Here is a 270,306-nt window from a genome sequence, read left to right as displayed (position 1 = left end):
ACATCGCTAGTAAATACTGAGTTTTGAATATTGAGACTATCCCTCTGAGAGAGGCACACAGTCTTCAACTTTGGTTGTCCAGTAGCTTGATACTTGATGCAAAGATGTTATTACTTTCTCTGGGTTACTCAGCTTCACCTTTGGGGATATCTGTAGCTTGTTGCTGTCTCATCATTGTTTTCCTATGGCAGTTGTCTCTTTGTTCAATATTAACTAAAACTGCTTGTTTGTCATTCTCTAGATCATGACTTTTTTTTGACTCCTGCACTGAAAGACATTAGCAGTTAATAAGACCTGTGGTACATTTCACTAGTTTATTTCTGTTATGTTAATTTTCCATCTTTCAGTTTTGGCACTTTCTCTGCCTTACAGGCCTTCCTCTAAGATAATTTCATTTGCTTTATTCTTATACCAATTCTCAAAACCTCCCAATTTGGGCAAGCAAAACATTACCTCTCATGTGTTTATTTTGGAAATCAAATTCAGCTTGGGCACACATGACTAATATTGACCAGCTGAGGTTTCAGCATGTTGATGTAGTCAGTGGCACCTCTCAACATCACAGCAGAATCATTGAACTCATGTAAAGCATCAATGGCAGGATTTAATATAAAGGGCAATATAAGTAAGATTGGCAGCTTATGATAAATTTTGGGCCTGTATCCACTGGGAACTAGGATAAAGTTACCCCTCCCTGCAGTTTAGCTCATGTGAAACCCTTGGTTTATTGGCACTGTTACACACAGTATAGAAGCAACTGATGCTTTGTCCTCCTTCAGCACCTCAGCACTTCAGGAGCACAGCATCAGTGGTCACAGATGCTGCAGAGATGGGGCCAACCCCACCTTAAAGGTGCTGAGAGCACACAGAGAATATGAGAGAACTCTGTGGCGCCTGCCCACTACATTCTGGCACCAATGACCAGCAGTGCCGAGATTCAGGCATCAGTAATGTTTCGAGGGAGTGTGAGGCCAGACCATCACTTTGATCTGAATGCTTCACAGGGCACAGGGAAGAGGCCCTGGACTGAGACACCTACCTTTATCTTGTGCAGAAAGGTTTCACATCTGAGTGACAAGAACACTGCTCATCAGAACAAGGAGCCATAGGCAGGGAGACATTCTTGGGAGTTTATTGACAATAGTGAACAGTATGTACAAGTGATTAACACCAGTGCTCAGGCTGTGCAACTAATTCTTCTTAACTTTCCTAACCCTGCCTATATGTATTGTTGCTCCACGGACATTCACAGCAGACATGACCACAATGCCCTTTCTGTGATTACTTTGCCGGACGTCCTATAGGGGGCCGAGACTTGGAGGGCCCCAGCCTGCTTATGGGGTAATGTTGTGCGGCGGTGGCACCCTCCTTGGCCTGTGAAGCTGGAGCTCCTGAGGTCACTGGAAGAGGGGATTCAGATGGGTTGGTTGCCACATTATAGGAAGGATGTGATTGCACTGGAGAGGGTGCAGAGGAGATTCACCAGGATGTTGCCTGGGATGAAACGTTTAAGTTATGAAGAGAGGTTGGATAGACTTGGGTTGTTTTTGTTGGAGCAGAGAAGACTGAGGGGTGACCTGATTGAGGTGTACAAGATTATGAGGGGCAAGGACAGGGTGGCTATGGAGCAGCTGTTCCCCTTAGTTGAAGGGTCAGTCACGAGGGGGCATAAGTTCAAGGTGAGGAGCAGGAGGTTTAGGGGGGATGTGAGGAAAAACCTTTTTACCCAGAGGGTGGTGAAGGTCTGGAATGCGCTGCCTGGGAGGGTGGTGGAGGCGGGTTGCCTCACACCCTTTAAAAAGTACCTGGATGAGCACATGGCATGTCATAACATTCAAGGCTATGGGCCAAGTGCTGGTAAATGGGATTTGATAGGCAGGTCAGGTTTTTCTCACGTGTTGGTGCAGACTTGATGGGCCGAAGGGCCTCTTCTGCATTGTGTGATTCTGTGATTCTGTGATAACAGACAATGTGCCAAAGCAATGAATATAGTCCAGATAGAAAAATGATCACAAGTAGAGCACATATCAATGATTTCCGTTTCTGATTGTGTTTTCTGAGAAGAGATGTGATATTAATCTACTGATTTCAGCAACATCACAACTTGCATCCATATAACACCTTTAATATATTAAAATGTCCTGAGGCACTTCACAGGAGGGTTATCAAACAAAATTTGACACCAAGCCACAAAAGGAGATATTAGGACAGGGAAAATAGGAAGATTTTAAGAAGTGTCTTAAAGGAGGCGACAGAGATAGAGAGGTGAAGAGGGCTAGGGAGGGAATTCCAGAATTAAGGGCTTGGCAGCTATAGGTATGACTGCCAACAGTGGAGAAACCCAAGGGGACAGAATTTGAGAAGCACAGAGATCTTGGACAGAAGCAGGGCTGAAGGAGGCTACAGGGCAGTGAGGGTCAAGATTAGAGAGGAATTTGAAAATAAGAGTGAAATTGAGAATTTTAGTAGCCTAAATATAGTATCAAAATATCCAAAATAATAATTTTGCTCAGGGTGTAACTTAAATACAGCACTTAGTATTGAAAGTGGATATTTGCAGGGTGTTGCATTATCACTGTGACTAACAGAAATTGCAGTTTAACTACAGGGCTGGGTTTTGGATCAGCAAAAACAGCTTGCATTTCTGGCATAGTAATCCTTTTTCAGATAATTACCCTGCCAATGCGCATCTTCCTGCTGCGGGTTAATATGAAAAAAATGCCAATTGAATAAAAGGGAACAAGAGCCAAATGCAGCCAGTAACCCTGCTTGTTGTAGTGCTGACCAGAAATGGGAAGCATCATGCATCAGAGCAGAGTTCAGCAAGCACAGAGCCCACCACCTTGACTGACCCAAGGCAGACTCATATCAAGAAAACTTTCTAAAACCACTATAACACATTTTAAAACATTAAAGCTACTCTCTATGGTGACTAGGTTGGCATCTTTATGGTCCAGTGTGGGATTAAACCAACACAGATTAAAAATGGTCTTTTGTTCAATCGTTAGTGTTTGATGAGTCAGCTCATTTTGGCTAAGGGAGTAGTAGAAATGCCTTTAGGCCTCTGGGCTAGGGAAGTAAAGAAAATCATTCAGGATTCAAATCCTGATGGCTACAAGAGACTCTTATTTGGAAGTTTGTGTGTATAGCTGGGGGAAGACAGGGTGGAGTTTGCCTGTGAGATTTCACAAGATAGTTATGGATGAGGAAGGCCATTTGACTCATTGAACTTCTTTCGTCCAGAAAAATTCTACCATTCCCTCATTGCCACATCCAATTGTCTCTTAAATCTTTCCAGGATTTTCAATGCAATAATCTATTCCACCACTCTCTGTGAAGAAGAACATTACATAGGATTATATAGGATATATGGCACAGAAACAAGCCATTCGGCCCAACCAGTCCATGCTGGTGTTAATGCTCCATGCAAGACTCCTCCCATCTTTCCTCAGCTAAATCTATCATTGGAACCCTCTATTCCCTTCTCCATCATACACTTGCCTAGCTTCCCCTTAAATGCATCTATACTATTCACTTCAACAACTCTCTGTGGTAGCAACTTCCATATTCTTAACACACATTGAGTAAATAAGTTGCTCCTGAATTCCCTATTGGATTTCTTGGTGACTATCTTATATTGTTGGCCTTTAGTTATGCTCTTCCCCACAAGAGAAAATATTCTGTCTGTATCCACTCTATCAAAACCTTTCATAATTTTAAAGATCTTCATTAAGTCATCTTCATTAAGTATTTTTCAAGAAAAAGAGACCCAGCCTGTCAATCCTTTCCTGATGGGGATACCCACATGCTTCCAGGATAATCCTTGTAAATATACTCTGTGGTCTCTCCAGTGCCTCTTTTACCTCTTTATAATATGGTGACCAGAACTGTGCACAGCACTCTCTGATATCAGTCTTAAATTTATCATTACTGATTTGAACCTGTGTCTCCTTGTCCTATTTTCCAAATTTAATTTAAAATTGTAATCCACATTTATCTCTCTCATACCCTTACCCATCTCATGTTTCTCTATAAGATCAGCTTGGGGATGTTTCCTTTCCAAAATGCACAGGACATGTCTTCCCTTATAACTTAGACCCTAACTCTGCCAATCAGCTTTGTGATCCCTCCCTTCTCTGCCTTTAGTGCTTGAACGTCTCTCCTGCATCTCGTGACCAGCACTAGACACTCATGGTGTGGTCTGATTGGAGCACTGCACAAATTCCTCTCACTCATGCTCTACAGTGCAGCATTCAGTGGGTTTTGTTGATTGCTGCTCTGGGTTGGTTAGGCTTGTTGAGATATGAGTCTACTAAGACTCCTTCATTCAGCTTAACTCTTAGCTACTTTAACACCAGTCTTGGAGTATGTGCCCATTCAGATGATTTTTGTTACACTTGTCTGCATCAAATACCATCTGCCATCATTCTGCCCACCCACATATTGGCCCAGGTATTGGGATAGAAAAAATAGTGACACTATCCCCACTCACTGTTATTAAACTGCAAGATGGGCAGCAGTTAAACACAAAAATTGGGAAGTTGCTGTCTAAGATGTCCTGCTCCTCCAGGAGCTGCACAATAATGGTGTCTCACTGGGAGATTCAACATTGAAACACATAGAACAGCACAAAATTGCTGTGCATACATGATGGATACACACTAAAGTCATCAGAGAAAGTTAACCTTGTCCATTCCAGTGTTAGTAATTTTTTAAATGGCATGATAAGTCTTAATTACTTATGAGAAACCTCTCTGGTACTGAAAATTAATTTTCACAGCTGTAGAATGGAGATCTTGTGGCGCAGTGGGTATCATCCCTGCCTCTGAGCCACAAGCCCTGGATTCAAGCCCTATTACAGGACTTGATGGCCAAGGAAGGTGTGTTCATAATGTGGCTAAACAGTTTGCATATCAACCTGTAAATTCTTCCAACGAAGGCCAATGGCAGGTGATAAAAGTGGGAGAGATTCCTGGTCAGCCATGTGATGGAAAGAAAATTGGAGCCTCTGCCATTACTATTCATGGCTTGGACTATAACATGCATGTAAAACTGTATGTTGCCACAGCAACTTGCACTCCTTGGGCAGCCAGTGTGGATCAGATAGATGCCAACAGCATGGAGTTCAATCCCTGTTTCAGCTGGTGTGGCTTTGGGACTTGCCCCTTTCTCTACTCGTGGTGGAGGTCATGACACTGTGGGGGGGACCTGCCTTTGGGCAGAGAACTGAAGAAGCAGCTGTATAATCTCCTTCCTTCAGATTGTAATTTTTGTTGGAGATATAAAACATTGAAAAATTCAAATTTTATGTTTACTTTTTTCTTTGTCACTTGTTTCTTCAGTCTTTCATTCCCTCACTTTATTTCACTTTCTGTCCATAATTTGGCATTGAATTAAATATTATAACTTACAGTTATGTAGAAGAAAGCAAATCCCAAGACATAGGGTAAATATTATTATTATTCAGTAATGTTTGTTTAATGTCACATTTTCTTTCTTTTCAAAGAAGTGAGTGTGGAAAGTAAATAGAGAATGAGGGAAAGGAAGAAGAACTGATGGTGACAGAAGGAGCCACATGAACCAGTCAATAGCTAACTTGGATTGAGAGAGCGAAATTGTTAGGCACACTTTCAGCTTCAGTTATAAAACACTTCACATGAGGACTAGCAGGACCACAACATGTGATTACAGTTTGAAAGCCACATTTCTGATGGGTAAGCAGGTCACACCCTTTCTCTCTGTGCCAAGCACATTGAACCCACTTTGTGGGTGCGGTTTCCTGCTTCCCACACTAATGTGGGTGAATTGCAATATCTTATTCCCTGCACGGGCCTGTTCATTGCACGCAATATGGGTGCACCCATAAGGTGCTCCCAACATTATACATGCTGTAACATGTTGAACATTTTCCTGACCTACACTGTCAAGCTTCACACAAGAAGAGTAGCCATTTAGGCGTGAGGGCTGAGATTTGCTATTTGTGGGACTTTGCTGGATACAAAATGGCTGCCGCATTTCCTTACAGTACAACAGCGACAACACTTTAGGCTGTGAAGCCTTTTGAGATGTCCTGAAGCTGTGAAAGGCAGTAACTAAATGCAAACTCTTTGTAAACTTTGCACCACAATCTACATTCCCAACTAGCATTAGTTATCGAACCGAGTCAACCTAAATTGTGAGTCAACCTAAGTTCTTGCTGTGTCCAACTAGTGACTAGATAGTGACGAGACATAGCAACTATCCTCTTCGGGATGAGAGGAGGAGAGCCACTGCCCTGAATAATAACCCTGCCATGACAGATAAAAGAGGGTTGTGGGGGTTAAAGAGTTGAATATCAGGAATGCACCCATGCATGTGTTGGGCTCCTTTTTAACAATGGCGAATAACACTGTGTCCGAGTGACCTGCAATGGAGAGGTGGGATACTTTATTGAAGTATTTAAATCAGGCTGTCACAGTACAATTGGGTACCTGATTTAAATTTCACAGCTGCTGCATAGATTTCCTAGGGATCAGGAAACCTGGCAATGAAAATAAGGTAGGAGCTGATGGTTCCTTTCGCAGCATTTCCTGTGGGCCAAGAGAAGCCCCCCTCAACCCCTCAAGAAAGCCTTTGGCTACCTCAACCCTGAATGCCAGTCTTAAGTTTGTTAATTTGAGCAGAACCTCTGTAGGGTCTGTGCAGGAAACGGGTTGCACGTGGGTGAGATGAATATCAACGAAAGGATAGAACAAAATCACCCCCTTGTGGCAGACTTGGTAATGTGCGAGCTAAATCTGGCAGATTTGCAGGCATTGCTGCCCAACCTCGTTCATTCATTTACGTAGCCCCATTAACATAATGAAACATCCCAAGGCACTTCACATGAGCATCATCAAACAAAATTGGACACTGAGTTGCAAAAAGATATTAGGGCAGGTGTCCAAAAACCTGATCAAAATGGTAGGTCTTATGGGGTGTCTTAAGATAGGAAAGGGAGAGGGAAAAGTGCAGAGGTTCAGGGAGGGAATTCCAGAGCTTAGGACCTCGGCAAGAAAAGGCATGGCCGTCAGTGGTGGAGTGATTAAAATCAGGAATGCCAAAGGGATCAAGGAACACAGATACCTTGGAGGGTTTTGGGCCTGGAAGAGCTTATAGAGATAGGGAGGGGCAAAGTTATAGACGGATTGAAAACAAGGATGAGAATTTTAAGATTGAGGCATTGCCTGAATGGGAGCCAATGTAGGCCATTAAGCACAGGAGGAGAGGTAAATGAACGGGACTTGCTTTGAGTTATGATAAGACCAGTAGATATTTGTTTAAGAAGGTTTCCTGCGCTACAGCTGTGACTGAACTTTAAAAAAAAACACTTCATTGGCTGTAAAGCGCTTTGAGAAATCTAATGTTTGTGGAAAGCAATGTATTTTTTTAGCAAGTCTTTTTTTTTGAAAGTTGAGAGACCGTCCCAGAGTGCCTTGGCATTGTCAACTTTAGAGGCAACAAAGATTTGGATAAGCGTTTCTGTAGTGGATAAGCTGAGGCAGGAACATTGGCGAGTGTTGTCATGGATAAGGAAATAGGTGGCTTTTGTAAAGGAGAGCGTGTGAAGTTGGAAGCTCAGCTCAGGGTCAAATAAGATGCTAAGGCTGTAAAGGGTTTGGTTCAGCCTTAGACCAGTGGCCAGGGAGCGGGAGGATGAAGGATAAACAAAAAAGTAGGTTAAAATGAATCAATAAATCGTACAACTGGAAAAAAATATTTACTGGAAAAGGTCTATTAGACTAGTATGAGAAGTGTTTACGCATTCTATTTTCTCATTGTTCTGTTCAGTGCAGATTAAAATTACTTATCAGAGCTGAAGTACAGCGAGGTCAAGCATTAGATATGTTTTGACACCCCCTGGGGGCCAGTAGGACTAAGACTGGATACGCTTTAGTTAAGCTTCAGCCAGTGAAGTGCAAATGTTTATGAGGAACAAATGGTATTTGGGTAACCATCAGTAAAGTACATAGGGCTGCTGTCTGTCCAGGTTTGGGTTTTGAGTGAACTGTATGGAAATCTCACTAAAATAAAGCGGATGTCAAAGTTCAAACGGTTTTAGTCCACATCAGAGTGGAGACAAAAAGCAAAATTCTGTGGATGCAAAAAAAGTTGCCAGTTGACTTTCTGATGTGCTCTGGCACCAGTGATATGGGTGTCAATCTGCACAAAAATGTACACCTGATAAGCTTTGGGGGTTGGGGGATGGGGTGATTTAAAATATACAAGTTGTTTTTAAAAATTGCTTCTTTGTTTTCTGATGTGGGGTCATTAGTTATTGACATTGTTAAAATGTTCAAGAAAGTTTCAGCAGCAGAGCGAGGAACAGAAGCTAAGCTATGGCCCCACCACCTGCCCTCTCTGTATTCCACATTGGATTTGCATCTTTTGAGGATAAGATGAAAACCCTTCAAGGGAATGAAGCACAGCCCAGCAGGCAGCCGAAGCTCCCCCACTTATCCTGATCCTGTTTGGAAACACCCTTAAAGATCTGTATTCAGGTTTAGGACATTGACGTGTTACCAATTACAAGGAATTACATACCTATCGATCTCTGCTTTGAACATATTAGCCTTCACAGTCCCTTGGGGTAGAGAATTCCAAAGATTTACCACCCTATGACTGAAGAAATTACTCCTCATCTTGGTCCTAAATGGCCTAGGTCTTATTCTGGGATTGTGTCCCCCGGTTATAGACCTCTCAACTAGGGGAAACAACCTCCCTGCATCTACCCTGTCGAGCCCCCTCATTCTTCTAAATATAGAGTCAGTCTCCTCAATCTCTCCTCATAGGACAATCCCGCTAACACAGGGATTAATCTGGTGAACCTTTGTTGCACCCCCTCTTTGGTCTGAGGTGCCATCCTGCAATAAGATGGTAAAGAGGTCCTGTCTGCTGGTGATAAAGATCTAATGACATATTAAAGAAATATATTCATTTGTATAGCATCTTTTGCAACCACAGGACATTCCAAAGCACTTATATCCAATGAAGTTTTTTGAAGTGTAGTCTCCGTTGTAATGCAGGAAACACAGCAGTCAATTTGCTCAAGCAAGCTTCCACAAACAACAGTGTGAGAATAGCCAGAAAATCTGCTTTTGTGGTGTCGAGGGATCAATATTAACCAAGACACTGGGTATAACCCCACTGTTCTTCTTCAAAGTAGGATTGTCCACATCTGCCTGAGAGAACTGGCAGAATCTCAATTTAACATCACATCTTAGAGTCAGCACCTCTGACTATGCAGCACTCTTCATGCTGCACAGATTTTTGTACTCAAGTGTTGGAGTGGGATTTGAACTCACTATCCCATGACTCAGCTTCAAATTAAAGACCACCCATATCATTACACATTGCCTTAGAAACAAGAGTGACTTAGAGGCAAGAGTGCTACCAACTGAGCCACACCTGATACAACCAAAGTACTTATCCCCTATCCTGGTCAACATTCTTCCAAAAATCATTCAGCTGGCCCATACATGCTAGTGAATTCATTCCTTGATCATTGACTCCTGTGGGGCCTTCGCTGCAGGGAAGGTCTAGAAGACAAATTTAAATTACTAATTGCTTTAAAATTCTCCCAATATCTTGAATTAATTGCAGTGCCTGTGACATAATTTTGCAGCCCTAGAGATTGATGCGGGTCGTGCTTTCATTTGAAGCAGTTCTAAATGAACGTTCTGTTGTCAGCATAGGTCAGTTAGTCCTGTGTTTGTGATGGTTCAAGTCCCACTCCACAACACTAGAACATTTCTGATAGAGGAAGAGTATTGATCGTTGGAGGAGAGATTAAACCAAAGCCTGTCTGCCTATTCTGCTGATTTAAAATATCCCATGTCATTACTTAAAGGACCGTTAGCTCTCCTGGTGTCCTGGCCCACAACAACTCTCCCTCAGCAAAACAGATGAACCGTTCAATTAAATTTTCTGCTCTATTTTCTACATAAGAATAATTTACAAATCAAAATTGTGAAAATCCTAAAAAAAAATGACGCTATATTAAATGCAACTTATGTATTCAGAATCCTATGTCTGTATGACAAGAACTGGCCATGGAAAGTGCCTGAGCAGCTGGGATCAGGCCGAGTGGCTCTGGGGAGGTTGTTTAGTGTTTGAGGCGCCCGGAACCCAGTTGTTGGTGCGCAGGTCCGGCCGGAACATACAGACTGTGGCACCTGGGTCCAAGATGGCGGCGGTTGCACAGCAACGGATTTGAAAGCGCCCGGCTCTGGGATGTTTCTGGTTAATTACAGCAGCAGCTCGGAGGAGGAGGAGGAGGAGGTGGGCCCGGCCGGAGCGGGGCCTCGGCTCCGAGCAGAGGGAGCAGTTGGCGGGGCCGAGTGAGTAACTGAGGCTGGGATTAACGGAGGGAGAGCCGGTGTGTGCGCCATCAGGAGATTTCCCCCGAGCCAAGGCTGAATCAATATTACACAGAATATAGAACACACAAACTGACCATCGGCCCAACCAGTCGATCCTGGTGTTTATTCTCCATTCGATCCTCCCGCATCCAATTCTATCAACATATCACTGTAACTGAACAAAGAGGAGATGGTTCAGGTAGAGTCCCATGAGGGGGAAAAGTAGGACAACCAAATCCAAAGCTCCCTAGATGGCGAAAGAGATAGAGCGAACAGCGAAGCAGAGAAAGGGGTGACAGATATCAGGTGGATAATTCAAGCGAGAACCAGGTTAAACATAGAAAGTTTGGAGCTGAAATGAAAATACTCTTGTTGGCGAAGTTGAGCCCCATGGAACAAAATAAACTGATGGCGTGGATACAAAGTTGGCTGAGTGACAGAGAACATAGAACAATAGTAGGTAACTATAGGCCAGTTAGCTCAACATCTGTTACTGGGGAAATGTTGGAGTCTATTATAAAGAATGTAATAACAGAGCATTTAGAAATACATAATATGATCAGGCAGAGTCAGCATGGCTTCATGAAGGGGAAATCATGCCTGACAAATTTATTAGAATTCTTTAAGGAGGTAACAAGCAGGATAGATAAAGGGGAACCAGTAGATGTAATATATTTGAATTTCCAAAAGGTGTCTGATAAGATACAGCACATGAGGCTACTTAATAAGTTAAGAGCCGATGGTGTTGGGGGTAGTATATTATGGATAGAGGATTGGCTAACTAATAGAAGACAGAGGGTTGGGATAAAGGGGGTGTTTTCAGGATGGCAACCTGTAACAAGTGGAGTGTCACTAGGATCAGTGCTGGGGCCACAATTATTTACAATATATATTAATGACTTGGATGAGGGAAGTGAATGTACTATCGCCAAGTTTGCAGATGACATAAAAATAGGTGGAAGGCAAGTGGTGAGAATGACACAGAGTTTACAGAGGGAAAAAGACAGGTTAAGTGAGTGGGCAAAAACTTGGCAGATGGAATATAATGTGGGAAAATGTGAGGTTATGCACTTTGGCAGGAAGAATAAAGGAGCTGAATATTATTTAAATGGAGAAAGACTACAGAAAGCTGAAGCACAGAGGGATTTGGAAGTCCTCATGCATGAATCATAAAAAGCTAGCATACAAGTTCAACAGCTAATAGGGAAGGCAAATGGAATGTTGGCCTTTATTTCATTGGGAATGGAGTATAAAAATAGGGAAGTCTTGCTAAAACTATACAAGGCACTGGTTAGACCACACCTAGAATACTGTGAACAGTTTTGGTCCCCTTATCTATTATACTGGCATTGGAGGTAGTCCAGAGAAGGTTCACTAGGTTGATCCTGGGTATGGAGGGATTTTCTATGAGAGGTTGAGTAGGTTAGGCCTGTACTCATTGGAGTTTAAAAGAATGAGAGGTGACCTCATTGAAATGTATAAGATTCTTAGGGGGCTTGACAGGGTAGATGCTGAGAGGTTGTTGCCCCTTGTGGGAGAGTCTAGGACCAGAGGGCATAATCTCAGAGTTAAGGGTCACCCATTTAAGACAGAGATGAGGAGGAATTTCTTCTGAGGGTAGTGAATCTGTGGAATTCTTTACCGCAGGAGGCTGTTGAGGCTGGGTCGTTAAGTATATTCAAAGCTGAGATAGATTTTTAATCAGTAAGGGAATCAAGGGTTATGGGGAAAAGGCAGGAAAGTGGAATTGAGGATTATCGGATAGCCATGATCTCATTCAATGGTGGAGCAGACTCGATGGGCTGAATGGCCTACTTCTGCTCCTATGTCTTATGGCCTTATAGTGAACAGTTGTTTCTCGGACAGGAGGATGGTATCACCAGTGTTCCCTAGGAGTCAATGTTAGAACCACTGCTTTTCTTCATATCTATTAATGACTTAGACTTGTTTGTACAGGACTTTGCAAGTGGCCAAAACTTTGAACTATTGTGATCTGTGAGGGGAATAGTGAGAGACCTTAAGAGAAGGTATACCAGCTGTTGGATTGCACCGACACATGGCAGATGAAATTTAATGTACAGACTGTGAAGTGATATGTTTTGATAGGAAGAGTGAGGTGAGGGAATATAAGCTAAAGGGTATAATTCCAAAGAGGTTGCAGGAACAGAGAAACCTGGAGATAAATGTGCACAAATCATCAATGGTGGTAGGGCATGTTGAGAATGTGGTTAAAAAGGCATATGGGATCCAGGGCAAGGACATTATGGTGAACTTTTATTAAACACTGTTTCGGCCTCAACTGGAATGTGGTGTCCAATTCTGGGCATCACACTTTAGGAATGATGAGAAAGCTTTAGAGAGGGTGCAGAGAAGATTCATGAGAATGAGGTGACTTGAGTTACATGAATAGATTGGAAAAGTTGGGATTGTTATTCTCAGAGAAGGTAGGGAGGAGATTTGATAGAGGTGTTCATAAATCATGAGCAGTTTGGACAGAGTAGATAGGGAGAAACTGTTCCCATTGAAGGAAAGTTGAGAACCAGAGGACACCGACTTAAGGCAAAAAAAAGCAACGGTGACATGAGGAAAATCTTTTTTATGCAGTGAGTGGTTAGGATTTGGAATACACTGCCTGAGAGAGTGGTGGAGGAAGATTCAATTGTGGCTTTCAAAAGGGATTTGGATAAGCACCCGTGAAGACAAAAAAAAAATTGAATGGTTATGGAGCCAGGGCGGGGGAGTGGGATTAGCTGAGTTGCTCTTTTTTTTATTCATTCACGGGATGTGGGCTTCACTGGCTGGGCCAGCATTTATTGCCCAACCCTAGTTGCCCTTGAGCAAGTGGGGGTGAGCTGCCTTCTTGAACCGCTGCAGTCCATGTGGTACAGTGCTGTTAGGAAGCGAGCTCCCGGATTTTGACCCAGCGACAGTGAAGGAACGGCGATATATTTCCAAGTCAGGATGGTGAGTGACTTTGAGGGGAACTTCCAGGTCATGGTTCTCCCACCAATGTGTTGTCCTTGTCCTTCTAGATTGTTGTGGGTTTGGAAGGTGCTGCCTAAGGAGCTTTGGTGAATTCCTGCAATGCATCTTGTAGATGGTACACGCTGCTGCTACTGTGTGTCGGTGGTGGAGAGAGTGAATGTTTGTGGATGTGGTGCCAGTCAATCAGGCTGCTTTGTCTTGAATGGTGTCAAGCTTCTTTGTTATTGGAGCTGCACTCATCCAGGCAAGTGGGGCATATTCCATCACACTCCTGACTTGTGCCTTGTAGATGGTAGTCAGGCTTTGGGGAGTCAGGAGGTCAGTTACTAGCCACAGGATTCCTAGCCTCTGACCTGCTCTTGTAGCCACAGTATTTATACAGCTAGTCCAGTTTGGTTTCTGGTCAATGGTAATCCCCAGGATGTTTATGGTGGGGTATTCGGCGATAGCGGTGCCATTGCACATCAAGGGGCAATGGTTAGATTTTCTCTCGTTGGAGATGGTCATTGCCTAGCACTTGTCTGGTGCAAATGTTACCTGCCACTTGTTGGCCCAAGCCTGGATATTGTCCAGGTTTTGCTGCATTTGAACATATACTGCTTCAGTATCTGGGGAGTTGTGAATGGTGCTGAACATTGTGCAATCATTAATGAACATCCCCACTTCTGACCTTATGATGGAAGGAAGATCATTGATGAAGCAGCTGAAGATGGTTGGGCCTAGGACACTACCCTGAGGAACTCCTGCAGTGATGCCCTGGAGCTGAGATGACTGACCTCCAACGACCACTTTCTTTTGTGCTAGTTATGACTCCAACCAGTGGAGAGTTTTCCCCTCGATTCCCTTTGACTCCAGTTTTGCTAGGGCTCCCTGATGCCACACTCGGTCAAATGCGGCTTTGATGTCAAGGGCAGTCACTCTCACCTCACCTTGGGAATTCAGCTCTTTTGTCCAAGGCTGTAATGAGGTCAGGAGCAGAGTGGCCCTGGCGGAACCCAAACTGGGCTTCAGTGAGCAGGTTATTGGTAAGCAAGTGCCGCTTGATAGCACTGTTGATGACCCCTTCCATTACTTTACCGATGATCGAGAGTAGAGTGATGGGGTGGTAATTGGCTGGGTTGGATTTGTTCTGCATTTTTTTCTGTACAGTACATACTTGGGCAATTTTCCACATTGCCGGGTAGATGCCAGTATTCTAGCTGTACTGGAACAGCTTGGCAAGGGGCGTGGCAAGTTCTAGAGCACAGGTCTTCAGTGCTATTGCCGGAATATTGTCAGGGCCCATAGACTTTGCAGTATCCAGTACCTTTAGCCGTTTCTTGATATCATGTGGAGTGAATCAAATTGGCTGAAGACTGGCATCCGTGATGCTGGGGACCTCCGGAGGAGGCCGAGATGGATCATCCACTCGGCACTTCTGGCTGAAGATTGTAGCAAATGCTTAAGCCTTATCTTTTGCACTGATGTACTGGGCTCCCCCATCATCGAGGATGGTGATATTTGTGGCGCCTCCTCTTCCACTGAGTTGTTTAATTGTCCACCGCCATTCACGACTGGATCTGGCAGGAGTGCAGAGCTTAGGTCTGATCCGTTGGTTATTGGATCGCTTAGCTCTGTCCATCACTTGCTGCTTATGCTGTTTGGCACGCAAGTAGTCCTGTGTTATAGCTTCACCAGGCTGACACCTCATTTTTAGGTATCCCAGGTGCTGCTCCTGGCATCATCTCCTGCACTCTTCATTGAACCAGGGTTGATCCCCTGGTTTGATGGTAATGGTGGAGTGGGGGATATGCCGGGCCATGAGGTTACTGATTGCGTTCGAGTACAGTTCTGCTGTTGCTGATGGCTCACAGCGCCTCATGGATGCCCTGTCTTGGATTGCTAGATCTGTTCGAAATCTATCCCATTTAGCACAGTGGTAATGCCACACAACACGATGGTGGGTATCCTCAAAGTGAAGGCGGGACTTTGTCTCTACAACGATTGTGTGGTGGTCACTCCTACCGATGCTGTCATGGACAAATGCATCTGTTGTAGGCAGGTTGGTGAAGATGAGGCCAAGTATGTTTTTCCCTCTTGTTGGCTTCCTCACCACCTGCTGCAGACTCCGTCTAGCAGCTATGTCCTTTAGGGCTCGGTCAGTAGTGGTGCTACTGAGCCACTCTTGGTGATGGACATTGAAGTCCCCCACCCAGAGTACATTCTGCGCCCTAGCCACCCTCAGTGCTTCCTCCAAGAGGCGCTCAACATGGAGGAGCACTGATTCATCGGCTGAGATAGGGCAGTACAGAGATTCCCTTGCCCAGGTTTGACCTGATGCCATGAGACTTCATGGGATCCGGAGTTGATGTTGAGGACTCGAGGGCTACTCCCCCACCAACTGTATACCACTGTGCTGCCACCTCTGCTGTCCCACCGACAGGACAGACTCAGGGATGGTTATGGTGGTGTCTGGGACATTATCTGTAAGATATGATTCCGTGAGGATGACTATGTCAGGCTGTTGCTTGACCAGTCTGTGAGACAGCCCTCCCAATTTTGACACTAACCCCTAGATATTAGTAAGGAGGACTTTGCAGGGTCAACAGGGTTGCGATTGCTGTTGTGGTTTCTGGTGCCTAGGTCGATACCAGTGGTCCATCTGGTTTCATTCCTTTTTTGAGGTATTATAGCGGTTTGATACAACTGAGTAGCTTGCTAGGCCATTTCAGAGGGCATTTAAAAAAGTCAACCACATTGCTTTGGGCCTGGAGCCACATGGCCAAACCAGGTAAGGACAGCAGATTTCCTTCCCTAAAGCAGTCATTGGGGCAGTCTGAATTGGAGTGGCTGTTGAAGGCAATCAGAATCTATGTTCCCAAAAGAGAGGAACTGAAATCCCTCAGGAGGAAGGCAGAGTTTTTAATTAATTTTTGTGACTCACTGACTTCTGTGTGGGTTGCTGAGAAAATTCACGAGACCTGTCTTGGTCGTGTCTGCTATTTAACGTGTGATTCGTGGCGTGTTCGACCAAAGTTTGCCTGTTAATTCATTTTTACCTCATGCTAATTCTAGATGTTGGAGTATAGCATAGATAGTGTTGACATATGAACTAAAAGTAGGCCACTTGGCCCCTCGAGCCTATTCCGCCATTCAATAAGATCATGGCTGATCTGATTGTAACCTTGACTCCACAGTCCCACCTACCCCCGATAACCTTTCACCCCTTTGCTTATCAAGAATCTATCCAGCTCTGCCTTAAAAGTATTCAACGACTTTGCTTCCACCGCCTTTTGAGGAGGAGAGTTCCAAAGACTCACTTTCCTCTGACAGAAAAAAATTACCCTCTGTCTCAAATGGCCAACTCCTTATTTTTAAACAGTGACCCCTAGTTTTAGACTGTTTGCTTTGCTGGTTTTTGTATAGTAAAATTTCTTTTCGTTTAAAAGCGTGGAATCTTACGGCTTTATCATCTTAATAAGCAACTGGGATTTCAAATTTTGTCTACAACAAAAGTTACTGCTCCCCAACTGGATTTTAACAAAATTTGGGGGTCTGAGATCTTAACAGGCAGTAGTTCTCTGCACTCTCTACTGCAAACTGGAGGAGAGATAGAGAGCACAATGAGGGAAGCATATGTGTGTGAGAGAAAAAAAGAGATTACAGAATGAGAGAGTAAAATAAAGACGTGTATTTAAAAAAAATGTAGTGTAAAAGCAAGCAGTCAATTTTTATTTGAATCCTGTCTGGATTTTGCTTAGCACAATGCTCTACCGGTTGCAATTGATACGTGGGGTCTCCCAGTGATGATGCTTTGTTTTTAACTGGTGATACACAGAGTGAAATCCCAACAGTTGCCTGTCCCAGAGAGCGTAATGGGGATGTTCAAGGAATTGGAAGAGGAGCTGGATGACGGTATTAAACATGATGGCCGCATACGCAGCTTCCCGCACCAGCGAGGCAACTGGTCGACACTTGTGTACTTGGAATGTGAGTCATTGATTTTAAACTTCAGCAAATTTGGACACTGAAATCGGAAAACTGTTAACGTAATTTATTGTGATGCCACTACAAAGTCTGAAAGGAAAGAAAGAACTGATTTACGTACTGTATTATCACACCCTCAGGTTGTTCCAAGGTGCTTCACTGCAAACAAATTGCCTTTGAAGTGTAATCAGTGTTGTTATGCTGGCAAACACACCACAGTCAATTTGAACAGAGCAGGATTCCACAAACAGTAATGAACTGCATCACTAGTGTCTTGTTTCCTTTTGCTGGTATTGATTGACAAAGAAATGCTGGCTAGGCCAAGAAAAGATTAGATTTTGGTGTGTCTTATTGTTAATGGACTGTGGATTCTTGCACATTGGGTAGTAGTACCTTTCTGAGCTAAGCAAGGAGAGATTTGTTGTGCATAGTTGTCATGCACAACAACTATGGTTAGTTGTCATCAAGGTAAAAGTGGAGTGTAATTGAATCATCACAAAGAGAATATTGCTTCAATATGCACATTATCTCAGTTATATCTATCATATACATTCTATCACATGATAAAACTATTCTAATGTCCTTTTCTCTGATATTCATATCTGGTCAATTTTAAACTTAACCACTAAAATCTCCCCAGTATTGAAAAAAAACTTGTATTAGTATGCAGATTAGATAGAGAGAGCTCCAGAAGTAATGCTGCGAAGTTACGATTATTGAATATTTTATCTGTATTAACTTCATACTCATAATGTCCAAGGTAGGGTAAAAATTACATTTTGAGCAGCTAATATGACGAGTAGAGTTTACCGTTTTCCTGAAATTATTTTCCACTAAAAGATCAGGCTTTCAAAGAATCTGAGTTTTGAAAGAATTGTCAGATTTTAAAGTAGTGATGGTGTGATATGCTTACTGGTTTTACATACAAATGTGGTGACACTGTAACCTCTAACCGCCTGTAATCATGCTTAACTGAATCAAACTAAAACTATTTCCTCCTTTTTGTTTTTTCCAATAATTTATATAGATTTTTCTTTTCCCACCTATTTCCATTATTTTTAAATGTATTTCCACCCATTGTTTATCTATACCTTTTATGCCCTTTTAGTATTATTTCACCCCACCCCCACTAGAGCTATCTGTACCTTGCTAGTCCTGCTCTCTACTCTTAATTAGCACATTCCTTTAGATAATATCACCACCTTCAACACCTCTTTGTTCTTTTGTCTGTGACATCTTTTTGGTTATCTCCACCTATCACTGGCTGCTTGTCCCAACACCCCCCACTCCCCCCCCCCCCCCCAACCCCGCACCTTAAACCAGCTTATATTTCACCCCTTTCCTATTTTTACTTAGTTCTGTTGAAGGGTCATGAGGACTCGAAACGTCAACTATGCTCTTCTCCGCCAATGCTGCCAGACCTGCTGAGTTTTTCCAGGTATTTCTGTTTCTGTTTTTGTTTTGGATTTCCAGCATCCGCAGTTTTTTGGTTTTAAAACTATTTCGTGAAGTTTAAGATTTAAAATAAAAATATATGAATATTTTTTTGAAGGCAATGTTGCTTGTCCATGTTGAAACATTTATTTTTTATGACCTCAGCTATGTGTGGTAAACTTGTTTGGGAAATAATTAGTCCAGGTAAAAGCTGTCTTTCGAAGAAGGAAGACTTTTTAGACTTTGTTTTAAGGCCCATGACCTGTTTTCTTGGCTCTTATTCAGCAGGATGTTCTCTTTATTGCCTTATGTTAAGTTGTTGGTGTGTCTGATTTCAGCCACTGGCAGGAGCTCTAACAAATGTCTGTTGTTTTAGCTTGATGCTGAATCATTAAGTTAAACGGGAAGGAAACATAGAAAATAGGAGCAGGAGTAGGCTATTCGGCCCTTCGAGCCTGCTCCGCCATTCATCATGATCATGGCCGATCATCCGACTCAATAGCTTGCTCCCGCTTTCTCCCCAGATCCTTTGATCCCTTTCGCCCAAGAGCTGTATCTAACTCCTTCTTGAAAATGTACAATGTTTTGGCCTCAACTACTTTCTGTGGTAGCGAATTCCACAGGCTCACCACTCTCTGGGTGAAGAAATTTCTCCTCATCTCAGTCCTAAATGGTCTACCCCATATCCTCAGACTGTGACCCCTGGTTCTGGACTCCCCCACCATCGGGAACATCCTTCCCGCATCTACCCTGTCTAGTCCTGCTAGAATTTTATAGGTTTCTATGAGATCCCCCCTCATTCTTCTGAACTCCAACGAATATAATCCTAACCAACTCAATCTCTCCTCATATGCCAGTCCCGCCATCCCAGGAATCAGTCTGGTAAACCTTTGCTGCACTCCCTCTATAGCAAGAACATCCTTCCTCAGATAAGGAGACCAAAACTGCACACACTATTCCAGGCTTGGTCTCACCAAGGCCTTGTATAATTGCAGCAAGACATCTCTGCTCCTGTACTCGAATCTTCTCGCTATGAAGACCAACATACCATTTGCCAAGGACCTTTGTGCAGAAAAACACAACTGTCTTTTCAAAATGTGTACAAAATGTCAATTTTATCACTGCTGAGGCCCATGAAGAAGATTCTCCTCCCTATTGGGCAGCTTGCGTGATCTCAGTTATAGATAGCCCTCTCTTGTGCCTCCATTGGAAACAGTGAGTTGTGCAACTTCAGAATTGTTTAGAGGACAGCTCCATGGTAGCCCATGTTACAGTTTGTTCCAAAATTGTATCGAGAGAAAGAGAAGCTATTTGAAGGGTTCCATTGGCAACAATCAAACTGGTGGTTTAAATAAGTTGAAGAAATCTTTGGTAGGACAATTGTTTTTATTTTAAACCAAAATTACAGCACCTAGTCTTTCCCTCACCTGCAACAAATGGATGAAATCTTATAGTGTTCACAGTGCGCCATGGTCAGTTGAATACCTTTTCAAGTCCACCCAGATGATTCCTGAATGATAGCCACAAGGATTATTGTCATAAGAAGAGAATTATATATTTGCTGTGATCCGTGATGATATTTGATTATTTTCAACTAAGGAAAACTATATTAACTTCACAAGTTAAAACTGCTGTGGATTGCAATATATTTTGGGGCTGGTACAGGAATGTAATAACATTGAATGAGGAAGTTAATTACAGTGCAATAGCAGTTATAGCCATAACCCCCTCTGTTAGTAAAAGATTAATAGTAAAAGTGCTCCAAGCATTCTGATAGATGTATGACTCTGATTTTCCTATTGTTGCGATCCCCATGGAAACCAATAATTTTTAAAGGAGATACGAATTTTCCAGTGACCAAAGCAAAGAATCGCACAAAAAGATTTCATATTTTAAGACTTCTACTGTAACAAACAAAGTAAAATCATCATTGACTAAAACATTACTTAGTAGGCAATTAATGCACTAATCTACAGAAAAGGTATTCTCTATTAACTTCTTAATGGAACTGAAAACCTCATGCTACATTTATACATTACACCGTACACTTAAGTAGAAGTGTAACCTTGTGTTTAAAGTCCCCAAGCTCCTCCCAGCTTTAAAAGGATCTCTTCTCCCTGTCTCACCAAGGGGAAAATGTTGTATACTCTACTTGCTGTGCGTGGTGGTGGTAGAATTGGTTGAAACAGGGCCGCGACGTGAACGTTTCTACCTTGGCCCCAGACTATGCAACATCTCCTGCAATGCCTATCGCTAGAGGAACCCTGCACTGTTGCAGATCTTGCCGAATTCAACAACAAGGCGCACAAATGTGTCCAGCTCTGGCTGGGCCATGTATAGACTGTCTGTGGACACGATAAGAAGAAGACCAAGGGAAATCTTCCAGTGCCCTTTTTAACAAAGTCCTCTTTTGCTCAATCTTCTGTGCATCATTGAATGGATTTCTAGTAACAATGCTCCTACTGATGACTCTTTGGTCTTTAGTTCTGCACAAGCTTTGTTTCTTTGAACAGAGGATTTGTCCTTGTCAACACTTGCTTGGAAGTTAACCCAAAAACAGCCCTTTCCTCCTCTGCTTGGCATAGCACCACCTGATGTGGGTCTTCTTTCCCAAATCTCTGACTTTGAGAGTTGAGAGTCTATACGCAGCAAGGATAGTTGTCTCCCCTTTTGTGTTTGAGGTTAAACTTACATCTTACTTTCAATAAGTTTTGACCTGGGCCCCTGTCCCCATGGCAACTAGTTCATGTGGACTTGCCTTCAGGCAGATTTTGTAGGAGGTCATACCCACTTCTCCAAACTACTACATATTACTTTGAATTAAAGGAGACAGTTTAAAATATAACCATCTTATAAATTCCAGCCTTCACTCTCTATGCAATGACTTCCTCATGTTGCTATTGGGGAAGGGGCCATGTACAATTCCTAGATATTGCCCCACAGAGAAAAAGAAGCCTATGGGAACCATCTCACACACCACCAGTGAAAGAGTACCAATTGCAAATGCCTTTGGAAGAAGAGATGCTATGAGAAGAGTGTGAGATAAAAAGTCTCAAACAAGTTAAGGAGCCAGAAGGCAATGATTCCAATAGAAACAATCTGTGTTTTAGTTATGATTGTCTGGTTTAATGACAGGGCTAATTGCCCATGAATAATTTTGATTTCACTATTCTAAAAATATCTGCGTTAAACTAACTTGCGTGATAGAGTATGCGGCTAATGAAAAACCACAAGGCAACTGAGAAGTTGGTGCTTGTAACATATTTTTTAAAGGCTGCAAAACTCTGCTTTTAAAGTCCATATTATTCTGGCTTCTTTCAGATTACCCTGAAGAGGAGCTTATGGAACTTATTGATCTGCTGCTGACCCATTTGCAGGTGCATAAGCTGCCAATGGCTCGGCTAGCAGAGTTTCATATCAGTCTGTCACAGACTGTGGTGCTGCGCTATCATTGGATAAACATCTTTGTGGAGTCCTTAAAGGAAAAGATGTCCTTCTTTGATAGGTAAGATTGAAGTTACTGTGCTATTGGTGCATCAACATACCTGTCTGAGGCAATGGATGAAATATGTTTATTCTTTAGTAGTTATAACTGGTTAGATAATATCCATATGTTTGTTATATTAATAACATGGTTAAAATACTGTTTGGTATTTTTAGTACCATTTTTTGTTATCTGGTATGGTTTGTATAGTCCCTTCATGCAGGTCCTTGGTGGTTTAGTGGTTAGGATGTGTTGCCCTCACTGCTGCTGTCCAGATTCAATTCATAGCCAGGGAATTGGTTTACAAAGCTGTCTGAAACTTAGAAATGTAGCAAACAGTGAGGAGGATAGTGACAAAGTTCAGAATGACATGGACAGACTGGTGAAATGGGCAGACAGATGACAGATAAAATTTAAGACAAAGAATCGCGAAGTAATTAATTTTTGGCAGGAAGAATGAGGCGAGACTAAATGGTACAAAAGTGGGTGCAGGAACAGAGCAGAGCAAAATTGGTGCATGACCACAAATCTTTGAAGATGGCCGGACAAATTGAGAAGGCTGTTTGAAAAAAACATACAGGGTGCTGGGCTTTATAAATAGAGAAACAGAATACAAAAGCAAAGAAGTTACCTAGAGAGTGGTCAGAATGTGGAACTCACTACCGCAAAGAGTGGCTGAAGCGAATAGCGTAGATGTATTCAGGGGAAACTAGAGAAACACGAGGGAGAAAGGAATAGAAGGATATGTTGATGGGGTTAAATGAGGATGGGTGAGAGGTCGCCCTTATGAAGCCTAAATATCGTCATGGACCTGTTGGACCAAATAGCCAGTTTCTGTGCTGCAAATACTATGTAAGTTATGCTCAATCTTTATAAAGTATTGGTTAAGCCTCAGTTGGAGTATTGTGTCCAATTCTGGCACCACAATTGGAGAGGGACAGGTATATTTACCAGAATGGTACCAAGGATGGGAGGATTTCAGTTACACGGAGAGACTAGAAGAGAGAAGGTTAAAGGGAGATTTGATAGAGATATTTAAAATCATGAAGGGTTTTGAAGAGTAAATAAGGAGCAAGTGTTTCCAGTTGCAGAAGGGTTGGTAACCAGAGAGCACAGAGCTAAAGTAATTGGCAAAAACACCAGTGATGACATGAGGGAAATAAATTTTATCCCAAGTGTTGCTATGATCTAGAATGCAATACCTGAGAGCGTGGTGGAAGCAGATTCAGTAATAATTTACAAAAGGGAACTGGGTAAATACTAGAAAGGAAAAATGCTGAGCTATGGGGCACAAACAGGGGAATGGGACCAATTGAATAGCCCTACCAAAGGCACAGGCACAGTAGGTTGAACAGCAGCCTCCTGTGCTGTATCATTCTATGATTCCCTTGTGTTTTCCCTTTCTTCATTTCTTTATAACTGCAGGAGAGGTGATCTCTATATGTTTAGAACTTTCTTGCAGTAATGTATGAATCTCTGAAGCTGGACTAAAGTGTCCAACTTGGCAACTGCTTCAAGAGCTTCCATTTATAAAGCGTCTTTCAAGTCCTCACGTCCCAAAATACTTCACAGCCGATGAAATACTTTACTTGTGTAGTCACTGTTGTAATGTAGCTTAATAACATTCATGCATGGAATTTCTCCATTATACTGCAGGTTCTACTGTGTTTCAGATAAAGTGAAGATCTATATTAATCAAGAGAAGACCAGGTACGATGTCCTGTTATAACAGTGGTATAACTACACCTTGCACAGACCGTGCTCCCAGGAGTGCCTTTAAATCTGTGAAAATCTACAACAGTCTTTGAGATTTGTTAAAATAACTAACCCCCCTCCCAGTGATTATAACAGATTCTTTGGAGTCTTTTATTCTGAAGAGTTGTCCCTCTGATAAAATATTCCCTATGAGAATTACAGAATTCCAACTGTGAAGTGTATTGTAGCTGAATACTATTAATGTGTGGAACACTTCTGAAACTAGCTCTGTTTTCCTCTGAGAAATACACTCAACACAATTGCCCTGTTATCAGTTGAGTTACACAGCACTCTTAAAGAACCCTGGCATAAAATTGCAAAGGACTGTCTGTGACCTGTCACAACGGGCAGGGACTTTTGTCATGTGGTTATAATTTATATACAGAAAAAAATCATTCTTCCCACCTTATTTTTCAGACACAGATGATTCTGACTCCTTAGCGTTCTCAGTTTGAAAATGCATCTGTTCTTCAAACTCAAAATTGGTTTAAAAAAAAACTCAATATTAAACATTTTGTATCAAACCATTAATCTGAGGTTCTTGCACTTAGGCTCTGTTAATGAGAATGCCAAGATCTAATATGGTTGCCCTTGACTATAGCCCTGATGCACTGTAATTTATAAAATCACCGTTTGGGATGTTCTCAATAATGGATTAACCATCTCATGGTGGCCATGCCTCTTATTCAGCATTCCAAAGTGATTTTTAAAAATTCTTTCACGGATCATGGGCATCACTGGCTAGGCCAGCATTTTTATTGCCCATTCCTAATTGCCCTTGAGAAGGTGGTGATGAGCTGTGTTCTTGAACTGCTGCAGTCCAAGTGGAGTAGGTACATCACAGTGCTGTAGTGTAGTCAAGTTTCCATGGTTAAAAATATTTAATTGAGCCAACTAATTTTGTTTGTGGTCCATGTGTGTGCCTGAGTGGAGGATGACACATTTTTCTGTGCGTCATCATCCAAAATGAGTCAGACATCCTATGAGGTATTGAAGAATTAGTCTGCGGTAGCTGCTGATTCTGGAAGATTATCGGATTGTAATGATGCCAGCCAACTGTGATTTTACTGAAATAGGGCTTTCACTGCTGTGGTACCCAGATGTTCATATTACAAGACTGTGTAACCCAGAGTTCAGAAGGTACAGCAGATCACAAGAACTAAACTCAATTAAACTAGGCTCATCTGAGATCGTCCACAAGACTGTGAAGTATGCTGAAGGATTTGGGGATTATGGTCTCCAGGTATTGGGAGATCTATAGCAGCTGTGGGCCTTTCCTATCCTATCACATGACGGCAAGGGCCAATATTGAAAGGCTTTTCATTTTGATCCTTCAGTAGGCTCCACCAGTATTGTTTTTGAAGTTACAGAAGTTTTTCTAATTCTTACACAGAACCTTCCTCGGTTTAGAGGTTTCAGCTGGCAGCAACTATTTACTGGAAGTGGTCAACGAGGTGGATAAATCTATGAAGGAGTTCAATCTGAAAACTTACCATAAGGTTCGACCACTTTATAATCCACGCTGTGTCTCAGAGTAAATCACCAATGACCTATTATATAATACACTAACTACTTTGCAAGATTTCTGGCATTTTAGAGCCACATTTCATAATAAGTTTTATTTGCTTTAGAGCGAACTCTCTGTTTTTACAGCTTAAAACATTAGGATGCTGAAAATACTTGATCTTTCTTCCTAAGCTCACTTTTTTCTAAGATCTAGCCATTAGGGACCTGATAGGCTGAATAGTCTCCTTCTATGTCATAATGACTATGATTGTACCCTCCTGCTAAACAAAATAGTGCCTTAGACCAAAAAAGTAAAGTACATCATCGCATACTGAGTCTTGGTGTGAATCAGATGCAAATGTTAACTGGAGTTTCACTAGCAGCTATTAATTTAATTACATCAAGGAGCAAGTTAGCAGTGTCCTTTCACTTCTGGAATCATGACTTCACAAGATCGTATGATGATCACAGATGAGAAATGTCATTCAGTCTAATTTCTTTCATCCATAAAAAAAACCCTTTTTCACCATTGTAGCACTTAATTGTTTCTTAAACTATTCCATGGTTTTTTCCCCTCCATTTCACTACATGGAAGTAAACCAGAACAACTTGCATTTATATAGTCACTTTAACATAAATAAAGTTTCCGAGCTATTTCACAGAAATGTAATCAAACAAAAAAATGACAGAGCCAAGGAAGATAATATTAAGGGTGACAAAAAGCTTGATCAAACTGGTAAGTTTTAAAGAGGATCTTTAAGGAGGACGGAGAGTGGAGAGTCAGAGTCCATTCTATGTGTTCACTCAACATGTTTTGTTTACCTCTATAAGATCACCCCTCAGACACCTTTCCAGGCTGAACTGCCTGTTTCTCCAGTTTTTCCTCATAACCCGGGACATTTTTCATTAGGGTCAGCCCCATGGTTCTTTTCTGCATCACCCTCCAGCACTTGATTGTCTTCTGTGTGTCTCAGCAGCCAGAATTGGACTTGACATCCAAGGTGTTAGCTGACCAGAGCGCTGCACATTTTGACCACAACTTCCTCTGACTGTTGTTTTAACTATGTAGTTAATTGATCTTGAAATCCTGACTGCTGGGATAAACGTGCTCTCTATCTCCTAATTGTAAGGGCTAACCCTTTGTGGATTAAGCTAGCGCAGATTTAGCTATTTGGCACAGATTGACAGTCTCTGAGGCACGTGGAAAGGAAATTCACAGTGGTGCAGTTGACGATGTTCCTCCTAGTTTGGAGTTGAGGCATGTTTAGACAGTGTGAAAAAAATTACTTTTTAATCTGATACAGGCGCCTGACTACATCTGCGATGCCTGATGCTCATAGTGGTAAACAGTTCTTTCCTGATGCTAGTACCCTCATTGTTACAAGCACAAAATATTCACTAAGGATACAAAATGAAAATCCCAGTTACTAGCCTAATTTTATTGTGTGGTTGTATTGTGTGACTGTTTTCTCCAAGTCCCCTCATTGTAGAACGCAGTGCCTTTTCTTCTGGTTTGCTTGTGCAGTATCCCCATCTGAATTATCCCATGAGTGCTCACTTCTTACCATGTGGTAATTATTAGTTCTGGAAGGGTGATGGTTGCTTTGGATTATATGACTAATGTTACAAATATTTTTGGTGGATTGCCCTGCTTCAGTAAAGAGCATAACAGATCAAATATAGAACAATCATGATCTAATTGAATAACAGAACAGACTTGACAGCCTAATTAGCATCTACAGACACATCAGATTCATCTTTTGTAAATAATGCAAAGGAAGTTCTGCTTTTAATGGTTTCACATAGTAGTGCTGTCTCTCATCTGTATAATAACTACCTCCTGAATTTTGACAGAAACCTTCCTTTCACATTAGTGTGGCCTGGTGCTTGGGGGATGCAACTGCTGAACTTGAAAAACACCAACAGGAGCTGCAGGTAGGTACTGAAGTACAAGAACGTTAAGCCATATCTGATGTCAAAATTAAATTGTTTGCTGATTTTATTGAGGACAAGCAGGTGATTTAAAGTCACCAATAGAATGCAACACAAAGCTTCAGATTACCACAGCAAACTAGTGCGTTACTTTTATTGAATTCATAATTTCAACACATTTTTAAAGCCAGTTGTAATGAAACTATAATGGGATATACATAAGATGCAGGAATTCACCAAGGCTCCTTCATCAGCACCTTCCATACCCACGACCACTACCATCTAGAAGGACAAGGGCAGCAGATAGATGGGAACACCACTACCTAGAAGTTCCCCTCCAAGTCATTCACCATCTTGACTTGGAAATATATCGCCGTTCCTTCACTGTCGGTGGGTCAAAATCCTGAAACTCCCTTCCTAACAGCATTGTGGGTATACACACTCCACATGAACTGCAGTGGTTCAAGAAGGCAGGTCACCACCACCTTCTCAAGGGCAACTAGGGATGGGCAATAAATGCTGGCCCAGCCAGCGAAGCCCACATCCCATGAATGAATTAAAAAAAAAATACACTCACCTGCTTCAGTGCCTGGGTATATTTATTGGATTGTCAGCAAATGCAGGAAAATTGGGTGGGGCATGGGAGCAGGCATCTGATCTGTCCATTTAAATTAACAAACAGGTGATTAGCATGACTTAGCTAGGACCCAGCATCCTCCCACACATTACTTCCATCTATTGCTGGGTCTTGGTGTCCTAGTAGCCTTGGGTGTAGGAGTAGGACTAGGCAAATCTAGCAGAAAATCATTTAAGCTCAATTTTGAAGGCATTGTGGCATAGCCTTGAAGTGGGTGACTGATCTGTTCATATTGCCACTGTTCCTGTCTATTGCCTTTGGCTTTTTAATGTGATTCTTTGAAATAATTCTAAATCTGACCTGCTAGAACATTGGATGTGCTGTGGTGGTTGTGTGATTTTTTTTTTAAAGTTAATATCACTGGCATTTTTTCGATCAGGGCATAGCTATAAATAACAAACTGTTAGAGTCTAAACCATATCTGACCTTTATAGACTGGAATTACACAGACTGGGAATGGATGTGCAAGTGTACAAGGGGTTATGTAATCTAGAAGTGGCAAGTCCTTGATATTTCAAAGTTATTTTTAAAAATGTTTTTAAAAAAGGTATGTATGGGGCTTATTCATGTGTGCACTGGGCATGTTCAATTTAAATTTTACTGAATGAAAATCTTCACATTTGTAAAAGGACACCCACATGTGCATTGTGTGCTACATCAGAACATAAGAAATAGGTGCAGGAGTAGGCCATATGACCCCTCGAACCTGTGCTGCACTCTGTAAACATTAGCTGATCTTTAACCTCAATTCCGGTCTCCCAATCAGTCCCCTTATCTCTTAATTCTTTTAGAACCCAAAAAAACTATCTCAGCCTTGAATATATTCAACAACTGTACAGAATTAGAGACTTCAGTGATGGTGGATGCAAACTCAACATCGTTAGTTTTGTCGGAATGCATTAACTGATATTAGTCAAATTTATGTTACATTTTTAGATATTTTATTCACCAATTTCCCTGCTGCAAAACTATCAGTGCTTAAGTTGGAAATGTTTCTTAATTGGATAAGTTTGAAGTGTTGAATTAATATGAGAGCCTCAGTAATGTATTGTACTGTCACAGTGCCTAGTCCTCCCATAAGGTGGCGTTGACTAGCTTGCATTACAACTTGACAAGAATTTTGTACAAGAATAGATATCTCTTATGAAATGGACTAGCAGTTTCATGCTGTTAGTAGTTCAATTATGAACGTTATTCCCACAGAGGTTTCAAGTACCTTAGCCCATTGAAATTGTGTTTTATTTATCTTTTCCTGAAAGCTCTTTGAATTGCAGAAATCATAGAATTATCATTAAATTTTATTCAAGCTGTGAATGCTAATAATAGGCTTGGAGCACATGGTTCTAACAAAGAGAGAGAATGTAACAAACCTATAAGAAATTCACTGATTTGGGGGAATATTTGAGCTTCAGCTGCCTCTGTCCATCAAAATGCCAGTCTTCGTAACTCCAGCAAACCTTTGTCAGTGCTTCCAATTAAGATGAAATGTATGAATGAATAGCATTGAAGAAAAGCATATATTTAATTATTTTGACGTGACTGGCAGCAAACAGCAGACTGAACCATAAATTTTGCTTTTTAGACAGACAGCTATTTCCAAAAGACACAGAATCTTCTTGTGTTGAATTTCCTTTGCCACTAAAGTCCCCCCCCCTTGAAGTAATTGATTGTTATCTGGGCTAAGGTTCCGTAGGCAGCAGTTCCACCTAGTACTTTGTTCAATTGGCCAGTCTTCATACCTGAGCCTTGATGGCAAGGTGTTTGGCTGCAGCGGTGCATCACACTTGAGATTGATGCTATCCTCACCTAGTGCCTAGCTTGCCACTTATATGACAAGCGTTGCCGGACAGTATCGAGTAATGGCTCGTTTTCCCTGTCACATCCTAGAATGCAGAGGGTAGTTGTAGCAATTTTACTAAGACTAAGCACAACGTTGTGATTGAAATTGGGACTTGTGTGACAGTTACACGTGACACTTTCTATGGAATAAAAACAGAAATGCTGGAAATACTCAGCAGGGTCTGGCAGGGTCTGTGGAAAGAGAAACAGAGTTAGTGTTTCAGGTCTAAGACCTTTCACCGGAACATTCACCAGGTTGCGAACCTGTTTTTTTTTAAAATGCAGTAGCTTTTTAAAAAAAAATTATTTCTTTTACCCTTGATCTGTTGCATGGAGAAGTTAGATAATCTTTTGTTGCCATGCATGCTGTAAATGCTATTTCAAAGGGCAGCACAAATGATGTTGCTGCTTTGGGTCAGGAGTCTTGCCTGTAGATATCCCACCCTACAGCTCAAGAGCACAGAACAAGAATAGGGGGTTTTCCACTTCCACGTGTAAACTACCCTACCATGGACTTCACCCCATCCATTTAATCCGCTGAAAGAAATTTTTCCAGATATGCAATCTGTGACCCAAAGGTTATTGCGAAACCTTCATAATTTAAAAAAGGCAAGAGGAGGCTTGCTGGACTTCAGCTGAGGAGATAAAACAAAAAACTACTGCGGATGCTGGAAATCCAAAACAAAAACAGAATTACCTGGAAAAACTCAGCAGGTCTGGCAGCATCGGTGGAGAAGAAAAGAGTTGACGTTTGAGTGGACCCGAAACGTCAACTCTTTTCTTCTCCACCGATGCTGCCAGACCTGCTGAGTTTTTCCAGGTAATTCTGTTTTTGTTTCAGCTGTGGAGAGGTTGGAAAAGTTAGGACTGTTCTCCTTGGAACAGTGAAAGTTTAGAGGTGACCTGCTAGAGGTTTTCACGATGATGAGAAGTTTTGATAGAGTAGCTAGAGAAAAATTATTCCCTTGTGTAAGTTTGTCACCAACTAGAGGCCATAGATTTCAAATCATTGAAAGATTTAGAGGGGAGTTGAAGGGCAATTTTTTCACTCCGTGTTTCAGGATCTGGATGCCTGACCTGAAAAGGTGCAGAAACTGATTCCATAAATAATTTTAAAAGGGAGTTGAACAGCTACTTGAGGATGAGGAACTTACAGGGTTACAGACAAATAGTGAGAATGTGGGATTGAGGAGACCAGCACAGGCACAAGAAGTTAATTAGCGGCTTCCTGTGTTATAAGTTCCTATAATTCTATAAAGACTACAAATGTTCTTTTATCATCAAGTCCTGGTTCTTTAATCTATTCCTTGTGTCCAAAAAAAATAAAATTTGTTGGAAATACAATGCAGGAGAAATTTGTGAACCAATTGTTGCCCAATATGTATAAAGCAGACAAAATTGAAGAATTAAAGTTATTTTATCAACTTTGTTAAAGTTTTTTAAAAACCTTATTAGCATGTGATTAGTAAATCAGACCTGATGTCGTCTCTAAACTTCATGCTGTATGTTGATGTTGTTTGCAGGCTATAGTGGATAGATTTGAAGACAGTGCCAGAATCCTCCGAATGTTTGCAGATCAAGTGTGGTGCAAAACTGGAAACAAGATTTTTTCCTTTCCGTTGCGATAGCAGCAGTTGCTGTTTTTTTTGAGGACTCACTGGAAGCTACAGCTCAAGCCAGGAGTATGACTGAGCAACCTTGGGAAGAGACCCATTCTTTCCCAGATTTCTGCTCCAGTTATGGAGAAGCAGTGTAACCTCTTGCCTGTAATGAATCATGCATTAAGGCTAATTCATCATTGCAGTGAGCAATTACTTTTTCAGAATAAAAACACTGTACTTTTTAATGGAAAAGGATTTGAAGCGTGAAAATAGGAACTTTGCTTTAAATCCACATCCAAAGAGAATGACTTTTAAATGGATGCACAGCAGCAGAACTTGCTCCATGTCAGTGGGGTGACTGAGCCTGTTACATCATAGTACCTTTACCATATGGACAAGAAGAAGGCTCTCCACCACCTTCTCAAGGGCAACTAGGAGTGGCCACTAAACCCTGGTATTGCTAGCAATGCCTAGGTCGTGAGAGAGAATCAAAAAACCTTCAAAATAGTTGAACTTTACAACTTGTTTCTTTTTTTTCCCATTTTTGTTTATTTCTGGCTTTTGTTTAGCAATTTTTTTTTGGATTTTAATATTGAACTAAAAACTGAAATTATTAAGAATTTGGAGCTGCAGTTTTTTCAGTGTTGTGCTCCTTGCATATTTAAAATGCCTTGCTCCATATGGAAGCTTCAACTTGAAACTATTTAGAAAATTCCTGCTTAGCTTTTGTAATCTGGATATATAGCATTTTCTAATTTTCCTGTGATTATTTCTTTAAAGTAGTGGGAATTTTGGTTTAAAATTAGTACTCTACATATGTGAAAGTGCCATATAAATTAGATCAGGGATTCATCTAAAAATGTACTATCAAAGCTGTATTTACACACTTAAAAACTGGGAATGTGACAATGCTGATAATTTGAATTGAAAGTTTGGTAGAGTTAAGGTTTGAGAATTGCAGTAGTTTTTTTTTAGCGTATTTGTTTGTGGATGTATTTTGAAGAACTGTAGGCTATCAGTTCGGTTAGATCATTGCATAATACTGGCCCTGAATTTATGGGAAAATAACAGTGAGTTTAATACGCAGCATTGTTAGTTTGGTTTTAGAAGAAACAGCAATTTGTGGTGAGGGGGATGTGCTGGCCAGAATTTTCCGGCCCCATTGGCGTTGGGTGTCATGGCAGGTGAGGTGGGGGGGTGGGGGGGTGTGGGGGAGCAATATGGCGAGAAGGCCAAAACTTGGTTTACGCCATCGTGAAACCAGTTTGAGATCATCTGCTCCACCCGTCACTGGCCGGCTACGTTTCCTGCTGCCGCACATCGGGAATGTCATTTTAACATATTTGCATCTAATTATAAGCCCTGCCCGTCGGAATCATCTCCCCACATCAAATTTACCATCCATGTTGGCGTCCTTGTTCTGTCACAGCGGATGGTATATGCTGAGCTGTTCAATCCCAGAGAGAAACTTGAAACAACTGCCACAACTATTTTACAATAGTTTCGTGATTCATGCCCTGGATTCAGTAGTAATAAGACCACCGAGTCTTACAGGTTTCTAACAAAACTAAATTAAACCTTTATTAATTAAAAAAAATGATTTTAAGCACATATATATGTTTGCAAATTACTACTATGATAACTCCTAGCTCCTCTAGTTAATCTAACTCCCAGTTACACTTCCATTAAGGCAACAGTAAAAACAAAGTAGATTTTAACAGACCCAGGCAAAGCACCACACAATACCCTGGACAGGGATGTTCAAAGTGAGTTTTCTTAACTTCAGTTCTTGCAGACAGCAATTTGGCCACAGCGGCTGGAAGCTTTTCACACTTGTTAGATCTTAGAATGCCTTCCTTGCACAGAGCCTTCTCTCCTTTATGCATATTTTCCCCTTTGAATGCAAAATCCCATTGTTTCGCTATGTCTTTGGACTTTACCTCTCTAATAATAAATTCTATCACAGTACCAATTTTACCAGTAGTCTTTGGGAAAGATAAACACACTGTTTCTTAACTTCTCCTGGCTAAGTGAAACATTTCACCCCCTCTTTTGAAATCAAGCTACTCTGGTTTATTTAAAAATGCAAATGTTCCCTTTACACCTCACATTCTAAAGCTTCACCCATGTTTGCCTATTTAACATTTCAAACCTAGCTCTCTTCTGATACACTAAAGCCTTCAGACCAGCTGCTTTTAATTCAATCAATTCTCTCCCACCCACACACCCATAGACACAGACCCCACTATTACTCTACAATACATTCCAATAACATTATGAAAATTATTATGTCTTCTTGACAGTTCTTCATGACTGCCTTTAAAAGGCCTGTGCATGGCAACCTGAACTTTGAGGGGACTCGGAGGTGAGTGCACACAACCTTGGGCAATGCTCGCGAGCATCTCCTGTAGGAGAATGAGGAAGAGGCGCTGCACATTCGCGGGGGTCACAGGCAAGTCACTTTTTCCTGGCTGGCGTTCAGTGCGGTGCCGGGGTAAGGACTCCAGTGCGGGGTCAGACCAGGGGAAGCGGGGTGGGAGGTTTGGGGCAAGGCAGCACAGACAGACTGAAGGAAATACTCAAGCACATGCCGGAGGGGTGGGGGAAGAGGGGGGAGGTGAGGGAAGTGGCCATGTACTTGGAAAAGCTTGCCAAAAGTGAGCATCCTTCCACAGCTGAGACGTTCTTGTGCAGCTCCATTTACATGCTTGAAGTCGGCCCTCTGCAGCTTTTCTGCCCTCTCAAGCAACGCAAAAACATGTAAGTGCCACCAAATGCTCCTGAACTTTTCACCCCTCGGGCGCAGGCTGCAAATTAACATGCGTTTTAGGAGGCAGCAGAGCAATTGGCCGACTGGGCAAGTTATACAATCCCCTTGCAAAAGGTGGCCATGGGCACAGCCACTTGTGGAGGTGCTCACAGCCCCTTGCAATGTCTTTATTATGGTTTGGACCAGTTTGGCCTGAGCTGAGAGCACAGCATGCAGTCCAATGACCAAAGCTGCCACCAATCGGCCAAATGGAGTGGGGCAGAGGTGGGTGGGGTTTCAGACAGCCAATGAACGCACTACACATTGGTCATCCAAATGGTGGCCAGCACACTCCTGCATGCTTGAAGGGGCCTTCAGACTTAACCAAGAGAGGTTCTTAGTACGCCCATGCAAATCTACGTGTCTCTCTCTTAGATCCTGCAGGAGAACATCAGGATCATGGAGTCTGGTCATTTAGTAGTATTACTTTTGGGCCTACAGAGACCAGAGAAGAAGAAGAGTGGCAGAGGCGCCTGGCTCAGCAAAGGGAGGAGCACCTCCCTCAAGATGAAGGGGCAGCAGAGCCTGCTGAGCACACGGCTGAAGATCCACAGTGAGCCGTCACTCATAGATGCCTTGCTAGATCCAGGGTTTATAGATGGCGCTTGTCATTCCTGCAGGTAACTGAGAACCAGTGTCAGTGAAGACTGCTTATCTAGGGAACTGGTTGGTCGTATATGTCACCCGCTGCAGAATTTGGCACCATGGGGACGTGGAGGGCATCCACTGCCAATGGCTGTGAAAGTGATGGCAGCACTCAATTTTTATGCCATTGGTTCCTTCCAGGGCTCCACACAGGTGACCTGTGTGGGATTTTGCAAGCTTCTACGCACAAGTGTATCCAGGAGGTCACGGATGCCATCCTCGTGAAGGCACAGAACTTTGTGCATTTTGCCCGGGATCAGGAAACGAGCGCTGGGATTTGCGCAGATCTCAGGTTTTCCACAAGGGCAGGGTGCCATCGACTGCACTTGCGTGGCTCTTACAACGAGGCTCATGCCACAACCTATACTTTGGTGGAGCAAATGATAGGCATTTTGAAAATGAGGTTCTGGTGCCTCGACAGGTCAGGTGGAGCACTGCATTACAGTTGCCGGAGGGCGTCGCACAGCATCGTGCTTGCTGCGCGTTCCACAATCTGTTGCTGCAATGGGGGAGGACCTGGCTGAGGAGGAGGTGGAGGAGCTGCATGTACTGTCCGATGAGGATGTGGAATGGGATGATGATGTCTTTGCAGGCGAGGATGCCAGCGATGAGACTATCACACTGGCCAGATGAGGCTGGTGCACTTGGGAGGCCTTCATAGCCACAAGATTTGTGAAGGATGATGATGAGATGCAGTGAGGACAATTCTGACATCTGTGAATGTTTGACTCCTGTGTGGCTGATGACAGCGCACACCCTCAGTGCTCAGCTCATGTCATGGCGATGCAGCGGAGGCCCTAATAGTCACTAGATTCCAAGAAGATGATGCAACATGCAGTGAGGGCACACCATAGGTCTTCACATTGCAGCCGGCGAGTAAAACATCCCTTTTCTTTCCCACTACTGCACTTTGTGCAAACCTGAACGATCCTGCCCACTGAGTTCAGAATCGCCATGAATATTAGCTTTGTGAATATGGGATCATGCCATCAATTTCCCTGTGAGTTTTAAGAAGCTGTTGGATTTGCTATGTAAATACCAATGGAACACAACACAGAAAGTTGGGGCCGGTATTTCACAATGTTATGATATTTTTACTGAGGAGATTTTTTTTTCTGCAATGCCATGCAACTTCAGAACACCCAGAAAAGGAACAGTTAAAAGCAGTGGAGTTTCACTCCTATCAGTCGTAATTTAAAAACATGTTAATCTTTTTCCTTGATTTTCCTTTCTGTCTTTTTCCACTCCCTATTAAATCTTTCTTTCTCTCCCTTTATTTCTGTCTCTTTTTACCTGACCACAGCTTCCTAACTCCAAGAGATGACCCTACACTTACCCGTGTTAAATATCTGCCATATGTGGGTAATGCATCCAAATACACTTACAACCTTTTGTCTCGGTCGGAATTACTAAACCCCATGATCATTTTTGTATCACTTACAAATTAAGGATGGCTCCACTGTTGAAATTTAACCATTTCTATTTTTACAAAAGCAAATTTGGGACCTTTGAAACAAGTCAATAGTTTTCTATTAAACATCCTCCCTTTCCAATGGAACTTTCAAAGTATATCTAATGCAGTCATTACACTGGAGTTGTTGTTCCATTCCCGCAAAGTTCAGAGTTTCTAGCAATAAGGTGATGAGGCAATCAAAACCTCTCATTCCCAGTCACAGGCTGCCATTTTGAATTGCTTGTGCTTTTGCATGCAATCCAACTGTGTGATTTCAAACAATCGGGTAATCAAGCAACAAATCTACTGCAAACCAGAGAGGACTCTATAATCATGCTAGGCAATGTATATCCAATTTGTCTGATTACATAAGTTATCAGCAAGTGAAACACATTTTCTGGAAAGAAACAGTTCCTCAGTCCCATTTCTATTCAAATACAAGTGCTCTATGTACGTCTAAATATAATTAATTCGAAGTGATGACAGGAACAAGGGGCCAGAATTTGCTGACGTGTGCCCAGTGAGTTGAATGTTTTTTCTTCACCCTTCATCTTGAAAAATCTTGGTGCCACAAATTGGTAGCGATATCAATGGGCTCTCTGGTACCAGCTGTCTGTCTCCTTAACCAATGTAATAAGGATAGAGGAACAGAGCAAACAATAAAAAGGGGTGAATGAGAGACAAATCAGGTAAAGAAAGACAGAATAAAGAGAGTGAAAGAAAGAATTGATTGAGAGTGGGGAAAAAAGACAAAAAGGAAAAGCAGGGGGGAAAATTAAAATGTTGTTTAAATTACGACTGATAGGAGTGAAACTCCACTGTTTTCAACTGTTCCTTTTCTGGGTGTTCTGAAGTTGCATGGTATTGCAGAAACAAAAATCTCCTCAGTAAAAATACCTTAAACAACAGCCTGTTTCACAATGTTAACTAGTCTGTGGGACAGCTCTCCCAATTTTGGCACAAGTACCCAGTGAGGAGGACATTGCAGGGTTGACTTGTACCTATTTGTAAGATACAACTGAGTGGTTTGCTAAGGCAGTTAGGAATCAACCATATTTTTGAGTCTGGAGTCACATATAGGCCAGGCTGGGTAAGGATGGCAGGTTTCCTTTCCTACACGACATGGTGAACCAGTGTGTTTTTATGACAATCCAGTTGTTTCATTTATGGTCACCATTACTGGTGTTAGTTTCTTGTTCCAGATTTATTCAATTGACTGGGTTCACATTTACACTGCCATGGTGGAATTTGAACTCACGTCTCCACATTATTAGTTCAGTCCTTTAGATCCAGTAACATTAATACGGTTACAATTTGATCATCCTGGGTATATCATGATTTTAAATAAAATACAGTACATTTTGACAAGGTATTAATCAGATTTATTAAGATTTTTTTCTGTGCTTTGGTTGGGAATGTTGAGCACAGTGACAGATTTGAATAATATCAGTGACTGGATAATTTCAATGAAATCACCAGAAGCTGCGATCACAAGGTAGTAACTGAGTTTACTTATCTGGTCATGGGTTGGGCAGGGGCAGGGGGGCACTCGACAGGATCTTCCCACCGTGAATGCATAAAATGTTTGTACCATGAATATGTCAATAGTTAGCTTTCAGTTGACCAAACAGTTATTCTTCGTGTTGCATTTTAGCCAAATAGCTGACCTTTTGCAGTTGCTGCTATCTTAAATGGTTGTTTGATGCCTCGAGGCTATAGTAGCATTCTCACTTCTTGAGTCAGAAGGTCATGGGTTCAAGCACCACTCTAGAGACTTGAGGACTATATCTAGGCTGATACTCCAGGGCCATGTTGAAGGAATGCAAAAGAGTGCAATCTTTCAAATGAGTCATTAAACTCACTTCCTACCCTCTCAGGTGGCCTTAAAGGATTGCATAGTACTTTTCCAAGAAGAGGAACTAGTTCATCAAGGTGTCCTGGCCAATATTTATCCATCAATTACCATTGTAAAATAAATGCTCTGCTCATTATTACATTGCTGTATTTGGGACCATGCCGTGTGCAAATTGGCTGCTGTGTTTCCTACATTAGAATAGTGACCACATGTGGGTGGGAGGTGGGAGGGAAGAAACAACTTCATTAACTTTAAAGGGCTGAGAATGTCCTGCGGCCATGAAAAGGAGCTGAACAAATGCAGGTCTTTTTATAGAAGCACACCAAGTAAAATACTTCAAATGGATGGAATAGAAAATGATTGAAATTAAAAATGTATGGAAAAAGTGACAAGATTACATGTTTTAAGCACTTGTTTTATGTTTTGTTTGTTTTGATGTTTCTTTATATAGGCTTAATATCTCAAATCCGCTTCTCTGGCAGGTTTACAGCAAGGGTTTATTTCATTGTTTACTCATAAGTTTCATGTCATGGGTAATAACAGTGGTAACTTTTATATTTTAAAATTTAAATTTTAAACAATTGGGCCTGGGCCGATTGCACTCCAAGGACATTTGGCACTTAAGTTGCAGGAGAGCAAGGCTATATGTATTACATTCCTCTCATAGGACGTTAGAATCTTATACCAAAATAAATCAGCCAGACTCAGTAACGTAAATGTGGTTAATTGGCACACAGCTGTCTTTCCCCCACAGTCTGAACCACACAAACTCCCAACTGTAGAAATGCTAGTGGGAAATGGGCATTCCATAAGCTTGGACTGGTTGTATTGCAACTGATTACTGTGAGTATTCTGTGAGCTGAAGAGGAACAGAGATGCAGAAATGAAAGGTCAGCTGAGATTAGAGGGAAAATAAATTGGATGCAATATATGGGAACAATAAAAACCACAATTTATTATGAACTTGGATTTAGGTCATACCATTCATAAACTCTCTAAAATATCACAATGCTCAATAGATATCTATCTTTCTGTTCACTGGTTGTTATGACATGCTTTATTTTAAACAATCTTTCACAGGAGCATAATTGGAAAAAATTTAATGCTGAACCAAAGATGATTTTTGGCTATTGAGACACATGGCTAAGAACGAGAACATAGAGTTACAGTTTAAGAGGAAGGTGGTTCTTAAATGCCTCCTCCTCTCTACTCTAAGAGGTAAATGCCAGAGATTAGAGCCTTAATTGCTGAAGGCAAATAGGTGATGCACAGGAGTCCAGAGTTGGAGGGCTGGAGGGGGTTAGAGGTAGGGACAAGGCTACAAAGGGATTTTAACACTAGAATGAGCATTTTAAAATGAAGGTTTTAATCGATCCAGAGCCTATACAGATCAGCAAGCAAAGGGGTGATGGGGGAAACAGAACTCGGTGTGAGTCAGGCTTTAGGTAGCAGCGTTTTGCTTGAGCTCAAGTTTATGGAAAGTACAAGATGGAAGGCAAGCCAGCAGCATTGGAACATTCAAATGCAAAGTTCAACAGTAAATGGACTGAGGCAAGGGTGATATTACAGAGGTAGGAGCAGGCAGTCTTCGTGATGGAGAGGATATTAGGGGACTGAAGTTCTGCTCATGGTCAAATTGGACACTGAAGTTGTGAATAGTTTGGCTCAGCTTGAGATAATGATCAATGAGCGGCTGAATAAAAGTGTAGGTTAACAAATACCAATAATGGCAGCAGTTAGCTAGATATAAGTGGCCTCAATTGCTTTGGGCAAAGGTGGAGAAATATTAGTAATGACTTCTGTTGGATACTCCTGGAGTCTACATGTTTACACATGCATGTGAACTTAAGAAATAGGATCAGGCATAGGCCATACTGCCCATAGTCTACTTGACCATTCATAAAATCATGGCTGAACCATTGCATCAATTCCATTTTCCCATCCCAGCCCTATATCCCTTGATTTCCCTGGTGCCCAAAAACCTAATGATCTCTTTATAAAAGCAAAATACTGTGGATGTTGGAAATCTAAAATAAGAGCAGAAAATGCTGGAAAAACTCAGCAGGTCTGGTAGAATCTGTGGAGGGAGAAACAGAGTTAACATTTCAAGTACGTATGAATTTTCTTCAGAGCCAACTAATCTAGTGATCTCTATCTTGAATATACTCAAAGGCTGAGGATTCACAGTCCTCTGATGTTCACAATGCTTTGAAATTTATATTCTCAGTCCTAAATGACTGACGTCTTATCCTGAGACTATGCCCCCTAGTTCAAGGATCCCATCTGGCTGCAAGACCCCCCCACACCCCACTCAAAAACCCTTTCACTTACTAAGCTCACCTATGCCTACTTGGATAAGGCACTGGAAATGTGTTTGATGAGTCAGTGATTTAATTGGAAGGGAGAAGCAAAAACAAAACTCCCTATGGTTGAGCTAAACTCAACAGTAAAAGATAACTGAGCTCCTGTTGCAGTTTGGTGTGGGATAGTTGACAATAAACTCTTAATTCTTGTAGATACTCTAGCACCACCTACACAGTAGGTGCAATATTTCAGTTCCTGTGGTTCACCTCTTGAAAAACTGTTGCAAACTTGAGTCCAAAGCAAAAGAACCCAGAGACCTGGGATTTACTGGAATTTCTTTTCATCTGAAATGAGTTTGGTGCATGTTCAGCTGGGCTGGTGTCTCAGTAATATGAGGATTTGGTCAATGCTGTGTAACTACTAGGTGTCACCATATTTACACAAATGAGAACAGACATGTCATTGGCTAAGTTTTCATAGGACTGTGGGTAAAAAGCCAGTATTGTCTACCTGTTATCGATACTGCCATATTTTAGCTTGTTTGCTCCATGTCAGTTTTATGCAAGGCAGCAAGTTGGAAAACTAGCCCAAATTCTTTGGTTTTCTGAACAATTCTCTAATCCAAAAACAAAGATGGACAACATCTCTAGCAAAGTTCACAGGCCCTTTAATTCCACCCAGGAGAAGTATGTCAGTACCTAATTTTAAATTAAAATTTTGAACAAATATATGTTTGAGTCGAGAAGTAAAGTCAATCCCGTCTTCCCACCAAACTTAGTTTTGTTAAGTGATGACTGTTGTATAATTTATATCTTGGATCTATGCAGAGATGACACTTGTTTCTAAATGTGCAGCAACTTTATTTACAGAGTTTTATACCATGCTTTAAAATGTCTACGCTATGCTTCAACTCAGCTTCTCTGTTGTCTGTTTACTTATGAGTCAACACCCAGGCTTATCAAGCAGTGAACACTACCACCTATTAAGGTTTATTGGTGAGGCATTCAACTCAAAATATATTTTCTTGAATTAAGAAGTAACCAGAGAGAATTTTAAAAATTACACATTAAGACTTTGGGAGGCAAACCTTTCCAAATGTTTCAAAGCCGTGGGTAAATTATTTAATTTGACAGAATATCAGTGTTTCGGGATGGGGAGGGGAAAGAAGATGAGAGATTGCAGAGCAGAGGCCATTCTGAACCTCTTATTCTGTGGATATTAAACAATTAGATTGGACAGTCAATTCACGTGGAAGTAGCAAATTTGGCCTCAGCCAAAGCTGTAAACCCTCGTAGTAGGCAGCTGGGGTTGCAGATGCTGCTCCCAAAATGGCATAAGGTTGCAATACTACCAGTTATAGCAGGATTGCTCCAGCTTCCAGTGCTGACTGTGCCAGAGGTTGCAGGGTCAGTGTGAGGGCATCACATATTCATGGGCCAGATGCATGTTGGAACCTGCCAGCCCACATAAGCTGCAAAGTCCAGTTCCTTGTGGTTGTCTTTTGCAGGTGGAGTGGGGTGGGAGTAGAGTGGTACCTGGTTCTTCCTTCGCTGCCACCCAACCAGCAGAAAATTTTTGTTCCCCTTTATTGACACCATTTAAAAGGTTGTTAAAAAAATTAAGTTCTTTAGAGTTCCAGGCCACTTCACTGCCTTTGCCCCCTCCTTGCACTGGGGCCCTTGCATCCTTCTAGAGGCTATTACGTCTCCTGTCACTGGGTATTCTGACTTCCAACTTTAGGCCATGTCACAGTAAGGTTAGGGAAGCAGGCAGTCAGGGTAGGGAGTTCCCACCTCTTCTGGTGATCGTGTATGAGGCAGAGGGAGTTTCCATTGCAGACGAGACCTCCCAACTTCCCGCCGACTACACACCCAGAACCTCCCAGCACCAGGTTTATGTCGGATCACAGCCCATTTCCAGGTTCTTCCACTCTAATCCCTCCAGAATGGATTGGACGATGTGTGCAATTTTGGAACCATTTAGTTTGAAGTTAGCTGCTGTTACTCCCAATTAGAGATCGCTTCAAGGCTCCAAAGGTCATACAATTACCTCTGTGCTTGACCATACGAAATATATTAAGATTTTGCTTGTGCCATGGATTAATGCACTATCAAGTGATCAACTGTGTGTGAGGTTGGTGGAAAGCAGACCAGAGCAGACTCCCTTGTACTGGTCCACAAATACCATTGCCAGTCTCAGCTTGGTATTGTAAGCCTGAGTACTTTCAGGTCTTGGAAGCAGGTACCATGTGTTGCTGCCACTCTCACCTACAGATCTTCTCCCTGACCACTCAGCTATTACTGCAGAAAATCAGAAACCAGACACACATATCCTCAGTGTGTTAAATCAAATTTATTATCCAGTGAAAAATATAACACTCTAGTAGAAACAGACACAGTGGTTTTTAGTGAAGCAATATTGGTATTTGTCAATGAGACATTAGATATTACCAGCACATTATCAGCAACAGAAACTAGGTATATAACTGTAGAGGTAAAGGCAACAGCATTAACACACAATAGTTACCAGCCTTTGAGGTACCAAACTAACCATCAACTCTTGCTGTCACAAATTAATAAATATTTGATTTTCCACCCTCCATCTTCTCAAACCACACACCACTTGCTTGCAGAAGGAATGGGGGTCAGGGGGGAGGGAAGGGGCAAGACAAGCTACCAATCAGCTTGAAAGTCTCTACCCATTCACGAGGCACTCAATGGTTCTGCTCATTGGCTTTCCTCTGACATTTCCCACATCTCTTGCAGCAGAGCTTCCATTGGGAACAGCAAGTACAGGGAATGGAGTGCTGCTGGGGTATGCATCAATAGATTGTGAAGGTTACAACCAGTATTACCAATGGTCATTAGAAGTATTGTGTTGCAACCTTGAAGACTTCAGGAATCACACCATCAGAGTGGAGGACAAGGAACCAGCGATTGTGGAAATAGTTCATATCTGTAACAGCTTGCGTTATGGCTGCATCCAGACTTGGCACAAAGTGGAATGTGCCACATATCAAAAATATAACCACATTAAGAAAATATTCATATCCATAAATAATCACTGGTCAAATCTGCTGACCAAATGTTTGGAATATGCCACATTTACAATAATTGCACTATATATCAAAATATACCATTCAAATATATTTAGACTTATGAAACTGTTAACACCCAACATTTATAACAAACTTTCACACACAGTCAACATCAGTCTAGGTTTTGAATTGTCAGAACCTTTTTGAAAATGTAAACTAGACACCAAAGGCTTTTTTTTTTTCAAAAAAGCGCAACGATTTCTCTGACCCCAGCCTGCCTTCACCTCTTTAGATGTGGACACATTACTCCTGCTTTTCAATGAATTGTCATTTAGGAGCCAAGAAATTATCAAAGTTGAAGCCTAGATCTTGGTCCCTATCCCATTCTGGTCTTGGCAAATGTTGTCAACTCTCCTTTCAAATTGTTCCTTGAGGATCATCTATACATGTCTATAAGAATAGTGGGAGCAAGCAAAAGAAAGGAAGGAGCTTTGGTAATGCAAATTGCTCATCCTAGCTGAATGCTAACAGAGCAATCAATACCCTTTCACACTGTTCCACCATCTCAAAATGGAGGATGTGCCTCATATATAATGCTAATCCTATTTTATGTTCTTTTTACAAATATGTACATGAGTCGGTTATTTTTCTAAATCCAGATGCCATTTTACTGCTGTCAGACTGTAACATATGTCCCTTCCTCCTAATGCCACATCCCTGTAATCGTAAGTATAAAGCCACCCAGTTTTAACTACCTAGACTGTTGTCATAAACAAACCATGTAGGATTACCTCACTTACAATTTCATCTAATGAGCCAGAAAAGGGAAGGTGAGTGGTCAGTAGTTTTATAGAATGGGATAAAAGGATTGGGCATGAAGTGGGAGAGGAGAGAAAGTGGATAAAGATGTGCATTCAGGATTTGGGCAAAGGAGAGCCGGCAGGCAGAAGGCTTTGTGGGGAGGGGAAACGGTGGGAGGGGGTGGGGAGTGGGGGTTAAGCAGAGGAAACTAAACAGATGGCCTCGATTTCAGTGACGCAATCTACAAGTGAAAAAAGGCACAGAAGTACACAGATCATTTAACAATATCTAGCACTAACAGAAACAAAATATTGCACAACCATACTCTCTAATACTTATGGCTGGAAGTCATAAAAAGTCAAACAACTCTAACCACAGAAGCTAGAAAGGTCAAAAGGACAAGATTTGATTTTCATAACCAATTGCGAATTTGCCCTCAGAAAACAAGGGACATAAAGTTCTGGGGAAAAGGTATTATTTTCCTCTATTTTGAATAGTGTTAACTCCAAATAGGTCCAGAAGTGCATTCAATTTAGTGGAAAGCAAACTCAAAATTAATGGCATAATCTGTCAAATAAACTAATAATGGTAAAACAAAAATAAGGATATTCAAAACACAGTTTAGTTGCTAAAATGAGAGGGGTTATGGTACTAGTGAGATTGGCTTTAATGGGCTGAATATCATCCTTAACTTTGCTTTAGTATTTAGCTCCGCACATTCCCCATTGTCAGAACTGTTCCCTACATTTCTCTTGCTAATGTACCTGAATCCCAGTTTAAGAAAAGCACACCAATGTATTTAATCACACTATGCTTTTTGGTTCATACAGGATTGACTGAGGAAGTGTGTAATGAACTTATGCTCTTTAACATGGTCTCAAACCAGGATCTGCAAACAGACTCTGCAAAATAATGTGCAAATGCCTACTGAGCATGGCCAGCCTTATGATTGGCGACCACCAGGGTGCCATGGTCAGGGTGGGGGGTGGGGAAGGCATCATGGTCAAGAGTAAGTGCATGAGTGATGGGATGTGTGTCAGGAGGTAGGGGCAGAGTGGGGCAAACATCACAGACATCAGATGGACAGACTCTGCGGGGAAAACAGGCACACCCATTTCATTGATATCCGTAAGTAAATACTTGCTTTTTCGACAAAGCATATCAAAACATTCCTTACATGCAAGATGATGGGAAAGGGGTGTGAGAAAAGGGGTTCTTCAACGAAAACAGTTTGAGAACGATTGTCCTTTCGGAAGCAGAGATTGCTGATGTTTATCTTACTTTACTATCCATTAGCTTAAGGGTTCAGCAACAATCTTTCAGGGCTGCATCCAAGTCCACTTTTAAGGAAGTGATGGACACAGTCAGATTGTAATCCTTAAATAGTTGTGAAGAATAAACAGGGTTTGCTTCTGTTTAACTTCTCAAACTATATTCATGATGAATTATTGCTGTAAACCACCCCTGCAAACGCACCCCCTCCCCCCACCAACTAGAGGCTGAGTCAAGGTGTGCAATTGTTTTGATTTGAAGGGGTTTTGTTATTCTATATGTTGGCTACCGTACTCCCATTCCTATGTTCCTGCCTGATGCCAAATCAAACAGCATTAACCCCATAAATGTGGAAAACCGATTACTTAGCATCTGTTTAGATGATATGTGCATGGTCCAGACTGACATGAGTGAGGGTTTCACTACTTGTAGCACCTCGGTTAGAGAAGGGAAATTAGTTGTACTGCTACACACTTTTATGCTCCAATAAAACCAGATGTCAACCATTGTTCAAAATAGCTTCATTACACAGAATTCATTGTGAATGCTCTGCCTCATCATCATAAAAATGTGGCAAGACTCAAAATGTGTTCTCTCGCTTTCAGGACAACTAAGGTGAATTCATAACAGAGGTAAATCAAATAGGACCTTTTTAATGTACGATATTGTGGTGAAGTTGGACAGCATATTGATATGTTCATTTGAAGGCAGTTCCTTCATATAGACTTTGCCTTTCTGCTTCCCTGCCCATGTTTGGCACTGAAGAGCACTCACTAGGTTGACAGTCCCATCACCCTTTCCATATTGGACTTTGGGTTCCTGGTCAGGAAAAACGTCGTAATAAAAGGACTCGGGTGTTTGCACTCCGGTTCCATATAGGCAGTGTATTGTTACCCCAGGGGCAGTCAAGTTGTACACCAGTGATTCAGTGTTTTGCCGCAAGAGCCAGCCATCTTTAAAGTTGATGTCCTGATAGAACTTCTGGTAGTCCTTCATGGTATAATTGTACTTTGGTGTGGTGACGAATATTTTGTCCATTGACCAGGTGTTGTTGTAAGGAAGGAGCCAGTTTGTGGAGACGGCAGTCCGCTGCTGTTCGCGAATCTTCAGTGGGCTGATGACAGGAATTCGATCATTGTCTCCTATGAGGTTAAGCAGAGTTTAAACCTTCGCTTTAGTGCTCATCAAATTTTATAGCACAGAAACAGGCCATTCGACCCAAATGGGTCTATGCCAGTACTTATGTCCCATAGGAATTTTCTCCCGTTCTACTCCATCCCACCCCATCAACATATCCTTCTATTCTTTTCTTCCTCAGATGGTTATCTGGTTTCTCCTTAAATCCATCTATGCCATTTTCCTCAACCTCTCAATGTAATAGCATGTTCCACATTCTAACCACTCTTGAGCAAAAGGCCTGAGGTAACAATGTTTTGAAAAAAATCAGATTCCCCTTGAACATAAAATAGAACTACTGAAGTTTATAACATAGAATGATGCCATTTGACCCAGTATGTCTGTACTGGCTATTTGTTAGATTTGAACAATTCAAAACTAATCTTACGGCTCTCCCCTCTCCATAACAATTTCGGAATCAAATGCTTACCTATTCTTCTTAGATAGCATGGGCTCTGCCTCAATTATTCCCTACCACTTAGTGCCATCATTCCACCCCCATTACACAAGCGAGAGCAAGACAACTACACGTATGCTTCATTTGGAATGTTGTCAGTGAAGATCACCGTAGAGGGTTTTTACATTGTTGCGCTTGATGTGCCCCATGACCTACCTGTTGCCAACACTCGCAAAGTCTTCGACACGCCTCCCCAAGGAGCCCCCAGTGCAATGTAGCATCTAATATACTTGTCTTTCCACTCCTGGGGCTGATGGTTGAGGAAGTAGAGTGTGTAGAGATTTCCCATACTGTGCGCTATCAGGACAATAGGGCTGCCATACTGTTTGTACATGGATTCAATCATCATCTGTAGATCTTTAAAAAATTGGCCATTTTCATCTGGAGAGAAAAACATAGGAAAGAACTCACTTGCGTTGTTCAAAAGGAAAATGAGATCGACATTTTCCTCACATGGCCCAACTGAAGAATCATTCGGCCCATTGTGTCTGCACCGGCTCTCCAAATGAGCAGCATGACTTAATGCCATTGCCTTGCTTTTCCCCCGTACCCTTGTTTCTATTCAAATAATCATTTAATGCCCTCTTCAATGCATCCATTGAACCTGCCTCCATCACACTTCCGAGCAGTGCATTCCAGACTCTAAGCATGTGTTGTGTGAAAAAGTTTTTTCTCCCGTTTGCTTCTTTTGCAAATCACTTTAAATCTGTGCCCTCTCATTCTCGATTCCTTAATGAATGGGAACAGTTTCTCCCCATCTACTCTATCCAGTCCCCTCAAGATTTTGAGCACATCTGTCAAATATCCGCTTAGCCTTCTCCTCTCCAAGGAGAACAGTCCCAGCCTCTCCAATCTACCTTCATAACTGAAGTTTCTTATTCCTGGAATCATTCTTGTAAACCTCTTATGCAATCTCTCCAATGCGATCACATCCTTCCTATAGTGTGGCACCCAAAACTGTACACAATACTCCAGCTGAGGTCTAACTAGTACCTTATATAAGCTCAGCATAACCTCCCTGCTCTGGTACTCTCTACCCCTATTAATAAAGTCCAGAATACTGTCTGCTTTATTAACCATTCTCTCCACTTGTCCTGCCACCATCAATGACCTATGCACATATACACCCAGGTCTCTGTTTCTGCACACCCTTAAGAATTGTACCCCTTATTTTACATTGTCTGTCCAAGTTCTTCCTACCAAAATGAATCACCTCACACTTCTCTGCATTGAACTTCACCTGCCACCTATATGCCCAATCCACCAGCTTGTCTTTTGAAGTGCTATACTGTTCTCACAATTTGCAATGTTTCCAAGTTTTGTATCATCTGCAAACTTTAAAATTGTCCCCTGAACACCAAGATCTAGATCATTAATATATATCAGGAAAAGCAAGGGTCCCATTACCGACCCCTGGGGAACTCCACTACAAACTTTTCTCCAGCCCGAAAAATATCCATTAACCATTACTCTGTTTCCTATTACGCAGCCAATTTTGTATTCACGTTGCTACTGTCCCTTTTATTCCAAGAGCTATAACTTTTCTCACAAGTCTGTTGTGTGGCGATGTGTAAAATGCCTTTTGAAAGACCATGTACAAAAAACAAACACAAAAATATGCTTTCTTAAAAATGTTTTTCATTTGTTTAATCTTAACACAGTAAAGATTAAATTGTTACTGTTGCAAATGATATGTTAGCTCCACTGCTCTATAAAAATACACCAGGCCAAATTTATACCGACAATATTTGAACAGCAACTTTAACATAGGATACATCCCATTGGTATTTCACTGTGGAGGAGGGGAGAAAATAGATTGAATGTTGAACTACTGAGATAGTTAGGAAAACAAAAACAGAATTACCTGGAAAAACTCAGCAAGTCTGGCAGCATCGGCGGAGAAGAAATCAGTTAACGTTTCGAGCCTTCATGGCCCTTCGGCAGAACAAGGTTACCAAAAGCTTGGTCAGAAAGAGGAGTTGAGAAGATTTTTTAAAAGCGCAAAGGGAAAGGGTCTTTTAACAATAGTGGAACGAAAGGAGGCGGGTTTGTATGGTGGGGGGTGGTGAGGGCAATGGAATTGAAGAGAAGCCATTGCTGAAAATATACATGTCAGCTGTCACTGTACGAATTGGGATCTTAGTACAATTTTTTAAGAAATGAAAGGCAGAGCAATGTTTCCATGAGGGTCAGGAGCTTGGTTTTTGTCAGGTTGAGAGCTGCATGTAGGGATTTCTCCCTCAGAGAAAGGCTGGTGTAATGAATACGCTGACAGGGCTACAGGGCTGTTACTGAGTAAGCAGCAGGCAGAGGACGCACGCTAGAGAGAGAGACACAGGTTGGGGGAAGAGAGAGAAAAAGAGAGGGGGGTGCATCAGCAGGGGTGTGTTGAGCTTTGACTGTGTCAGAGGAAGGTACTGACCTCCTGACCCTGATGGAAACACTGATCTGCCTTTCATTTCTTAAAAAATTGTACTAAGGTCCCAATTCATACAGTGACAGCTGACATATATATTTCCGGCTGTCCGCAAACATGACCCAGACCTCCCTGTCGCTTGCCATTTCAACACTCCACCCTGCTCTCATGCCCACATGTCCGTCCTTGGCCTGCTGCATTGTTCCAGTGAAGCTCAACGCAAACTGGAGGGACAGCACCTCATCTTCCGACTAGGCACTTTACAGCCTTCCGGACTGAATATTGAGTTCAACAATTTTAGATCATGAACTCTCTCCTCCATCCCCCTTTCCGATCCCCCTTTTTTTCCCCCAATAATTTATATAGATTTTTCTTTTCCCAAATATTTCCATTATTTTTAAATGTATTTCTATCCATTGTTTTATCTCTACCTTTTAGCCTATTTCGATCCCTTCCCTTCACCCCACCCCACCCTCACTAGGGCTATCTGTACCTTGCTTGTCCTGCTTTCTACCTTTAATTAGCACATTCCTTAGATAATATCACCACCTTCAACACCTCTTTGTCCTTTTGTCTATGACATCTTTTGGCTATCTCCACCTATCACTGGCCCTCTATCCAGCTCTACCTGTACCCCCCCGCCTTAAACCAGCTTATATTTCACCTCTTTTCTATTTTTACTTAGTTCTGTTGAAGAGTCATACGGACTCGAAACGTTAACTGTGTTCCTCTCCATAGATGCTGCCAAACTTTCTGAGTTTTTCCAGGTATTTTTATTTTTGTTTTGGATTTCCAGCATCCGCAGTTTTTTGCTTTTATCTATATATTTCCAGCAATGGCTTCTCTTCAATTCCATTGCCCTCACCACCCCCCACCATACAAACCCACCTTGAGAATCTTCTGAGGATTTAACTTCAGCACCCTCCCTTTTACTTTCTGCTGCTAAGTGACAATCTGCTGGGGTCTAGGCATTTTGCAAAGGTACACCTGAGGATACTGAGTTCCACCCCTCCCCCACTTGCCCATACTCCATGACTACAGCTCTGTTGCCGGATTGTTTTTCTGAGTGCTGAGCCTCACCCTATTTTCCATTTCAAAATACAGTAAACCACATTTGAAGCAAAAGCCAGAATCAACCTCGTCCTCTATATAAAATGAGTCTGTCCCATACATAACACAACATCTACAGGAATAACATGACCAACAACGCTGATCTTATCTAACTGCCCTTGGACCATGCCAATATAATGGAAAAATCTTCACAATTAAAACATTCCATTATTTTGAACATTTGTAACTGGAAAAAAAAATATTTTGAATGGTTACCTCCGCCAAATTAGCTAAACTCAAGCTGAACATTACTCATTTATTATAAAATAATTGCCAGTTACAAATGTTTCTTATAAGGAATCTGTAAAGCATTCTAAATGTGGAGACCTTTCCATCATGTCAGCATGGTTCAAAGGTCAGCCCACTAGGAAACTAGCACTGCAGAAGAATATAATATGTGAGAAATGTGAAGGTCGTGGTGGTAAGAAAGGGTCAGTAGAGTGCTGCCCTGTCTGTCGTGGATCGGGAATGCAAGTATGCATCCACCAAATTGGACCAGGCATGGTTCGGCAAATTCAGTGTGTACCAAGAGTGTCATAGCCAAGGAGAGCGCATCAGTCCCAAGGTAGATGTAAAAACTGTAGTGGAAGAAAAATTGTTATGGAAAAGACCCTGGAAGTTCACATTGATAAAGGGATGAAGGATGGCCAGAAACTAACATTCCATGGTGAAGGTGACCAGGTACCTGGCTTAGAACCTGGAGATATCATCACTGTGCGCGATCAAAAAGACCACAGTGTCTTCACAAGGCAAGGGGAGGACCTTGTTATGCATATGGAACTGGAGCTGGTGGATGCTCTCTGTGGCATCCATCGCCCGATCACAACTTTGGATAAAAGAACTATAATCATTGCATCACACCCTGGCCACATTGTTAAACATGGAGATATCAAGTGTGTGCTGAATGAGGGTATGCCTATTTATCGCAGGCCATATGAAAAAGGTCATCTAATCAGGAGGACCTCAGGGGCTACTATGCATGGCTGAGGTCTCTCTGCTCCTCACTCACTTTCACTGCAATAGAGAGGTATCAAAGGAGAGACTAACTTAGAAACAGAAGCTGAAAAATTTGAGAGCTTTTCCTGCCATGAATTATATCCCGATTTACTTCTCCCACAGTTTACGCTGTCTCTCCACCAAATTCCATCACCTAATAAAAAAGGAAACCTGTTCCCAGATCTCTTCCAGGACACACATATCATCTAGATGTCTCACTGTCCGTCCCTACCTGTAGGCAAGTCCCTGCCTTTGCTCAGCCCCTTCCTCAATGACACAGTCAAAGCTCAACACATGTAGTTTGGACAAATCACAGTTGCAAACCTGGGCTGAATCACCAACCTGCAACATATCCATTGCTTTATGTTTAGACTTGGCCATGAAAGGAACCCACTCTTCCTTTCAGAAACTTCAATAAACCCGAGAGCCCACATTTCTTTACTTAAGTTTCACTTACTGGGTGCCCGGCGCCAGTCATATGGAGCACCACGGACATCTTCGTCTCTCGAGTAGCCCCATTCCACCAGAGATTTCACCAAAGTGTAGAAGTAAATCCCTGTAGAAATAAGATGAAAAGAGCAATGAAAGTGGGAGCCAGTTAGGGTTTGGTTGAGCAGAAAAAAGCAAAGCATCTCCTCAGTCACCAAGGCAGCTCACCACCACCTTCTCAAGGACAATTAGGGATGGGCAATAAATGCTGGTCTAGCCAGTGCCACCCACATCCCATGAATGAATAAAAATAAACTTCTCCCTCTCAACTTCAACCCTTCATTGTGTCTTTCTCCAACACGAAACAGAAACTTTGAGAGAAGACGAAGTTAATTGTGGAACACTCAGGGCATGGAGGGGTGATCAGGATTATTTCTATTGGAGTTAGAGAGGTTGTCACTGTGAAGGCCTGGACAGTTCCTTGGTGGAGATCAGTTTCTGGATTTGTGCACACACTGCTATTGGCAGGAATCCAGGGTCAAACAGCAGAGATCAGCAGCGTACGTACTTAAACCATACCTCACCTGTAGAAAAAATAAAGTTGCTTGGTATGGAGCTGTAGCAGCAGAGCCCTTGCAGCAGTAACTTCTGAGCCAAGAATTTACACTTTGGGAGCAAAATGCACACACTTTGCAAAGTGAACTCTTAAACTCATGTTTCCGCTCAAAATTGCTTGCATATCGTTGAACTTAAAATCTGCTGTGAAGCAACACAATCAGGCAGTGTTTTAGAATGTAATTGAAAAAACTTTTTGCATTACAAAATATTTCTCATGTTATTTAAGTTGTAACTTGGTGCAATTTGATTAATGCAGCTGAAAGTGGGTTTATTATAAAAAAATTCATTTTTCAAATCAGGGAGTCCAGTCAACACAAGTAACCCAATTTTAAATAACTAAAAATGACTTTTAAAAAACCCTATACAGCACCATTTAACAGTTACATTGGTATAGAGCAGTCAGTATCAATCAGCACACTTTGGCTTTCTCTGACCCCCACTGCGCTGGGCATATTTTCAGCTTGAAATTCTTTGGTCTTTTGCACTGGTTTAGCCAATCTGACCAGCACAATGTAGCAGTAACTCCAGGCCCAGCTTCATGGACACTCAATCTCAAGCACATGGTGCAAAGTCCACTACACTTAGTTGCTTATATTAGGTAGTTTGTTTCACTTGTGTTAACTGTTGAAAGTGCATATATGTCTTGAACTCTCCGTAACAAATGTTTTTTTTCTGGATTTCAGTAATAATTCACTCTGTAAACCTACATCCCTAACAGTATCAAGTGCCTATACAATGGACCAAGACCATCGACCTGAAACATTAACTTGGTTACTCACCCCACAAATGTTGCTAGACCGGCTGAGTATTTCAAAGATTCTGTTTCTCGTCCCCCTCCCCCCCCCCCCAAATACAATGAGGTTTGGTGCTGAGGATAAAGCAGTGAAATAACTCAATGGCCTAGATTTTGCTGTAAGAATAATGGTGAGACCATCAGTGCTCACGGCTATTATGGAGTAACTCGGAGAGTAAACTCTGCGCACGCATGCAGTTAATCTTCAGAAATCAGGAAGTTGATGTTCAATCCATCCAGCTCCTTCATGAGCTTCATTAATGGGCACCTCACTGATTCAGCACTGAATTCAACGTACATGAAGGAAGGGTGTGAAATTGCAATACTTAACCCACTACATACCCCACTAAACTAAACACTTATCCATTCAAGTGAATTTTTAACAGCATAAGTCTCTATTTCTGCCAAATAATCTCACTGATGCTGATAATTTACATTTACAAATGTAGAGTCTCATCCCTTCAGATTTTAATTATTGAGGATAATGTTTGGCAGCCAGCTGATTGATTTAAATGGAAAATTTGACAGGGGGAGGGGTAGAGGGTTGAAATATTACTCATTGCTCACTATTTTCATCTGTATTTTTCTATTGGGCCTCAGTTCCTTATGGAGTGTGCGCGTTGGGCAAAATCCCTCTCATCTGGGCTGGGTGGGGGAGGGCACCGGGAGAAAGGAGCTGGGGGGCTGCTATCATTTGGGCAGTTCATTGCTTCCCATTTCTGGTGTGTGCAAGAGTGTGTATACATTTATAACTTGAACATGGGTCACTAGTTTCAAACAATTTAATTCAAAGACTTTCTTAAATAAAAAGTTCCAAATTTTCATTTGGGTTATGAATGCAGAAACACCAAAAGTTAATTTGTTAATTACGTATCCACCAACTGCAGATTTAATACTTGTTAAAAGGAGATCAGCAGCCACGCTGTTAAAGTTACTACTGCCTCTTGCATGTAATGAATAATAAACGACTTTGCATTTTTAATTTTTTATTTGCTTAACTAAAAGATTCATTGTGTTAAAAACTATTAGGAGTTTTGATAGAGCAGATAGGAAAAACTAATTCCACTGGCAAGTTGATCGACAAACCAGGGGACACAGATTTAAAATAAACTGGCAAAAAAGCCAGGAGGGAAATGAGCAGAAATTCTTCTTATTCAGCAAGTTATGATGGTCTGAATGTACTGCCTGAAAGGACAGTGGAAGCAGATTCAATACTTTTCAAAAAGGAATGAATCCTTGACTGAGAAAGAAAATAAAAATTGCACAGCTATGGAACTAATTAGCTAGCTATTTCAAAGAGCCAGTATTAGCACAATGGGTCGACTGGCCTCTTCCTTGCATTATGATTTGATGGCCGAGGAGCTGCAGATTAGCTTGCGAGCTCCTGTAGCTTGGACTCATTCAACTGGAAGCCATGTCCGTAATGCATTTTGACAAGAATTATCTCCAGGCTCTTCCTGATGTTAATCTGTGATTTGATGGGACTCTGGGATACAGCCACAAAAAGCTTTATTAGTCACAAGCTCATGATTTCTTCCACACCGTGACACACCAGACAGACTGGGAAGGAATTTATTTAAACAGGGCAACATCTGCTCTGGAAACATACTAGAGTGCTTCTCAAATAGACCCTTCCTATATCATTGGCCCATTTGTTAATAAATTTTTAAATAAAAAAATCATACATTAACACAGCAGCACTAACATAGCAAAAACATCCCAAGACACTTCACCAGAGTATGTTATTAGACCAATTCGGATACCGAACTACACAAGGATCTATTAGAACATGTGACCAAAAGTTTGGTCAGAGAGATTGGTTTTAAGGAGTGTCTTGAAGGGAAGAAAGGTAGAGAGCTGGAGAGGTTTCAGGGGGGAATGCCAGGGCTTAGGGCCTTAGCAGCTGAAGGCATGGCTGCCAATGGTGGAGCGATTAAAACTGGGGGATGTACAAGAGGGCAGAATTAGAGGAGTGCAGATAATCTCGGAGGATCATATGATTGAAGGGGTGAGGTCATGAAGTGTTTTGATAACCAAAAGATTAAAATTTTAAAATCAAAGTCATCTAGGTCTGAGCAGAAATGGTGATGAGTGAGCAGGACCTGGAGTAAGTTACAAAACAAACAGCATAGTTTTGGGGCTCCACAAGGAATAGGGAAATGAAGCTTTTTTTATATGGGGTTTAATGCCATGTTAGGGTATTTGCTCCCCACATCTGAGTTGGCAGCGGTCTGCACTAATTTACCTGGATGTGTACAGGCCTGGTCTCTTTAAACTGCATATACTTGGTGGTTGACCTTGGTGAATTTGGTAAAGGTATCATGGGCCTGCTGCCATTGTGCAAGCACCAGGATTTGGCACCAATGAATGCAACATCAAAACTAAAACTGTTGCTTTTCTTATAACATCACATTGTCCACTGGGTAAGGCACGCCACACGGACAGAGTTGGATTAGAGTCTGTGCTGGGTTAGCATTCCTCAGTTGGGTTGCGGCTGGGGGTGCAGGAAGCCAATGGAGTTGGGATCAGCCATGATCAAATTGAATGGCAAAACAGCCTTGAGAGGTAGAATGGCCTACTGTTCCTATCCTTCTACACAATGCAAAACCATCCAACATAATCATAGAATCTTACAACAGAGAAGGTGCTCACTGGGCCCAACATGCGGGTGCTCAAACTCTGATATGGATAAAGTAATTTTTTTTTAAACACAGGATGCAGCCATGGTTGTGTTGAGGGACTAGAGTTAATATATGGTGCTAGGGCAGAGTTACTCTGTATCTGTACATGTTCCTTAGAATTGGAAGCGGTTGATAAAAAAAAAGAAAAATTGTTAGATTTTTTGCACCGTTACATTCGTGACCACAAAATCATCCAACAGGAGAAGAGGAAGAGAGATAACACCCAAAGTAGCCTCTCTGACAACAATGACAGAGTTAGAACAGAGGGTCAAGCTTACAGATTCTCACAGGGAAAATTGCAGGGAATCTTACTCATATGTACAGAGGGCTGGTTAAACTCCATGTGGTGTTAAAAGCTTAACAAAAATGAGGGGAACTAAACTTACAACCATGTTTCAAAGTAAGGTAACCACCTTATTCCAATAAACAGCTGCTATTGTCAACATGCGAGAATGGATATACTCAATTCTGACAGGGCAGGAGGAACTTTAATAGCAATGACACCCTCAGGCAAACCATAGGTGTACATTTATTTCCATAATGGAACATAATTATAATTGACTGAGAGAAATAGGTTTAAAATGCATTGAGGCACATGCAGAAAATGAAACAAATATGAGTGCGTGATGCAGATAACAACGCCATTTCTATCTGTGTAAGTAACTAGGTCAATCAATGCAGTACATAACACTGGAAATCTAGAGTTACAGCACAAAGCTCTTGTATTAGTGGTGCGATGGTGCTTTCAAAATGTTTCTAACTGCCAATGTAGCTCTTTATATGATCCCGCTCAATTCCTTTCCTATCTGTTTCTCTAAGTAAGTCACCATCAATTCCATCTGAATCAGCTCTTATCTTTCTTGCACTGCTGTATTTAAGTCCCTCTATTCTGAATGCTTGTGTCCTTTTTCCCTCAACTTGGTTTTGGTGGCAGCCTTGGCTCAGCAGTCACCGCTCAGTCAGAAGTTCATAGGTCCAAAGCCCACCTAGGGAACTGAGCCAAAAAATCTTCACTGCCACTTCAGTGCAGAACTGAGGAAGTGCTACCCTGTTGGAGATATTGTCTTTCAGATGAAACGTTAAACCAAGGCTCTATCTGCCCTCTCAGATGGACACAAAAGATCCTGTGGCACCATTGGGAAGTAAACACTGAAATCCGCTGGGTGTCATGGACAATATTAACCCCACAACCAACTCCTGTGATTATCTAAAATACAGTGCCTTGCATTCAAAAGTATTTTTTCAGTGGCTGTGAAGTGTTTGAGATGCCATGAAAGGTGCTATTTATAAATTCAAGCTCTGATTAGCTCCTTTGGTTTCCCCTCCTCCTTGGTTCTTCTCCCTGAACCTTCACTCTTTGATAATGACCTTGGTCATTATCCCTTAGTCTCTGAACCCTGCCTCCACTCGTCCTCTGTCTTATACAAAATAAAACTAAGATAAACAAGAACTACGTGAAACCATTTCAGGGACCTCTGCAGTCAACACAAAAAATATTGAAGGGTGTCACACTTTGCTAAAGCAGCAGTAATCAGACAGAACACAAAAAAACAAAGTGGAAGGTTTCAAAGCTATAGGCCCTTTTCCAAAAAAAAGGTCTTGCCCCATGTTAAGATTTTGCCGACTATGATACCTTTTACCCATGCCCAACACACAACTCCATTGTCATTGGCAAACACTCAATCCTTATGAATGAATACGTGAATTTATGAGAGAGGTAGCTTGGATTCTACCAGATAAACAATGGTCACCTTTATTGTCGATGGTTCATAACAGAAATAGTCCTGGATCCTTTAGATCTCTTGACTAAATGGCATCAGATACAAAATGGCTCAGCCTGAAAACTATAACCTCAATAAAGGAAACTCTTACCACAAAAGTTTGTTTTAGCCCAGCGTGGTCCAAATCCAAGTAAATTGAGTTCTCCATCAGTATGTTCCAAATGGAGAACTTTAAACCACCATAGATGTCCCACAAAGATTTACACAAATTACAAATTTGTATCGACAAAACTTACCAACAGTCCTTTTGCTGGGATCCAGGAATTCCAGCGGGTAGGTTTTGCCAAATCCAGGGACTCTCACATCAACTCCAGGTGGTGTTTCTGTTGTTTTAGTTGTTGTGTTGTAGATTAGCCTTCAAATGAAAAACACAAATATATAACCAAATTCTTATAGTCACTAGTTCCTTCTAATGCTTTTCTTAATTCATTCCCTGAATGGGAGCATCACTGGTAAGGCCAGCATTTACTACCCATTCCCAATTGGCCTCAAGAAGGTGATAGTGAGCCGTCTTCTTGATTATAACTGAATGGCTTGCTAGGCCATTTCAGAGACCAGTTAAGTCAACCACATTGTTGCGGGTCTGGAATCACATGAAGGCCAGACCATGTAAGGATGACAGATTTCCTTCCCTAAAGGACATTAATGACTCAGGTGGATTTAAACAGCAATCAATAATAGTTTCATGGACACCACTATTATCAACTTTTTATTCCAAATTTATTCCAAATTAACTGTGGTAAAGTGAGGTACCCTGTCCTTTTAAGAGAAGGCAAATGTACTGATGATGTGACAGCACTGATAAATCACTATACAGTGCGGGCAACTGGGAACTGTAGGTCTAGTTCTGGAGATTTCTGAGTGAGCACGTATGATCTGGTGCTCTGCCCTATGTCTCAATAAAGCATCACTGTTTATTCTTACATCAGTCTCTTCCTGTCATCAATTGCTGCTTGCAATCAATGAGAACATAGGAAACTCTTTCGAGTTACCAACAGTCACAGATTGCAACTTCTTTCGAGTACAATTACAGTTCTTGGTTTCCGGGAGCGGGACATGAACCCACAACCTTCTGATTCAGAGGCGAGGGTGCTATGAACTGAGCCACAGCTGACACCTCCCTGAGAACATAGGAAGACGTGCAGATAGAGTTAGTTAGCCAACTAACTCATTTACCCAAGACACAAAAATTAACTGAATTTAAAAAAACCCCAATTGTCATTCTGGGATTCGTACTCTTATCTCCAGATCATTAATCGGGGCCTCTGGATTACTAGTCCAGTAACATTACCCCTATTGTTACTGAACCCCAGTGGGGTCACGAGCTCTGAGGCAGCAATGCTGCCCTGGAGCTCGGACTGAGCGCTAACAGCTCAGGGGCCCCTTTAAATCCTCGCGCCTTTTTCCTAATGGTGGGCGTGGCCTGACAGACAGATCTTTGAGGCCTCATTGCTGCTGTAACAAAAAAAAAGCCTGTGAAAAGGTAGGTGTTTGTTATTTTTTTAAAAACCCTGCAGTTTAAACAATTCCCACCACACTAAACTTCCCCTGATCAGGAGCTAAAATACCCCCCCCTCGGGGGTCACACAAAGTCTGAGGCATTAAAATGGAGTCACACTGGGAAGTAGTTTTGGAAGCACTGCCCTAGCATGTCCTCCTACTTGCTCCTTCACTCCAAGCTCTTGCTTCCTGCACAATTCTTAAGTCTGCAGATGTCTTTAGTCCTCTGTGGGCAGATCAGATTGTCAAAGCAGAGTTGAATCTTCATCCAATGAAAAAACGAAAAGCCTGTCAACACAGTGTTGCAGCCGATGTTGTAAGTTTCCCGAGAGCATCTGCTCTCTTATTTCAGAAGGAAGTTGCACCCTCGTACTTAACAAACCAACTTGGTTAACAGTGCATCGTAACCATTAAATGGGATCGCCTGTTCTGTCAGTCACACCCCACTTCAAAGTCACCTTCAGTCTCACTTGGTGCAAAGAGCTTCAAGAGTGCACTTTGATTGGAGTCATGTCATCTGCTTATCCTTTATTAGGAACGTTCTAAAATCAGTCCATAACCTAAAAATATAATTTTGATTGAAAATGTTATGCCTGGGAAGAGAGATCTTGTATAAAATGCCACTGTTGAGGACAGCCCAGTTGCATTTATTCAGCTGTGATGTACAGCAACATTTCTCGGAGCAGTGAAGCCCCGCCTTTCGGGGGGTTATGTTCCCGCGAATTTTCGCAAAGGACAAATGGCGAACATGCTTTATAATGGGAGTGAATTAGATAGGGCTCCAGCCATCCCAAAATTGAACTTTTAAAATTTTTAAAAATTATGTTTTTGAGTAAATTCAAGACAAAATCTTACTGGAGAAATTATCTGACAAAGCAAGGAAAAAAAAGAAAGCAAGAACACATTTTTATTAAAGTGCAGTACTGTACCTGTACTGTAAAAATAGTCAGGAGTTGCTGTATCCTGTAAATCACAGCAACCCCCGTGCAGTTATCGACTACTGCGGGAAATACTTGTGGTGAAAGGTGTTTCCATCAGGCAGTGGTCAGCACGTAACGTCCTAGAGGCCCTGAGGGATAAGGAGAGGGTGGACCCTGTGGGATGGTTCCCCGAGCAGACTGTCAAAGTCATTTGGCAGAATGCCTCATCGCCAGAACTTTCCAACAAGCACCAAGACGTAGCTTGGCTGGTGGTGAGAAAGGCCCTCCCCGTCAGATCCTTCCTACACGCCAGGAGTCTCACCCCCTCTGCACGATGCCCTCGAGGTGGCTGTGGTGGGGAAGAGACCGTTGTTCACCTCCTTGTGGATTGTGCCTTTGCAAAGAAAGTCTGGAGAGAGATGCAGTGGTTGCTGTCGAGGTTCATCCCGAGCAGTTCTGTGACACAGGACTCTGTGCTCTACGGGCTGTTCCCAGGGACACACACCGAGACAAACATCAACTGCAGCTGGAGGATCATCAACTCGGTGAAAGACGCGCTTTGGTCTGCCCGAAACTTGTTGGTCTTCCAGCACAAAGAGTTGTCCCCGACCGATTGTTGCGGACTGGCACAATCCAAAGTCCAGGACTACGTGCTGAGGGACGCACTAAAGCTTGGGGCAGCTGCCGCAAAGGCGCAATGGGGAAGGGTCGCTGTCTAGGACCTTTCTGCCACAGCGCACCGGGAGACTGGGAACTGTTTGGAGCCCCTCGGGCTGTACAGATCAGGGTGAAAGGCTGTGGATGATTGTAATATTGTTTGTGCTGATGCACCTGGTGATACATTTTGTGGGAGTTTAACCTGGATTGTACCCTTGTAATGTTGTTTTTGAAATGGTTTTGAATGTGATTGAAGATTTTTTATGAATAAAGTATATTTTTGCAAAAAAAAAAGACTACTGCGGGAAATACACCACGGAAACCTTGCTTTTTCTCTCTTCTAAATGCTGGTTTTTCTTTATTTCAGAGCCAGTATATGTCCATGATGTTTAAATCGTGGATAGGTGAAAATTTGGGACCGCAACGGGCTATATTGTGTACAAGGACTTTATGTGCAGGTAAACACATTTGTGAAAGTCGTCACGAATGGTGTGACTTTACTGTACTTTAAAAAGGGGGAGAAAGGATGTAACCAATTAGGGCATCGGTAAGTTCCTCGTCAGTATAATGACGTTTCAGACAGTCCTCCCAATTAGTGACATTACTCAAGAGGATGGCAGCACTGGAGGGTACAAAAAATTCCTACAGAAAATGCCCCCCTTTGTCAGCTCCCCATTATAATGTAAAGGGTATTTAAGTTCAAAATGGTGGCGCACAGCAGCGGGGTAGAAGAAAAGGAAAGAAACATTAATTAGGAACTACACCTCTGTCGATCAAAAATTCCAAAGCGAAGTCAGCAGGAGCTGACGACATAAGCCAAAATGCCATTACTAATGATGCATCTAACGCATTTAACATTAAGCGCAGTTTACAGGGATGCAGATGTCAAAAAATGAAAGATAAAATTACCTTATTTGTAATGTAATACGCTGAGGAGAAATTCTTAGAGGATCTTGTCAGCGAACTGATTTGAGTTTAGAGGATCATTTATCAGGACAAGGTTCAAGTGCAGTAATTTGGTGCACGAAGACCAGACAACTTGCTGTGAAAAGAATTCAAACCACCTCGAAGTTCATAGAGTAGAACTAGTAAAAACCTTTTCCAGGGCCTCATTGGTCCCTTCAATTGACGGGTGACAAAGAAGTTGGCCAGTGTTTTCTAGGTAAAGCCAGGTCAGGGTCTTGTACAACAGTATAGTATTTTTTGTTTTCTATTTGATCATTCTGGCAGTTCACCTGAACTCTCTACTTGCTTTTGTGATAGCCTCGTGGCTTGAATCGTGAATTTTCAGACATTCGTGCACTATGAAACCCGGGTTTTTTTGCCTTAGTCAAGAGCCTTAGGTTTTATACCCTGCTTTGTACACACTTGGTTTGGCATTCGCCCTGCCCACCTGCATAACACAGATTTATCTGTATAAATGACGACTGCCAGAAATGGGCTCATTTTCCCATCACATCTAATCCTGCCTGTAACCTATTCTGTTTATATAAAGGTCCTAGTACCAGCACAAATCCTCTGAATAATTCTGTACAGCTTTGTGGTTTTAATTTGTGACAATTTTATATTGACATCTAACACATAGAATATAGTTTTAAAAACCCACATAACCAATACACTGCACTGAAAAAAAATCATGATTTGACATTTTCAACTGATTTTAATAAGAGTGTCTCAGCTCCGTTGCTCATAAGAGAACAGTTTCTATAATTATTCATCATCTCTTCTGATCTCTCAATTTGAGAACTTGACCCCCCCCCATTTCTTGAGAGTACACTCGGGTGATCATAGATCATGCGGTAATAAAAAAGCCCCTTGATAGGCCACAAGTGGGACTCCAGTAACACAATGAGTCAGCTGTCTCTTTCTCAGGAAACTCAACCACTAACATCTCCTATGACTAGACAACTAATGAGAGTAAGCCAGACAGCAGAGAACCAGAACAGAAAATGGAAATCTCTTAATTCAATTTTTAAGTGTCTCAATGCATCTTTTCAGTGCTAAACACAAAATTTGATGGTCCCAGAGACAGTTTCTTCCTTCCCCCAGTCATTGTTATTATTTCCATTGGTTTGCTCTGGATTCTCACTAGGCTTCAGTGGGTGTACTCTGCAGTCTTAATTCAGAAAGCGATCTTAACCTCTCATTATAGGTTGCAGAACTATGGAAGCTTACAGCGTAAAAGGAGGCAATGTGACCCAATTCGTCGTGCCAGCTTTTGCTAGATCAGTCTAAAACTAACCTTATAATCCTGCTCTCTCCCGACAGCCCTGCATCTTTTACTGCTTCAAGTATCTCTTTATCCATCCCCCAGAAAGATACAATGGTTCTGCCCCACTCCCTTCACACACGTGCACACACAATGATTAAATCATTTCATCTTGAGCCCCTCCAAGCCTTTCATGGAGCAACAAAAGCCTGACTTCGTCCAATTCTTTGTAGACACCAGTTTCTTCATATCTCTTGCAAACCCAGTGACTCCAGCCTTAGTTCTTCCTTTGACATTTTTGCCTTCATCATTCCCTCTCAACTCAAATACAACTCCTTTATTTGCTCAATTGTTGGAGTTGCTTACAAGAAGTTCCTTCGTGTTCAAGTGCAATCATGTCCATTCAAACATACGAAATAGGAACAGGAGTAGGCCATTTGGCCCCTCGAGCCTGCTCCACCATTCAATAGGATCATGACTGATCTATTTGTGTTTCGAATTCCACAATCCCATCTACCCCCGATAACCTTCGATTCCCTTGCCTAACAGGAATCGGTCTACCTCTGCCTTAAAAATATTCAATGACCCCGCCTTCACTACCTTCTGAGGCAGAGGGTTCCAAAGTCGCACGACGCTCAGAAAAAAATCTCTTCATCTCTGTCCTATAAGGGCAACACCTAATTTTAAAACAGTGCCCCACTCAACAAGACTCAACCCTAAAATCTTAGCATGTTCAAGACTGAATTGTTGCTACAGGCTCCACAAGCATGTAAAGTGCACAGCTAGTTTGAGCAGTGATCAATATTGATGTAGCATATATCAGCAAGTTATTCAATCACTCCAGTCAAGCCCAATATTGTTCTAGTAGTAACTATCTATATCCATCTGCATTAAATTCTGTTCACCTGTTAGCACTGGTTTCACTGATCAACATTGGCTCTTAAACCCCCAATGCATCAACATTCAAAATTCTCACCCATGTGTTTAAATATCTTCATGGCCTCAGCCCCAGCACCCCTTCCCACCCATCTAATCTCCTTCACCACTGTACCCACCTCTGAACTCTACGTTTTGGACTCTGGTCCCTTGTACATCCCCCACTTTCTTTGCACTTTTGAGAGCTGTACATTAAAACTCCTAAGTCCCACACTTCCCCAAAACTCACCCACCTCTCCAGTCAAGTATTTGATCACCCCTCCCCAATAACTTCCTTCATTAAATCATTCATTGGATGTGTGTGTCACTGGCAGGGCCAGCATTTGATGCCCATCTCTAAATTCCCTTAGGGTGTTGAACAGCCTTCTTCAACTGCTGAAATCTGTTTGGTGTAAGTTCTCCCAAAGTGCTGTTAAGGAGGGAGTTCCAAGATGTTGACCCAGCGATGGTATATTTCCATGTCAGAATGGTGGGTAACTTGGCCTACTGCCCTTGGCCTTCCACATGGTAGAGGACATGGGAATGGAAGGTGCTGTCGAAAGAGCCTTGGTGAGTTGCTGCAGTGCAGTGCATCTTGTAGATGGTGCACACTGCTGCTACTGTGCAGTGCTGAAGGGAGTGAATGTTTAAGGTGGTGGATGGCGTGCCAATCAAGTGGGCTGCTTTGTCCTGGATGGTGTTGAACTTCGAGTGTTGTTGACGTTGCAAGCACTCGGGCAAGTGGAGAGTATTCCATCACACACCTGACTTGTACCTTTTAGATGGTGGCTTTGTGGAGTCAGGTAGTGAGTTATTCACTGCAGAATTCCCAATCTCTTTCCTGCTCATGTAGCCACAGTATTTATGCAGCTGGTCCGGTGCAGTTTCTGGTTAATAGTGACCCCTAAGATAGTGATGATAGGGGTTTTGATGCTAGCAATGCCAATGAATGTGAAGAGGAGTTGGTCATACCTTTCCATGTTTCTTGCCACTTGACAGCCTAAACCTGGAAGTTGTCCAGGTCTTGGTACAGGCAGGTAAAGACAGCTTCATTATTTAAGGAATTGTAAATGGAACTGAACACTATGCAATCATCAGTAAACATCCCCACTGCTGACCTTGGGCCTCTATAAAACACTATGGGAAGCAAACGAGATGACTTTCTTCTTTAGAGTGCTTTATAAAGGAAAACTTTTGTTTCAGGATCGTCCATGGGATGTTATGGTTCCCCAGCCCATGTCCACTATCCCAGGAACATGTAGCCTGTCCAGCACAGCCTCAGATGGAAAAAAAATCACCCAAGCACAGACTAGTGACCCAACCTAGGAATAATCTATTAGGAAAGCCCTTCTGTTAATAGTCATATAATTTCAATGACCTGCACTTTTTATTTTATTGCACAAATAATGGTTACTTGCTTTGTGCATGACCCAGTGAAAACCACAATTTACCCTCTTCCCAGAAGAGAGTTAATATTGAAGCACAAGACCAGCCATATGACAATTATATTTTTATAAAGTGAGGTCGATTGGATCAATAAACAAACAGTCTCTTTAATATCCTTACACTGGCTTAACTTATAATAATGTAATATTCTACCTAGCACAATTACCGTACTAGCTTTGGTTAAAAGGCCCCTGTCTATCTATAGAGGCATTAACAAGTCAAGTAGTTAGAGCTAAAGGAGAAGGAAGCCTCAGGGAATCAAGTGTTGTAAGGCAGCTCCCCACTGAGCCCAATTCAATTATGAATATTGCAACAGCAAAATATAAATATCAGGGAGATGTTTCACATCCAGCTTCTCTCCTCTGCAGAATAATCCTTTATTCCAGTTTCTATGGTGACAGAATTTTTCCATGTGCTAGAGAGAGCTATTTGATAAAAATATCACTCATTGGTGATTATTAATGAGGGACACAGGCTTTTATCTAATAAGGACAGAAAACTGACTATGGTAATCACTACTGGACACCCAGTGTATTTTTACACCCAAAATGCTTCAACAAACGTATTTTAGGTGATTTTCCATTGAGCAGTTTTTATACTGTTTATTTAAGATTACATGAGACATGGATACACTCGGTAACTGCATCTGTAATTCAGGCATAGATCTCTAGATACCTACCTGTGTGGAATCAGCAACTTGACAACATTTACCATTAGCAACATACAATAGCAAAGGTGTGTTCTAACATTATAGTGATGATAAATGCCATTTGTTAGTTAGAAATTCCTCACCTTCAGTTAAATTGCTCTCCCCAACCTGTGGTGACTGAGCAATGAGCAATCAGCCCACACCACAGGGTCTCAAACTATTTATCCCTCACCCAACACCAGTAGAACAGATTATCTGGTCACTGTCACATTGCTGTTTATGGGATCCTGCTGTGTGCAAACTAGGTCATCACATTTCCTACATTAAAACAACGACCACACTTCAGAAGTATTTCATTGACTATAATACACTCTGGGTCATCCTGAAGTCATGAAAGGCACTACATAAATGCAAGTGTGTGTTTTCTTTTTCTCTTGTTCCTTCTGCCAGCTGACTGAAGTGCTGCACTGGGGCAGCCCTGGGGGCAGATCAGAGGCCCAATCTAGAGTGATTGAAACAGGAAGGAAAAGGCCACTGCTCATTTCCTGGAAGACAAAAAGAAGCAAAACCAACTTTTAAAAAAAAAAATCTTTCACAGGATGTGGGAGTCGCTGGTTAGCCCAGCATTTATTGCCCATCCCAAATTGCCCTCAAGGTGCTGGTGAGCTGCCTTCTTGAACCATTGCAGTCCCTGTGGTGTAGGTACACCCACAGTGCTGTTAGGGAGGGAGTTCAAGGGTTTTGACCCAGCAACAGTGAAGGAACAGTGATATATTTCCAAGTCAGGATGGTGTGTGCCTTGGAGGGAAACTTGCAGGCTGTGGCGTTCCCATGTAACTGCTGCCCTTGTCCTTCAAGGTGGTAGAGATTGTGGGTTTGGAAAGTGCTATCTAAGGAGCCTTGGTGAGTTTCTGCAGTGCAGATGATACACACTGCTGCCACCGTGCGTCAGTGGTGGAGGGGCTGAATATTTCAGGTGATAGATGGGTTGTGGATCAAGGGGGCTGCTTTGTCCTGGATGGTTGGAGCTGGTCCAGTTCAGTTTCTGGTCAATGGTAACCCCCAGGATATTGATAGTGGGGTATTCAGTGATGGTAATGCCATTGAATGTCATGGGGAGATGGTATGTTTCTTTCTTGTTGGAGATGGTCACTGCCTGGCAGTGGCAGGTAACATATCATGCCACACATCAGCTTAAGCCTGAATATTGTCCAGGTCTTGCTGTGTACGGACATGTACTGCTTCAGTATCTGAGGAGTCACGAACGGTGCTGCACATTGTGCAATCATCAACGAACATCCCCACTTCTGACCTTAAGGTGGAAGGAAGGTCAATGATGAAGCAGCTGAAGATGGTTGGGCCCAGGACATTATCTGAGGAACTCCTGTCGCAATGTCCTGGGACCGAGATCATTGACCACCAACAACCACAACCATCTTCCTTTGTGCTATGTATGATTCCAACAGTGGAGAAATTTCCCCCTGAATCCCATTGACTTTAGTTTTGCTAGGGCTCCTTGACGCCACACTTGGTCAAATGCTACTTTGTTATCAAGGACATGAATTCTCACCTTACCTCAAGTTCCAACTCTTTTGCCCATGTTGAACCAAGGTTATAACGTGGTTAGGAGCTGAGTGGCCCTGGCATAACCCAAACTGAGTCAGTGAGCAGGTTATTGCTGAGTAAGTGCCACTTGATAGCACCAAAAACACCTTGCATCACTTTGCTGATGATCGAATGTAGGCTGATGGGGCAGTAATTGGCTGGGTTGGATTTGTCCTGCTTTTTGTGGATAGAATATACCAGAACAATTTTCCACATTGCTGGGTATATACCAGTGTTGCAGCTGCAGTGGAATACCTTAGCTTGGGGTGTGGCTAGTTCTGGAGTAGAAGTCTTCAGTACTATTGCTGGAATATTGCCAGGGCCCGGTAGCCTTTGCAGTATCCAGTACCTTCAGCTATTTCTTGATATCACGTGGAGTAAATTGAATTGGCTGAAAACAGGCACGTGATGCTGGGTACCTCCGGAGATGACCAAGATGAATCATCCACTTGACACATCTGGCTGAAGTTTGTTACAAATGCTTCAGCCTTATCTTTTGCAACGATGTGCTGGGATCCCCCATCACAGAGTACCGGAATACTCATGTAGCCTCCTCCTCCTCCTGTTATATTTTAATTGTCCACCACCATTCACGACTGGATGTGGCAGGACTGCAGAGCTTAGATCTGATCCATTGGTTGTGGGATCGCTTAGCTCTATCACATGCTGGTTTTGCTTTTTGCATGCAAGTAGACCTGTGTTGTAGCTTCACCAGGTTGACACCTCATTTTTATGTATGCCTGGTGCTGCTCCTGGCATGTCCTTCTGCACTCTTCATTGAACCAGGGTTGATCCCCTGGCTTGGTGGTGATGGTAGAGTGGGGGATATGCCGGGTCGTGAGGCTACAGATTGCGGTCAAGTTCTGCTGCTGCTGATGGCCCACAGCGCCTCATGGATACCCAGTTTTAAGTTGCTAGATCTGTTCGAAATCTATCCCATTTAGCACAAGGGTAGTGTCACACAGTACAGTGGAGGGTATCCTCACCATGAAGATGGGACTTTACCAACACATCAACCTGAAAGTGGTCACTCCTACTGATACTGTCACCAACAGATGCAGCTGCAACAGGTAGATTGGGGAGGATGAGGGCAAGTAGTTTTTCCTTCACCATCTGCTGCAGACCCAGTCTAGTAGCTATGTCCTATAGGACTCAGCCAGCTCGGTCAGTATTGGTGCTACTGAGCCACTCATGGTTTTGGACATTGAAGTCCCCCACCCAGTGTACATTCTGCACCATTGCCACCCTCAGTGCTTCCTTCAAGTGGTGTTCAACATGGAGGAGCACTGATTCATCAGCTTGGGTGGGGTTGCTGGGGTGGGGGGTGGTGGTGGTGGTGTGTGTGTGTGTGTGTGTTAGGTAATCAGCAGGAAGTTTCCTTTACCATGTTTGACTTGATGCCTCCCTCCCGACTGTAGACCAGTGTGCTGCCACCCTTCATCTCTTTTGCCATTTTCTCACACCCGCCTTCCACCCTGTCAAAGACCATTTCCCCCCTCGTTACCTGTCTCTGTACTTGCTTAAAACTTGCTACATCTCTAACTTCTTCCAGTTTTGACCAAAGGTCATAAACCTGAAAGGGTAACTTTGTTTCTCTTCCCACAGGTGCTGCCTGACCTGAGTATTTCCAACATTTTGTGTTGTTATTTCATGTAGTCCTGTCACACGTACCAAGCATCGCTCATGTCACATGTACCCAACGCTGTTCATGCCATACCTGATGTTGTCAATCCAGCAGTCAATGACAAGAGGCAGAAGCAGTTCAAGATTCAGCCAGAGGGTGAAATAATCCGCAGTTTTCTTGGTGCACAGATAGTGCACCACATGAGGTTTGTTTAGCTTAGCTTCCAGCTGGTTCCCCAGGTCACCTGGAACTGTTAATTTAAAAAAAACAAAGTTACAACTAGGACTCAATTCAGTTGACAGCTGCTCACTATGTCCACACAAACAAGTCAACTATGATGAAGGTGGGAGGAAGAGAAAAAGCCTCATAGCTCCTGACTGCATCTTATATTTCACTCATCTCCTTTTCTGGAACTTTCTCCACAAAGCACTTGTTTACAAACTTTCTGAACAGTTTCTTCCCCATCAATCCTCACCCCTCCAGCAAGTTGTTGACTCCTCCCTAGTGTCCAACTCCACAGGGACCAGTTGTCTCCTAGGTCTATATATCATCACAAGCCTACAGCAAGTGCTGGAAGGCATTGAGCTGGGAGCTACAATATGCAGGGGGGGGCGGGGGGAGGGGGGTGTAAAGGAATGGACTGATGTCCATTCACAAAAGCCAGGCAACATTCAGAAGTGTTAAACCTGGCTGATCGTCTTCCTGACCATTCAATTCCAGCTTGCCCACTGCCACCCAGTCAGTAATACATCAACTCAGCAAAGAGCCAGGGATTGAATTGTGGACCTCCTAGGCCTGTACAACCCAGCTGATTATTCTATCATCATACTTACTCATGGGATAAACATGGTTAGCCATTGAAGACGGGTACACCAGCTGGTTTACAGATACCCCTCTACTGGAAAGACAAAAGTATATTAAGTATATTAAGGCCAGTCATCACTCCAGCAACAAGCCTGTATCCAGAAGGGCTGATGGGTAAGAATTGGTTCGCAAGTTTGAATTCCATTTTCTCTGTAAATCTAAAATTAAAAGCTGGCATCAGTGAAAGCGACCATGAAACTTTTGGATTGTTGTAAAAACTCAACTGGTTCACTAATGTCCTTTAGGAAAGGAAACCTGCCATCCATACAGTCTGTCTTGTACACAATTTCACCCCCACACCATAGTTGGCAGGATGGGCAATAAAAGCCAGCCTTGTTGGTGATGCCCTAAGCTGGAGAACAAATTTAAAAAGTACTCTGTCCTGCTTAGCACTTTAACATTTACGCATCAAGGGTGTTAAAGATGTGCACTAGATGCAAGACTTATATGTATAGATAATAGAAACAATGAAACTATTTCTGTCAGAAACCAATAAGAAAAGCAATGGTGCCAGCTATCATCCAATTTGCTTATGGCAGGGAAACCATGTCAGCAGACAAATGGATGTGAAGCATATGAGAATCTTATGAGGAGCTTGGAGTCCACCCATTTGCTAAGAGTTGGCTGGAAGCCAAGAGAACATTTAATCTGTGAACCAGCAACTTAACCCATTCATTGCTCCAAAGCACTGAGCCTATGTCAAGAGCAATACACAAAATAAAAAGGTAAAAACAAAACTGCAATTGAGAAAAGTAAATTAAACAAGAGTGCTCACTGATATATCTATACTTCCCTACGCACTACCTCCACTCCTAGCTAATAAACACATTATCCTTTAACAATGCATCAACCACCCAACCAGAATCCACACAAAAGCACTTTCTAGCTGGTTAGTGGACTCCCCAGTTTTTGCCCATGCTTGTTGGTGGATTTCATAATGTGATGACTGAGTAACGCACTGAACCCAACTTGGAGTATGAACTGTAACTTGCAGCACCAAATCAGGTGAATCTGGTTACCTACAACATATCTGTCTGTACTACTAGCTCAGACCTCATGTGGCATTTCTACATTGGCCAAGGATACTAAAATTGCTGCAGTAATACAGAAAGCAGTCAGAGTGAGAAAGAAAGATCCTGGTTACTCTGAGGGTTGTGTCAAGACTAGTTGCGTTTTCTGCCCCTTGTATTCCTCTCCATTACTACTGAACAAAGAACAAAGTACAGCACAGGAACAGGCCTTTCAGCCCTCCAAGCCTGCGCCGATCATATTGCCCGTCAACTAAAACATTTTGCACTTCCAGGGTCCGTATCCCTCTATACCCATCCTATTCATGTATTTGTCAAGCTGCCTCTTAAACACTACTATCGTACCTGCTTCCACCACCTCCTCTGGCAGCGAATTCCAGATACTCACTACCCTCTGCGTAAAAAACTTGCCCCGCACATCTCCTCTATAGTTTTCTCCTCTCACCTTAAATCTATGTTCCACTCTGGGAAAAAGCTTTTGACTATCTACTCTGTCCATGCCACTCATAAATTTGTAAACTTCTATCAAGTCGCCCCTCAATCTCCGTCGCTCTAATGAGAACAATCCGAGTTTCTCAAACCTCTCCTCATAGTTAATAACCTCCAGACCAGGCAGCATCATAGTAAACCTCCTCTGCACCCTCTCCAATGCCTCCATATCCTTCTGGTAATGTGGCGACCAGAATTGCACGCAACATTCCAAGTGTGGCCTAACCAAGGTTCTATACAGCTGCAGCATGACTTCCCAGCTTTTATACTCAATACCCCTGTCAATGAAGGCAAGCATGCCATATGCCTTCCTGACTACCTTATCCACCTGCGTTGCCACTTTCAGTGACCTGTGGACCTGTACACCCAGATCCCTCTGCCTGTTGATGCACTTAAGGGTTCTGCCATTTACTGTAAAATTCCTGCCTGTATTAGACCTTCCAAAATGCATTACCTCGCATTTGTCTGGATTAAACTCCATCTGCCATTTCTCCGCCCAAGTCTCCAACCGATCTATATCCCGTTGTATCCTTTGACAATCCGCTTCACTATCTGCAACTCCTCCAACCTTAGTGTCGTCTGCAAACTTACTAATTAGCCCAGTTACATTTTCCTCCAAACAATTTATGTATACTACAAACAGCAAAGGTCCCAGCACTGATCCCTGCGGAACTCCACTAGTCACAGCTCTCCATTCAGAAAAGCACCCTTCCACTGCTACCCTCTGTCTTCTATGACCAAGCCAATTCTGTATCCATTTTGCCAGCTCACCTCTGATCCCGTGCGACTTTACCTTCTGTACCAGTCTGCCATGGGGGACCTTGTCAAAGGCCTTACTGAAATCCATGTATATAACATCCACTGCCCTTCCATCGTCGATCATCTTTGTCACTTCCTCGAAAAACTTGATCAAGTTAGTGAGACACGACCTCCCCTTCACAAAACCATGCTGCCTCTCACTAATACGCCCATTTGCTTCCAAATGGTAGTAAATCCTGTCACGAAGAATCTTCTCCAATAATTTCCCTACCACTAATGTAAGGCTCACCGGCCTGTAATTTCCTGGGTTATCCCTGCTACCCTTCTTAAACAATGGAACAACATTGGCCATTCTCCAGTCCTCTGGGACCTCACCCATAGCCAGTGAGGATACAAAGATTTCTGTCAAGGCCCCAGCAATCTCCTCCCTTGCCTCCCTCAGTACTCTGGGGTAGATCCCATCTGGCCCTGGGGACTTATCCACCTTAATATTCTTCAAGACGCCTAACACCTCCTCTTTTTTGATCTCAACATGATCCAGGCTATCTACACACTCTTCCCTAGACAAATCGACCGCTAAGTCCTTCTCTTTGGTGAATACTGATGAGAAGTATTCATTTAGTATCTCTCCCATTTCTTCTGGCTCCACACACAGATTCCCACCTCTGTCCCTGAGTGGGCCTACCCTTTCCCTGGCTACCCTCTTGCTTGAAGTATGAATACACCAGAGCAAACATTAGAGGCCATTTCAACAGCCCAAATTGTTTGACTTACTTATTCTGTCTTAAAACAACCTTTCAGGACTTTGACCTGATACAGACAATAACATTCAGCAGCTACAGAGTGTTGTTCATTTGCCAAAGGTTGAGCATTTCAGTGACTCCTTTTAAATTCCTTAATATTAAACCACAAAACCACCAGAAACATTTCAAGGTTGGTCAGCTAAAAATGGAAATAAATCAAAACAGCAGAAAACATTAAACTTCTTCAATTGATCATCCTATTCTTAGTCCTCTCCTATTTTTTGTTTACATGCTGTTCCTCAGTAACATCACAAAACACATCAGATTCCACATGTGCACTGACAACACCACCCCGAGATCAGCTGCTGACTACATACCCCATACCATCACCAAGAGCACCTGATTTCCACCTCTATCATCCGAATGCATTCCAGTCTAAGCTTATCTGCTACTGTAACCCTCATCTATGCCTTTGTTATCTCAAGACAGGACTATTGCACCACACTCCTGGTCAGCCTCCCTTATGCCCTCTATAAACTTGAGCTCATCCAAAACTCAGATTTTGTGTCAGTTAGGACATGAGCAGCATTTAGCCGGTGTTCACTGACCTACATTGATTCCCGGTTAAGCAACACCTCAATTCTAAAATCATTATCCTCGTTCTCAAATGCCTCAACCTCCTCCAGCCCTACTATCCTCCAGGATATCTGCACTTCTCCTTTGCTGGCCTCTCGCACAGCCCCAGTTTCAGTTGCTGCATCATCGGTGGCTATGTCTTCAACTATTGAAACCTTAGCTCTGGAATTCCCTTCCTAAGCCTCTGTCTTTCTTTGCTTAAGATGCTGTTTAACATTGACCTCATTGATCAAGCTTTCGGTCATCTGCACAAACATATTATGTGGCTCAATGCCATATTTTGTTTGATAATGTTCATGTGAAGCGCCTTAGTGTCTTTAATGGAGTAAAATGTCCCATGTAAATGTAAGTAATAGTTGCTGTCTCCAGCATCCAAGCAAAAAGTTGGCAAGTGTAGGATATGCAATCTCTAACTTGTTTTTCAGAAATCAATGGTACATTTCATGCAGGAAGCCGTATCATAGTTTATCAAACGCAGCTATAGACTTTCCATGTTGCATTTGAGTTTATGGATGGTATATCCTCTCCATAAAGCCACCTCTGACATTATTTTGCCTTGTTCAACTCTCTAAGCTTCTAACCCTGTTATAAATTAACTTCTATATCTTCTACCACTTCCCCAAATTCTATAATTTGATTTTGGTGTCAATCTCACAGCTTTATAACATACTCGATGTTGTTTAACGAACATACATACAGACATACAAATTAGGAGGAGTAGGCCACTTGGCCCTTCGAACTTGCTCTGCCATTCAATAAGATCATGGTTGATCGGATTGTAACCTCAACTCCACATCCCTGCCTACCCCGATAAACTTTCACCCCCTTGTTAATCAAGAATCTATCTAGCTCTGCCTTAAGAATATTCAAAGACTCTGCTTCCACCTCCTTTTGAGGAAGGGTTCCAGAGACACTCAACCCTCAGAAAAAAATTCTCATCTCTGTCTTAAATGAGCGACCTCTTAATTTAAATAAATGACCCCTAGTTCTAGATTGTCCCACAAGGGGAAACATCCTCTCCACATTCACCCTGTCAAGACCCCTCAGGATCTTAAAGGTTTAAATCAAGTCACCTCTTACTCTTCTAAATCCAGTGGATACAAGCCTAACCTGTCCAACCTTTCCTCATAAGACAACCCACCCATTCCTGGTATTAGTCCAGTAAACCTTCTCTGAACTGCTTCTAATGCATTCACATCCTTCCTTAAATAAGGAGACCAATACTGTACACAGCACTCCCGATATGGTCTCAACTGTACAACTGAAGCATAACCTACCTATTTTTGTAATCAATTCACGACACAATAAGTGATAACATTCTATTAGCTTTCCTAATTATTTGCTGTACTTACATACTAACCTTTTGTGATTCATGCCCTTGGACACGAGATCCCTCTGAATCTTAGAGCTCTGCAATCTCTCACCCATTTAGATAATTAGTTAATTTTTTATTCTTCCTGCCAAAATGGACCATTTCACATTTGCCCACATTATACTCCATTTGTCAGATCTTTGCCCGGTCAATTAACCTGTGTCCCTTTGTAGCCTCTATGTCCTCTTCACAGTTTACTTTCCTACTTTTTTGTCAGCCAATTTTACAATCATAGCCTCAGTGCCTTCATCCAAGACATTTATATAAATTGTAAAAAGTTGAGACCCCAGCACTGATCCGTGTGGCACCACTCGTTACATCCTGCCAACCAGAAAAAGACCCATTTATGCCAACTGTTTCCTGTTAGCTAGCCAATCTTCTATCCATGCCATATATGCTACCCCCTACACCATAAGCTTTTATTTTCCACAATAGCCTTTTATGTGGCACCTTATCAAATCAAGCATATTTTGCATGCCAAGTATCACATGTGGGCATAATTATGCTAAAGATCACCATCTGCCTCATTGTTTGCTGTACAGTACTTCAAAACAGTGAAAGATCTTTCTTCCCTTAGCTTTGCCCTCCTCCAGCTGACTTTTAAAACCCAAGCTTGGCATTACCTGGCCACCACTTCTACATTCACATCTTACCCCTTATTTTCTATGTTGCTGTTGTGCTGCATTTAGTAGCCTTTTAGATTTCTCAAGAGTTGCAGCAGTCACATAGCCTTGGAGAAGTTACCCAACCTCCAGTGTAACAGCCCCTTTGAAATATCCTTGAATACATTCTGTTCAGTACGACAATATAATAGGGAGTGTGACAGTAATGTTCAGTTTTGAGAGAGAGCAAAACAAGAGTCCAACTCTTTAGCTTACTACGGAGTGTGTAGTTGAGAAAAAGACTACTTCCGGACCCAAGAGAGATTTTTTGTAATTGAGCTGTGAGAAGTTGAGACCTCTTACTGCGACTGTGCTTTCCATGTGGATCAATACGTGGAAATGATTATGCGATAGTGAGGTGGGGGGGGGGGGTACTCCAAGACTGGGCATAAGTATTTAAGACTGGGATCAGACTGTTCCCAAAGGTCACTTTGGAGAACAGTCATATTGGACTCGAAATGTTAACTCTGTTTCTCTCTCAGACGCTGCCAGACTTGCTGAGTTTTTTCAGTATTTTCTGTTTTTATTTCGGATTTCCAGCAGCCACAGTATTTTGCTTTTATTTTAAAGTCACTTAAACATTTTATCAAGGTGAAACACATATTTGCCTGGGCTTGCCAACTGAAATATAATATCCAGTGACTGGAATTGTCCCATCTACTTTTAGGCAAAATGGCTACAGAATTTGGACCACCCAAGAAATATGTACAGTTAAGAATGAGGTAGCTTCTTGCAATATATCTGCATCTGACGAAAATATTAGCACATTGAGGCAACATTACGAAATCCTGCTCTAACAAAGGTAATTTGACTGATACAATAGCAGCAATGCAATCAAACATCTGCAGTACGCTGAACATAAGCTACGCAACATACGAAATAGGAGAAGTAGGCCATTTTGGCCCCTCAAGCCTGCTCCGCCAATCATTAAGATCATGGCTGATCTGTTTGTGTTTCAAATTCCATATCCCCATTTACCTCCAATAACTTTTGACTCCCTTGCCTAACAAGAATCTATCTACCTCTGCCTTAAAAATATTCAATGACCCCACCTCCACAGCCTTCAGAGGCAGAGTTCCAAAGTCACACAACCTTCAAAATTTCTCCTCATCTTTGTCCCAAAAGGGCAACCCCCAATTTTAAAAGTGCCCCCTAGTTATGGACTCACCCACAAGAGGTAACATCCTTTCCAGGTCCACCTTGTCAATACCGTTGAGGATCTTATATACTTCAATCAAGTCACCCCTCACTCTCCTAAACTCCAGTGGAAACAAGCCCAGCCTGTCCAACCTTTCCTCATAACACAACCCACTCAATCTAGGTATCAATCTAGTAAACTTCCTTTGAACCACCTCCAATGCATTTACATCCTTCCTTAAATGAGGCCAAAACCTCACACATTATTCGAGATGTGATCTCACCAATGCCCTATATAACCAAGGTATAACATCATTTATATCCTTTTTATGTTTAATTCCTCTCATAATAAAAGATAGCATTCCATTGGTCTTAATTACTTGCTGTTCCTGTATACTAACTTTTTGTGACCCATGCACGAGAACACCAAGATCCCTCTGCAGCTCAGAATTCTGCAGCTGTTCTCTGTTTAGGTAATACTCAGCTTTTTTATTCTTCCTGCCAAAGTGAACAACTTCATATTTTCCCACATTAAACTCCATCTACCATATTTTTGTCCACTAAATCAACCTATCTATATCTGTCTGCAACTTCCTCATGTCCTCTTCACAACATGCTTTCTTACTTATCTTTGCCTCATCTGCAAATTTAGCTATCATGCCTTCACTCCCCTCATCTAGGTCATTGATATAAATTGTAAAACATGGAGGTCCCAGCACAGACCCCTGTGGGACTCCACTCATCACATCCTGCCAATCAGAAAAAGGCCCATTTATGCATACTCTGTTTTCTGCCAGACAGCTAATCGTCTATCCATGCTATGTTACCACCTACACCATGAGCTTTTATTTTCTGCAATAACCTTTGATGTGGCATCTTTTCAAATGCCCTCTGGAAAGCCAAGTACATAGCTCCTCTTTATCCACAGCATATGTTACTCCCTCAAAAATCTCCAATAAATTGGTTAAACATGATTTCCCTTTCATAAAACCATGCTGACTCTTCCCGATTACTTTGAGTTTCTTGAAGTTCCCAGCTATAACCTCCTTAATGATTGATTCTATCCCCTTCCCCATGACAGACGTCAAGCTAATTGGCCTATAGTTTCCTGTTTTCTGCCTCCCTCCCTTCTTGAATAGAGGGGTTATATTTGCTAGTTCCCAGTCTGATGGAACCTGTCCAGAATCTAGGGAATTTTGGAAAATTAACACCAATGCATCTACTACCTCATTAGTCACCTTTTTTAAGACCCTATGATGAAGTCCATCAGGACCCGGAGACTTGTCAGCCTGCAGCTCCATCAGTGCCGCTTCCCTAGTGATTGTAATTTCACAAGTTCCCCTCCCTCTTCCATCTCGTGATTTACAACTATTACTGGAATGCTTTTGTACCCTCTATAGTGAAGAAGCAAAATATTGTTCATTTCATCCACTAATTCCTTATTATCTACTATTAACTCCCTATTCTCACTCTCTAGAGGACCAACACTCACTTTACTTACTCTTTTCCTCTTTAAATACCCGTAGAAAATCTTGCTCTCAATTTTTACATTTCTAGCTTGCTTCCTCTCATACTCTAACTGTTAAGTCATTCTCTGCCATCTTTTATATTCTGACCAATCATCTGACCTGCCACTCATCTTTACGCAGTTATATGCTTTTTCCTCAAGTTTGATGCTTTCCTCAAGTTCTTTAGTCGACCATGGATGGTGGGTCACCCTTTAGAATTTTTCTTTATATTAGGAATATACTTATTCTGAGTATTCTGAAGTATCCTCTTAAATGTGTGCCACTGCTTCTCTATTGATCTATCACCTAGTCTAGTATCCCAGTTCACTTCAGCTAGCACAGCTTTTAAGCCCACATAGTTGCCCTTATTTAAGTTTGAAATACCAGTCTTAGGCCCACTCTTCTCCCACTCTTCGTTTTTGACGAAATATTAAAAATGGTTCTTGCTATTAAAATTGCTAACCCTGCTTTAGGGGCTCTCATATGTGGTATAATTGAAAGCAACATCATCTCAATACCTGCAACACAAAATACACTCCTTTAGGAGAAAGGACTGGAATAGCTGTTTTAACTTAGGTTCAATTCCACCCAGCTTACAACACGTGGAGCATTGGGCCAAGTTTGGAATTGCATCACTTATGTGCGAACCACAGAGTGGGAAGTCAGTATAAGACCATTTCCCTCAGAAGTCTTGCTAATTTTCTGATAAAGATATTTTAACTCCTTCTGCTTTGTTTCTTAATTTGTTTTCTAACAATATGTATTGTTAATAATGTGTGCATTTCTGCTGCTAGTGAAACTATCTTACCGACAAATAAACTGTACATTAATTTTAGCTTTACTGTGACGGTCTGACAGGATGGTATCCATCAGCTTTTTGAATAAACAAAAGAACGAGCTGGGCAGCCCACATATGGTTCCCAGAGCCAGGAGTACACCTTAGATATAGACAAGGGTGCTGATTGCAGTTCATTATAAATCAGTTCTGTTTATCAAATTTGACTCTCTTCCCCTCCCCCATCACCCAAGATAAACGCGCAGGAAAAAAAGCATGAATAGGCATTCATGTTAAACGTTGCACTATTAATAATCCATAGGCAGTACTTGACAGGGTTAAAATCATTCCAAAATGTCCATTTATTCCACATATAGTTTGACTTAAAATCGGAGGTAGAGCAATATTTCCAACAAGGAAATTGATCTAAATTCCCTGCCAATTTAGTTTCCCCTCAGTGACAGGTAATTATGAAATGCTTGTTTCTATGTATATTTGGTGATAGTCTGTCACGTGACTGAAGTGCGTGGCCCTGTTTTCTGGTACACCCCTAGCTCGGCACCTTTAACACAAAATGAAAAACAGATTTACAAGCACATGTGAGGCAAGGGGAGCTGCAAAAGGAATTTCTTTTTCTCAGGCTGGGAGTATTTCAGAAAGCCCAGACAGCACAAACTAATAGCTCACCATGCCATTTATCATTCATTAGCCTCCAAGCATACCATCCTGACTTGGAATTATAATTGCTGTTTCTAGATCAAAATCCTGGAGCTCCTGCTCTAACAGAACTGTAGGTGTAAGGTTCACTAGGTTGATTCTTGGGATGAATGTCATATGATGACAGGCTGAGCAGAAAGGTTCAGTGGGGCAGGCAGAAAGTGGAGTTAGTGCCTCAATCAGATCTTAGTGAATATGGAGCAAGGTTGATGGACCGAATGGTCTATTCCAGCTCCTGTTTCTTATGATCTCATTACCTACACCAGACGGGCTGTAGTGGGATAAAAGCAAAATACTGCAGATGCTGGAAATCCAAAACAAAAACAAAAATACCTGGAAAAACTCAGCAGGTCTGACAGCATCTGCGGAGAGGGATACAGTTGACGTTTCGAGTCCATATGACCCTTCATCAGAACTAAGACATAGAAATGAGATGAAATATAAGCTGGTAGAAGGGGAATTTAGGGAGCTAGGTAGCAGATTGAAAAGCAGGACCTCAAAGGCTGTAATCTCTGGATTACTCGCATTGCCACGTGCACGAGTATAAGAATAGGCAGATAGGGCAGATGAATGTATGGCTGAAGAGTTGGTGCAGGAGGGAGGCTTTTAGATTTCTGGGTCCATTTCTGGGGAAGGTGGGACCTGTACAAGTCTGATGGGTTGCAACTGGAACGGGATCAGCATCCTTTTTTTTTGGGGGGGGTGCGGAGGGGGGGGGAATAGGGGGTGATGTACAGACAAGTAAAAAAGAAAAACCAAGTCAGTCTGGAAGGCGGAGCATTTATAGTCAAGTTAAGGCACAAGAGAGCATGGCAAGGCTGGATGGCATTTGTTTTAATGCAAGGAGTCTTGTGGGTAAGGTAGATGAGTTTAGGGTGTTGATTAATATATGGGAACATGGTATCATTGCTATCACGAGGACATTGTTGAGGGAGGGGCAGGACCGGCAGCTCAATATTCTCTGGTATAGAATCTTCAGGTGAGACTGGAGGTGGGGAGGGGGATGTTGTGTAAAAGAGAAGATGGTGTCACAGTATTGATCAAGGAGTCAATTACTGCAATAAGGAAGGATGATATTTTAGAAAGGTCCTCAAATGAGGCCATATGGGTAGAACTTAAAAACAAAAAGGAAGCAATCACATTGCTGGGAGTGTACTATAGACCTCCACAAAGTCGGGTAGAGATAGAAGGGCAGATATGTAGGCAAATCTCAGAGAAGTGTAAAAATAATAGGGTAATAATAGCAGGGGATTTCAACTTCCCCAATATTAACTGGGATAGACAAAGTGTGAAAGGCTTAGATGGGGCGGAATTCTTAAAATGTATCCAGGAGAGCTTTTTAAGCCAGCACGTAGAAAGTCCTAGTTTTAGGGAACGAAGTCGGGCAAATGGTAGAAGTGTCAATGGGGGAGTATTTCGATGATAGTGACCGTAACTCAGTAAGATTTAAGGTAGTTATGGAAAAGGAACAAGATGGAGTGGAAATAAAGGTTTTGAATAGGGGGAAAGACAATTTTAATATGATAAGACAGGATCTGGCCAAAGTGGACTGGGGGCAGCTATTTACAGGAAAGTCTACATCAGAGCAGTGGGAGTCATTCAAAAATGAAATAGTGAGTGTGCAGGGCCAACATGTTCCTGTAAAGGTGAAGGGTGGGACAAACAAGTCCAGAGAACCCTGGATGTCAAGGAATATACAGGATTGGATAAGGAAAAAATGGGAAGCTTCTGGTAGATACCGAGGGCTCAAAACAGCGGAAGCTCTAGAGGAGTATAGAAAGTGCAGGGGATAACTTAAAAAAGAAATTAGGGGAGCAAAGAGGGGACGTGAAAAAACACTGCCGGCTAAAATAAAGGAACATCCAAAGGTGCTTTATAAGTATGTTCGGGGCAAAAGGATAAGCAGGGAAAGAGTGGGGCCCATTAGGGACCAAAGTGGCAATCTGTGAGACGAGCCGGAAAACGGAGGTGAGGTTTTAAATGAGTACTTTGCATCTGTATTCACTATAGAGGACAATGTAGGAATAGAAATCAGGGAGGACGACTGTGATACACTTGAACAAATTAACATCGAGAGGGAAGAGGCATTAGCGGGCTTAAAAGTGGATAAATCCCCAGGCCCAGATGAGATGTATCCCAGACTGCTGTGGGAGGCAAGGGGAGGAGGTTGCAGGGGCCCTAACATTAATTTTCAAATCCTCTCTGGCCACAGGAGGGCTGCCAGAGGACTGGAGGACAGCTAATGTGGTACCATTATTCAAGAAGGGTGGTAGGGATAAACCAGCGAACTATAGTCCAATGAGTCTAACATCAGTGGTAGAAAAATTCTGAGGGACAGAATTAATCGCCACTTGGAGAGTCAAGGATTAATCAAGGATAGACAGCATGGCTTTGTCAGGGGGAGATCATGTCTAACAAATTTGATTAAATTTTTCAAGGTGTGTGTGTAGATGAGGGTGGAGCAGTTGATGTAGTCTGTATGGACTTCAGTAAGGCTTTTGACAAGGTCTCACACGGGAGACTGGTCAAGAAGGTAAGAGCCCATGGGATCCATGGCAATTTGGCAAATTGGATCCAAAATTGGCTTAGTGACAGGAGGCAGAAGGTGATGGTTGAAGGTTGTTTTTGTGACTGGAAGCCTGTATCCAGTGGCGTACCGCAGGGTTTGGTGTTGGATCCCTTGCTGTTTGTAGTGTACATTAATCATCTAGGCATGAATGTAGGAGGTATGATCAGTAAGTTCGCAGATGACACAAAAATTGGTGGTGTGGCAAATTGTGAGGAGGAAAGCCTTAGATTACACAACAATATAGACGGGCTGGTCAGATGGGCAGAACAGAGGCAAATGGAATTTAATCCTGAAAAGTGTCAGGTGATGCATTTTGGGAGGATGAACAAGGCAAGGGAGTACACAATGAATGGTAGGATCCTAGGAAGCACAGAAGATCAGAGGGTGTGCATGCCCATAGATCCTTGAAGGTAGCAGGACAGGTAGATAAGGTGGTTAAGGCGGCATATGGGATACTTGCCTTTGTTAGCTGAGGCATTAGCCGAGGTATTGAATACAAGAGCAGGGAGGTTATGTTGGAGCTGTATAAAGCGTTAATTAGGCCACATGTGGAGTAGTGTGTGCAGTTCTGGTCGCCACACTATAGGAAGGATGTGATTGCACTGAAGAGATTTACCAGGATGCTGCCCGGGCTGAAGCGTTTCCGCTATGAAGAGAGACTAGATAGGCTGGGGTAGTTTTCCTTAGAGCAGAGATGGCTGAGGGGGACCTGATTTGAGGTGTACAAAATTATGAAGGGCATTGATAGGGTATATAGAAAGAAACATTTCCCCTTAGTGGAGTGGTCAATAACCAGGGACATTGATTTAAGGTAAGGGGCAGGAGGTTTAGAGGGGATTTGAGGAAAGTTATCACCCAGAGGATGGGAGTATCTGGAACTCTGCCTGAAAGGATGGTAGAGGCAGGGACCCTCACAACATTTAAGAAGTATTTAGATGAACACTTGAAACGCATTAGCATACAAAGCTACGGGCCAAGTGCTGGAAAATGGGATTAGAGTAGATAGGGGCTTGATGACCAGCACGGACATGATGGGCCGAAGGGCCTCTTTCCGTGCTGCAAAACTCTGACTTATAGAAGCTTTTACAATCCTCTTTTATGTTCCTTGCAAGTTTACTCTCATACTCTATTTTTCCCCTCTGAATCAATCTCTTGGTCCTCCTTTGCTGAATTCTAAACTGCTCCCAACCCTCAGGCTTGCTACTTTTTCGAGCAACTTTATATGACTCCTCTTTGGATCGAATACTATCCTTAATTTTTTTGTTAGTCACGGTTGGGCTGCTTTTCCTTTTGTGTTCTTGTGCTAGAAAGTAATGTATAACTGCTGCAATACATACTTTCCTTCCTTAAATTTTAGCCCTTTCCTATCCACTGTCATGCCTTTTAATCAAGTTCCCCAATCTACCTTAGCCAACTGACACCTCATATCTTCAGTTTCCTTTGTTTAGGACCCTAGTTTCAGATCGGACTACTTCAATTTCCATCCCAATGAAGGATTCTATCGCACTTTGGTCACTGTTCCCCAAAGGACCCCGCATAACAAGATTATTAATTAACACGTTCTCATTGCACAATACCAAATCTAGGATAGCTGGTTCCTAATTGGTTCCTCTATGTACTGGTCTAAGAAACCATCTCATACACACTGCAAGAATTCATCTGCCACAATATTATTGCTAATTTAGTTTGCCCAGTCGATATGTAGATTAAAGCCACCCACGATTACTATAGCACCCTTGTTACAAGCACCTCTAACTTCCTGTTTAATGTCATCCCTGACCTTATCACTACTGTTTGAAGGTCTATAGGCAACTCCCACTGTTTTCCGGCCCTTGTTGCTTCTTGGACCCAGACTGATTCTACATCTAGATTTTCTGAGCCAATATCCTCTCTCACTATTGCACTGATTTTATCCTTAACTAACAATGCCATGCCACCTCCTTTCCCTTTTTGCCTGTCCTTCCTAAATATTGAGTACCCCTGGATATTTAGTTCTCAGCCTTGGTCACCCTGCAGCCATGTCTCCGTAATTGAAATCATATCGTACCCGTTTACATATATTAGTTTGTTAATTTGTCTACCTTATTGCAAATGCTCCATGTGGGAGGATGCGAGGAATGGGTGATAAACAGTGAAACTGTTACAGGAAGAGACACAAATTTTGTGTGTGCTCGCACGTGTGTGTGTGCGTGTGTGTGTGTGTGTGTGAGAGAGATACTAAAGGAAGACAAACCCTTACATAAAAAATAATAATACGTTTGGATAGTTTCAAGAAACCAGCTTCCTGGACTTACTGTTTAAACAACGACAGGTTTAAAGAGCAACCACCTCTCTGATTTTGGGGCTGCCCATTTCCATTTCTGAAAACCAAGACAGTTAATGATTCAGTTTTCAACCTTGTAAAGATAGAGGACCTATTATCACTGGCCTCTCATGATCAGGGCATGGAAGCCCTTTGTAGCACTTTGAGAGCATCTGACGGAGATCAGATAGTCCTATATTGGGCGGGGATCAGGCCCGGGACCTTTCCCATCTGGATGGCGGAGCTGAGTCATTGAGGCAGTTGTGAAAAAATAATTTTAAAGAAAAGAAACTGACGTTATAAGTGGCTGAGAATGGGGCATCAGTTTCCTGATCATAACAGGAAGTTTGATTCATAGATTTGGACTTCATAGGTTCAATAAGTCTCTCTCTCTCTGCTTTACTTGGAACAACCCCACCTACGTCAATTCAATCTTTAAAATACCCATTCAATTCTCCCAATCCCCTTCAATAGCTTGCATTCATAATATATTTATTTCACAATTCTATCACCCATTGGGTTAAAAGGCTTTGCCCAAGTTCTGTTCTTGCTCCTAACCTCCCAATCATGTCTTGAGGCTCCTGACATTTCAACAGCTTTACATCAGCCTTAATTGAATTCCTAGTGGGCATCAGTCTACAGCACAGAATTGGGCATACCGATTCCTAATCTCATCCAGCAAGGACACAAAATGGCTGGAAAAAGAGAGACTGACACAGTGGGAGGGCTCTGCATTAGAGGTTTAAGGTACATTATAGGAGCATAAGTACAGGGGCAGGGCACTCAGCCCCTCGAGCTGGTTCCATGATTCAATGAGATTATGGCTGTATCCTATCTTGATCTACCCACATTGGCTCCCTATAATCCCCAATACCCTTCTCTAATAAAATTCTGTCACAATTCTGAAATTTTCTAATTGACCTAGCCCTTTTTGGAACAGAGATTTGTAAATTTCCACTACCCTTTGAGTGAAGGAATGCAGAATAAGTTTTATCTGGTGTATAATGCAGGAATGATTGATACTGGTAACATACACCGTGTAGAAAAAAATATTTTAACTACAAGCACTGACATTCCTCACCCTGCCGACTGCAGAGTTAAGCAAAGCGTAAAATTTGCAAACAATAGCAAATATTAGGAAATATCAGTAAAGCAGAAAGGCAAATGAAGCTAGTTAATAATAAAATCAACAGCAAAAATAAACAGCCTTTCCCACTGCTTACTGGCACTTAAATTTAGCACATGGCAATACAAATAACAGCACATCACATGAAGCGTAGTCACAAGCTCCAACAGCTTCACCTGACAAGGCTTTTCCAACTCCAACTTAAACAGTTCCTGGAAACAGTTCAGTTCCAAAGCTAGGGCACTGATACCAGACTGAATATTATTCCACCTTGCAACTATATATATTAGGGGTCAGGAATGAATTAATTGATCAACAGAAACCACTGCAACTGCCCTTCCTCAGTTACCCCCATTAAATCTGTGCAAAGAACTTCCAATTTATTTAATTATTCATCACATGCTGAGGACATGACATAGTGTTGTACAACCAATGAACTACTTCTGAAGTGTAGTTACTCCTGCATCGTAGGCAAGTCAGGCAGTCAGTGTGTGCTCCAGGTCCCACAAACAGGAGCTTTGATGATTGATCAGGTACTCTTTTCTCTATGGCACGAACTGAAGGAGGAATTTTGCCTACACCACCAGCAGAACTCATTGCTGTTCCCTGAAAAGTGTCAACATCTTTCTGAACAAATAATTAAGGCGGCAAAAGGAATATTGATCTTTATTGCAAGGGGGATGGAGTATAAAAGTGGGGAAGTTTTGCTACAGCTGTACAGAGCTTTGGGCTCTGTTAGACCGCACCTAGAGTCCTGTGCACAGTTTTGGTCTCCTTACTTAAGGAAGGACATACTTGCATTGGAAGCAGTTCAGAGCAGGTTCACGTAGGCTTATTTCTGGAGTGAGGGGGCTTGTCTTATAAAGGAAAGGTTGAGCAGGTTGGGCCTATATTCTTTGGAGTTTAGAAGAATGAGAGGTGATCTTATTGAAACATAAGATTCTGAGGGGGCTTGGCAGAGTAGATGCTGAGACAATGTTTCTCCTCATTGTGGGAGTCTGGAACTAGGGAGCACAGTTTAAAAATAAGGCATCTCCCATTTAAGACAGATGAGGATGATTTTTCCTTTCTCTCAGAGGGTCGTTAAGTCTTTGGAATTCTCTTCCTCAGAGAGCAGTGGAGGCTGGGTCATTGAATATATTCAAGGCTGCATTAGGCAGATTTTTGATCTACAAGGGAGTCAAGGTTATGGGGGCCAGGCAGTAAAGGGGAGTTGAGGCCACAATCAGATCCATGTAGCTGCTGATTGGTGCAGCAGGCTCAAGGGCCCAAACGGCCTACTCCTATTCCTATTTCTTGTGATCTTTTGAGCCACCAGGACTGACAATTTAACATCTCGTCTGAAAAGTGGCACATGTGGCAATGCAGCACCACCTCAGTCCTGTACTGAAGTGCTGATACTAGATTACATAGTCCTGAGGGGTCATTTTGATGTTTCAGAAAGTGTAAAGTGGGCGATACAAATCTCTTTGGATTTGGATTTACATTGATGTCTGGGAATGAAAATGGGGGAAGGTGTTTAACGGACAGTTGAATCAGCGGATAGATGGGAACACCACCACCTGGAAGTTCCCCTCCAAGTCACTCACCATCCTGACTTGGAAATATATCGCCGTTCCTTCACTGTCACTGGGTCGAAATCCTGGAACTCCCTCCCTAACAGCGGTGTGTGTGTACCTACACCACATGGACTGCAGCGGTTCAAGAAGGCAGCTCACCACCGCCTTCTCAAGGGCAACTAGGGATGGACAATAAATGCTGGCCCAGCCAGCAAAGCCCACATCCCATGAATGAATTTTTTTTTTAAATTGCAAATTTTACACTATCGACTTAGACTGCAAATTCAACCCACAACCTTCTTCCTCTTTCAATCATCATCCACTTCTCTTTTGAAAGCCATGACTGAACCTGCCTCCACCACACTCAGGCAGTGTATTCCAGACCCTAATCACTCGCTGGGTAAAAAAGTTTTTCCTTGTGTTGCCATTACTTCTTTTGCAAATTACCTTAATCAGTATCTTCTGACTGTTGTGTTTTTCTACAACAATGACTGCACTTCATGGTAGAGGCTGTGAAAGAGGCTATACAAGTTCTTTCTTAATGCCAGCCAAAACTACTGTAAAACGATCAGTACTGGTGTTAAACTACCACTATGGAAGGGTTAACATGGGCACTTTAATTCCAGGGACATCATAAATGTATGGGGAAGGTGAGGAACACAAATACCTATCTGTGGAAAGTATAAGCTCAAACATCCTGGCCTCTTCTCGGTGCAAGGCTCCCCCTCTCCTCGATCACTGCATACTCTTAATCGAAATGAAAACTCGCGAACAGCACAGGCCGGTGAAGTACCATAAGTAGCACCCAGCTTATTCTCAGCTGTTTACTAGAGTCCGGTGGATTCGCTGAAGGAAAAGCGTTTGACCAACAGTAAGGAGCGATACGACTACAGAAACAGTCGCTGCACATTATTAGCCTAATCTATGTGGATGTTAAAAGAAGCAGCGTTCAGGCAGAGAACATTTCATTGTTAAAATGTCAGGCGGAGGCTGTCAAAAGTCCTATAAAAAAGATTTATTTTCACACTGTTAAAAGGAAACCATAGTCGAAGGAGAGAAGATTCCTTCAACAGCAGGCCCGGCACTTAAAAAATAAACTAATCACAGTAGCCAGCAATGGACTTATTAAAAACAAATGTACTGCTGTACACGTTAAATAAACAAAACCGAGCCTCCTCCGCTCGTTCACTCACCCAGCACGACAGGAGGTCTAGTCACATTGAAGTAACCCGGCGAAGATGGCTTTTCCTTGCAGGCGGAAGAGTGTGTGCCGGAGCAGGGGACGGCGAGGAGAGAAAGAAGGAGGGAGAGAGAGGAGAGGCCAGTTCTGGAAATCATTTCCCAGGTCTCATAACTCGGGGAAGGAAGTGCAGCAGAGAGAGAGACGGAGAGGGAGCTGGCCAAAGCTCAGGGAAGCGATGGAACACGGCGAGTACAATGTAACAGTCCAGCGGATACAATGTAACTAAGGCCGAGTTCCAAAGGGAAATGGGCATGAAACAGATGCAGCCGCGCTGGAACTCGGCCCATCCATAGCGAGCAGCAAACCCGCGCAGCAAGGCGCAATAACACACCAGACTCTCTCAATCGAAACCAGAGGGATGCAAAACGCCACGCTCGGGATTCTTTCTGTTGGTACGTCTTTGCCCAGTAAACCAATAAGGAGAGGAGGCAGGATTAGTCAAACAGAGGAAAAACAAGGGGCAGGATTAAGAACTAATCAGAGGAAACGTATGAAAGGATTTTTTTAAAGTGATGGGTACCTGCTACTCCCAAAAGGAAAAAAAGTCAAACTTGTCCGAACTGGTCTTGTCAACCCTGAAATGCAACTCCAGTGTTATTGGTGCCAGTATAACTGATTTTTACTGCCATTTGACAATTTTGAACTACTGCTCCCAGCTGAGTAGTATTCTGTTGGTATATAGAACTACAACAGGCTAAGTTATCACTGGTTCCAGTGTAAATGATTTGCCCCTGTTTACTTTCCAGTTTTTCTTCATTCTAAAACTTATTTTTGAAACAATGAGCTGGATTTTACGGGTTTTCGTGGGGTGAGGGAGGTGGAATGGAAAGTGAGTGGCCCCCTCACTCCCTCACGGCAAAATCAAGCGTCGGACAGCGGGAAGGTGGCCAATTAGCAAGTGCGAAAGCCGGGGCTCTGCACCCAATCAGGAGTTGAGGCCGGGAGGTTATGCAGTAGAGGGGTGATGCCCTGAACAGGGAGTTGGTCATGGCTACAAATGTAAAGGCCCCTGTCCCCTCAGCCACTCCTTACTACTTTTGTCAGGCTCAAAACCCCGGGGCAGGCCTTTTCTTCTGTCCTTTTGCCATCTCCTCATCCCTGCCACACATTTTTCCCATCGGCCAAAAAATGCAGTGGGCAATGAAAAATTGCAGACTATTGGCTATTTACCAAACTCAATAGCTCTGAAGAAGAGTAATACAGGCTTGAAACGTTAGCTCTGTTTCTCTCTCCACACAAGCTGCCAGACTTGCTGAGTTTTTCCAGCATTTTCTGTTTTCATTTCAGATTTCCAGCATCCGCAGTATTTTGCTTTAATCAATAGCTTGTTAATCGGTTAATTCAAAATGGGGGTGGGCGTCGATTTCTGCTTCCGCTCGGCTTCCATAATACCTTGGACTGGCATGATGACATCGTATTGCCAGTTGGATGTCATCACATGGTATTTCATCATAGCCAGGGGTGGTGGGAACATGCCCAATCTGCATCTGTAACATCCAGCCCTCTTAGCTCCCTCTTAAGACGACATAAAAGATTGCTGACTTCAGAATTGGGAGGAGCAAAATGGAGGTCGTCTTGGGCCCTTTCACATCTGATGTGTGAGCCATTCAACTGGTGACACTGCAGCCTTGAGCTCCCCTTACTTCCCACAGGCCCTGATTTCCACGTCAGGCCAAAGTAATTTGGGAGCCATCAGTCATTATAGAAAGACTGCACATATTATAATAGACAACAGTGATTTAAAAATGAAGATCTTACTAATGATTACCACAACTTCCAAGTGTTGCTATTAGTACTTTTTAATTCAGTTTAGTGGTGAAGAATATAATCTTTCCAACCACAATATATTTTAAAAAAGACGAAATGAAGTGTCAAAACTAAAAATATTCTGGGCAGGGTCATGCCCCAAGACCCCCTTGGTGTACCATCTAACTGCTGATAAAATTGCTCTATCAGCTCCTTTCATTGCCCAGGCATTCACTTGCAGCAACTCACTTGCCTTTGCCTGCTTTGCTCATACTATAAGATCATCACTATAAAAATAACAAGATCTACATCAGCAACAAACCTTCCTGAAATTCACCAAAGCACTAATTTAATTTCACAAACAACTATATGTTCCCAGCTACTTGGCAATTTCAAGCCAGTTTCAGCAAAAATAAATGCAAAACCTGCTGAACTGAATCTATTTTATTTGAATCCATAATTACATTTGTGTCCTGTTCTGTTGCGTAAGATTCAGGTCTTTGATTCCTTTTTTTTTGCTATCCTCAGCCAACCTGCACTGACCAAATCCTTCCCTTATCACCGTCAGTTGACAACATTGCAGAATTTGTGAAATTTTGGAAAGGTAAAAATGCCTTTAATTTGTAGTTGTAATCCTGGGAATGAAGGTGACATATTTTTTTATAAACCAGAAGCCAAATATAGACAGGGAACAAACTCATCAGGGGCTATAAGGTAGAACTGGTCACCAATTCTTTGCTGACCATTTAGTTGCATACCCGATTTACATGTCCACATTCTGACCTGATGACCTGTGAACAGGAAGGATTTGAGGTGGGCTTTGACAGGGCAATGATAGGGACAGAGTGAAAATCTCACCCACATTTCAGGTGCTGGGTATTTTCACCACTACACCACAAAAATAGTACATTTTTTATTATATTGTATAGCTCTCCACATCTGATAAATCAGCAGAACATGGAGCAATACTAAATGAGATCCAAAAATATCTGTAACACTTCCTATCATCACGCTTCAATGTCACACTATATATGTAAAATTCCTGCTGACTGCCTCATATAAGCAGCAATAAATCTCAACTGAGTAGGTAGGCATCATTCTAATAACAACTGAAAGCCATCATGCTAAATTTAAGCTGGGAAAGAAACCCACAAAACAAAAAGGGCAATCAGAAACAGCCACCACTAATTAAAGTTGAATCAGTAAAATTATTGCAGAAGCTTTTTAATGTTAGGTGGAGCTGCCATTGCCATATTGAGTTTTTCCCAGTTGAACATTTACAGGTGGAAGTAACAATCCTAATGTAAGAAAGCAATAAAACAACCCAAACCTACACCTGCTGGGATTACCTGTACATAGTTTTAAATCCATGGGAATTGTCTTAGAGAGGGGGCCCGATCCTTTGTCAGGTGCCTCAGTGTCAAATTGGAGTACGTGGGTGGGATCATGTATTAGTGAAATAAAAGCAAAAAACTGCGGATGCTGGAAACCCAAAACAAAAACAAAAATACCTGGAAAAACCCAGCAGGTCTGGCAGCATCTGCGGAGAGGAACACAGTTAACGTTTCGAGTCTGAATGACCCTTCAACAGAACTAAGTAAAAATAAGTAAATTCTCTTCTATTTTTACTTAGTTCTGTTGAAGGGTCATTCAGACTCGAAACGTTAACTGTGTTCCTCTCCGCAGATGCTGCCAGACCTGCTGAGTTATTCCAGGTATTTTTGTTTTTGTCATGCATTAGTGAGTTGGGCTTGGCTGATCATTTTTCTTCCCTGTAAGTTCTTTGCCTCATCCTACACAGCTGTTTTCAACGTCAATCAAAGAAAACACCATCCTTCTTAATTTTGGCTCCAAACTGTAGCTAAATATTCTTCCCAGCTGAACCCAATGAGCATTCACAGAAAAGGCCAAGACTTGTGGTTTGTAAGTCGCATGACTTCCAATCCAATAAGAACACCCTGAAGCCTAATCTTGTTTCATTTAAAAATTGGCAAAAACATGAACCATGACATTTTGTACTTTAAGTAAATTAAGCGTAACTCTGTACAAAGATGTGTCTGTGTATGCATTTTATGTAAAGTATGCACTCCAATCTTTTCTGAAGTAATTTTCTTGAAATAAGTTATAGGTTATGGGCGGAATTTCCCCAGATTTGCTCTAAGTGCAGCAGCGGGCAGGCAAAATGGCGTCCTACCCGCTGGCTGCGATGGCGGATTTCCACACCGTATTGTCCCAGACCCACCTCATTATTAATGCATTCTTGCGGAACATGCCATTTCCATGGTGGGTAGACTCTTATTTGCCCTCTGTCATCACCCCGCCATTGCATCAAGCCAGTCACCATGTTTAAAAGGCAGCTGCCAGCACAGTGTTCGTCGCTACCAGCTCACCACCGCTGCCCATGAGACATGGCCAGCAAAGGAAAAAGAACCGCAGCCACCAGCTTCAATGACGGGTCAACTCGAGCATCTGCTGGATGCCACGGAGGCCTGCCAGGATGTCCCATACCCCTGCTCTGGCCGCAGGATGGGCAGCAACGTGATCAACACAGCTTTGGAGGAGGTGGCAGCAGTGGTTAGCGCAAACGCACTTCAGAAGAGGACAGCCACCCAGTGCCACAAGAAGATAAATGATCTCCTCCATTCCACCAGGGTAAGTTACTCTTTTCATCATTCCCAACTCACACACTCACAAACCCTTCACACATCCACAGGGACCTCACTCATTGCCAGTTCAAGGGACATCACCATTCACTCCCTCACACACTTTCATTGGCTTCATCCTGTCCATGAGAACACTCACCGCCCACACAGGCCAGGCTTACTTATCATCTGGCCTTGCAGGTGTCCTGTTTACACTCGCTCCATCCCTATTCATGCAGAACAAGCTGGCACACAACAAGAGGGAGAGGTCACAGACTGGTGGAGGAATGATAGAAATCAAGGTCCTCACGGACTTTGAAAACAGAGCCATCCAGCTGGCTCCTGACAACCTGGAACAGTCCTGTGCTGACAGTGAGGTCGGCGCTGCTGTACCAAGTGAGGATCGAGCATCAGACAACCATGCTGTGAGTGATGTGTCCTCTTTCACAGGCCACTGCCATGCAGTAATTATCTCCCCTTGCTTCCGAAGGTCCATCTCTCCAAGAGTCGATGGGGTCCCTGACCCAGGGCCTCCAAGCCAGTTTGGAAGGGACACCCCAAGGGGAACCGGAATGCACCCCCCTACAAGTCCCGTCACAGCGCTCACCCCCACCCTCCACCAGTGCAGAGACACACAGCTCAGTGAGACCTAGCTCTAGAATAGGCATGGGATCACATACTGGTGAGCACAGTGCACAGTCTGATCCATAGCAGGTGGTGGCAGGGACTTCCCAGGCCCCAGCATTTGGAGGACTGCTGGAGGCCAGAACCTGTTGAGTCCGAGTCAGATGACGAGCCTCTGGACTCGGTCATGTCTCAGCTGTTGGAGCTGCAAAGTCAAGCTCAGGAACATCAGGAAGGGATGTCCATTGCACTTCTCAGATTGCAAGGCACGATGGAGGAGTCCATCCGACTTCAGGCTGAGGTGATAGCGCTGGCATTGCAATGCACCGAGGTCAACACTTGCAGGATGGTGGCCGCCATGGAGACCTTGGTCCAGGATGTCGCTTCTGCACTGCTGTGTGTGGGCTTAACTCCATCGCTGAAGCCATAGTTGGCCTCCAACGGTGTGTACGTGAGAGGGGTGCCAGGCAGCTCGATCTCACTCTACTAGCCCTTCCGCTCATGGAGTCAGCCGGGGCCCTCGGGCACCCATAGGGAGGAGGATCAGCAGGTATCAGTAATGTTTCCACCCAGGTGACTCTGGGAGTAACTGGCCCATCTGAATACCCTCTTCCTGTGACCTCCACAGCCCCTGCTCCACAAGCCTAGGATGGTGTCACTGCCACATAGCAGGATCCCGAAAGCAGGCCGGGGCCCTCCAAGTCTCGGCCCTCCAGAGGACGCCTGCCAAAGTCATCACAGACAGGGCGTCACAGACAGGCTGCCTCCACCTCCGCTGTGGATGTCTGGGGAGCACCAAGATGTAGCGGCAGGGTTAAGACAGTTAAGGAAAAGCAGTTGCACAGCCTGGGCATGGGTGCTAATCACTTGTACATACTGTTCACTATTGTCAATAAATTCCTAAGAATGTCTCCCTGCCTGTGGCTCCTTGTTCTGTTGAGCAGTGTTCTTGTCACTCAGATGTAAAACATTTCTGCACAAGATAAAGGCAGGTGTCTCAGTCCAGGGCCTCTTCCCTGTGCTCTGTGCAGCCTTCAGACCACAGTGATGGTCCAGCCTCACACTTACTGGAAACATTACTGATGCCTGCACCTCGGCAGTGCTGATCACTGCTGCCAGAATGTAGTGGGCAGGCGCCACAGAGTTCTCTAATATTCTCTGTGTGCTCTCAGGACATTTAAATTGAGCTGGCCCCCATCACACCAGTGTCTGTGACCAATGATGCTGTGCACCAGCTCCTGAAGGGCTGAGGTGCTGAAGGTGAACAGAGCATCAGATGCGTCTAAAGTTTCATGGCTGCGTCTCTGAGATGGCCCTGATCATGGAGTGTAAGTGAGCTACCCTAGGCCAGACAGGAGTCAGACATTCTCAGACGCTGTGTGAAGATTCATGGAGTGTCCTCACTGCATGTTGTCATCATCCTCCTGCGATCAAGTGACTATTAGGACCTCCACTGCATCTCCATGACAGGAGCATTCTCACAGAGACTTTTGGCGCTGAGATAAGCCAGACTGGAGTCAAATGTTCACAACTGTGAAGTGAGGATCTATGAGGATACCTCACTGCATGTCGTCATCATTCTCCACAAATCTGGCAGCTATGAGGGCCTCCCGATCGCGCCTGCCTTGTCTAGCCAAGTAAAAGCCTTATCCCCGTCATCGTCACCACTGAGGACCTCCTCACCCTCGTCCCCACTGCCGCCCTCCTTACCCGAGGAGACCTCCATCTCCTCCTCAGCCAGCTCCTCACCCCTTTGCAGTGCCAGGTTGTAAAGGGCGCTGCAGATGAAGATGATGTGTGACACCCTCTGCGGACTATATTGCAGGGCTCCACCAGACTGATCCAGGCACTGGAACTGCATCTTCAGCATCCCGATGGTCTGCTCTACCAAGTTGCGAGCTGCTGTATGAGCCTCGTTATATCGTCGCTCTGCTGCAGTCTGAAGCTGCCACACGGGTGTCATCAGACACGTCCTCTGCTGGTAGCCCTTGTCCCCAAGGAGCCATCCCTGCAGCCTCTGTGGCAGGGATCTGTGACCGAATCAGGATGTAGGTATCGTGCACACTCCCTGGAAACCATGCGCAACCTACAAGATATGTTTCTGGTGGTCGCACACCAGCTGCACATTCAGCGAATGGAAGCCCTTGTGGTTGATGTAGTCCACCGTGTGTAGCGACGGAGACCTGAGCGCCACATGAGTGCAGCCAATCGCACCCTGCATTTGTGGGAATCCCGAGATCTGGATGAGCCCAATGGCCCTTGCATCCTGGCTGTCCCAGCCCCGGGCGAAATGCACAAGGTTGTGTGCCATGGAGAAGATGACATCCGTGACCTCATGGTTGCATTTATGGGTGGCGGATTGTGAAATCCCACAGAGGTCACCTGCGGATCCCTGAAAGGAGCCACTGGCATATAAATTGAGCACTGTGATCGCTTTCACAGACACTGGCAGTGGATGCCCTCCATGTCCCCTTGGCCCCAACTCCTGCAGTAAGTGGAAGATGTGAGCCACCAGGTCCCTAGACATGCACAGTCATCGGCGACACTGGTTCTCAGTCATCTGCAGGAATGGCAGGCAGTGTCTATAGACCCTGGGTGTCCCTGGGCGCTGACTAGCCACGGCTCGCTGTCGCTCCTGGGCAGCGTGTGCGGGAGCCCCCACTGCCCCTTCTTCATGAGGTTGCTGCTCCTGCCTTTGCGTGGCCAGGAGCCTCAGTCACTCTCTCCTCCGTCTTCTTCGCTCTCTGTAGGCCATCAGACATACAGCTAGGTCACCAGGATCCATGATCCTGACGTGGTCCTCCTGCAGCATGAAAGAGAGAGACGTGGTTATCGTGGCTGTACTTAGCACCTTTCCTGGCCCTGCCTGACCACCCCTTAACGCTTCCCGGAGAGCGCTGGTCACCCCTCGGATGGCCAGAGATGAGTGCGCTGCATGGCTGCCCTGTCCACCTGCGACATGAGGGACACTGGTCCAAACCAGGATGCTGAGGTTGCAAGGGGCTGTGAGGCACCTCCAGCAGTGACTGCTACATGGCCAGTGTTGGCGAGGAGATTGTACACTCGTGCAGTCCAAGTGCGCAGTCCACTAAAGTGGTCGCAACCTCGCAGTCTGTGCTGGGGTGGTGGGGGGTAAGGTCTGGAGGGCTTGGTGGCACATTGGTGCCTCCGCGTTCCTTGCATGGGTGGGCAGGCGAGGAGCCCGACTCCAATCATATCACTGTGGCTGCACCTGAACTATCTCAGTTGCAGAGGAATGGTCAATTTATACAGGTGTCCCTACTGATTGGCCACTTCCCTCGCCTACCCTGCCCCCCCCTCGATATCTTGCACGTGGGACTCAACGCCACAGCAGCAGTTGTCTTCCCCCACCCCCGCCCCCTGACAACAGCAACAGTCACCTCCGAGGCTGACAGGAGTTGCCCCCGAACACCACCACCCCCCGAAAACATTTGTCTCCGAGGTAGGGCAGCACTTCACCCAGACCCCTCAGCGCCCCTGAAGCCTGCAAAGCAACAGGCGACCCTGGCGAGCTGTGGAAAATGACGCTGTTCTCTCATCTCAGTTCCCCCCAAAGTGAAGGTCACCAAGTGCACATCGCCTGTGTGCTATTGTGAAACAGGTCATGTGCTTTCTTGCCGACATGGACGGCTAATCCGGCGGGGGTCCAGAGCTTGGCAGGATGGCCTTTTAATGAGATGCTGATGTATTACAATGAGTTCCCCGCCAACCATTGGCAGGAAATACAGATGATCGTGACCTGCCTTCGAGCCGTTGTGAACCAGATCATGCCATATTGTCTGCGCCCACCACCTATCATACCTACTGCCAGTGGGCACGGGAAATTCTGCCCTATGTTACAGTCACTGTAGAGACCGATAACTTTTTAAAAAAGTGATGAATTTCCCAAATAGCCAATGGAAATAAAATGGTGAACAAGATTTCACTTTACAATGCATTTACTGTAACAAGCAAACTAAAATCAACAGAGATCTAACATTAATTAATAGGCAAATAATACATCAAACTAAAGAAAAAGGTAAGTTTTGCATTCACTGACTAACACAGCCAAAATATATCATTGAAACACTTTTGTGCAATGCCATGCTTCTGGCTGATATGTAGCATCACATGAAAGCTCCCACAGTCACTCCTAGCTCCCCAGTGAAGGTTCAATTCTCCCCACCACACCAGGTTGAAACTTCCAGTTTCCTTTGACCAATGTTCCACTTAGCCCAAGCTTTCCCAGATACAATTACCACCACCGAGCCACACCTTGGTGACTCTCCATCCCTTAAATCTCTAAGAGTCCTGTCTTTGTTACCTTTCTTTTGAACAGAAGCTGAACTCTCCCCAGCATCCTGCTTGGTTGTTAACAAAAAAACATCTCCACTTGCTTCTCCACAGCAGTAGCTTCTCGTTGTGCCTCAAACAGCAGCTGTCCATTTTCTGTGAGATACCGTGAAAGGTGTGAAAACAGAGACCCCCACTTCAATGGTTTCCTGTTTGAATTGCTCTCCCTATGGCAACTGGATCACATGAGCATTACTTCAAGCTGAGGTGTTTATCCAGAATTTTCTGTTTTACTTTGAGTTAAAGGTGCATTTCAAAACATAACTGTCTTATCAAATTCAATTTCATGATAGTTTTTATGCTGAAAGGGTTGTTTACAGCAGGTTAATTTGTTATAAACCTTTAAACAGCACCAAGTTTTGATGTATCATATTTACATTTTTTGTGATGTAAGACCATAAGACCAAAGACGTAGGAGCAGAAGTAGGCCATTCGGCCCATTGAGTCTGCTCTGCCATTCAATGAGATCATGGCTGATCTGATAAACCTCAACTCCACTTTCCTGCCTTTTCCCCATAACCCTTGATTCTCTTACTGATTAAAAATCTGTCTATCTCAACCTTGAATATACTTAACGACCCAGCCCCTACAGCCCCTACATCCCCTACAGAAGGAATTCCTCCTCATCACTGTTTTAAATGGGCGCCCCCGAAATCTGAGATTATGTCCTCTGTTCCTAGACTCTCCCACAAGGGGAGCAACCTCTCAGAATCTACCCTGTCGAGCCCCCTAAGAATCTTATATGTTTCAATAAGGTCGCCTCTTATTCTTCTAAACTCCAATGAGTACAGGCCCAACCTACTCAACCTCTTCTCATAAGAAAATCCCTCCATATCCAGGATCAACCTAGTGAACCTTCCCTGGACTGCCTCCAATGCCAGTACATCTTTCCTAAGATAAGGGGACCAAAACTCCAAAATTGTTCACAGTATTTTATGTGTGGTCTAACTAGTGCCTTGTATAGTTTTAGCAAGACTTCCCTATTTTTATACTCCATTCCCTTTGAAATAAATGCCAACATTCCATTTGCCTTCCCTATTATCTGCTGAATTTGTCTGCTAGCTTTTTCTGATCCATGAACAAGGACCCCCAAATCCCTCTGTGCTGCAGCTTTCTGCAGTCTTTCTTCATTTAAATAATATTCATTCTTCCTGCCAAAGTGCATAGCCTCACATTTTCCCACATCATATTCCATCTGCCAAGTTTTTGCCCACTCACTTAACCTGTCTACATCCCTCTGTAGGCTCTTTGTGTCATCCTCACCACTTGCCTTCCCGCCTGTTTTTGTGTCATCCGCAAACTTGGTGATAGTATATTCACCTCCCTTATCTAAATCATTAATATATATTGCAAATAATTGCGGCCCCAGCACTGATCCTTTTGCACTCCAGGTTGCCACCCAGAAAATGCCCCCCTTATCCTAACTCTCTGTCTCCTATTAGTTAGCCAATCCTCTATCCATGCTAATATACTACCCCTAACACCATGGGCTCTTCCCTTATTAAGTGGCCTTATGTGCGGTACCTATCGAATGTCTTTTGGGAATCCAAATATATTACATCTACTGGTTCCCTTTTATCTATCCTTCTTATTACCTCCTCAAAGAATTCCAATAAATTTATCAGGCATGATTTCCCTTCATGAAGTCATGCTGACTTTGTTTGATTATGTTATGCATTTCTAAATGCTCTGCTATTATATCCTTTATAATAGATGGATGTTAAGCTAACTGGCCTATAGATACCTGTTTTTGGCCTCCCTCCCTTTTTGAATAAAGGCGTTACATTTGCAGTTTTCTAATCCTCTAGGACTTTTCCAGAATCTAAGGATTCTTGGAAGATGACAACCAGCGCATCCACTATCTATGTAGCTACTTCCTTTAATACCCTAGGAAACCATCAGGTCCAGGGCACTTATCGGCCTTTAGCCCCATTAGCCTTCCTAGTATTTTTTCTCTAGTGATAGTTATTGTATTTATTTCCTCCACCCCTTTTGCCCCTTGAATATCTATCATTTTTGGAATGCTATTAGTGTCTTCTACCGTGAAGACTGATGCAAAGTATTTATTCAACTCCTCTGCTATTTCCTCGTTCCCCATTATTATTTCCCCAGCCTTTTTCTCTAAGGGGCCTATGTTCACTTTGGCCTCTCTCTTCCTTTTTATATATTTAAAGAAGCTCTTACTGTCCATTTTTATATTAATTTCTAGTTTATCTTCAATGTTTATTTTTCCCCTCTTTATTTTTTTTTGGTAATCTTTTGTTGGTTTTTAAAACTTTCCCAATCCTCTGGCTTACCACTGATCTTTGCCACATTGTATGTTTTTTCTTTTACTTTGATACTATCCTTAACTTCCTTGGTTAACCATGGCTGGTTTATCCCATTCCTAGAATCCTTCTTCCTCACTGGGATATATCTTTGTTGTGAGTCATGAACTATTTTCTTAAACATCTGCCATTGTTCTTTTCTGCTAAACTCCTTTCCCAGTCCACTCCAGCCAACTCTGCCCTCATTCTTTTGTAATTACCCTTATGTAAGTTTAGCACAGTTGTTTCCGACCCAAATTTCTCACTCTCAAACTGAATGCTAAATTCAGTCACTGTTTCCTAGGGGATCTTTTACTCTGAGATCATTTATTAAACCTGCCTTATTACACATTACCAGGTCCAAAACAGCCAGACCCCTGGTTGGATCCACAACATATTGTTCTAGGAATCTGTCCTGAATACACTCTATGAATTCTTGCTCATGTTTACCTCTGCCCAATTTGATTTTCCCAATCTACATGAGGATTAAAGTCACCCATGATTAATGTACTGCCCTTTTTACATGCCCTCATTATCTCCTGATTTATTCTCTGTCCTACAGTATAGCTACTATTAGGGGGCCTATAGACTACTCCCACCAGTGTCTTCTTCCCCTTGTTATTTCTTACCTCCACCAATATGGATTCTACATCTTCCAATCCAAGATCATTTCTTGCTTTCGTACATATTCCATCTCGTATTAACAAAGCTATCCCACCACCCTTTCCATCCTGTCTGTCCTTTCGAAAAGTCACATACCCTTGAATATTTAGTTCCCAGCTTTGATCTCCTTGTACCCATGGCCACGATTTCCCCCCATCGGGGGCGAAGTTGAAGGGCGGGCGTGCACAGGTGCACTTCCGGTCGGCACCCGCGATTGGGGGCGCGGCGCCATTTTACGTGGGCGGGCACATTAAGGCCCGCCCAGCATGACGTCTGCACAGAAGCACTGTGTGCTCCCTGTGCGGGTGGTGGGGGGGAATCCCAAAATCGAGAGTGCGCTCTTTCGCACAAGCAGCTCAAAATGTAAAAAAGCTAAAAATAGAATAATAAAATTTTCCTAACATGTCCCCTCATTTGACACTGTCACATGAGTTGGGACATGTCTATAATTTTTACAAAAACTTCATTAAAATTTTAAAAAACCTACATGAAACCTCATCCCGCCCGTGGATGAGGTTTCATAATTTTTCTAATTCGAGCCGGGGCTCCTGGCCTGCCCGCCAACCTTAAGGTTGGACGGGCAGAACCACTAATTAGTTAAATGACTCTGTCAATGGCCTCAATTGACCATTGACAGGTCGGCGGGCACGCAGCTGATTTTGCTGCACCCCCGCCTACTGGAAAATTTAAATGGGGCGCCGTGACGTCAGGAGTTCCACCCGATGTCACCGCACGTCATTTTATGCGTCAGCGAGTGGGCCCCGCCCCCCCGCTCGCCGATGGGAAAATCCTGCCCCATGTCTCTGTATTGGCAATAAGATCATACCCATTAACCTCTATTTGTGCCGTTAATTCATTTATTTTGTTCCAAATACTATGTGCAATTAAGTAAAGAGCCATTAATTTTGCCTTTTTACCATTTTTCCCCCTTTGACCCTATTTGCTGCTGTTTTTTATGTTTGTTCACTCTATCCCTTCCTGTCACACTCTGGGTATCATTACCTAAATAGCTGCCTTGCAATGCTGTCATATCTTTTTGCTTTGTAAGCTTACGTACCCCCTCTCCAGAACCCTCCCCCCGTCTATTTAGTTTAAAGCCCTCTCTACAACCTAGTTATTCAATTTGCCAGGACACTGGTCCCAGCACGGTTCAAGCGAAGCCCGTCCCACTGGAACAGCTCCCATCTACCTCAATACTGGTACCAGTGCCCCATGAACTGAAACTCATTCCTCCCACACCAATCTTTGAGCCACACATTTAACTCCTTGACTTGATATACCCTATGCCAGTTTGCCTGTGGCTCAGGTAGTAATCCCGAGATTATTACCCTGGGTTTCTGCTTTTTAATTTAGCTCCTAACTGTTCAAATTCTTTCAGTAGAGCCTCCTTTCTAATCCTATCAATGTCGTTGGTACCAACGTGGATGATGACAACTGGATCCCTCCCCTCCCACTCCAAGTTCCTCTCCAACCCTGAGGAGATGTCCTTAACCCTGGCACCGGGCAGGCAACACAGCCTTCGGGAGTCACACTCACGGCTGCAGAGAACAGTATCTGTCCCCCTAATTATACTGTCCCCTACCACTACTACGTTCCTATTTCTTACCCCTGACTTGAAGGCTCCCTGTCCCATGGTGCCGTGGTCAGTTTGCTCATCCTCTCTGCAGTCCCTGCTCTCGTCCACACAGCTTGCAAGAACCTTGCAGTTGCAGGAGCTGAGAATCCTCGAACGCTACCCTCTGGGTCCCCGCGCCTGCCTCACCTGCAGTCACACCCTCCTGACCCTGATCACAGATCAAATTTGAATTACCTAACCTGAGGGGTGTGACCGCCTCCTGTAGTAAAGTGTCCAGGTAACTTTCCCCCTGCCTGATGGGGCACAATATCTGCAGCCCGGACTCCAGCTCCTCAATTTGGATCCGAAGTTCCTCAACCTTCAAACACTTACTACATATGTGTTTGCTCTGGATCACCTTGGTGTCCCACATGCTGCAGCAGGAACACATCGCCCATCCTGGCATCGCTATCATATTTAATTTAATTTATTAATTACAATATTCTAAATGCCAACACCATTTCTTTTATGCTTATACTCAAAGGCAATTAATCATACAAACAGGTAGAAGGTTATAAACAGACTGTGTAATTATTCAAGTTTAAAAGAGTTTCTGAATGAAAGTCCTGAATTTTAAAATGTTTTACCTAAAAATTCTTCCAAATATTCTAAGTCCTATTGCAGATATATTTGCCAAAGAAGGAAAAATGTGGGCCGGATTTTCCGAGCAATGGCAATGATGGTTGGATTGCCACTGTGCTTATAAATTCCCCTGACTCAGTGCAGCTGCTGCTGCCCATTTCTTCAAGATCTTCCGATCCCAGCTTTCAGAGAAATGTGCAGCACAACATCTCTCAGGGAACTCCATCGGAATGGAGTAAAGTCAGGGAATAGCAGGATACGTCCACTTTTTACAACACTAAACTGCCGTACGGTAAGTTTAAAGGTCCAGTGTGAATGTTAGTGAATAGATAAGTGAATGGGTGTGTAGATGAATGGGTAACTGAGTGAATGGGTAGGTGGGTGTTATGGTACAGCAGATGGTAAATGCTGAGCTGCTCAAATCGCAGTAGGAAACTTGAAACAGCTGCCAAAACTGTTTTGCAATTTATATTTTATTTCGAGGTGCATGCCTTGAATTTAGTAGTAATAAGTCCACCAAGACTTAGTTTTTTTTTTACAAAACTAAATTAAACATTTATTAATAAAAGAAAAGATTTTAAGTACGTACATAGATCTAGAAATTACTACTATAATAACTCCTAAATCCCCTAATTAATCTGGCTCCCAGTTACCCTCCATTAAGGCAACAGTAAAAACAAATAGAGTTAAACAGCCCCAGGCAAAGCACACAATACCCTGGACAGTGATATTCAATAGAGTTTTCTTAGCTTCGGTTCCTATTCTCAGCAACTTGATACATAGAGGCTGGAGACTTTTCACGCTTGTGTTAGATCTTAGAATTCCTTCCTCCTTACACATAACCTCATCTCCTTTACACATGTTTCTCCCTTTTAATGCAAATTCCATTGTTCCCATACGTTTTTGCAACTTTACTTTTCTCATAATACAAATCTTTTCATAGTACTAATTTTATCAGTAACCTTTGGGAAAAATAAACTCACTGTTTGGCTTAGCTTCTTCTGGCTAAGTGTAACATATTACCATCTGTTTGAAATTCAAATTACTCTGGTTTATCTAAAAATGCAAATTTTCCATACAACTCACATTCACCTACCTTTACAATAAATCATCATAATATGATGAAAATTATTATATTTTCATGACAGTGGGTGAGGTGGGTAAGTGGGTAGTTAGGTAAATGGATAGGTGGGGGGTAGTTGGGTTGGTTCAGGTGGGGAATCAGATTTTGGGGGTTAGCCAAGTCATGGTGGTAGTCAGGTCAGAGGGTAGTCGGGTCGGGGGGTGGGCTGGCCTGGTTGGGGGTAGTTCGGTGGTTGGGCGGTGTAGTTGGGGGAGTAAGTCAGGAGGCTGGGTGGGTGGGGGGTGGGGGGGTGCAGTCAGGTGCTTAAGGGGGTTAGTCCGGTTTGGGGTTGGTCAGGTCTGGTCGACAGGGTAGTCAGGTGGGGTTGGGGGTGTAGTTGTATGGTGGGGGTATATTCAGGTGATGGGGGCATTTGGTTGTGGAGTTACCCAGCTGTTAGACTAGGTGTTAACCTGTCTAATATTTCCTGGGGACGTATCCTGGTAAATGCTGTGGAACTGTCCAAAGTCACCGACTGTAACTCAGAATCAGACACATTCACGGATGGTCCCGGGGGAGCAGGCAAATTACCCATCAGAAGTTCAAACTTCCCAGGCAATTCCCACATAGGTCTGTGCGTCAGGACTTCCACAGGATCCCAATGTGCATTATGAGTCACACACCTGGCCTCTGACAATCCGGAGATTGGAAGATTTAGCCTGTGAATATGCAAAACATAACAATTTTTCTACATTTTTTGGTTCTCACTACAAAAGACTTAAGCAGGTAATAATAAATGTAATGAACTGCTTGCCCATATTACAGGCAGATATTTATTAATGTAGCTTTATATTTATATAAGTGAATCTGGACTCTTATGATCACCTGCTTCCTTTGGTTCAGCATTGATGGCTGTGCCTTCAATGCCGAGGCCCCGAGATCTGGAATTCTAACCCTAAACCTCTCCGCTTCTCTCCCTTGCTCCCCTCCTTTAATATCCTCCTTATAACTTACCTTTTTGGCCAAGAAGGAGCTGGAAGGACACAAGAAATATTTTCAACGAAGATATTTAGCCCTCACCCGCAGTATCACAGTATCTTTACAGTGCAGAAGAAGGCCATTCGGCCCATCGAGTCTGCACAGGCTCTCGGAAAGAGCATTCCACCTAGTCCCACTCCCCTCCTCGTAACCTTGCACATTCTCTCTTTTCAGATAGGAATCCAATTCCCTTTTGAATACCTTGATCGAACCTGCCTCCACCACCTTTTCAGGAAGTTTGTTCTACCTCTGGGTGAAAGCATTTTTCTTCACATCACACTTACTCCTTTAGCCAATTATTTTGAATCTGTGCCCTCTTGTTCTTGATGTTCTCTTTAATGGGAACAGTTTCTCACTATTTACCCTGTCCATACCCTCAGGATCTTGAATACCTCTATCACGTCTCCTCTCAGCCTTCTTTTCTCCAGGGAAAACAGCCCCAACCTCCCCAACCTCTATTCTCATAGCTACAGTTCTTCATCCCAGGAATCATTCTTGTGAACCTCCTCTGTATGTTCTCCAATCCTTCACATCCTTCCTCAAGTATGGCGCTCAGAATTGATGCAGTACTCCAGATGAGACCTAATTAGTGTCTTATATAAGTTCAACATGACCTCCTTACTTTTGCACTCAATGCCCCTATTAATAAAGCTTACAATATTGTATGCTTTATTAACTGCTCTCTCAACATGCCCTGCCATCTTCAATGAGCAATGTACATATACCTTGAGGTCCCCCTGTTCCTGCACATCCTTTAGAGGCTCTCTCTTTATTTTATACTGTCTCACCATACCTTTCCTGCCAAAACGAATCATCTCATGCTTCTCTGCATTGAACTTCATCTTCCACTTGTCTGCCCAATCCACCAACATGTCTATGTCCTTTTGAAGTTCAAGACTATCCCCATCACAGTTGATAGCATTTCCACTCTTCGTATCATCTGAAAATTTTGAAATCATTTCCTGCACACCACAGTCTAGGTCATTAATATATATCAGGAAGAGCAAGGGTCCCAACACTGACTCCTGAGGAACTCCACTACAAATCTTCCTCCAATCTGAAAAACAACCATTTATCACTACTCTCTGTTTCCTGTCATTCAGCCAATTTCTTATCCAAGTGCCTACTTTCCCTTTTATTCCATGAACTAGAATTTTGCTCACAAGTCCGTGGCACTTTATCAAATGCCTTTTGAAAATCCATATAGACCACCTCAACAGCGTTTCCTTTATTACCCTTCTCTATTACTTCTTCAAAAAGCTCAAGCAAGTTATTTAACCCTTAATTATCCTGCACTTGTCTAAGTGATTATTGATTTTATCCCATACTATAGTTCCAGAAGGTTCCCTACCACTGAGGTCAAACTGACTGGCATGTAGTTGCCAGCTTTATCCTTGCAACACTTTTTGAGCAATGGCATGACAGTCGCAGTTCTTCAGCCCTCAGTTACCTCCCCTGTGTCTAAAGAAGACTGGAAGATTATCGCTAGTTCCTCTGCAATTTCCACTTTCACTTCTCTCAGTATCCTTGGATGCATCCCATCCAGCCCTGGTACCTATCTATTTTAATAAAGATAGCCTTTCCAACACCTCCTTTCTCTCGATTGTAAGTTCTTCAAGTGTACCAGTTACCTCCTCTCTCACCTCCACTGGGTAGCAAGTTCTTCCTTTGTAAAGACAGATGCAAAGTACTCATTCAACACCATTGCTATTTCTCCAGCCTCCACATGCATGTCCCCTTTTTTGTCCCTAATCAGCCCTACTCTTTCTTTTGCCACCCTTTATTATTTACATGCTTATAGAAGTCCCTGGCATTCCTTTTTATATTCACTGCCAGTCTCTTTTCATGCTCTCTCCTTGCTTTTCTTATTAGTTTCTTCACTTCCCCTCTGGTCCCTCTATATTCAGCCTGATTTTCATTGTATTTTCAACTTGACATTTGTTGTACATTTGTCCTATTTTTCCTTAGGTCTGTTGAAGAGTCATACGGACTCGAAACGTTAACTGTGTTCCTCTCTGCAGATGCTGTCAGACCTGCTGAGTTTTTCCAGGTATTTTTGTTTTTGTTTTGGATTTCCAGCATCCACAGTTTTTTGCTTTTATCTATTTGTTGTACATGCACTTCTTCCTTTTCATCTTTACCTCCATCTTTCTCCTCATCCAGGGCACTCTGGATTTATTTGTCCTACCTTTCCCCTTCGAGGGAATATACCTTGCCATTGCCTGCAATGATTTTTCTTTGAAGGTGGTCCATTGGTCAGCCACTATCTTTTCTGCCAACATTTGATTCCAACTCACTCGACTCAGATGCTCTGGATTGTTCTCTGTCCTTTTCCATGATTAATCTAAACCTTATGATACAGTGGTCACTGTCCCCTAGAGGCTCTCCCACTGATATCTGATCCACTTGGGCCAACTCATTCCCCAGAACTGGATCCAAAAGTGCATGTCCTCTCATTAGACTGGAAACATACTGCTGTAGAAAATTATCTTGAACATATTCCAGGAACTCTCGCCCCTCTTGTCCATTTGCACTATTCCTATCTCAGTCTATATTTGGATAATTGAAGTCCCCATTATGATTACCCTGTAACTCTTGCACCTCTCTGTAATTTTTTTTGCAAATTTGTTCCCCCACATCTCTTCCACTGGTTGGTGGTCTGTATACTACATCAATCAATGTTATTGCACTTTTCCCATTTCTTACCTATAGCCAGAGAGATTCTGTCCACCCCTCTGGAACATCTTCTCTCTCTGATACTATAATGCCATCTTTGACCAATAGTGCCACTCCTCCCCCTCCCTTTCTTCCTTTCCTGTCTCAACAATCCAGCAATAACCTTCCCCACCGCCACTTGTTACTTGAACAGTCCAAAAAAAATGTAGCTTATTCAGTCAATCAGAAATCCTGTCCCAAGAACATCCATTATAACCAGAAAGTCCCATGGGATCCATAAAAGCAGCACCTAATTTAGTAAAAAATAAAAACAAAAATCTAAAAGCTACTGCGGATGCTGGAAATCCAAAACAAAAACCGAATTACCTGGAAAAACTCAGCAAGTCTGGCAGCATCGGCGGAGAAGAAATCAGTTAACGTTTCGAGCCTTCATGGTCCTTCGGCAGAACTGGAGCCCACTCTGGATTCTTACCTTCTCTTGATCTTTTCATTGAGACCTAATTTAGTAGGCTTGTTAACCTGCTTTGCTGCCCAGCTTTATTTACTACCTTTAGCAGTAGAAGTTTCAAAATTTGATAAAGTTGGACTTTGTAAAACTCCCAACTTTATTTATTTACCCACTGAAGCATTGTAGAGTAAGATTTTGCCCATGTCAGCATCAAGTACTTCCATATGTCAGGCATAGCACAGCCGGATAGCAAAATCGTGCAGTGCGCTGCCTCAACTGCTTGCCGAAACCTCAACTCAGGAAATGGCCTCTACTGCACCAATGTGACATTTTTCACATCTGGCATCCTGTGACCTCTCCAAGTGAGAATGACTGTCAGTGCTGAATAAGGGACAATTCTGCTCAGTGGGCAATCAGATTTATTGTGCAAACTCCAGAAGTATCTGTGTAGCCAACAAACTAATGAGGTTGAGAGAGATCTGAACCCAAGTGTCAGAGGCCAAAGGCAAGTGCCTAACTCTAACTTGTTGCATGTTTTTCTTTTAATTTTACTGAAATGTGACACCTCTGGAAGTTATGGTGTGATGGGCATGTGCTAGATGTATTACTTTTAATTTTATAAATCATTTAACATTAACACAAAATACTTTTAGTTTTCAATTCCAATTTGGACCCACAATAAAGGAATCCCACAGCTTTTAAATCACAGATGTGTGCTCACATTTCAACTTTTAGAATGGGGAAAGGATGTAGTATACCTTAGATTCCCTTCTGTTCAGCAGCTTCAATTTTTACAGATTAAATCTTTCATAAAATATAATAATTAAATTTTTTTCTTTAAATACGGTTTAATCCGCAGCATTAAACATTTAAAAAGATTTTAATGTTGCACATTTAAAAATGTCAAGTTCCTTTTCCACACACGACTTACATCAGCTTACTCCCTCGAGAGGTTTTTTTTTTCAAAGTATGTTCTCTTGTGGTTTGTCTAAGAACTGACAATGTTTACCCAGGCTGGCAAGGTCGAAAGTTTGCCTGTAAACTCATTTATGTTCCTCAAGATGGGAACATTTTTTAAATTAAAAACAAAAAATGAAAATTACAATTAAGCGAAATAGCCTTTCTTTGAATTAAGACATCCATTGATGCTGCAGCCTTTAGAACATTCTGTAAGTTGCCTTTGGTGATATCAGCAGATGAACATTCGACTTGCTTGTATGGCTTTCCTCTGGAATTTTCAGGAGGTGTTAATTTGAGGTATTATTTTTAATGGGTTAATGCCACAGTATAAGGTAATATACAGAGGGCATCGATATGAATTAGTTAAATTTTGCTAAGATCCTTGCTGCTGATTTCTAGGCTCAGATTTCTTAAATAAAAGCACACCTCATGTAAATTCCATAAGCCTGGCCATAAGTAATTTGTAGCTTGGAAGTTCATAATTCCTCTATATAAACAACCAAAGATAGTAGTGAATCTCACAACAGATGTTGTTATTACAATAAAAAGCCCTATAGATATCTTTGAATCCTTTCAGAGAAGCCTATTCCAGTTTAAAGGCATAGGTTGGAAATCTAAGATTATTTGTGCCTGAATCAGGAGCACCCAATCACCAAACAAATCACATCTAGTTTCTGGAATTGACTTGGTGTTCAGAATAATTTCCTAACAATATATCTTGAATGATCCCTAAAGCTTGATTGTCATAAATTGTATCAAAATGATGTCTGCCAGGAAGTTCTATAACATGAATTTTCTGCTTTTGTTGGTCCTTCCATTCTCTGCACAGAGACAAGCTTTTCAGGCTAACAGTGTTGTCACCAACACCATAGAGAATCTGCACTGGCTGGTTGGAAGGAAAGCTTTCATCATATATATAAGTCATTGGTGTTGAGATTTCTGCTCCATACATACAGTACATGTCCACCCCTGGTGGAGGCAAGTCAGTCAGAAAACCCTTGCTGTGTTGCCACTTGAACCAGCCATCTTCATATCCTATATCAGTGAAGAACTTTCTGTAGTCATTGTATGTGTAGTTGTAGGTTGGTGTGGAGATGAAGACATGGTCTGCTGGCCAGGCCCGCCTGGTAGGAAGTAGCCAAGGGTTGGTTGTTGTTGTTCGTTGTTGCTTCCGTATCTTCAGGAGATCAAGAGCGAGGCCATAGTTGTCTCCTGGAAAGAAGAATTAAAGAAAGAAAAACACAAATGTGAAATCTCCTTTCTCTTTTATGATAAAAGATACTGTATAATGGGATTGGGAGAGGGTATAAGGAGAGAAAATAGCCCTTTTCAATAGAAAGTATTGCTCCATTTGTATTCCCTTCCCTCTTAGGTTTTTATGTTTATGAAGTTGGACTTCTTGGGAAGTACAAAGTGATGGGTGCACTTGTCAGCAAAAGGAGATGATAAACTAAGGCCCAGTTTCCAATGTTCTGGTGGATGTAGATGATCCAAATACACTATTCAAAGGGCAGCAGGGACTGCACCCAGTCAACATTCACCCCAGATAAACAGATTAACTACTTACCAGTCTAATACCTGTTTGTAGGAGCCTTGCTATATGGAAATTGGCTGACAAAATAAAATAAACTACTGTTCAAAAATAATTGTTAGTGAAGCACTTTGGAATGCGTGGAGAATGTAAAAAGCATTTCATAAAAGCAAGTTCTTCTTTCTTACCAAGCCAGTTTGTAAGGATGTCTCTTTTTTTCATTATCATGATTCAACATGAAAACTGCTCTGGATTTATCTTTTCCACTTCATTTAATCTTATATCCATACAATATCTCTTCACTTTTGTTTCCTTTCAGTACTGGGTGGGCTGAGCTTTCCCAGATTGTCTCTCCTGATAGGGATTAGGCTCATGGCTCTTTTGCAGTGCATTCAGATGTTTCCATTGGGTCTCAATGATGATCACTGAACACAGTATCGAGGCTAGGCACTTTACAGCCTTCCGGACTGAATATTGAGTTCAACAACTTTAGATCTTGAACTCCCTCCTCCATCCTCACCCCCTTTCCGTTTCTTCTCCCTCCCTTTTGTTTTTTCCAATAATTTATATAGATTTTTCTTTTCCCACCTATTTCCATTATTTTTAAATCTATACCTTTTATACCCTTTTAGTCTTATTTCACCCCACCCCCACTAGAGCTGTACCTTGCGTGTCCTGCCATCCATTCTTAATTAGCACATTCTTTTAGATAATATCACCACCTTCAACACCTCTTTGTTCTTTTGTCTGTGACATCTTTTGATTATCTGCTCCTATCACTGCTTGCTTGTTCCTACAACCCCCCCCCCCACTTCTCTCCCCCCACCCCCCCCACCTTAAACCAGTTTATATTTCAGCCCTCTCCTATTTTTACTTAGTTCTGTTGAAGGGTCATGAGGACTTGAAACGTCAACTTTGTTCTTCTCCGCCGATGCTGCCAGACCTGCTGAGTTTTTCCAGGTAATTCTGTTTTTCTTTTGAATTTCCAGCATCCGCAGTTTTTTGTTTTTATAACAGTATCGAGGCTTAGCCTGACCACAGAATGCCACATTTTTATCATGCTAACCTTAGGCTTATACTGTAGTGATCTAGCTCTATTCTGTTAGCTTAATTCAACACTAATCTACAGTGAAAGGACAAACTATGCAGCAACCATATTCCCATATCTTGTAACGTCTCACTTAGACAGGGCTCCTGATTTCTTCATCCTAATTCCTTCCACTTATCTGTTCTGACTTTCAATTTCCATAGTGTTGCCCATTTATGGAATCTCACCGCCAAATATTTTGTTGTTCCATCTACCTTTCCCACACTGTGATAACAGCACAACTAGGCACTCTGCCCTTATGAATGTTTCATCCCCAAACAACACATGAACAACTTGTTCCAAAAGTCAATGACCAACTACAAAAAGAAAAGCCTCCTGACGTCAAATCTAGTTCTATGTTTATATAACTTACACACATGTCCTCTCGACCTCCATAACCCATTTAATTCAAATACTTGATCCACGTGGACTGAGCTGCGTTATTTTAAATACCTCAATCAAGTTCATTTTATTGTCGTGATATTATGCTACTAACAGGGAGAGATTGGATTATTCTGGAGGGGGCAAAGATTACCAAAGGGAAGAGACAGAGGAAGCTAGTGAGGACAGGTACTCGGCCACTCTTAGATCCCTATTAACCACCCTCTCCTCCATACTATACTACATATGAACAAATAAAATAGCAGCGGGAATAGGCCACTCGGCCCCTCAAACCTGCTCCGACATTCATTAAGATCATCGCTGATCTGATTGAAACCTCAGCCCCACTTTCCTGCCTACCCCTCATAACCTTTCATCCCCTTGTTAATCAAGAATCTATCTAGATCCACCTTAAAATCATTTAAAGACTCTGCTTCCACCACCTTTTCAGGAAGAGAGTTCCAAAGACTCACGACCCTCTGAGAGAAAAAAATTCTTCTCATACTCTGTCTTAAATGAACGACGCCTTATTTTTAAACATTGACCCTTAGATCTAGATTCTCCCATAAGAGGAAACATCCTCTCCACATTCACCCTGTCAAGACCCCTCAGGATCTTAAAGGTTTCAATCAAGTTGCCTCTTACCCTTCTAAACTCCAGTGGATACAAGTCCAATCTTTCCTCATAAGACAACCTTCCCAATCCTGGTATTAGTTCAGTAAACCTTCTCTGAACTGCTTCTAATGCATTTACATCTTTCTTTAAATAAGGAGACCAGTGCTGTACACAATACTCCAGATGTGGTCTCACCAGTGCCCTGTACAACTGAAGCATAACATCCCTACTTTTGTAATCAATTCCCCTCGCAATAAATGAGAACGTTCTATTAGCTTTCCTAATTACATGCTCTACCTGCACACTAGCCTTTTGTGATTCACACACTAGGACACCCAGGCCCCTCTGAATCTCAGAGCTCTGCAATCTCTCACCATTTAGATAATAAGCTTCTTTTTTATTCTTCTTGCCAAAATGAACGATTTCACATTTGCCCACATTATACTCCATTTGTCAGATCTTTGCCCACTCACTTAACCTATCTATGTCACTTTATAGCCTCCTTATGTCCTCTTCACAATTTCCTTTTTTACCTACCTTTGTGTCATAAGCAAATTTAGTAGCCATTCCCTCGGTCCCTTCATCCAAGTCATTTATATAAATTGTAAAAAGTTGAGGCTACAGCACTGACCCCTGTGGCACACCACTCATCACATCCTGCCAACCAGAAGAAGACCCATTTTTGCCAACTCTCTGCTTCCTGTTAGCTAGCCAATCTTCTATCCATGCCAATATGTTATCCCTTATACCATGAGCTTTTATTTTCTGCAATAACATTTGATATGACCCCTAATCAAATGCCTTCTGGAAATCATGACCCACTATGACCCAGCATGCAATAGTGATAGGGGATTCGTTAGGGGGTCAGACAGACCTTTCTGCAGAAGTAAACATGACTCCATGATTGTATGTTGCCTCCCTGGTGCCAGGGTCAAAGATGTCATAGAGTGGCTACAGGACATCCTTCTGGGGGAGGGTGAACAGCCAGAGGTCACGGTCCACATTGGTACCAATGACATAGGTAGGAAAAGGGATGAAGTCCTGAAAGCAGATTTTAGGAATTAGGAAGGAAATTAAAAAGCAGGACCTCAGGACCAGTAATTTCAGGACTACTCCCAGTGCCACATACTATTGAGCATAGGAATAGGAGGTCTGATCGATTGAACACGTGGCTGGAGAATTCGTGTAAGAGGGACGGCATCAGATTTCTGAGGTATTGGGACTAGTTCTGGGGTAGGGATATTCAACATTTAGGAAGGACAGCAAAAAGGAAAAGGAGGTGTTGTGTTGATCATAAGGGATGGGATCAGTACATTCACAAGGGAGGATCTCAGATCAGAAGAACAAAATGTGGAATCTGTTTGAGTGGAGCTAAGAAACAGCAAGGAGCAGTAAACATTGGTAGGAGTTGTTTATAGGCCACCAAAGAGTTGGTAGTGTGGGGCATGATATTAATCAGGAGATTAGAGAAGCATGTAGCCGGGTAATACAGTAAACATGGGTGACTTCAATCTGCATATAGACTGGGTAAACCTAATGCGTACTAATGCTGTAGAGAATGAGTTTCTGGAATGTGTTTGGGATGGTTTTCTAGAGCAGTATGTTGACGAACTGACTAGAGAACAGGCTATTTTAGATCCCATATTATGTAGCGAGAAAGTGCTAATTAACAATCTTGTTGTCAAAGAACCTTCATGGATGAGTGACCATATCATGATAGAATTTTACATTATGTTTGAAAATGAGGTATTTCAATCTGAAGCCAGGGTGTTAGTTTTGAACAAAGGAAATTATGAAGGTATGAGGGGTAAATTGGCTGAGGTGGATTGGGAAAATACATTAAAAAGTATGACGGTACATAGGCAATGAATAGTCTTTGAAGAATTATTACATAGCTTAGAGCAACTATACATTCCTTAAAGGCACAAAAATCCAAAAAGAAAAGTCAGTCAACTGTGGCTAAAAAAGGAAGTTAAGGATTTGTATAAGATTAAGATAAAAGGCATATAAAGTTGCCAGAAACAGTAGTAAACCTGAGGATTGGGGACATTTTAGAATACAGCAAAGGCAGGCCAAGATACTGATAAAGAAGTGGAGAATAGAATATGAATGAAAACTAGCAACAAACTTAAAAATGGACTGTAAGAGCTTCTATAGGTACTTAAAAAGATGTTTGGCTAGATTAATGTGGGTCCATTACAGGCAGAGTCAAGAGAATTTATAATGGGACTAGGGAAGTGGCAGAGAAGCTAAATGATTACTTTGTGTCTGTCTTCATGGAGGAGGATACAAGAAATCTCCCAGAACTAGAGATCCAGGGGACTAGGGAGAATGAGGAATTGAAGGAAATTAGTATTAGTAAGAAGGTTGTATTGGAGAAATGAATGGGACTAATGGTTTATAAGTCCCTGGGAACTGATATTCTGTATCCTAGAATGTTGAAAGAGACAGCTGTGAAGATAGTGGATGCATTGGTGATCATCTTCCAAAATTCTATCGATTCTGGAATGGTTCCTGCAGATCGGAAGGAAGCAAATGACACCCCACTATTTAAGAAGGGAGGGAGAGAGAAAACAGGGAACTACAGACCTGTTAGCTTTACATCAGTAGTAGGGAAAATGCTAGGATCTATTATAAAGGATGTGATAAGTGAACACTTGGATAATAATGATCTGATTGGGCATAGTCAACATGGATTTATGAATGGGAAATCATGTTTAATGAACCTATTGGAGTTTTTTGAGGATGTTACTAACAGAATTGATAAAGGGTTGGTAGACATAGTATACTTGGATTTTCAGAAGGCTTTTCAGAAGCCTCCACAGGAGATTGGTTAGTAAAATTAAAGCACATGGGACAGGAGGTAATATATTGGCATGGATTAAGGATTGGTTAACAGACAGAAAACAGAGAGTAGGAATAAATGGGTCATTCGCGCCTTGGCAGGCTGTGACTAGCAGATCAGTACTTGGGCCCCAGCTGTTCACAATATATATTAATGATTTGGATGTGGGGATCAAACGTAATATTTCCAAGTTCGCAGATGACACAAAGCTAAGTGGGAATGTGTGTTGTGTGTAAGATGCAAAGCGGCTTGAAGGGGATTTAGACAGACTTAGTGAGTGGGCAAAAACATGGCAGATGGAATATAATGTGGAAAAATATGAGGTTATCCACTTTGGTAGGGGGAATGGATGTGCAGAGTATTCCTTAAATACTATGAAATTAGAAAGTGTAGATGTACAAAAGGGCCTGGGTGTCCTCATCAATAAGTCACTGAAAGCTAACATGCAGGTGCAGCAAGCAATTAAGAAGCTAATGGTATGTTAGCCTTTATCGCAAGAGGAGTAATGAAGTCTTGCTTCAATTGTAAATAACCTTGGTTAGACTGCACTTGGAGCACTGTGTGCAGTTTTGGTCCCCCTACCTTAGGAAGAATATTATTGCTATTGAGGGAATGCAACAAAGGTTCACTAGACTTGTTCCCGAATGGCTGGACTGACCTATGAAGAGAGATTTGGGAAACTGGGCCTGTATTCTCTAGAGTTTCGAAGAATGAAAGATGACCTCATTGAAACCTACAAAATCCTTAAAGGATAGGCAGGGTAGATGCAGGTAAGATGTTTCCCTGGCTGGGGAGTCCAGAACCAGGGGACACTATTTCAGAATAAGGGGGAAGCCACTTAGGACCGAGATGAGGAGAAATTTTTTTTACTCAGAGGGTTGTGAGTCTTTGGAATTCTCTACCCCAGAGGGCTGTGGAAGCCCAGTTATTGAGTATGCTCAAAGCAGAGATTGACAGATTTCTAAACAACAATGACATAAGGGGATATGCGGATAGTGTGGGAAAAAGGCACTGAAGTTGATGATCAGCCGTGATCATACTGAATGGCAGAACAGGCTCGATGGGCTGAATGGCCTACTCCTGCTCCTATGCACCTATGTTCCTATGACCCATTCCTAGATCCCTATTAATCACTCCTATATCTAGCCCCAACCCAACAGGCATGAACCACACCTAGATTCTCCCCTGCCCCACCACACACCATGACCCACTCCTAAATCCACCTCCTCGCCAGATGCTATGAACACCTTCCTCATTGAAAGTTCTGGAAGATGACTAACTCTCTTGCATCTGTCAATATTATACAGTTATTGGATGCTTACTGTGCATGGAGCACCTCCAGTTTGCTAATCCTCCAACTCTCTTTGGATGGTTGAAGGCTCTCTCTTGTTTTGGGACTAACCTTCAAGTGGCTGAGCTGACATCACGTACTCCTCAAATGGAAAATTACTGGTCTGAATTCAACACTTCAAATTGTGTGCAAGTACCATAAAGCAACACTTCAAAATATTTTAAATGGCACCCTTCAGAGTGACAGCCAAGTTGATAACTATTATGCTATAATTCAGTTAGTCACTTCCACAATCATCCTACAGCTATATTCCATTAACATATTAATTTCTTCTGTGCAGCACAATCATGAGTGGATCCTTTACAAACAGATTTATAATTTTCCCTTGATGGCACAGAAGTTGAACATTGCTGAAAAGAGAGACATGTTGCTGAAGCTTTTCATCTTGCACTCATCAGGACAAATGCAAGACTGCCAAATTTCAAACAATCACAACAATTTATACAACAGGAGCAAAAGGTGCTGATTGTTTGGCAAGTTGACTCTGATTGGCTGAGGCATTGTTATGGAGAAAGCTATCCTGCAGGACAATGACAATCCTGATCAGATCATTGTTCACTGTGTATTACGCAAACTCACAAATGGGCCAACGGCCGCCACTTTCAGACCTGACAAGTGCCTGATCTACCTAAAATTACCCTGGAAAGGCAAAGTATTTAAAAAATTTGAACGACAGTTTAAGGAAGTCGCTTCACCCTGCTACTATGCAGTGGCTATGCGAATGTTATTTTCCACTAACAGGATGCTGTCGTCAGTCCAAAAAGATGTTCTGCCTACTACACAATTGAGCAACATCGTATATGATTTTCAGTGCTGGTGTAACGCCAGGTATGTACGTCATACATCCCAATGCTTGGTTGATCAAATCAAACAGCATGTTCCTTTGGATATTTGTAATAAACAGAGTACAGACCGTTTTCAACCAGCCAACATGTGCAAAAACCCAAAACAAAACGTCAACTGTTAGATATGATTCCGTGATTGGGCAGCACTTGCTGAAGGGTAATAATAGCTACACTAACAACCAATTTCAGATAATCAGTTGAACTTATAATGTGCCTCATTTATGCTTGCTAGAAGTGACATACATTCAAACGCAAGGACCCATTCTTTGTAAACAAGAGGAATATGTTCAAGCTTTACACCACTTTTGAATTACCCAGAAGCTTGGAACCCAGCCTATAGTTCCCCATTGCTTTCTCCGTGACAATGCCTAGCTCAACCAGAGTCAACTTGCCAAGCAATCAGCACCTTTTGCTCCTGTTGTATAAATTGTTGTGATTGTTTGAAATTTGGCATTCTTGTGTTTGTCCTAATGAATGCAAGATGAAAAGCTTCAGCAACATGTCCCTCTTTTCAACAATGCTTATAATCTTGTTATCCAGAGTACAGGTGAAGTGTTCTTCCAGTGAGAGCAATATTAAACCATAATTTGTTTGAAACTAATACTGTTTATTAACATGATAATCCCCTTAAAAGATAAAACTCATTTCACTGAGACACTAAAGTTGAAAGCTCTTCTATTGAGTTGTTCTACTGAGTTCTTAGCTCAGGTCAGGAACAGTGAGGTGAATGCTCTGAATGTCAGAGAACAGACCAAGTTCAAAGTTGGTTAAACATATAAAGTTCTAGATTTCGACAGTCTGTGGGAGGACACCAAGAAAGTAAACACTGTTGCAAACAGTTGCTTTGAAGCTTCTGTTTTGAACAGAGATGAAAAGGCTGATCTGCAACATTAGTTGTACTCCTGGGCGCCAAATAGGAAACTTGACTCCTCCCATCCATGTTTTCCCCTCTCTCTCCCACCCTTCCATAAAAAATGAGCAGGGTCTACCTGAACATTGTTTAATACTTGCTGCATTCTGAAGAATGTTCAGTGACTAGAGCTCCACACAACTCAAAGACTGCACCACAATTTCCCTACCCAAGGGAAAGGAATAACAAAAGTTAGCAAGAGAAAGCAGAAGACTGGACGATGAGCATTTACTAGACTGGTCCTCAACACTCTCTCTCAGTACACAAATCTATTCTAACTGGTGGAGAAGGATGGGGGCAAGAGAATTAGTGAAGTGTATGTTTACAAATCCTAGTTCCCTCTACTTTGTTATTCTCTTTATTCTAACTGATTTTATAAATAAATTTGGTTTTTGAGATTAGCTTGTCAAATTTCTGGAGCTGAACGTTATGGCACACAGGTGGGTGTGCGCCCGACCTAATCAGACCTAAAATCGCACGAGAAGACATCGGGCGAGCGTCCCGACGTCATCAGGCACTCACATGATATTTTGCTCGGCGGGTATGTGTAAAAATCAGAAGTGTGCCCCCCGGTAATTAAGAGGGCAATTAAGCCCATTAACGGCGCAAGTGTCTCCAATTTTTCGTGGTCTGTCCAACTTTGCAGTTGGCAGACAGGTGAATCGGCCAGGCGGCCTTTACATTTTTCATCAAACCTCATCCAAAGGCATGATGAGATTTCCGTTGTGAAGTAAAGAAAAATACAAATCTGTGGACAGCATTTTTATTAGATATATTTTCAGGTGCCTGATTGCGATGCATAGACATTTATTTTCTGGTTTTTAAGACTTTATTTGATGATTTTCAGATCTGCAGCTCCCTGAGGCTGTCTGCCTTCAGGGAGCTTTCTTGCAGTGCTCACCCGTGCCCACGGAAACATCATCACCTGCCCTCTTCCCGCCCCCACCCTGGCATCGCTGAGCTTTTCAGCAAACGTTTCATGCTGGCTGGCCATTAATTGGCCAGCCAGTGTGAAATTGCGGTCGGGGACCGATTGTGGTCGGAGGTCTGTTCCCCAACTGCTCCCAGGTCTGCCGATTGCGCGTGTCCGGCAAGGATAAAATTCAGGCCCTGGTGTTTGTGCACACAATTCCTCCTTATCTGAAGCAATGCAGCTGCAGCCTTTGCCGTCATCAGCAACATTCTATCATACTGGAACAGTTTCATTTCAAGCCATGAAAGACACCAGGAACGAATATTCAATTTGTTGTCCAGGATGGGTGGTGGCAAGGGGGTGGCACAGGTGGTAAAACTAGCATAAACCTGGTGCACATTATAGAATCTGTCCAATGTCATTGATGTCAAAGAAAATGAGGATCAGGCAGTTTTCATAACCGCAAAGTGATGATCTTATGATCTGCAAAGCCAGTTTAACATTTGGGTGGCAAGTTGAAAGTCTACCCTAACATTAGTCATTATCACATTGCTTTTTGTGGGAGTTTGCTGTGTACAAATTGGCTACTGTATTTCCTACATTGCAATAGTGACTACACTTCAAAAGTACATCATTGGCTGTAAAGCTACAAGAGCAGTTCAGAGGCTGGGACTTGTGCAGAGACTAACTCACCTCCTGACTCCCTAAAGCCTGTCCACCAACTGTAAGGCACAAGTCAGGAGTGTGACGGAATATTCTCTGCTTGTCTGAAGCAAGAAGCTCAACAACAGGACAAAGCAATTCGCTTGATTTGCAGCCCATCTACCATCTTAAACATTCACTCCTTCCACCACCGATGCACAGTGGCAGCAGTGGGTACCATCTACAAGATGCACTGCAGCAACTTACCAAGGCTCTTTTGACAGCACCTTCCAAATTCATGACCTCTACCACCTCGAAGGACAAGTGCAGCAGATGCATGGGAACATCACTGCCTGCAAGCTCCCCTCCAAGTCACACACCATCCTGACAATCCTTAACTGTTGCTGGGTTAAAATCTTGGAACTCCTCTCCTAACAGCACTGTGGCTGTACCTACAGCACATGGACTGCAGCAGTTAAAGAAGGCAGCTCACCACCAGCTTCTCAAGGCAATTAGGGATGGGCAACAAATGCTAGCCTTGTCAGCAACACCCACATCCCATGAACAAATTTTAAAAAAGCACTTTGGGACATCCTATGATTGTGAAAAATGTGATCTAAATGCAAGTCTTTCTTTTAAAAACAGCATTGAATTTTCAGAATTTTACCATATTTTCCAACTGCATGATAACAGAGAATAAGTTGTCACCTTTTATAACTTCATTTTCAGCTCCAGAAGTTACATGGGACAATAATAGGAGAATAAATATACATACATAAATGATTGGTACCTGAAGCAAGCACAGCAAGAGATTTAACTGTTCCTCCCCATGGAGCTCCGAGTGATATGAATCCATGAATAAATTTGTCTTTCCATTCCTGGGGCTGCTGTTTTAGGAAGTACAGGATGTACAGATTCCCCATGCTGTGGCCCAGCAGGTAGACAGGCTTGCTGTACGCCCTGTGCATTTCCTCAATTAGTTTCTTCAATTTGTCAAAATATTCTTCTTGCTCATCTGTCAAACAGAAAGGAGCCAAGTGTTACAATCACCAACAGCATTGCAGACGAGTGCTACAGTGTACTGTGTAAGGGCATGAAAAAGATGGGGGTTACGTCTATGGCTCTTTACCCTCTGAGTTCCCACTCACAGCCATATTGCTATGCACAGACTAGGGGTTATATTAATTCCGTCACTAATGTGAGTAAATTAGACTGTAAACCAGTTTCCCTTTTTGCACTTGGGTTGACTTTTGCTTTTTAGTAAAGTTAATTGACAGAAACAGAATCATCTTTTGGGTGCTTCCCCAGAGAAAAGGTCACTCAGTTTCATTCTGACACAATCCTCATAGCAATGCTATTGGTGGAGGCTTGCAAATAGGAGACTGTTTTGATAGTGATGGGAGGTTTGTGGCGGGGAGATCACAGAGGATGGGAAAATAAAAATTATTACAGAAGGTTTACATCAGCATTTTTTAAAATTCAAACCTGGTAGGAGAAAGGAAGCAAGTTGTTGATTACTTTTGATAATACAAGGGGAAACTGTTTCCATTGACGGGAGAGTTGGTAGCCAGAGGACACAGTTTAAAATAGTTGGCAAAAGAACCGGAGGTGAAAGGAGAAGAACATTTTTTAACACTGTTATCATCTGGGATACACTGCCTGAAAGACTGGTGGAAGCAGATCCAATAGTAGTTTAAAAAAGGGAATTGGATAAATATTTGGAACAGGAAAGTATTGCATGGTTTTGGGCAAAGTGTGGGATGTGGGACTAATTGGATGGCTGATTCAAAGAGTTAGCACAAGCACAATTGGTTGAATGGCCTCATTCTGTGTTGTCAGATTACGTGCTGAGCTGCCACAGAAGTCTATGTTCAGAATTCAGTGTGAATATTTTTCATCTGGTTAGCATTTTTGTCAGAACAGTAATGGCTTGATGAGGTGTCCATTATCTGTACTCACATGCTGCCACTCTCCAGTCATAAGGGGCTGCTCGCACAGTCTCATCACGAACAGAGCCTGCGTTAACCAAGAACTGCACCAACGTGTGCAAATATCCTGTCAAAACAAAATAGCAGTTCCTACACACAGTAAATTGTTCAACATGGCTGCAAAATACCTGGTTACTAAAGGGTTTGAAGCTGGACCTGTCCCACTGGGCCATAAAATTGGCATTGTGGGTTACACTTGAAGCAATTGAGGCTGGGCCAATTGAAAATTTCAAACCCAAGATTGATAGATTTTTGTTAGGTAGGGGTATTAAGCGGTGGAGAACCAAATAGGGAAATGAAGTCGGGATACAGATCAGCCATGATCTAATTGAATAGCAGAACAAGCTTGAGGGGCTGAATGGCCTATTGTTGTTCCTATGTTCTGAAGAGATCAGTATACAACGGGGACATGATCAGTGGGGAGTTTGCTAAGGGACATATACATATACTGTGCTTGCATCATATACATTATGGTGAGGAGATCAGAATACTTAGCTGCAGTCTTATCTATTACAATGAGGATGAGTATAGAATACCAAATGTTCGAGAGGTGGAGAAGAGCTGACCAATGAAGAAGAATGTTGGTCACATGAGTAAATACTGACCCTGTGAAAGAAGCAGAAATATGACTCTGAAGTTTTCCTTTATTCATTCATGGGATGTGGGCGTCACTGGCTAGGCCAGCATTTATTGTCCATCCCTAATTGCCCTTGTTCAGAGGGCATTTAAGGGTCAACCAGATTATTGTGGGTCTGGAGTCACATGTAGGCCAGGCAAGGTAAGGACAGCAGATTTCCTCCCCGAAAGGACATTTGTGAACTAGATGGGTTTTTGCGATAGGTGACAATGGTTTCATGGTCATCATTAGACTTTTAATTCCAGATTTTTTATTGAATTCAGATTCCACCATCTGCCATGGTGGGATTCTGCACAGCATTATCCCAGGTCTCTGGATTACCAGTCCAGTGACAATACCGCTACACCACTGCCTTGCCTGAGTGAGATGAGGAATAGAAAAATCAGATTTAAACAAAGAATCAAGAATTAACAAGTGCACACGAGTTATCGTCCTCATCACATAACTGTTGGTGGGAGCCTGCTGTATGCAAAATGGCTACCGGGTTTCCTGCATTACAACAATGTCTACATTTTAATAAATGCTTCATTGGCTGTAAAGTGCTTTGGGATATCCTGAGCTTGTGGAAGGCACTATGTAAATCCAAGGCTTGCCTTTTGTACAGTGTATCTGTTATTCTGCTACACACTGTATAACTCTAAACTTGTAGAATTCATGGCACACTAGTCACTGGAGGAAGGTTTGTTAGCTTTCCCAAACAAACCTGTTAGCTTTAATGGATCCAGATATTCCACGGAGTAGGTCTTCCCAAAGCCAGGAACTCGGGTCACCACCCCAGGTGAATTGGAACTTCTCTTTGTTGTTCGGTTGTAAACAAGTCTAAGAAAGATTCAATTGTGTCAAATGCTAATAAAAAAAACGTTGACAGAAGTGACCTTTCTGATCCTTCATGTGCATTGGGTACAGTGTGCTAGATTTTCAAGTTGCCAGCTGGCAGTAAAACTGGCATTGACGGGAATAAAAACCCAGCAGTTTCTATAATGGCCGCCCAATCCATAACACCAGCTCTAACCCTGTGCAGTAAGTTGAAAAGACACTTCTCAGTACCCAGCGCTTTCACAGTTCTGTTTTCACCTCCTCTATTTTTGTTTAGTCCTGATTAACATGAGGGAATTTGCATGGGAGTTTCATTCCTATTCTGGTGAATTCCACTCTCAGCTTTGCAGCTGTCGGGACAAGCCAGGTAGAACTTAAGTGGTTACCTGTTAGGAGGAAGAGAAAGGTTTCTAGCCCACACCATTATCAGTAAAACATTGGCATAACTAAGAAAGCCATTCACTCTGCTGAGGGAGCTGAAAAGACGAAAGAGACTTTGGGGAACTGGGAAACACCACCAAGAAAATAATAATGAAAATAAAGCGTCAAGCCTTTTCATTAAGGCTGAACTTTGACCTTTATATAGCATTCATATCCTATTTTGATATCTACAGAGAAAACCTGTAAAAAATTATAATTTGAATGTAAATAGAAGAAGGCTATTTTTTTTTACAGCTGTCTTGTACATCTGTGTACAGTATTGGTCTCCTTATTTAAGAAAAGATGTAAATGCATTAGAAGCAGCTCAGGGAAGGTTTACTAGATTAATCCTGGAATGAGCTGGTCATTTTATGAGGAAAGACTGGACAGGTTAGGCTTGTATCCACTGGAGTTTAGAAGAGTAAGAGGTGACCTGATTGAAACATATAAGATCCTGAGGGGTCTTGACAGGGTGGATGTGGAAAAGATGTTTCCTCTTGTGGGAGAATCTAGAACTGGGGTCATAGTTTCAAAATAGAGGATCACCCATTTAAGATAGAGATGAGGAGAAATCTTTTCTCTCAGAGGGTTGTCAGACTTTGCAATTCTCTTCCTCAAAAGGCGGTTGAGGCAGAATCCTTGAATGCCTTTAAGGCAGAGGTAGATATATTCTTGATAAGCAAGGGTATGAAAAGTTTTCAGGGGTAGATTGGAATATGAGGTTCAGATCAGATCAGCCATGATCTCATCGAATGGCGGAGCAGGCTTGAGGGGTCAAATGGCCTACTCCTGCTCCTAATTCATATGTTTGTATGTATGCTCGTATGATAATTTAAGGCTCCCCCAAGCCGGCATATTTGCAGCCGGGGGTGGGGTCGGCAGGGACTACGGCATGAAAAATAGGATGGGTGGCCAGCCCATTGCCTTCCAGTCCACTCCAGAGTTGTCCCCCTTAATACGGTGGGTGGGTAAGGCTTCAGCCGGCTTACCCGCCCTTAAGTCTATTACTGTTTCCGCCCCCGCTACAATAATACATGTGGCTACGAAGGAGGACAGTCATTACTTCACCATCTCAGGTGAAAAGGCAGGAACGAAGGGACACTACCTCCTTTAGGAGGGTGCCCTGTGCCCATCAGGGGCAGCCCCTCGAGCTGGTATCCTGCCCCTTTGGGCATCTTTCTCTAGTCTTCAGAACCCAACCTCCCCATGCTCTCCTCCCCTCTTACCACCTTTCCCCCCAAGCCCTAGGGGCCCCGATCCCTCTCCAACCAAAAATCCCAGACTCAGCTATGTCCGGTATCTATTCTTCCTTCTCAGGACTGCTTGTAGTCCCAGGAGCGGCCATAACTGAGTCCTGGCATTGATGAGACTATGCAGCTGCTGGCCAATTAGCTTGGTTGGCAGCTTTCAAATGCAGGACTCCCTGTCCTTGAGGTTCCACAATTACCCCGTTATGGCCAGCCCCAGCATATTATCATTGCGCAGCAGCCTTTTTAAAACTCAGTTCGCTCAGGACTGTCTTTGGGGGGGCGAGCAATACACATCTCCCCCTCCCCCACTCCCCGTAAAATTCAGCCTGACTTCTCAGTGGTTGAGAGATGGTCACTGAATCAAATGGAATACATGGAACATTGGTAACATTGGTGGCAATGGAGCCTGAGTTAAATGGCAAGGATTTCCTGGAGATTCCTCCATTGGCCACCATAATGTTGTCTTAAGATTGGCGGAAAACTTGTTTACTTATCTATCTCAAGTTCCTGCCAAAGCTACACCAGCAAATGGACTCCAGAATGACCCCAGCCAATAATGTAGGAGCTGCCATTCGAAGAATCTCTGATGCCCCTATGTCCCTGAAACTCATTCTGAAATCTGTGCTCAGGAAAATCCCCAATTCGGAAAGTTTACAATCAACTTCTGAGGTAAAAGGTCATACAATGAAGAGACAGATTAATAAGGCCCAGGCTGGCAACATCATAGCAAGATTGCACTACCTGATATTGTCTATCCAGCAGTCAATTCCAATGGGCAGGAACATATTCAGATTGAGCCACAATGTGAAGTATTGACTGCTCCTCCTCATGCACAGCCAGTGGACTACAGCGGGTTTGTTCAGCTTTGCTTCCAGACGATTTCCAATATGACCAGGCACTTTCAGAACAGAAAAAACACAGAATTATTGTGAGTCATTTACCTAAAAATACCATTTGGTAGATTTTCAATTCGATGCCCTGGTGTAAACTGGCATTGCCCATTTATAGGAACCTTTTTTTCATTTCCTTTAACATCGATGAAGTCAGGAGCATGATAGAATACCCTCCACTTGCCTGGATGAGTGCAGTTCCAACAATACTCAAGAAGCTCGACATCATCCAGGACAAAGCAGCCCGCTGGATCGACATTCCATCCACCATCTTAAACATTCACTCCCTCCACCTCCGGCAGACAGTAGCTGAAGTGTGTACCACCTACAAGGTGCTCTGCAGCAACACACCATTGATAGCACCTTCCAAACCTCTAACACCTCAAAAGCTCTCCTCTAATCACACACCATCCTGACTTGGAAATATATCGCTGTTCCTTCACTGTGGCTGGGTCAAAATCCTGAACTTTCTTCCTAACTGCACTGTCGATGTACCTACACAAGATGGGCTGCAGTGGTTCAAGAAGGTGACTCCCCATCCCCTTCTCAAGGGCAATTAGGGATTGACAACAAATAATAGCCTTGCCAGTGACACTCACATCCTATGAAAGAAGAAAGGAAATTGAACTTCGGGTGGTTTCTGTGATGCAGCGACCAATCTCTCACACCATTTTATATTTGGGAAGCAAGTTGATAACCTAAAATAAAAATAGAAAATACACAAACTATTCAGCAGGAGAGGTGGCATCCATGGAGGGTGAAAGAGAGTTAATGGTTCAGGTTGATGATCTTTTGTCAGAACTGGCCATAACTGTACTTTTGGGATCGAGGAAACACTACACCTCCTTGTATAAGAATATCAGGTATGTGTCCAACCTGTAGTGACCATGTATCATAACGCTAGGCTGTGTTACAATTATTTAATGTGTGAAGGTCTATTAAGTTGTAAGTTGCTGATTATTTGTCCTGCAGGAGTGTACACATGCATGGTAAACAATGAAAGAACTATAAGCTTGGCATTGGCCAGTGTTGACTGAAAGGCAACAAATTGTTGCAGGCTTACTTGTATCATCTATCTGGAAATGTTGGGCAGCCTTTTCTTGCCAGTATCCGTAAGATCTGGCAATTTCTTCAGTACCTAAATAGATGCATTTAAACTAATTCAGCAGGGAGAGAGAAACCAAAGAATAGCAGCGAGGAGCAGAAATGAGGTCAGAGGTCAGAGAGCTATAAACATAATATTAGAAATAATTCAAAGATTGCAGGGATCAAATTGAAGAAAATAGCAAAAGTTACAACGGAGATAATAAATTGCGTAACTAATAATGTTGATGAGCAGCAGGCTTAAATTTGTCACATGGGATGAGATAGTTGCAATAACAAAGATATGGCTCAAACAAGGCCAGAAACAGATTAATATTTCTAGTTGCTAAGCATTCAGGAATGACAGAGAAAGCAATAAAAGGAATGGATGTGACAGTATTGATTAAGGATAATGTTAACAGTTCTAAACAGAATTTAGGACTGAGTCTATTTGGCTTGAATTTTTTTTTAATAGATTTCCAAACATTGAGGAGGAGGCAGATGAGAAAACTTAGGGCAAATTTCAATGGCATGTAACAAAAAATGGAATAGTAATAATAGGATCCACGGGAAAAACAAGATGCTGAGGGTAAGGAAGGAGAGGAAGTTCTGATATGCATACAGGAGAACTTTCTTGATTAAACTGTCTCCAGTCTAACAAGGTAGGAAATAATGTTGGTTCTGCTTCTGGGAAATAAAGTAATGTAAGTGGAGTGTGTTACAGAAGGGGATCATCTAGCTAACAGTGATCATAATATAATTTGGTTTAGAGCAAATATAGAAAGAAATCAGAAAATATTTAAGGTAAATTTCTTATCTGGGGAAGAGCTAATTTCAATGATTTAAGGGAACCAGTACAGGTAGATTGGAAAAGGTAATTGCAGGATAAAACAGTAACAGAGCAATGCGGGACCTTCAGGAAAGAGATGGTTTAGGTACAGACTAGACATACTCCTATGAAGGAACAAATAGAGCATCCAAAGCTAATACCCCCCAGATAACAAAGGAAATAAATGTTGAAATAAAACAGACAAAGGAGGCTGAACACAGGGTGTCGGGAGTAAGTTTCAGTTAATGCCCAGGAAGATGATGGCATGGGACTCGAAGAGAAATCTTCATATAGGCAGAGGACATTGCCAAAGTAATATACTTTGCTTTTCTGTATTTCCTGGTATCAGCATCCTGGGGGTCACCATTGACCAGAAACTGAACTGGACCACCCATATAAATACTGTGGCTACAAAAGCAGCTCAGAGGCTGGGAATTCTGCAGTGAGTAACCCACCTCCTGACTCCCCAAAGGTTGTCCACAATTTTCAAGGCACAATTCAGGAGTGTGATGGAATACTCTCCACTTGCCTGGATGAGTGCAGCTCCAACAACACTCAAGAAACTCAACACCATCCAAGACAAAGCAGCACATATAATCAGCACACCATCAACTACCTTAAACTTTCACTCCCTCCACCACTTGCACACTGTTGCAGCAGTGTGTACCATCTACAAGATACACTGCAGCAACTTACCATGCTGCCTGTGTTGGCACCTTTTACACCTGCAAGCTCTACCACCTAGAAGGACAATGGCAGCAGATGCATGGGAACAAGACCACTAGCAAGTTCCCCTCCAAGCCACACAACATCCTGACTTGGAACTATATCACCATTCCTTCACTGTCACTGGGTCAAAATCATGGAACTCCCCCCGCTAACAGCATGGTGGACTGTAGAGATTCTAGAAGGCAGCTCACCAGCACATTCTCAAATACAGTTAGGGATGGAAATAAATGCTGGCCTAGCCAGAGACACCCACATACCATGAAAAGAATTTTTAAAAAATCTGCCTTCACAAAAGCAGTGGATGATGTGAAGGTCACACTAAAAGAGCAGAGGAAAGTTATACTATGTACAGGATAGTAATAGATAGAGAAGTATGAGGTCCGTTGGTGCAGTGGTAATGTCCCTACCGCTGGGCCAGAAACTCCAGGTACAAGTCCTACTTAAGGACTTGATGGTCATGGAATGCCTGTGCATAACTTGGACAAACAGGGTGGTTATCATCCCATAAACCCTTCACCTGATGGCAGGTGATAAGAGTGGGGAGTTTCCTGGTCAGCCATGCAGCAGACAGCAATGGCAAACCACTGCAGTACTTTGCCAAGCATAATCATGGACCAATCCAATGGAAGTCCATGGTCACCAATGCCCTCTTTGGGCATGGTACCTAAAGGAAGAAATAAATAGAGAGAGGTAGAGGTAAAGATGAAAAGGAAGAAGTGCGCGTACGACAGATGTCATGTAGAAAATACAATGGAGAATCAGGCTGACTATAGAAGGACCACAGGGGAAATGAAGAAACTAATAAGAAAAGCAAGGAGAGAGCATGAAAAGAGGCTGGCAGCAAACATAAAAGGGAATCCCAAGTTCTTATATAAGCATGTAAATAATAAAAGGGTGGTAAAAGAAAAAGTAGGGACAAAAAAGGGGACTTGTATGTGGAGGCTGGAAAAATAGTGGAGGTGTTGAAGGAGTACTTTGTCTTTACAAAGGAAGAACTTGCTATGCAGGTGGCATTGAGAGAGGAGGTAACTAGTACACTAGAAGATCTTACAATTGAGGGGAAGTGAGAGTTGAAATTGCAGAGGCACTAGTCAACCAGTCTTCATTAGACACAGGGGAGGTGCCAGAGGACTGGAGAACTGCAAATGTTACACCCTTGTTCAAAAAGGGGTGCAAGGATAAAACTGGCAACTATAGGCCAGTCAGTTTAACCTCAGTGGGAGGGAAACCTCTGGAAGTTGTAGTATGGGGAAAAATCAACAATCACTTAGACAAGTGCAGGATAATTAAGGAAAGCCAGCATGGATTCATTAGGGGAAAATCATGTTTAATTAACTTGCTGGCGTTTTTTGAGGAGGTAACAGAGAAGGAAGTGCTGTTGATGTGGTGTATATGGATTTTCGAAAGGTATTCTGAGTCTTGGAATAAAGGGAAAGTAGGCACTTGGACAAGAAATTGGTTTTTTTTAGATTGGAGGAAGGTTTGTAGTGGAGTTCCTTGGGTCAGTGTTAGGACCCTTGTTCCTCCTGATATATATTAATGACCTAGACTATGGTGTGCAGGGCAGGATTTCAAAATTTGCAGATGATACGAAGAGTGGAAATGTTGTAAACTGTTATGGGGATAGTCTTGAACTTCAAAAGGACATAGACATGTTGGTGGATTGGGCAAACAAGTGGCAGATGAAGTTCAATGCAGAGAAGTGTGAGGTGATTCATTTTGGCAGGGAAGTTATGGTGAGACAGTATAAAAAAAAAAGCCTCCAAAGGACATGCAGGAACAGGGGGACTTCGGTGTATACATATATAGCTCATTGTAGATGGCAGGGCATGTTGAGAGAGAAGTTAGTAAAGCATATAGTAGCTTAGGCTTTATTAATAGGACCATTGAGTACAAAAGTAAGGAGGTCATGTTGAACTTGTATAAGACAATAGTTAGGCCTCATCTGGAGTACTGTGTCCAGTTGTGGGCACCATACTTGAGGAAGGATGTGAAGGCATTGGAGAGAATACAGAGGAGATTCATGAGAATGATTCCTGAGATGAAGAACTGTAGCTATGAGGATAGATTGGAGAGGTTGGAACTGTTTTCCCTGGAGAAAAGAAGGCTGAGAGGAGACTTGATAGAGGTATTCAAGATTGTGAGGGTAGTGGACAGGGTAAATAGTGATAAGCTGTTCCCACTCAAGAGAACATCAAGAACTAGAGGGCAAAGATTCAAAATAATTGGCAAAAGGAGTAAATGTGATGTGAAGAAAAATGTTTTCACCCAGAGAGTTGCTGGAGTCTGGAACAAACTTCCTGAAAGGGTGGTGGAGGTAGGCCCAATCGAGGTATTCAAAAGGGAATTGGATTGCTACCTGAGAAGGGAGAATGTGCAAGGCTACGGGGATAAGGCAGGGGAGTGGGACCAGGTGGAATGCTCTTTCAGAGAGCCAGTGCAGACTTGATGGGCCAAATGGCCTCCTTCTGCACCGCCAAGACACTTTGAATCTGTGATACATACTAAAAAGATTAGCATTACTGAAAGTTGGTAAGTCACTTGGTCCAGATGGAATGCATCCTCAGTTACTGAAAGAAAAGAAGGTCGGAGTTGCAGAGGCATTGGTCACAATCTTTCAATCCCCATCGAGTACAGAAGAAATGCAGGAGGACTGAAGGGTTGCAATAAATATGCCATTATCCAAGAAAGGAAATAGATAAACCTGGAAATTATAGGCCAGTTGGTCTAACGTTGATGTTGGGGAAATTATTGAACCTATTATCAGGAACGAAATAAACTTTCCTTTGGAAAGGCATGAGCTTATCAAGGAGAGTCAATATATACTTGTTAAAGGTAATTTGTGATTGACTAACTTAGTTGAATTCTTTGATGAGGTAACAGAGAAGGTTGATCAAGGTTGTGTACTAGATATGGACTTTCAGAATGTATTTGACAAAGTACTATGCAGGAGGCTTAGTAAGAAGATGGAAGCCTATGGAATTAAGAGGAAAGTGGCAGTACAGATACAAAATTGGTTCAGTGACAGGAAATAAAGTATGATGATGGATGGATGTTTTTCAAATTGGGAACAGCCACGTATGTTTTGAATCCAATACTTTTTGCCATTTTTATAGATGGTGTAGACTGGAATGTGGGAGCAGCATTTTAAAGTTAACAGATGATTTGAAACTTGGCAAAATACTGTAGTAGATCATGATGAGTATGGATATAAGTTTCAGGACTACAGGGACAGGATGGTGAAAGGAGCAGGAGTGTGGCAGATGGAGTTCAGTGCAGACGAGTGTGAAGTGATGAACTTTGGGAAGACTAATACTCAAAGACAGTATACCATAATTGGCCTGGATTTTGAGAAGTGTAGATTTCTTTTTAAAGTCCTTTCATGGGACGTGGGCCTTGCTGGCTGGACCAGCATATATTGCCGATCCAAATTGCCCTTGAGAAGGTGGTGGTGAGCTGCCTTCTTAAACCGCTGCAGTCCATGTGGTGTAGGTACACCCACAGTGCTGTTAGGAAGGGAGTTCCAGGATTTTGACCCAGCAACAGTGAAGGCATGGTGATATATTTCCAAGTCAGGATGGTGAGTGACTTGGAGGAGGACTTCCAGGTGGTGGTGCTCCCATGTATCTACTGCCCTTGTCCTTCTAGATGGTAACGGTTGAGGGTTTGGAAGGTGCTGTCTAAGGAGGCTTGGTGAGTTGATGTAGTGCATCTTGTAGATGGTACACGCTGCTGTTACTGTGCGTCGTTGGTGGAGGGAGTGAATATTTGTGGATGTGGTGCCAATCAAGTGGGCTGTTTTTCCCTGGATGGTGCCAAGCTTCATGAGTGTTATTGGAGTTGCGCTCATCCAGGCAAGTGGAGAGTATTCCATCACACTCCTGACTTGTGCCTTGTAGATGGTGGACAAGCTTTGGGGAGTCAGGAGGTGAGTTACTCGCCGCAGGATTCCTAGCCTCTGACCTGCTATTCTAGCCACAAATTTATATAGATAGTCCAGTTCAGTTTCTGGTCAATGGTAACACCCAGGGTGTTGATAGTGGGGGATTCAGCAATGGTAATGCCATTGAATGTCAAGCGATGATGGTTAGATTCTCTCTTGTTGGACATGGTCATTGCTGGCACTTGTGTAGTGTGAATGTTACTTGCCACTTGTCAGTCCAGGTCTTGCTGCATTTGGACATGGACTGCTTCAGTGTTTGAGGATTCACGAATGGTGCTGAACATTGTGCAATCATCAGCGAGGATCCCTGCTTCTGACCTTATGACATAAGGAAGGTCATTGATGGAGCAGTTGAAGATGGTTGGGCTGAGGACACTACCCTGAGGAACTCCTGTAGTCCTGGAACTGAGATGATTGACCTCCTACAACCACAACCATCTTCCTTTGTGCTAGATAGGTTTTACGTCGTTGTGAAACCAGCTTGCGATCGTCCGGTCCATGTCATAAGTGGACCGCAGTTTCTGCTTGGGCATGGCGAGAACATCATTTTAATACATTTGCATCTCATTCGATGCCCTACTGGAATCAGTTCCCAATCAGGCCACGTCGGTGTGAAATTAGAATGATGTGTTTCACAACAGGATATTAGCTACGTGCACCTGGCAACTTGCGCTTCGCTTGTCACTTCGAGGTTAGTTCACCTACCTTACATCGCACAGCACTCACAGGAATCATGCCAGGCTTCACAAGCAGCACCACACCGTTTTCAGTGGGGCGTCAGGGGCAAGTCTTTACCTACCAGACCAGTAGTAAGGCAGGGGTGGCAGGGGTGGCTTTTAAGGGTTAAGGCTGCACAGGGGAAGTGGGGGAATCTGGCCTGAGGAATGGGGAGGGGCTGCAGGGTTAGAGCTGCACTAGGGAAGGGGGGAAACGGGCCTCTGACAGGAGAAGTGGCTGGAGGGTTAGGCCTGTACTGGGGGTTACAATTGGTGAAGGTTGCACTCAGACACATGACTTGGGGAAGGTCAATTGGGGGTATATGTTGAATATTGTAAGTGACCTCAAGATGGGGATGGGTGAGGTCCACTCGGGCTGTAGGTACATCCACTTCAAAATGTCCAGGGGCTAATAAATGGACATGCAGCAGAGGCACAATGGGATCAATAAGTACAGGACATGGATGGGGAGGTCTGTGAGGGAGGGAAACCTGAACATGAAACTCCTCTGGGATGCTGGGAGGGGTTTCCATACTCACAAAGGGAGGGTCCAAGCTGGTCTAGCAGCGCGAGTTCTGCACCATCATCTCCCAACCTGCAGCATTGGTGCAGAGCAAAATGAAAATGAGAAGAAGCTATGCTGGTGAGGCCTCTGTGGACAGCTTGGAGGGCAGGTGCATTCACTGGGTGGGCTGGGGGGTGCTGATTCCATTGGCGCGCAACTGAACTGTGCATTCCTTAATGAGGAGAGAGTCACAGCTGAGACATATTAGAAACATTTCAATGACAGTGCAGGGAATCAGGCAAGTGAAGCAATGATGCCCATTCATATGAGACTAATCCTGCAAAGTGGCACTAATTGATCTTGTTTTCACCCCTTGTTTGCAGCATGGAAATTCTCCAGAGTGATAATGAACTCCATAACAATTGGGCAAACGGACAAGCTCCAGAAGCCAGTTAGAAAGTTGGCACTGGATGGTTCACAGAAGAGAAGCCTCAGGCCTCCCCTCAAATAATCTCATTCCCTGAATGAACATTACCCTCATGTTTATTCCCAAGAGTGTTGTATTAGAGTGCAGTGAATGGAGCCCCCAGCATCAAGGCTAAAAGCAGCACATCCAAGCGCCTGACAAAAGCAATGTCATAGCAGTCGGTCATGTTGGGGAGGACCATGATATGGACCCCGCACTGGTCTTCATTTCAGGGTGAGTACTCTCGACACGGGAACAAAGCTCTTGAACCCACATTCACTGACGAGTCATTGACAGAAAAAGGATCCTTGGAGACTAATGTTGACACATGTTTCTTTCTCATTGATACTGCAGAGAGACCATCAGGAAGATGGAGGCTGGATTTATTGCTGTCTGCATTATCGCTTACAGGCAGGAGATAAGAAGGAGAAGATTTCAGTGGAGGTGCCTTTGGATCGCCAAAGAGAAGAGCAATACCATCAAGACCAAGGGCCAACAGGGTCTCTTCCGGATGCAGGGGATGAGGCTCACAGAAACATTGTGCGTAAGTGGCTCTCAAGACCCAGGGTGTACAGAACTTGCATCTTTATCTGCAGATGAGCGAGAGCCAGTGTCACTGATGGCCCTACATGTCAAGGGATCTGGTGACTCACATTTGCCACATCCTCTATGAATTGGTGCCACAGGGACTGGAAGGGCATCCATTGCTAGTGGTTGTGGAAGTAACGGCTGCTCTGAACTTCTACGTGAGTGGCTCCTCCCAGGGCTCAACTGGGGACCTCTGTGGGATCACTCAAGTGTCCATGTACCAATGCATTCATGAAGTCACCAACGCCCTTTTTGCCAAGGCTCACAATTACGTCAACTTCGACAGAGACCAAGCAAGCCAGGATGCCTGAGCACTGGGCTTTGCTGAGATTTCCTGTTTCCCATAGGTTCTGGAAACCATCAACTGCGCTCATGTGGCTATAAAAGCTCCCTGGCAACAGGCACTACAATACATAAACCAGAAAGGATTCTGCTCACTCAATGTACAGCTGGCCTGCGACCACAAGCAGGTTTGTGCCACATACCCAGGAATTGTCCACAACTCATACATCTTGAGTATATCACAGATCCCAGACACCTTCAAGGGCCTAAGCAGGATCCAGGGCTGGCTCCTGGGTGACAAAGGGTACCCGCAACGGACGTGGCTGATGACACCCATGCGGCAGTCTCAGACTCCTGCAGAGCGAAGGTACAATGAGGCTCATGGCGCTAGTTGAGCATTGGTGGAGCACAGCTTAGGGATCCTAAAGATGTGATTAGGATGCCTGGACAGATCTGGCACAGCACACCAGTACAGTCCCTAGGGGGCCTCGCAGAGCATCTTGGTTTGCTGCTCGCTGCACAACCTGACGCTGCAGAGCGGGGAGGACTTGCCAGATGACAAGATGGAGGAGCTGCATATCTCCTGTAACGAGGAGGACCTCATAAGGGATTCAGAGCGATGAGTTCGAGGAAGATGAGGCTGCGGGGGAAGATGCCATTGCACGGGCCAGAAGAGACAGGCGTATGCATGAGTCCCTGATAGCCACCAGGTTCCATCAGGAATCCTTTGATGAGAGGCCCATGATAGCAACATGTGCAATAAGTGGGGGGTGGGTCCATGGTATCAACCTGATTGACAGCAGCACAGCTCATCATAAAAAGGAGACATACGCAAGAGGAGATGTGAAATGGGTATGATTCTATTTACATTTGTTTATATTATGTACATGCTATGAAAGTCTGTGCCACCGTTGTGCTCCTAGGTCTTTGTAACTTTCCTAACCCTGCCGCTACATTTTGGTACTTGCCCGACATCCACAGCAGAGGTGGATTCAGCCTGCTGACTGCTGCACTCTGTTGTCTGTGATGACTTTAGCGGGCATTCTCTGGAGGGCTGAGACTTAGAGGGCCCCGGCCTGCTTTGGGTGTCCTGCTGTGGGGCAGGTGCACCTTCCTCGGCCTGTGGAGCTGGAGATGCTGGGCTCACAGGAAGACAGGATTTGGATCAGCCAGAGAGTCCAGGAGTCATCTGGGTGGGTGGCCCTAGGATGTTGAGCTGCTGGTCTTCCTCCCTGTGGGTGCCTGAGGGCCCCTGGCTGACTCCTTGAGGATAAGAGGCAGCTGGAGTGAGATTTAGTTGCCCCAAACCGCTCTCGCTTAGCCACTGATGGATGCCACCAAGGGCTACAGCAATGGAGTGCAGGACTGATGTCCTGGACCAAGGTCTCCATGGTGGCCATCATCCTGCCAGTGTTGACCTCAATGCGTTGGCCTGCTGGCGCTATCACCTCAGACTGAATGAGGATGAACTCCTCCATCATACATTGCAATCTGAGGAATGCAGCTGACACCCCTTCCCGATGTTCCTGTGAATATCGCTGCAGCTCCAGCAACTGATTTAGAACTGAATCCTGAGGCTCAGCATCAGATTCGGACTCAGCAGAATCCTGGCCTCCAATAGTTCTCCGAGTGCCAGAAACCTCCAGTGTCCCTGCTATGGATCAGGTTGAGCAATGTGCTCACCAGATTGTGACCCTGAGGCTACTCAAGAACCAGGTCCCACCGAGGTGAGTGGTGTCTTGTGGCACAGTCTTTTGTCCTCTGCTGTTTCCATGACCTTCCTCCAGGCAATTCTAATTCTAATTAATTTAATTACTTCTAATATTACCATCTAAACAAACTATGACCATGGGCAGGATTTTCCCTTGGCGGGGGTGCACGGCAGGGGCGGGCGGGGGTGGTCGGGAAGCTGACCGCTGCCCACAATCGGCTCCGCACCGCCAATTAAGGTCCGCCCTACGTGGATCGCGAGCAGCAGCGCTGAGAGCTACCTGTTGCAGTGGGGGGAGGAGGATGAGCATGCATGAGAAAGAGCGCTTCAATCTCCCTGAGGCATGGAGCTGCCTTAGGGAGATTGAAGCGCTGTTTAAAAAATTAATAGACAGTAAAACTTTAATAAAACATGTCCCCTCATGTGACTCTGTCACATGAGATGGGACATGATTTTAATTCCGAAATAAAGCTTTTATTTAATGTTGATTTGCTTTAGGAAACCTCATCCCGCTTGTGGATGAGTTTTCCTAAAAAATGTAAAGGCCGCTTGGCCTTTTCGCCTGCCCGCCAACCATAAGGTTGGATGGGCAGAGTATATTTGAATTTAATTAGATTGTTAATGGCCTTAATAGGCCTTTTATTTATCAGTGGGCACGCAGACAACTCCGGTGTGCGCCCGCCGAACGAAATATCGTGCAAGTTCGCGAAGACGTCGGGGTGCACGCCCGACATCATCGTGCGTCATTTCATGCTCGGGCATGTCAGGCACGCGCCCGCACGCCGAGCGTAATATCCTGCCCTATGAAGAGGGCATAAATTCTACTCATATTTGTGGGTGGCACATGCCTTATAGTAACATGGAGGGGGTAATTTTGAACTTAACCCTGGCCCTAAAAGTGGCATTGCAGATCAGCTGCACAATTTAAACTCAGCCCAATGATTTCAATTGAAATGAAAACCGTGCGGTTTCTATAACAGGTGACCAATCTAGTGGCAAGTTGGCAATTTAAGCCAAGGTCACTGCTATTGACTTCTTTTTTCTCATTACATCTCCTGTTGAGTGTTATATTTCTTTATGGCTTAATTGGCAAAAGTAATATTCAAGGTAGACCACTTTTGAAATTCCTGTTATACTCATCCTTCTGTAACCCTGCTGGCATATGCCTCACTATACCTTTTGAAATTCTGGCAGCAGAGGTGCAGCAATGTCAAGGCTGACATTCTCTTCCTGGGCCTGAGTGGATAGATTTTTTTGGATTTAGTTTTCATTTCCTGAACACTAGAGAGCGTCTATACAGTCTTTCTCCAAAAAATCCAACACAATTGACCACCGCCACTTGCCCCCACCATTGCAACCCTCATCGCCCTCACAATCCCTCCCATCCCACCACACTACAACACTCACTAGCTTTGCTTACCAATGACCAGAGGTGGAAATTCGCTGTGCTTTAAGTTTGCATCTTCAGGGCCTACTGGTGGAAATAAAACATTGACAAGCCAATTTGTCATTGGTGTTTCGGATGCTGACAGCTGGATAGAGAGAGCCACCAAGATCAGGGAGACAGCAACACTCAGTTGAGGGAGATCTCTCATTTTTCACTGCTCCTTCTCACAGTCTGAGATGATCTCACTGCGAACTAGCAAAGCTTTCAAAGTCCTGACTCTAGCAAGTCTGATAGTTCAGGCTGGGTAAACACTTAATGGGCTGATACCCGGTCTTCTGCCAACAATGGATTTCAACTCTAATCTCAGACAGAGCAGTTCTGCAAATGGTGAAGGACAAAAATAAACAAAACAAGTACTTCCCAATTAATGAGTGCAGGAATTCTGGAAGAGAAAAAAATAATTTTCCTGCCTGTGTACTGCAGCATTTTCATTTATAGACTTGAATTTTGTATGAGGCATTTCACAAACTCAGGACATCTCAAGACCAGTGAAGTACTTCTGAAGTGTAGATACTGTTGTAATGTAGGAAATTTTTATTTAAGCTAGACCTGCATCACCTGCCCATTGTTAACTTCTTCCAAAAGTGTCACTGCAGCTTGTTCTCTCTCTTTGAGCTGCAGATGTGCTACCCCTCATTTATCTATGGCAGTAGTGCCATAGATAATAAAATAGACATCAAGAAATTAAACAGACATTAATCCTTTTGCATGTGCAAGGGACCTAATGCCTATTTGAAGTCCCCTCTGCAATATTGGTTTACCTTGAGACAGCCAGTGCCAGTTGCATTCAGTAAAATCACATCTAAATGCAAGCTCACAGGCAGTCCTTAATGGGTTACCAACAAAAAAGATAAGTTTGTTAAAAATACTTACCTGAATGTGGAGCAGGAGGATCATGGGAACATAAGAAATAGGAGCAGAAATAGGTCATACGACCCCTCAATCCTGCTCCACCGTTCAATAAGATTACGGCTGATCTGATCTTGGCCTTAACTCCACTTTCCTGCCAGTTCGCTATTCCTTTGATTCCCCTATGGTTCAAGAATCTGTCTAACTCGCCTTGAATATATCCAATAGGCTGGATTGTACGCTCCCCCGCCGGCAAGGTTGAAGGTGGGGGCCTTGTAAAATCCAGCAGGTGGCCTGCCTGCTGCCTACCCACCCATCCCTGACCTGTCTGAAATTTTACGGGGAGGCAGTGGAGGTGCCCTTGGCATATAGAGGCTCTAAAGTGGCCAATTAGTGGCCACTTAAGGGCATCATCCCGCCCTGCCACTTACCTACGGCAGGGGAGGCCCAAAGAATGGGGGCAGCCCAGCAGCTTTAGCTGTTCCCTGTGCCGATCGGAGGCACCCACCCTCAGATCACACTTCCCTCTTTACCCTTTCCCCCAGCATCTCAAACCTGGCCCCCCTCCACCCCATCGCTCCCTTCACCAGCCCAGCCCCGGTGATACACTGGACTCTGCCCCTCTGCCTCTCCCCCTCCCCACCCCACCCCAAGAAGCAGCCTCAATAAAGATAGACTGGAGGCAGGAAAGCCAGTACACTGTTCGTGGTACCACATTGTGTGCATGTCCATCTCCAAACCCATCACCTTCGCTTTCCTTTGCTACTTTTGTATCATCGACAAATTTGATTAAAATACACTCAATCCCTTCATCCAAGTCATTAATGTAAATCGTAAATAGTTGAGGCTCCAACACTGGTAGCCTAATAGTTACAGGTTGTCAACCTGAAATGACCCATAAATCCTTACTCCCTGTTTCCTGTTGGTTAGCCTATCCTTTATCTGTGCTGTTACATTACCTCCAATACAATGAGCTTGTGCAGTGACTTTTTAATGTGACACCTGAACGAATGCCTTTTGCAGGAAAAATTGCAGTATTATATCACCTGGCAAAGTGGAAAATTGCTCCTGTATGCCCTGTACACAAAAAGCAGGGCAAATCCAACTCAGCCAATTACTGCCCTATCAGTCTACTCTCGATCATCAGCAAAGTAATGGAAGGGGTCATCAACAGTGCTATCCAGCGGCACTTGCTTAGCAATAACCTGCTCACTGATGCTCAGTTTGGGTTTCGCCAGGGCCAATCAGCTCCTGACCTCATTACAGCCTTGGTTCAAACATGGACAAAAGAGCTGAACTCCCGAAGTGAGGTGAGAGTAACTGCCCTTGACATCAAGGCAACATTTGACCGAGTGTGGCATCAAGTAGCCCTAGCAAAACTGGAGTCAATGGGAATCGGGGGGAAAACCCTCCGGTGATTGGAGTCATACCTAGCACAAAGGAAGATGGTTGTGGTTACTGGGGTCAATGATCTCAGTTCCAGGACATCACTGCAGGAGTTCCTCAGGGTAGTGTCCTCAGCCCAACCATCTTCAGCTGCTTCATCAATGACCTTCCTGCTATCATAAGGTCAGAAATGGGGATGTTCACTGGTGATTGCACAATGTTCAGTACCATTCGCGAATCCCCAGATCCTGAAGTAATGCAGCAAGACCCGGACAATATCCAGGCTTGGGCTGACAAGTAGCGAGTAACATTCGTGCCACACAAGTGCCAGGCAATGACCATCTCCAACAAAAGAGAATCTAACCTTTGTCCCTTGACATTCAATGGCATTACCATCACTGAATTGCCCGCTATCAACATCCTGGGCGTTACTATTGACCAGAAACTGAACTGGACCAGCCATATAAATACTGTGGCTACAAGACCAGGTCATGGGCTGGGAATCATGTGTAACTCACCTCCTGACTCCCCAAAGCCTGTCCGCCATCTACAAGGCATAAGTCAGTGATGGAATACTCTCCACTTGCCTGGATGAGTGCAGCTCCAACTTCACTCAAGAAGCTTGCCACCATTCAGGGCAAAGCAGTCCGCTTGATTGGCATCCCATCTACAAACATTCACTCCCTCCACCACCGATGCACAGTAGCAGCAGTGTGTACCATGTACAAGATGCACTGCAGGAATTCAACAAGGCACCTTCGACAGCACATTCCAAACCCAGGACCACTACCATCTAGAAGGACAAGGGCAGCAGATACATTGGAACACCTCCTAGAAGTTCCCCTCCAAGCCACTCACCATCCTGAGTTAGAAATATATCGCCATTCCTTCACTGTTGCTGGGTTAAAATTCTGGAACTCCCTCCCTAACGGCACTGTGGGTGCCACATGGACTGCAGCGGTTCATGAAGGCAGCTCACCACCATCTTCTCAAGGGCAATTAGGGATTGGCAATAAATGGTGGCCTAGCCAGCGACGCCCACATCCAATTAATGGATAAAAAAAATTAAAACTTTTCAAAAAAATTCAATTTCCCTTTTTTCCATACAAGTAACAATTCCTCCAAGGAAAGTAGAATAATCTGCCCACACATTTTCCTACAGTCACCAATTTGGCTCTATGATCAAGTGACCAGCTTGGTGCTGTTCCTGCTTCTACAGGAGAGTCAGATCCATAAGTCAGGGATAAAGAATTGAAGGAGTTCAGGCCATTCATCCACATTTCTGTGTACATAGGCCAGGATTTTCCGCTCCTGATTATGACGGGCATCATGCCGGGCGTGAGAGCTAAATCTCGTGAGAAGGCCCAAAACCGGTTTTGCGACGACATAAAATGAGGAAGCGATTGTGCACTTCAGCCGCCAATGGCGGGCCGCATTTCCCACTGCCGAATGTCACGAATGTCATTAGCATAAATCAACATCTCAATATGACAGCTGCTCGCTGGAATCATCCCTCCACGCCCATATCGGCGTGCAGTCAGAATGATGGCTTTCACTACAGGGTTTAAATGATGGGCAGCTGGCGACCTGCGCTTCCCCTCTGACCCCTAGGTGAATTTGCATACTTTGCATCGCGCAGCGCTCACGGGGGTCAGCGCCAGTCTTCGCAGGCTGCAACGCATCGGTTTCACGGGAGGTCTCAAAGCAAGTCTCTACAGGTGCCACAGTGAGGTTAAGGCGGGGGTGGCCTTTACTGTGCTGCAGGGCAAGGACTCTACTGGGGGAAGGGGCCAGGCAGGACTGAGGGAAGGGAAGGGGCTGCAGGGCATGGGCTCCACTGGGGCAACATGCAGGGAAGGTTGCACTGAGACACATGGCTGGGAGGGTTGGGGTGGCACTAAAGGGCCACCCGATTGAATTGATAATTCCAAAATGAGGACAGAGGCACAGCTGAGACAGGTTAGCAGCTGTTCAATTGACATGCAGGGAGTCAGCAAAGTGAAGCAATGATGTCCATTCATGTAACACTGATCCCTCAAAGAGGCAACACTTGTTCCCCCAGTTTTAACCCAGGCTTGTCCAACCTTTTTGCTCGGAGGGGGCCACATTTGCATTTTTTCTCACTCAAACAAATGTCGGAAAGCTGAGGTTTGGCACAACAATAAACTGAATTTCAAAAACAAGTTGCGGTTTTAAGGAAAGAAACAATTGCTGAGCAAAAGTACAGCAATGTCATAGCAATAAATTGTTATGTTGAAAAAAAGCCATTGATAAAAATGACCAGAGTGTGAGAGGCTCCACTGGGAACCCCTGCAGCATCTCCCAAGTGTCCACCCACAAATGCATCCAGGAGATCACTGATGCCCCTTTTTCCAAGGCCCACAATTTTGTCCATTTTGACAGAGATCAAGCAAGCCAGGTCACAAGAGCACTGGGTTTTGCAGAGCTTTCCGGTTTCCCACAGGTGCAGGGTGCCATCGACTGCAATCATGTGGCTACAAAAGCTCCCTGGCAACAGGCAATCCAGTACATCAAGCGCAAAAACTCCCACTTGCTCAATGTGCAGTTAGTGTGCAACCATAACAAACTTATCATGCAGGTGCGCACCAGATTCCCAGGTAGCGTCCATGACTTGTACATCCTGAGTACCTCGCCGATCCCAGACACCTTCGAGGGACCACACAGGATGCAGGTCGGCTTTTGGGGACAAGGGTTACCTGCGAAGGATGTGGCTGGTGACGCCCGTGCGGTGGCCTCAGACTCCTGCTGAGAGAAGATATAATGAGGCTCAAGCCGCAACTCGGGCATTGCTGGAACACATCATGGAGATTCTGAAAATGTGATTCCAATGCCTGGACAGATCTGGTGGAGCACTCCAGTACACTCCCCAGAGGGCCTCACACATCATCGTGGCTTGCTGGGTGCTGCACAACCTGGCGCTATAAAGTGGGGAGGACTTGGAAAATGACGAGATGGAGGAGCTGCACACCTCTTCCGAAGAGGAGAACATTGAAGGGATGATGGTGCTGAGGTCTTAGAAGCCAAGGATGCAGGCAAAGGTGCCATTGCACGGGTCAGACAAAGCAGGTGTGCTTGTGAGGCCCTCATTGCCAGCAGATTTCAAGAGGAGGATGACGAGAGGCACTGAGGATCCTTCTGCACAATGCTCTATCGTCATGGGTCAGCATGACCACCAGCATATCTACTCCTCTAATTCACCTATGAACTTCCAGATGATAGTGCATCATTGCACAGAACGTTCACATAAACCTGATGCTGTGTAGGATGACCAATCCTAGAGGGCATGTGTACGCACTGAGATGAGGTGCTACTAGAAGGAGGGTGTTCCGGCATCAGCCATCAGAAAGTGCTGCCTTTCCACACATCCATCCAGCATCCCATTCACATCAGCACCCTACAAGACATGGGGGCACTTGCACAATCCTCAGTGGCCTAGGGCCTGCATGCCTTCAATCCGGCAAGGCTCCTCATGGAGATTCATCAGAACCAACACAGTGACACACGACGTGGTGCATCGATGGTGAAACAGAAACATAACGCTTGGGACAAGCAGCTGATGAAATACCGCTGCTGTGACTGCATTTAGAGATGACTCAGCCAGCTGGGATACACTTCCCGAAATGACAGTGACATCAGGCAGTTAAAGTTAGGGATCCTGAGCTCCATTTCTTCTAACCCTAATGTGGACGTGGAGCACCTGAGCATGCCAAGGTCAGACACTTGGCTGCCTGATGTTGAGATGCTTCGTCTTACACACAATCAGTGTGCCCTCATGGCCAGGCCTGGCCCTTATGAAGTCCAACATAATCAGAGAGAAAGAAGCCCCCAAAGGCGCCCGCCATTGTTAATAAGTAACACTGTTCTGCTTCATTACATACTCACTCCCATCCCATTGCACCCCTCCACCTTATCTGAAGCAACGATATGTGATTCCAGAACATGCTTAAAGGATGTTGTGGTCTCCAGAAATCACAATTTGGAAGTAGCATCAGTAACCCCTTGGAGTGTCAGGGTGATGGGACGCTCACCAGTGACTACCAACTTTGTGACCAGATCCTTCTCCCTGCAATAGTCACAAATACAGGGTGAGAGACCCTTAAGGTTGGACATCTCAGTACCTGCACACTAATGTGCCATTGCTTCATCACCTTGATATGGCAAGGTTGTCCCAGTTTTTGCTGAGCTCAGCAGATTGACACAGGGAACGTCTGAAACCTGCTTGGTTGAGGGAAGCGCACATAAGCTCCGAGTATAGGCCCATATCATTATAACCCTGCCAAGAGATAGCGGGCAATGGAGTTGGACGGTAGATGAGCCTTCTCCATGTGTGAGCACATCTCTCCTTAAACACCACACCTTCACCTGTCAAGAATGCAGACGAGAGAGAGGCACACACCTGCCTCAATCATTCAGAGTCAAGAATGCACATGACGGGACCCTACGAGGCATGGGAACGAGGTTTGTTCCACAAACACATTTAACATGAAAGTGCAGGCATTACTGATATGGGGAATTATGTTGAAACAGGACACTCACTGTGGTGAGTTGGTAGCACACTGCACAGAAGAGAGGCCCGGGATAGCGAGCATTGCCATAAGTGGGTGCAGGAACCAAGGTGTCACACGTGATTGACAGTAACACAGCTCATTATAAGAAGGAGGCACAGACAAGAGGAGATATGAAATGATTGCGAGTCTGTTTACATTTGTGAATATTATATGCATGTGGTTAGCACCCGTGCCAACATTGTGCAACTACATCTTCCTAACTTTCCTAATCCTGCCGTTACTTCTTGGTGCTCCCCCAACATCCACAGCAGAGGTGGAGGCAGCCTGCTGACCACTACGCCCTGTTGCCTGTGATGATCTAAGTGGGCATCCTCTAGAGGGCTGAGAACTGGACGGCCCCGGCTTGCTTTGGGTGTCCTGCTGTGGGGCAGGTGTATCCTTCTCAGTCTGTGGAGTTAGAGCTGATGGGGTCACAGGAAGAGGGGGTTTGGATCGGCTGGATGTTCCCAGAGTCACCTGGGTGCATTGTCCTGGGTTGTCGAGCTGCTGGTCCTCCTCCCTATAGGTGGCCAAGAGACCCTGGCTGACTCCTTGAGGAGAAGGGGAAGCTGGAGTGAGATCCAGGTGCCCAGCAGCCCTCTTGTGTTGACACTGATGGATGCCACCAATGGCTACAGCAATGGAGTGCAGCTCCTGCAGCAGTGTAGAACCAATATCCTGGACCAAGGTCTCCATGATGGCCATCATCTACCAGTGTTGACTTTGGTGCAGTGGCATGCCAGTGCTATCACCTTATACCGAAGGCCTCCAACAGTCCTCCAAGTTTTTTTTATTCATTCACGGGATGTGGGCATCACTGGCTGGGCCAGCATTTATTGCCCATCCCTAATTGCCCTTGAGAAGCTGGTGGTGAGCTGCCTTCTTGAACCGCTGCGGTCCATGTGGTGTAGGTACACCCACAGTGCTGTCAGGGAGGGAGTTCCAGGATTTTGACCCAGCGACAGTGAAGGATATTTCCAAGTCAGATGGTGAGTAACTTGGAGGAGAACTTCCAGGCGGTGGTGTTCCCATCTATCTGCTGCCCTTGTCCTTCTAGGTGGTAGTGGTCGTGGATTTGTAAGGTTCTATTTAAGGAGCCTTGGTGAATTCCTGCACCGCAACTTGTAACAGAAGGTACCAACTGCTGCCACTGTGCGTCAGTGGTGGAGGGAGTGAATGTGGATGCGGTGCCAAGCAAGTGGGCTGCTTTGTGCTGGATGTTGTCAAGCTTCTTGAGAGTTGTGGGAGCTGCACTCATCCTGGCAAGTAGAGAGTATTCCATCACAATCCTGACTTGTGCCTTGTAGATGGTGGATAGGCTTTGAGAAGTCAGGAGTTGAGTTACTCGTCGCATGATTCCTAGCCTCTGACCTGCTTTTGTAGCCACAGTATTTATATGGCTAGCCCAGTTCAGTTTCTGGTCAATGGTAACCCCTAGGATGTTGATAATGAGGAATTCAGTGATGGTAATGCCATTGAACATCAAGGGGCAATGGTTAGATTCTCTCTTGTTGGAGATGGTCATTGCCCAACAATTGTGTGGCATGAATGTTACTTGCCACCTGTCAGCCCAAGTCTGGATATTGTCCAGGTCTTGCTACATTTGTACATGGACTGCTTCAGTATCTGAGGAGTCACGAATGGTGCTGAACATTGTGCAATCATCAGCGAACATCCTCACTTCTGACCTTTTGATGAAAGGAAGGTCATTGATGAAGCAGCTGAAGATGGTTGGGCCGAGAACACTACCCTGAGGAACCCTGGAGCTAAGATGACTGATCTCCAACAACCACAACCATCTTCCTTTGTGCTAGGTATGACTCCAACCAATGGAGAATTTTCACCCTGATTCCCATTGACTCCAATTTTGATCGGGCTCGTTGATGCCACACTCTGTCAAATGCAGCCTTGATGTCAAGGGCAGTCACTCCCACCTCACCTCGAGAGTTCAGCTCTTTTGTCCATGTTTGAACCAAGGCTGTAATAAGGTCAGGAGCTGAGTGGCCCTGGCGGAACCCAAACTGGGTTTTAGTGAGCAGGTTATGTTAAGCAAGTGCCGCTTGATGCCTTGCATGTGTCTTGTTGATGACCCCTTACATTAATTTACTGATTATCAAGTGTAGACTGATGGGGCGGGAATTGGCTGGGTTGAATTTGTCCTGCTTTTTGAGCACAGGACATACCCGAGCAATTTTCCACATAGCCGGGTAGATGCCATTGTTGCAGCTGTACTGGAACAGCTTGGCTAGGGAGTGTCGACAACACTGATGTCCCTGCCTCCGCCTGCTGTGGAGCAGACTGTGCACTGTGCTCACCAGATTGTAACCCCGAGGCCAATCTAGAACTAGGTCCCACCAAGGTGTGTACCTCTGAGCTGGTGGAGGGTGTGGATGAGCGCTGTGACGGGACTTCAAAGGTGCTGTCCTCTGGCCCCTATCTGAGGTGTCATTGGGCCTGGAGTTGAGGCCCTGGCTTGTGGATGCCCTCAGCAGCTTCCCAGAGGTGCCTACGAAAGAAATGAGACACAATTAGTTCGTGGCAGGTGATTCTGAAACAGGAGAAATCACTTGCAGTATTGTTGTCTGATGGATGTTCTAGTGCAGGATCACACTTGCGTGTGTGCCGCCCAACTCACTGTTAGCGCAGGCACGGTCTATGCCCCCTGCATCCAGCGCTATGGCTCTGTTCTCAAAGTCCATGAGAACCTTGATCCTGGGAACGCCACCCCCCAGTATGGGACCTCTCCTTCTTATTGTGAGCCAACTTGTTCTGCATGAAGACAGATGGAAAGAGTGTGAGCAAGACGCATGAGGGCAGATGATAAGGATGTCTGGCAAGTGGAGCCCTGGACAGAATTAGGACGCAAACACCAGAGGAGATGAGGCCAGATGGAGATGTGAGGGTGAACGAGAGTGAGTGGTGATATCCCTTGGGGTGGCAGCGAGTGAGATGGGCTTGACAGTGTGTGAGTTGAGAGTGATGTGTTGGTGGTGGAACAGAGGAGATCGTTCGTCCTCCCCCTGTACTGGGTGGCTGACCACCGGTGCAGCTGCCTCCCAAGCCGGATTGGTCACCTTGGTGGAACGCCTGTGGGCAGAGCGGTGGTAGAGAACATCACGGTGGGCCTCGACTGCATTCAACAGGTGCTCCAGTGAGGCGTCACTGAATTTCGGCACAGCATGCTTTCTGCCTTTGGCAGCCAGGCCTTCGCTGGAGCTGCTGCAGGGAATGCGAATGCTGTGCAGCGGTGCTGTTTTGACATGGCGCCTGGAGTTAGGGAGTGCTAAGGTCACGGGAGGACAAATCAGATGCTGCCTGCCAGCGGAACGGTATGTTCCCCATGGATGAATAATGAATCAGCCGCGATGCGGACAATTCACCACAAAAAGCTGCCACTGCGGCTAGTGGGTGGAACGCCGTTTTTCCCGCCCGCTAACGGACTTTGCGCACTTCAGGGAAAATCCTGGCCACTCTTTAGAAGTAGTGATATGGGGATTATTTTTTGATAATCCACTGATTTCAAGGTGAAAATAAAACAATCTTCATTCAAGCAAACATTGAATTAATTGCTGTCTGAAGCTTTACTATGCCTTTCATTAATTCATGCTGGAAAATAAAAGCTGACAGAGGGGGCAGGATTTTGGTGCCAATATGGGGGCGGGAATGGAGGCGGGGAGGTGCGGAATTTCCTGGCACTGGCTGGCGTGCCAGTTCCTTGCCATGGTCCCGAATCCCAGGCATTTTTCTGGAGGCTGAGTTGGGCATGGAATGGTTACCTACTTGCAAGCAGTAGGTAGCTTGTTATCTCAATTAAAGGGCCAATTAAGGCATTTGGTGCCCAGCAGATGCCTGGAGACACCCACCCCATGGCAGACCAGGAGGCCCAGTGCTCTGGGGTCACCTTGAGGCCATCCCAGCACCCTCCATACCTACCTGGTCACAGCTGCAACCGCAGGCCAACCTGTGGAGGCTTTCCAGTTCTACAATGGTGGACTGGCAGTGGTGGCTATTTTTTTCTTCAGTTTTGTAAATCGCCTATTGGCCCTCCAATCTGTTGTCCTTATTTGGTCAGTGAGCGTGTCCTCCAGGTATTGGCCAATCCTTCCAAAATCCTGTCGGTCAACCTGGTTCCTGGCCGGAACATGGATTTGATCCCAATATTGGGGACATGGCCCCGGAAGGGAAATTCTGCCCGGAGTTGTCAATCTCTCCCCTCTCCCACCCCCTGCCATCACTTCCCCATTCAATGAATGCTTTGTAAGGCAGTAGGTGTCCTAGTTCTTACACTTTCTCCCAGGTTACTGGAAGGTCAATGCTCCATTGGCTATTGTCCTCCTGCTGATACTGTTGCGAGACACTTGGAGCTTTCAGGACTGAAATCGATAGATGTTTGTTGGATAAAGGTAACGAGGGTGCAAAGGTGGATAGGGCTAAGGTACAGCAAACAGAACCTCTGAAAAAGGTGCCTCTGGCATTGCAGCACTCATTCAGTATTGCACCAGAATGCCAGCTTAGATTTTCTGCTCAGATCTCTGGATTGGCGCATGAACCCACAACCTTGAGACTCAGAGGTGAGAATGGTACACATTGAGCCAAGGCTGACTCTGCAAAAACATTTGATTCTTTCTGACGTAGATACACACTAAATATTAAAGATATGTTACCTTTAATGAAGTTAACACTTTGGTTCTTAATCCATTTCACACTAACTGCCACCTTACCATCACTCTGAGAAACATCTCTGAGTGCTTCACAGGAAAAGACTCTGAAGTGCTGTTAATGTGCGTCCGTGGGCAAATTCCCTGGGCAATGTCCCGACCGCTAGCAACAGTGAGATAAGTGACCAGTTAATATCTGTCTTTTTTGCTGGTGGTGTTACTTGAGTGGAGAATATTACCCAGGATACAGGAAGACTCCCATGGGATCATTAACATTCCATCTGAAAGATAAGTATTGGGATTCTGTAATTCTCTGCCTTGGACATGATAACTTCGATGGGAGATTGGCAGAAACTCATTCCCCCAAGGTTTCTGGCAATCCTCTGCTGAGTTACATGGGCCAATCAGGAAGATTGCCTGAGGAACTTGCGGGTAAACACCTCTGGCAATGCAGCACTCCCTCAGTATTGTGCTGGAGTTTCAGCCTAGGCTGGGACTTAAACCCAGCACCTTCTGGCTCAGAGGACAGGGTATGACCATTGAGCTAGGCTGACAGCAGTAAATCCTTGTCAAAAAAAAAAACGACTTCAGCTGTCATGCAATGGAACTTCCCTGACCTGCAGTTGTGGAAACACTACAGCATATTAAATCGTAAGCTTTATGTAAACAAACCCATAATGTTTGACTAATTCAGTTGCAAAGATCAATTTAGTTTACCATTTGCAGATAATGTCATGCACTCGCGATTGCAAACAAATGTTCTTCATAATTACCATCAGCTATTGATTATTTTTCCAGTGCAGAGAGTTACAGCTGTGTCACCAATGAACTGTCACTGCTTATTATAGCAATGGAGAGAACAGCACAGGAGTCAAGGCTTCATCAGGCTGGGCTTGCATTGGTAAACAAAAGTGATTGAAAACTCACTGAACACAGAGTGACAGCAGTAGGCCATTCAGCCCCTTGAACCTGCTCCACCATTCCATTAGATCATGACTGATCAGCACTTCAATTCCATTTAACTACTTTAGCTCCAAATCTCTTGATAACTTTACCCAATGAGGCATTAATGCCCTCATGGAAATTTCCAAGTCCTTTGTACCTTGTTAACATTGGTGATCAGAGAACACTTTTGTTGAATAATTTCACACATTTGCACATTCGCTGGGGGTAGATGATCTGAGGAACATTGTAAATTAGACTGTTATAAAGTTTTCAATGCTATCTCCCCTATGAAGCAGCATCATTTCTCTCCTCAGGGCATGTAACAGATTAAAAACTGAGGCATACAATGAACATATGAACATATGAATTAGGAGCAGGAGTAGGCCACTTGGCCCTTCGAGCTTGCTCCGCCATTCAATAAGATGATGGCTGATCTGAATGTAACCTCAATCACACATTCCTGTCTACACCTGGTAACCTTTCACCTCCTTGTTAATCAAGAATCTATCTAGCTCTGCCTTAAAAATATTCAAATACTCTGTTTCTACTGCTTTTTGAGGAAGAGAGTTCCAAAGACTCACAATCCTCTGAGAGAAAAAAATTCTCCTCATCTCTGTCTTAAATGAGTGACCCCTTATTTTTAAACAGTGACCCCCTAGTTCTAGATTCTCCCACAAGAGCAAATGTCCTCTCCACATCCGCACTGTCAAGACCCCTCAGGACCTTAAATGTATCAATCAAGTTGCTTCTTACTCCTCTAAATTCCAGTGGATACAAGCCTAACCTGTCCAACCTTTCCTCATAAGACAATCCACCCATTCCTGGTATTAGTCTAGTAAACCTTCTCTGAACTGCTTCTAACGCATTTACATCTTTCCTTAAATATGGAGACCAGTACTGTACACAGTACTCCAGCTGTGGTCTCACCAGTGCCCTGTACAACTGAAGCATAACCTCCCTACTTTTGTATTCAATTCCCCTCACAATAAACAATAACATTCTATTAACTTTCCTAATTACTTGCTGTACCTGTATACTAACCTTTTGTGATTCATGCACTAGGTCACCCAGACCCTTCTGCAATCTCTCACCATTTAGATTATAAGCTTCTTTTTTATTCTTCCTGCCAAAATGGACAATTTCACATTTGCCTACATTATACTCCATTTGCCAGATCTTTACCCACTTACTTAACCTATCTATGTCACTTTGTAGCCTCCTTATGTCCTCTTTGCAATTTACTTTCCTACCTATCTTTGTGTCATCAGCAAATTTAGCAACCATTCCTTTGGTTCCTTCATCCAAGTCATTTATATAAATTGTAAAAAGTTGAGGTCCCAGCACTGACCCCTGTGGCGCACTACTCGTCACATTCTGCCAACCAGAAAGAGGCCCATTTATGCCAACTATTATGTCAACTGGAGTTCGAGCTCCAGATACTGCAGCACATCCGGGAGGGGGAGAGTTACCTGGACGCTTTGTATCAGGAGGCGGGCACACCTGGTAGATTAAGTACCTCAAGTCCGGTCAGTGGTCAGGGTCAGCAGGGTGTGACTGCAAGTGAGGCAGGTAGAGGGATCCTGTGTTCAGGAACAGAGGAGCCTCAGCTCTTGACCTTGTCCAACAGGTACGAGGTACTTGCTCCCTGTATGGATGAGGAAGAGGGCTGTAGGGAGGATGAGCCAGCTGACCACGGCACCGTGGCACAGGAGGCCATTCAAGAGGGGGAGCAAAAAGACAAGTGGTAGTTGTAGGGGATTCTATAATTAGGGGAATTGATAGCTTCCTTTGTAAGCAGGATCGAGAGTCCCGCATGGTATGTTGCCTGCCCGGTGCCAGGGTGAGGGACATCTCTCACCGGCTTGAAAGGATATTGGAGAGAGAGGGGGAGGATCCAGTTGTTGTGGTCCACGTCGGGACAAATAACATAGGTAAGACTAGGAAAGAGGACCTGTTTGGAGATTATCAAAAACTAGGAACTAAATTAAAGAACAGGTCCTCAAGGGTTATAATCTCCGGATTACTACCCGAGCCACGTGCAAATTGGCATAGGGACGCGAGAATAAGGGAAGTAAGCACGTGGCTAAAGGAGTGGTGCGGGAAAGAGGGATTCCATTTCGTGGGGTACTGGCATCAGTATTGGAACAGGAGGGATCTGTACCGTTGGGACAGTCTCCACCTGAACCAATCTGGGACCAATGTTCTAGCGAAAAGGGTAAATAGGGTGGTCAACAGGACTTTAAACTAGAAAGTTGGGGGGGAGGGAAGGGTAAAACTCCAAGAAATATGACTAATGGGAAACAAAGCAGCAGGTTAGCGTGTGGTGGGGGGGTGGATTCAACTTCATGGAAAATTATGAAAAAACTGAAAAGAAAGGAGAGCCCAGGAGAGGCTATTAAAGTCTCCAGAACACAAAATAGGACAGAGTGTTTGGAAAGGGCTAGGAATCTAACTTCAGGCACATCAGATAAAGGGACGACAATGAGAAAGGGGACGGGAAATACAGGACTGAAGGTGTTGTATCTGAATGCACGCAGTATACGAAATAAAGTAAATGAGCTTGTGGCGCAGATTGAAATTGGCAGGTATGATGTGGTGGGCATTATGGAGACATTGCTACAAGGAGATCAGGACTGGGAGCTAAATATCCAAGGATATACATCCTATCGAAAAGATAGGCAGGTTGGCAGAGGGGGTTGGGTTGCTTTGAAATGGCGGAGGAACTGAATAGGTACTTTGCGTCAGTCTTCACTGTGGAAGACATGAGTGACATCCCCAAAGTTCAAGAGAGTCGGGGGGCAGAGGTGAGTATGGTGGCCATTACCAAGGAGAAGGTGCTAGGAAAACTGAAAGGTCTGAAGGTGGATAAATCACCTGGACCAGATGGATTACACCCCAGAGATCTGAAGGAGATAGCTGAAGAGATAGTGGAGGCGTTAGTGGCGATCTTTCAGGAATCACTGGAATCAGGGAGGGTCCCAGAGGACTAAAAAATTGCTAATGTAACCCCCCTGTTTAAGAAGGGAGTGAGGCAAAAGACGGGAAATTACAGGCCGATTAGCCTGACCTCGGTCGTTGGTAAGATTTTAGAGTCCATTATTAAGGATGAGATTTCAGAATACTTGGAAGTGCATGGTAAAATCGGGCAAAGTCAGCGTGGTTTCATCAAGGGGAGGTCATGCCTGACAAATCTGTTAGAATTCTTTGAGGAGGTAACGAGTAGGTTAGACAAAGGAGAGCCAATGGATGTTATCTACTTGGACTTCCAGAAGGCCTTTGACAAGGTGCCGCACAGGAGGCTGCTCAGTAAGATAAAAGCCCATGGTGTTAGAGGCAAGGTACTAGCATGGATAGAAGATTGGCTGTCTGGCAGGAGGCAGAGAGTGGGAATAAGGGGGTCCTTCTCAGGATGGCGGCCGGTGACTAGTGGAGTTCCGCAGGGATCAGTGTTGGGACCACAACTTTTCACTTTATACATTAATGATCTAGATGAAGGAACTGAGGGCATCCTGGCTAAGTTTGCAGATGATACAAAGATAGGTGGAGGGACAGGTAGTATTGAGGAGGCGGGGAGGCTGCAGAAGGATTTGGACAGGTTAGGAGAATGGGCAAAGAAGTGGCAGATGGAATACAACGTGGGGAAGTGTGAGGTCATGCACTTTGGTAGGAAGAATAGAGGCATAGACGATTTTCTAAATGGGGAGAGAATTCAGAAGTCTGGAGTGCAAAGGGACTTGAGAGTCCTAGTCCAGGATTCTCTTAAGGTTAACTTGCAGGTTGAGTCGGTAGTTAGGAAGGCAAATGCAATGTTGGCATTTATTTCGAGAGGACTAGAATATAAAAGCGGGGAGGTGCTGCTAAGGCTTTATGAGGCTCTGGTCAGACCACATTTAGAATATTGTGAGCAACTTTGGGCCCCATATCTCAGGAAGGATGTGCTGGCCCTGGAGAGGGTCCAGAGGAGGTTCACGAGAATGATCCCAGGAATGAAAGGCTTAACATATGAGGAGCGTTTGAGGACTCCGGGTCTATACTCGATGGAGTTTAGAAGGATGAGGGGGGATCTGATTGAAACTTACAGAATACTGAAAGGCCTGGATAGAGTGGACGTGGGGAAGATGTTTCCATTAGTAGGAGAGACTAGGACCCAAGGGCACAGCCTCAGAGTAAAGGGAAGACCTTTTAGAACAGAGATGAGGAGAAACTTCTTTAGCCAGAGAGTGGTGAATCTATGGAATTCATTGCCACAGAAGGCTGTGGAGGCCAGGTCATTGAGTGTATTTAAGACCGAGACAGATAGGTTCTTGATTGGTAAGGGGATGAAAGGTTACCGGGAGAAGGCGGGAGAATGGGGTTGAGAAACTTATTAGCCATGACTGAATGGCAGAGCAGACTCGATGGGCCAAATGGCCTAATTTCTGCTCCTATGTCTTATGGTCTTATTTCCTGTTAGCTAGCCAATCTTCTATCCATGCCAATATGTTACCCCCTACACCATGAGCTTTTATGAATTTGTTTGATTGCACAAGTGGTGAAGCATCGCAATTTTGTAAATCTGGTTTCACTGGGGCTAAGACAGACTATTGTTTAACATTATACACTGAGGGGATTAATCACAGTAAAAATTCCAACAACATTTTAATCATAACTGTGACGATAATTGTCAGCCAAATAGCTTCTAATACTCCACTTATCATATGGGTGGCAAACAAGCCATTTCCAGGCAGCCCCCAGCACAAATGATCCATTTCCATTGGTAGACTGGGCACCTGACTAGTTGTGAATGGGAAAGTAATTCCTCACGACAGAAAATTAATATGAACCCTGTTCTTGATCCCTGCCTGAGAACCTCCAACCTTAGATGAAAGGAAAATACTGCGGATGCTGGAAATCGGAAACAAAAACAGAAAATGCTGGAAAAGCTCAGCAGGTCTGACAGCGTCTATGGAGAGAGAAAAAAACAAAAGTTAATGTTTTGAGTCCTTTTGACCCTTATTCAGAGCCTCCAACCTTAGCTCTGGGTATGCACAGGGCTGTCTGCTCAAAGCCTTTCTCCCACACAGCCCTGAAATTTGACTGCACAGAAATGCAGTATTCAAATGGGGTTTGATGGTTGGGGACTTATAAGGGTGTTTCTGAGCGGTTGTAAGGCATTCTGTGAGAGGATGGGGGCAGCCAGAAGTTGTGGCCCATGTTGGAACTAAGGATCTAGGTAGAAAAAGCTTGAGCTCCTTCAGGCAGAGTTTCAGGAGCTTGGAAATAGACTTAAAAAAGGACCTCAAGGGTCATGATCTCAGGAGTAAGTAAATACGGGGGGGGATAGTCGATGGTTTCATGGGGGCGGGTGTCCATGTAGGTCATAGTGCATATAGCCTCAAGATGTGGTGGACTGAGGTTGACATGGGGCATAGGGGCATTGACAGAAAATGGTTCAGTGGGGAGCTCAGGAATATTAACTACAATGACACTGGGCTCCAGGGTTTAAGTGTGAGGCAGGAGAGTGATCGGAGAAATGGAAATTTGGACATGGTGAATATCGAAGAGGATAGGAGGGACTTGGATGGTATCAGGAGCTGGTCTCAAAGTAGAATCTGAGCAGCAGCATTTCAACAGCCCGATGCAATGATACAGTAGAAAAATAACTTCGGAAAAAATCGCCAGCAGAAGCGTCTGAGGGCATATGGGAGGAGTCGACTGCTGTACTTTTGGGCCAATTGAAGGGGCACCCTAATAATTACCGCTTCAGGACATGGAGAGCAAGGCTCAGCTGGATGATGTTTGGAAGAGTCAAATGCCAATTGAAGGATTTAAGCACCCAAACTCATGGTGCTCATTCTCGCGACAATCCATTAGGTCTTGGGGCAACACTTAATTTGGTCTGATTAACCATTGGTCTGTCACAGAGGAATGTGAAAAGGACATAAAGATCAAACTATTAAGGGGCAACAGCTGCAGTACATAAGTACATATGCAACATACTCCAGACAAACCTACAGATTGTAGTTGGGATGTTCAGGGTTTACAGGGCTCAATGCTTGCTGTCATTAAATTAGTGCAAGGCTGGGCTATGGTCCAGGCAAAAGGAGGCAGCCTGACAGTGCCCTGACTCAGGTTGATGGCAGATGGCTGCACTCACCCAGATCCAAGCCTCTATGTGAATGCACTGCCCTGTCGGGTGTCTGGGGGGAGGTGGTGGGGCAGGGATGCTCAGCTACCTCTGATTCTTCAGGATATACTTCAGCTGCAAGGGCAGACCTGGGGATGTTATGTATGGAATGAGGAATGAGGGCATCCAAGAACTTCACAATGGCTTCCTAGCTCGGCGATGAAAGGTGATCATTGCGGGGTAAGGTGCAGTCATGCCTCTAATCTATTTGTCCACAAAAACAAGGAGTGCAGAATGCAGTCTGCAGCCAATGCTGCCTTCTAGATGGCTTGGACGTGACTGAGGAGGAGAAGAAGGGCTCATCACCATCTGGTAGGTCTCAGGGAAAAGCCTCGCCCTGGGGAACATGGGCCAACAGGATCCCATGAAGACCCAGATGCTGAGATGCTGAGGACGAGAGACCAATTCTATGGAGCTGTTTGGTACAGCCCAGGGTCTACAGAAGACATCCCTCATACGTGGAGATGAGCGAGAGACAGTGCCACAGACGCCGCCTTTTGTCAAGGGATGTGGTGTCTCACACCTGCTACATTCTTCGGGAGGGTCTGATGCCGTACGGACTGGGAGACCATCCATTGCCAGAGGCTGTAAAGGTGACCGCCACACTCAAATTTTTTGCAACTGGCTTGTTCCAGGGCTCCACTGGGTACCTCTGTGGAATATCACAGTCCTGCACTCAGAAATGAATAAGGGAGGCCACTGCTGCCCTTTCCAATGAGAACACAATTACATTCAGTTCTCCATGGATGAAGCCAACCAGGCAGCCAGAACAGTGAGGTTTTCAGTGATCTCCAGCTTCCAACAGGTGCAGGGTGCCACCAACTGCACACATGCGGCCTTAAGAGTTCCCTGGCAACAGCCAGTAAGATTTATCAATAGAAAAGGCTTCCACACTCTCAATGTGCAGCTGATCTTTGATCACCAAAAGCAGATTATGCAGGTCTGTACGAGGTACCCTTGGAGCTTGCGCGACTCTTGCATCTTGAGCCATTTGCAGGTACCACAGATTTCAGGGCCCTCGGCGCATTCAGAGTTGGCTCATCGGTGACAAAGACTACCCCAAAAAGATGTGGCTAATGACACCCATTCGGCAGCCAGAGAGCGCTTCAGAGGAGGGGTACAATGTGGCTCATTCCACAACATGCTCCTTGACTGTGCAGACCACTGGCATGTTGAAGATGCATTTCAGAGGTCTGGGCCAGTTAGGCGGCACTCTCCAGTACTCTCCCCTGGAGGGTGTTCCACATCATCATGGTTTGCTGCACTCTACACAACCTGGTGCTGCAAAGGGGGATTGGGTTGCCACGTGGAGAGATGGAGGAGCTGCATGATTCCTCGGACAAGGAGGACTCGAAAGGGATGACATCAAAGAAGGCAAGGATGATGAAGCCCCACAGGAAGAGGCCATTGTATAGGCCAGACATAGCAGACGTGCCCATGAGACGTTTATAGCGACAAGGTTCAAGGGCGATTAAGGTTAAGACCAGCTTGTACTAGTGCTCCTCACCTGTCCCTTCGATGCAGGGTAAACATTAACACCATGTTTGTAATCCTCCACATCTCAGTGAAGGACATCAATCTCAGAATGAATAGTCACAATCTTGTGTAACAATGGACTCATCCTTGGAAGGCTGAAAACAACCTATGGAGCATGTGGTCATTCTGTAATGGGATAAGAACTCCACCAGAGCTCAATCTGAAGCAAGTAGACCTGTTGCTTTCCTTTCAAGCATCACGCCGGCATTTCACTGGCTATGGCCGCCTTCAAGAGGCAGGAGCAGCACCAAACCTCAGTGCACTTAGTGCAGTATGCCTGGAGCGTGGCAAGGCGTCAATCACTGGTTCTCACGTGAACGCCTGAGAACTGACCTGAATCCGGACACCTGCATCTGTCCAAATGTCATCTCTCATGCACAACTAATGTTCAGGCCTCATCCTGACCCTGAGCCCGCAGGACAACATCGCTCTTCAGGACGCTGTGATGTTATTCTACAGCATGGATGTGAGTCTGTGAGCCAGGTTACCTTTGTGTGCACAGTGAGTGCTTCAGCAGGCCCATCGTGTGATCATTGATAAGTACTCACGACCCTGCCTTCGTCAGGAGCTTCCCAAGTTCACATCCTGCATTGCCTTGACATCTGAGAGAAATGTGATCCAGTCAGTCTTGACACAGCATTTAAGGATAAATTTGTACCATCGTTAATACTAAAGGTCACTCAGGAAATGCACAGGAGCTTCGCTGTCATCCCATTACAGTCCTCCATATTTTCATTCTACCACATTGCGATTTGTACAAGGAAGTCTAAGACACTGATGGCACTGTCACCATCAGAGAACCATGTCAATGGTCCAAATGAGAGCTAGCACAGGGATTCTGTCAAGCCACACTAGCCAGACCTTCAGGTGCAAACCAGAATCCTTACACGTAATAGTCCGGCATCGTGAGGCTAGGCACACACCTATAACATTGCGGAGTCACAGCCATCTAGCAGACATTTCAGGAATCACCAAATGGAAGCTACGTCCATTGCTCTGCATCATGCATGTTGACAGTGGGAACTAATAAAGGAGTAAGGTTCAGCCGTAAAGGCGGTAACGAGTTAACGCACCAGGCAGCCAAGAAAGGCTAAGGCCCTCAACAATTAATTAAACTGTAATCCTAACCTGACAGTTATTACATGGAAACCATTGGTTGGAATGACTCTAAGGCAGGTCTCAATAAATGCCTATAACATACACAGAGAACAGAGTTCAGTGCAGCTGCTTCAGCATTATAAATAACCTTCCAAAATCTAAACTCATGAGGCCACACTATATGATCCTCTGATGCAAGGCTTACATACACATTGTCCAATAACAATGATGAGAGAGGAACTGACTTTGTTCATCTCGTTTATGTGGACATTGATGGGGCTGACTGAGCTGAGATTTAGTGAGACAACACAGGCCTCTGGGCCATGATGGGAGGTATTTGAGTGGTGGGGAGGGGGGCAGGGGGCATCTGTTACCCATGGATGACCACGAAACATGGTATCAAATGGAAGACATTTATGGAGAGAAGCAAAATATATTTACAAAGGAGCAAAGTATATAATGGGCCGTAACTTCTGAGCTCCCCAGTGTCAGATTTTGGAGGCATCCCAAAGATGTGCTGGGCAACTCCGCCGGGAAGTTCCCAGGGAAGGGTTTGCATGGCAGTTGCTGAGAAGTGCACACTTTCTCTGGACAATTGCGCTGCGCTGGGAACCATCCGAAAATGCGATTTAAATCGTAAACTTTGAATGATTCCAGCTGTGTTACACCAATAATTACTCAAGAAAGATTAGAAGAATTAAAACCTCTTCTAACTTCCGAGTAACTATTGGAAAGACCCAGACCGACCCCACGAGACTGCCCTCACATCCACGCCCCCAATCCCGACTTTCACAACGGGACTCCCACCGCACCCCAACCCCCACAACGGGGCTCCCCCCACCCCTCACCTCCCCCCATCCCCGCCGACCCCCCCAAAACCCGACCACCAACGTCTGACACCGCCCACACCCAACCTCCAATCCCTGATCTCTGACAGCCCCTGACCTCCGAACCCCCAACCCCACGACCTCGAAGCCCCCACCCCCCAGAACTTGGACCCCACCACCACCCCCCGGACCTCGGACCCCACCCACCGCACCCCACCCCAGACCTTGGACCCCCTCCACCACTTGCCCAGACTTTGGACACCCCTCACCAGCCCCCCTTACCTCGGAGCCCCTCCCGTTCCCCATGGACCTTGGACCCCCATCAACCCCACATGCAGGGACCTCCGACTGAACTGTCCCCACCGACCACAGGCTCCACCCCCACCCCTCCCCGGACTTTGGCCCCTGCCCCACCCAGGCCCCCCTTCCCCCGGTCCTCCAACTCCCCCCCACCCTTCTGGATCCCGGACACCCTACTCCGCACGGACTTCCAACCCCGCCCCCCCCACCCCCAGACCTCCAATCAGCCTCCCCCAAGACCTCGGACCTCCCCCACCACGACCCATCGCCCCCGACCTCAGACCCCCCCACTCTCCCCCCGGACTTCGGACTCTCTCCAACAACCCCACCCCCAGACTTCGGACCCCCCCACTCCCCACGGACTTCCGACATCAACCCCACTCCCCATGGACCTCTGACCTTCCTTCCCCCCACTGGACCTCCGACTGATATCCCCCCCCACCGCCGCAGACCCCCGACCAACCCCTCCCCCCAATCACCGCCCCACTGGACAACCCCTGGACACCCCCACCTCCCAAATCCTATCCACTTACCTTAGACACTTACCTTCTCCCTGGCCTGTCAATTTCTCTGGCCCTTTCAACTTATCTTCTTTACGGCTGCAAGTGCTGTAAAAATAGGGGGTGTGGTCTCCTTGAACCCGCCAGAGCTGCACTTTGTCTAGCCTGGGAGGAGCCTTTCGATGCAGGCCCGAGGAATCTCCAGCGAACGGAAGGGTCGGTGTAACTATTGGAAAAGCCCAGATCAACCCCATGGGACTGCTGCCACATCCATGCCATCAGGAGGAATTTCTTCAGAGGGTAGTGAATTTGTGGAATTCTCTACCGCAGAGGGCTGTAGAGGCTGGACCGTTAAGTATATTCAAGGCTGGGATAGACAGATTTTTAATCGGAATCAAGGGTTATGGAGAAAAGGCAGGAAAATGGAGCTGAGGATTATCAGATCAGCCACGACCTCATTGAATGGTGGAGCAGACTCGATGGGCCGAATGGCCTACTTCTGCTCCTACGTCTTATGGTCTCAATAGAGAAAAGAGATAATTAGCCATTGGGTTTACAGGCACCTACATGATAGGTCACTCACAGTCATTGTCCGTGGTTGGTCAACGTCTGCTGCATGGACCGTCACTGGCTTGTTGGGGGACACCAAACTCGCTTTCTGCTCAGGACTAGTCCCTGTCCTCTCCAGCCAACTCTGCCACCTGGTCCTCATAGGGGGAGAGTGGCCTCAATTCCGGCACTCCCCCCCCAGTTTGAGGTCTCTCCCTGTTGTTTTGACAGGTGTATTGACTGTGAGCACCATGGATGAAAGATCAAATCAGAAGCAGACATGCCTGCTGTGTCTGCTGAATCCTCCCCAGTCAGGGCTGAAGATGCCATTTGCGCAGGATATTACATGAGATGGTGACGTTAATGTGTTTGTCAGACAATCAGCGATGATGTCCCTTCTGCTGATAGTGTGTGAGATCCCTATGGACTGTAACCTTTAGACTGCCAAATGATCTGATGAGAGTGTGAGTTCGGAGTGAGGAGAAGGTTGACTTACCCTGGCGGAATAAATGAGAACATTCACCCCTTTCCTGCGCTGCAGGGCCTTCCTCTGGTGACCTCCTCCCAGGCCACCGTGGTGAGGTTGGTGGACCTCCCGCTCCCATCCCGAGGGTAGAGGACCTCCCACCGGTCCTGGACTGCCTGGGGGAGTCTCTCCAGGGAGGTGTTGCTGAGCTTGGATGCAGAGGGTTTGTGTTTTCTGGAGGCTATTGCTTCACTCGCCACAACAATCCCTGGCCTGCAGAGTGAATGTGTGTGTGGGTGCTGTTGGTGCCAGGACCTTAGACTCCATCAGGTGGCGACAGGGTAGATGAATCCCAGCCTGCCCTGCCATGATATTTGATTAGTTTCTCGCTGATGCATAATTAATTAACTGAAAAGCGGACGATCTGGCCTGCAAACCTGCCCTGTCACCCAACGGGAATGATGCCGAGTTTCCCACCCAGTGGTGCACTTAGCCTTCGGAATGGAAAATTCAGCCCATTGAGTGGGGAAGTAAAAGTGCTAAGGGTAAGGAAAGAGGGGAATTTCTGACATGTGTACAGGAGAACTTTTGTCTTTCTCCAGTCCAACAAGGAAGGAAACAGTGTTGGCTCTTGTTCTGGGAAATGAAGTAGGGCAAATGGAGGGTGTTCCAGCAGGAGATTATCAACATAATTTGGTTTAAAGTTATTAAGGAATGAGAGCAGAACATATCAAAAGTTAAAATGCTCATTTGGGGAAGAACTAATCTTAGTGATTTACAAAGGAACCTGGTGCAGGTAGATGGGAAAAGGGAAATTGCAGGGTAAAGCAGTAACGGAGCAATAGAGGGTTCTCCAGAAAGAGATAGTTTAGGAAAAAGCTAGACATATTCCTGTGAAGGGAAAATCCAAAAATTATGGCCCCCGGATGACAAAGGAAATAAAGTTATAATGAAACAGGAAAATGTCAGGAGCAGGATTCTGTTAATAACTGGGAAGATTATTGAAAGGACAGGAAGGTATTGAACAAGTTAATACAGGAGTTAAAGAGAGGTTATGAGAAAAGGTTAGCAGGCAATATGAAATTGAACTCTAAAATGTTTTAGAAACATGCAGGGTATAAGAGATTGGCTAGAGGAAACTGTTGGGTTTATTAAGGACCCAATGTAGAAGCAGAGGAAATGGCTATAGTATTAAATGAGTCTTTTGCATCAGCCTTCAGAAAGGAAACGGTTGATGTGAAGGTGAGACTGAAAGAGGAGATGAAAGATACAGATAGGATATGAATAAATAGGAAAGATGTACGAATTAGATAAGCATTAATGAAAATTGATAAGTCACCTGGTTCAGATGGAATGCATCGTAGGTTGCTGAATGAAGCAAAGGTAGCAATTACAGAGACATTGATCACCATCCTTCATCCTCATAAGATGCAGAAGTGATGCCACAGAACTGGAAAGCTGCTAATGTTACATAAATATTCAAGAAAGGGGAGAGGGATAAAATAAGAAACTACAGGCCAATCACCTAACATTCGTGATGGTGAAGTTGGTAGAAACTATTACCAACGACAAAATGAACTTTCATTTGGAAAGGTATGGGTTAATCAAGAAGAGCCTATGTGGATTTATTTAATGCAAATCGTGTCTGATTAGTTTGATTGAATTCTTTGATGAATTAGCAGAGCAGGTTGATCAAGGTGGTGTAGTAGATGTTGTATGCATAGGTTTCATAAGACATTCGACGAAGTGCCACAAAGGAGGTTTATGAAGAAGATGGAAGCCCATGGAATTAAGCTGAAAGTAATGGCATGGTTACAGAATTACCTCAGTGACAAGAAGCAGAGGGGGTAAATGTTTTTCAGACTGGGAGGTGGTTTTCTATCATGTTACCCAAGGGCTGAATTTTACCAAGGGTTATGGAACTCTGACATTGGGACTAAATGGGGATCTTGAGCCTGCACTTGCTGGGAGGCAGACTAGCCAAGCTATTTTCCTGGAGATGGCCTCTTAATTACAATATCTGAGCTCATTGTGCAGGTTGGGTTCCTGTTTCTCTGATCCAATCAGAGAGTCAGCAGCTCTGAAGCCTCAGCAGCCCCACTGGCAGAGTTGGGTGCTACTGAAGCAGGTTGGGGATCGAGAGGGCACGTCAATCTGGAGTTCAGTTAAAAATAAACATTCTGAGGGGGTAGGTGTCACAGGGCCTTCCCAGCCCATGGACCCCTCTTTGTTGGAGCTGGAAGACTCTGCTCATGGTATGGGGCCGCTATACTGACAAGCATGAAAAATCACTCCTTATGGGGCCTTAACAATTTCAACTGGCTGCCCGCCACTGTCAGCTTATCCACCCATTGACCCACCTCTGGAAAACATCCCTGGTGGCAGAAATGCATTGAGAAGTCATCCTGACACAGCTCCCGACTATTTTCTCACAAAATTACCCTCAGTGGGTGCAAAAATGCAGGGTTAGTTTTGAACTCAATCTTGGGATTTTGGTATTTAGTGCCCATCCCTTGATATCCTGAAAAGGTGATGTCGCTGTTGCATACAACTGAGTGGTTTCCTGTGTGAAGTCAGAGGGCATTTAAGAGTCAACCACATTGGTTTGAGACTGGAGTCATGTATAGGCCAGATGGAGTGAGGACTGCATATTACCTTCTCTGTAGGATACTAGTGAACCAGCTGGATTTTACTGGCAATCCAACAGCTTCATCATCACTATTACTGATATTAGCCTCTGGGTCACTCATCCAGTGACATACCACTGCATCACCAGGCTTCCTAGTTTGGTATTAGGGTGTCAATAAACAAGATTTTTTTTTTCGTTCATGGGATGTGGGCATTGTGGCTAGATCAGCATTTATTGCCCATCCCTAATTGCCCTTGAAAAGGTGCTGGTGAGTTGTCTTTTTGAACCATTGCAGTCCATGTGGTGTAGGTACACCCACAGTGCTGTTAGGAAGGGAGTTCCAGGATTTTGACCCAGATATATATTCACATCAGGATAGTGTGTGGCTTGGAGGGAATCTTACATGTGGTGGTGTTTTCGTGCATCTGCTGCTCTTGTCCTTGGCGATAGAGGTCGTGGGTTTGGAAAGTGTTCCAAGTGTTTCAAAGGTTGTTTGGTGTTTTATGGAGAGATCTGGAGGCTTGTATGTTTGAACTTAACTGTTTATTCGTAACCCTTATCTATGTACATTTCCAAGATAATGCTGTGCATGGGTGCAGTCTCCATGTTAGCTCCTTTCAGACTCTACTCACAGGCAGTCTACTATCATGCGACTCTCTACATCACTACTGTGGGTGGTACTGTACTCCAGTCCCACATTAACCCTTACTCTGCCAAACACCCTTATCCCACACCTCCCCCCCAAGTCCTTACCCAAATACATTTACAATATTATCTTTATTTTACTTGCTACCTCTTCTCTCCCCCTCAAGTCTCTCACTTTAGAAATTCAGTTCTCTAGTCCCACATGAACCCTTACTCTGCCAAATACCCTTATCTTACAGTAAAAGCCCTGGAGAGTCCTGTAGATGGTACACACTGCTGGGCACTGTGCGTCGGTGGTGGAGAGAATGAGTGTTTAAGGTGGTGGGTGGGGTATCAATCAAGCAGGCTGCTTTTTTTTTGATACCCTAATGCTTGTTCCTGCAAAACCTAGTGCAGTGAGCTGCGGTTATGGTAAAATGTTACCAGAAAACATTCTCGGCGGGATTTTCTGATCTTTGTTCTATATTTGAGGTATGTGTTAATGTCACTTCTGTTGACTGTGCAAAATAAGATATCATGCAATGATTCCTCTGGGAAATGCAATGTAGAGATCAGGGGTCAGGTTAAATCAATCATATGATAGACTGACATTCAAATACACAAGCAGTATATTTCTCTCAATGTTTCTCCTCTGTATGCTCTGCAACACTGAGGATCAGCTAACAAGTTTGACAGCCTTAATTACCCCCTGTATATAGTCCATTATTTCATTCCCCTGTGCTCACACTTCACCAATGACTTTCCTTGACCAGATACCAATAATGGAATCACAGAAGGTTAAGGCATAGGAATTGTCCAGTTTGCCCATCACGTCTTTATTGATATTTTTCTCCACATGAACCGTCTACTCTAATTCCACTGTCCTGTTTGTTCCCCATACTCTTCAATATTTGTTTTTCAAGCAGCTATTAAAACCTCTTTTGAAAAAATTTATGAACCGTGCTTTCACAATAGTTTTTGGGAAGAATTCCACATAGAACAGAGTTCTACAATTCTCACCATGCTCTGCATTTATAATTTTCCTTTGACCCCTTCTTTAGACCATAAAATCTTATACCATTTGGCCCATTGAGTCTGTGCTGGCACTTTGAAAGCGATATCCAAACAGTCCCACTCTTCTTCTTTTTCCTCATTGCCCTGCAAATTTCTCCTTTTCAAGTATTTATCCAATTCCTTTTTGAAAGTTACAATTGATTCTGCTTCCACCACCTTTTCAGGCAGCGCATTTCACATCTCATCAAGAACATAAAGAATTGTCTTCTCATCTCCCCCTCAGACTGTTTTGCCAATTATCCTAACTCTGTGTCCTTTGGTTATTGTCTCCCCTCCACTCACCCACCCCCCCACACCAGTAGGTATCGTTTCTTCATATTTACTCTATCAAATCCCTTCACAATTTTGAACACAACTATCATACTTACATTTAATCTCCCCTGCTCTAAGGAGAATAATCCCAGCTTCTTTAGTCTCTCCACATAACTGAAATCCCTCATTCCTGGTACCATTCTCATAAATCTTCTCTGCACCCTTTCCAAGACCTTGACAGAGGAGGCCACTAAAGCTTGCACCACTGCCTTTTACAGAGTCCAAAACAATATTTTTCAAGGGTTAAAAACAAAAAACTGCAGATGCTAGAAATCCAAAACAAAAACAGAAATAGAAATAGCTGGAAAAACTCAGCAGGTCTGGCAGCATCGGCGGAGAAGAGCACAGTTGACATTTCGAGTCCTCATGACCCTTCAACAGAACGTTGAAGGGTCATGAGGACTCGAAACGTCAACTGTGCTCTTCTCTGTCGATGCTGCCAGACCTGCTGAGTTTTTCCAGGTATTTCTGTTTCTGTTCATATTTTTCAAGGGCTGTCCATGGTGCAAGTTTGGTGCATAATTGAAGATTTCTGTCTAATAAAAAGTCACAACATATCAAAGGCATTCATTTTAGGTGAAGCACATTAACCTGATCATGAGAAATGTGGTAAGGCACTGCATAAACACAAGCTTTTCATTCTTTCCCATGTTCTTATGTTGCATTTAATAAACACTTCATTGACCAAAGTAGTTGTGAGTCCACATAGAAAATGGAAAGTACTGAAAAAGCACCTGGGTCTGAAGTGGTTAAATACCTCACAAGGGCGAGGGGATCAGTAACTGGTTTCCCTGGAAGAATGGGTGTAGTCAATTAGTTTATGCATCAGGAAGTTCAGCAATGGATTTGCATTAAGTGGCTGAAAGTATGTCGCTGCCTCCCTTGAAGTCGATATATATGTTTGTCTCTGCTACATTCTGCCTCACTCATGTAACCTGTGCATATGCCTGTGCCTGGGTTGATAGCCTTGCAGCCTCCCCATTGAACGCGGCTCATGATTGAGCAAAAAAGAGCCGTTTTTTAGCACACAGGAAGGGGATTTGGAACAGCTGGTCACTTGCCAGAATCACATTTGGCAAAACATGTATCAGCCTGTTTTAACAGGCTCCACTCTGAATACAGCAGAGCAAGGTGACTAAAAATAACGCCAATACATTTCATGCACAATGTTTGAGAGTGGGAGTGAAAAATGAGTTAGTGGCTGCATTTTATTCCTACATCAACATGTGCTGTAGACTGTCAATCTGGACCTTTTCAGCCTGAGGAAAATGTACTGCCACTAGCTTTACACGGAGTGGAAAATGTCAAAAGCATGTGATAAATCCAAATGTCCCTGGACACGAGGGGATGCTACAAAACCTAAATCCTTGTGGCAATGCCAAACTTTTCACTCATTCTGTTTGTTAAAAAAATATAAGAAATTGAATAGTGAGGTAAGGTTAGGTATATTTAAAAAAATAGACGATTGTTCAAATCGAGCATTTGTGGGTCTGTGCCAACAGATCTGACAGGCAATTTTTATCTGAACAGTTTATTCTCATGCAGTCCATTCTTACTTTTCTTTTGGTCTTTCAATCTAAGTCTGTCTTTTCTCTCACGCTAACTCCAAGTCCATCCCTAATCTGTCACATCAGATCCCCTCAATGTGTGTGAAGTATGTAGTATCAGTACTCCGATTGCAGTGATAGGATCCAACAATACAAGCAATTTCAATCCAACAAGCGCAGATAATACCACATTCAGATATTTCCAGAAAGCACGCACACATACATACACACATTCATGCACGCAGGCATGCACACACACAGGTTCAAATATTTTATTCCCAATTTATTCGGGGTGCATGATTGGAAATAAACCATTCCAAACATACCAAATGGAAATTATGGGGCAAGAGTAAAGTGTATTGAAGTAGGATTAGAGTTGACAGTTCCAATATAGCAGCATAGGTACAATTGGCCCAGTCCCGCCAAAAGTCAATTTGGCTGAGCCGCCAAATCTCCCATGGTGGGTCCCGGCCACTCCAGGACTTGAGCACAAAAGTCAAAACTGACACTCCAGTGCTGTACTGAAGGAGTGTTGCATTGTTGTAAATATTGACTTCTTAAAAATTCATTCATGGGATGTGGGCTTCACTGGCTGGGCCAGCATTTATTGCCCTTTCCTAGTTGCCCTTGAGAAGGTGGTGGTGAGCTGCCTTCTTGAACTGCTGCAGTCCATGTTGTGTAGGTACACCCACAGAACTGTTAGGAAGGGAGTTCCAGGCTTTTGACCCAGCAACAGTGAAGGAACGGTGATATATTTCCAAGTCAGGATGGTGAATGACTTGGAGGGGAACTGCCAGGTGGTGGTGTTCCCATCTATCTTCTGCCCTTGTCCTTCTGGGCGGTAGTGGTCATGGGCTGGGAAGGTGCTGTCTAAGGAGCCTTGATGAATTCCTGCAGTGCATCTTGTAGATGGTACACACTGCTGTTACTGTGCGTCAGTGGTGGAGGGAGTGAATGTTTGTGGATGTGGTGCCAATCAAGCAGATGAGATGTTAAACAGAGGCTCTCTCAGGTGATCAAAAAGGCCCCACAGAACATTTTTGAAGATCAAGGGAGTTATCCCTGGTGAGCTGGCCAATATCTATCCCTCAATTAGCATCACAGAGAAAAGATTATCTGATCATTATCACATTGCTGTTGGTGGGAGTTTGCTGTGTGCAATTTGGCTGCCGTGTTTCCTACCTTACAACAAAGACTACACTTCAAAAGTACCTCATTTGTTGTAAAGTGCTTTGAGATGTCCTGAGGTTGTAAAAGGCACTATATAAATGCAAATATTTTATTTTTTATTGCATTGATGTTTATTCAAATAAAGAAATGCTACTTACATTTAATCAGATAGCTGGTGACTGGGGTAAGACTCGAGTAGCAGCATCACCTATTGAAATCAGCAGATTTAGGAACTCTTGGGTGGATCAGCTCCCTAGTCAATGGGTAATTAAATCGATTCATTTCATAGTAAACTTGAACATGCTGTGGCACTAAGCTTGTTCGAGGAAGGCAAGGACCATCTTAACATAAATTAATGCCAAGGGGAATCATACCTGAACTGAGGATGAATAGGAAGGTCTGTCAATCAAGGTATAGCAAGGCACCATCTCCACTTTTCAGATGCCTTCAGCTTGAGATGGGTGGATGCTATGGTGGTCAGGTGACCATATTTAAGTGCCAATCTTCATTCCTTTCCCATTCCTAGTGGCACATGAGACAGACAAAACATGTGCTTATGTCTGTTTCCATAGCTAGTTGTTCCTGGAAGCAGTCACCACTCTTAATTAAGCATGGCTGTCCAGGAGACTCTCCTGCTCTTACCATAGGCATATCAGAAAGATTTATAGGTTGACAATAAACCTGATTGACTGTGTTATGAACATACTTTCTGCGTCCATAAAGTCCTGAAGTGGGACTTGAACCCAGGGCTTCTGGATCAGAGATAGGGGGTGCTACCCACTGCGCCTCAAGGCCTCCCCACCTAAGTGTCAATGGTTCCTTCTGAATTGTCTCATGATCTTATTCCAGGCCATATGCAAAAAAGAAATAACTTGCATTGATATAGTGTTATGGCACAACAGATGGTAAATGCCGAGCTGCTCAAATCCCAGAGAGAAACTTGAAGCAGCTGCCCCAACTGTTTTGCACTTTGTATTTTATTTCGAGATGCGTGCCTTGAATTCAGTAGGGATACGTCCACTGACACTTAGAGGTTTTTTTTTACATAACTAAATTAAACATTTATTAATAGAAGAAAAGATTTTAAGCATATACATAGGCCTACAAATTACTACCATAATAACTCCTAAATCCCCTAATTAATCTGGCTCCCAATTACACCTCCATTAAGACAACAGTAAAACAAAATAGATTTCAACAGATCCAGGCAAAGCACACAATACCAATGCTTAATGCAGAGTGGTGACTGGTTCCAGGAAAAACTAGCTATGGAAACAGACATAAGCACATGTTTTGTTTGCCTCATGTGCCACTAGGAATGGGAAAGGAATGAAGATTGGCACTTGAATTCTCTTAGCTTCGGTTCCTGTAGACAGCAACTTAATGCACAGAGGCTGGAGGCTTTTCACATTTGCCTTAGATCTTGGAATGCCTTCTCCTTTACACATAACCTCATCTCCTTCATATATGCTTCTCCCTTTTTAATGTAAATTCTATTGTTCCAATATGTCTTTGCAACTTTACTTTTTTCATAATATAAATCTTTCATAGCACTCATATTATCAGTAACCTTTGGGAAAAATAAACACACTGTTTGGCTTAACTTCTTATGGTAGGTGTAGCATCTTACCATCTCTTTGAAATTCAAACTAACCTAACTTATCCAAAAATGCAAATGTTCCTCACGCCTCACATTCTAAACCTTCAGCCATGTTTACGTATTTAGCATTTCAAACATAGCTTCCCTTTTGATAACTCAAAAGCTTCAGACCAGCTGTCTCCAATTCAATTAAAACCCCCTCACACACATCCAGACAAAGAAACTAATCCAAACCCCACTATTAACCTACCTTTACAATAAATCACAATAAAATTATGAAAATTATTATATTTTCATGACAATTGTGCCTTTAACAACCTCAGGAGGCTTCCCAATGAAGTATTTTCAAAGTGTAGTCACTGTTGTAATGTAAGAAACATAGCAGCCAACTTGCGCATAGTGAATTGATATGATCATGACCAGATAATCTGTTTCAATAATATTGTTCGAAGGATAAATGTTGGCCAGGACACTGGAGAGATCTCCCCAGCTTTTCTTCAAATTGTGCCAAGGGGCAGCATTTTCCCCCCGTTGGGGGTGTTGTGTGGGAGCAGGCGCAAGTGGGCGGGTTCCCGATTGGCGCTCTCGGTTGGGGGCGTTCCCCCATTTTACATGGGCGAGCCAATTAAGGCCCGCCCAGCATGACGTGGGCCAGAAAGCGCTATGCCCTCCCTGTGCGGGCGGGGTGGGAGGGGTATTCCTTGAGCAGGAGTGCACTCTTTCGCGCATGCACGTTAAAGAGCGCGCAGATCTCCCTGAGGCCAAGTGCTGCCTCGGGGAGATCAGTCTTCCTTTTAAAAAGATAATAAACGATGAGAAAAATTTTATTGGCATGTCCCCTCATGTGACACTGTCATATGAGCTGGGACATGTCAATTACTTTTATTAAAAATGTAATACAAATTTTAAATCCCTCATGAAACCTCATCCCGCCCGTGGATGAGGTTTCATGATTTTTCTGAAAGCCACCTGGGCTCTTCACCTGCCCACCAAACTTAAGGTTGAAAGGGCAGGTCCATTAATCATTTTAATGACTTTTCAAAAGGCCTTAGTAGGCCTTTGACAGTTCGACAAGCACATAGCCGACTGAAAATCTAAATGATGTGCAGTGACGTCGGGACGCCCACTTGACGTCACTGCATGTCATTTTACGCGTTGACGAGCGGGCCCCGCCCCCATTCGCTGAAGGGAGAATTCTGCCCGTGGAATTGTTTACAAACACTCGAGGGGATAGATGTCCCAGGTGAAGAGATGCCTCAGATACCTCTGCCATTTCTGACAGTTTCTTTCTTACAGATATTTGATGTTTGCAATCTGACATTTCTGACATACTTCCAGTCGACTAAAATCATAGTTATTTTCCTCTTATTCCTCTTCCTTCCTTCCCCCACTGTAGATCTTATCATGGTGCATTTACATTGCAAGTGCCAATTCGATTTAAATGTGATTTGGTTACCAATACTTCTGCAATCCATCCCGGTTTCAATGTCATTGGCAATGAAGAACTGACTGCAAATGATCAACTCTCTACTGGTGAAGTTGTTGAAAACTTGCAGTTGCAGCTTAAGTTTTCTGGGCACAGATGTCTCATAAGATGGACTAGAAGGACAAATGGTGTGCGGTTGCCCTGTACCAACAGGCCTCCTGCTTCTGTTTGCCTTTTGTGGCCCTGCCCTTCAAGCTGTGCACATCTGCATATCACCAGAGGCGTGGTTGTTTGTGTCCCGTGCATTCACAGTCAGATCCACCGAGGTCAAGCCGGTGTTCTTCTCTGACCACTGCCTCCTACTGGCGGACTGCCACTTGGAGAAGGACCTGAGGGTGGGCAGGGGGGCATGGAAGCTAAATGTGCAACTGCTGACCCCAGAGAACATTGAGGAGCTCAAGAGGGATTACAAAGGTTGGAGAACCGTGAAACCCCTCTTTGAGTCCCTGACACACTGGTGGGAAGTGATCAAGGGAAGCATCAAGAGGTTTTTCATCCGCAAAGGCACCCAGAAAGCTAGAAAGGAACAGAGGGAAATGTCCCGACTCCAGAAAAAGATGCAGAATCTGCTGCGGCTGCAGTCGATGGGGGTCGATGTCAAGGAGGAGCTCCAAGAGGTGAAGGGCCAGCAAGCCTCGCACTTTGCCTCGGAGGCCTCCAAGATCATCTTCCGTTCCAGAGTCCGCTCCGTGGAGCAGGATGAGACGTGCTCACGTTTCTTCTTCCAAAAGGTACACAGAGAGCGCTCTGTGATCAGCAGCCTGAAGGAAGAAGACGGCTCAGTAAAGTCATCACGGTCCGACATTCTGAGGATCAGCAAATCCTTTTATGCCGGATTGTATGACGTGAAGCCCACGGACAGCACGGCCTCCCAGTCCTTCCTGTCCTCTATCACGGAGGTCTTAGACCACAGTACGCGGGAGAGCCTGGACAAACCGCTAACTCCTGATGAACTGACTAAGGCCCTCGAGTCCTTCGAGAAGACTAAAACCCCCGGAAGCGACGGCTTGCCGGCGGAGTTGTATTCGGCTCTGTGGGACTTGATCGGCCCAGACCTGCTAGGAGTGTACGAGAGTATGCTCCTGGCCGGTAGTATGTCAGAATCCATGAGGAAGGGCATCATCACCCTCATCTACAAGCACAAGGGGGAAAGGGAGGAAATTAGAAATTGGCGACCCATTTCACTGTTGAATGTGGACTATAAGATTCTGTCCAAGGTCATCGCCAACCGGGTCAAATCCGCTCTGGAATTGGTGATTCACCCTGACCAGACCTGCTCTGTGCCAGGCAGGAAGATCTCTGACAGCCTGGCGCTGCTCAGGGATACGATTGCCTATGTACAGGACAGGGGTGTGGATACCTGCCTCATCAGCTTGGATCAGGAGAAGGCCTTTGACAGAATATCGCACACCTACATGGGGGATGTGCTCTCCAAAATGGGGTTTGGAGAGGGAATTCGAAATTGGATCCAACTGCTCTACACTAACATCAGTAGCGCAGTCTCAATCAATGGGTGGGAAACAGATAGCTTTCCGATTAAATCTGGAGTCAGGCAGGGCTGTCCTCTCTCGCCTGTCCTTTTCGTGTGTTGCATAGAACCCTTTGCCGAGTCCATCAGGAAGGATCCGGGCATAAGAGGAGTGACGATCCCAGGCAGTGGAGGCACTCAGGTAAAAGCCTCCCTGTACATGGACGACGTCGCCGTCTTCTGCTCGGATCCGCTGTCGGTGCGCAGACTGATGCACATCTGCGACCAGTTCGAACTGGCCTCGGGAGCCAAGGTAAATCGTGGGAAGAGCGAGGCCATGTTCTTTGGGAACTGGGCTGACCGATCCTTTGTCCCCTCACTGTCAGGGCTGACGGCCTGAAGGTGCTGGGGATATGGTTCGGAGGGACCGGGGCATGCGTTAGAAAATGGAAGGAGCGAGTGGCTATGGTGAAAAGGAAACTGGGCATGTGGGAGCGACGCTCCCTCTCCATTGCGGGTAAGAACCTGGTCATCAGGTGTGAGGTACTCTCGCTGTTGCTGTACGTGGCGCAGGTCTGGCCCATTCCAGACTCCTGCGCGATGGCGATCACTCGAGCCATCTTCTGCTTTATCTGGAGGTCGAAAATGGATCGTGTCCGCAGGGACGCGATGTACAAGCCTCTAGATAAAGGGGGAAAAAACGTGCCCAACATCGCCCTCATACTGATGGCCACCTTTGTGTGCGGCTGCATCAAGCGGTGCGTAGACCCTCAGTACGCAAACACCAAGTGTCACTACGTGCTGAGGTTCTACCTGTCCCCGGTGTTGCGAAGGATGGGTCTGGCCACGCTGCGGCGGAACGCTCCAAGTAGTTGGACCGTGCCGTACCACCTGTCCCTGGTGGAAAAATTTATGCAGAAAAACACCTTTGACCACAAGTCCATCAGGCAGTGGTCAGCACGTAACGTCCTAGAGGCCCTGAGGGATAAGGAGAGGGTGGACCCTGTGGGATGGTTCCCCGAGCAGACTGTCAAAGTCATTTGGCAGAATGCCTCATCGCCAGAACTTTCCAACAAGCACCAAGACGTAGCTTGGCTGGTGGTGAGAAAGGCCCTCCCCGTCAGATCCTTCCTACACGCCAGGAGGCTCACCCCCTCTGCACGTTGCCCTCGAGGTGGCTGTGGTGGGGAAGAGACCGTTGTTCACCTCCTTGTGGATTGTGCCTTTGCAAAGAAAGTCTGGAGAGAGATGCAGTGGTTGCTGTCGAGGTTCATCCCGAGCAGTTCTGTGACACAGGACTCTGTGCTCTACGGGCTGTTCCCAGGGACACACACCGAGACAAACATCAACTGCAGCTGGAGGATCATCAACTCGGTGAAAGACGCGCTTTGGTCTGCCCGAAACTTGTTGGTCTTCCAGCGCAAAGAGTTGTCCCCGACCGATTGTTGCGGACTGGCACAATCCAAAGTCCAGGACTACGTGCTGAGGGACGCACTAAAGCTTGGGGCAGCTGCCGCAAAGGCGCAATGGGGAAGGGTCGCTGTCTAAGACCTTTCTACCACAGCGCACCGAGAGACTGGGAACTGTTTAGAGCCCCTCGGGCTGTACAGATCAAAATGAAAGGCTGTAAATGATTGTAATATTGTTTGTACTGATGCACCTGGTGATACATTTTGTAAAAGTTTAACGTGGATTGTACCCTTGTAATGTTGTTTTTGAAATGGTTTTGAATGTGATTGAAGATATTTTATGAATAAAGTATATTTTTACAAAAAAAAAAAATATCACCAGAGGCGTGGCACCACCTCATTTTCATTACTTTTGTGTTTCCTGATTCAGGGTTGCCTCTGGTGACAGAGCTCTAATGAGAACAAGATTGTAGTGTCATGCTGTACCTTGGCCACATTCCAGCATTAATGCTAGGGTAAAATGAACTCAACCTTATCCTTTCTACAATGACATCCTCCTACTTATTGGTGGGCATCCATACTGTGAGCTGACATGTTGCTGCAAAATCCCACTTGTTCCCAACAGAACCTGGCGAAAAATATTATTGAGAATAGGTCGAAGTGAATGTGAACAAGTCATCGCTGCCTCAGTAATCAATGACTAACATGATTTTAGGAAGGACACTAAGCAAATTAAAATGATCTTTGCATATCATAAGCATTTTTGTTGAATTATAGGTCCAATAATTCTCGTTAAAGAGATTGGTATGGGGGCAGGGTTGAATTATTTTACTGAGGTAACAAAAGGGAAGCATAAACATTTCTAATCAAATTAGAAACAAGTTTAATTGAATTCCAGGTCTGAATCAAATCAGGAAATGTAGGATTAATCCTCAGCACACTTGAATTTGACTCACTTATTTCAGCTCTAACAGTGCATGCCTAGTCTGTTTTATATATCCTGTTGCCATGTCTGCTAGTTATTGTGCAATTTATGGGGAGAGTGGGGAGTGGAAGGGGTGTCAAACTGTATCTAATCCCAAGGAACCTATGACAGAAGAGAGATATGGCCTTATGGTGGCATGTGACCCACCCAATAGTTGATATTCTAATGAAGGGAGCTAATGATGGTATGAATGCAGCCACATATCCAATATTAATTACCGCTTAGATAAAAGCAAAAAACTGCGGATGCTGGAAATCCAAAACAAAAACAAAAATACCTGGAAAAACTCAGCAGGTCTGGCAGCATCTGTGGAGAGGAGCACAGTTAATGTTTTGAGTCCGATGACCCTTCAACAGGACTAAGTAAAAATAAAAGAGAGGTGAAATATAAGCTAGTTTAAGGGTGGGACAAGTGGAGCTGGATAGAGGGCCAGTGATAGGTGGAGATAACCAAAAGATGTCACAGACAAAAAGGCAAAGAGGTGTTGAAGGTGGTGATATTATCTGAGGAATATGCTAATTAAGGGTAGAAAGCAGGACAAGCAAGGTACAGATAGCCCTAGTGGTGGTGGGGTGGGGTGAAGGAATCAAAAAAGGCTAAAAGGTTGCTCCAACAACTCATCGACACCAACACCCATCTAGGACCCTCCACCCCTGCCTGTCCCTCCGTCCCCACCCCATCTTCCAATCCCAGCCCCGGCCGTGTATTCACAATACCCCTTGACCTTCCCCTCTCCGACGCTGAACGTTCAGTGCTCAGCAAAGGACTTAGTTTCATACCCTTACGCCCTCATCTCAATGAATTTCAGGCTCAGCACGATGCTGAACTCTTCTTCAGCCGTCTTCGTCTCCATGCTCACTTCTTAGGGCTGGAGTCCTCTCACCGTTCAACTGATCCTTTTACCCACCTCCAATATTCTCCCTCCACCTGGACCCCTCCCTCTGGATTCTTACCTTCTCTTGATCTTTTCATTGAGAACTGTCGGCGTGACATTAGTCGTCTCAATTTCTCTGCTCCTCTCACCCATTCTAATCTGTCTCTCTCTGAACTTACTGCACTCCGTTCTCTCAGGTCCAACCCCAACATTGTCATCAAACCCGCTGACAAGGGTGGTGCTGTTGTTGTCTGGTGCACTGACCTCTACCTCGCAGAGGCTGAGCGTCAACTCGCAGACACTTCCTCCTACCTCTCCCTGGACCATGACCCCACCACTGAACATCAAGCCATTGTTTCCAGGACTGTCACTGACCTCATCTCCTCTGGAGATCTTCCTCCCACAGCTTCCAACCTGATAGTCGCCCAACCTCGGACGGCCCGCTTCTACCTCCTACCCAAAATCCACAAACAGAACTGTCCCGGCAGACCGATCGTGTCAGCCTGTTCCTGCCCCACGAAACTCATTTCTCGTTATCTTGACTCCCTTCTCTCTCCCCTTGTCCAGTCCCTTCCCACCTACATCCGTGATTCCTCTGACACCTTACGTCACCTCAACAATTTCCAATTCCCTGGCCCCAACCGCCTCCTCTTCACCATGGACGTCCAATCCCTCTATACCTCCATCCCCCACCAGGATGGTCTGAGGGCCCTTAGCTTCTTCCTCGAACAGAGGCCCGAACAATCCCCATCCACCACTACTCTCCTCCATCTGGCTGAACTTGTTCTCACACTGAACAATTTCTCCTTTAACTCCTCTCACATCCTCCAAATAAAAGGTGTGACTATGGGTACCCGCATGGGCCCCAGCTATGCCTGTCTCTTTATGGGGTATGTGGAACATTCCTTGTTCCAGTCCTACTCCGGCCCCCTCCCACAACTCTTTCTCCAGTACATCGATGATTACTTCGGTGCTGTTTCATGCTCTCGTTGGGACCTGGAAAAATTTATTAACTTTGCTTCCAATCTCCACCCCTCCATCATTTTCACATGGTCCATCTCTGACACTTCCCTTCCCTTCCTTGACCTCTCTGTCTCAATTTCTGGTGATAGACTGTCCACCAATATCCATTACAAGCCTACCGACTCCCACAGCTACCTCGACTACAGCTCCTCACACCCCGCTTCCTGTAAGGACTCCATCCCATTCTCTCAGTTCTTTCGCCTCCGTCGCATCTGTTCTGATGATGCTACCTTCAAAAACAGTTCCTCTGACATGTCCTCCTTCTTCCTTAACCGAGGTTTTCCACCCACGGTGGTTGACAGGGCCCTCAACCGTGTCCGGCCCATCTCCCACGCATCCGCTCTCACGCCTTCTCCTCCCTCCCAGAAACATGATAGGGTCCCCCTTGTCCTCACTTATCACCCCACCAGCCTCCGCATTCAAAGGATCATCCTCCGCCATTTCCGCCAACTCCAGCATGATGCCACCACCAAACACATCTTCCCTTCACCCCCCCTGGTGGCATTCCGTAGGGATCGTTCCCTCCAGGACACCCTGGTCCACTCCTCCATCACCCCCTACTCCTCAACCCCCACCTACGGCACCTCCCGTAAACGCAAAAGATGCAACACCTGCCCCTTCACTTCCTCTCTCCTCATCGTCCAAGAGCCCAAACACTCCTTTCAAGTGAAGCAGCCTTTCACTTGCATTTCCCCCAACTTAGTCTACTGCATTTGTTGCTCCCAATGCGGTCTCCTCTACAGTGGAGAGACCAAACACAAACTGGGCGACCGCTTTGCAGAACACCTACGGTCTGTCCGCAAGAAAGACCCAAATCGCCCTGTCACTTGCCATTTTAACACTCCACCCTGCTCTCTTACCCAAATGTCTGTCCTTGGCTTGCTGCATTGTTCCAGTGAAGCCCAACGCAAACTGGAGGAACAGCACCTCATCTTCCGAATAGGCACTTTACAGCCTTCCGGACTGAATATTGAATTCAACAACTTTAGATCTTGAACTCCCTCCTCCATCCCCACCCCCTTTCTGTTTCTTCCCCCTTCCTTTTATTTTTTCCAATAATTTATATAGATTTTTCTTTTCCCACCTACTTCCATTATTTTTAAATCTATACCTTTTATGCCCTGTTAGTCTTTCCACCCCACCCCCACTAGAGCTGTACCTTGTGTGTCCTGCCATCCATTCTTAATTAGCACATTCGTTTAGATAATATCACCACCTTCAACACCTCTTTGTTCTTTTGTCTGTGACATCTTTTGATTATCTGCTCCTATCACTGCTTGCATGTCCCTACAACCCCACTTCTCTCCCCCCACCCCCCCCACCCCCCACCTTAAACCAGCTTATATTTCACCCCTCTCCTAATATTACTCAGTTCTGTTGAAGGGTCATGAGGACTCGAAACGTCAACTTTTTTCTTCTCCGCCGATGCTGCCAGACCTGCTGAGTTTTTCCAGGTAATTCTGTTTTTGTTAACTCTACCTTTTACCTTTTAGCCTTTCTTGATTCCTTCACCCCACCCCACCCCACCCCCACCAGGGCTATCTGTACCTTGCTTGTCCTGCTTTCTACCCTTAATTAGCACATTCCTTAGATAATATCACCACCTTCAACACCGCTTTGTCCTTTTGTCTGTGACATCTTTTGGTTATCTCCACCTATCACTGGCCCTCTATGCAGCTCTACTTGTCCCACCCCCCCTTTAAACTAGCTTATATTTCACCTCTCTTCTATTTTTACTTAGTTCTGTTGAAGGGTCATTTGGACTCGAAATGTTAACAGTGCTCCTCTCCGCAGATGCTGCCAGACCTGCTGAGTTTTTTCCAGGTATTTTTGTTTTTGTTTTGTTATTAATTACCGCTTCTTAGTCTAGACTGAACTGCCTTGTATATCACATATTCACATGAATGAAGAAGCCCACAACACGGAAGACACATTAACTGTTCTTCACCACTCACCCTTATGCCCCTCTATATCCACTTGTTTGGACTGGAAACTAAAGTTGGTGATATTAGTTATTTATTTTAAATTAACAGACTTAATAGTTAAAATAACAGACTGGGGAAATGCCTTACAATTGAGTTCAGCATTCACTAATGAACAGGAATCTCCAGCTTTCCATTTGCTTTGCATAACTCTCTACCTAGTGATTCCTCACAAACTAAGCGGAATGGCAGAGAACCTGGCCCTTTTAACTTGTGTACTGTATTCTTAAAGTTTGCCCACTGATTCAAAGGACTTGACTCTCAGTTAAATAATAGCCTAAATTATGAATTATTGAAAGCTGATTTGGTATCAGGGTGAACTAGGTCTCTTTAAACAAATCTATTTAAATATTTTTTATAGCACCCCAACTCTCATGGCGGTTCACCGCGATTCTTCCTTTCCCCCTCAGGGCAGGACTGTTTGCTCACAGGTATTCATTTATTCTGTCTCTCTATTGATTGGCAAACAAATAACCCAAAGAAAAGACAGCAAATAGTTATTTTGCGACCATGCTTCCACACCCTGCTTAACAGCAGCAGCTCAGCATCCAGACCATACGAGCTGTACAATTTAGACCCGTCAGTCTGATGAATGGCACAAAGACTTTTTCCTGACAATAGGTGCTTTAAATCAAGCCAGTAACCAGCGTGAAGATATTAGGTGAATTCAGGTGCCAATTCTCCATTCATTGAATGAGCAAGACAATTGGCCCCCGCCACCCGCAGAAGATAAGTAGGTGTTAAAAAGTGCCCAGCAAACACTGAGGACATTAGTTGTTGTAATAAATGTTCAATTAAATCTTCTAACTTTTCTCTCTTATTCAATTAGGTTCTATACTGATCCTGGACTCTGACAGGAAGATGGGTGTGTCTTAAATTGTAGCTACATTCCAAGAAGCTTGTCAAACTTGTTGGTGTTGGTTCAGTGACTTTTCAGCTCTGTGTTACAAGGAAAAAAACTAGTTGTGTAGTTCAACACAAGGATAGGTCACAGGCTACACTCCTGTGTCTCTGCAGTGCTGTGATTAGGCCCTGCCTTAAATGCTCATTTGTGCAGGTAAGTCTCAGTCATTTAGTAGCAGCTGGGTAGAACGAACATCTACATCCTGTTTAATATTTATGTACCTTCATTTTGCCTTTTCAGTTAAAAGGAATTTATGGTTAATGGAGGTTGTATTCTACCACGGATTTACAAGCAAACTAACGCTAACTTGATATTTTTAACAGCCATCTAGTGTAGTATATCACTCTTTTCATATCACTCAAGATCCAGTTTTCCTATCTTGTCGAAGTATCGTTTGCCCATGGGCTATGCTAATAACATTTCTATGTACCAGGTGTATTTCTGGTTTTTGCTGCCTGGTTAGCGTTCTGCCAATTCCAGATATCAGGAATTTATCATTCAGTTTCATGGCTACTTACGACATATATTATCCCATCAAGCTTTAGATGAAGATTCTGCTCCGTCCCTATCCCCACCCCACCCCACCCCACCCTCCCCTGCTCACCAAGGCATTCTTCCTCATTAAATCTAAGATATAAGTGGACTATTGGTGGGGGCAGAGAGGAAAAGCTGGTGAACAAGTCAAAGACTACAGCGTCCTCCATTCTCTTCACATTCCTACAATGGTTTAAAGCAACACCAAGGTTAAGGCACGAGTGAATGAATGGTATGCCCATCCTTCGGATGGAATCTTCTGCTCTCGCTGGCGGCAAGTTTGGAGATGGGAAGGGCATTTAGTTCGGTGGGATGGTGGTGTACCTGAACCCTGTCGCTTTTCTGTCTCCGCCAGAATTAAGGTCTGGGTGGGGAGGCCCATGATTGACCTTCCCACCCCACCACCTATTGAGGCCCTTAAGTGGACAATTAAGGACTATTCAAGGGCCTCATCCTGCCCTGCAACAGCCACAGCAGTGCAGCCAACTTGTTAGCTCCTGGATAGGGTACCCATGATCAAAGACGCCCAGTGTCTGATCGAGGGACTCGACATCAGGAAAAGGAGACCCACTGAGAGCCACCCCCTGCACTTGTTGCCAACCCACCTGCACCCCTCTCTCTGCGACCCCACCCCATGAACTCCACTGCAATCACCCCCCGCCCTGCACCCACATTACTTAACTGTGGCCTGGGTCCTCTGCTGATTGGCCAGCAGCTCTTGGTAGGTCAGCCTTCCATCCGGTCCCGGGGTCTTGATTCCAGAGGAAGGCCTGCCGCTGGCCTCACCACTGCCTGATTAGTTTGGGGTTTGGCGGGCCTTCCCGAAAAGAGGCAGTGTGCGTCTCTTGCTGGGTCTCCAGCCGGCAGGCAAGACCCCCAAAATCTCACCAAGATTCTGGCCATCTTGTCAGCAGGGCAGAATGATGCTGCCAGAGCAATGTATCTTCTCTACATCAACTGCTAATTGGATATTTGATCTATCTGTACCTGACACTCAGGCAGTTGTGAAAACTGACTTAGACTTTTAACTGTAATTCATCATTTCAGTATGAGAACTGCCACGAGCCCCCTGAGGCTTCCTTATTACCACAGTGACAGCTGCATCGGTAGCCTTTAATTCAATTTATTGTCAGGTTCAAGGAGGAAGAAGGATTAGGTCAATTCCACAACAACCTTGAGGGAAGCGGCAGTGTGACATCAACAGGAGATACCAAAGGCAAATTGTATTGGTGCCTCTATCTTCCTGCATCGCGAAACTATTCATCAGGACAGTCTTAGGGCCAAATTTACAATAGACTACATGATTGATGTTAGCCTCACTTTACAAGTGCAGACAAAATAATGCTTTCAAATAGCAGAAGCCTGCCTATCATTAAAACAACATGTGATGTTAACTTATGAACCATTTAGATTAATTAAGAGATCATTATTTTGTGGTTATAAATTCTTTTTGATTAGCACTTTATGTTCTTCTTTAAGTACCCCAAGGAGCCAGCAGCCATGGGATCTTGGACCAGGCCTACCTGTAAGTGTTGTATTTCCAGTGCAGTGCAGCCTCTGGTCACCTTGGAACTGACTGAGAACATCAACATGGAAACCAAGCAATGGTTGATGGCCCGAATCCAGGAAGAGAAGATAGTTGCTGGTATGCCAATTAACTGACCGTGCACAGTTTTAAAGAAATACTAATCTTAAAATTAAACAGGGATTGAGCCCATTTATGCCCTACAGCACTAAACACCACTAAATTTGCTGGGCCAATAGGAGGGAATCATATTTACATGGGGCTATAAGTGTACATGTTTGGCATTCACCTGTTCCATGCTTCCTGACATTGCTCTAATTGGCCTAATCCAGGGTTAACTTTTTAAATATCCTTCATCAACACCCCAGGCAGAGTTTCTGAGACTGATTTTCACTGGTGGACCTACCTCTGTCCATGTGGATTTTGATACACCTCACCACACTCAGTGTACTGGTCATCACTACTACAATGGGTCCCCTACCATTGTAAGGCATGGGATTTGAGCAGTACTCGCCTGTCATTCACTTTGTAAGGAGTGGACAGAGATTCCGTTCCTTGGAAGGGTGATTGGTAAATGGCAGAAACAGTGGAAACCCAATAGAACTGGATCTCCCCCTATTTGTGAAAGTTGGTCCAGTACAGTAAGAGACTGAGGGTCCCCAGTGTCGCTGCATTTTGAATAACGATATAGCATTTTCTTCATCTCATTTCCATGTAGAACTTTTGCCTCCTCCTCTTCCTCAATCCTCTCTTGTGGTTAATATTATGGTCTTTTACTTGGTGCTTGTCGTTGCTCTGCTTTTCATCCTTACCTAGGGGTTCCATCTGATCCTTTTCCTGCATGTTGTACTCTCGTTTCATCACATTCAACTGCACCTCTGGATCTCTCTTTTGCTTTGCTTTTCTTTTGCTTTGTAAAATTTTATTTTCCTCTTTTAAATACCCTTTTTATTTTGCTCTCTCTTTTATTTCTGCATTTTTCCTCTATCGCACATCTCTTTTGAAAATTTCTCACAGGATTTGTTCAGTCATCTCGCACTTTTAATTTCTCTCGTTACTCTTCTCTTTCCTCTTTTTCTCCCACTATGTCTCCCTTTCATTCTTTATTTCTCAATGTCTGATTCATTCTGTTTCTTTCTCACTCTGGCTTCTGTTTTCCCCGTCAGTCTTTCAATCACTGTGTTTTTCTCTCCATCTCTTTCCAAATACTTTATGGATACATGAGTATCACATATTTTGCTCCCCTTGTTTCACTCTACTTTACTTTGCCTCTTCCTTTCCCTTCATTTCTCACTATTTGTTTCTCAGATCTCTCAGTCACAACTTCTGAATAACTGGGAGGGTTGGTATTCTGGAAGGATGAGATCAACTAGACCAAAGGGCTTTCTTCATTTGAACCAATCTGTGATCTTAATTGTTAATTCCTCCTCTTTGTCCAGGCACTGAGCTAATGGTCCACCCTGGTGAAGATGATGATGGCAACATGCTTCTCGTTTCTGCATCTCAGCATGTTCTCCTGAGGGCAGCTGAGGTTCTGGGATTTTATAAACTGTACAAAGATGGGTCCATGATCTCATTTTCCTACAGGGACAGGAGAAATTTTCAAAACTCAGGTATCGCAGCCACTCTGAACGAAAAAAAAATCACCTCAGCTTTCTTTGTTTTGCTAACTTGTCCAACTATTTCATTATTTGTGTTTCCTTCTAGATAACATAAATGAATTTCTGACACTAGCTGAGTGTCAGTTCATCATTTTGCACACACTAGAGAATATAAAGGCAGTAGATGAGAAATATATTCCAGGATATCCCACCATAACCCTCTACCCAAGAGAAGCAATTTGTAAGTTCTTGTCAGTAGATTGTGAAACAGCGATACACCAGCACTGCTGTTTTTATTCTTTAAAGTATGAGAAACATCAAAATTATTTCCTTTTTTTAAAGTTAGACATGTGAGTTAAGTGTTGGAAACTTAACAGTGATCCATGGAATGCAATTTTCATTCTCACAGTGGATTGATCGCACAATATAACTCACCAGTGAAATATTCAGCAGGGTGGTGCCCAAATAACGAAGTAATGTCATCACAAGTCACTCACCATCCTGACTTGGAAATATATCGCTGTTCCTTCACTGTCGCTGGGTCAAATCCTCCCTCCCTAACAGCACTGTGAGTGTACCTACACCACATGGACTGCAGTGGTTCAAGAAGGTAGCTCGCCACCACCTTTTCAAGGGCAATTAGGGATGGGCAATAAGTATTGACCTAGCCTGCAGTGCCCACATCCCATAAATGAAAGAAAAGTGCTTCATGTCACACTCAGTTCGAGAATAAAACTGTCAAAAGTTATTCTGTTTGCAAAACCTGCAGGCAAGTTTTCCCATAAAACAACATAGTGAGTAATTTAATATCATTTGTATGCCCATCTAGATCATGCGTTCAGGGATATATTGATCTGAAAATGATAGTATAATACAAAATTATTCAATCTTGTTTTAATCCAAACTCCAGGGGCCAGACTCCATGGGCTACTGCCAGTTATTCCTGTGGGCATATCCATATGCAATTGGGATAAACAAACTGGATTTAGCATTGAAAACAGCATGAGCTGCGCCTCAAGGTTCCCCATCTCCCCAGAAAGCCAGGCAGAAACAACAATAGCAGCTGCTTACCTTGGCAGTCAGGCCCCTGGGCGTACCAGCATTGTGAAGCTGGATCCCCCTGGGCACTCTTTAAATGTATTTTCCAATGCTTTTTCTGCTATGAGGAAATTTGCAACAAAGAATTGGATCCAGAAAACCATTACAAATTTAGCCAAGTGAGATGACACCAAACTAGGAGGGACAGTAGAATCAGAAGATGCAGCTCAGTTGGGCAGAATATGTAAGTGGACCTAACAATGGCAATTGGACATTAATAGAAGCTATGATTCTTCCCTTTAGAGCACAGAAAGTTACAGTGAGATTTCATAGAGGTGTTCACGAAGGATTTTGATACAGTAAATAAGGAGAAACTATTTCCACTGGTGAGAGGGTGGGTTAAAAGTGGATACAGATTTATGGTAATTGTCAAAGGAACTAGAGGGAGATATGGAGAATATTTTTTAGGCAGCAGGATATGACGATCTGGAATTCACTGCCTGAAATAATAAGCAGATTCGGTTATAAATTTCAAAAGGGAATTAGACATCTGCATTTTTAAAATTCTTTCATGGGGTGTGTGTGCTGGCAAGGCCAGCATTTGTTGCCCATTCCTAATGGCCCTTCAGAAGATGATAGTGAGCTGCCTTCTTGAACTGCCACAGTCCACAGTGCTATTAGGAAGGGAGTTCCAGGATTTTGACCCAGCGACAATGAAGGAACGGCGATATATTTCCAAGCCAGGATGTGAGTGACTTGGAGGGGTAGGCCATAAAGTTGATGAATTGGCTGCACCCCTCTCCCACCTTGTGGGCAGGTAGTTCTGCTAACCACCCCTCCCATCTGCTCTCTAGGAACATGGCCCGGAGCTGGGGTGGAGCTGGGGAACAGCCACGCAGGCCATTGGTGCGAAGCTTGGCACCCACCTGTTCGCCCACCTCCATTCCTGCCCCCGACCAGGGTTAAAAATCTAGCCCCCAGTCTTAGGCAACTGAGTTCCATGGAAATACAGGAGCAACTTGAGCTTTTTAACCTCTTTGGGAGACATCTGAGAGATGATCATATTGCTGTTGTAAATGGCATGGAAAAGGTAAATCTGAATTAAATTGCAACTGATTAAGGAGTCACAGGCACAAAGTAGTAAAAAGCAACTTTAATGTTGAGAGCAGGAAGTTTTTCTTTACAGAAAGAACGATCAACAATGGACTATGCATCTGTAGTAGTGCTGGGGATAAAAACCCTGGAATCAGTTAAGAATCAACTGGATGCTATAATGGGTCCAAGTGTAGGATCGTTCTGCATGGATGAATTGAGATGCCCAAGAGGTCTTTCTCATCAATAATTATCTTGTGATCTTGCAAATGCTTCCACCTTCACAGTCCCAATGTTAAGAATTAGACTCTTGGAGTGGGGGGACATTTCTGCACATGTGTCAAAACACACAAGTCCAGTACGCTCCTCTGTCACTGGCTTTCATTTCAAACTGCAGTAAGGAGCATCTGACGACATAGCTTCGACCTACCTTGGCAGATGCCAGTCTGAGGCTGTAACTGCATTATAACTATTGGTTTTAGGTTAGACTTGTCTGCCTTGATTCTATTGCTCTTGTTAAAACCACTGTTAAAATGGCAGAAGCTGATTCTAACAAAAACTGCCTGGTAATTATTCAAGAACTGCCTGAAAACCGTTTTATTTTCTCTGAAACAGCCAGGTAGCAGCAGTAGCAGTAGGATGGGTGGGAACAGAATGAGGCAGTAGGTGTGACCATAGAGCCTGTATTCTTTATAGAAAATTGGAACAAGTTCCTAAGATTTGCTGGTGGAATCATAGATTAAAGTAAATAGGAGCTGATGTAAATCAATCGCTTTTCCCCTGCCAACCCTGATCGAACTACTTACTGAAGGATAATATCCTGGGAGGGAGGTAACTGTTTAAAACTTGCACTGTTAGTGTCGAATATAAAACTGGTCACAGAGTTAACAAAAGCTTGGACCTGCACGGTTAAATATTGCCTTAAAAGTTTAGAAATAGCCAATGCAATCAAATGTTGCAGTTAAGAGTGTTGAACTAAGATGGATACTTACAGTACTCCAGAAACAGGTATGGTAGCCTTGTTCATATTGTACTGGACGAGCAGCCTGTATATTGTGAGTTCAAATCCCACCATGGCAAGATAGGATCACAGAGTTCAGTAAATGTAGCAATTTGTGGGCTGGCACCAGATGATAATGATAGTTACTAAACTGTTGTAAAAATCCAACTATTTCACTAATGTTCCTCAGGAAAGGAACCAAATCAGTCTGTATCTCAAGTCCCACATTATATGGTTAATAAATACTTAATTCCCTCTGGTTGGGTAATAAAAACAGCGTTATCCATTTCCCTAGAATATTTAAAATGTGCAGTCTGAAAATTTATCCCATCATTAACTCCATTTTTGATGTTGGGTTACAGATAATCTGTCTCTTTGAGATAAGTTCAATGCTTTATAAAAAAGGCCTTAAGAACCTCAAACCTGTAACTTTGACAGAATATGCATAAGGCAACTGTCCTTAGTGTCTACAACCTCAATTCTTATGTGCCTTGACTTCAGTTAACAGGCTACGGAAAAACAAGATTCTACATACATTCTATCCACTGCATAATGAGGAATTGCTGACTGAGCTGGGAAATCGCTGGCACTCTCATAGGAATCTGAGCTTACAACCCATTGGTGAGCAGACCGAATTTTGAAGGTCGCTTGTGGTTCACATATTGTGTGAACTATTTTATAAGGGACAGGGCCGCCCAAGCATCGATTATAATATCCATCCCTTCCATTCCCTGTGTGATGGTCACTTGTTTGTCCCAAATGTTGTTTGGTTCCTTCCTTCAGAACCCCAATAACCATGTCCAGAACCTTTCAAAAAATGAATTCCATGATGTACTGTATTGGCCCCAAGCCATCTTTTACGAATGTCAAACCTGAATGGCTTTTATAGTTACCATTGGCTTAGTCTTAATTAAGACTCTTTTCGTAATGCCCCTCATCTCAGTTTATACAATCTCCTGATGTTCATTGTCTTAACCCTACCTTGGTTTTTTTAACTGTTACTCTCCTGTGTCCAAGTTTATTACTTGCACTATTTTCACTTGGCTTATATAGTGTGATGTTGACCTCTTCCTTTTCTGTAATTTTTTATTGCTTTATTTACATTCTTGTTTGTGTTTTCTCCAACCACACATGTGCCTATTGATAAATAATTAAAACAAAAGTAACACGTTAAACCACATTATACATGGTAAGAGTCCTCCACATTTGGCGAAGGTGTGTGTCAAGGGGCGTTTGTGCTGCATTAAAGGAGGTGAAGAGATCCTACACCTGGCAAAATGAAATATGATAGTGAACATGCGCATGAAACAGGGCTCTTTCATGTTGCATCATACCGTGTATTAAGAGATTTCAGCTCTTCATTCTGATGAGAGTTTAATATATCATATCAGGTGGCTCTCTTCTCTGAGTCAAAATGTTCTGGGTTCAAGTCACACTCCAGGGCCTGAGCACAGAAATCAAGGCTGATGCTCCAGTGCTGCACTGTTGGATGTGCTGTCTTTCAGATGAGCTGTTAAGGCCTTGCCTACCCTCTCAGGTGGAGGATCCCATGGCACTATTTTGAAGAAGAGCAGGGGAGTTAGCCCCACTGTCCTGGCCGATATTTATCCCTCAATTAATATCACAAAAGCGGATTATCTGAGCGTTATCACATTATTGTTTGTGGGATTTGCTGCATGCAAATTGGCTGCTGTGTTTCCTACAGTACAACAGAGCTACATTTCAAAGTATTTCATTGGTTTTAAAGCACTTTCATAAAATCCAGTGATCATGAGAAGTGCTATATAAATGCAAGTCTTTCTTTTAGCATGGAATATGAATGGAGTGTAGCATTGCAACATTATGAGATTTCAACATAATGCACCATGCTTTTCAACCATGCCTCCCCACTCACTGAGTCTGGTTCTTGGCCTAATGTCACAGCAAGGCCCCAAGCCTTCTCATAGAAAGTCAGGGTGCCAAAATGGAAGGAAAATCACAAGTTGAGGGGAGGAGGGACTGCCAAAAGGTGGGTAAAGAAAATTGCCTTATTTTCCTAATAGCAAGGCAGTTACCTGTGATCTAGGTGGGTCAACAGTATATGGCAGAGCAGTGCAGCTTTATCATTTTATTTTTGTGTGTTTTTTTTTACAGATTCAATTTATAGATATTTTGGTGGTTCTGTTGCCATGTACTTCAGTTTTCTTGAATACTTCACCTGTTCTCTGATACCGATGGCAATCTTTGGTATCATACTGGTCTCTCTATCGATGGACACGATAGACAAATGCATCCTCTTTTCTTGTCTCAACATGATCTGGTCAACTGTAGTCATGGAGTTATGGAAGCGCCAAAGTTTTGTTCTGTCCTACACTTGGGGAACCATGCAGATGAACAGCCAGTTTGAGGAGCCCCGTGCGGATTACAAAGGCCTAATGGGAACAAATCCTATCACCCATCGCTACCAGCCCTATTATCCTGCATGGAAACGCAAAGTGAAGATCTGGCTTGTTTCTGTGCCGATACTGTGTTTATTCCTGGGCTTTTCTCTCTATGGGATGTTTGTTTTCTTCAGAGCAGAAGCATGGGTCAAGGCCTATCACAGCGAAAATGATGGCTGCTGGGCCTGTGCATTATATTTACCAAGTGTTCTTCACACTCTCTATGTTACCAGCATGAACATCCTGTACAAAATGGTCGCCAAAGTGCTCACTGAATGGGGTAAGTGCATATTGAGAACAGTCAATAGCGAACAATTACCTGGCCTGTGGCAATATCGCCCAGAAGCCCCACTTCTACAGAAAACAGTCAGTCAGGTGGTTTCATGGTTACATGTGTCCTCTTGGCACAGTTCCCCACTGATTAAGCTAAGTTTGTCAGCCCATCAGAATTGGGCTGGAATCTCTAGGAATTAAAGATCAATCTCCTGGTCAATGCTGAGGGCAATCCAGGAGAAAAGAAAATCAGGGGAAAAAATTGTGATTTATCTTTACATTGTCTATTAGCTATAACAATATTGAAGATGGAGAAAAATGGATGGGGCAGTTGAACTCACAGGAATATGTCAAATCAGCCCCCAGGCAATGCAGTCTGCTGGCCTACACTATCCACCTAAATCATCTTAACTACTTGATGGATTTTCTCCTAAATTTTATTCCAACTCAAATCCCTCCACTGAGAGAGCACCATGAGAGGTGCTTTAATAACTATGTTATGTAGATGTCAGCTCTGTGGGAGCACTCTCTCCTCTGGGTCTGAAGTTTGTGGGTTCCAGCACCACTTGAGACTTGAGTGCCCAATCCTGGCTAACACTTCAGCGCAGCACTGAGGGAGAGTTGCATCATCATCGTCTTGTGATGTTAAACCTTTGCCCTCGCAGGTGGATATAAAAGGTTCATGGCATAATTTTGAAGACGGGCAAGGAGTTCACCCCAGTGTCCCGGCCAATATTAATCCCTCAACAAACATCAGTAGAACAAATTATCTTCTTAAGAGCATATTGTTGTGTGCACATTGGCTGCCATGTTTCCTACATTACAATAGTGACTACACTTCAAAATGTGCTTCATTGGCTGTAAAGTGCTTGAGGTCATGAAGGGCACCATGTAAATGCTAATCTTTCTTTCTCTTACACTGGGGCAAACGTTAAGAGATTCCAATTCGAACATGAGGTTTGACTACTTGGCACACTGTATTCTCCCTGAGGGAAACTAGGCAAAACGGGCTTGCTGACTGGAGCAGTCATTGCATTCCAATAGTGTCAGCCTTAACAATGTGACAAAGAAATTCATGGTGGGTGGGGGGGGAGAAGGGGGAGTGTGTACATTTACAATTCCATGAAGCGCCTCAAGATATTTTTCTACATTAGAGATGCTAGATAAATGACAATATTTAAGATAAAAATATTTATAGAAAAACAGCTGTAGTACTGTTTCACGGCTTGGTGTAGACTAAGGATAACACTGAAGATACAGGTGAAGAGTGGGGGTGGGTGATGCAAGAGAAAGTATGGGGAAATTAGAAAAAGGCAAACAAGGGTTGTAGATTCAGCTGCAATGCTTTCTAAAATTTGTTACAACTTTATTCCAGAAAATCATCGACTAGAAACCTCTTTCCAAAACCAGTTGACAATAAAGGTGTTGGTGGTAAGTACACACAAGCACTCACTGCATTTTCAAACCAGCCATAATTTTTAAATGAATACACTTTCAGCTTTGAGTCACCACATAGCATCCTGGCAAAGGAGGCAGGAAAGCTGATTCCCTGGCATTCTGCACCAGGAGGGGCACCATACCAGGCTTGTCCAACCTTTTCGCTCGGGGGTGGGGGGGGTGCACATCTGCATTTTCTCTCACACAGGGGGCTGATGAGCAAATTTCGGAAAGATAAGGTTTGGCTCAACAATAAACTGAATTTCAAAAAAAAAGTTGAGGTATTGAGAAAAGCAACAATTCCTGAGCAAAAGTAAAGTAATGTCATAACAATAAATTGTTACATTAAAAAAGAGTAATTAATAAAAATGACCAGAGTGTGAAAGGGTGTGTGTGTGTGTGTGTGTGTGTCCGGCTCACTCCCTGTCTCAGGGTGCTCACTCACTCACCCTCACCCACTGTGCTTGGCCGTATGTGTTGGTGTGTGGCGGTGACAGTGAGTGAGAAACTTGAGACTGGGAGTAAGCCAGACACTCACTCTTTCTTAAATAAAAAAGTAAAATAATGCAGATGCTGGAAACCCGCTTCTGGGCTGAATGATCAGGCGCGCCCGACGAATATAAGATTCAGGCCACACACACACACACATAAACTCTCTCTCTCTCACACACACACAATCTCTCTCTCTCACACACACAGACACACATACACACACACATGCTCTCTCTCTCTCTCACTTTCATACACACACACTCTCACTCCCACACCGCTCCCACACCGCTCTCACTCCCACATCACTCTCACTCCCACACCACTCTCACTCCCACACCGCTCCCACACCACTCTCACTCCCACACCGCTCTCACACCCACACCACTCTCACCCGCTCTCACCCCCACACCGCTCTCACTCCCAAACCACTCTCACTCCCACACCACTCACACACCACTCCTACACCCACACCGCTCTCACTCCCGCATCACTCTCACTCCCACACCACTCTCACTCCCACACCGCTCCCACACCACTCTCACTCCCACACCGCTCTCACACCCACACCACTCTCACCCGCTCTCACCCCCACACCGCTCTCACTCCCAAACCACTCTCACTCCCACACCACTCACACACCACTCCTACACCCACACCACTCTCACTCCCACACACACTCTCACTCTCACACCACTCTCACTCTCACACCACTCCCACACCCACACCACTCTCACTCCCACACCACTCTCACTCCCACACCACTCTCACCCCCACACCACTCTCACTCTCACACCACTCCCACACCCACAACACTCTCACTCCCACACCACTCTCACTCCCACACCGCTCCCACACCACTCTCACTCCCACACCGCTCTCACACCCACACCACTCTCACCCGCTCTCACCCCCACACCACTCTCACTCCCACACCACTCTCACCCGCTCTCACCCCCACACCGCTCTCACTCCCAAACCACTCTCACTCCCACACCACTCTCACACCACTCCTACACCCACACCACTCTCACTCCCACACCACTCTCACTCCCACACACACTCTCACTCTCACACCACTCTCACTCTCACACCACTCCCACACCCACACCACTCTCACTCCCACACCACTCTCACCCCCACACCACTCTCACTCTCACACCACTCCCACACCCACACCATTCTCACTCCCACACCACTCTCACTCCCACACCACACTCACTCCCACACTACTCTCACTCCCACACCGCTCCCACACCACTCTCACGCCCACACCACTCTCACTCCCACACCACTCTCACTCCCACACCGCTCTCACCCCCACACCACTCTCACTCCCACACCGCTCCCACTCCCACACCGCTCCCACTCCCACACCACTCTCACTCCCACACCACTCTCACTCCCACACCACTCTCACTCCCACTCTCACTCCCACACCACTCTCACTCCCACACCACTCTCACTCCCACTCTCACTCCCACACCACTCTCACTCCCACACCACTCCCACACCACTCTCACTCCCACACCGCTCTCACTCCCACACCACTCTCACTCCCACACCACTCTCACTCCCACACCACTCCCACACCATTCTCACTCCCACACCACTCTCACTCCCACACCACTCTCACTCCCACACAGAAACACTGTCTCACTCCCACATACACACACACTCTTTTTTACCCCCACATACATACACATACACAAACTGTCACTCCACATGGTGGGGAGGTGATGGCGTAGTGATATTGTTGCTGGGCTAGTAATCTAGAAACCCAGGGTAATGCTCCAGAGTCCCAGGTTCAAAACTTGCCACGGCAGATGGTGGAATTTGAATTCAATAAAAGTATGGATTTAAAAGCCTGATGATGACCATGTAAAAACCCATCTGGTTCACTAATGTCCTTTAGGAAAGGAAATCTGTCATCCTTACCTGGTCGGCCTACACATGGTTGACTCTGAAATGGCCTAGCAAGCCACTCAGTTGTATCAAAATCGTCACAAAAAAGGAATGAAATGGAACGGACCACCTGTCATCAATGGCAATCCTGTTGACCCTGCAACGTCCTCCTTACTAACATCTGGTGTCTAGTGCCAAAATTGGGAGAGCTGTCTCACAGACTAGTCAAGCAACAGCCTGACATAGTCATCATCACCAAATCATACCTTACAGACAATGTTCCAGACACCACTATCACCATCCCTGGGTATGTCCTGTCCCACTGGCAGGACAGACCCAGCAGAGGTAGCGGCACAGTGGCATACAGTTGGGAGGGAGTTGCCCTGGGAGTCCTCACCATCGACTCCGGACCACCTGAAGTCTCATGGCATCAGGTCAAAGGTGGGCAAGGAAACCTCCTGCTGATTACCACGTGCCTCCCTCTCTCAGCTGATGAATCAGTGCTCCTCCATGTTGAACACCACTTGGAGGAAGCACTGAGGGTGGCAAGGGCACAGAATGTACTCTGGGTTGGGGACTTCAATATCCAGCACCAAGAGTGGCTCGGTAGCACCACTACTGACTGAGTCCTAAAGGACATAGCTGCTAGACTGGGTCTGCAGTCGGTGGTGAGGGAACCAACAAGGGGGACAAACATACTTGACCTCATCCTCACCAACCTGCCTGCCGCAGATGCATCTGTCCATGGCAGTGTCAGTAGGAGTGACCACCGCACAGTCATTGTGGGGATGAAGTCCCGCCTTCACACTGAAGATACCCTCCATTGTGTTGTGTGGCACTACCACCGTGCTAAATGGTATAGATTTTGAACAGATCTAGCAACTCAAGACTAGGCATCCATGAGGCACTGTGGGCCATCAGCAGCAGCAGAATTTTATACCACCATAATCTGTAACCTCATGACCCGGCATATCCCCCACTCTACCATTACCATCAAACCAGGGGATCAACCCTGGTTCAAAGAAGTGTGCAGGAGGGCATGCCAGGAGCAGCACCAGGCATACCTAAAAATGATGTGTCAACCTGGTGAAGCTATAACACAGGACTACTTGCATAAGCAGTGAGTGATAGACAGAGCTAAGCGATCCCACAACCAACGGATCAGATCTAAGCTCTGCAGTCCTGCCACATCCAGTTGTGAATGGTGGTGGACAATTAAAGAACTCATTGGAGGAGGAGGCTCCACAAATATCCCCATACTCAATGATGGAGGAGCCCAGCACATCAGTGCAAAAGATAAGGCTGAAGCATTCGCAACAATCTTCAGCCAGAAGTGCTGATTGCATGATCCATCTCAGCCTCCTCCGGAGGTCCCCAGCATCATAGATGCCAGTCTTCAGCTAATTCGATTCACTCCACGTGATATCTAGAAACGGCTGAAGGCACTGGATAGTGCAAAGGCTTTGGGCCCTGACAATATTCCGGCAATAGTACTGAAGACTTGTGCTGCAGAACTTGCTGAGTCTCTAGCCAAGTTGTTCCAGAACAATACAACACTGGCATCTACCCGGCTATGTGGAAAATTGTCCAGGTATGTCCAGTACACAAAAAGCAGGACAAATCCAACCCAGCCAATTACCACCTGATCAGTCTACTCTCCATCAATAAAGTAATGGAAGGGGTCATCAACAGTGCTATCAAGCGGCACTTGCTTTGCAATAACCTTCTCACTGACACCCAGTTTGGGTTCCGCCAGAGTCTCTCAGCTCCTGACCTCATTACAGCCTTGGTTCAAACATGGACAAAAGAGCTGAACAACCAAGGTAAGGTGAGAGTGACTGTCCTTGACATCAAGGCAGTATTTGACCAAGTGTGGCATCAAGGAGCCCTAGCAAAACTGGAGTCGATGGGAATCAGGGGGAAAACTCTCTGCTGGTTGGGGGTCATACCTAGCACAAAGGAAGATGGTTGTGGTTGTTGGAAGTCAGTCATCTCAGTTCCAGGATATCATCGCAGGAGTTCCTCAAGGTAGTGTCCTCAGCTGCTTCATCAATGACCTTCCTTCCATCAAAAGGTCAGAAGTGGGGATGTTCACTGATGATTGCACAATGTTCAGCACCATTCACAACTCCTCAGATACTGAAGCAGTCCATGTCCAAATGCAGCAAGACCTGAACAATATCCAGGCTTGGGCTGACAAGTGGCAAATAAGATTCATGCCACACAAGTGCCAGGCAATGACCATCTCCAATAAGAGAGAATCCAACCATCACCCCTTGATGTCCAATGGCATTACCATCACTGAATCCCCCACTATCCACATCCTGGGAGTTACCATTGACCAGAAACTGAACTGGGCTAGCCATATAAACACTGTAGCTACAAGAGCAGGAATCCTGCGACGAGTAACCCACCTCCTGACTCCTCAAAACCTGTCCACCATCTACAAGGCACAAGTCAGGATTGTGATGGAATACTCCCCACTTGCCTGGATGAGTGTAATTCCCACAACACTCAAGAAGCTTGACACCATGCAGGATAAATCAGCCCGCTTGATTGGCACCACATTCAAAAACATTCATTTCCTCCACCATCGATGCACAGTAGCAGCAGTGTGTACCAGCTACAAGATGCACTGCAGGAATTCATCAAGGTTCCTTCGACAGCATCTTCCAAACCCACAACCACTACCATATAGAAGGACAAGGGCAGCAGATAGATGGGAACACCACCACCTGGAGTTTCCCCTCCAAGTCACTCACCATTCTGATTTGGAAATATATCGCCGTTCCTTCACTGTCGCTGGGTCAAAATCCTGGATCTCCCTTCCTAACAGCACTGTGGGTGTACCTACACCACATGGACTGCAGCTCACCACCACCTTCTCAAGGGCAATAAGGGATGGGCAATAAATGCTGGCCCAGCCAGCGAAGCCCACAACCCATGAATGAATTAAAAAAAATCACATATTCTCGCTCCCACATGCGCACACACACACTCTTGCTCCCACACATACACTCCCACACACACACACACAGACACTCTCTCACTCCCACACACACTCACACTCTCTCGCTCCCACACACACACGAACACACTGTCTCATTCACACTCTCTCACTCACACACACTCATTCTCTCACTCCCACACACTTGTTCACTCACTCCCACACAACACACTCTCTCACTCCCACACACATACACACGCACACACACTCACTCCCAAACACACACATACACTCTCTCGCTCCCACACACACACACACACAAACACACTCTCTCACTCCCCCACACAGACACAAACACACTCTCTCACTCCCACACACTTGTTCACTCACTCCCACACAACACACTCTCTCACTCCCACACACATACACATGCACACACACTCTCACTCCCAAACACACACACACACTCTCTCGCTCCCACACGCACTCTCGCTCCCACACACACACACACAAACACACTCTCTCACTCCCCCACACAGACACAAACACACTCTCTCAATCATACACACTCGTTCTCTCACTCCCACACACTCGTTCTCTCACTCCCACACACACACACTCCCTCTCTCCCACACAGACACTCTCTCGTTCCCACACACTCAATCTGTCACTCCCACACGTACACACACACACACACTCTCTCACTCCCCCCCACGCACACACACACTTTCACTCCCAAACACACACTCACACACTCTCTCACTCCCACACACACACTCTCTCGCTCCCACACACACACAAACACACCCTCTCACTCCCCCCCACACACACACATACACACACACCCTCTCGCTCCCACACACTCGTTCTCTCACTCCCACACACACTCACTCTCTCATTCCCAAACACACACACTCCCTCTCACTCCCATATCCTCACCATGGCACCATCTCCTTCTGGGTCCCGCTGCAACTTTGCCCTGCCCAGGCTCTAGCCCTGCCGTAACTTGGCTACCCGGGCTCCAATCCCGCCATGCTTTAGGTCCCCTGGGCTCCAGCTTCGCCGACCTTTGGTTCCCTTGGGCCAGGCAGCCCTCAGCACACTCATGGCCACCGGTGTTTGCTGCTCACAAATCAGAGACTGTTTCTCTCCCTCATTTGCTGCTGATAGGCTCACTACTGAGCCTATCAGCAGCAAACATTGGAAAGGAGCGTCCTATAATTGGAGGAACAGCTCCGTATAAAACCTTGAAATACGCTTACCTGCATTTTGAACTTACAAGCCAGTCTTACCGGGTTTTGAACAGCGGCTCCACAGGCCACATTGAGGTGTTTCGTGGGCTGCAATGCGGCCTGTGGGCCGCCAGTTGGACAAGCCTATGCTAGAGTGCTGTGAGGCAGCGTCGTCCCCTTCAACTTTCACACTGGAGTAGATTCCTGCCTTTCCTTAGGCTTCCTCCTACAGTCTACTCCTTCAGGATCATGACTTGACTGCACCCGATCATCCATGGTGTATTGTGTTAGTACCCCAATGTAATGTGCCTGAATTAATGCAGTAAATGCCGCAGCTTAGAAGTCAATTGTGCTGCAGCCATTTACAGTCTTTAAAATGGGGCACTAAATGTCCAACATGGCAGGCGGGTGATTATTCCACACTGGAAGTGCACCCAACTCAATATTGGTTAGGGAGCCCTGTAGCTCTCCAGGGCACCTGCGTAAAACTGGAGTTTGAACCACTGCATGTAAATCAGGCCCACTGTTTAACCCCTTTGTAAAACGGGCTTGTGGCTCACCACAGCACTCTCTCACTCCCCCACACACACACAAACACACTCTCTCACTCACGGACATTTTGGGAGTAATTTCACCTTCTCACTGATACTTTGGGAGTAATTTCACCCCCTCATTGACACTTTGGGAGTAATTTCACCTTCTCACTGATACTTTGGGAGTAATTTTACCCTCATTGACATTTTGGGAGTAATTTCACCGCCTCACTGATACTTTGGGAGTAATTTCACCCCCTCATTGACACTTTGGGAGTAATTTCACCGCCTCACTGACACTTTGGGAGTAATTTCACCCTCTCACTGATACTTTGGGAGTAATTTCATCCCCTCATTGACACTTTGGGAGTAATTTCACCCTCTCATTGACACTTTGGGAGTAATTTCACCCTCTCACTGACACTTTGGGAGTAATTTCAAACTCTGACACTTTGGGAGTAATATCACCCCTTCACGGACATTTTGGGAGTAATTTCACCCTTTCACTGATACTTTGGAGTAATTTCACCCCCTCATTGACACTTTGGGAGTAATTTCACTCTCTCTGATACTTTGGGAGTAATTTTACCCCCTCATTGACACTTTGGGAGTAATTTCACCCTCTCACTGATACTTTGGGAGTAATTTTACCCTCTCATTGACACTTTGGGAGTAATTTCACCCTCTCACTGATACTTTGGGAGTAATTTCACCCCCTCATTGACACGTTGGGAGTAATTTCACCCTCATTGACACTTTGGGAGTAATTTCACCCTCTCATTGATACTTTGGGAGTAATTTCACCGCCTCACTGACACTTTGGGAGTAATTTCACCCTCTCATTGATACTTTGGGAGTAATTTCACCCCCTCACTGACACCTTGGGAGTAAGTTATCCCCTCACTGGCACTTTGGGACTAATTTCACCCTCTCACTGACACTTTGGGACTAATTTCACCCTCTCACTGACACCTTGGGAGTAATTTTACCCTCTCATTGACACTTCGGGAGTAATTTCACCCTCTCGCTGACACTTTGGGAGTAATTTCACCCTCTCACTGACACTTTAGGAGTAATTTCACCCTCTCACTGACACTCTGGGAGTAATTTCAAACTCTCACTGACACGTTAGGAGTAATTTCACCCTCTCACTGACACTCTGGGAGTAATTTCAAACTCTCACTGACACTTTGGGAGTAATTTCACCCTCTCACTGACACTTTGGGAGTAATTTCACCCTCTCGCTGACACTTTGGGAGTAATTTCACCCTCTCACTGACACTTTAGGAGTAATTTCACCCTCTCGCTGACACTTTGGGAGTAATTTCACCCCCTCATTGACACTTTGGGAGTAATTTCACCCTCTCGCTGACACTTTGGGAGTAATTTCACCCCCTCATTGACACTTTGGGAGTAATTTCACTCTCTCGCTGACACTTTGGGAGTAATTTCACCCTCTCGCTGACACTTTGGGGGTAATTTCACCCTCTCGCTGACACTTTGGGAGTAATTTCACCCTCTCACTGACACTTTGGGAGTAATTTAACCCCCTCACTGACTCTTTGCGAGTTGTTTCACCCTTGTTGCTGACACTGCAGGTAATTCATTCCCACAGACTGCCAGGTAAAAGAATTAGATAGGATTATTTTTGCAGAAAAATTCTAAATGGAAGTTTCTTTAAGGTTTCACATGAGGTGACCTCCTTAATAATTATGCAGTTGCAGTACAATATTTTAAATCTGAAGACAATTGCTAATTTCACCTTTCATTTTCAGTTTCGCTTTGTCAATTGTTTTGCTGCCCTGTTTTACATCTCATTCTACCTCCAGGATCTGGAGCTTCTCAGAAAGGTAGGCATTTCCAAATCTGTCCGTCTACTGAGCACCTTTTGTATTTAATTTTAATCATACTTAATACTGCAGGCTGATTGGCTCGTAGGAACAGTCAGTTGGTCGATTGTGATCTATTGGGGGCACCTATGTGATGTCATTGATATATGTGTGAGACAACTGATCTTTTTTGTTCAGACTGAGAAAGCGTTAGATGTAAAAATTCATGTACATTGAAGCCCAGTGACATATCGAGACTAACAACAAACATGAATGCATTTATTTAGAGCAGCAGATAATGGCGATGGATCTCCCTCTGCATCCATGTCATGAAAATATAATGATTCTCATAATACTATTGTGATTTATTGTAAAAGATGGTTAATAGTGGGGTCTGGATAGTTTCTCTGTGGCCAGAATTTTCCTGTTGGCATGCGGTGATGGGCCCTGCATACCCGCGTGTAAAATGATGCACGTTGACGTCAGGCGAGCGTCCCGACGTCACTGCGCACCATTGCGATATTTGGGAAGGTGGGCGTGCTATAAGTTCAGATGCACGCCAGCCATCAATTAACGGGCTAGTTAAGGCCCTTGAGGCAGCAATTGATCTCAATGTTTCGCAGCCCATGTGATCTTCAGGACGTCGCACGGGTGCAATGGGCAGGCAGGTAGGAGACATTTGTATAAACCTCGTCCATGGGCTGGATAAGAGGGGTGAGTGGGGTAGCAAATGTGATGCTTGAAGGATTTAAGTGTGAATGTAACTTATACTTGGCTGTGGCCAACGCTGCTGTGAGGGTTTGCAGGTCCGAGCGCAACCCCAGGAGGACATGATTGTTCTACTGGAGGTGCCTCTCCACGAGAGTCACCACTCTCTCCATGGAGGATGCATGGCGCTCAGCCAGAGGCTCATTGTATCGGTGATGCTCCATATGGACTCCTCCAGCACAGACACCATGCCACGCAGAGTCTCATGTATCTCCGCCAGGTTGTCCCGCATACCCTACTGCACTTCCAGTGTTCGCTGCCTCACGGACAACTCCAGAGGCACATCATCAACCACCGTCCGAGCATGTGCCTGGTCCCCAGCAGTCCTCCAAGTGCCGGTGCCCTTGGGCACTCTCTGTCTCTGCCCGCACCTCAAGCGAGTGTGAAGTGCCCTCACCACTGTGCCCCAGGACACTAGCCGAAGATCTAATTCCCACTGAGGTGCTAGTATCTACGCTAGTGCCTGCCTGGCTGAGATGGTGTGACGCTGGTGAGTGCATTTGCTCGGGGGCTTCAGGTGTGAGAGGTGGGCCCTCTGTCTCCTCCTCCCAGCCCTGCTCCGGTGATGCTGAAAGGAAGAACAAGGACATTTGATTAGTTACAGAGCAGACAATGTCAATTTGCATGCTGCTCCCCTGGATCATTATGCGCTCATCCTTTCATAAGCAATGGTCAACCCATGTTGCTAAATTCAATCACTGAACATTTAGCAGTGCCATGGCTTTTGGGACACACATGGTGACCTGAGTGCTCGCCAAACATACCTCCCTGTGGCACCCCAGCCTCACCACCACCGGTGGACCTGGGGGCATGGCGCCTCTCCAGATCCATGGCCTGCTGCTCAAAAGTCGTTAGGATGACCAACTGGGCCTGCCCTCCGCCAGTCCACATTCGTTCTGCACAATTGTGTGCAGTCTTTTCCTGAAAAGAAGAGAGGAGCATTGATTAGTCCAGCCTGTACCTGAATTCCCATCTCATCCCTGCCAACCCAGCCAGAGTGGGACATTGGAGGACTCCAGTTCTTCGTCGCCCCACAGCTGCCGCGCACTCACCCAAAGAAGCCAGGGCTGACCCCCAGCCCCCCACATTGGCCAAATTCTGCCTCCTCCACATGTGGCACCACAAGGTGTCACTTTGCTAAGCAAGGAGGCACAAGCACGTGGAGCACGAAGACCAGCAGATGGATTGGTGCCCCGCCAACTGGAAGCTCCCCTCCCAGCATGTTAGCACCCTGACTTCGACATGCTTCACAGTTCCAGCTCTGCCTAGGTGCAGATCCTTGACTTTCCACCCCATTCTATACTCTGGGTGTCAGTGTCACACATGCTGCAGGTGCAGAACACACCGTAGTTCAACTCTCTCAGGGTGAACTGGGCATGGGCAATCTCTGCTGTCACACCCAGCGAGGGGTCCATGCCGTGAGGGATTCAATAACGTTACTGTACTCAGAGTTGGCGGGGGTGTTGGGGGGTGGGGTGGTTTGGGGGAAAGGATGACGGCTGCATTAAATGCCTTGAGGCAACATAGTACCCACCCTTCCCGAGTGCAGGAGATCATTAAACCTTTTGTGGCACTGAGGTCATGTGCGCCGCACCACATCGTGAGAGCTAATACTCTCGGCCACTTCCTCTCACACATGTTTGGTCAGGTGGGGGGGCCTCTGCTTCCTGTCACTTGGAAGAAGGACCTCCCGCCGCGCTGCCACCTCCTCCAGGAGGGCAGCTAGGCACTCAGAGAAATGAGGGGCACACTGCCCCATTGGTCTATCCTCCAGTCTGGCCTGCTCCGATGGCCTACCCTCCGGCCTGGCCTGCTCCAATGGCCTACCCTCTGGACTTGCGTCACCAACATTGCCCCTCTTCAGAGCCCTTTGCCCAGCCATTGCGAGCAGCCTTTCCAAGGCTGCCAGGCCTTCCTTTATACCGGGTCGCCATTGGACCCAGCAGGCTGAGCGCGCCCGCCACCACCCGCCCACTCCCGCTATGCACGAGAGCCGTGAAGTACGCTGGGTGGGCCTTAATTGGCCCACACGCGTAAAATGGCGGCGTGGACCCGATCACGGGTAGCGATCGGGTCTGCGCCCGCCTGCGAGCCTGCCCAACATGGGGAACATCCTCTCCCATGTGTATTTTTGAGATTTAAATGAATTGGAGACAGCTGGTCAGGCGGCTTTGAGTTATCAAAAAGAAGCTAGGTTTGAAACGTTAAATACATAAACATAAGTTTTAGAATGTGAGGTGTAAGGAAAATTTGCATTTTTAGATAAATCGGGTTAGTTTAAGTTTCAAAGAGATGGTAAGATGCTACACCTAGCCAGAAGAAGCTAAGCCAAACAGTGCATTTATTTTTCCCATTGGTTACTGATAAAATTAGTACTATGAAAAGATTTATATTATTAGAAAAGTAAAGTTCCAAAGACATATCGGAACAATGAAATTTGCATTAAAAAGTGAGAGACATGTATAAAGGGAATAAGGCTATGTGTAACAGGAGAAGGCATTCTAAGATCTAACACAAGTGTGAAAAGCCTCCAGCCTCTGTGCATCAAGTTGCTGTCTACAGGAACCGAAGCTAAGAAAACTCACTTTGAATCCCACTGTCCAGGGTATTGTGTTGCTTTGCCTGGGTCTGTTTAAATCTATCTTTTTTTTTACTGTTGCCTAACGGAGGTGTAACTGGGAGCCAGGTTAATTATGGGTTTTAGGAGTTATTATAATACTAATTTGTAGACCTATGTATGTGCTTGAAATATTTTCTTTTGTTAATAAATGTTTAATTTGGTTTTCTAAAACCCTCTGAAGTCCTAGTAGTTTTATTATTTCTGAATTCAGGGCACACATCTCAAACTAAAATACAAATTGCAAAACAGTTGTGACCGCGTGATCAAGTTTCTCTCGTGGATTTGATCTGCCTGGCACATATCATCTACTACCTCATAACAATCCATTAAATCACTGGAATTATTTTTGAATGTCAAGTGGAAATCTGTGACCAAGCTACAATTAGTATTTCTTGTAACTCATGTTTTTGAGTTGATGCGTCCTGTGGAGACACCCACCGTAAAAATAAAATAAATCAAATTTAAGAAAGGAAGGAAAGGCAGGATGAGAATATTGAAAAGGCATAAATTGCCATGTGTATGCAGGCACACTTTTGACAGACATCGCCAGCAAAGCAGAAGTGTTCAGCTTGCAATCATTGTATAAACTCTAAATCCTGGATTCCCTGAAGCCTGGTGAGGCCATATAAGTGTATCATATATCAAGTATATCCCACTCCTCCCTGATCTAGATTTTGAAGAGCCTCTACACTCCCCCACCACTACCACCACCACCGCCACTTAATGTTAATTTTAGAAGATGAATGCTCAACTGGCTTCTGTGACAGTCCAACTGTCCATTGGCTTAACCCCATTTATCAAAACTGGCTAATGCCTTCACTAAAATAACAGATCAAGGAATATCTTACAAATGTATTGCTCATTGACTATGATCACTGATCTTTATTAATCTTTAGACCTATAACTTTTAAAAGAAAGCTTTCAATTTTTAGGTCTCATTGTTGTTCCTTGCACCCTAGGAACTTGCATCACTGCTCGTTCTGACTCAGATCATCAATCAGCTCATAGAGACACTAGTGCCATATCTCCACAAGGCATTTATTGGAAAAGGGGCAGGTCTGAAGAAAGCCACAATGGAAAATGCACCAGACATCGACAAAATAAAATCGCAGGGACAGATGCCACCATTTCCTGTAAGTAGTATCATAATCATTATTGTTCTTGGCCTTGTTCTACTTCAATATTTAGAACTATCTCCTCTCAGGATAAATACTTTTAGAAGAATGTCTGTGATGTGTCTACATTTGAACTGCTACTGAATTCAGTCTGACTGGGATTCTGTTGAGGTATAGAAAGTGTATGGGAGGAAGATTCAGGAGATCTGATTTTTTTTTATCCCTTGACTGTTCTAGACACCTAACTGGTAAGAAAATTGTGAATGAAACACAAAACATACTTATGGGGCAGAATTTTCTGGCTGACGTGCAGGCGGTGGGCCCCGCACATCAGCGCTTAAAATGACGCGCGCTGACGTCAGGCGAGTGTCCCGACGTCGATGAGCGCCATCACGATGTTTAGCTGGGCAGGCGCGAAATGAAGCGCGACGCAGGCCCGCCATTAATTAAAGGGCTTGTTAAGGCCCTTAACTCGGCAATCGACACCGATTTTGAGGTACCTGTGCGATCTTTGGCTTGGCGCTCGGGCGCAATGGGCAGGTGGGTAAGTGACTTTTTAACAAAACTCATCCACGGGCAGGATACGTGGGCTCAGTGGGATTGTCAATGTTTTATGTGAAGTATTTATTGCAGCAAGTGTTTTAAACTTGCCTGTGTGATCGGTAGCAGTTCAGATCAAATTCCAGCAGCTTTCTCTGTACTTTGAAGCTTCAGCTCAGCACTGTAGACAGTAATCTTTATCGGGCCTGCAGCTTTCTGGAGGCCTCCATTTAGCCTGGGTTCTGACATATTCTCTGGAGGCACCTCCTCTGAGGACGAAGGGAGGACTAGAATAAGGAAGAGGCCAGGATTGGACAATCAGCCTCCAGAGGAGCCACCTATGAGAGGCCAGGCGCAGGCACAAGGGACGCAGGGCCAAGAGGCAGTCCAAGGTGGAAGGGGCCGCAGAAGACGCCACTGTCCTGCTGCCAGGGTATACAAGCGGCAAAGCAGCTACCTCAGTATGACTGAGGTGCAGTGCCGGAGGAGGCTCCGACTGTCAAGGGAAACAGTCAACTACATCTGTCAGGTTATTGGCTCTGAGATATCTCCTAACTGTGTGGTCGGACACCCCATGCCAGCAGCTCTGAAGGTCACAATTGCCCTCCACTTCTATTCACCTGGCTCCTTCCAGGGCTCGGTGGATGATCTTTGTGGTGTCTCCCAATCAGCTGTCCACACTTGTGTCAAGCAGGTTACAGATGCTCTGTTCAGACATGCATTGTCCTTCATCCACTTCCGCTGCGACCAGGCAAGTCAGGCACAGCGAGCCAGAGGCTTCACAGCCATTGCTGGCTTCCCCCGCATCCAGGGTGCAATAGACTGCACACATGTGGCCATCAAGGAGCCAGCAGGTGAACCCGGTGCCTTCATCAACAGGAAGGGCTTTCACTCCATGAACGTGCAGATAGTGTGTGATCACTGTAAGTTTGTGCAAGGTACCCAGGCAGCTCCCACGACCCCCAAATCGTCAGACACTCCCAGGTGCCAGGGCTCTTCAGTGCTCCAGCCCGGCAAGATGGATGACTGCTGGGTGACACAGGCTATCCCCTCAGATGGTGGCTCATGACGCCTCTCCACTATCCAAGAACAGAAGCTGAGGAGCGCTACAATAGGAGTCACAGCTCAACAAGGGCTGTGGTGGAGAGAGCCATCAGTCTTCTCACGATGCGCTTCCGATGCCTGGACCGCTCAGGGGGCGTACTCCAGTATCCCCCTGATTGTGTTGCTGTGATAGTGGTAGCATGCTGTGCTCTGCACAATCTTGCGCTGGAAAGCGGGGACGCAGTTGACGATGAAGACCTTGACGCCCTGGATGCGGCTGCACATAATGAATCCAGCAGTGCCTCAGAGGATGAGGAAGCACAGGGCGATGATGAGGGTCAGCACGCCGACCCGCAACTACACCAAGGAGGCAGGGACATCCGGGAGACTTTAACCCAACGACCCTTCAGCTAGCTCCACACAAATGGATCTGCAGGACCAGCACTGCCTGGCACATCCATACGTGGCACTTAAGTGCTACATCTTCCACTTCATCAGCTGCAACTAAGGGCTTAGTACATAAACATCAATGTCCACTCAAACACTCATGATATGTCTGTGAAACAGACAAGTGCAGCCCAAAGGAGACACCCTCAGCCATGGTCACAAATGTGGGCTTTATTCCCATCCATCAGATGGTGCCACCAAAAACAAAACAAAACATTGCTCCGACGTTCACAAAAATAAATTCCCTAATCTAGGGGCAACAGAAAAGCACCAGTGAGAAACTCGTGGAGTGCCTAACATGCCTTATGCTTACGTTTGTGGGTGCCTCGTCTTGCTGCCGCCCCATCGCTCAGAGTGGCTTGTGAGACAGCCTGCTGACTCTGCTGTCCTGTTGGCCTCGATGACCTTGGTGGACATCCTCTGGCCCGTGGAGCCTGTGCTGGCCCCGCCTGGCAGGGAGTGGCCAGTGGACACCTCCCCAGTTGTCACAGCCTCAACGGATGCAACAGTCACTGGCAGAGGGGCGGAAGAGCTGCTACCCTCATCCGGAGCGCCCTGAGAGGAGCCTGCAGAGACGACAGGCAGCTGCTGCGCCGACATGAGGTCACTTTGGACCTCCCTGCTCACCACGGATGGATGGGCACCGAGCTGGGACACTTGGTGCCCAGAACATCTCCCACATTGTCAATGACCACCTGTGGCCATTAGCGCTGTGAGGACTTGCAGGTCAGAGCGTAACCCAATCAGCTGCTGATCAATCTGTTGGAAGCCCCTCTCCATGAGAGTCGCCAATCTCTCCATGGAGGAAGCCTGACGCTCTGACATGAGGTTCATGCCGTCACTGACACTCTGCCTGGATTCCTCCACCACAGAGACCAAGTGAAGCACACCCTCATGCAACCCTGCCAGATGCTCCCGCGCACCCGGCCGCTTTTCCTGCAGCTGCTGCATGGCTGACATCTCCAGAGGTACATCATCATGGCCAGACTAAGCATGTGCCTGGTCCCCTGCAGTCCTCCGGCTGCTGTCACTCTCTGTCCGTGCCATCTCTTCCAGCGATTGTGAAGTGCCCTCTCCACTGTGTCCCGGGACACCAGCCAATGTTACATTCCCCACTGATGTGGTAGTCGCTGCACTGGTGCCTGGCTCGCTGAAATGATGTGATGTTTGTGCCAATTGACGCCCCTCAGGTGTGGAAGAGGGACTCTGGACATCCTCCTGGCGGCCATGCGGTGGTGATGCTGAAATTAACAACAAGGACAGTGGATCAGTTAGCGTTCAGTCAGTAACACAATTCATCCCTTTCCCCCCAGGCTCATAATGCACTCAACCTTCAAGAACCTAAGGAGACCAACATTGGTGGGGTGTAACTAGTCAAGAGGAGGCCCAAACATTACACGTGCATAAGACAGGCTGGTCAGATGGCCTAAGGAATGCCACATGGAATGTTATGTGGATAAGTGTGAGGTTAAGCACTTGGGCAAGACAAACAAGGTACGGAAATACAGGAGAAATGGTAGGACCGTGGAAAGTAAGGACAATTACAGAGACCTTGCTGGGCAGACCCGTTAAGGTTGCAGAACAGGAACATAAGGCGTTTAACAAGGTAAAAACCAGATTTGCCTTTATTAGCCGAGGAATAGAATGTAGGAAAAGGGAGGTCATGTTGCAAGTGCAGAAAACGCTGTCGAGGCCACAGCTACACTTCTGCGTTCAGTGTGACCTGCGCTTCATGGGAGGGATGGCATTGGAGTGGAGAGAATGCAGAGGTTCCTGACCAGGATGCATGCTGGCCTGGAGAGTTGGAATTATGAGGAAACATTGCATACACTTGTGACATTTGCCGTGGAGCACAGGAAATTGACAGGTCACATTATTGACCTTCATACCGTTATGAGGGGCATAAGCCGGGTGGACAGAAGGCAACATTTCCCCTTGGCGGAGGGATGACTAACATGGTGGCATTTATTTAAGTTGAGTGTCATGAGGTTGACAGGTGAGGTGCTGAGGACCTTTTGGACAGAGTAATGTGGGACGCACTGGCTGAAAGGGCGGTGGAGGTGCAAACCCTCCTAAGATGCAATAAGTATTTGGATGTACAGCAGCGATGCCATGGCATGTTAGGCCATGGGGATAGTGGTCACAAATGGGGTAAGGCAACTTTGGAAGGTGCTAGAGACGCGCATCCTCAAGGGGCCGAGGGACCTTTGTGTATGACCCACACGTCTGACTGTATCAGTCTGTGAATGAGCAGTGTTGCTGCATTAACGATTGCAGCAACCATCAGTGCTTTGGATGGTGGGAAGATAGGGTGGACGGGACTTTAGGCCTCTAATACCTGGCCGCTGCACCCCAGCCTCACTGACACCTGCCGACCTGGCCGCTTGGCTTCTTCCTAGCTCCATGGCCTGTTCTTCGAAGTGGGTCACTGTGTGCAGCATGGCCTGGCCACCACCAGTGTGTAAACGCTCATGGGTGTTGTGTTCAGTTTTCGCCTACAGAACAGAGAACACCATTTATTGGGGCTGGTCGCTCACGTACTCTGCACACGCACGCTGCACCCCAACCACAGTGGCCCACCTGAGGCCTCCAGCGGCTCCTGTCCACACTACTGGTTATCGGTCACCAGAAGATAGTACGGCTGCTCCCAACCCCCTCCCCCAACGGCCACCTTGGACACATTCGGCGTCCATCACTTTCAATAACACACGGGTCTTAGCGCCCAAGGTAAGGAGGCGCAACTAGGTGCGGCGCCGATGCCAGCAGATGGCTCTCGGCCACGACACCTTGAGGCTCCCCTTCCACCATCTCATCACCATCAATAAGACCTGTGTTGGAGTTCTGAGTACGTGCCTAGCTGCCTCTCCTGTAGGTTGCCCCCAGACTACTCAAATGCGACAAACACCAACATATGCTGCAGGGAGAACCCATCTTCTCCTCAACCACTAAGTCTGATGTAAGCATGGTCACTACCTGTTTGCCCACCCAGCGTGCGCCAAATGCCCAATGCAGTAACGACACTAAGACGTTGAGGCGGGGTGGGGGGGTGCTCAAAGACTAAGGCTACCTGCTGGGTTAAATGGCCAAGGCCGACATGGTACTCACCCTTCCAGAGTGCAGCAAATTATTGAAGCGCTTGCGGCACTGGGTACCTGTGCGACAGACAGCGTCTAGAGAGCTGACAACCTCCGCAACCTCCTGCCAAGCCCGCATCGTGACATGGGGGGCCCTCCTCCTCCCATCCTCGGGAAACAGGACCTCTCGCCGTGCTGCCACCTCCTTGAGATGGGCAGCAAGGCAGGCATCAGAGAAGCGAGAGGCACCTTGGCCCCCTGCTGGCCTACCCTGAAGCCTGCCCTCGTCCTCTGGCCTGCTCTCCTCCTCTGGCCTTCCCTCCTCCGGAGCCTGCTGTGCAGACCCCCTGCACCTGGAGCTGGCCATGGTGATCAGCCTAAAGGAGGCTGCCTGGCCTTTCTTTATAGAGACTGCTGGTTCCCCATTGGAACTGGCGGTCTGTACACGCCCGCTGCAATTTAAAAAATCCCGCTCTCCATGGGAGTGTGAAATGCGCCTGCACAAAATGGCGGCGTGGCCCGGTTCGCCGGTGGCGATCAGCTCCGTGCCCGCCCGCGATTGGGTCAGCCCCGCCTGCCCGACAAACAGAAAATTCAGCCCATTCAGGGTCTCAGGGAGTCTATATTTGGTAAATATTTAAAAGTAGTGAAGTTAAAGAAAGATGCTTTCTTTACATTTGAACTATATTACTGGGTGGGCTGTGGACTGGTCATAAAGGGACATCACTGGCTTTCTCTCTAGTGCTGTGTGATCCCTATTTCAAGACATTCAAACCAAAATAATTGAATACTTGATCTTTAAGATGCCTTTATTGCATCTGGTGTAATTCAGCATATACTCCTTGTCTGCTCACAGATTTATTTCCCTTACTGGTTCTTGGTTCTTTCTGGATGCAATTTTACTTCATCTGCTAATTTTCTCCACATGAGGGCAACATTGCTTCATGGACCCTGACAGCACTGAGCCCTGCCATGCTCGTGATTTGATTTTCACTTTTATTTCTATCCTCATTTTCCTCTGTACATATTTTGAATGAGGTACTAGCATAACTCTCACATGGCATTTCTGACCATGAATTGGAGGTTGTAGCATTACCAGAGATATTGGGGGCCACAATGGGATCTGGGAGCAAGGAGGCCTTCTCCCCTAGCAGTCCTGGGAAAGCGCTCAGATTTATGAACTGGCTGGTGTGAAATAGTTCGAACCGCAGCATTGCCCACCAGTCAAACTCAGTCAGCTCTACTCTGAATTTTATCAGTTCTCAGTCAGGTTGGGGAAATGAAGTACCTTGTGGAAAGGAGCCATTTCAGCTCATTGGGACCAGAAAAGCATTGCTTTTTTTCCAACGTGCAGCGTATCTCTTATATTTTTGAAATGGTTCCCTAGTGGTGACTCCTGTTTTTTCGGCCTCTCTGATTGGCCCCTTGATTTGATAGGCGCCATTCTTTGTGCCACTTGTCCAAACACCATATAGTCTGGAAGCCTGTGGCTGGGAAACATCTCGGTGGGAGCATGTTCCTTAGTAGAATGATTCCAAAAGCCTTAAAAGGGATAACTGGGCAGCCTGGACTGTACTGTGCAAATCATTGTGTTAATGATTTTACTGTAGTGTAACTCAGCACCACCATAGGGCATCTTTTAATTGACTCTACAATATTGTAGAAAATAATTTGAGACGGGGCTAGGAGGAAAAAACAATTCCTTCTTCAAAAGGGCCAGGTCGAACACGTAGAATTCCCCATAACTGTTTGATTGACAAACAGGGAACTCTAAATCAAATGGATGCTGGGCACATTTACCTCCCCTTCCTTGAGACAGCCCAATTTCAAGGCTACAGCCTGAATGAGATCTGGCACAGTTCACCACACTGATGTGGAGTGGGTATCATGCCTTTGAATCTTCTAGTCAGCGAACTGTTACTGTAATACTTGTACTAGAGGCCTGCTGAAAATCCTCCCGCAATCATTGTCTTTTTTTATGTCTGCCTAGGGAATGTTTGATGAGTACATGGAGCTGTTTGTTCAGTTCGGTTACATCAGCCTTTTTTCCTGCATTTACCCTCTGACAGCAATACTGATTGTTGTGAACAACATCGTGGAAATCCGAATGGATGGCCTGAAGCTTTGTCATCTCTTTAGGAAACCTTTCAACTCTCCAGCAGCAAATATAGGAGTGTGGCAGGTGAGAAAGTGCATTTATCAGACTGTCCCTAGAAGCACGATGGGTATGGTTTTAATTGAGCAGTCATTTCTTTTCTCATAGAAGGTATCTTTGTGAGGTGAGTAAAAAGACCTTTGCCACTTTGTGCAAAAAACATGAAGAATAACCTACGAATAGCAATGAGATACCTGATAATCTGTTATTTTGGTGATGTTAATTGAAGGATAAATATTAGTCTAGGACACCAAGGAGAACAACCCTGTTTTTCTTTGAATAGTGCCTTGAGATATTTTATGTCCATCTGAGACGGAAGATGGTTTAATGTCTCCCCTGAAATACAGCATTTCTGAGATTAGAGTGTTCACTCAGTTTCAGCCTAGGGAAACCTGCTGTCCTAGTGAAGCTGTGTGTTTGCTTTGCCTGCTCGTCTCTGGTGTTATGATCACATGAGAGGGGTAAAGAAATGACTCCCCTACTTTACCACTCCAGGCCTGACCGTAACAAGGTTTTTTTTCTGGGAATTTAGCGAGGATGAAGGTATTTACTCAATGTCTGTGCTTAACCACTTACAAGCTGGTTACAAAGAAACTAGTCTGGAAGAATTCTTTTAGTTTAAAACAAAAAGGGGTTCACTTTTATTGAGTTGAAAACCTGCCCAGCTAAAAAGATATAAAAATGGTTAAAAATGTAAACCCGCGTCGGACCTTCACAACACACACCCACACCCACACAAGCATGCAGATTAACAAGATATACAGTAGGAAGTTGCTTTCTTAGTCAAAGTAAAGTTCAATGCTAAAAGGTAAGAAAATAAGAGTTCACTGTTTATGAGTCCTTTGCTGGTATCTGTGGCTGCAGCAGATTTTTCTCCAAGGTGATCTTGAAATTCCAGGAGTTGAAGCCTATGTAAAACTGCAATTGCTGGAGACAATTTATGTTTACATTGTAATCTGTCTTTTCCAGCAGTTGATTTTTGCACCTGAGTTCCTTTCGATGGAAATTCACTATCTCTATGCTGAATTTTTAAACTGTAACAGAGATAGGGTCTTAACTTGGTAGAGAAGAGGAGAGGGGGAGTATTACTGCTCCATAGGCATGTTCTTCCAGACTACTGTTTTAGCAGCTTGCATGCTGTATTAAAAGAGATTTCAAAAATGGTTACTCCAGTCCCATGACTCTCCCCCGATAATGATTTCAGAAAGTAATTGCTTAGCTGATGTCTGAACCAACTGTGGCTATTGTGATATGGCCTATAATGTCCCAGCCATTAGCTTCTGAATGATTCACTATCCATCTTGATGAGATAGGAAAAACATCTTTCCATATAGCTATTGTCCTGGTAGACATTCTGTCTCCGCTTGAGAGGCAGTCTTATAGAAATGCAAATGTGCGATCAGTACAGCTTCAGTAAATCTTTCTGAAGTAGTTCTTGGCATGAAGTGACTTGTGGCAATCATCTTAAGGCGGTGTCTTTGCTTGCTTTTTAAAAGTCCTTTTTAAACAGTTCAACATATGTTTAATCAGCCAATGAAATTAAAGATTAATGTCACTCATACATGTGTCACATCATCATGACACTGACAAGAGGTTGAAATGTATTTGCTCTCATTGAATAGTGAGCCTCACAAAGCAGTGGATGTCAACTGTAAGATGTTGCAAATATCTCCAGCTCCAGCCTGGAAGGAGCCAGACACATTAAAATTGACCACCATGGTCACCTTCACAGCCACTTGCAATGTTATCCTTGCCCTGATCTGCAGGTTGCAGTTGTGGCTACAGCAGGTGGTAAATTTCAGTCAGGATGTCCTTACTGACGAGCAGATGTCTCACACACTGCTCCTTGCTGAGGCTCTGGTAGGAGAACTGCTCACTGAACACCCTCAGTGGATATGCACCCCTGCTGAGAACCCTTCCCCCTCCTCCTCCTGCTCATCCAGTGGTATTCCAAGTGAAATGCCTAGTAGTGCTTCCAAGTCTGGAAGCAACTGCTTTGCACAGCAGCTTTGAAGTCAAGAAAAAGTCCTTCCGCATCTGCCAGACTTTTGCAACTTGAAGCATCTACAGAAAGCACCGAACACTTGTGGAATTGTAACATCAGCTAGGAGAAATTAACTTGTAAATAGTTGATCATCCTTCTTTCTGCTGAATGCATGTTCAGCTGTGCTGGATTAAAACGGTGTATTGGCTGGTGTGGTGCTCCAAAATGGCACCACTGGCATCAAATCAGCATTGCACACTGATTGAATTTATAATCTGCCTGCTCTGCAAACTTGCAGTGGACGTTCATTGTAAGCATGTGCTAACAACATCACCAATATAGCGTCTGCTATGGTTTGCCCCACAAGTGTGCGTGCACGTTGCCAATGCTACTTTGAAGTTCTAAGGGCACTCATGATGTCCAAAAGGTGGATGTTACCGAGCCTAATTTCTCACCTATGATCTATTGGGACTGCAGCTAAAACACCTGTGCATTGGACCAGGCAGCGTAGTTGGTTTAATGTACTTACATATGGCTTAGTTACCCTTGGTTGTCAGGGAAACATTTCACAAAGCTTTACCACATTAAAGCCAATCTGTGGCGTTAATTAGCTTCCTTTCAGAGGATCGATTAGATTCAATCAAGGTCTGTAATCAGGTCAACTTTTGACCTTTTCTTCATTGTTCTTTTTTGCTCTTAGAAAATTGACATCAGTAGCAGTTGTTCACAAATCTATGACTAAATTAGGACCATGGAGTGGAACACTTTCAATTGGCTGTAGTGGAGTTCCAATCTCTCTTCCAAACCAATCGTTTCTCTCCAACCAGAATCTATTCTCCAATACCCTGGAAGTAGCTGCATATGAGGAATTCAATTTGGGTTGTACTCTCTGTCATACTTACAGTATGTAAGTTCGGTTAAAGCAGTTCCGTTAATTATCAAAGTAATTGATTACAAGAAGATAAAAGGCACTTACAGCAAGCTAACATCTCTGTGTTCATTTCCAAAGAGTTCCTATTTTGCTTTTAAAGACCAGTGAACAGGTACTTACTCCATCATTTGTGGCTGGCGTAACAAAAACTTGCGTCAAAGCTCTTTTAACAGTGCACGGGTCTCTCACTATATGCTCTTCTTCCACAGACTGCGTTTGAGCTGATAGGATTCTTGTCAGTCATCACCAACTGTTTTCTAATTAGCATTTCCCCTCAAGTAGAAGAGTACTGCACAGAAAATAATATAGCACCTAAGAATGTGTTGATCTGGACAGTAGGAGTGGAGGTAAGTGAATGTTCTTAGTGTTCACTCCTCTCTAGTTTGCAAGACACAATGACAAATGACAGTGTACACATGCACAGCACAACATCAGCCATGGCAAGGAGAAGAATACAATGGTTTCGTGTGTAATAGAGTTATGTATTGAATGTATTTTCCAAAACTTCATTCTGGTTTATTTGTTGGTTTTATAATTGGCACTCAAAGGGCGCATACAGTTCCTATTGTTTATAATGGGTGCATTGATGCCAACACGATTTGCCCACTATACAGAGTGGCTGACATAACCAAAACATTTTTTAAAACACACTTTAAAGATGTGAGTGAATAAAAGGTAAAGAAATTATATAAAGAGTAATACCTACACTGTGTGAAAGGACCATGCTCCAAATTGTTATGAAAAATGGCCCTTCCGTCCATCTTCAGATACCTCAGGGCTGAATTCCTGAATCTGGCAGGCAACATGAGGCAGGGACAAAGAGAAGTTACACAGCTCACCATCCACAATGACGAGGAGCTGAGCAAGGTAGCAACAAGGACCTGCCAGCAGTGGCAATGGCATGGGATGTGGAGGGAAGTGGGTGACTAAAGATGGCGGACTGACTAAGTCAAGTCACTTCAACAGGGTGCGAAGAGCTGCTTGAACTGCCTGAAATATTCGGCCCACTTAATACATTATAAACAATGCTACATTAATTGATGCCTACGGAAATGACAAATGGTCAGCACCATTTTCCGAATCTAGGAAGTTGTCCAGGATAAGCTCAGCTAGTGTAAGCGATGGGAACTGTATTCATCTATTCTTTATATATGCCTTTCATCAAGCATGTGTCCGTCACAGTACAGACAACACTGGGGAGATTTTTGTCTTCACCAGAGCAGATCCTCAGCCCCTTTATAGAACCCATTCAATTCTTATTTCACTGAAACAAACAGAATGAAAACCAGGCAGCTTCTACAACGGGTAAGTGGTCAACTCGTTCCGATTGCCTTACAGGTGATGAATTTGAAAGTCGAAGCCACAACTTTCTTACACGTGCAAAGCAATCTTGGCAATAGAAAGCAAGCCAGATTTTCAAATTCCTTGAAGAACGAGACTGTGGGAGTGGAACATTCACCTTTGATGCACTCACCATTAATAAAATGTGAAAAGAACACATGTTCACACACTTCTAGGGTCACACTTGGGGATTTTATTGGGGCATTGAACTGTAAACAACCATATTGTTAGATATTAGCGAAGTTGAAGCTAAGGATCCATTCCTCTAATCCTGCAAACTAAGTATGAACTCCCAAAGAGTACCTTCTTTTCCTCAGTGTGGTACCAGTTATTGGGGGTGCACCCTTCAATCTATATCAGCAGAGAGATCAAGTGATACCAAGCACCTACACATGCCTAAGGAACATAATAGTCTTCTCCTCTCCTTCCACTCTGACTGATCAGACTGCTAATGCTGACAGAGGAAGTACACTGAACTGAAATGCTAAGAAACCTGGACATAACATGAGAGGTTGTGAGGATGGCCTCTCCTTGCAGTACAACTGGGTCTAAGATTGAGTTCAATGTTTGGGAACTATTTGTCTGTCATGGTGTTATGTGATAATGCCAATACCCAACATCAGTTCTATGTTGCTAATCTATATTGTTTTACCATTTTTCTCTCCATTCATCCTCCTTTTTCTATTGCCCACATCAAGGTGAGGGATCAGTGCTGGCAAATGGAGTGCTCTTCCGTATTGGACACTCATTGCTAAGATCAGGCATGCTCTGTGCAATCAGAGCACAGCTTGGCACAGAGTGAAACTTCCCATACCCTGCCCCAACAAGGTGCCTTTATGGCAGCCTTTTTTTTTCTATTTGTTCATGGGATGTGGGCACTGCTGGTTTGGCCAGTGTTTATTGCCTATCCCCAATTGCCCTTGTTCAGAGGGCATTTAAGAGTCAACCACATTGCTGTGGGTCTGGAATCACATGTGGTCCAGACCAGGTAAGGACAGCAGATTTCCTTCCCTAATGGACATTAGTGAACCAGATGGGTTTTTATGACAATCAGCAATGGTTTCCCGGTCATCATTAGACTGTTAATTCCAGATTTTTATTGCCGTGGTGGGATTCGAACCCAGGACCCCAGAGCATTACTCCTGGTTTCTGGATTACCAGTCTAGTGCCAATACCACTACGCCATCACCTCCATTTGTCATGTCGGATGCACATAAAGCCACTCAGAGTTAGGCTGCCAATTTACTGTGTCAGCACATTTTAAAAATAATTATCTGCTCAGGGGATGTGGACGTCACTGGCGAGGCCAGCATATATTGCCCGTCCCTACTTGCCCATGAGAAGGTGGTGATGAGCTGCCTTTTTGAACCGCTGGAGTCCCTGTGGTGTAGGTATACCCACAGTGCTGTTAGGGAGCGAGTTCCAGGATTTTGACTCAGTGACAGTGAAGGAATGGTAATATAGTTCTAAGTCAGGATGGTGTGTGGCCAAGCATCTGTTGCCCTCCTCCTTCTAGATGGTAGAGCTCACACATTTGGAAGGTGCTGTCAAAGGAACCTTGGTGAGTTGCTGCAGTGCATCTTGTAGATGGTACACACTGTTGCCATTGTGTGTTGGTGGTGAAGGGAGTGAATGTGTAAGGTGGTGAATGGGGTGACAATCAAGTGGGCTGCTTTGTTTTGGATGATGTCAAGCTTGTTGAGTATTATTAGAACTGCACTCATCCAGGAAAGTGGGGAGTATTCCATCACACTCCTGACTTGTGCCTTGTAGATGGTGGACAGGCTTTGGGGAGTCAGGCAGTGAGTTACCCTCCGCAGGATTCCCAGCCTCTGACCTGCTCTTGTAGCCACAGTATTTATATGGCTAGTCCAGTTCAGTTTCTGGTCAATGGTAACCCCCAGGATGTTGATAGTAATTCTAAACGATTCTAAATGCTAAATTTTAAGCAGTTTTGGCTATGTACTTGTTCTTATAATGAACAGGGTGGAAACTGCCCAGGACCCTTACAGCTGGACAAAGAGAAAACTTTTCCCCATCATCTGGGATAGATTGAAGAGAAATGACAGTATTCCCATCCCTTTTCTCTATCACCACTCCCCAGGATTCTTGGTTATTCTATTTTGTCCATGCTCTTTCCCCCCATCTCCACACACACATACTCAGCACTGAAACAAAATTGCTGTATCTGTAATTATACAAGGCTATATCCTGAATATGAATCTGTCATTATCTAAACAATAAAAATCCATATAACTGAAAAGGGCACTGACTCTCCAGTATCTGAAGACAAACACATACCCCCAGGATGGACCAGGAGGTTGGCAAATATACTCAGTTATCTTGTGATTACAAAAGGAGTGCAGTCTGACTATCAGACTCACATGATTTAGACAGCAATGTCCCTTCGCTGTACCTAATTTTGCCGTTCAGCTCCTTTAATGAGCATAAGGTTGTCTGTTCCTCACTCAATAAACTGTTTCATTAATGGAGAAGTGAAAACAGAATTAGCTTGAAATACATGCATGACCATCGGCGTCTAAAAAGAGAGCAGATAGGCTAACATTTCTGATAGAGGCACTCCTCTTTTTAGATGCCAACTGACCTCCTTGTGTACTTAGCTTTCATCCTGAATTTCTGAACATTTAGACTACTTCTTGTTCTTGCTCCAGTCAACCTAACTGTTGTAATATGCTTTTAAGGGATATCATCATGATATCACTAAAAGGGAAATGTGTCATGTAATCCAGTTTCACTTTGAGCATTTGAGCAGAGCACACACACAGAGCTCTGATGTCTTCAAGGTTTATACCTATGTATAACTGTTCTCATGTTCCTACTCTCAATAAATGAACCCACAATGTGTTTACCAAAACCCTTATGAGCGATTGGTGCCTTGTGTCTTATACAGTAAATAAGCCCAAGAATTATATCATTATATTACACTGACTAGTGAGTTCTTCAGTTTGCAGGCTGACACTGTTCCATTATTTCTATGTTTCAGCATGCCTTGCTGGCTATAAAGGTCATTTTAGCTTTTGTTATTCCTGACATTCCCCAGTGGGTGAAGCTGAGGATTGACAGAGTCGAATATCAGTCCCTTCAAGCCCTCAAGCATAAGGTAAAGTATTACTTAACTGTAAAGCATAATAGAACCAAAGCATCCCTTTCATGCATTGCTAGAGGAACTTCAGTGGAGAAAAATGTCCTCAGGTGCTCCAGGGAGGATCTTGGGCCTACATTTAGAAGCGTATGTTGATAAGGTTAGGTGAAGTAGGGTCAGCGGATGCTCATGTGGAACATAAACACCGGCATGGATCATGGGTCGAATGACCTGTTTCTGTGTTGTACGTGCTAAGTAATTCTATGGAAATACATTAATCATGAGAAATCCAGGGCAAATCAGAAACACAGTAGTCAATAAATCTGCAATCTCATCGCCCTGTGTTAGCAGAGTCAGATGGTCCTGCTACTGGTTACTAGAGTCTGATCACTGATGTTTTAGATCAGATAGTAATCTATGCTCAACAATTGTATATACATGTCTCCCTGAGACAAGTGCAATTCTTACTTGCTGTTGTGGAGTGATCTCAAGCTCAAACCTTCCTGCTCTCCATGAACAATTTACAAACAGGTTTCTCATAATTCAACAGCAGCTTCCATTGATGTAAGAATATAGGAAATGGAATGTGGACTTGGCCTTCAAACCTGCTCTGCCATTCAACAAGATCATGGAAAATCTTCTACCTAAAATTCACCTTCCTGCACTATCCCCATAATCCCCTAATTTCCTTAGTATCTAAACATTTCTCAACCTGTGCATAATGCCCTCTTTTTTAAAAAAAAACAGCCGTGATCTTATTGAATGGCGGAGCAGGCTCGATGGGCTGAATGGCCTACTCCTATTTCTTATAATCTTATGAATATACTTGAAAATTGAGCACCCAGAGTTCCCCGTGGTAGAGAATTTCAAAGATTCATAGCTCTTTGAGTGAAGAAATTTCTCCTAATCTCAGTCTTAAATGGCGGACCCCTTATTCTTGTATAGCAATTTTAACACGGTAAAACATCCAAAGCCCTTCACAGGAGTGTAGCCAGTCAAAAGTTGACACCAAGCCCAAAAATGTGGAAATGAGGACAGGCTTGGCTAAAGAAGTAGTTTTTAAGGAGCGTCTTAAAGGAGGAGAGAGATTTAGAGGCAAATACATTTAGGGAGGGAATTTGAGAGCTTGGGGCCTGAAGGCACGGCCAACAATGGTAGAACAAAGGCTGAAAAAATGAGGCTAATTTCTAAACGGCCATCAGAATTTAAGTGGCTTGTTATTTTCTCCCTATTTTAGCTGGCTGAAGCAGATAAAGGTCACAGCCGAGAAACTGAGGAAAAAGAAACATGGCCTGATGGAATCACACGGTCTGATTCAAATGAGAGCTCGCTGCATATGAACAACAGGCAGCTGAATTTACTATAACCACCCTGTTACCATGTGATGTAAACGTGCAGCAAGACCAATTCAACACACATCAGGCCTATGAACTTAGAACAATTTTACCTCAGAAACTATCTCTGCCTCTCCACTATTTATTTTTATGGAGCTGACATTGCTTTGCATAAAATAGGATAGCTCCTTTGTTATTTTATAGTTTCTCACTATATGCACAAATATATATCTAAACCAGTCACTGATAAACTACACTCCCCACAGCCAGGAACCATGGATTCTACCTTTATTTCCTGCTTTGTATTTTGATTAAACAACTGTAAATCAACACAGCCGGGAGCAACACACAGCAAGATCCTCGACAGAAAGGGTGGCAGCTTAATTGGTTTCTCTTTTACAAATATGATCCTGTTTATTTAAAGGGTCAGTCCAAAATCCTTATTATTTCTGGATGTCTGGCATAAATACCAATCTCATTTACTGAAACCCTTTTCCAGTTGCCTTTCTATTTTGAGTGTTCCTCTGATGAAACACGAAAGCAGTTTTCAAAAAAATAAATTCCTTGCAAGTGTTCCTCATGCAAATACAGCATTCCAAATATTGAATGGGCTAATCAATGGTAGTTTGCCTGGCCCTCTCATCCACAGTTGGCATTGTTTAACAGTTGGGAGTCCTTACCATGTGGCCTTGACTGATTGTTATGCCCTTACTCAACGACCCTCTGATTGATGTTTCCATTGTTGGAACTGACTGATAACTGCAGTCCACACGGTTGTATTCTTTACCATGTGGCAATCTGACTGGGCGCTTGGGTTCTTTATCTATTGGTCCTCTGACCACTGGTAGCATTTATCACTCTGTGGTATGTTATCGTTGCTTCTGCAGTAAAACTGATAAACATCCTGTCAGTAATGATAAAAGCAGATGCACCATGACATCATTGTCATTTAATCTCTCTTTCTCAAGTGCAATTAGGGATGAGCAATAGCTGCTGGCCCAGCTAGCGAAGCCCACATTCCATGAATTAATAAAAAAAAGACCTCCAACCTAACCCTGACCTTCTGTTGTGTTCCACCTGCTTCATGCCCTCTTTTCAACAGCATAAAATCCATCACATCTCTACCTCTCTTAGCTCTGAAGATGAGTCATATGGACTCGAAATGGTAACTCTGGCTTCTCTCTCCACAGATGCTGCCAGGCTTGCTGAGTTTTTCCAGCACTTCTTTGTTTCTGTCAGTAATGATTGTTGTCATTGGCCACAATTCTACCTTTTGGCTTTAAAATCTTCACAAACAACAACCATATCATGACTTTGAGGAAATGTGAAAGTATTCCTATTCAGTGCTTTGTGAGTTCTAACACATCCTCTGCATGCCACAGAAAGTGTGTAGAAACTTTACAAAATTGATTGCGCACGAGGGGAAGGGATTCAATGTTGAAAAACTGAAAGAAATAAGAAGATTGATGTCCTTTCTATAACTTTGAGTGTAGCATAATGTAGTCCATGTAATGCATTGGTTGTTTATTTATTCTTTTTCCAATACTATTATTGTGTATATTGGGAAAGGCAATAGATTTTCTCATGGACAGTATTTCATGAAAAATAAAGTACAAAGTAATAAAGTCCCTTGTTTTCTCAGTCGATTTGAAAGTGTCTCCATGATGGGATGTTGACTTTTTGACTGGTGTTATCCTACACTTACAGGTTTCTGATCAGCTCATGTGAGGAGAGCTTATTTTTAATTTTATTGGTCAGGGTATAGTGTGCAGAACATGCCCAAATTTCTCACTGGGAAAACCTGCCAGGGGGCATGGGCTTGTAAAGTGACCTCCATGGAATACAATGTGCACCAAGGGGACCCAAGTTACATTGTGGGTTGCCTTTCCAAACTCTTCCTAGGGATAAAGGAACAGTCTGGGTTTAGTATGTAAACAAAGAGCTCTGCTCCCTTGCTGGGTTCCATCTAAATCTCAGAAAAGTAGAATATGAGCGAATGCTAACTGCTAACATTGTAAATAGTGATTATGCAGATGTTAAAAGTTCCAACAAGATCCAATCACCACTGCAGTCAAGAGCTAGATCACCCACTTGACTTACATTTTGGCACCAATTACTGGGGAATTACTGAGGGAAAAAAAAATACCGTATAAAACATGAATTCTTAAGTTTTTTTCCTGAGGTAATTTTCCTGAGAAAAAGCAAATTAAATAATATTTCAAAACCCAAAAACAACCATATATTCCTTAAAACAACTTAATAGCAAGGAATTGATTTCCCTGTATTGCATACAGTGAATAAAGAAAGCATTAATTATTTATTTTCTGGGAACCAATTGCAAAATACTTGCTTCATCATTTCTGGCAAATTTAATTCCAAATGCTTTGACTGGAGACAATGGACATCTGGCCCCCTCACTTCTCTGCACACCCTGTTGCAAGGGTGTAGCCTTTAATCCACTAGGAGGAATACATATGGTACATCCAGGTTGCGTTTGGTCCATGCTGTCTAAATATGAAGTCTGTGCCACACATGAACATTATTAATTCAAATTTCAAATTCGTGAAATAGCAACAAATCACACCTGAACAGGTTGGGAACTCACCAATCAACACATGCAACAGCTGTTAATGAAAACTACCAGTCAGCAATTTCAATAAACTTCCAAACAGATTTCAGCTCTTAGCTGAAGATATCAGCACCTGGTGTCAGCAACAAGAAGTGGAAGTGGAATCAGTCAAGGGGGTGCACTCTATATGTTGGCTTACCACCGCGTTTCCAATCCCCAGAGTTAATCAAGGTTTGACGAACAGAAAAACCCCCATCTCAATAAACGCAGACATTCCACAACATCCGATGCACCAGGAAAATGGAGTGTCCATAACCCTCACCTCAGCCATCATTGATTGTCAATGTAGTGGCAAGCCCTTACATGATACTGTCTGCCTGGAAACATCCCAACAACATGACCATTCAATACGTAGGGCTGGATTTTATGCTTCCCCCCCCACCCCCCGGCATATTTGATGGTAGGGGGCTCATAAAATAGAATGGGTGATCTTCCCACCACCTTTCCATTCACACCTGACCTGTCAGGTAACCTACCCACCCTTGGGCCAGTTGAGGCCCTCAAATGGCTAATTAATGGCCACTCGGGGCTGCCTCTGCTGCTATTTTATGTGGAACAGGGAAAGGTGGAGGCAAGGTGGGCAGCCAGCAGCTTTTACTGCATGGGTCCCTGTCAGGCAGGAAGAGGAAAACCTCCTTTAGGGGGCTCCCCTGTGCCCATTAGAATCAATCATGGTGGCTCCCATGGAGAACTAAGTCCAGTAGAATACTCAGTGGCTGCCAGATATGCGCTCAGATCTGCATTCCACTGCTCTGGCTTTATACAAATCCCAAGATCAGACACCCCCTTAAACCCTCCGCCTCCCCCACCCCCTGCCCCCCGGCCTCTCTAACACGGTATCCCAGCCCTCGCATCCCCTCACTGGGGTCTCTCAACCAGGCCCATCCCTAGACTTACCTCTGAGTCCGGCCCCCATGACTCTTTTTCTTTGGAGACTGCCTGGAGTACTCCCAGCAGTGGCCATTGTTTGATCCAGACGCCACTGGGACTACAGAGCTACTGGCCAATCAGATTGGTCGGCAGCTCTCGAGGGTGGGGCTTCCTCCCAGATGTTGGGGCAAGTCCCACTCTGACTCAATTAAGGCTGCTTCCAGCATAATATCAACGTGGGCAGCCATCTTCTGAGTCAGCAGGCCAAAGACTAACTTTTCCTTCCGGCCTGTGGGGAATATGTCTCCATGTAAAATCCAGCCCATATAAATAAAGTGATCAAAATTATATATTTACACATTGCAGCATCGATTGAATGGATACCCATGCAACTTTGTGCTATTAGGAACGTTTACGCTTATGTTTACTACCACTATGCCTTGGTCTAACCCTGACATCTGCAGCTGAGTTGGAGGCAGCTTGCTGAGCTAGATCTGAAGAAGAGTTATATGGGCTCAAAACGTTTCTCCCTCCACAGATGCTGCCAGACCTGCTGAGTTTTTCCAGCATTTTTTGTTTTTATTGCTCAGTGCTATGCCCTTTTGCCTGAGACGACCTTGGCGGCTGCCTTCTGGTGGTGCGAGGCCTAGAGGACTTCAGCCTGCTGAGGATCTCTTACACAGGTGCAGAGGCATCCTCCTCAGCCTTACCTCCTGGAGGCACTGGGGTCACTGGCAGAGGGGATGAAGAATGCCAGCTCACCCTTAGTGCACTCTGAGAAGAAGCCCCCAAGTCAGCTGGCTGACACTCTTTGGTCCATGTCAGCGTGTGATGGCACCTCCCTGACTCCCAGAGGAGAAGAGGCATCTGAAGGGACGTCAAAGTGCCCTGACCCCTTCTCACCTAGCTACCAGTGTATAGATCCCATGACAAGAGCAATGGAATGCAGGTCCAAGTGCCTATCCAGCAGCCACTGATTGTTCTCCTGCACCTGGTTTGCCATGGGGGTCACCAACCTCTCCATGAAGGAAGCCAAGCACTCATCTGCTGGACCCAAGACTGAACTCATGACTTGTGTTACAGATGCGGGAGGAGAGATAAACTAAACCCTTCAATTCCCTTCTTTTCTGGAAAGGTAGATGTGGGTGTTTCTTAGCCCCCTTTTTAGCATGAGGTCAACTTAAGAAAGCATCAACAGACTTTCACGGGCGTAAAAATAAATAAGGTGATTTATTCACACGCTCGCTCCAAGTCTAAATGCTGCACCAATCATGCAGCACTGATGCACATGTACATTTGAGAAAAAATACAGTTAAAGAGACTGGAGCACTTTTGCAAGTTGCAAACAAAAGAATAGTTCATAGTTCACATGTCTAGCTCATTGTAAGAAAACTATCTTTGCTGGTCTGATGAAGAAGGAAGTCTATTCCACTCTTAAATTTTAGTTTAGTTGAGTTCAAGATAGCTGGAGTTGGACATCAGAGTTGTTGTAGGATTCCCTCAAAGAAATGAATGTTCAGCAGGCCATGAAGCTAGGCACTTGTGGCTTTCATTACTGGAGGTCCAATTTCTTTGCAGGTGGACTTGGAGAATTGGAATCAGGCTAGGAGGCTGATCCAGGTTCTTAAAAGATGGCACAGCCTTTTGCTGTAGCTGTTGTCTTTTTTTGTGCCTTCTGCAGACTGCCCAGGCCTTTTCTTGAGTCATGGGATAATAAGGATTTCATTATCAGAGGACAGTTTCAATCACATGATTAACAGCCATTGTCCACCCAGAATGGCTTAACGTTAAAAGGCCATTATATACAATAGAAGATAGATGGTGGTCTTTCGCATTTATTTTGTGGACAATTGGTCTCTTCAGCTCTCTTTTGTGAAGCATTGGCCCTGGAGATGAGAAGTCTAGATGTTTATTGACTTTAGGATGTAGGTAAATCACAGACAATTTCACTCTCCTGCAACTGGTGCAACTTTCACAGTGTGAAGTGGCTCCACACATTCAGTCCATATATTCCAGCTGGTGCTGGGAACTAGAACCCGAATTCACGCTTGGCATACCTGTCCCCTTGCTTATTACATTTACATTGCTTGATGCCATCACGAGTCTAACTTTGCAGTGACTGCACTGTACAACTTAACCTTGCAAAGCACATGAGGTCATTGACCATTTGCGGCATGGGACTCAGTTTTGCTTGCAGATCTCACGGCTGCTAGTCTCCATTGCAATCTCTGTCCATGCCGCCTTGGTCAGGCGGGAGGGCCTCCTACCACCATCACTGGGAAATAGGACCTCCCACCATTCCTGGACAGCTGGAGGAGAATCTGTGGGGAGGCATCGATCAACTGTGGAGCCACTCATTCTGTTGTGCAGAGATATTACTCAAAAGCAGCAAGTGGTTGCAGCAGTGGTTGCAGTTTTCTGGGGGGTCAGGGGGATGTCAGATCAGCAGTTTGCAGCAGCAGTTGGACTTTCAAAACATCCACTCTCAGCCAGACTGATGCTGCCTGATTACAGGGACTGGATGACTGTCTGGTGCCTTTTAAATATGGCACCTGGACCTCTGACCCCATGATGTAATGGAGGGGTAGTCGACCTCCTACCTGACCCAGTTGCCCAATTGACGATGTAACTCGCTTATGAATTTCTAATTGGCTAGCCACCATGTGATTGCACATGGCCAGCATCCTGCCTCTGAGCTCACTTCCAGCCCAGCCATCAGGACATTTGACGTGACTACATGGTTCTGCCCGGTATTACCACTAAGGCTTCAAACAGTAACAAATACATAAAAAATACAGCAAAATAATTAAACTGATGTGACATTTGAAATTTCTCTTAGAACCCTTTTTCTCTTTCAGGCACATGGTTATTGAGCTATAGCTTCTCAAAGCTATTACTATCAGCTGAATGAAGAGTACCGTAAATAAGCTGGGCTGGAACTTGCAGAATAAGACATGGTATTATTGATGTGCAAGTTGGTCAGCAGCTTGTGGTGTGGAAGGGATATCCTGTGAATGGCGAATTGAACAAAAGTTGTTTGCTTTATTCTACTGTTAGCCTCGTGAAAACAGGCATCTCACCCTTAACATTCCAGTGGGTTTGAAGAAGCTGATGTCTTTGCACACTAATTGTCCATTAAACTCAGCACAAAAGGTTAAGCTGAGCAATTAATACCATAAAATCACTGTTAAAGGTGTGATAATTGTTAATGACAGCCAATTAACCGCAATGGCCCAAAACGTTCAGAACATAATAATAAGTGTAGAGCATCATTTGATCAGGTAGCTGATTGTTGTTGAAGATTTTAAAGGTCAAATTCTTTATTTTTCTTTCCGTCTTTCTCTTTGAATTCACTGATTTTCTCTCTATTTTTTTTCTATATCCGATTTGCCATTGGATTCGCCCAATTCAATTCACCTTCCTTCCCACTCCTTACTCTGTAATTTCTCAATTCTTAAATCTTATTGGTTCCCAAGCTCCCAGATGCCCATTTGATTTTGTTATCAACTCACATTACTGAGAAACAACAGGGCACAACAATTTTGGATTGTAATTTGTTGGGGAAAATTTCCAATTAACAGGGCTGGCATTAGAAGCTACTACTCCAGCAAATTTAGTGCAGCGATGATAGTTATTACAGAGACAGGACACAGATGCTCTCACTAGGTAAAGTTGCAGCTTTATTGCCAACAGCTATTGTCTCAGGCCCGGGAACATCTGCACTCACGGCCTCAGACTCCAGAACATCTGCACTCACTGCCTCAGACCCCAGCACATCTGCGCTCACTGCCTCAGAACCAGGAACATCGGCACTCACTGCCTGAGACCCCAGGACATCTGCGCTCACTGCCTCATACTCTAGAACATCTGCACTCACTGCCTCAGACCCCGGAACATCTGCACTCACTTCCTCAGACCCCGAAACATCTGCACTCACTGCCTCAGACCCCAGCACATCTGCGCTCACTGCCTCAGAGCCAGGAACATCGGCACTCACTGTCTGAGACCCCAGAACATCTGCACTCACTACCTCAAACTCCGGAACATCGGCACTCACTGCCCCAGACCCAGGAACATCTGCACTCACTGCCTCAGACCCAGGAACATCTGCACTCACTGCCTCAGACCCAGGAACATCTGCACTCACTGCCTCAGACCCCAGACCATCTGCACTCACTGCCTTAGGTGCAGGAACATCTGCATTCACTGCCTCAGGCCCAGGAACATCTGCACTCACTGCCTCAGATGCCATAACATCTGCACTCACTGCCTCACACCCCAGAGCATTGGCACTCACTGCCTCAGACCCCGGAACACCTGCATTCACTGCCTCAGACCCCAGAACATCTGCACTCAATGCCTCAGACCCCGGAACACCTGCACTAACTGCCTCAGACCCAGGAACACCTGCACTCACTGCCTCAGACCGCGGAACACCTGCACTCACTGCCTCAGACCCTGGAATATCTGCACTCACTGCTTCAGGCCCCGGAACACCTGCACTCACTGCCTCAGACCCTGGAACAACTGCACTCACTGCTTCAGGCCCCGGAACATCTGCACTCACTGCCCCAGACCCCAGAACATTGGCACTCACTGCCTCAGACCCTGGAACATCTGCACTCAATGCCTCAGACCTCAGAACACCTGCGCTCACTGCCTCAGACCACAGACCACCTGCACTCACTGCCTCAGACTCAGGAACATCTGCACTCACTGCCTCAGACCTCAGAACATCGGTACTCACTGCCTCAGACCCCAGAACATTGGCACTCCCTGCCTCAGACCCCAGAACATTGGCACTCACTGCCTCAGACCCTGGAACGTCTGCACTCAATGCCTCAGACCCCAGAACATCTGCATTCAATGCCTCAGACCCAGAACATCTGCACTCACTGCCTCAGACCCCAGAACATTGGCACTCACTGCTTCAGACTCTGGAACGTCTGCACTCAATGCCTCAGACCTCAGAACATCTGCACTCACTGCCTCAGACCCAGGAACATCTGCACTCACTGCCTCAGACCCCAGAACATTGGCACTCAATGCCTCAGATCCCAGAACATCTGCACTCACTGCCTCAGACCCAGGAGCATCTGCACTCACTGCTTCAGGCCCCGGAACATCTGCACTCACTACCCCAGACCCCAGAACATCTGCACTCACTGCCTCAGACCCTGGAACATCTGCACTCAATGCCTCAGACCTCAGAACACCTACGCTCACTGCCTCAGACCACAGACCACCTGCACTCACTGCCTCAGACTCAGGAACATCTGCACTCACTGCCTCAGACCTCAGAACATCGGTACTCACTGCCTCAGACCCCAGAACATTGGCACTCCCTGCCTCAGACCCCAGAACATTGGCACTCACTGCCTCAGACCCCAGAACATCTGCATTCAATGCCTCAGACCCCAGAACATCTGCACTCACTGCCTCAGACCCCAGAACATTGGCACTCACTGCTTCAGACCCTGGAACGTCTGCACTCAATGCCTCAGACCTCAGAACATCTGCACTCACTGCCTCAGACCCTGGAACCTCTGCACCCACTGCCTCAGACCCCAGAACATTGGCACTCACTGCCTCAGACCCCAGAACATTGGCACTCACTGCCTCAGACCCCAGAACATTGGCACTCACTGCCTCAAACCCTGGAACCTCTGCACCCACTGCCTCAGACTCCAGAACATCGACACTCACTGCCTCAGACCCCAGAACATTGGCACTCACTGCCTCATACCTTGGAACATCTGCACTCACTGCCTCAGACCTCAGAACCTCTGCACCCACTGCCTCAGACCCCAGAACATTGGCACTCACTGCTTCAGACCCTGGAACGTCTGCACTCACTGCCTCAGATCCCAGAACATTGGCACTCACTGCCTCAGACCCCAGAACATTGGCACTCACTGCCTCAGACCCTGGAACCTCTGCACCCACTGCCTCAGACTCCAGAACATCGACACTCACTGCCTCAGACCCCAGAACATTGGCACTCACTGCCTCATACCTTGGAACATCTGCACTCACTGCCTCAGACCTCAGAACCTCTGCACCCACTGCCTCAGACCCCAGAACATTGGCACTCACTGCTTCAGACCCTGGAACGTCTGCACTCACTGCCTCAGATCCCAGAACATTGGCACTCACTGCCTCAGACCCAGGAACATCTGCACTCACTGTCTCAGACGCAGGAGCATCTGCACTCACTGCCTCAGACCCGGGAACATCTGCACTCACTGCCTTAGACCCAGGAGCATCTGCACTTCATGTCCCAGCGCCTGGAACATCTGCACTCACTGCCTCAGACCCTGGAACATCTGTACTCCAGTAGGCTGTTCAGTTGTACAACATGAAAACCACTTTCTCAGGCAATGTGCATTGGGCAGTTATTACAGAATTGCCCACAACCTGACAAAAAGTTTTGTTTAAAAAATAATCAGAAGAAATTGCAAGTAACAGGCAATAAGATGCTCAACTTCCAGCTATCTATATGTAGTACATATGTATTGTCTCACATCCCCACACAAAGGCAAATTCATTTATTTCAGAATGCAGCTAACCAAATTTCATTTCAAATTCAACAATCTAATAGCCTATCTGAACCTTCATTAGATGAGCTATATAAGAGATATTCACTTTTGACACACATTTAATTTGCCCATTTTTCCTTACAAAATCAGTGATGTCATGGGTCTTTCTGTGTTGCTAAGCAAATGTGACTGCAATGATAATTTGTCATTGTCTGTTGATAAGCACATTATGTAATTGCTTTATCCTATTTGTGGTTTAATATTTGCTGATGGTAGAAAGTGGCTAAATGACTGTGTATGTGTGACTAAATGTTAAAATTTCATTCTGACGGTCAACAGAATCAAAATCTTTACAGGTTTCAATCCTAATTTCCTTTAGTTTTGGGCCTACTAAAGAGCCAGAACTTTTTCCTGCTATCCAGAAAGCCTGACAGTAACTAATTTCTTTTCATTCAACAATTCTCGGAAAGTAGCTGAATGAAAGCCCTGTTGCCACCTTTTTGGAATTTGCCATTCAGGAAGTTCTCCAACTTGGAACGATCCCAGACAAGCTGAGCTGTTAAATCTGATCGGAAACTGTGAAACAATATGGCGTTGAGCCACATGTCAGCATCTATCAAAGGAAAACCCAGAAATATAGTGATCAAAGCAACATTACAACTAGGGAATCAGCCCCAACGATAACATAGGTAGTGAAAAGATTATAACTGAGAGCATGAGGATAAATGAAACACTGCTTTATTTTACGAGGAGGGAGAGGGTGCAGGTCCCAATCTAGAAGCTGTGCTTTTAAAGGACAGATCAATACCTCCAGCTGCATTTGTCAATCAGTAGATTAACAGACAGACCCCAAGTGTACAGTTACAATGGATAAAGTTAATTTTTGTTTCACTGGTTTTAAGATTCATTACAGCTAATGAGAGACCATTATTGACTCCCAAACCTTTCAACAATTGCAGTCATCAAAGAAACAAACAGAATAATGGTATCTGTTAAATTCCATTTTCCTTCAGCATTTTTGAAGTCTTTAAGATAACCGTAAGGCACAAGAAAAGGGTACATGTCTAGAGTGTTCAAGTAGTACTAACAGTTCATTCCTGGGAGTTTACATGGAAGACCTAGGTTTCAAGTCTCATCTTTCAATGCCAATGAAATTTAATGGGCCATAATTCATTGGCACAGGGCATGTAATAGCATCTGCCACAGTTAGACTTGTTGTTTCCCCTTTAGCTTTTCAAATTTTTTGCGTGGCAGGTTTCTGTAAGCGCGGAATGATAACATCGTAGTGAAGGAAACCGAGCACCAGGAAGCTGCAAGTAATTAACATCTATCACATCATCATAAGAATACTTAGAATTGACATGATTTGACTTAACTTTCTGTGACGAGTTTAGCTCACATCTACTGTGCAAACACAGCAACCTCATGCCATTCAATGCATTTCGATAGTGAGGCAGATAGCGAGATGCAGTGTCGGTGAAGCTAATATCAGAGCTGCCCATCTCAGAAAGCAACTTTAGGATTTTTGAGTTAAGCTGTGTATCTTCTACTCAACATAAACGGCTGTACCTTTTGCACATCAACAGCACCAAGATCCATTAGCCTCACTGTTACTTTGACTGGAAAATCTGGACCTGCCTCAATAGTGGACCCTCACTGATTTTTGATCAGAAAACTACATTGAGAACTTATCAGTTGTTGACCGCTTCATCCCATTTGGAGGACAGGTGGTGAGAGGGAGAAGATCCTGAAAATTCTCCTCTTGTTAAATCAAATGAGGAGGGGCAGCATGGAAAAAGGATGGCAACAAACATTAAAACTAATAGCACAAGGGGAAAGGTTAATCAGGATTATTTTTTCTAAAAGAGAAACCTTGTCTATAAACATGGTATATAGTAATAGCTCTGTTTTTAAGTCGGCAAATAGACAAAGATCATAGTCCTTATACTGAGAGAATCAGGATGTGGTGTGGCTAATGGGCATTGCTTAATTACAACAGTCTAAGTGACATTTATTCAATTAATGAACTGCAAGCCACTTCCAAATGAGGTGCTATTAATTATTTAAGCTCTGAAATGATTAATGTGTTGGAAATAAATCATTTTTATGAATCTATCATAAGGAAGCTGTTCTACTTTTCATCCATGCTTGATTGGAACTGGTAAAGTATCAACGCTCATGATCAGAGCCAGTAAGAACTCACCCTACATTACAGCAGAGCTCTATAAACTGGATGAGACTGTGGTAAAGGCCAGAGGATTTATTTTGTCACAATCTTCAAGTTATAATCTTACCTGTGCCAACGTTCTGCCCCTTGGAATCTGCGGATACAAGACAGTATCCTTCACCTACCATACACTGAGGACTAGATTTTTGCGGAGCCATGGAGTCTCCAGAGGCCTTTAAAATTGACTGGGCAGGACCCAGATCCTGAAGTCCTGCCCCCACTTTCAACAAATCCTATTTTTGTCCGCTGAGTTGGTGGGGGAACAGGGGCAAGGTGTAACTTGCAGCAGGGCCATTTGAAATGAGTTCAAATGGACCCCATTTTCATTGGAACAAGGGTCTTCTCCCGTAGCATGTGAATTACGAATTTTTAGAGTAGATGTAAATGCTCATGAAGGGCCATTTAGACTTACAGAACTGTCAAACTGTGAAGTTAGTTAAATAGCCTGCCTTCTAAAAAAATTTTTTAAAATGCCTACCTGTGTTTGTGAGTTGAAAAAAATCTGTGCCAAGAGTTTCAATAGTTGTTTGTTAACATAGCCTTAAGTGCTATCATTATAGCATTATGACTGCTTGACTGCTTTCCACAGCCTACAAATCTTACAGCAGAGGGCTGTAAGGTCAAAGTTTGATTGACAGCTCAATGAGGTTATTAAAGGGTTAGCTGTCTTTGATGTGGGGTTATAAATACAAATGTTTGTTTTTATATGGGATTAAGTACTTGAGGGTATTTAAATGTATTGAATGGTCTTTCATGAATGAGAATTTTTTTTTATGAAGTGAAGCCTGCAATGGATATTTAGAATTGTATTTTATTTCATCTCAGCATGGCCTAGGTTCTGCCATTGGTGGACACTGGGTAAGTTGGCATGGAAGGTGTAAGGGCAAAGGATGGTAAGTATGGGGTCATGAGTTGGCACTAAGCTGGCATAGGGGCTAGAAAGGGCCATGGGTAGGTGGGAGGCATAGGTTGGCATGATTTGGCACCAAGTTGGTATAGAGTCTATCTGGAGCCATAAGGGGCCATGGAAGTGAGAGGGCAGGGGGTCATGAGTTGAGACTAAGTTGATATAGGGGCTTTAGGGGCATGGGGATAGGTGGGGGTCATAGGTTGGCATGGTTAACATGTATCAGCATGTGGAGTGGATGAGGGGGGTGAGGAGTGAGAACTAGAGGGCCTAATGTTTAAGAAGGCAATTGCTTTGGCACTGGGCAGCTCCTATGGCCGCCTCTGATCTGTGTCTGGTGGATGGGTCCCCTGGAACAAAGATCCTACTGTGCAGGGCACATTTTCCCAAGGTTGGTGCAGTGAGCCAGGAGATTTCCCAACTCTGCACGTCTTTTTTTTTTTTTGTAAAAATATACTTTATTCATAAAATATCTTCAATCACATTCCAAACCATTTCAAAAACAACATTACAAGGGTACAATCCAGGTTACACTTTTACAAGATGTATCACCAGGTGCATCAGTACAAACAATATTACAATCATTTACAGCCTTTCATTTTGATCTGTACAGCCCGAGGGGCTCTAAACAGTTCCCAGTCTCTCGGTGCGCTGTGGTAGAAAGGTCTTAGACAGCGACCCTTCCCCATTGCGCCTTTGCGGCAGCTGCCCCAAGCTTTAGTGCGTCCCTCAGCACGTAGTCCTGGACTTTGGATTGTGCCAGTCCGCAACAATCGGTCGGGGACAACTCTTTGTGCTGGAAGACCAACAAGTTTCGGGCAGACCAAAGCGCGTCTTTCACCGAGTTGATGATCCTCCAGCTGCAGTTGATGTTTGTCTCGGTGTGTGTCCCTGGGAACAGCCCGTAGAGCACAGAGTCCTGTGTCACAGAACTGCTCGGGATGAACCTCGACAGCAACCACTGCATCTCTCTCCAGACTTTCTTTGCAAAGGCACAATCCACAAGGAGGTGAACAACGGTCTCTTCCCCACCACAGCCACCTCGAGGGCAACGTGCAGAGGGGGTGAGCCTCCTGGCGTGTAGGAAGGATCTGACGGGGAGGGCCTTTCTCACCACCAGCCAAGCTACGTCTTGGTGCTTGTTGGAAAGTTCTGGCGATGAGGCATTCTGCCAAATGACTTTGACAGTCTGCTCGGGGAACCATCCCACAGGGTCCACCCTCTCCTTTTCCCTCAGGGCCTCTAGGACGTTACGTGCTGACCACTGCCTGATGGACTTGTGGTCAAAGGTGTTTCTCTGCATAAATTTTTCCACCAGGGACAGGTGGTACGGCACGGTCCAACTACTTGGAGCGTTCCGCCGCAGCGTGGCCAGACCCATCCTTCGCAACACCGGGGACAGGTAGAACCTCAGCACGTAGTGACACTTGGTGTTTGCGTACTGAGGGTCTACGCACCGCTTGATGCAGCCGCACACAAAGGTGGCCATCAGTATGAGGGCGATGTTGGGCACGTTTTTTCCCCCTTTATCTAGAGGCTTGTACATCGCGTCCCTGCGGACACGATCCATTTTCGACCTCCAGATAAAGCGGAAGATGGCTCGAGTGATCGCCATCGCGCAGGAGTCTGGAATGGGCCAGACCTGCGCCACGTACAGCAACAGCGAGAGTACCTCACACCTGATGACCAGGTTCTTACCCGCAATGGAGAGGGAGCGTCGCTCCCACATGCCCAGTTTCCTTTTCACCATAGCCACTCGCTCCTTCCAGTTTCTAACGCATGCCCCGGTCCCTCCGAACCATATCCGCAGCACCTTCAGGCCGTCAGCCCTGACAGTGAAGGGGACAAAGGATCGGTCAGCCCAGTTCCCAAAGAACATGGCCTCGCTCTTCCCACGATTTACCTTGGCTCCCGAGGCCAGTTCGAACTGGTCGCAGATGTGCATCAGTCTGCGCACCGACAGCGGATCCGAGCAGAAGACGGCGACGTCGTCCATGTACAGGGAGGCTTTTACCTGAGTGCCTCCACTGCCTGGGATCGTCACTCCTCTTATGCCCGGATCCTTCCTGATGGACTCGGCAAAGGGTTCTATGCAACACACGAAAAGGACAGGCGAGAGAGGACAGCCCTGCCTGACTCCAGATTTAATCGGAAAGCTATCTGTTTCCCACCCATTGATTGAGACTGCGCTACTGATGTTAGTGTAGAGCAGTTGGATCCAATTTCGAATTCCCTCCCCAAACCCCATTTTGGAGAGCACATCCCCCATGTAGGTGTGCGATATTCTGTCAAAGGCCTTCTCCTGATCCAAGCTGATGAGGCAGGTATCCACACCCCTGTCCTGTACATAGGCAATCGTATCCCTGAGCAGCGCCAGGCTGTCAGAGATCTTCCTGCCTGGCACAGAGCAGGTCTGGTCAGGGTGAATCACCAATTCCAGAGCGGATTTGACCCGATTGGCGATGACCTTGGACAGAATCTTATAGTCCACATTCAACAGTGAAATGGGTCGCCAATTTCTAATTTCCTCCCTTTCCCCCTTGTGCTTGTAGATGAGGGTGATGATGCCTTTCCTCATGGATTCTGACATACTACCGGCCAGGAGCATACTCTCGTACACCCCTAGCAGGTCTGGGCCGATCAAGTCCCACAGAGCCGAATACAACTCCGCCGGCAAGCCGTCGCTTCCGGGGGTTTTAGTCTTCTCGAAGGACTCGAGGGCCTTAGTCAGTTCATCAGGAGTTAGCGGTTTGTCCAGGCTCTCCCGCGTACTGTGGTCTAAGACCTCCGTGATAGAGGACAGGAAGGACTGGGAGGCCGTGCTGTCCATGGGCTTCACGTCATACAATCCGGCATAAAAGGATTTGCTGATCCTCAGAATGTCGGACCGTGATGACTTTACTGAGCCGTCTTCTTCCTTCAGGCTGCTGATCACAGAGCTCTCTCTGTGTACCTTTTGGAAGAAGAAACGTGAGCACGTCTCATCCTGCTCCACGGAGCGGACTCTGGAACGGAAGATGATCTTGGAGGCCTCCGAGGCAAAGAGCGAGGCTTGCTGGCCCTTCACCTCTTGGAGCTCCTCCTTGACATCGACCCCCATCGACTGCAGCCGGAGCAGGTTCTGCATCTTTTTCTGGAGTCGGGACATTTCCCTCTGTTCCTTTCTAGCTTTCTGGGTGCCTTTGAGGATGAAAAACCTCTTGATGCTTCCCTTGATCACTTCCCACCAGTGTGTCAGGGACTCAAAGAGGGGTTTCACGGTTCTCCAACCTTTGTAATCCCTCTTGAGCTCCTCAATGTTCTCTGGGGTCAGCAGTTGCACATTTAGCTTCCATGCCCCCCTGCCCACCCTCAGGTCCTTCTCCAAGTGGCAGTCCGCCAGTAGGAGGCAGTGGTCAGAGAAGAACACCGGCTTGACCTCGGTGGATCTGACTGTGAATGCACGGGACACAAACAGGAAGTCTATCCTGGAACGAATGGACCCGTCTGGCCGCGACCAGGTGTATCTACGCTGCGCTCCGTCTGCAGGGTTGCTGAAGACGTCGTGCAGCTTGGCATCCTTAACTGTTTCCATCAGGGATCTGGACGTAGCGTCCAATCTGCTGCCGGCCCTGCCGGATCTTCCAGCCGCATCGATGATGCAGTTGAAGTCACCGCCCAGAATGACCGGCCTGGAGGTCGCCAGCAGCAGTGGGAGCTGCTGAAAAACCTCCAGCCGCTCAGCCCCTTGTGCCGGGCCGTACACGTTAATTAACCGGAGTGGAGCGTTCTTGTACATTACGTCTGCTACGAGGAGTCGCCCGCCCACCACCTCCTTGACCTCGGAGACGGTGAAGTTACCTCCCCGCAGCAGAATACCCAGGCTGGAGGAACGAGAGTCGTTTCCGCCCGACCAGATCGATGGCCCGTGGGACCACCATCGTGACCATTGCCTGTAGGAGCTGAGGTGCGGTATCGCACACTCCTGCAGAAACAACAGGTCAGCTTTGACCTTGGCTAGGTAGTCCAAGGTCGCAACACATCGCGTAGTAGATTTAATGCTACGCACATTTATGGATACAATCTTTAAACCCATTTTAAAGCATTTATTCTCCTACCAAACCCACTGTCTCTGAGAGTCCCAGACCTTTAGTCTGCTCCTTCATACCCGTAGTGAGCTCAAATTCCTTCACTTTGGATGGGCTGAGGTAGATCTCCTTGGCCGTGTTCTGCTCCGGTGGCATCTGGAGGTTCACGTAGAGAGCGGGTTTTGAGATGACCTTTGCTGGAGAAGCATCTCCAAAACTCACCCCCTCTGGGGTGTTGCTGTTCCCGGCTTCCTGGAGCTGGGGTGCGATGATTGCCTCACTGCTCCCAGATTCCAGGGGCTGTGGTGCACTGGCCTCCTCAGGTTGCAGGCAAAGTTGGGGTGCGCTGGTCTCCTTGTTGTCTCCAATTTTCTGGAGCTCGGGTGTCTCGTCCTCCAACGCCCTGGAGCTTTGCCGCCTCTTCTGTCGGTGCCGCTCTGGCACTTCATCATCCGAAGAGCTGCTGCCCTTGTCATCCGTGTCGGATGGGAGACGCCTCTTGCCGCTTCTCTGGGAAACGCCTTTGCTTCTTCTTCGCTCCCTCTTACTTTTCTTGTTCTTCACCGTCCGCCACTCCCCCTGCTGCTTTTCCACTGCTGCCTCCTCCTCCATTGATTCGCTGTCCTGAGGACTGGGAGGTTCAGGGGGTAGTGCTGTTGATTGGCTCTCTGTTGCCTCGATCTCTTTCTCCACCTTGTCTCTCTCTGTGTCCTCCTTTGTCCCGTTGAGCTCCCTGGGGGCCTTGGTGGTTGGAGTGACACGGAACATTTCTTCTGCTTCCCCCTGGTCGGCTTTGGCTGCCTGTGCGTAAGTACGGCAGCGTTTGGGGCAGGTCCTGTAGAGGTGACTTGCCTCGCCACACAGGTTGCAGCACTTGGCCTGTTTGCAGTCTTTTGTCTGGTGCCCTTCCTGTTTGCAGATCTTGCAGAGGGAGGCGCTGCAGTTGGCCGCCACATGACCAGCCTTGCCGCATGAGCGACAATGCTTGGGTTGCCCAGCGTAGACCAGGTAGCCACGGTTTCCCCCGATAGCGAAACTGGAAGGAGGGTGGAAAATGGCTCCCTTACCATCGGTCTTTAGCGTGACCTTAAACAGGCGTTTGCCTGTCCAGATCCCCAAGTCGTCTCGAATCTCGGTGCCGCTCCCCACCTTATCGAAGTACCTGGTGAGGAAGGTGACCACGTCGGCGACAGGGACGAAGGGGTTGTACACATGCACCATCACCTCACGTTCCCGTTGCAACGGCAGAGAAAAGTGCGGCTCCGCCGTCAGGATCTTCATCTCCGGCAGGTCTCTCTTCTCCTCGAACACCCTCAGGAGCCGGACGCAGTCTGCCACCCGCTTGAACGTCACGTCAAAATAACCACCTTTGCGGGAGTCATGCAGGGTGAAGATCTCCGGAGCTTGGAAGCCGCACGCCTTCAACAGGATCCTCCTGGTGAAGAAGCCCCGATCCATAGGTGATCCTCCTTCGCTGTGGTTCACCGTGACTCGGATGGTGATAGGTAATCCACGGTATGGATTTGGATTGCGATTGGTTATCGCCCTTCCATCCCGACCTTGCCTTGGCAGGACCATGGTGTCGCCCCTGCAACACTTGATCTTAGCCAAAAGGCCGAGAAGCGATCTCGACTCTGCACGTCTGCCTTAGGAGTGAAAATCCAGGCCTCAGTGAGTCTCTAGATTCAATCATGCTACTGTGGGAAGCTACTAAGCAAAGCCAGACACTCTTCACAGTGAGTGAAAGAAATAGAGTCACTCAGCACACATCAATGTCTGTACTTTCTGCAGGCCTATTATAGAGATCTATAGCCACAGACATATGAAAACAGGTCCACACAGTTTAGCTCTTCAGCTTGAATCCTGTGGGAGGCAAAACAGGTAGAAAAACAAATTAGCAGGAAAAGCAACCCTGTCTGCACCTGTGTGCCTCTTAATGATACTACCCCTTTGTTCCATTCTCTCTCAGTGTTTTTCTCCTCTCTCTCTTTGCCTCCATCCATTTGAGCTGCAGCATATCACCACAGGCTGAGTTCAGGGAGTGCATTTCTTTGCTCTCCTGAGAACACACAAATAATATCGGGAGGCAAAGTTCTCCCGAATCCATAGCCCAAGGGAAGGGGCTATTTTTAGATGAGAGGACACAGATTATTGAGGCTAGTTCCTGCAAAGATCTGAGAGAAAGTGCACAAGTTTAACGTTGTTCGAAAAGAGCAAAACAAGGCAAGAATATTACTGTCTTAATAGATGAAGGACAAAAAAAGCTGTGATTTTTTCATGATTTTAATAGCCAACTTAATGCCAGGTGGCACATAAGCCATGATAACATTCACATGTCTGGTGCTCCATGAAGTCTGGGTAGCTGCACCTGTTGTGGTACATACATTGCTGGTGTTCCAAAGTCCACCCCCCTAATTGTCGCTGCGGAACTGGGGCAATGAGTAAGAAAGGGGCGATCAAAACAGGATGAAGTATGGTGGGACTCCTTATGTCCCTTTATGGGCAGCTCTGGTTACCATGAAGGCCTTTAGGAGCCCCAGAAATACTCAGCAGACGGGATCCTGGCAAACATGCCCCCAATGGCAAAACAGGCAAAAGAATATCTGCTATCTGGAATATCTCCAAGGCTGCTCTAGCGGACAAAGGCTGCAGCACAATAAAACCTCAATCGTCTTGGTTTCCTTGCCATTGGATCAAGGTTTTGTTCTGTCAAGACATGTGGAAGCTGGTGTACAATGGTTTTTCCACGCTACAGATGTCACATAGAGGTGTATTTCTTTACGAGCTCATCTCCCAGGCCTTTTGGTGACCAGTAAATGGCAACGGGAGCAGGATTGTGTTGCAGCTGTAGCCATGATCTGGCATGGAGGCAGCAGCTACACTTGGACGAGGCAGGGGTGCCTTTCAGCAGTTGTAGTTATGACTGAGCAGCCCTCTTTAGGGTCCATTCTGCTCACCCTTTATTGGGGAGGGGGCTAGAAAATATGCCCTAAACATAGTCTGCCTCACCTCTGCCCACTGGATACCCGCATCCAGAGGGATCATTTTCTGTGGTAGAAACACACAAAAGAAAAAAGTAGTAAAGTTGGGACCTGGATCATCAGTGCCCTCATGGACACAGCCAGGAGTGACCATCCAGAGCGTTGCACTGCATTTGTTGCCAAGAACTCAGTTGAAATGATATCAACATTGTCGCTCTAAGTGAGACCCGGCGAGCTGGAGAGGGACAGTTCAAGGAACTCCAAGGTGGCTCTACTTTCTTCTGGAAAGGGAAATCAGAAGAAGAATGCAGAGTTCATAGAGTTGGATTTGCCATCAAGAATAAACTTGTGAACCACTTCATGAGTTCCCTCTTGGAAGAAATGAGCAACCCATGACTTTTCATTTCAAACTGGCAAGGAGCCAATTCACCATCATGATCAGTGCATATCACCCAGCTCTGGACACTGACAACGAAATGAAAGGAAGATTTCTGTGTCAAACTTGACCAAGTTCTCTGTGGGGTTCCTAAGGGGGATAGGCTTATTCTTCCCATCAATGGCAGAGTTGTAGTAGATACCAGTCTCTGGAATGGTACAATCGGCAGGGAAGGAGTTGGAAATGTCAACTTCAACAGGCATTCTTAACTGTGCAGAACATGGGCTTATCACCACCAATAGCTCTGTTCCACCAGAAGAACAAATACAAAACATCATGAAAACACCCATGGTCCAAGCGCTGGCACCTGAGTGATTATGTCATTGTCTGTGCCCGGAATTTCAAAGATGCCCACAACACCAGAGCAGTGACAGGGGCTGATGGCTGCTGGAACAATTACTGACTTATTCGTTCAATTATGTCCATCGAACTGGCTCCCAAACGATGGGTGCAACAGGTCCACGAAAGAACAACGCCAAAGGTCTGAAGGAACCAATTAAAACAGACTGATTCCAACGATGCCTTAGGAAAAACTTTCAAACTTCAATCAAGAACAGAAGAAGCATGTCCACAGTGCTTGGGGGGTCCTTAAGTCCAACATCATCAATGCCTGCAAAGAGACACTTGGATTTTCTGTTAGGAAACAAGATTGATTTGATGAAAATGATCAGGAAATGAATGAGCTGATTGCAAGCGCAAGACTTTCTGCACCTAGTGGAATGACCCAAACTCAAAGCAAAAGAAACTGGCTTACCAACAATTAAAGATCGAGGTACAAATGTGCACCCGTGACATGAAGAAATTGTGGTGGGGCAGACAAGGCAAAGGAAATTCAACATCTTGCTGATATGGATGTATCCATGGCTTCTTCACTGCCATTTATGGCCCAAATACTCAAGGACCAGTTCCTCTGAGAACTAAGGACAGGACTAAGCAACTAACTTGGTGACCTGTTGAAGATCCATCTCTTCAGGGAATCCTGCAACAATTCTGTTACAACTCCGGCTATTGAATCTACCTAGACTACACTCCAGGAGTGAAATGCTTTCTTCACTGGGCCTGCAACACATACTTCTCCGAAGACAAACCAAACACATTAATTACAAACTATGCTTTTGCTTCTGCTTTGTAAAAATGCACTATTCTTTTTAACTGTATTTTTTTTATTTGAGCGTGTTTGTGTGAGTGCTGGTAAGTGCTGTTGCATCAGGCTTTCGGGGTGAATGTGTGAGTAAATAACCCTCTTTATTTAAATCCACAAACGCTTGCTGCTGGTTATTCAAATTGGCCACACACTCAGGGGTTAAGAAACACACAGATCTTGCTTTTCAAGAAACACACTTATGGACAGTAAGGGAAGCAAATTGGGGTTTCAGTTCTCTCTTATCCCTGTCTGTAACAGTACCTTTCATTAATGCAGACACAGGAGATTATCTGAATATTTAGAGTCTGATCAAAGAATAATGAACCAATTGCAAGTTAATAGTGAGAGGATGAGAAACTTTATATCACCGTGAATGATAAAACTAAAAAAAAAAAGCATATGGGATAATTGACTTTATAAATAGTGGCAGTGGATACAAGAGCCCCTAGGATTAAAGGGAAAGTGGCAGGGTGGATACAGAATTGCTTAAAGGACAGAAGAGACAGTAGTGTTTTCAGACTAGAGGAAAATATACACTGTTGTTCCCCAACTGCTCTTTTTGATAAATATTAATGATATGGACTTGGGGATATAATTTCAATGTTTGCAGACAATACAAACTCTGAAAAGTAGAGCTGGATAGTAACAGACTTTAGTCATAGACTGGTGAAATGGGCAGACACATAGCAGATGAAATTTAACACAGAGAAGTGTGAAGTGATTCATTTTGGTAGGAAGAATGAGGAGAGACTATATAAACTTCATGGCACAATTTGAAAGGGGGTGCAGTAACTGAGAGATCTAGGAGTGTAAATCTTTGAAACTGGCAGGATAAGTTGAGAAGGCCGTTAAAAATCATATGGCACCCTTGGCTTTATTAGTCAAGGAACAGAGTGCAAAAGTGAGGAAGTTACACTAAAGCTTGGTAAATCATGGGTTAAGCCTCATTTGGAGAATTGTGTTAAATTAAGGGCACTGCACTTAAGAAAGAATTTCAAGCCTTTGGAAAGAGTGCAGAAAAGATTTACTACAATTCTCCAGCGATGAGGGACTTTAGTAATTTGGAAAAATTGGAGAAACTGAGGTTATTCTTCTTCGAGCTGGAGGATTAAGAGGAAGTTTGATAAAGGTCTTCAAAATCATGAATGGTTTTTATAGATTAAATAAAGAGAAACTCTTCCCAGTGAAGAAAGGTCAGTAACCAGAAGACACAGGTGTAAGGTAATGGCCAAAACAATGAGAGAGCCCAAGGGAAAAACATTCATTTAACACAGTGAGTTGTGGTGATCTGGAATGCACTGCCTGAAAAAGGTGGTGGAAGCAGATTCAACAGTAACATTCGAAAGAGATTTGGATAATACTTGAAGGGAAAAATTACAGGGCTGTACAGAAAGAGAAGAGGAGTGGGATAAATTGGATGGCTCTATCAATGAGCTAACACAGGCACAATGGGTCAAATGGCCTTCTTCTGTACTGTGTAATTCTATGATCCTATGATTCTAAACCTTTAGAACCCACTGGTTAGGACTCATTTGAAGTATTGTATCCCATTCTGGGCACATTTTAGTAAAGGGTGTTAAGGTCTTGGAGGGGTATAAACGTGATTTACCGTTCTGGTTCTAGGGATGACGAATATCATTTTTGTGATATTATGACACTTGAGAGGCTGGGATTGTTCTCCTTAGAGCGGAGAAGGTTAAGGGAGATTGAATAGAGGTACTTAAAATTATGAGGGGTTTTGACAGAGTAAGCGGAGAGAAACTGTTTCCACTAGCAGGAAGGTCAGTAATAAGAAGGCACAGATGTAAGATTATCAGCAGTTCAAGAAGGCAGCTCATCACCACTTTCTCAAGGGCAATTAGAGGTGGACAACAAATGCTGGCCTAGCCAGTGACACCCACATCCCGTGAAATAACTAAAAAAAATTACAAAAAAATCAAGGGAGAAATGTTTTTACGCAGTGAATTGTTATGATCTGGAAAGGTGCTGAAAGTAGATTCAAGATTAACTTTCAAAAGAAATTTGGATAGGTGCTTAAAAGGAAAAGATTGCAGAGATATGAGGCAAGAGCAAGATGAATTGGATACCTCTTTCAAAGAGCCAGCACAGGCATGATGGGCCAAATGGACTGCTTCAGTGCTGCATGACTCTCGGAAATAATTCTCAACAGTTCCTTCCAATCTTATAATTCTACTGAATAAGATTCAGTACCAATGAGGTACAGAAAGCTACTTTTGCAGCTGCTTAATGACGGGGACCATGTTCATAGATCAAAAACTGCAAAAGTATTCTGCAGTCAGATTTTAATAATAGATAATTCCAGATAATAGGAGTCTGCACCATGCACCTGACCTAATTCATCAGCACAGCACTATAAGAGACTACTCAATCAATCAGCTGTCAATCAAAACAAACTAATGAATGGAAACAGCATGAAGAGAACATTACATTATACTATCAGCAAGGGCCCAAGCAATGAACAATCATCTATGGTGATTTCTGGGAATAATGCTGATGATATTATATTACACAAATTATAATCTCGCTTCCTGTGTGTGAGAGATCTGGAATGACTCAGGCTGGTCATAGCATTAATCAGTCCTAAATATACAGCATAACTGATGCATGACAATATATCAAATTATCGAGAGATAGGCACAGAAGGTACTAATTCGGTCTATGGTTCTAACTCCGCAATGGAGCTATCTGTTCTAATCTCATTTTTCGGCCTTCCTCCAGGGACTGTAATGTTTCTGTTCTTCAAATATTTATCTCTTTTCCCTCTTAAATGTTATGCTTGGCTCGGCTACAACAGGGAATGAATTCTGTACCCCAATAATACTTTACCTGTAAAAGTCTTCTTTGTGTTCTTGGTACTAATTCTTAAATTTATGCTCCGTTGTTAGCAATTTATCGGCAAGTGGGATTAATATTTTACCATTTTCTCTCTTAAATCCTTTCAGTATTTCTATTTGGATTTCCCCCTTAACCTTCCCTTCCCTGAATAGGGTTCTAGATTTAAAAGCCTGTAACCTCTATGTTATAACTCTGATTTATCTCACTGAATCTACATTACACCTCGGCCCCAAAATTCTTTTTATAACAAGGTGCCTATAATTTCTCCAAGTACTCCAGCTTTGGCAGGTATTTAGCTCTACACATTATCATTATTAATTCCGGCCTTTGGGCATGCACCTGACTCTGCTGAGACGACACAGTGCCATCATTAGCTCTCAGATGTTCTTCTAACTTTGCCCTTGCCTTTACTGCAGACTAATCATCAAATTGAGCCTGGGATTTGCAAGGCATAACAAGGAACCTAGGATCAGGTTGGAGTTGGACAACCAGCTGCCTGTACGAAACTGGCCATCATTTCCACCCTGCGCTTGCATGGTTGGTAATGGCCTCACTTATATTGTGGAGCCATTTCCACGTGGAGTGATCCTGTATTGTGCTGAGGTTGGCGGTGGTCTGGAATTCACTCCATTTATGTGGAAGGGTAAATCCTAAAGCGCTGCTGCCAAACAAAGGAGGAAAGAATGCGGAACATCCCTTGTTCCAGTCCTACTCCGGCCCCCTCCCACAACTCTTTCTCCGGTACATCAATGATTGCTTCGGTGCTGCTTCTCGACTGGACCTGGAAAAATTTATTAATTTTGCTTCCAATTTCCACGCCTCCATCATTTTCACATGGTCCATCTCTGACACTTCCTTTCCCTTCCTTGACCTCTCTGTCTCAATTTCTGGTGATAGACTGTCCACCAATATCCATTACAAGCCTACCGACTCCCACAGCTACCTCGACTACAGCTCCTCACACCCCGCTTCCTGTAAGTACTCCATCCCATTCTCTCAGTTCCTTCGCCTCCGTCACATCTGTTTTGATGATGCCACTTTCCAAAACAGTTCCTCTGACAGGTCTTCCTTCTTCCTTAACCGAGGTTTTCCACCCACGGTGGTTGACAGGGCCCTCAACCGTGTCCAGCCCATCTCTCGCGCATCCGCCCTCACACCTTCCTCTCCCTCCCAGAAACATGATAGGGTCCCCCTTGTCCTCACTTATCACCCCACCAGCCCCTGCATTCAAAGGATCATCTTCCGCCATTTCTGCCAACTCTAGCATGATGCCACCACGAAATACATCTTCCCTTCACCCCCCCTGGCAGCATTCCGCAGGGATCGTTCCCTCTGGGACACCCTGGTCCACTCCTTCATCACCCCCTACACCTCAACCCCCTCCCATGGCACCTTCCGATGCAACTGCAGAAGGTGCAACACCTGCCCCTTTACTTTCCCTCTCCTCACCATCCAAGGGCCCAAACACTCCTTTCAAGTGAAACAGCATTTCACTTGCACTTCCCCCAATTTAGTCTACTGCATTCGCTTCTCCCAATGTGGTTTCCTCTACATTGGAGAGACCAAATGCAGACTGGGTGACCGCTTTGCGGAACACCTTCGGTCTGTCCGCAAGCATGACCCAGACCTCCCTGTCGCTTGCCATTTCAACACTCCACCCTGCTCTCATGCCCACATGTCCGTCCTTGGCCTGCTGCATTGTTCCAGTGAAGCTCAATGCAAACTGGAGGAACAGCACCTCATCTTCCGACTAGGCACTTTACAGCCTTCCGGACTGAAAATTGAGTTCAACAATTTTAGATCATGAACTCTCTCTTCCATCCCCACCCCCTTTCCGATCCCCCTTTTTCCCAATAATTTATATAGATTTTTCTTTTCCCACCTATTTCCATTATTTTTAAATGCATTTCCATCCATTGTTTTATCTCTACCTTTTAGCCCATTTCGATCCCTTCCCCCCACCCCACGCTACTAGGGCTATCTGTACCTTGCTCATCCTGCTTTCTACCCTTAACGTCACCTATTAGCACATTCCTTAGATAATATCACCACCTTCAACACCTCTTTGTTCTTTTGTCTATGACATCTTTTGGCTATCTCCACCTATCACTGGCCCTCTATCCAACTCTGCCTGTCCCACCCCCCCTTAAACCAGCTTATATTTCACCTCTTTTCTATTTTTCCTTAGTTCTGTTGAAGAGTCATATGAACTTGAAACATTAACTGTGTTCCTCTCCGCAGATGCTGTCAGACCTGCTGAGTTTTTCCAGGTATTTTTATTTTTATTTTTGTTTAGGAAAGAATGCCACATGTTCAGAATTTTTTATGGTAAAGAGGGGTAACTGTAACAAATATTCTGGTCATTGGAGGTCCAGCAACGTAAGGAAAAGATTGCCCTTCTCTACCCAGAAATGATGGCAGCTCACAACATCCAGCAGCAGCCATTTAGTTTGGTTTGCTCTTGATGGTGCGGTCCCTCTGACAGAGTGAAGAAGACGCCCATTCATAACGTGGTATTCAGTGCCAGCGACAACAGCAGCACAACCTGAAACTTCCTCTCATTGTTTTTCCTCTGTCCTTCCTCTTTTGTCCGATCCTATGAAAATGTTTGTTCATCTTCCAATTTTATTTTTTTTATTTGGATAAAAAACTCTATGGTTAACTTATCTTTTCTCTCCACAGATGCTGCCTGACTGGCTGTTCGTGTTTCCAGTAAGTTTCTACCTCTTGTCTTGTTTTCTTGGTTTCAATGATGCACACAGGCCACCTATATTGTAGCTGAGCTAACTTTATTGATCACACATTTTTCTAACATGAGCACATATCTGCAGTAACTGAATTCTATCAAGGCAGGTTCCAAAATGTGCTATCTGACCTTCAACTCCCAGGTCCCAGGTTGAATCCCTATCTAGTACAGAGTACCATATAGTATCTAATATGGAGTCCTAAACCACAATCAATTATTATCATGACATTTCCCTTTTTTAAAAAATACTTTTAAACTATTGAAGTACAAAAAGTCCCTTATCTATTCTTTCTCACTCTGTTTTGATCATGTTTTGATCTGTTTTGTCTTTTACTCATCTCTCTACCTTTATGGTTTTTTTCACAATTCTTCCACTGGATGTTCTGAATGGTGACAAGAGGTGATTTTGAAGGACAAGGGGCCTTCTCCAGCTTTGTGTCACTATCGCCCCTTGGATAGTTTTCAGTTCTGTTGGATGGTGAATATTTGGGACTTGACGTAGTGTGGCAAAACTCCCAGTCCTGTTAAAATTTGAGAAACTCAGTACCTGAGAGCTATGGACCGTTATCTGAGATGAACACTTCAGGTATGCCATGGCGAGCAAAAATTGATTTTAAATGATTTATTACAGTGATGCTCTTACTATCATTTCTCAGCGGCACAGACTCAAAAATACTTTTGAGCAATAACCTACTGCTAGTAAGTACTCACTGTTGTCAAATGTGAATAAGTCCACTCCAATTTTCTGCCAGGGCCTCTCTGGTAGGTCACCACTCCCAGAAACCTCACCAAGTCTTTCTTACATTCTGGGGGGGTGGCATTTTCACGACTGCTTCAATTTTATTTGGGTCCGGCTTCAGCCCCTCACTTGTTAACACATGTCCCAAGTATTTGATTTCATGAAGACTGATTTTGCACTTTTCCTTCTTCAAGTTGAGGTTTCTTTCTGTAGTTCTGGCCAGCACCTGCCTCAGTCTGTGGTCGGGTTCTTCTCCTGAGGCTCCCCAGACCAGCACATTGTCGATATAGGTTTCCACGCCCTCTAACCCTTCAAACAGCTGCTTTCACTGTTCTGTGGAACACCTCCGGAGCTAAATTAATACCAAAAAGTAAGCGTAAGAACATGTATCGCCCATATGGTGCGTTGAAGGTACAGAGATAGGAGCTGCATTCACCAACTTGACCTGCCAGAAGTCTGAGCTAACATCCAAGAATGAATAGTATTTAACATCGGCTAACTTACACGTGGTCTCTTCTACTGTGGGCAGCTGGTAATGCTCTCTTTGTACTGCCTGGTTTAGGTCTCTGGGTTCCAGACAGACTTGCAGACTCGCAAATGATTTTTCTGCAACTACAATTGGATTTACCCACCTTGTTGGTTCTTCAATTTTCTTGATGATGTGAAGTTTCTCCATTCTGTCCAACTCTGCTTTCAGTCGATCTTTCAGCTTACTGGTATTTTCCTGGGCACGTGTAATTTGGGTGTCATGGCTTCGTCAATCTTAATGGTGAGTTCTCCTTTTAGGAAGCCAATCCCCTGGAACGCATCTTTATGCTCACTCAGGATGTCATCAGTGGTGACAGTCATTATTCTCTTGATTAGCTTCAGATTTTCACAAGCTTTGATTCCAAGAATGGGTTTTGCATCAGTTTTCACCACTATGAATGGAAGTGCTTGAGACATTTTTTTGTAGTTCACTTTAAGTGTGCACTTACTTGCCTTCTACGCCCATTTTTTCACCTGTATAAGCAGACAGCTTCACTTTTGTTTTAGTTAGCTGTTTTTCCTTGCTTATCTTATGATACAAGTTTATGGGAATGACATTGTTGACTTGTGCATCTGTGTCAAGCTCTGAAATTCACCATCATGTTGGCAATTTTTAAGTCAACCTTCCACTCGTCTTCTTTGGAATTTGTTGTTACTGCACCAATGAAAAGTTTAGTTTCAGTGTCTGTGTCATCATCTGCAATTGTGTATACTTTCTGCAATTTACACATCGTAGCGAAGTGATTTAGTTTATCACAGTTCTTACACTGCTTTCCGTAGGCTGGACAATTACGTGGTAAATGCTCTGTTCCGCATTGGCTGCATTTAAATGTTTTAATAGCAGTTTTGTTCTTTTTACGTTCAGACTGTCTATTTGTTCTTTCCCGGGGCTGTTTCTGTTTAACTGCATCTAACTGCTTGACCGTGTGCAATTTATCATCTTCTGTCATCTGTTTAATCTGGCATTTCATTGTCTCTGCTGCTCTGCAGATATTTATTGCTTTCTCCAGCGTGAGATCAACTTCTCTCAAAGGCCGTTCTCTCAGAGTGTCATTTGTGATCCTGCAAATTATTCTATCTCGGTTGAGTTATTCTTCAAGCTCTCCAAATTCACATGATTTAGCTTGTTTTCTTAGCTCAGTAGTGCAAGTAAAAAATCGGTTTCTCTCATAAGTGATGTTTTTCTTAGGGCTGCAGTAGGCTTTGAATTTTTCCATTATTTCTTTCAAGTCATTCAGTTTCTCATCACTTTCAAATGTGATATAGACTGTGTTATAGACTTCGAGGGCTTCTTCCCCTGCTACGTGAAGAAAAATGGAAGACTGTACCTGAGGGTCTTTTTTATCATTGCCCGTCGTTGTGAGGTACAGCTCCAATCACTGCCGGAACCTCCTCCAGTTTTTGCCAACATTTCCCTCCAAACTGAGCTCTGTCAGTGGTTTCAGAAACTCCACTGTTGTGTTTAGTTTACTTCTGACACCATGTCTTGTTTTTTGGTTTCTAGGATGCACACAGGCCATTGACATTGGAGCTGAGCTAACTTTATTGTTAACACATTTTCCTAACATAAACACATATCTCTGCAGTAACTGAATTCTATCAAGACAAGTTCCAATATTTGATATCTGACCTTCAACTCCCAGGTCAGTACAGAGTACCGTATAGTATCTAATACTGGAGTCCACAACCACAATCAACTATTATCATGACATCTTTGTTTCATCAGTCACCCTGGTGCAGCTAAGAGCATCAGGAGAGAACTCTTTATGGCCTATCAAAAAAATTATTAATGGTGCAGTTTTAAACAACAATATAACTCAGGCATGTGACCTAATTTATGCAAATTAGACCTCCCATCCCGAAGAAGGTCAATTATGGGTTTAACTCTGATCTAGAATGCTCTACCTGAAAGGGTGGTGGAAGTAGATTTGATGGTAACTTCCAAAATGGAATTGGACATAGACATGAATAGGAACAGTTTGCAGGGCTCCGTAGAATGAGCAAAGCTGTGGGACTAATTGGATCACTCTTTCAAAGGGCCGGCACTTCTATGATGTGAGGGCCTATGATCCTATGACCTGGGATTAAAAGTATTGAAGCAGGCTCTTAAATTGCAACATTGGGTGATGAACAAAACAGAATACTTTGCACAGACACTTCAAAGTCAGGTCATGAAGTTCTCTGTGACGAATATGTGGACTGGTGTATAATAAATAAACAACCCAGCCAGCATCAGCTACTTTACAACATTGCTCAAATTTAAAACACCTCCAATGATGCTTAAAGATGAGCAAAATGCTCAGATTACAAAGACAAGTTTTTATTCTAGACTTCCATATAAAATTCAGCTGTCCCGAACAATGCCCTTCACTTTGGCAACAATGAGTATTGAACATTCTCTTGTATAAATTCAAGTTCTCACCCTTTAGAATGAGAGAATCACTGCAGATAATATATCCACTGAGACCTTGAGACCCCATCATGAGCAGGAAATTGACAGGCCTTGTCCTATTTCCTCGAGCTGTGGGCTCATGTGTGACATTGACAGGGGCCATGGAACATTAAGGAAAGGTTAGTGGGAGGATCAGCACAACCATATTACTGATGGCACGGAGCCAAAGCAGAAGCAGTAACACTGCAAACACTTCACGTCTTTGGGCATCTAATTATCATGAGGCTATTTCTTATATAATTTGTATGCAGACAGCACTCAAATCCATGACAAAGGTAAGCTGCATTTTGAGTGGGTTAAGCAAACGACCAGTCAATCAGAAGCTCCTTGCAGCTTCTACCAGCATACAGGCATTATTATTGAGGCAGCCCTGCACACTGTAGACCCTTCTACACAGGAAATGTCAGCATTCTTTTATATACTGAAAGTTATGACATTTTGTTCCCTTGAAACAATAAAATAACTGTCCAAAAAATAAATGGAGGATTCAAAGACCACTGGAGGCAAAATGGACTTCAGCAAATAACACACACTGGAGATGGAATAATATGTGGGGACAGGGCCCCTGCCCTGGAAACCACAGGCAGAATGATTTGCACTAAGTGCGTTTGCGAGTGGGAAAAATTACATTTTACCCACCGGCCGTAATGGCAGCTTTTCATGCCGCGTTAATTATGCATTCCCGGGATACTCGCCCATGGCAGGCGGGCTCCGATTCACCTGCCACACCGTCACCTCACTGCTTCATCACGGCAGGCACCACATTTAAAGTACAGCCGCGCTCAGTGTTTCCAGCCCAGGACTGCAGCAAAGAAGACATGACCCCGAAAGACAAGGAGGCTGCAGCCCTCGAGCACCTTTTTAACACCGTGGAGGCCACTGCGATGTCCTCTACTCCTGCTCTGGCCACAGGAGGGGCAGCTACATTACCACACCGGCTTGGTAGGCGATGGCAGTGGTGATCAATGCCAATGCTGCACAGAAGAGGTTGGCCATCCAATGCAGACAGAGGATGAATGATCTCATCCATGCAGCCAGGGTAAAGCAACCATGTCATCACTCTAAACTCACACACTCAAACCCATCGCACATTCACTGGTATCTCACTCACTGCCAGCTCAAGGGACATCACCTGCCATTCTCTCACACATACCCTCACATGTCAATGTGGCCTCATCTCTTCTGGAGACTGTCCCCTCAACCCTCACCATCTTGAGGCCACTCACACAGATCAACACGTGCCCCCACACACGCCCTGGGATACTCCGCTTCCCCCAGTACAGCCCTCATTTTGCAGCCTCTTCCCTTGCCTGAGGCCACTTCTCCCCCTTCCCCAAGCAAGCCATAGCCACGCAGCTGTTGAAAAGCCACCCACACATGGCTGGTCTGGTAGGTAGAGACCAGCCCGTGAGACTCCCTAGAAGAGATGTGGTGCTGTCTGTGAAGCCTGGCGTTGTTGACTGTGAGTGCTGACCAAAGCGAGGTCGGCAAACTAACCTTGATGCCCCGATGAAGTGCAGCCCACCAGGTGCACGCCTAATATATGCTGTTGTGAAACACGTTGGTGCATTTTCCCGCTGACGTGGGCGAACGGTCCAGTGGGGGAGGGGGTGCTGATGGTGGGGACAAATACCGGCAGGCTGGTCTAATAATAATATGCAGATATATTACAATGAGGTTCCAGGTATCCATTGGCAGGAAACATGGGCACCATTGGCGGGCTGAGTGGATAATCGCAAACTGGTTTCAGGCCGTCATGAAACCAATCGCCCCATATTACCTGCTCATGCCACCAAACATGCCCGATGCCAGCAGGCACGGAAATTCCTGGCCCACTTTGGTATGGAGCCAACATGCTCTACGCCAACATGCCCCACAGCCATAAAGCGCTGCATGGTGGACTAATGAGGTTGGAGTGGGACTCTGCCCCTCATCAGAATGGCCAGCAACTCCATCAGTCCTGGCAGTGCTAGGAGGGCATCAGCGTCCTAAGATCCCACGAGAAGGTAAGTCTGGGGCCTTGGGCCTGGAGGTGTGTGTGCATTAGAGAGGGCCAGTAGGGGGTAAAGGGGTGGGTTTAAGGGAGGGAACGGGTTAGATGGAAGGTGGGAGTTCAGTCTAAGGTGGGGGGAGGCCGCCCCGCTATCAGAAAAGGGTGACCATGGAGAGTGAGCCCCCACTTTCTTTCCGCCCTTTAAACATTTCATGTAAAAAAACTCAGGCTTCCTGCTCCCACACTGCTGCCCACACCAAATGTTTTATGGCCTGGGCAGCGCATTATCAGGGTCAATAGGCTTTATAATAAGCCTAATTGACCCTTGATCGTATAAATATGGCAGGTGGGCTGTCAATTTAGGCACCCCCTGCCATCCATATTATGGTGTGAGCTCGGGGGTGGGCGAGAAGGTGGTGGGATGAGCACCCACCCCATTTTACATGACCCCCTGGCAGGAAATACGCTGGCCGGGAGCATGTAAAATTCAGCCCCCAGGGTGTTTATATACTGGGTGCATTAAACATCTGGGCCACTCATTGGCAAAGTATCAAGGTTTCCATGTTTACTCTTCTGTTTCTTTAATTCGTTTACAGGATGTGAGCATCGTTGGCTACGTTATCATATATTGCTCTTGAGAAATTGGTGGTGAGCCGTCCTCTTGAACCGATGAACTCCCTGTGATGTAGGTACACCCACAGTGCAGTTAGGGAGGGAGTTCCAGGATTTTGACCCAGCGACATTGAAGAAACAGCAATACATTTCCAAGTCAGGGTGGCATATGGCTTAGAGGGGAACTTGCAGGTGGTGGTGTTCTCACACATCTGCTGCCCTTGTCCTTCTAGGTGGTTGAGGTTGCAGGTTTGTAAGGTGCTGCCGAAGGAGCCTTGGTGAGCTTCTGTTGTGCATCTTGTCGATGGTACACACTGCTGCCACTGTGCATCGGTAACGGAGGGAGTGAATGTTGAAGGTGGTGGATCGGGTGCTAATAAAGCATGCTTCTTTGTCCTGGCTGAGCTTCTTGAGTGTTGTTGGAGCCACACTTGTCCTGAAAAGTGGAGAGTATTCCATCACATTCCCGACTTGTGCTTTGTGGATGGTGGAAAGGCTTTGGGGAGTTGGAATGTAAGTTAGTCACCACAGAATCCAGCCTCTGATCTGCTTTTGTAGCCACATATGGCTGGTCTAGTTTGATTGCTGGTCAATGGTAACCCCTAGAATGTTGATAGTGGGGGATTCAGTGATGGTAATGCCATTGAATGCCAAGGGGAGATGGTTAGCTTCTCTCTTGTTGGAGATGGTCATTTCCTGGTACTTGTGTGGGTGAATGTCACTTCCTATTTATGAACCCAAGCCTGAATGTTGTCCAGGTCTTGTTGCTTATGGCCACAGATTGCTTCAGTATCTGATGAATCACAAATGGTGCTGGACATTGTGCAATCAGCAAACATCCCCACTTCTGACCTTATGATAGAGGGAAGGTCATTGATGAAGCAGATGAAGATGATTGGGTCTAGGACACTACCATGAGGAACTCCTGCAGTGATGTCCTGGGACTGAAATAATTGACTTCCAACAACCACAACCATTTTCCTTTGCGCTAGGAATGATTCCAACCAGCGGAGCATTTTCCCCCCATTGAATCCCATTGAATTCAATTTTGCTAGGGCTCCTTTGTGCCACACTTGGTCAATTGCTACCTTAATGTCAAGGGCAGTCACCTCTGACCTCCCCTATCAAGTTCAGCTCTTTTGTTTATGTTTGGACCAAGGCTGTAATTAGGTCAGGAGCCAAGTGGCCCTGGCGGAACCTAAACTGAACATCAGTGAGCAGGTTATTGCTGTGTAAGTGCCACTTGATAGCTCTGTTGACAACACCTTCCATCACTCCTGGTTTTGTTTCAGATTTCCAGCATCCGCTGTATTTTGCTTTTACCTTCCATCACTTTACTGATGGCTGGGAGTGAACTGATGAGGTGGTATTATGCAGAATTTTTCCTGCTTTTTGTGGACAGGAGATACCTGGGCAATTTTCCACATTGTCAGGTAGATGCGGGTGTTCTAGCCGTACTGAAACAGCTTGGCTAGGGGTGTGACTATTTCTGGAGCACAAATCTTCAGTAATACTGCCAGAATGTTGTCAGAGCCCATTGCCTTTGTTGTACCCAGTCCCTTCGGCCATTTCTTGATGTCATGTGGAGTGAATCAAATTGGCAGCTCTAATGCTGGGACCTCGGCAGGAGGCTGAGATGGATCATCCACTTGGCACTTCTGGCTGCAGATGGTTGCAAATGTTTCAGCTGTTCTTTTGCACTGATGTTCTGGATTCCCCCATCATTGAGAATGAGGATAGTTGGGGAGCCTCCTCCTCCAGTTAGCTGTTTAATTGTCTACCACTACTCACGACTGTATGAGACAGGACTACAGAGCTTTGATCTGATCCATTGGTTGTGGAATCACTTAGATCTGTCTATCACATGCTACTTCCACTGTTTAGCATGCAAGTAGTCCTGTGTTGTAGCTTCACCAGATTTACATCTCACTTTTAGGTGTGCCTGGTGCCACTCCTGGCATGCCCTCCTGCACTCCTCACTGAACCAGTGTTGATCCCCTGGCTAGATGGTAACAGTAGAGTGAGGGATATGCCAGGCCATGAGGTTACAAATTGTGGTTGAATATCTGCTGCTGCTGATAGCCCACAGCACCTCATGGATGCCCAGTCTTGACTTTATAGATCTGTTTGAAATCTATCCCATTTAGCACAGTGGTAGTGCCACACAACACAATGGAGAGTATTCTCAATGTGAAGGTGGGACTTTGTCTTCACAAAGACTATGTGGTAATCACTCCTACTGATACTGTCATGGACAGATGCATCTGTGACCGGTAGATTGGTGAGGATGAAGTCGAGTATGTTTTTCTCTCCTGTTGGTTCCCTCACCACCTGCCACAGATCCAGTAAGGCAGATATGTCCTTTAGGACTCAGCCAGCTCGGTCAGTAATGGTGCTACTGACCTACTCTTGGTAATGGAATTGAAGTCCCCACCCAAAGTACATTCTGTGCCCTACCCACCCTAAGTGCTTCTTCCAAGTGGTGTTCAACATGGAGAAGTAATGGTTTATCAATTGAGGGTTGGCAGTAGGTAGTAATCACCAGGAAGTTTCCTTGCTCATGTTTGATCTGATGCCATGAGACTTCATGGGGTCTGAAGTCAATGTTGAAGACTCCAAGGGTAACTCCTTCTTGATTGTATATCACTGTTCTGCCACCTCTGCTGGGTCTGTCCTGTTGGGGGGACAGGACATACCCAGAAATGCTGACGGATGCGTCCGGGACATTGACTTTTAAAGTTTGGTGAGTATGATGATGTTAGGCTGTTGCTTAGCCAGTCTATGGGATGCCTCTCTCAATTTTGGCACAAGCCCCCGGATGTTAATTAAGAAGGACACTGCAGGGCTGACTGAGCTGGGTATGCCATTGCTGTTCCCTAGATGCCTAGATGGATGCTAGGTGATCTGTCTAGTTTTATTCCTTTTGGACTCTTGTGTAGTAGCTTGGTACAACTGAGTGGCTTGCTGAACCATTTCAGAGGGCAGTTAAGAGTCAACCCCATGGTGTGGGTCTGGGGACACACGTAGGCTGAAGGACGTTAGTGAACCAGATGGGTCTTTGTGACAATCCGATAGTTTCATGGTCACCATTACTGAGGCTAGCTTTTTAATTCCAGATTTATTTATTAATTAAATTTAAATTGGATCAGCTGCCATGGTCGGATTTGAATCCATGTAAAGCTATCAAGGCAGCACATCTCAGAACTTAGAATAGCCCAAGAAGAGCATCAAGGGCAAACTATATTTACCATGCTTGTTTGCAATCATACAGGGCTGAGTGCAGACATCGAAGAGTAAAAATTAATCATTAGACCTGTCCTGCTTACTACGGCTGTGACTATCGGAACCATTTTATTAACAACAAAATCTGCAAGTACTGGAAATCTGCAACAAAAACAGAAATTTCTGGAAGTTCGTAAACCAATCAACATCTGCAAAAGGAAAGAAAGGGTTAATATTTCAGGCGTAACTTTCTATCAAAAGGAAAACTCCTGATCATTCCTATCAAAAATGTTGACTGCCCTTTCTCTTTTGTTACTCTCCCTGTGGGGAAATCGTAAACCAAAATAACCAAATTTACCAAATGACCCCCAAATGAAGAAATTGCCACATGTACTTTTGCTACTCTCTTTCTTTTTACATATTTGTAGAAGCTCTTGTCTTGTGCAATTGCAAAGGGTACATTAGTAATATCATAGTAAGAGATTCTCTGGGGAATAGTTTTAATATTTCTTGCTCATTTACTCTCCTATTCTATTTTCTTCCCCTATTAATTTTTGGTCAATATTTGTTGGTTTCTAAAACTCTCCCAATCCTCAGATTTCTTAGTCTCTTTGGCAACTTTATAAACTCCTTGTTTTAATCTAATACTATCTTTAACCTATTTGAGCCATAGAGGGGTCACTTTTTCCAAGGAGTTATTTATTGATGGAATACTTATTCGTGGAGAATTATGAAATATTTTTAAAATATTCACCATTGCTTTTCTACCATCATATCATTTAATCAGATTTCCTAATCTAACTTATTCTACTCACCCCTCATGCCTATGTTAAAATGATCTTAAGACTCTGGTTTCAGAATTATGTATGCTACTCTTGAACTCAATGTGAAATTCTATCAAATTATGATCACTATTCCCCAGAGGATCTCTTACTATGATATTGTTAACTTACCCTTTGCAATTGCACAAGACAAGATCTAAAATAGTTGATTTCACAAGATATTGGGCCATAACTTACAAACTCTCAAGCGTCGAATTGGGGGTACCCCAAAAATGCGCTGGGGAACCCTTCTCGGAACTTCACAGGTAAGAGTTTGCATTGCAATTGCCCAGAAATATAAACTTCCCCTGGGCAATTGCCCTGGGCTGGGAACCATCCGAAAATCTGATTTAAATCGTTAAATTTAGGTGGTTCCGACTTGGTTACATCAATAGTTACCCCAGAAAAAGCTAGAAGAATTAAAACCTCTTCTAGCTTCTGGGTAATCAATGTACAGACCCAGACCAAACAACCATGAGACTCCCCCCATACCCCTGATTCCCCAGGGGACATCCCCCATTCCATAGCCCCCGGCTATGCCCCCACCCTCGACCCCACAGGGGTCTCCCCCAACCCACCAACTAACCCCCCAATGAGATTCCCCTACCTGCGCGGGACTCCTCCCCCCACCCAAGTCCAACTGGACCCCACCCGAGGCCCGATCCCCCCCTCAAATCCCTCCCAGGCCTGACTGGACACCGCCGTACCCACCCCCCCCCCCACCCCAATCAGCCCCCAGGCCGGACTCTCTTCTCCCCCATCCCATCCTGAGGCCCGACCCCTCGCACGCCCGCCCCCCAGGTTGACTGGACCCGACTGGACACCCTCCACCGTCGAGGTTCGAAACCCTCCCCTCCAAGGACCGATACCTTCCCCCCTTGTCCCCAGGGACCCCATCTCCCCACCGAGGCCCAACCCTCTCCCCGATCTCCGACCCAATTCCCGCAACCACTAACCTCCCTGACTTCCCATCTCCCCCGACCTCTGATCTCTCCCCCGATCTCCAATCTCCCCCCGACCCCTCGACCTCCAAACTGACCCGCCCGACCTCCTATTCTCCCCACCACCTCCGATTTCCCCCACCCCCCAAATCCTATCCACTAACCTTAGACACTTACCTTCTCCCTGGCCTGTAAATTTCAACAGGACCTTTAAATTGACCTGGTTTACGGCAGCTAGTGCTGTATAAAAGGGAGCATGGTCTTTTCACTTCGACTCTCCTGCACTTTGATGCTGGGCCTCGAGGACATGCTGCACTTCCTGGATCTCACCCGGCCTGAACTGAAAAGTTGGGTGAGACAGGCTGGAAAAAATAACATATATAACTGGGCATGGACTGGCAGACCGATGCTGATTGTCACTCCGAGGAAGTTATGGCCCATTGTTCTAGGAAACATATTGTTTTCGAATGCTTTCCATGAACTCATCCTCCAAACTACTTTTGCAAATTCAATTTGTCCAGTCTATATGAAGATTAATGGTCCCCAATATTATCACATTACCTTTGTTACAAGCTCCTCTTATTTCTTGATTAATGATCATCCAATGGTATAACTACTGTTAGGGAGCCTATAAACTATTATATTCTGTCCCTTGTCATTTCCTATCTCCACCCAGACCGGTTCTACTTACTGATTTTCCAAACCAAGATCCTTCCTTATGTCATCCTTTCTTATCAGGGCTAACCATATTCCCTCTTCTTCTCCATTTTGTCTGCCTGTTCAAAATGTCAAGTACCGTTGAATACTTAAGCCCCAGCCTTGGTAACCAGGCAACCATGTCTCTATAATGGCGATTATATCAAACCCATTTATCTCTATTTCTGCCATTAATTCATCTACCTTGTTTTAAACACTTCATGCATTCAAATAAAGCACTGATAAGTTCAACTTTTGACTGTTTTCCCCTGATTTGACCTAATGCACTATTAACTTTTGAAATGTGTTCCTTCCTGTTACATTCTACTTATCTTTATCCAATAGCTACACTGTGTTATGGCCTTGACTTTTTTCCTAAGATCAATACATTTCCCCTCAACTGAACCTCCCCTTCCCCTCCCTCCAACCCATTTTTAGTTTAAAGCTCGATCTATAGACGTAGCTATTCGATTCGCCAGGGCACTGGTCTAAGTCTACTCTAAGTAAAGCCCATCCTAAGGGAATAGTTACCTCTTTCTCTATTCCTGGTGCCAGTGCTCCATGAAAATTGAAAGCCCGGTCTCCCACGCATTGCCTCTCGCCAATTTACTCTTGCACTGGTGCATTCAGAACACCAAATATCTTTTTTTTTGGAGATGACACGTGGTATCATAGTAACAATACATTCTGATATGTTGACTGCATTTTATCCTGTTTATCCTCAACTCCTCCGAACCACAGTAACTGCCTGTTCCCTCACCATGGTCTCTGGAATTCTCCCACCCAGTTTCTTCTATCATCTCACTTTCCCCTTTGCTTTCATAACCTTAACCATCCCTTCAGTTCTCTATTGAACTAGCCTTTCTGTTTCTCTGGCACATGAACCTTCATCCAAGGAACAATATTTAAATGTACGTTGAATAAACATCATCTTATTAAGCATTAGGAGGATCTTCAACACTTTGAACACACTTGTAATTAAGTTCAGGGTTGATTCCAGCCATAAGCTAACAAAAGAATACAGTTGGAACATAGGGCCCTTCTTGTATAATTACAGAAAATCACAGCATAGGCTGCTAATGTTGGATTGTATACTGCGCATAACTGAATATAGTTCAAAAACTGATTTCCAAAATTTGTCCTCCCTCAACTGATCCACACATCTCAAACCTGCCTTTATCTCTAGGACTTTATGAAAAGCTGTACAAGGAAGAGGATGAATTCCTGCTTGAAAATGCAGGTACTTATTTCAAGAAAATGTTCTAACATTTCTAAACTTTAATATTTTGAACAGTTTCAAAAACATGTTCTAGGTTACGAGAATCTTGGTTCCTGTTGTCTTTTGCTTTCTGATCCCTGTTCCTCAACAATTTTCTCCAGCTTCTCAGAGTGACTGACTCTCGCTGGCTTTTGGGTCTACCAGTATCTTCATATGTAAGACTACGGAGCCATGTGGGAGAGGGGAAGGTCAAGATCACAATCAAACTCAATCTTGCTCTTAGCTGACACCCACATACACATGCACCTTCCACTAGAGTTACTGTACAGCCTCAGCAGTAAGCCAGGCTGAATGGTTTCCTTCCTAGCCCAGAGGCAATGTTAACAACTGTGGCAATCTGACTGACTGCAGGTAGAATCAGTGAATTGTTTTCATGTCAACTTCCAGAGATTTCAGCACTCCCTTTGTGGAGTCAGAAGGTTGAAATTCAAGTCCCACTTCAGAAAGTTTATCGTAAAATCTAGGCTAATGCTACGGTATAGTACTGAAGCAGTGCTGCATTGTCTAGGTGCCATCTTTTAGATGAAACATTAAATTGAGGTCCCTACTGCTCTCTGAAGTGGACATAAAAGATCACATAATACTATTTCAAAAGAGCTGGTGCCCTTGCCAACAATTAACCCTCAACCAACATTACTGAAATAGACAATTTGGTCATATCACATTGCTGATTGTGGGAATTTGCTGTGTGCAAAATTAGCTGCCATATTTACTACTTCACAATAATGACAATACTTCATAGAACCAAAGCAAAGTTCCGATGCAGAAAGAGGCCATTCAGCCCATCATGTCTGTACCAACCAAAAAGAGGAAAAAGAAACTAGCCGCTTATTTTAATCCCACTTTCCAGCACCTGGTCCGTAGCCTTGCAGGTTACTGCACTTAAGGTGCAATCCAGGTACCTTTTAATTGAGTTGAGCATTTCAACCTCAACCACCAATTCAGGCAGTGAATTCCAGACCTTCTGGGTGAAAAGGTTTTTCCTCCTCCCTCGAATCCTTCTACCAATCACCTTTAATCTATACCACCTTGGTAATTGACTCCTCAGCCAGGGGAAACAGTTCTTACCTATCTACCCTATCTAGGCCCCTCATAATTTTGTACACCTCAATTAGGTCATACCTCAGCCTCCCCTGTTCTAAGGAAAACAATTGTAGCCGATCCAATCTTTCCTCATAGCTGCTATTTTCAAGCCCTGGCAACGTTCTTGTAAATCTCATCTGTACTCCCTCCACAGTAATTATGTCCTTCCTGTAATGTGGTGACCAGAACTATACACAAAATTCCAGCTGTGGCCTAACCAGCGTTTTATATAGTTCCATCATTACATCCCTGATTTTGTATTCAATATCTTGCCCAATAAAGGAAAGCGTTCCACATGCTTTCTTAACCACCTTGCCCAACTGTCCTGCCACCTTCAAGGACCTCAAATGTACTTAATTTGTTATAAAGCAATTTGGGACATCCTAAAGTTATGAAAAGTTTTTTTTAATATTCGTTCATGGGATGTGGGCTTTGCTGGCTGGGCCAGCATTTATCGCCCACCCCTAGTTGCCCTTGAGAAGGTGGTGGTGAGCTGCCTTCTTGAACCGCTGCAGTCCATGTGGTGTAGGTACATCCTCAGTACCGTTAGGAAGGGAGTTCTGGGATTTTGACCCAGCGACAGTGAAGGAATGGTGATATATTTCCAAGTCAGGATGGTGAGTGGCTTGGAGGGGAACTTCCAGCTGGTGGTGTTCCCACCTATCTGCTGCCCTTGTCCTTCGAGATGGTAGCGGTCGTGGGTCTGGAAGGTGCTGTCTAAAGTGCTATACAAATCTTCTCCTTGAGTTTCCTGCCCAAGGGCAGGTACAGTCCACAGTGCCACGATCATCAGGGCAAGGAGGCAGGTCCCGAATCCATCCCAGCTGGAACTGGGATCAAACCCTATGCTGTTGGCACCAATCTGGTTCACACCACCAGCCAACTAACCCCCCAGTGAGCCTGAGTTGCATGTTGCAATCTGGAGCTATGAATAGTGACGGTAGAGGCTCTAATTTCTTCCCATCACATGGCTGACCAGGAAATCTTCTGGCTCAGACGTAGGGACGCTACCACTGTGCCATGAGACCTCCTCAATATACAAATATAAATGTAAAATATAAATGCAAGTCCTTCCTTCTTTGCCCTATGATTTGGTTGAAGGTTCAAACCCCACTCCAGACACTTAAGCACATAATCCAGGCTGACACGCGACTGCAGTACTGAAGGAGTGCAGTACTGTCTGAGGTGCCGTCTTTCTGTTGAGATGTTAAAAAGAGATCCGTCTGTGTTCACAGGTGAATGGAAAAGATAAAGCTGTACTACTTGAAGAACAGGGGAGTACACCTGTACAGGTTGCCCTGGCCAATATTCATCCTCAAACAGATTTATCTGGTTAACATTAACTTTCCTTTTGTGGGATCTTGCTGTGTACAAGTTGGTTACTACATTTGCTATATTACAATAATGACTATAGCTCAAAAGTATCTCATTGGCTGTTAAATGTTTTGGGAGATTCCCGAGGTCATGAAGGGTGCTGTGTGCAAGTTTGTTTATTCTTTCTACAGGAAGATATGGACAGCTGTGGCAATCTGACTGACATGAGCAAAATGGCACTGAATGTGGGTAGAATCAGAGGAATTGCCACACCACGTGCTGGCTTTACCTGGGAGGACACCCCTGTGAAGCCCTTGGGTCAGAGAGAGGAAAAAATTAAATCAGCCAGCTTTCCGTTCCTGATCGCTAGCCAATAGAAAGCACACATCGGGCCAGCACATGGCTCTCCAACGCTCAGGAAAGGACAATCTGAGATTCTAATCCAGAATTAGTCAGTGGGTTCAGAAGAAATTGAATCCAAACAATGGTTTTAAAGCTTTGGGTGAACAATCAGGATTCCATCAATGAAAAGTAATTTCTTGGGATAATGAGAGGTTGCCTGGGGAGACAAAGGTGGGAGATAGCACTTTATTTAGAAAAATCATAAAGGTTTCCATTTTAATAAAAACAGCAAGTCCTGCACTCAGCAGGTCTAATAGCATTATAAAGAGAGAAAGAGAGTTAATGTTTCAAGCCCAATATGGCTCAGAACTGAGGAAGGTAGAAATGTGATGGGTTTTATGTTGTTGAAATGGGAGAGGGAGAGAAAGAACAAAAAGGAATGTCTGGGATATGGGTGAGAGAGATAAAGTGACAAAGCTATGTCCTGGAACAAAAGGTAAAGGGTGTGGCAATGGTTGTAGTAAAGAAACAAAGCATTTGTCCATAGTGAGTTTGAATGGCAGAATAATGAACAGCTCTGTCCGAAAGCAAAAACATGAAAAACAAGCTTCAGGCCGGCACATGGCAAAAAAGCAGAATCAAAATTGGGGGCAGAGTTCATGGCCTGAAATTATTGAACTCAGTGCTGAATTCTCAAGGCTGTAAAGTGCCTAATCGGAAGATGAGGTGCTGTTCCTCCAGCTTGCGTTGAGCTTCACTACAACACTGCAGCAGGCCAAGGACAGAAATGAGTGGGAGAGCAAGGTGCGGAATTAAAATGGCAAGCAAGCGTAAGCTCAGGGTGATGCTTGTGGACTGAGCGAAGGTGGGCAACAAGCAGTCGCCCAATCTGCATTTGGTCACCCCAGTGTAGAGGATACTGCATTGTGAGCAGCGAATACAAACCAATAAAAGGACAGGTTTTACACCTCCTGCAATGGCATGGGAAGGTACCTTGGGAAGGGGATGGGGTGTTGGGGGTGACTGAGGAGTGCGGCAGGGTGAGACAGAGGGAACGGTCCATTCAGAATGCTGACAGGGAAGGGGAGGGAAAGATATATTTGGTGGTAGCATGAGGCTAGCTTTGGCGGAAATGGCAGAGGATAATTGTTTGAATGTGGAGGCTGGTGGGGTGGAGAGTGAGGACAAGGGAAACCCTATCGGTACTGGGAGGTGGGGGAGAGAGCAGAGGTGCGGGAAATGGGTTGGGCACAGTTGAGGGCCCTGTCAACCACAGTGTGGGTGGGGGTTTGGAATCCATGGTTGAGGAGAAAGGAAGACATGTCGGAAGAGATGTTGTAGAAGGTAGCATCACCAGAACAGATACAACAGAGACGGGGAAACTGTGACAATGGAATGGAGTTTAATTCCATTCTTTCACAGGGTGTGGGCTTCACTAGCTAGGCCAGCATTTATTGTTCATTCCTAATTGCCCTTGAGAATGTGGTGGTGTGTTGCCTGCTTGAACAGCTGCAGTCCATCTGGTATAGGAACACCCACAGTGCTCCACAGGGAGGGAGTTCCAGGATTTTGATCCAGTGACAGTGAAGGAACAGCAATATAGTTCCAAGTCAGGATTGTGAGTGGCTTGGAGGGAAATTTCCAGATAGTGGTGTTCCCATGCATCTACTGCCCTTGTCCTTCTAGGTGATTTGGAATCACCTCAAAGGAGTCTTGGTGAGTAGCTACAGTGCATCTTGTAAATGGTACACACTACTGCACTGCCACTGTGCATTGGTGGTAGAGAGAGTGAATGTTTGTGGATTGGGTGTCAAGCAAGTGGGTTACTTTGTCCTGGATGGCATCGAGCTTCTTGAGTGTTGGAGCTGCACTCATCCAGGCAAGTGGGGAATATTCCATCACACTCCTGACTTGTGCCTTGTAAATGGTGGAAAGGCTTTGGGGAGTTGGGAGGTGACTTACTCTCCGCAGAATTCCCAGACTCTGACCTTCTCTTGTAGCCACAGTATTTATATGGTTGGTCCAGTTCAGTTTCTAGTCAATGGTAACACCCAGGATGTTGATAGCGGGGTTTCACTTTTGGTAATGCCATTGAATGTCAAGGGGCGATGGTTAGACTCTCTCTTGTCGGAGATGGTCATTTGTGCCATGCAATGTTACTTGCCACTTGTCAGCCCAAGCCTGGATATTGTCCAGGTCTTGCTGCATTTGGACATGGACTGCTTCAGTATCTGAGGAGTCGCGAATGGTGCTGAACATTGCACAATCATCAGCGAACATCCCCACTTCTGACCTTATGCTGGAAGGGAGGTCATTGATGAAGCAGCTGAAGATGGTTGGGCCTAGGACACTACCCTGAGGAACTCCTGCAATGATGTCCTGGAGCTGAGATAATTGACCTCCAACAACTGCAACCATCTTCCTTTATGCTAGTTTGACTCCAACCAGTGGAGAGTTCTCCCCCGATTCTTCAGTTTTTCTAGGGCTCTCTGATGCCACACTCAGTAAAATGTTACTTTGATATCAAGAGCAGTCATCTCATCTCACCTCTTGAATCCAGCTCTTTTGTCTATGTCTGAACCAAGGCTGTATTGAGGTCAGGAGCTGAGTGGCCCTGGCGGAACCCAGACTGAACATCAGTGAGAAGGCTATTTCTGAGTAAGTGCCACTTGATGGCACTGTCCATGACACGATCCATTATTTTACTGATGATGGGGAGTAGACTGACAGGGCGGTAATTGGGCAAGTTGGGTTTGTCCTGTTTCCTGTGGACAGGGCATAACTGGGCAATTTTCCACATTGCCGGGTAGGTGCCAGTTGTTGTAGCTATACTGGCATAGCTTAGCTAGGTGTGCGGCAAGTTCTGGAGCACAAGCCTTCAGTACCATTGCCGGAATATTGTCAGGGCCCATAGCCTTTGCACTATCCAGTGCCTTCAGCTGTTTCCTGATACCACGTGGAGTGAATTGAATTAGCTGAAGACTGGCATCTGTGATGCTGGGGACCTCCGGAAGAGGCCAAGATGGATCATCCACTTGGCACTTCTGGCTGAAGATTGTTGTGAATGCTTCAGCCTTACCTTTTTCACTGGGGTTCTGGGCTCTTCCATCATTGAGGATGGGGATATTTGTGGAGCATCCTCCTCCAGTGAGTTGTTTAATTGCACCCCACCATTCACGACTGGATGTAGCAGGACTGCAGAGCTTAGATCTGATCTGTTATTTGTGGGATTGCTTAGCTCTGTCTATCAGTTGCTGTTTATGCTGTTTGGCACGCAAGTAGTCCTGTGTTGTAGCTTCGCCAGATTGACACCTCATTTTGGGTATGCCTGGTGCTGCTCCTGGCATGCCCTCCTGCACTCTTCATTCCCCTGGCTTGATGGTAACGGTAGAGTGGGGGATATGTCAAGCCATGAAGTTACAGGTTGTGGCTGAGTACAGTTCTGCTGCTGCTGATGGCCCACAGTGCCTCATGGATGCCCAGTTTTGAGTTGCTAGGTCTGTTCGAAATCTACCCCATTTAACACAGTGGTACTACCACACAACATGGTGGGTATCCTCAATGTGAGGACGGGACCTCGTCTCCACAAGGACTGTGCGGTGGTCACTCTGGCCAATACAGTAACGGACAGCTGCATCTGCAACAGGCAGGTTGGTGAAGATGAGGTCAAGTATGTTTTTCCCTTTTGTTAGTTCCCTCACCTCCTGCCACAGACCCAGTCCAGCAGCTATGCCCTTTAGGGCTCAGCCAGCAGTGGTGTTACCGAGCCACTCTTGGTGACGGACATTGAAGTCCCCACCCAGAGTACATTCTGTTTTCTCATCACCCATGATGCTTCCTCCAAGTGGTGCTCTATATGGAGGAGCACTGATTCATCAGTTGAGGGAGGGCGGTACGTGGTAATCAGCAGGAGGTTTCCTTGCCCATGTTTGACCTGATGCTGTGGGGCTTCATGGGTTCCGGAGTCAATGCTGAGGACTCCCAGGGCAACTCCCTCCCGACTTTATTCCATTGTCGCGCCACCTCTGGTGGGTAAAACCTGGCGATGGTACAGGACATATCCAGGGATGGTGATCGTGGTGTCTTGGACATTATCTGTAAGGTATGATTCAGTGAGGATGACTATGTTAGACTGTTGCTTGACTAGTCTGTGGAACAGCATTTGTGAAAAATGCAAATTTGGCACAAGCCCCCAGGCGTTAGTAAGGAGGACTTTGCAGGGTTGACAGGGGTGGGTTTGCCATTGTCATTTCCTTTGCTTAGGTCAATGCTGGGTGGTCCGTCCAGTTTCATTCCTTTTAGACTTTGTAGCGGTTTGATACAACTGAGTAGCTT

General features: G+C 44.6%; 4 protein-coding genes and 1 pseudogene across 6 annotated transcripts; 3 read left to right on the top strand and 2 right to left on the bottom strand.

Annotated features, from left to right (window-relative positions):
- The first annotated feature begins 10,176 nt into the window (after positions 1–10,176).
- On the top strand, positions 10,177–32,138 carry usb1 (U6 snRNA biogenesis 1). The gene is made up of 7 exons (XM_078544123.1): positions 10,177–10,358; positions 17,182–17,333; positions 22,086–22,269; positions 23,905–23,958; positions 25,397–25,502; positions 27,364–27,444; positions 31,441–32,138. The coding sequence occupies exons 1-7, from the start codon at positions 10,252–10,254 to the stop codon at positions 31,543–31,545; spliced, it is 789 nt and encodes a 262-aa protein (XP_078400249.1). The 5' UTR covers positions 10,177–10,251; the 3' UTR covers positions 31,546–32,138.
- Positions 32,139–42,916: 10,778 nt separating this feature from the next.
- pla2g15 (phospholipase A2, group XV) lies at positions 42,917–89,513 on the bottom strand. The gene is made up of 6 exons (XM_078544121.1): positions 89,116–89,513; positions 69,770–69,926; positions 58,388–58,506; positions 52,307–52,405; positions 47,484–47,708; positions 42,917–46,836 (listed from the first exon to the last, which is right to left on the bottom strand). The coding sequence occupies exons 1-6, from the start codon at positions 89,258–89,260 to the stop codon at positions 46,316–46,318; spliced, it is 1,266 nt and encodes a 421-aa protein (XP_078400247.1). The 5' UTR covers positions 89,261–89,513; the 3' UTR covers positions 42,917–46,315.
- On the top strand, positions 51,094–51,960 carry LOC144681945 (dnaJ homolog subfamily A member 1 pseudogene; annotated as a pseudogene).
- Positions 89,514–89,640: 127 nt separating the features above from the next.
- ano10b (anoctamin 10b) lies at positions 89,641–224,172 on the top strand. Of its 3 annotated transcripts, none has more exons than XM_078544120.1 (15): positions 89,641–89,828; positions 91,440–91,515; positions 98,585–98,737; positions 184,250–184,415; positions 185,735–185,908; positions 186,003–186,137; positions 189,528–189,647; positions 191,160–191,726; positions 193,095–193,150; positions 202,038–202,112; positions 206,439–206,612; positions 213,690–213,881; positions 216,979–217,116; positions 221,115–221,231; positions 222,451–224,172. In XM_078544120.1, the coding sequence occupies exons 4-15, from the start codon at positions 184,271–184,273 to the stop codon at positions 222,577–222,579; spliced, it is 2,022 nt and encodes a 673-aa protein (XP_078400246.1). In that variant the 5' UTR covers positions 89,641–89,828; positions 91,440–91,515; positions 98,585–98,737; positions 184,250–184,270; the 3' UTR covers positions 222,580–224,172. The 3 variants fall into 3 exon arrangements, with proteins under 3 accessions (XP_078400246.1, XP_078400244.1, XP_078400245.1); XM_078544118.1 differs by having other exon boundaries at positions 184,229–184,415; XM_078544119.1 differs by lacking the exon at positions 91,440–91,515 and having other exon boundaries at positions 184,229–184,415.
- Positions 109,960–139,601, bottom strand: lcat (lecithin-cholesterol acyltransferase). Its single transcript, XM_078544122.1, has 6 exons — positions 139,275–139,601; positions 126,854–127,010; positions 124,330–124,445; positions 122,961–123,056; positions 121,792–122,016; positions 109,960–111,093 (listed from the first exon to the last, which is right to left on the bottom strand). The coding sequence occupies exons 1-6, from the start codon at positions 139,447–139,449 to the stop codon at positions 110,549–110,551; spliced, it is 1,314 nt and encodes a 437-aa protein (XP_078400248.1). The 5' UTR covers positions 139,450–139,601; the 3' UTR covers positions 109,960–110,548.
- Positions 224,173–270,306: the final 46,134 nt, after the last annotated feature.

Source organism: Cetorhinus maximus, chromosome 6, assembly GCF_964194155.1.
Source record: "Cetorhinus maximus chromosome 6, sCetMax3.hap1.1, whole genome shotgun sequence".
Taxonomy (NCBI): Eukaryota; Metazoa; Chordata; class Chondrichthyes; order Lamniformes; family Cetorhinidae; genus Cetorhinus; species Cetorhinus maximus.
This window is presented reverse-complemented; position numbering and strand designations above follow the sequence as displayed.

Coding starts and splice junctions, on each gene's coding strand:
- usb1 (XM_078544123.1), top strand. CDS start 10,252: ATGTTTCTGGTTAATTACAGCAGCAGCTCGGAGGAGGAGGAGGAGGAG. Junction 17,334..22,085: donor GACACTTGTGTACTTGGAAT/GTGAGTCATTGA, acceptor GGCTTCTTTCAG/ATTACCCTGAAGAGGAGCTT. Junction 23,959..25,396: donor ATTAATCAAGAGAAGACCAG/GTACGATGTCCT, acceptor ATTCTTACACAG/AACCTTCCTCGGTTTAGAGG.
- pla2g15 (XM_078544121.1), bottom strand. CDS start 89,260: ATGATTTCCAGAACTGGCCTCTCCTCTCTCTCCCTCCTTCTTTCTCTC. Junction 58,507..69,769: donor TGCTGGATTGACAACATCAG/GTATGGCATGAA, acceptor TTTCATTTGAAG/GCTAATCTACAACACAACAA. Junction 47,709..52,306: donor TGACTGGCGCCGGGCACCCA/GTAAGTGAAACT, acceptor TTTTCTCTCCAG/ATGAAAATGGCCAATTTTTT.
- lcat (XM_078544122.1), bottom strand. CDS start 139,449: ATGAGAGATCTCCCTCAACTGAGTGTTGCTGTCTCCCTGATCTTGGTG. Junction 127,011..139,274: donor ATTTCCACCTCTGGTCATTG/GTAAGCAAAGCT, acceptor CTGTTCTGAAAG/TGCCTGGTCATATTGGAAAT. Junction 124,446..126,853: donor TGCTGGATAGACAATATCAG/GTAGTGCAATCT, acceptor AATCTTTCTTAG/ACTTGTTTACAACCGAACAA.
- ano10b (XM_078544119.1), top strand. CDS start 184,235: ATGTTCTTCTTTAAGTACCCCAAGGAGCCAGCAGCCATGGGATCTTGG. Junction 184,416..185,734: donor GGAAGAGAAGATAGTTGCTG/GTATGCCAATTA, acceptor CTCTTTGTCCAG/GCACTGAGCTAATGGTCCAC. Junction 202,113..206,438: donor ATCTGGAGCTTCTCAGAAAG/GTAGGCATTTCC, acceptor CTTGCACCCTAG/GAACTTGCATCACTGCTCGT.